This window comes from Chelon labrosus, assembly GCF_963514085.1.
Source record: "Chelon labrosus genome assembly, chromosome: 10".
NCBI lineage: Eukaryota > Metazoa > Chordata > Actinopteri > Mugiliformes > Mugilidae > Chelon > Chelon labrosus.
Genome location: NC_140360.1, coordinates 4,098,369 through 4,350,105, shown reverse-complemented (window position 1 = coordinate 4,350,105; position 251,737 = coordinate 4,098,369). Strand labels below are relative to the sequence as shown.

The following is a 251,737-nucleotide window of genomic DNA, read 5'->3' as shown; positions in this document are numbered from 1 at the left end:
CTTATCTTATAAAAAGGGCTTACAGCGGTCTCAGGACCAGGGCCAGTGAGGTCCCACACAGAAAAACAGCCTTTGGACAAAATGCTCTTTCTGTGAAGATCTCGGACAGTCTTCTACTCTCCATGAGGGAGTGTCCCACATTACAAACTTTCAAAACTTACCTCAAGCAGTGGTTGAAAGCAAACCAGTCTTGTAACCCTTGACTTTCATCTTCTTAGTAATGTCCTGTCTGGTGATGTGCTCTTATTGCGATCTATTGTCCTGTCCTATGTCTTATCATGTTTCTGTGTTACCTGGCTATTGCTGTCTGAATAAGATGTTCATTAATGTGTACTGTCCCTATCAAATAAATAAATACAAATATACAAGTATATAAAATGAAGTTATGATGAAATTACAATGAAATGAATGAATAAAATGACACTAACCTAAATCTACCGTGTGACTTGGCACAGTATCAGCACTGATGGATCATTATGACTCTGAATCAGTAACAACACAGTCCTCTTCTGTGTCAGTGTGCATCAGAGCTTTGGATATTCAAATTTTCTATTTGGTTTTACGCGTAAAAGGTTGGTTTTCAGTGACGTGCCCCTTTAAAACACTCCAACCGAATTGCAGCTAAATGCGACACACGTTGAGCAACCGCGTCGTTTATAGTCACAACTACATGGTGGTTTGTGGTTTTATGCTGAGGTGGAGGGTTTCCTCAATCCGCATGAGGGCAGCAGTGCCGCTTTTGGAGAAGGAGCCGCATCCTTCCCTTCAGGTGAGTCCGGTGAGTTACCTGGCGCTGGTGGCGAGGCGCGGGGAGCCCGAAACCACAGCCAGCGCGTCTGCTGCGGGGTGCCGCGTCGGGGTGTTGTCGCCTGGGGGTGGTGGATGGTGGATGGTGGTGGAGGGAGCAGCTGGCGCACACAGAGGAGCGCGGGAGTCGGCCGCGTTGTCGAGATTGCGTAAATACGCGCTGCACGGTGAGCGAGGGGGAGGAGAGGGGAGGAGAGGGGGAGGGCAGAGCGGAGCAGGAGGGGCAGAAATGATGTTGAGTCGGTGCAAGGGGACGGCGGTAGCTGTCGGTTTCGCTGGATTCTGTCACTGAACAGGTTCACACGCAGGAGCGCTGGTGACATGCCGTGGCCAAGCGTTTACGCGGAGCCGCTCCGACGCACCGCAGGCTCGCCGTAAACAAAGGTAAGCACCGGTGTCGCCAAAACTTTACGCCTCTGCCTTTTCTTTTCTATTTCTTACGGACAGAAGGGACTTCGTTGCCCTGGCGCCGCTGGGGAAGTCTAGATCTGGGATGTTGGTGCAGTGTGGCGCTTCACCTCTTGCGCACATGTGCCGCGAGATATTCGCGAAGTTGTTGGGCGTTGCGGAGCGATCCGTGGCCGAAGGACAGATACGAGCAGGTGTAAACACTCACCCGTGAGTTTAAAACAGATATTTGATGGCGCAACTGGAGTGAAAACGGATGTCAACCGTTTTGTTTTACAAATCTGTTTGGACGCCATATCCAGAATATTCCGTCATCAGATGTCACATAGACCTGTTTTTTTTTGCAAGTTTGGGTGGCAGATATTCAGCAGGGCACGCGCAGGGTTTAGCCAGTGGGTTCCCCTCTGTTCTGTTTGGAGTTCCACATTTGTTGTGTTGGTTTTTGGTTCGCGCAGGGATTCGGGTTGCAGGACAGATCCATCCAGCTGTTTAGAGAGATGCGTCTTTTCTAGACGAGCTGGAGCCATCTGCTGCTCAACATCTGGGTTCATGCGTCAGTCAGCCGCACGGAGTCACAGTTTACTGTCTTCACAACAAGTTTCCTCTCTGCTTTTACGCAGCTGATTGACAGTTGACCTCCTCCTCCCTTTCTCCATCCTTACTTCCCATGAAAAGCAGCATCCTATTCATTGTAAACCTCTCCCTCCTCAAAGGGATTGCTGGTTTCTCTGGTGCCAACCCCCCCCCTCCTCTTCCTCTCCATCCGACCTGTGATGACGGCTCCTAACTTGAGCCTCATTTGCATAATGAGGATTACAGCTGACACGCAGCGTCTGGGCCTGTCTCGGCGGCTCCAGCAGAGGCGCGCGGAGCCGGAGCAGATCTCATTGTGCCAGCAAAATGCCACCTTCAATCAGGACTCACCGGGAAGGCTGCAGTCTGCTCTGACAGCCACCTCTGCCTCTTCCTCCACCGCCGGTGCAGCAGGAGAGAGGGGGACAGTGACAAATGTTCTGTCTGGAATTATTCATGTATGGAGCTGTTGGTGTTGGTGTTGCATTTGGCACGAAGGCTTGTTAGTCCTAAATGAGAGTGCATGACTTGTTCTTTCTTTTCTTTTATTCATGACATCAGAATTGCAAATCCATTAATAGTTTTAATTGTTTCCGTGGGGAGGAGGAGGAGGAATCTGTTTATTCTTGTTGGTTTTTAACTCTTCCTGCATAAACAACTTGAGTCGCCCACTTAAACGGCTAAATTTATTCTGAAGTTCAAACCACGGGTCAGAGCCCAGAAGAGGATGCACAGACCGGGAGCCAGTGAGTCTCCACATGATGGAGATGGAAATTTATTTTTGATGAAGCCGTTTTAATGCACATGTCCAAACATTCTCTGTCTCCCATCACGGTTAAGTTAGTTGTTATTTGTTGGTCGTGATGTTTGCGTAATAGGAACTGAAGCTTGTCCTCCTGTAATTTGCAAAGGCGTCACCTGAGAACAGTCTTTGATTCAAGACTTGGATGTGAAAGGCCATCAGCGTATCACATTAGACAATTTTGTGTGATTTATTCAGTGCATGAATTCTTAAATTATCGCCCGAAGTGATCTTGGATCTCTAAAATCTAACCACGTCCTCCCTCCAGTGAAACGTTTCTGACAAATCTGAAGAAAACTCTTCGAGGCGTTCTGGAGACGTTGCTGTCTGAGGAACGGATCAGACGGACGGATGAACTGACACGTTCTGGCACACGACGCCTCAGGCCACAGCTTTTTGTGGACACATTCGGACAAGTTACGAAAGTTAGAGTCTAACTTTTGGCGTTTGGGATTCGCTTAGTTTTTTGTTTGTTAAAGCTCGAGGAAATACACAATATATTTTCTTGTAAATACAACTATTGTACAGTTTATGTGACGGATGAACTAGTTTATTGGAGTTTTATTTAGTACCCTGCTGTGAAGGTCCTCACAGATGAATCATTCTGCACAGGGTTTTAGTGGAAGAATACACCGATCAACTACAACATTAAAACCACTGACAGGAGAAGTGAATAACATTTAAACCATCTTGTGACAATCAGTGTTCTACTGGGAAACTTCTGGACCTGGCATTCATTGGTGTGGATGTTACTTGGACATGTAGCACCCACCTATACCAGACCAGGCCCCCCCACCCCATAGCAATGACACTCCTTGATGGCAGCAGCCATCCCCAGCAGGATGCAGCCTGACACAGACACACACACAAAAACGCTTTAGGAACAACTAAAAAAAAAACACGAAGAACAGCACAAGGTGTTGACCTGGCCTCCAAATTCACTAGATCCCAAACTGATCAAGTATCTGTGGGATGATCCACAGAGGCCCCTCCCCTCAAAGCCCCCCCACTAACAACATTCTGTTACCAGACACCACAGGACACCCTCAGAAGACTCATGTCCATTCTCTGATGAGTCACCACAATGGAGACCTGCACAACACTAGGAAGGTGGTCATAATGTTATGCCTGATTGGTGTATGAGTCTGGTATCCACTGTATTTGGAGGTTTGGAGGCATGAACACGGGAGAACTTTCTTAGAAACGTTACGGTATGTGGTCTGGCGTCAGGGGCCGAGCAGTCGAGCATAAACAGGCACAGGGTTACTTTTTGAAAGACTGGGTTTTATTTTGCTTAAAGCATGGAAATAATCTAGACTGACAAAACAACATCATAACTCAGATAACTGACCTACAAACAGAAAGGTGACAACAACTGAAGACTGTGAAGCACTGTTCTCCCCCCATGATGTCACAGTTGATGGTCTGGTCCATTTCCTGGTTCACTGCATTTAACTGAGCTCCACCCTTCCATGCATCCTTTGGCCGGACCAGGAAGGAAGCGGGAACTCCAGAAACGGTAACTAAAAGAAAACTAATTAGTGTTTAAACTGATGACTAAACAATTTAAACTAAAACAAACGGTGTAGAGTCAAATGCGGCAATGAACAAATTCTCAACCAAGACTAAACTGAGCTCTGTAACCAGATTCCTGCATTTGTGTATTGAGCAAATATTATTTTTTGAATATGAGGCTGTAGATGCGTCCATCACACCAGGGAAGCTTAAAGCCAAACCAAATGATTTGATCGACCCGGCGGGACCTTCGCTGGAGCGTAATCGGTTCCAAACGGAGAGACTCCAGAACAACTTTCCACCACAAAATAAATACATTTCTGTGCCGTCGTCCGGGCTAAGGGCCGTCAGCATTGCACTCGTCATCAAACCAAAGGTAATACTTGACCAGTCGGTGACACCCAATGCTACAAGTCCAACTTTGAAATAATCAGAACCGTCTGAATGTAGAACGATGTAGATGCGGACTCTGTGGCTAAAACTATGCCCATGGGCGTAAATCTTGGAAGAACAGGTAGAGGAACTGGAGATCTTTATGTATCTTGGTTCTTAATTTTGTAACCAACTAACTTTATGTCAAGGATAGATGGACTCTGAAAGGAATGCATTGAGAACTTGTGGGATTTTGGGTTCACGTGAATATAAAATATAGATAGATACTTTGTTTATCCCAAGGGAAATTCGGCGTCCAGTAGTTTCATCACATAGAATGACCACAGTCCAGTTATTTCCTCACAGGGAGACGTTGTAGAGTCGTATGTCCTGAAGGACAAGCAACCTCCTCAACCTTTCCAAGGAGCAGGACAGAGACAGCAGCCTTTCACTGAATGAGCTTCTCTGTCTGGCTATGGTGTCCTGTAGAGGGTGGTGGACATTGTTCATGATGGACCAGAGTTTGTTCAAGGGACTCCAGCTCTGTCCCTACCACAGATCCCTCTTTCTGTATCAGCTTGTCCAGCCTTGAGGTGAACCTTCTTCTTAGTGCTGCCTCCCAAGGACACCACAGCGTAGAAGAGGACACTGGCAACGATAGTCTGGTAGCACATGTCCAGCAGCTTCCTGCAGATGTCAAACCACCTTAGCCTCCTGAGGAAATAGAGACGGCTCTGACCTTTTTTGTACACCGAGTCTATGTTATCCAGTCCAGTTTGTGATCCAGATGTAGACCCAGGTACTTATAGGTCTGAACCACCTCCACACACTCCCTGTTGCTGGTTACAGGCTGCAGGTGGGACCTGAACCTCCAGAAATCCACTATCATCTCCTTGGTTTTAGCTGTATTGTTCAGAAGATGGTTCGCTTTGCACCATGAGACCAAGTTGTCTTCATCCTTATTGCGTAACCGCCTCACATTTTTTGTGCAGACAGTTGTGCACATACATTTTGACAAACCTGGACTGTGCAGGACAGCAGCAGTGTGAGTGTACACTTTAAACTGTCTGTAGCTGTGATTAGGCCGGACTGTGTGTGTGAACAGATATAGTGGCTGCCACACACAGACACAGACACAGACACAATCGCAATCCAGCCCGCTACAGACATTAACCCGGACAGATGAGCGTGGAGCTTGGCCAGTATTTCCATCAGAGGATTAATTGAGTTGCTTTAAGTGGGGAGTTTAAACTTCAAGCCTGCCAACGACGATGTGGGGACTTATTTTTTGGGCCCGTCTGAGACGTTAGAGGGAAAGAAAGAAAAGTAAGAAAAGCAGGCTGGTGCATGTAGAGAAAATAATTTTTAAACTTCCACAACATCCACATGAAACACATTGGAGTGCTACTAGTTTTTTTGCATACTTATATATTCATGTATTTGTGTTTTGTGAATCAGGTTGGTAGTATTAAAGGATGATCTTCTTCTACCACCTCACCAAACGTCCATGTTGCACAATTTACAAATTACCGTCTGACATCCGTCTGAGACAGTCTGTCTCTCTGTGTTAGCCCTGTGATAGACTGGAGACCTGTCCAGGGTGTCCCCTGCCTCTTGCCCAATGACAGCTGGGATAGGCTCCAGCCCCACCCCTCCCCCCCACAACCCCTCAGAGGACCAAGCGGTTCCAGAAGAAAACTTGGGACTTGAGGACAAAGACAAAGGTCCCATCTCTGCCTCTAGTATTGTCATTCTTAAGGCTGGTACATGCAAGACTAGGGAGTTCTCGCAGCTTATTCTCGACACATCAACCGGGCAGAACTTTTTTCTCTGTCGGGCAACTGGTTGGTCTAATTGGTCAGGCATTGATGGAAAGTGGGCGTGGTTAATGCGGAAAAGTGGAAATGCTATGTGAGCTCCCACAGAGATCGGCATACTGTGTGTGAATGAACGGCGTGAAACAATTGAAACGGTCGTCAAAACGTCTGGCCGAGATCCGTCCATCTCCCACAATGCTTAGCGCGTGTGACATATGCTGCAGTGGGAGGGGCCTATGAGGACCTCCCCAGAGTTTTGCACTTGAGTTTCTCGTAGAGTATAAATGGCCTGGCTGGAAGGAACTTTTTCCTTGTTCTTGCAGCCCTAGAGGCTTCTCCTGGAGTACGCAACAAGCCTTAGACTTCCGTCGTGGTAAGCCGTCTTAACCGTCTGCTGGTTGTAGCGTCATATTTAAAATACAGAGACCAGAATGTCATCAGCCTTCTCAACTAACTCAGCATGTGAGCAGACAAGTTGAACACTAGCTTTTATTATTATTGCAAGGTGAGCAGGGACTATAAAATTAGAAAGCGTGCTGATCTCATTTCCATGTCTCTTTCCCGCCACCTGTGAACTTGCAGACTCAATAAATCTCTCCTGGAAGGCCGAGCCACATGCCAGCGGGCCGCTGCCATGTTAATTAAAACAGCTTGTGGTGGTGTGTGCCGAGTCGGGATCGTCTTAAGAACACAGACAAACAGAGTCGTGTGTGTGCGTGTGTGTGTGTGTGTGACTGCAGCTGGCTTCTTGTTTTTAATTGCATTTTATTGTTTACATGATTCCCCTCATTAGACCCACCGACTACAAGGGAGGCGGGGCTGGTGGGATGATGATCGCAAAGATGTTCTCAGAAACATTCGTATATCCCATTAACGTAAAAATTTAGGGTTTGTTCATTTGAATACATACATTCATTGTTAATCATGTAAAATGAAAGTTGCTATATACAGTATAGTACAACAGTCAGGCATAACATTATGACCACTGTCCTAATATTGTGCAGGTCTCCATCTCCATCAGAGGATGGACATGGGCCTTCTGAGGGTGTCCTGTGGTGTCTGGCAACACAATGTTGTTAGTGGGGGGGCCTTTGAGGGGAGGGGCCTCTGTGGATCATCCCACAGATACTTGATCAGTTGGGGATCTTTGTGAATTTGGAGGCCAGGTCAACACCTTGTGCTGTTCTTCATGTTTTTTTTTTTTAGTTGTTCCTAAAGCGATTTTGTGTGTGTGTCTGTGTCAGGCTGCATCCTGCTGGGGATGGCTGCTGCCATCAAGGAGTGTCATTGCTATGGGGTGGGGGTGCCTGGTCTGGTCTGGGTGGGTGCTACATGTCTAAGTAACATCCACACCAGTGAATGCCAGGTCCAAAAGTTTCCCAGCAGAACGTCGAATTGTCACAAGATGGTCAATGTTATTTACGTCTCCTGTCAGTGGTTTTAATGTTGTGGCTGATAGGTGTAAGTAAAGTAAGATACAGCACCATTTAATCCCAAGAAAAAGCAACCTCTGCCAAGCTGCATTCTTTGGGATATAAAAAAGCAGAAGCAATGAAGCACTGAAATATGCAAGATTTTATTATTTTTTATTTTTAAGATCAAATGGAATGGGAACTGTTGAGCACCAGAGATGCAGAAAAAAATGATATAACTGGCAACACGGGGATTATCACTTAATATACCGTAATGATTTCAATTCCAGGGTGGACATATGTTGCGGAACTTAATATTTCTGAGAAGGTGGGATAACTGTCGGCCTCAAATGAGTGACTAACCGGCTCTGAAGGCATTGGGAGCAGTGGGAGCAACTTAGAACGTGGAGGAAGGTTTAATTAAGTAATTACTGTAATGGCTTCGAGTATAAGTTCGGTATTGAGATAATCCAGCTCAGCAGAGACTTAGCTGATGATTATTTCGTGTGATTGCTTCCACTGTTATATTTGCCAGAGTTTGCCGGCTCAGGCTGGAGGGAAACGGGTCTCTGTGTGATTGCTTTGCGTGGCGGTGGCTGACACATGGAGCGGCGGAGTCTTGTTTTCAATTTGCCGGAGGCACGGAGATGCATAAACTCGAGGAAACTAGGAGCCGTTTGATAGCTTTGTACGATTGCTGCCGCCACATACGCTCGCCTTTGGTTGCAGCTCCTGAAAAGCTTGGGAGGAGTTGGCGCAGAGGCTGAAGTGTTTATTGGGAGAAGGTCGGCGTGTACATGGGAAATGAGCACGGCTGCAAATGAGTTGTTTAAATTTATGTTCAGAGATCTGCAAAAGTGGACACCAGACTTTCCCAGAGTCCGAGACGTTTGACCTGCGATCAGGGATCAAGTTTGTTTTCCCCCTGATTAAACCCTGTTTGTTCAGTATTGAGTATCAGTTGATCCAGGTTCTAGTTTGATCTTTAATGAACTAAATTTCCTCCCCTGTAGATTCCTAAAGTCTTTTCTTGTCTTCCTTGTCTTCTCCTAGAGTCGACTGGATTCAGTCCAATAAATATTTCTGTCAATCTTAAGAAGGTTAAAGAGGGTATCTTGTACTTTGGCTCCAGAAAATCACCAGCGCCTTTACTCAACTAAATTGGCTTCTAATTAATGTTTAGACAGGGAGCTGGCAAGAACAAAAACAGTAAGTCTGGTCTAGTTAATTATGTTCTCCAGAGAGCGTACAGTAGTTATGCCTTGCCTTTTTTTTTTTTTTTGCAATTAGCAAAATGAACCAGTGTAATCAGCTTTTTTAAATGTAAATGACAGAAATCAGGAGTACAGAGCAGGTTGTCCAGTGTCCTCCTGTCCCTCACTGAGACAAACGTCTCCACCTCACTGCCAATAACATGTCCAGCCTTTCAGATCAATTCGTCGATCCTACTTATGTCCTTTCTGCTGGTTCTGCTCGAACAACAAGCCACAGCAAAGTACAGGACGCTCGCAACAACAGACTGGTAGAAAGTCTCCAGCAACTTGCTGCAAACATTGAGTCTACTCAGGCCCTTCTTATCCACAGCATCACTGTTGTCCCTCCAGTCCAGTCTGCTGTTCACGTGGACTCCCAGGTACTTATAGTGGTCCACTACTTCCACCTCCAGGCCTTGGATGGTGATGGGCTCCTCTGGTGTCCTCTTCCTCCTGAAGTCAATGACCAGCTCCTTGTTCTTGTCCACATTCAGTAGTAGGTGGTTTGCCTGGGACCACTCAACAAGTGGTCTCTGCTCAATAAGCCAAATGACGAATATACGCATGTTGACATTTATTTGTATGTTTTTAATCTGTTAATTCATTAAATGAAACGATTAACAATTAGGGATGTCCTGATCATGTCTGATTCCAGTCGTTAATATCGAGTATCGGCCGATTCCTAGGAGATTCCTGTAGATTCCTAAAGTCTTTCCTTCTGTTCTCCTAGATGTGACCAGATTCAGTCCAATAAATATTACTGTCAAAGTTAATGTAGTGTGGAGAGGGTAGCTCTTACCTTGGCTCCAGAAAACCTGTATTCTCTACTCCAGAAATGTTCTGGTCATCCAACGCTGCCATAAACTCCCTCCAGAAGATTTCTCTCTTCTTTTAAACATTCAGTATTGGTTGGGGTTATGTTGGTGCAGCCTTTGCCTGAGTGGACTCCTTGGATTCAGTTTTTTATTTTTTTGTCAGTCAAGTTGGTAGTATCCATAATGATGATGATCTCCTACTACCACCTCACCAAACATCCACATTGAGTAATTTAGTCATGTGATTTTGGTTCCTCTTCTTCTTCTACTCCTGGGATGTTTGGTAGCTTTGATGCTATCCAACCTCCGTTAGCCAAAAGACGAAGAAGAAGAGGGTTTGATACTACAGAGACGTGGTTTTGGTTTATGGCAGACCTTAAACAAATGTCTACCAAAGATGGGGCTTGGCTGAAGTATGATCCAATGCCTGGATCTGACCCGTTACCGATCGGGACATCTCTACCTTTGATATCAGTTTGTAAGGCAGTTTTGCTGCAAGTTAATTAATACTTAAAGAATTGCAAAGAGACAATCTCCTTGACATTCAGCCTTGAAGCCATTCTGTATGCAGCCAGGAAACTGCTGCTTTCATCACTTTCATTACCTCTCAAGTGGAATCTGTGTTTCCTGGGCCTCATCTGTACCCCTCTCTCAGTTTCTCTCGCTACTCATTTTACTGTCTTACTCATTATGTCCCTCTCCTCCTTGAGGCGTCATTGCTGCCTGTTCTTTTCCTCTTGTCGTAAGCCTCTATGGAGCCACGGGCCCCTGAAGGTCCAATGTTGAAGGGCCAAGGAAGGAAGAAAGAAAGAAAGAAAGAGGGGATCAACCTCAAACAGCTGGTGTTTGGTGGCGGTTATGCCTCGATGGCGGTCGTGCTTCCATGAACGCGCCTACGCCGGGTTTGGTCCCAGCAGGTGTGTGTCTTGTCAGTTTTCCAGACGTAAAACTCTGAAGTTCCTGACCGGAATGAAATTTCTGTAGGCCAGTCTTTTTTCCGACTTTGATGAGTTGTCCTTCAATGACAGATGTGACTTTTATCAAGCTCTTTGGTTTAGAAGAAGATTTATTATCCTTTGATCCCTCATGGGGAAATGCTTCCTCTGGGCTTTGAGTGTGGTGGCCGGGGAGCAATTTGGGGATTAGGTGCTTGCAGAATGCATCTCAGCTTTGGACGGGAGAAAGATAGATAAGTACTTTTGATATTGATCCCACGGGAAATTCGGTAATGACTAAATACCTGCAAAAGACTGACACCCCTTGTTACAATCTATGTTTAATGTTGTGCACGGCTGCCCGGAGCAATTTGCGTGAACAAATTCTACCGAAGTCTACCCCGGGGCTGCCTGTGCACCCAGGAGGCATCCAAAACAGATGCCCTGAACCACCTCAGCTAGCCTCTGGGTTCTACTGCGATCCCGACTGGCATGGGAACGCCTTGGGATCCCAAAGGAAGAACGAGATGAGTGCCTTACTTTGCCTGTTGCCACCGCGACCCGACCTCGGATTAGTGGATGGAAAATGATTTTCTCTCGCGGTTATCTCAAAATCCCACTGCTAAGGGATCGCATTGCTACAGAATTACAGCAATTTCTTTTTGCTGGATTTGTAAATTGGAGTTTGTTTTTAAAGTATTGCATGGCCTGGCAACTTATACACAGCTGAGTACTTCTCTCGGGGTCTACCTTCTCATTTTCTGTTTCAAATACTATGTTTTACTGTTTTACCTCCATCCACGTTCAGGATTGTCCAGCACTTACATCAGGAAATATCTCACTTCAAAGACGTTCTCCTCTTTAATACATACCAGAGATCGATAGTGCATGTTTTCATGCAGCCGCTACCTTCATATGCTCGATCCTGCACATCCCAGTGCTCTATGATTTATGACTTTGTGAGTTTCAGACTGGCTTTATTTCTAAAAATCTTGGATGAGCGATTTTGTATCTCACAAACGATCTCTTGAGCAGCCACGGGTCGGTGAGTGGGCTCAGCTGAGAGAGTTTTTCTGGCGAGGAGAGACCTGGCAGTCGGATTACTAAATAATGACATAATGCATTTGTCTGTTTTGGCTTTTACCATCAAGAGATAAAGTTAACTGTTCTAATCTGGCGAGCGAATGGAACGAAAAACACTCTTTGTGAGTCATGTTTATTTCCCTATGGTTTCCCAGTTTGAATGGTTCACGGTTCAAGAGCGCGTGTACGGCAGAGACTCCGGAGCGCGTCCAGCTATCGTCAGCCCACTCCTACCATTCACTTAAACCACAATCACGGCCGTCACCTGCTGATATTATCCGAGAGGAGTGGAGGATCGTCAGCTGACTCAGCGCGAGCGGTGCAACCTCTGAATCTGAGCAGAGAAGCTCAACCTCTCCACGCAGAGGACATCTCTGAAATGAGTCAAGCTTTTTGAAATGACTCTCTTTCAGATCAGGCCTCGTTTTTTTTTTTTAACTGATCAGTAAAAAATAGCAGTAAATACGTTAACACTTGTAAGTGATCTCTGTTTCTTCTGGGTTAAGTAAGACAACTTTTTATTTTTATCCTTTATGTCGCTTGATTTTAATTAAATTCACACTGATGTTCATGGAGCTGGTGTTCCAGATTTAAGCCTGCAGGGATTAATCTCCTCACCTCTTTTTGTTCTGCTTTTATACTTCGTCCTTGTTCCTTTTTATTTTTTGTTTTTCCATCTTTCCTCCTGCTCTCTAAGCGCTGCCATCCTTTTCTCACCTCCCATTAGTTTCCTTATGATGCTGTGCTTTTAAAAAATAACGATGCCAAAATATACCGTATATTTCGAGATTTCCTTTTTTTATTTTAACCTTACCCTGTGACCCGCTCATTCCTTTCTTTCTCCAGCCCTCTACATTCCTTTAGTATTATCGCCCACCCTCGCTGCTTTTTTTACCCTGTGTTTATTCTCCATTTTCCATCTTCTGCTCCCCTCCCTACCTCCCTCCCTCCCTTCCTCCCTCCCTCCCTGTGGGGCTCTTCTCTTAATTCAGCCTTACATCCTATCTATTTAAGGAGGAAAGCAGCGTCTGCTGGGAAAACTGCCGGGCTGGGTGGGGAGATTTTGAAGCTGAATGGCACAGCAAGTCCCCAGATGCCCCCGCTGTGGTGCATGCTAAAAAAGGAAGGAAGGGAGGGAAAGGAGAGGGTGTTGGACTGTGGCAGATGAACAGATATGGACGGAGCAACAGTGTTTACAAAGAGATGCTCGGATTTTAAACAAGAATTAACGGCAACATCAACTAAAGTATAGAAGTGATCAGTGCTAATTCTTATTGTTCCACTGTTTGATTATACTGATGCATTAACACTGTGCAGGCAGCTTTGTCTGACAAGAATAGAGCTGTTTTTACTAATTTAATTCATTTGCAGTTCCTTGTATATGATCATTCATTGCAACGTGATGTTTTTTTAAGTCCTAATCTGCAGTAAAGTTCCCACAGATATACCCTCTGGCAAATAAATATGGTGAAGTAGAATGTTTCTTTCTAAAATGTAGTTGAGCTGAAGTGGAAAGTAGCATAAAACAAAAAATACTCAACTATAAGTAAGTACATTTATTTAGGGCCCCAGTCAGATACATAGACTGTATATAAATATGGACTACACGTCCCTACTTCCTTGCATTGGCCAAACTGACGCTATTTTCCCGGGGATGCGGGCACTGCCATCTTGCGATTTTGGAGCCAGAGTCTGAAAAATAATTGAATGTTTTAGTTTGGCCCAAGCCCCGACCACTGATATAGAGGGGGTGGAGCTTATGACCTATACTGCAGCCAGTCTTCGAGGGGAACTCTACTTGCTTTGGCTTCACCTTTAAGAAACAGCTCCGCCGTCCATCTTTATACCATCCAAGGCAATAGGATCACAAGACTTCAACTTTAAGCACAAGTATTTAAGAGATCCAAACTCTTTCCACGTTTGGAGGTGGTCTGGGACACGTTTGATCTCATTCCTTTGGTAGTGTGAATACACATGAGTCCCAGGTCACGTTAAAGACCACCTACTCAGCTGGTTGCTCTCGTATAAGCAGAGTTTTGCCTCATTCATCCAGAAAAATTATAAATGACCGCCTGAAAGGGTAAAAGCAATAACTATTCACTAGTAATGAGAGCCTTTTTAAATATTCTGTTCTTGTTAAGTGACCAAATAATAAATAAACCTAAAAAAATAATGAACTAAGGAGTACACTGTCATTCTGTCATTAAAAGATGTTGACATATTTTCTCAGTAATGACCGGTGTCTTTGTTTCCCTTTAGATTTTTCGGTCATTAGTTCAAACAGCCCAGTGATGAAATTACAGTTATAATAATATATAATATACAGCTAAAATAAATAATGTCAGGGTTAACGCGTGTGATTTCAGTGAGTAAATGAGACTTCACAGCTTGTTCCAAAATACGTATCATCTCCCCAAGTAATGATGCACACAACATGGTTCTGATACAGCGGTAGTGACCCATTAGAGACGGCATCTGTATACAATATATATTATATTATATGAAAGGATGTTGGTGTTTATTTGCATACTAAGTGTGAAACTGAGATCAGATGTCAAGGGTTGGCCAGGGTCTCATGTGTAGATGCATTTTAACTCCAGGTGTGAACACAGGTACATAAAGTTGGACACTTGCTTTCAGATTGCCCAGAATGTTAATGCAAGGTCTGAATCTAGCATTAAGCTTCAGTCATGTAATGATGAAATGCCTAAACATAAAAAAGCAAACAAACAAAACAAAACAAAAAATGAATAATGCTTTGTAATTGCTTTATAAGTAAATGGAATTCATTCAACTTGTTGGTGAGGCCTCAGGGAAGCTCTCAACACTATTTGGGGAGAAACACTGAATTTAAACATCCACTTATGTCTCGAACAAAACTCCACGGGGTCCCTTTAATTGCTGAGATCTAGGATTGCGGCATCGTTGCCAAAAATATGTGTGATGGGGGGGAAAAGGAACTCCAGCAGTCGGTGGCCAAATGTAGAGCAACTAGGATGGTATTTACTTGTGTTCATTAGTCGTCCACACAAGTGCAGCAGCACGTGGCGACACGTCTTACAGATTGTATTGGACAAGAAACGTGTACGAGATGATGTGAAGTTGCGTCAGCTGTTACTTTCAGCTTTGTAAACAGGTGCTGCTGGAGTGGTTTCAGTTGAAGTGATTAAAGTGAAACCACTCGAGGGCTGAAATTGTTGTGGTCACCAAGAAACTGCTGCACAAAAGCTGGAAGGATCCCATTTGGACCAGCTATGCTTGCTATCAAGTATACCGATCAGCCACAACATTAAAACCTCTGACAGAAGTAAATAACATTTAAACCATCTTGTGACAGTTCAATGTTCTGCTGGGAAACTTTTAGCCCTGGCATTCATTGGATGTTACTTAGACATGTAGCACCCACCTAGACCAGACCAGGCACCCCCACCCCATAGCAATGACACTCCTTGATGGCAGCAGCCATCCCCAGCAGGATGCAGCCTGACACATACACACACACAAAAACACTTTAGGAACAACTAAAAAAAATGAAGAACAGCACAAGGTGTTGATCTGGCCTCCAAATTCACTAGATCCCAAACTGATCAAGTATCTGTGGGATGATCCACAGAGGCCCCTCCCCTCAAAGGCCCTCCCACTAACACCATTCTGTTGCCAGACACCACAGGGCACCCTCAGAAGGCCCATGTCCATTCTCTGATGAGTCACCACAAGGGAGACCTACACAATATTAGGAAGGTGGTCATAATGTTATGCCTGATTGGTGTATCCCTGTGCAGGATGATCAGTCCAACTGTTGCCATGTGAACTGCTTGTCTGGTTGTTAGACCAGTTTTTGATTGCGCTGTAGGATCGTCAGTCAACCTGCTCCCACATCACATCCAGGGCCAAAACTACAAAGCATCTGAGCTGTAATAAACTGGAACGGTTTTGTTACGGGTTACATCGAGCTTTATGCCCGTAAGGTGTAAGGCTGTAAGAAAAATGAGAAGCAACAGGCGTAGAGAGGAAAACCTGAATCAGATCGCTGGGGTGGAGGCAATTACTAAATAAATTGGCGCGCTCACAAATGCAATCACAAATGCAATCACAAATCTGCCTCAAGGGGCTGTGCAATCTGTATAGAATACCTCCGTCCTTACATCCCAGATTTGGAAAAGAAACTCCTCCATACCCACTCCCACCCCCTCCCCTCCACAAATCCCTTTGAAAGAGAAAGAAATGAAAGAGGCATCCCATTTGACTGGCATCATAACTTGTGTTAAGTCATTTGGGATGAGTGAATGAAAAGTGTTAGAGTTTATTCTTTAAATTTAAAAGTTTTTTTAAGAACAACAACACCTTTATATGTGTGGGTTTTAACAGGAGAGTCAAAGTTAACACCAGGCAACAGTTAATTTCACCGGCAACACGATGACGACTGCCACCAGCACCTTTACTCAACTAAATTAGCTTGTAATTAATGTTTAGACAGGGAGCTGGCGGAAGAACAAAAACAGAAAGTCTGGTCTAGTTAATTATGTTCTCCAGAGAGTGTACAGTAGTTACGCCTTGCCTAATAAGATTTATGTTTTATGAAAAGAGTTTTTCTTAAAAGGGATTTTTTTCTCAATTTCTCAATTAAGCAAAATAATCCAGCGTGATCCATTTTCAGCGGGTCATTTCTGAATGTAAATGACAGAAATCAGGAAAACAGAGTCACCAATTAAAGTAACCAGCATGTCTTTGGACGGTGGGAGGAAGCTGGAGTACCTGGAGAGAACCCACGCAGACACAGGGAGAACATGCAAACTCCACACACAGAATGGAACCAGTCGCCCGATGGATTCTACCATAGACAGTAGAAAGATGGACGGCAGAACTGCTCCTCAGAAGTGAAGCCAAAACAAGTAGAGCTCCCCCTGGTGTTAGGCTGCAGTATAGGTCATAAGCTCCACCTCCTCCATGTTAGTGGGCGGGACTTGAACCGAACTAAAACACTAAAATACACATCAAATACATTTTTTTTCAAGGATGGTTTCTGTCATTTTAGGTAGTTAATATAATGCTGATGAATGTTCAAGTGAAATTTTTTGGATGAGTTTTAGTTATTTGATGCTATAGAAACAGGATGTGACAACCTGTTGCCATGCCAACCGCTCCGTAAAGCTGTAAAAAAACTAAAAACTCGTACGGTGTATAATCCAACATTTCCTTGTAACTGGTGGATGTAGAGCAGAGCGTAGTATTAATTAAATCAAAACGCGAGTCTGGAGGAAGTGTGGGCGGGGCATCCATATTGCAGCTATGCCTGGCTCCACTCTCGGACCGTACTGATCAGACTCTGGCTCCAAATTGGCGCCAGATGGCACCTCCCGCATCCCCGGGAAAATAGCTACGCATTGTCCATATTTATATACAGTCTATGATTCGAACCCAGAACCTTCTTGCTGCGAGGCATCAATGCTAACCATCACACCACTGTACTGTCCCTCCATGGATTCTGTTTTGTGTTTTCTTTCGGTAGGTAGGTGGCAGTATTGAATGATGATCTACTATCACCTCACCAAACATCCACACTGTAGGATTTACAAATTTCTGACTTCATGTTTAGTCACTTCGTTGCGGTTCCTCTGCTTCTCCTTCAATTTGAGGCAGCTTTGACAACCTAGCCAACCACCCTTGAAACAGAAGAAGTTTTGACACTCCAGGGATGTGGTTTTGGTTTATGGCAGACCAAAAACAAACGACTACAAAGATCAGGCTTTGCTGAAATCTGAGCCGATCATTTTAAAAACGCCTGAATCAGCCCCGATATGGATTAATTATTAACATTTACAACTTTGACTGGTTTCCGAAGTTTTATCTGTTACCTATTTGTGCAGTATTTTGAGATAATCGCGTCTTTCTGACCACAAGGAAAGGGCCTCTAATTTGACTTATTGAATAAAGAGTAGAGTTGCAACCCCTCTGAGCCTGTTATTGTTTAACCATTAGCTGCATTTAATCTCCACTATTAATGCTGCACGACGTGTGGCAGAGAGGAGGGCAGCCTGTCATGTGACACGAGTGAGCCATAATGTGGTCATTAATCTGGTGTGATCACTTGGGTAAATGTACCTTCCACACATAATATATGTCTCGTCTATCCGCTCCGAGCTAATAAAGTAGAAATAATCGTTTTGAAACAGGTCCCGTTTCCAGGCAGCCCCTCTCTATCAGTGGCATCTCCTCGGTCTGATACATCTCTGCCCTGTTCCCGTTCATCCACTGTACACGCCTCGGCTATCTCTCTCTTTTTTTCCTCGTCCCACCGCCCCGAACATTTTTATCAAAATCTGACCTACTTCATGGCTTTCTTTGCTCTTAGTGGAGGTAGTTGTCTCTTGTGATTTCTTTTCTTTTTTTAGTGTTGTTCTTGTATCTCTGAAGTCGAACTGAATTGCCGTAGAGTTCTCGGAAAACTTCTCCCGTGACGTGAGCAGCAGGCTTCTCTCTCGCTTCTCTCTGCAGGACGGCCTACCGCTCAATATCTCCTGCAGCAGGAGGCCATTCGTTGTCATAAACACTAAAATGCTGCTCATCGGCGCGAGTTAATTTCAAAGTTTTACACGGGAGCTATTCCGAAATGAAGGCAAATGAGAGTCAGGTGTTATAGGAACGATGTGAGTGATGCTCTTGAATTCAAATGAAAGTTCTCATCATGCTCTGTGCAGAAATACTACAAAGCATGTGTTTCACTGTGAGAATAGTTAAGTGCACAGCTGCAGGATGAAGCACCCCGGACCCTCAGACCTCTAGGGATTTGCAGGAAAAATTCCTCCTGTTCCAATTAAACCGGCTGGGCACAGATATTATCTCCCGTCCAATGTGTGTGTGTGTGTGTGTGTGTGTGTGTGTGTGAACTGTGACCTCAACCTTGCTGCAGATTAAAACTCAAAGCTGGCATTACCAGACAAACAGATGGACATGACAGGCTGGTGCAGAGTGCACAAGTCGTTTGGATCGTGTTCTAAAGCGTCCTTGAACACAAAAAGCCACTGTGGCCAGATCAGATCAGAGCAATTCACCACTTGTTTGCATTCATTCGAGCACAACCCAAAGTACATGTTCCCAAACGGGAGTCAATAGCAGGAGTTTTTTTTAACACACATTATTGTTATGCACATAAACAGTGATGAGGAAAGTGAACTATTTGTTGCTCTGGGAATACAACGCACCGGTGTAGCACTCTGTATGAGAGTTACAGCTGACAAGGTAAAAAAAAAAAAAACACTTTTAAATGCTTTTTTACTGGAAATATTTCTATATACTTTTACTATTCTTTCAATTTTACTTTTATATGTTCATTTTTGCAACCTATGTACACTTTTCCACGTTTCAAAACAGTTAATTGAGCATTTTATTGTTCAGATTTGATGATTTTTGTGCAGTTTTGGGCCCAATATGTTAATAAAGTAGGTTAAAGTGAAAAAAGTTGTTAAGTTGTGCTGAATACCAAACATGGGTATGGTTTAAATAAAAATGCGTATGTCTAAAGGTTTGCCTTGTTTGTTCTCCCTCTGCTGCCTTACTTCTGCGGCAAGCTATGGACATGAACTGAAGAGTCTCCTGATATATTATTGATAAAAGATGATATAATCTTTTTATTTTTCCCACAGTGGGGATCATTGTTACTAATTGAAGTGACAAAAGCGTAGCGGTTAGCATGGACACCTCACAGCAAGAAGGTTCTGGGTTCGAACTGACTTTTGCATGTTCTCCTTGTTCCTGCAAGGGTTCTCTCCAGGTGCTTCCTCCCACATTCCAAAGACATGCTCAGTAGGTTAACTAATGATTCACTGGATGGAGATAGATAGATAGATAGACTGGAGACCTGTCCAGAGTGTGCCCCGCCTCTCACCCAACGATGGCTGGGATCATCTGGATCATGATCTCATAATTACGATATGTGAAAGGGAAGCTTCCGGTTTTAGTGGTGCAATAAACTTCTTGCAAGATATGACCTGTTGCACATAACAGTATATACCAAGAATGAACTGAATGTGATCAGCAAATTACAGATTAGATATTTCATTTCCCAACAATTGAATTTGATGAAGACTACAACTACGTTCCTACTACAAGTGCTGCAGGAGTCTTGACCTTCCTACAGTTTCTTCTCATGTGTTGTGGTAGCAGGTGAAGTTGTGCCAGGAATAATAATTCACCATAGCACATATTAGAACATTAGACATGCAATCATAATAATAATAATAATCCTTCAGGTTTTGGTCCTGGTTTGTATTTGATGTTGATATTTTCAGCTGCAGTTTAATGTCCCAGGTTTTTCTGGAGCCAGAAAAACCTCTGGAGCAGCTCATTTTTTTTTCTGTTATGAACCAGAAACAAAAGAAAATGTTGGTTTTATGTTTGCAGTCAGAGTGCAGATGCAACATAGGACTGATACAGATACCTGCAGGATGCAGGATTAAAGGCGTGTATTATTTGCTGTGTTTTATGAACCGTAGTTAACGGCTTAATGTTGGTGCCTGGATAACAAATTGCATGATATGTTTGCCAAATGTGATTTATTTTGTCAAGAGTCCTCTGTAGACCACATTTAAATTGCTCAGCTTTTCCCATACAATGTGGCGGCCCACCAGGGTCTAATTTACTCCTCTGTGGTCTCATTACAAATCGGAAATATTTTTGTACGTCTCAAACAACATTGTGCTTGTGTTGTGTTCTCCTCCCTATTGCTCTCGAACGCATTTCTCCCTCCCTTCCCTCCCCAAAGCTGCCTTCCCTAACTCCCCTCCACACACTGGCTGCTCACCTGCTCTATAACATAGACTGTATATAAATATGGACAATGCGTTCCCACTTCCTTGCATTGGCCAATCTGATGCTATTTTCCTGGGGATACGGGCGGTGCCATCTTGCGGCTTTGGAGCCAGAGTCTGATCAGTACGATCCGAAAGTGGATCCACGTGGAGCCGTGATATTGATGCCCCGCCCGAACTTCCTCCAGACTCACTTGCGTTTTCATTTTAATACTGTTCTCTGCTCTACCTCCACCAGTTACAAGGAAATGTTGGATTATAAGTACAGTGTATTGGATTATACACTGTACTCATTTTTTTCAAGCTGAGGCCGTTTTAACCAAATAATTTAGACATTTGTTGTAGGTTTGTGTCAGCGGCACACTAACACGGAGTGTCCTCACAGAGAAGGGCCTCTGGGTATTAATTAGAAACATGTGTCAGATCTCGCTCAAGTGAGGAAAAAGGTCACGCTGTGAGTGAACTTTGGAGTGCTCTCCGAGTTGACGGTGATAGATGATGCCAGCGGTGGACAGGAAAACTGACAGATTACACTGATGGGAGAGTGGGTTAATAAGAGTGGAGGCAGGTGGAGGTCGTAGAGTCAGGAGGATGTGAAGGTGTTCGTACAGTAGCTAATGACTGTCAGTCCTTTGAGGGGTATCACTGTTTTGTGGAGAGGTTGTTTGGAAGAAAGATCGATGAGACTGTCAAAGTTTAAAGAATGCTTTATTCTGATTTTGTTATATTTTTTTATGGGTGTCTTTTTACTAGTAATCCAACAATAGCTTGAGATTCTAACACATTTACCTCAACCAGTTAGCCGTATATGACTACCTCGCCGTTACTCTTCTGTCCATCATCTTATAAAGCCCCGCCTCTTATGATTCTGTTGGCCAGTAGATCTCCAGTTCCCTGGACCTTATTTCTGGCATAAAATAAGATCGTTTACTCACCCATATAACTTTGTGTCATTTGGACGATATTTAGATCTGCGTATACCCATATAGTGGGAGTGACTGGGGCACCGAAATGCAGCCTCTAAATAACGCATTATCTGCCGCGAAACTCGTTCATTTTACCAATAATTTCTTATGATATGCAAGTGATATTCCCCGTTGAGTCCGGAGTTACCCGTTATCATCATCCAGGGTCTGTAGATTGACCTACTGATATTCTGAGGTTGTGGATGACGACTTTGTTTATGATGGACGTCCTTACCGTTTAGAGCCAGAGTATACGGATGAGGAGCTTGTTGAAAGGAGGATGCGGAGGCAGAGAGAGGAACAGCTGACCAAAGAATAACAAAGCGCTGTATCATAGCAAAATATTGGTGAAACGAACAGGTTTCGCAGCAGATAATGCATTATTTAGAGGCTGCATTTCAGTGCCCCATTCACTCCCACTATATGAATATACGCGGATCTAAATATTGTCCGAACGACTCCAAATGACACCAAAGTTATATGGGTGAGTAAGCGATCGTATTTTATGCCAGAAATAAGATCCAGGTTGTAAAAAACGGTAATTCCCCTTTAATGCCCTGTCATAGCGTTCAAGTTGTTTTAGCAGTACGATAGTTTGGGTCAAAATACAATCATTTTAAAGCTACAGTACGATAGTTGTTCATTCAGTACTGCTTCAGACCAATTTTATGCCACGAAAACCTTGTGGCTGTGGAAGTTGATAGCCCGGAAGTTGGTCCAGACTATGAGTCAGCTTGAGTTTCATTTTCTCTTCCTGTCTTTTCTCCGGCATCCTCCTGAACTGTTGTTTCTTTTTACTTAGTTGAGCAAACATGAATATTTCTACAGTACTTAAATACGGCTATTGGCTTTTGACAAGGCTCAGCTGGTCGTCTCCTGAAAACCATTCCAGGTGAATTCCAGGAGGCCTCGTGAAATGAATTAAGACGCTACCAGTCGTGTACTAAGCTGTCATTAAGGCACAGGGTGACTCTTTTGAGCAATCTTAAATGAGAAAACATATATTTCACTTTATCACTACATTATTCTGCACATGTTATGTTGCAGCTTCAATATCTACTCTGTAATTCTTAAAGAGAATGAACTTGCATGAGTAGGAATGTCCAAACATTTTAACTGGGATGATTAAATGGTGCAGACTGAAAAGAAACATGATTCTGACAGTCCTGTGCGTACCCGTTAAGTCACGACACCGGTGACGTTGGTTTGCTCATCAGCTCGTGTAACTTTACCAGCCCTCACCGTTGATGTCGAAGTTGTCTCCTTGGAGACGGTTAGCGGAGCGACTGATTGGACAGTTAACCTCGGGGGGCATCTGCGCTGACGGGGCTCGCTGTTCCTCTTTATTGGGACTGATGGGAAATGTGCGCCGGAGGGAAACGCTTTCATTTGGTCTGCCCCGGTTGGCGGTGTGCGTCGGTACAATACCCACACCAACAAATTTTTCTTTGCTCTTAAGAGTCTCATTGGCTTTGACCATCTCGCTCCCTCCCTTTCTGCTTCTCACCTGTGTTTTATCTCTCACATCTTCTTGTAGCCTCTCTCACCCTTCATGTTCCTTTTGGTCTTCATCTTCCTTTATCTTTTTCTTTAATGGAAATCGGAGCTACTTAGCATTTTGCTTTGAGCCTCGCTTTCATATGTCTCTTCCCACATATCTGCTCGTCCCTCGTCTTTCTCTTCTCTCCACTTGTTCCTTTTTTGGTCAAAGTGTGACTCAGCTGTTTGTGTACACGTGTCCATACCATCTGTATACTTCTGTCTTGCTCAGCATGTGTGTGTGTGTGTGTGTACGCTCACACTAAATGAATCTTCAGAAATTGGCCAACCCATGCTTACAGTCACCGGTTTCAGTATTGAATCCCTGTCTGGTGGTGACTCAGGCTTTGTGGAGAATTGTTATGACTGAGCCAGAGCCCATTCACATTTTAGTATACAGCAGTGCACCATGGGAACTTTTACAAAGGCTGTACTTTTATTAAAAGTTCCCTGCTGGCAGGGTTTATCCCGGCTAGTTTTCATTTGGTAGGATTTATAGTTGTGGCCGACTGGTAGTAACACCTGACTGATTCATAAATACTGAAATGATATTTAGAAATTTGACTAACTGGCTCTTTATGGAGATGTTATTTCTCTCGTACAAATGCTTGCTAAGTCCACCTGCATGCTCTGTAGATCATATGCGAGTATTGCATTCACATACATCTGCGGTCGCGTAGTTGCAAACCTTGTGTGTGAATAGCCTGATGTAGACTCAGTTGGGTAACACACCATCTGGATTAAATTATGCAGTCTGCTTTAATTGATACAGAGAAACAGAAAGTAGCTCTGCATGCAACTAGAGAGACCTACAACCAATCAGAGCCATATTGGTGTTAACAAATTTAACTCCATGGCGCTCAGGTGCTATCTGTGCCAGGGCATAATCGTTTCCCAATGGAGAGAATCCAGACCAATTTTCCACCTCAGAAAGTGTGTGAGTGTGGAAGTTTGTCGGGCTTTCAGGGCAAAAAATATGAAAATATGAAAATTCAGTTTTTTTTTAAAAAGTACCGTCAACCAGATGGTGAACATACTTTGTTAACTTGTTCACTGTTTCAGTCTTAAAAAGAGTCAAGAATAACTAAGCAAGTTTGTCGTGAGTTTAGAATATTTACTTCAAGTGTATCACTCATGGAGATTTCTTTCCACACCCATGGACCAATGATTATCCACTACAGGATAAGAAAACAAAAATCAATAACCCCAGGCAAAACTGTGGCTTAATACGATGCTGAACTTACTTCATTGTATTGAATAAGGCTCCGTTCCAAAGCTGCGAGGTTTGGTATTAGCGTGATTGTAAATTTCAGTGGGTTTTGACTAAAGGTTTCCTACTATTGTATCCGAACATGGTTCTTCTGGTTTCACTTCAGCTTCCTCTTCCTTGTCTTTTTTCCTACAGGCTTGTTTTTTTTTTTTAATACTTCTTAATTGGTAATGCTTATTTGAAGCCAAACCAAAGTGCATTTATTCATTTCTTAAGAGTTGACAAGTGCTCTATCTGCTCTATCAGTGGACTTCAAATGACTTGGTAGTAGCTTGATGTGAGTAGTCGTAATGGCTGGCTGCTGCAGTTTGTTGCAGCATCATTTCTCTGCTTTGAGTGTATATTATAATTATTTTATTTTATGAGATTCTACACTAATGTGAACAGTCTGAGTGGTTAAAATGCTAAACAAAATATCAATCTTATATTTTATATTTTGGGCGGCTTTGCGTGAATTTTTTAGTGTTTTTTGAATGGCTTTTGGCTGCAGTGTTTCCTGTTATAGCTGATGCATCAGCTATAACAGGAAACACTGCTCCTGATGTGAAAAAAATCGGATTTTTGGAGCAATAATCTTTACTATTATTACACATTGTTAAATTTAGATGAATCGTACACTTGTTTATTGGAAGCAAACATTTTTATACAGTTTTAATCCTCACAGTGAGATGCACTCAGTGATACTGCATCTAAATACACTTAAATACTATGCACATTCTGCAGGACAACCTGTACTTAAGTATATCTTAATTCTGTTCCTCTCATCGTCCACCGTATTGCTTCAGTGAGACAGTTATTGCCAATATGTCTGACCCAGATCACAACAGCAGTATTAATGTATTAGTGCACCATTAGGGTACACTGGAACATCTTGTGTTTGTTTAGAGCAATGAAAATAGCTGCAAAAAAAAAAGAGAAAAGAAATGCAGCTCTGAACCAAAGCCTCTCTGTGGTGTTAGGGATGATTCACTGTATAACGCAGGGATCCACTTAAACACCCCAGAGAATACTAACAGCTCATTATGAATGTTTTATTTGACGCAGCCTGGGAGGAAATAATCTCAAAGTTTGCAGGTTGCATGTTTGTACAGCTCCCATGTAAGATCCCGAGTGAAGATGCCGAAATTTAGCTCGACAGGCTCGGACCGCGGTGACAGCTGGCTCTGCAAAGCGCTCAACATTTATCTTCTTGTGCGAGGCAGTCCTAGTATGACAGCTACAGCCCCAGCGGCCCCACCTGTGTCAGCGTGGCGGGAGTACATTGGTTGCAACATGTGAGTTTTTGAACAGTGGCAAGAAAATGTCTGTAATTTGAGCCGAATGCAGCTGGGTAAAATTAGACCTTATAATCCTGATGACTAGTCCTGTAGAAAGATGATTGCCAAGCTTGTCATGCTACAGCGAAGGCCTTGGGCTCGCGAGTAATTACAATAATTAAAGTTATTTTGCGGCGCATGTCGTTTGGTCGCTGTGTTTTTATTAGTCACAAGGCAAAGAAATAAAGACACCAATAAATGCTTTTATTACTAATTTACTTCAACATAAAGGAAAAGAGCAACGATTCAACGATTAGGTTGTTGTTTAATGCTTTGTATCGTGTCCGGCACATGCAGCCGTCTAGTACAGATACCGATATGTTTGTTCACGGCCGGCAAAGATGTGTAGTTATTCAGGGTTCTCCGAAATGAACTCTTGCATCCTCGGTGGTGCATTTCCAGTGGTGGGCCGTGCATTTTCCACTTAGGCCTTCAATGTTCTCCAACCTTATTCAAAACACTTCTTAATACGATCGTTACAACACCACTGCAATAGAAACCATCAACATTATACGGACACACAATAAAACAAGACGTTGCATCATAGACCGATACCTCCTAGAGCAAGATGAATACCATTACTAAAGCAAGAAACTCACTTAGAACAATTCAAAAAGTCTCCTCTCACTCACTGCAGCCACCAGCGCCACATACGTCAAATCCAGCAGAAGCATCAATGTTGATCCAATAAAATGGCAAAAATACACATAAAAGATGTAAATGTAATTCATTTTCCTCACCAGAACTTAAAAAACTATTTAGAGTTCTCCTCTGAGACTGTCAGCCAAGGGTAGCGCTCATAGTTGCTGACCTGAAAGTGGAGGCTGAGTCAGACTAGCTAGCTCTGGGGTTGGGTGGCCTTTCCTCAAAATATCTAGCTTTTCCTGGAAAGTCTGCCATGAAAATGTCTTTTTAAGAAGATCTGCAACCGATGCAAAGTCAATAGCCTCTCCTCCTTCCTCCATCGTGGGTTCAACAAATAGCAAATATTAAAACGTTAACGGGGACGATTTGCTTGTGCAGCTCGCAGCAGATGAACATGAACCGCTAGCTTGAGCTTAAATGGAGCGGCTCTCGGACCGTCCAATCAGAAGACGCCAAAAACGCTGACGTGACTGTAGGCCATGGAGAAGGCCTGAGAATATGAACTTGAAATGTGATTGGTTAAAGCAGCCTCATTACAATGTGTTTCAAGCTTCAGCAGATTTAATTGTAAAGGCCCAGGCAGATTTCTGTGACTCCGCCACGCATGACGGCTGAAATATGATTGGATAAAAGCTCCTGAGAGTCAGACAAGCCATAAAATGAAAAGAATAGGCTATTGGGAATAATTTAGTAAGTCAGCGATTTTGATAATGTTTAGGCCAGCAGAGAAGGCTTTGCTGGCCCTGACGGCCCACTGCCTCTGTACTGCACCACTGTTTCCGTGGTTGCCACGGTCACACAGCGAGATCTGGAAGCAAGCTGGAAAATGTTCTTGGCCAACGAGATGGCAGCAGCAGCAGCAGCAAATAGTTGTTGTGTTTGCACAATGAACAATGGAAGCAGGTGGGAAGCAAGCTTAGGTGTGAAGACGCATTTATCTGCTTGTTGACACTGTTTGCATGGAGCTTTAATAGACCTTCATGCACACGACATTGTTTCCATAATCTGGCTGCAGGCTTTCTGTGATACACTCTTTAACGTTATGCTATATCCACAAAAATGTTAAAGAAAAACCACTAGACTTGAAGAGTTTCTTGTAGACGTTTCATCCAAGTCTTCAGCTCTAAAGGACTGGTGGAGAGTTGGGGTGTTGCCCATCAGAAACCTGCATGATTAGTTTCTGACTGACCCTCTGCAGCAGACTCATAAAGCCAACCACTGAGATAAAGCACAGTCACTGTCAGATTATACAATCAGCTGCATAGCTTCGTGAGTGATGTTCTCATCTGGTCAAACATCCCACAGCCTGGATCGAGGCAGAGCTTCTTCACCAATTTGGGGACTGAATGAAGGAAGCACAAACTGAATGGCTGCTTGATTTTTTATAGAAAAGAACTGGGATCTAAGTCGGTAATGAAGCTATTTTTTGCTACTGTGTCTTCGCTGTTCCCTACTCTGATGGGAATAGTTTAGGCTGCACAGCTCTGTGGATGTGAGATCTCATTAGTTCTCTTGTGCTTGCAGTGGATGTGTGTATGTGTGTGTGTGTTTGCATGTGAACCTGCTCGGGGCTTTCTGTCGTTGGCATTGCCTTCAATCATTTATCAGTCACACAGGATAATAAGGAAACTGTTGGTGAAGATGAAAATGTTGATTGAAACTGATGAGAAATGCTTGAAAAAAAAAAAGAGTTGTATGTATTGCTTTTAAAAGTTTTAGCTTTAGATTGACTGTTCATCGAACCCCTTCTGGGAAATTGGATTTACCACCATGTCATCAAACATAACCCGGCACCGCGGGCCAAGCTTTATACTTGAGGCTCTAATGAGGCTTGTACTTGGGTAGCCTATCGAAAGAGCTGATTAAGTTTAAAAAAGCAAAACCAAAGGAGCGGATATACTGTATTTTTACACACTGTAATGTAGACTGGACGCACCAGAATGACCAACAAACTATCTGAACAACAGAGGCGACTCATGAAGGCGTCGCGGTCGACACATCTCTTTGTGTTTCAATCCATCTGTTAAGGTGGATGTTAAGAGCTATTGTTTGATGTCTTTCCTTTTAAACTGCAGTAGCCTGTACTGTATTCACATGTTCAGCCAATCACTGCACACTGAAGCTTGGTTTATAGTTCTATTTACGGCGTAGCTCTAGACCCTATGCCCTAGCCTGTGGCGTGGCTTTACGTAACAGCTGTGACTCGTCCAGAATATATTTCCTGGTTCACATGTCTAACCAGCAAAGGAAACTGTCCATTGTTCAGCCTCCTACACATCTTCTTTATGGTCTGTGCTGCAGTGATTTTAGTGAAAGTAACTGTTGATCCACATACATTCACCTGTGAACTGCTCCCTTTTCCTCGTTACTGTGTGAGGTACAGAGTGAAACTCAACATTTTGGTGGCGTAGTTACAGAACGATGCCGACAAATGCTTTCCCCGGTGTAGGTCCCTATGGCGTAGGCTCGGCACAGACCGGATGCGGTAGTATAAACCAAGCTTAACACTAGGGCTGCATATCGTGACTGAGTTCCTGAGTCGATTTGATTCCAATTCAATATCAAATTGTTTTACGGCCTCTGCTGTTGTTCCTAGTAGTGCTACCTGCCACCCTCCTTCGATGGCGACCGTCACCTGTAATTGGTCTGGTCTCCTGTTCATCCAGTCAGGGGCGTCATCTTGCCCAGGCAGCCTATTTAAAGGTCACGCCGACGTCATTCTGTGGTGATTTGGCGTGAGCAGTTCGCCCTATGTGCTGAGTTCTGTTTAAACAGGCACGATGCATGAACAGAACAGAACTCTGCAACCTGCAAGTACTCCACTTATGGCCTTATTTGCATTTAAACATTTGATGGTTGTTTTTTGCATAGATACTTTTAGGATGGTGGTGCTTTTACAATAAGGGCTTGGTCTAGTTCCGTTTGTTTGACTAATTTCTTTGATTTATCTATACCCTCATGTCCAGCCATAGCGCTGCTCATTCTGTTTTAACCCTAACCCCTAACCCTTGGTCACTGAAAACAATAAAACCTTCACCAAAGCCACTAACATCTGGTTTAATGTTGCTTCCCTCTTCCCCTAGCAGAGCTGGGTCGTGACACAAATCATCGTCATTGGTTCCAGAGATTTGTGGCACTTCCATCCATCTTGCATCTTTCTTTGCTTTTGTGCAGCTCTTCTCTGTCGTCGTACTTTGCAAATCCCATCAGCTTTCAGGCCTGACGGCGCTCTAAGGATTGTCGCTTCTGTCATGTTTCAGATCTCCCTCACACGTCGACTAATCTCGTTAGAGTTGAGGGGCGAAACCAGTCTTGGGAGACCGCAGCGAGGTTTCTAACGAGAGGATGCAGGAAATGGCACGTATTTATGAATCGATATCGGACCTTCCAAACCAAGATCGATTTCTTAAACAATCTTGGTCAACCCTGCTACATCACTAAAGGTTCTTCTTGTGCTGGGAAAGCCCCTACCCTAAAATAGAAGCTACCCTGAAGACAAGAGCTTGACTTCCGACGTTTCCCCCCACATCTTCTTCCTCCCCCTCTCTAATAAAAGCCATTTGACACATTTGTTCTTGAGCTATTCCTACTCCTGTCATATTCCTGATTTATTAAACTACACATCAGTTTAATCGGTGCTGAGTTGGCCCCTTCCGTTCAAACACTCTCAACATACCATGGTGCGGTGGATATGAAGAATGAGGCGCGGGAGGAGGGGAAGAATCTCAGGAGAGTAATGAACCAAGGGAGGAGGATGTGGAAGTAGGGAACCAGAACACAACTCACGTCAGATTTAAATCATGAATGACAAGTGGCATCAAACTTTCAGACTCAATCTTCAAATCAGGCGAGCAGCAGCGATGCAGGAAGAAAGAGGGAGGGAGGAAGAGGGAGGCTGCAGCGCTGTGGGATCTGTCTTGGAACTATTTTGGGTTTTCGGGTGAACTTTGCTTTCAACTGATTGTTCAGCGCGTCAGAAAACAGCCTCCGTGAGGAACTACTTGAGAGGAAATTAAAAGGCTTTTGAGCATTCGTAGCGGAGGGCGAAGGGAGCAGAGCAGCTGCTGTGATAACGCGCCCGTCTCGCCGCGTTTCACAGTTTCCGCACCGAGAGGCTCTCCAGCTCCGAGTTGTGGGAAGTGAAACGTAAACATGTTTGACCTTTTTGTTGCTCAAGATGTCTCGAGAGGTTGGCGCGAATCCTGCTGAGAGAGGAGATCGGCTGGAATGAGTCAGCTGACGGACGCTGGGCTCTTTAACTCTGAAGGTGTACAACATCTAATGAGGAAATATTCTACCTGGTGCAGCTGCAAAGTTTAGGAACCTTAGAATGTAAGAGGACATATGGGTTCTTTATCTCACAGTTGGAGCCACCTGCCAACACATACAGGAACGATGTCATTAGTGCATCAACATATGGGTGAAAACGATGCCTTTTGCAGTTTTTCTTGCTTAAACTGCATGGCTAGGCATTTATTTATAATCTGTATCCAAGCTGAGCAGTAATCTACATGACACTGGAGCAGTAATCGTCAATAAATCAAAGCTGAGCAATCAGTAATGGAGGAATCTTTGGTTCTAACTCTCCAGACTCTCTGGACTGTGGGCGTTATGTGGGTCACAGTTTTGAGTTTTCATCAATCATCTCCAACATGGCAGGACAATATACACAGAACTTTGTATTTCCCCGTGCACACAGACTGTCACGCCCCCAATTGTCCCACCGTCAACAACGACAGGTAGGAACCAAAATTACTCTCAGACTAAGGGGCCCACAGATAAGTATTGAAATGATACACAGGAGGCTGCACTTTATTTACCTTCCTAATATTGTGTAGGTCTCCATGTGCCTCCAAAAACAATTGTGGCTCATCAGTTTGGGATCTAGTGAATTTGGAGGCCAGGTCAACACCTTGTGCTGTTCTTTGTGTTTTTTTTTGTTGTTCCTAAAGTGTTTTTGTGTGTGTGCCTGTGTCAGGCTGCATCCTGCTGGGGATGGCTGCTGCCATCAAGGAGTGTCATTGCTATGGGGTGGGGGTGCCTGGTCTGGTCTAGGTGGGTGCTACATGTCTAAGTAACATCCACATGAATGAATGCCAGGTCCAAAAGTTTCCCAGCAGAACACTGAATTGTCAGAAGATGGTCAATGTTATTTACTTCTATGCTCTGTCAGTGGTCATAATGTTGTGGCTGACTGTTTATCCTTAAAAGAATCCAAAAATGAACGTGTGCAATAAATAAGTTTTAATATCATGTAATAAACATGAATGATAATTGGATCGTTTCCCTCAAACTCCTTATTTTTGTTTTTACCCCAAATGGTGATGGAAGTATTTTTCTGCATAGTTTTGTAAAGGGAGACTCGAGGGAGAATTTCCACCTTCGTCCCATTTCACAACTAGTTCATTGTTTGAATCTTCCCGCTGTGAACGTTTGCTTATGTACAGCCTGGAGGAGCCCCCTGCAGCCTGATGGTACTTTCATTCTTGAGTTTTAATACAGAAATGAAAGCTTTCACAGCTTCTTAGTTTCCAATGAGCAAAAGACTAATCGGCTGCACGAATACAGTCGAGGGCTGTTGGGTTTTGAATTCATCATGCTCATATCGTTGTATGAATTGTGACTGAAGTGTGACGTGCGTGTGATGTTTTCCTGACGACCCCTTGGTATCGGCATCCTCACCGGACAAGACGACAGAGATTTAATTAAACACAGTTAACTTCATGTGTCAGACCTGATTAAGCAGCTGTAAGACCTAATTTGATCCATCATACATATATACATCCTATAACATGGTGGAAATAAATCGAAGCATTTACAAATAAATCAAAGCATTTACATTCAAAACTGTCGTTTTGTAGCTGACAGGAAGTCACTAGTGCACTTTCCAGGCTCTGGTTGCTTGGGTAACTGTTGGGGATTGATGTTTTCACCCCCCACCCAGAATGAGAGCAGCCTTCAGAAGAAGCATAAAGTGTCCCAAAAATGATGACCAAGCCACCGAACTCAGAGCTCTGAACACTTTATTAACAAACATAAAAAATATAACCTGGCAGCAGAAGCCATTTGGTTCCAGGCCCAGCCCCACAAGAAAAGAGCCCCCGGCTAATTTAACACCCCCCTCTTAAGTGTAGACTAAACCATTTTTAAAGGAACAAAGGTAGAAATGGAAACAACCAACCTAGAAACTACAAATGTAAACAAGTTTTTAAATTAAACCCTTTTAAAATACATTAACTTCAAAACAAATATTTTAATCTTTAATTAATATTAGACTTAACAAAAAGAAAATACAAAAGAGAGCAATCCCAGTTTCTCCCCCTCTAAATCCTAGATGGTCCGGTCTGTATTGAAAGCACCTGGTGTCTATGTGGCGTTCAAGTGCACTTCTTGAACAGCACCTCGACCGGAACACCTCCAAAAGAGAAAATGGTTAAAAGAAAACACCAATACCAATAAAATAAACCCTGGAGAAAATATAGTAACCAAGTCAATGTATTAAACATCTCCATATTAAGTTAACAAATATTAACTAAATAAAAACATACTAAATAAAAGTAAATATGCAAAAAAGAAAGGGCTGACCTGACAAGTGAGGGAGTGAGTACAGCTCCCTCACAGTAACCCTCTTGTATATTTTCCACACATCAAGGTTTCAGATTAAAACAAGCAGAAAAGGATAATATTTCTACATCATGGATAGGTCTAGCTCTTCTGGCCATTGCCACTGTCTCGTTGAGAGATCAGTGCTGCTGCCACCACCGTCTAGATTGACCTGGTGCCCCAGGCCGCCATCAGTGTGGTGAATTTGGCGGTAGGAACCAAAGTTGTGGACGCTGGGAGGAAATCAGCCATATCAGCTGCTCCCACAGGTCATTACCTTAGTCTCGGGTTTAGTCCATCTTGGTACATGCCCACTTTGTGTCGCCAAAGGTTTCAAGTACGACTCACTGAAGTCTCTTGTTGCCACATCGCTGCAAGTTGCTTCCTTAACTGCTGTTAGATGTGCAGATTGTCTTCTTCCCTCCCTTTTGGTCATTGTTGCACGATGTACACAGCCACAAGATGTTCATGCACACTGCTGCAAATATCTAGACCTCTTCATCAAACCTCAAGGATTCTTATTCTGTATAAAGATTTGTGGACAGTACACCTCATTTCTGCTCACCAAGTCCTTTCTCATGTAAAAATGTGCTGGCACTGTGAACAGCCCGAAGGCCGGTGAAGGAAGATTAGAGATTCAGGAGAGACAGATGGAGGGAGGTTTGTTCTCGTGGACCTGACTGTGACTGTGAGAGAAATATTAATGGAATGCCCACAAAGAGTTCATCACTGGTGAACACCGTCAATGAACATGAGTACAAACAAGACAGACTGCCTCCTCTTCAAACACCTCAATATTAAAACCATTAACAAAAGACAAAGCAAACCAAAGAGGCCTTTGGACTTCTTTCACCGAGGCTTAGAGCTTCTTGCCTGAGGCGAAGCACGGACTAACTGTGACGGACACAAGTGAGCACGTACTGTAAAAAGCAGCTGGATTTGTTCTATTATTTATCCCCATGTTGAATTAAGTCGTAAAAAGAGCCAGACGTGTGAGCTTTTGCTCAAGCTGAGGAAGCATCCGACCGAGGCAGAGGAGTTTGATTGTACTTCAAACAAAGTGCTCGCTGAATTGTGAGAAGCCGTGTGAATGCCCGTCCTCCCTCCTGTGTCCTGCTATCTGAGGCGCGTTTTGAATTTTCCGGTCCTGATGTATGAAGGTGAGAGAGTGTGTACCTTCCAGGGCTGTTTGACTCTAATTTCTCTTTTTTGCCTTGATGTTAACAAAAATAAGAATAATAAGAATAAGAATGAGAAACCATAAGGTGTAATAATATTGCACATATTAGGAGTGCTCGTTCTGGAGCCTAACAGCAGCAGGAAGGAAAGACCTTCTGTATCTTTCCTTCACGAGGGTGAAGCAGTCTGCCACTGAAGCTGCTCCTCAGTCCTGTCAGGTCACCATGCAGGGGGTGGGACTCATTGTCCAGCATGGAGGACAGTTTAGCCAGAACTCCCCTGTCACCCACCTCCCTCACTGAGTCCAAGGGGCAGCCCAGGACAGAGCTGGACTTCCTGATGATTTTATCCAGCTTCTTCCTCTCCCTCTCTGTGATGCCACTGTTCCAGCAGACCCCTCCGTACAGGATGGCTGATGCCACTACAGAGTCAAAGAAGGTCTTCAGGAGTGCCCCTTTCACTCCAAAAGACCTCGGTCTCCTCAGAAGGTAGAGCCTGCTCTGTCCCTTCCTGTAGAGTGCGTGTGTGTGGTGAGTCCAGTCCAGTTTGGTGTTGAGGTGAACACCCAGGTACTTATAAGAGTCCACTTGCTCAGTGCTTGGCGGAGGGTGACGGCTATTGTGGTGCGTAACATGCATTTCTAAATGGTTGATGACATAATGGGGGCGGCTGTGGTTCGGTAAGTACAGCGTCCCACAAACCACAGGGTTAGCGGTTCGGTTCCTGGTAAAAGGACCACATGGGCAAGACATCGAATCTCGAGTTTGTCCCAGTGCGAATGTGTGTCTGCTTCTGTGAACAAATAGGTGGATAGGTAAAGCACTTCTAGTACCAATAGGTAGAAATCGGAACCAGTCCTTTCTGCGTGGAGTTTGCATGTTCTCCCTGTGTCTGCGTGGGTTCTCTCCAGGTACTCCAGCTTCTTCCCACCGTCCAAAGACATGCTGGTTAGGTTCATTGGTGATTCTAAATTGGCCGTAGGTGTTTCTCTGTGTTAGCCCTGAGATAGACTGGAGACCTGTCCAGGGTGGACCCCGCCTCTCGCCCAATGACAGCTGGGATAGGCTCCAGCCCCCTTGCAACCCTCCAGAGGACAAGCGACCAACATGAACCCTATGGAATACCTTAAATTCACTGTCTGCTTCAACACCAACTGGTTAAGTTTCGTATCTCAAATGAGTTTTCTCTAAGCACGTACATGTAAGGTACATATTTGGCTAAGGAATAACATTAAGTCTATAGTGGTTCAAAGAGAGAGGGAATATAATTTATTTTAACTTTTTCCTGTAAAACATTATTAAAAAGTGCACAATACCAATGATGGGATGAATCTTGTGGGACCCTCAGACCGTCCTCAAGGCATCCCAGGTTGCCATGGCACACACAGACTTTTGGAATAACTTTCGTGGGGACACATTTTCTAAACTGCAAACGTCTCATTGTTTTACCGTGTCTCCAACAAACGCTGCAGCTGTCGTCTCTGCTGCCACGAGACCGATTTGCATATCTTTAATACGCAAACCTCGTTCCTCTGTTTCCTTTATTGATTTCGAAAAGGCGCGCTGCCATTCCCCCAAGTTGTTGACAACTTTTCCATAAACTCAAAATGACTTAATGCGATTAATTGTGGCGCTCCGTGCAGAATTGCATCGAGCAGACCCGAATGTATGCGCTGCATTTTTAACTCAAAGCCCGGGGAGCAGCTCACGCGTTCGGCTGCGAGCTTTTAAGCATTCACAGCGTTATTTTGGAATCACGCTACTCTGCTGTGATTGAAATTCACATCATTCACTCCTCAGTAATGTAAGATTTCCCTCGATTCCCGTTATGCTGTGAAGAAATAAAATTTGCAGACATGAGTGGGGTTAGTATAACAAGCAAACTGCCGGGAAGATTGTTCTCCAGCATTTAGATTTTCACCAATTATAATCAGTCCTTATCTCACTACCAAAATAATCTCTTTATCTTCCTCGTGCTCATGCTTCCTTAAGCCTCCTCATTATCAGTATCTACTCCAACTTTATGCTCCGATATCTATTTTTTTTATTTCTTGCTTGCATTTCCACCTGACTCAGTGAGACTTTTGTTTCCGCAGATGCCGCCGTTGCATCAGGTGGTCGGCACTCTCTGAAATGTTTTTGCTTTAATATGTACACACAAGGAAGACAAAACTCTCCCGCTGCGAGTCATCCCCACAAGGAAGCCGTGCAATCAAAGGAAATGTGCGCTGTCAGTAGTTTTCTTGACATCACTCGAGAGTGGAAATGGCCATGTTGTTGCTGTTGTTCAGGGATAGACAAAGGAATGTTTCCCAAAGCAAAGCTGGCCTGGCATGCCTGCATGTTTGCTTAATGTGTCGACATGGATTTCTCTCTATCCAGTAAGTGCAACCTGTTTTGTTGATTGTGTGGCAAACAGATAATACTAACTTTACCCCTGTTGATTATATTGTACGAAGGGGCTTGGGCTTTCTTCCAGGCCAGTACCTGCGGCATATTAGTAAATTTGTCCCAGAGTTTTTATTTTAATTCTGCCTCATCTCATTTCTAAAGTGCTGTTTTTATGTGGCATTGCTAGAGCACACACTAATCCTACTGGCTGTAGTATAAATGTTAGAAGCATAGACTGTAAATAAAGATGCACAGCAACAGGTCCTCAAAAGTAATAATAATAATAATAATAATAACTTTATTTATATAGCACCTTTCCAAAACAAGTTACAAGGTGCTGTACAAAAACGGCAGAAATAAAACAGGTCAGATGCCTAGCAACAATCATAATAAAACCATCAAGAGAAATAAAATTGGAATTAAAATTTAAAATTTAAAATCACCCACCCACAACAAAGTAATCATACAATGATAAAACAAAATTATAAAACAAAATTAAGAAAAGGCCAATCGATAAAGGTGAGTTTTAAGAAGAGATTTAAAAGAAGCCACTGAGCTCGCCTGCCTGAGATCGCCGGGCAGGGAGTTCCACAGCAAAGGCCTGGTCACCTTTAGTGACAAGACGGGACCTCGGGACCGTAAGCAGGGCTGCGCCGGCGGATCTCAGGCAGCGTTCAGGCTCGTATGATAAAAGCAGGTCACGGATGTAGGCAGGAGCCTGACCATGCAGGGCTTTAAAAACAAGTAGTAAAATCTTAAAATCAATTCTAAAACTCACGGGCAGCCAGTGGAGAGTGGCGAGGGTTGGGGAAATATGATCACTTCTCTTAGTGCCTGTTAAAAGCCTGGCAGCTGCATTTTGGATGAGTTGCAGTCTTCGTATGTTTCCCTTGCTGATCCCAGCGTACAGAGCATTGCAGTAGTCAAGTTGTGACGATATAAAAGCATGGACAACCTTCTCCAAGTCAGCAAAACAGAGGAAAGGACGGATTTTTGCTAGCTGTCTCAGCTGCCCAAAACAGGATTGTACAACCTTGGTTACCTGCAAAAGTGAAGCAAAAGCAAGTAGAGCTCACCCTGGTGGCTGGCTGCAGTATAGGTCTTAAGCTCCGCCCCCTCCATGTTCGTGGATGGGACTTGGGTCAAACACTAAAATAGACGTCAAGTAATTTATTTTCCAAGAATGGTTTCTGTCATTTTACGTAGTTAAATTAATACTGATGCATTTTCAAGTCTAAATTTTTCTGATAAGTTTCATTTTAATAACTTTTTTAGAAACAGGATGTGACCTCATGACTATCAGTTGCCATAAAGTGCCGTAAAGTGGTCCCATAGGACTGTGAGAGTTGGAAAAAAAAGTACAGTGTATAATCCAACATTTCCTTGTAACTGGTGGAGGTAGAGCAGAGCGTAGTTTGAATTAAACAAATATGCGAGTGAGTCTGAAGAAAGTGTGGGCGGGGCATCGATATCGCGGCTCTGTGCGGCTCCACTGTCGGACCGTACTGCGCAAACTTTGGCTCTGAAGTCGCAAAATGGCGATGCACGTATCCCCGGGAAAATGGCGTCAGTTTGGCCAATGCAAGGAAGTGGGGATGCGTTGTCCATATTTATATACAGTCTATGGTTACAAGCCGTCATAATAAAAGTAAATAATGACAATATGGATGAAATCATCATGATTCACATTATATGCTGTGTGTAGGTTGTTTCTACCTCACCGGTTCTATTTTACCCAAACAATGTTTCCTCTTGGTTGTTGTATTAAAGTGAAGTATGAAAAGCAGGGCTGGATTATGACGTTGTTTCGTGTTATGATCAGGTGCCAGGTTTGCAGATTTAAATTAATCTCATATTGAGTCATTTATATTGTCAGTGTGTGTGTGTGTGTGTGTGTGTGTCTTTAACAGCAAATGCAATACAAAAGAACATTCAGGTCGTTATTTAACTAAGTAGCGAACAGGTAATTTTGCAAGATTGGATTTTAGTTGAGCGTTGAATGTTTTCTCTTAAGAGAGAGAAATTAAAAATGTAATACATGCCAACTGGAGAGACAAAAGAAAGCAAACAGCCTGACAGTTGCAAGTAAGAAAACATCAATTTCTGTTTGTAGTTATTGTTATTAATTTTTTCCCAGTTAAATACCAGTAGCCATGAGGAGGCAGGAACGCAGCATGTGTGGTGAACCCATCTCCAGTGTTTTGATGCGCACTGTGTGATTTTAACACACAGCTCACAGAGCCAATTCAAGCTTTCATCAGTTATTTAAAGCTTTCAACACAGAATCCAAAGGTATCTGACCTTCTGTGCTTTGAGCTGCTCCACGGTGACTCATTTAGACACTGGTGGTGGACTTTTACCTTTTTAACTAAGATTAACACACCAACTTGTTGAAAAACAAACAAAAATTAAATCTGTTGACTATTACAGGGAGCTCACAGTTGAAGTAAGTGGCCAGATTGGCTTTTGGTATTTACACCGCTCAGCCACAACATTAAAACCACTGACAGGTTAAGTGGATAACATTGACCATCTTGTGACTTTTCAATGTTCTGCTGGGAAACTTTTGGACCTGGCATTCATTCATGTGGATGTTACTTAGACATGTAGCACCCACCTAGACCAGACCAGATGGTCTTGATGGCAGCAGCCATCCCCAGCAGGATGCAGCCTGACACAGACAGACACACAAAAACACTTTAGGAACACCTAAAAAAAAAAACAAAAAAACATGAAGAACAGCACAAGGTGTTGACCTGGCCTCCAAATTCACTAGATCCCAAACTGATCAAGTATCTGTGGGATGATCCACCGAGGCCCCTCCCCTCAAAGGCCCCCCACTAACAACATTCTCTTACCAGACACCACAGGACATCCTCAGAAGGCCCATGTCCATTCTATGATGAGTCACCACAAGGGGAGACCTATGCAATATTACAAAGGTGGTCATAATGTTATGCCTGATTGGTGTACATTCTGACAAGACGCAATAACTACTATAACTACAACTACTGCTGCAATACTACTGAATGAATACTGCTACTGATAGATACCACTAATTAGAAAAATAACTAGGGAACCATTAACATGTAACCTGAATTGCTTGCTATGAATGACTCCATGCACAAGTAAAGCACAACCATAGATAAATATTTGTAGTATAATATTCCAATTTGTGCATGAAGTGAACGTCTCTCCAAAGACCCTATTCTCACCTAAGGTCATTAAAACCATGAAAATGCATGTAAAGATGGTTCTGTACTCGCATCAAACAACTTGAGTCACGTGGTTACATCTGCTGTAGGTATTTAGCTCAAGGACTATAAATCCTATTATCCAAGTTTTTTTGTTGTTTTTTTTTTTTCCTGTGGATCTCTATGATTTTGAAGAGACAGAGGTGCAGCTACGTGACACCCGGTAGCGGCAGTGAAAGGTCTTCATAGCCCAGCCGTCTTCGCTGTAATCAACTTATCAGTGCTGGCTGGAGGCTGCGCTGCAATCTCAAGTGATTTATTTATGGTTCAGTGGTTACAGCTCTGTTGTTCCTTGCGCTGCAGCCAATTCAAGCTACATCTCTGGCTCGGTGTAACCATGGATGTCAGTCAGTGTTTCTCTAGTTATGCCTTGCTGAATTACCCCTTAGCGTGAGCCTGTAGGCTCATTTAAACCGTTGCTCATTATGTAAATGCAGAATAGCAGGTTTACAAGCTACAGGGAGGTGGTAGTGAAATAAGATTTATATACGAGAGCCTCTAAACTTACTGCTAATTATTTTATAGCAAGTGATCTCTCTTCTAAGCATTATCCAATAACATGTGAGCGCTAAAATGTTAGGAGAGTATCGTCTTCTAGTATGTGACATACACCTTCATAAATTCAGCTCCTACTATCTCACCAGCAGCAGCTTAATGACTTTGGTGAAACTATCCCCTAGGAGGCCACTAAAGTTCCAGTTATCTCGTGGGAGGTTTGCCAGCTGATGATTATATTTCATATCTTCGTAGAGATCCTTGGGCCAACGTCTGCAAAGTCCCTCTTTCACTGTTATGCTGTATATTACACGGAAGCCAAGTCGAAAATAAATGTCCTATTTTGGGTCTATGCTGAGAAAGAATGTGTCTGATGGAGTTATCTTATTGTGATTATTGATGATGACGATGCTATATGTCTATGAAACTGCTCAGTCACCAAGGTCATCATGCATCCAAAGAAAGCTAAGCTCAAACAAGGGCAACTGGACTTGTTGGGTTTCTTGAAGTTGGGTTTCATCCAAGTAGTGTCTTTTAAATGTATGCCTCTTGGTCTCGCCAGTGTCCTGTTGTGTCTGGTAACAGAATGTTGTTAGTGGGGGGCCTTTGAGGGGAGGGGCCTCTGTGGATCATCCCACAGATACTTGATCAGGTTGGGATCTAGTGAATTTGGAGGCCAGGTCAACACCTTGTGCTGTTCTTCATGTTTTTGTGTGTGTGTCTGTGTCAGGCTGCATCCTGCTGGGGATGGCTGCTGCCATCAAGGAGTGTCATTGCTATGGGGTGGGGGTGCCTGGTCTGGTCTAGGTGGGTGCTACGTGTCTAAGTATCATCCACATGAATGAATGCCAGGTCCAAAAGTTTCCCAGCAGAACATTGTCACAAGATGGTCAATGTTATTTACTTCTCTCAGTGGTTTTAATGTTGTGGCTGATCGGTATAAATGCCAGAAGCCAATCTGACCACTTTCCAAATGAGCCACCGTGGATCAGCTTATGGTGATTCTGTATTAGTGTTCATTTGTATTAACACTCTAACATACATACATAAAGTTACAATAATTGACATGGCAAACATTTATACCTACAAAACCACACCTGGGAGTCTGATATTCTCTGTTTTTTCTCCATTTTTGGTCCCTACCAACTCCCAAAGGACATTTATGATTCCGTAGTTGCTGAATTCTCCACTAGGTTCTATAGTTAGTTGTTAACTGGAAGAGGAATTTAACAGCTGGCTTTTTTTTTTGTTTGTTTTTTGGTGAAAGTTTTCCATTCTGCGCGATGACTGTAGTAAGGGGAAAGAAATGAACGTTGTATATACCTGGTTACTTCTTTACAAATCAGTCGTGCAGCGGGTTTGATTGATCACCCAGCTGAAGCAGGTTTTTGGTATCTAGGGATTTGTTTTTGCATTTAGCAGCCACTCTCGCCGTCCCGTGAGATTTGCTATATGCTCCACATCTATTACCGTTTCTACTGCAGCCCATTATAGTATTCCCATGTTAGTAGGGTGCCTCAAAATGTAAAGGACCTTCTGATCATTGGCGGTTTTCTCAGGAGTTCATTACGCGTAAGGCCGCTTTAAGATTTTGATCTAAACAAATCCATATTCAGGGTTGGAGAGCACCATACTATTTCCTGCAGAAGACAGTCTCAGCATGGTCCATACTTTACTGTATGTAGACCGCTGCCGGAGATAGTGTCGGTAATTTCGTGAAATGGCTCAACGTACCTTAGATAGATCTGAACATTTACACATATTCTTAGTAAAAGTGAACTTCATTATCCCTAAATAGAGGCTATAAATGTACACCATTTTCCCCTCCACTGGGTGGTTGATTCCCTACACTTAGCTGCTATTGTGCTCTCCACTGTCTGTATTAGGCTTTCAGCATGTGTTGCTTGTACATACGGAAAACCCCAGGGAGTCGTGGTCACAGCCACATCTGCCATGCATGCTCGAACACGGCACCATTCGCAGCTGATAACCCAGAGAATATAATTATCTCTAGCAGCTGAGCGTCGGGAGAACGGTGTGTACTCTTTAGCCTTCTGGTATTATATAATGAAACCGCTCAATTAGATCCTTAAATGAAATGCCTACAGTAGTTTCAACACGGGCCATTTACACATTGATAATGTCTCGGCCTTTAGGCCACCTATTTTTGGCATCATTGTGCACAGAATTGGGGGCGAGAGGAAGAGGAGATATTTCCCAGTAATGAACTTCTGAGCTACATCAAATACATTTGCATAAAATTGAATTAGCCGTTCGTGTGCTCATCTTCTTGCTGGTAGATGTAACAGGAAGAAAAAGGGCTTTTTACTTCTTGGAGATGTGATGATGCAGGTGCACTGTTCAGATTTAGATTAAACCCACATACACCAATCAGGCATAACATTATGACCACCTTCCTAATATTGTGTAGCCCTTGTGCCTCCAAAACAGACTCATCAGAGAATGGACATGGGCCTTCTGAGGTTGTCCTGTGGTGTCCCTGGTGGGGGGGCCTTTGACTCCTATGGGTTGAGGGGAGGGGCCTCTGTGGATCATCCCACAGATACTTGATCAGGTTGGGATCTAGTGAATTTGGAGGCCAGGTCAACACCTTGTGCTGTTCTTCATGTTTTTGTGTGTGTGTCTGTGTCAGGCTGCATCCTGCTGGGGATGGCTGCTGCCATCAAGGAGTGTCAATGCTATGGGGTGGGGGTGCCTGGTCTGGTCTAGGTGGGTGCTACATGTCTAAGTAACATCCACACCAATGAATGCCAGGTCCAGAAGTTTCCCAGCAGAACATTGAATACTTGTAACAAGACGGTCAATGTCATTTACTTCTCCTGTCAGTGGTCATAATGTTATCACATCAGATGATGCCAAGCTCAGTGTAGCTGTATATTTCCCTTCCAATATATATATATATATATATATATATATATATATATATTATGACAGAGTTTTTTATATATAGTAACACACCAGTAAGCCTCAGCTTGCCTTGTGAAATCACAGAACACTGATGAATAATAGAAGAGGTGAAAACTTTTAAGGTAGTCATCGGTATGTGGAAGCACAACATGACTCTGTGAAGACTGCACCAAAACTGGTAACAAAGAGGAAGAGTCCTACTGTCTTTTTGAGATAAAGATGCAATTATGTACATCCTCACTGAGTCATCAAGTTTAAGATGCGTTTTATATATATATATATATATATATATATATATACTTCTTACATTTCAGTTTGTATACGAGTGAAAAAAGTTAAGATACAACATGCTTTGGCAATTTGTAATTTTATACCTCAGTTCTTTCTTTATTTTACAACAATAAATGTATTTCAATGAATAATCAGTGAGATACTTTATTTATTTATTATCTAAGTAAAGGTAGGATGGTTTTGTTCTTTTAGAGTGTAAAGGCTCACCAATTCCCCTGCCTCCAGTCTTTATACTGAGCGGGGTTAATAGTCTGTCTTGCATAAAATTGAATTATATGCTCAGTAATTTAATTATATATCCTTTAATTACATACACATTATATAACATAGGCCAGCAAATTCAATATTTCCCACAATGCCGTGCTTATTCTCGCACTAATTTGAGGTCAGGATTTAGTAATTTCCAAATACCAGTTTTAATTTGACAGCACTAATTAGCATTTCAATGGAATTCGTTTTAATTTCATTTAAAGGCATCAGTATACTTGCCTTTCTCTCCCCTGAGGCTTACCGGGCTTTTACCAGCGAGACAGCAAATGTCAGGATCAAATATGCAGCAAACAATAGGAATGAATACAAAGCTCAACCTCCCTGGGATATTTGTGAGAAAATCATTAGTTTCACGTGGTTTGAATGGTTGGTTGATATGAAGCTAATATTAGGCTCACACGTATCAAACAGTGGCTAAAGATGCCGAGTGCATGGAACCCAGCCTGGTAGCAGTTACGAGGTTAGCAGCTTCTGTATGAATGTGCAGACGGAGCAGAAATAAGCAGATTCGCACATTTCAGAAGATAAGCCGACATATGTAGGATGACTAATGAAAAATATGAATTCTTAACCTAAAACTATTTTTTTTGTGACGCTTATGTAGCTTGTTTTAAAGGACTGAGCTTCACCTCGTTCATATTCAGGTACAACAATATCATGAGCATAATCAGAGGCTTTGAAAAGTCACTATTCGCAATCTAATAGGCGGTTTAGGCTTCTACTGTGCGTCACGGCAATGCAGAACCCAAGAGCTATGATTGGTCCACTTGGTAGTAGCGTGTTTATGCTTTAGTATTTCTGGCTGCTTCTGTATTTCTGCAGTTTTTTCAAATTGATTGTTTTGGATCAATAAAGATGGACCACATGGAGGAAAGATTAATTGAGGAGGTTCGGAGGTACAAAAATTAATAGGACTCGGTGAAAGTTCTGCAAAAGCTTCAGTTGCCATTGTTGAAAGTGAAGTAGGAAGGCAAAAAGGACACAGCGCCAGACTGACTAGCGCACAAGTGTAAATGGCTCGCATGGCGAAGGCTACGTACGTAGGTTACGCCGTCTATTCCCACAGAGGTATAAACCGCACTTAAGAAAAACAACTCTGGCATTCAGTCTCCACAAAAGTCCAAAATACATCCCAAGAAAACTCACAGATTTATGTCACGACCCTGTTCGAGGGCCGTAACATAAAGTTGAGACACGTGACAGACAGAGTTACAAAAATAACTTCATTAAAAAGAAAAAACAAGGCAAGAGGTGAGACATGGTGAAGCTCTGCAGCTGAAAAGTGGACCTTTTAGTCCTCTCCGTCAAGGTCCTTCATTCACACCTTCTCAGGTGTGGCTAGTTAAGGTAATTTAGAATAAGCCAAAGACATTTGCATGGCAACTGCAAGGCCAATAGAGGCGAAGAAGGGTGTAACAGATGAAGTACTATGATGGTAACAGAAAGGGCTGCAGAGTGATGAGGCAGAAAGCAAGGAGCCACGAGAAGCTGAGCAGAAACACCAAGAAACACAAAGAGTATGTGATCAGACAAACTGAGAAAGGACAAATGCAGAGGCTGGACTATATATGCAGAGAGCTAATGAGGTAGGGAGGAGCAAACGATCACAGACGAGCAAAGGCAGGAAGTAGAAACCTAACCCCGTCTGAAAGACACACGGTAAAGGGACTGTTTTTTAAATTAAAATAAAACAAGAAAAACCAAAAAGAAAGTCCACAACTCATGACAGTCAGTAGTCACAGTGTGAAAGCAGTGGAAGGCTGTTCAGTCAAGTAAAGACCTAGAGTACCAATCAAACATTTTTCTTCATCTTTACCATTTTCTACATTGTGGATTAACACTGAAGACTTCAAAACTAACATTAGCAGTTACTGAGTAAAGCACAAAATGCTTAACAAACCGGAATATGTTTAATATTTGACATTCTCCGTATTAGCCACCTTTAAAAACTTATAGTGAGACAGGTTTATTCTGATTCATTCAGAAATCAAGGTAACCATAACCAGCATTGTGCAGCGACATGCCGCCCCTGCCTTCTGGTTTTCAAGCTTAGTGGGACCGTCATTTTATTTTCCAACCAGACGATGACCCCGAACACTCCCCCAGGCTGTGTTAGGGCTATCTGACCAAGAAGAAGAGTGATGGAAAAAAAAACCCAGGAGGTTTTTTTTCTTCCCAGTGTGCCAATGAAGTTACAGTTATCTCATGGGAGGTTTTTCCAGCTGATGATCATATTTCATATCTTAGTAGAGATCCTTGGGCCAACTTCTGTGCTGTCCTTCCCTTACTGTTATATTACAGAAGCCAAGTCTCTGGGCGTATAAATAAATGTCCTATTTTGGTTCTGTGTGCAAAGAGGATGCGCCTGATGGAGACTAAATTTATCTTTTTTTTCGATGGTGGCTATATGTCTGAGGAGGTTCTTAGTCAACCAGGTCATGGTATTTTCAGAAATAAAATAAAAAAAACTAAGCTGAACTAAGGCAACTGGACTTATTTTTGAGTTTCTTTAAGACATTTCAAGACTTGAGTTGTCAGTTCAGTTCAAAATCCGAGGGAACGCTTAAACCATCGTGGCTCCCAGAACATTCTGCAGCAACATGCCATCCCATGTGGTTTACTCTTAAGATAAGAACACACTACGGGATTTTTTTTTGCCAGATTTTACCCACGATTCCCAGTTGGGCAAAGTCTGCACCAGTCTGCACGAGTTGGAGGACTGTCGGCATGAGTAGTTGGCACAACAATCTGTTAAGACTCATTTAATGTACTGCAGGACTAGACGGCACACCCTACGAACGTAGTCTACGCCAGTGTGAGCCATTTATACTTGTGCGCTCATCAGTCTGGCTCAGTCTGTAACAACACCACCCAAACACTAGTCGGCGCTTTGTCTTTTTTGCCAGTCAAGTTAATTTTTGTTTCTACTTCCTGCTTCAAACTTCAGACGAGTTGTACAAACGGTTGTACCTTCAGACCTCCTCAGTTAACCTTTCTTGATGTTTTCCATCTTTATTGATCCAAAACAATTGATTAAAAAAATGCGGGGATGGAGAAGCAGCCGGAAATACTAAAGGGGAAACACGCTACTACCAAGCTGATCTATCAAGGTTTGCAGGTAGTGGGGTAGGACCCAAGTGCAGGACAGAGCAGGATGAGGCAGATTAAAACCAGAAAAATAGAAGGCGCTGCAGACATGGCGGGTAATCCAAACATGAGGAGAAAAGAAGAAGGAAGAACTTTCAAAAATAAAACAGGAAACTCAATACAGAACCGTGACAGGACCAGTCACAGCTCTTGTGGTCTGCGTCGCCGTGAGGTGTAGTTGCATTTCTGAGGAGGTGCAAGTCAGGCTATGGCGTTAGGTGAGGGGAATGGCTGACTCTGATGCTGTCGGGTAGTGTGAACAGATTACCGACCACACGTTGCCAACAGCCAATGAACAAGAGTGGAAGGGTCTTCTAACTGGTCCTGCACTTCTAAAGCAAAGTGGTCCATGACATGTGAATCGTTACCTTGGAGAAGAGGGAATATTTCCAACTAGTTGATGTAATATTGAAGACAACGGGACAGCGTAATTATCAATAGTGTGAAGAATTTTCCATGATGATAATTTCAGTAATGATTCTTATGATGGAGGAATTAAACGTTCAGTTAAACTAAATCGCTTGTGAATTTCATTTGAGACTCTTAAGAATTCTTTTCAGTTTGATTCATTCATGGAGATCAATGTTTAACTACATCTAAAGTAATGCAGTAATAGTGCTGTAGTAGTAGTCGTAGTAGGGATGTGTCATATATCTTTTTTTATTATACAAACTATATAAACACTAAATCAGTTTGTTACCTTGACAACACGTGGTAACTTTATTTACCTGCCGTAGACACAGACATGCTCCAGGTTCCCAGTCTCATGCTGATTCATCCACATGTGGACGCTGCCATCTTCATTTCTCTTCCCCTCACTCTTGTATAAAGGTCAGCGTGTCCACAGGGCTCAGGGCACTAATTGGGACTATAGGAGGAAGGCATCATTAATTATGAATATACAGTATTATATAGAGTGAGCTCGACCGCAGAGGAGAAACAGTGGGGAGATGTAGTGTTACTTCCTCTCTCTCCTCCCTCCTGCTAAATGTCATCGCCTTGCCTGACGATCCTCGGGCCGCGGTGCGCTCGCCGCCTGCCCCGTCTATGCAACACACACAAACACACATGAATGCGATCCTGATTATAACACGTCTCGCAGTACGAATGCTCTCATTTTGAGCTTCTCCAGATTACTGTTCTGTCCCACGTCTAACTCCAAGGTCCTGACTCATCCGAGCGGGGACATTTCCGAAGCAGCCAGCAGAAGGAAACTGAGGGATATTACGGCTGCAATTTTGAAGCCCTGTTGATTAAAATTTGATCAGATTTTTAATCCATTTGCAGCTAATTCCATGACTCAGTCGGGAACAGTAATTTCCAACAGTCCTGCATGTTGCACTGCTGCTGGTGGTGAGATTTGCAGATTAGCTGCTTGAAGGCAGGTAGATGAAAAATTACATTAGAGAAAATATGACAAGTTTATATTGTTTGCACGTGAATGCAAATAAGTTAGATGACGCAGATGATCGTTGGTGAGCTTCTTCTAAGGTTCAAGTCAAATTACAACTGACTCCTGCTGAAAAATTTACAAGTTCATCTCGCGTACAGTTAAGAAATGCAATAATGACATTCAGAAGACATATATACACCAATCAGGCATAATATTATGACCACTGACAGGAGAGGTAAATGTCATTGACCATCTCGTGACAATTCAGCGTTCTGCTGGGAAACTTTTGGACCTGGCATTCATTGGTGTGGATGTTACTTAGACATGTAGCACCCACTTAGACCAGACCAGGCACCCCGACCCCATAGCAATGACACTCCTTGATGGCAGCAGCCATCCCCAGCAGGATGCAGCCTGACACAGACACACACACAAAAACACTTTAGGAACAACTAAAAAAAAAAAAGAACAGCGAAGAACAGCACAAGGTGTTGACCTGGCCTCCAAATTCACTAGATCCCAAACTGATCAAGTATCTGTGGGATGATCCACAGAGGCCCCTCCCCTCAAAGACCCCCCCTACTAACAACATTGTGTTGCCAGACACCACAGGACACCCTCAGGCCCTAAGGCCCTAAGGCCCATGTCCATTCTCTGATGAGTTACCACAAGGGAGACCTACACAATATTAGGAAGGTGGTCGTAATGTAATGCCTGATTGGTGTATATAATCTCCTGTGCAGAGTTCTCACTGAAACCTAATTGTCAAAGTGGTAGCAGCACACCAGCCTTTGCAATCTCTTTAACACTTGACTGTTTTGAATCCAAACACCTGCTGACTGATTTCTCAAAAATAATGTGCTATTCAGTTTTTTTTTTCTTTTAATTTAAGATTGTCATTCTATCTTCTTGTGTTTTCTGTTCTTTCAGGCTGGGCCTCATCAAAATTGCCTCTTCCTCTCCGAAGCCTTCCAGGAGGCCGTGAAGCGCACAGTTCAGAAGTCATTGTGTCTGAACACCGGGCCACAGAGCGGCGCACCAGGATTTAAAGTTCTTGTTTAATTGAAAGGATAAAAAAAAATAATAATAAGTCTTTCTCAAAGTGCGAGGCGGTCTTGCAGCCATTACACTCCTGTAGAGTTTTCATTTAAAGACTTTGTTACATTTATTAAAGGATTGTTTTTTTTTTCCACTGTGGGCTCTATCACCGGGGTGCAAATAGAACCACGGAGCTGCAGGGGGACTGGTCGCCCTGGATAATTGCCTTTTGTTTGAGGGTATTAAACTCTTGGATTATTAAGGCACGAGTGAAGGTCAGCGTTCTCCAACTCTTCCTCTCCTGGTCTTTGATCCAGTGCCATCCCCCAGCTTGTTCTTTCTTTTTTCCCTCCACTCTTGACTTTGAGGTTTTCGCGGGATTAAGCATTAAGCCTCGGGACGCCCTTTCAAGCATCGTTTTTTTCCCCCCCAGGAATATACTCAGGCCAAAACTTAACCCAAAATTACACCCCGGGAGGAAGCAGTGAAGGAGAGACAAGTGCTGCAGAGGGAGAGAGGAATAGAGGGGACTGGCGGGCAGATGGATTCGCTGCTCGAAAACACCCACAGCTGGATGAATAAAACATTTGAATAGAGAGGGAGTCGTGACATCTGGATGAGGAGTGAGTGACTCTCATTCCATCTCTTTTTACTTATTCTGTCCATTCATTTTCATTGACGAGCATCCCTGTCTTCTTCACCCCCACTCACCTCCCCCTCCCTCTATCCATCTTCCCTCCTCCCTGTGCGGACATAGGAGTTCGGGCTCTCATCCAAAACAGACAGAAACAAGCTTCTGCCTCTTCTTGTTTCCCCTGACCTCACTCCATTTAGTTCCACCTTTGCATGCCCCCCCCTCCGGCCCTTCCTGCTCCTCGTCTTCCTCCCCGTCCTCCCCCGCCGCGGTGTGTGATGGTGCGCCCCCTCCTCTCGGCCCTGGAGACATGCCTGTGCAGGAGATGGCGGTGAGTTCTGTCAAGTCCCTGTACTGGGAGCAGTTCCCCCCCATGTCGCAGCGCCGCGTCTACTGCACTCCCGTCTACCACGAGGGCCTGCTGTACGTGATGGGGGGCTGCAGCGAAACCGGCATGCCCCTGGACAGCGTCGAGGTCCTGGACGTGGAGAGCCAGACGTGGAGCCAGCTGCCGCCGCTTCCCACCGCGCGGGCCGGAGCTTCTGCCGTGGCGCTGGGGGGCCAGGTGTTGGTTCTCGGGGGCATGAACCAGCAGCAGACCCCGCTGGCATCTGTGGAAATGTACCACCCTGATGAGGGCAAGTGGGAGACGAGGGCAAGCCTGGCCCAGCCGTCTATGGGAGTCACCGCTGTTGAGAAAGGTAAGAAAGTCGAACGCATGCGTTTAATCCTGATTTCACAGTACGCCTGCTTGAAAACTGACTAATAGCTGCTGACTAGAATCAAGAAGTTGCATTCATCTCTTGTTACTGTGGACCAACTGTGGAGAAGAACTAAATGGTTATACACACAAGAGTCTAGGGGTGATGCAGCGAAAAGAGACCAGGAAATTTTAATGAAAGCATTCTAGACGGTGACCATTGGGATACAGTTGACTGACATACAAAAACACAAAGTTTTACCGCATTGGAAATATCCAAGTCTTCAGTTCTAAGGGAGTTGGGATTCAAAGGAGAACTACTGTTTTTTACAACCTGGACCTTATTTCTAGCATAAAATACGGTTGTTTACTCACCCATATAACTTTGGTGTAATTCGTATTCCTATGGGAGATAATAAGATCAAGGTATCTCCATGTAGTGGGAGTGACTGGGGCACCGAAACACAGCCTCTAAATAACGCATTGTCTGCCGCAAAACCCGTTCATTTCACCAATATTTTGTCATCCAGGTCAGAAGACATCATCCAGGGTCCGTAGGTCAATCTACTAGCGTCTGATAACAAAATATTGGTGAAATTAATGAGTTTCACAGCAGATAATGCGTTATTTAGAGGCTGTGTTTCGGTGCCCCAGTCACTCCCACTATATGGATATACGCACATCTAAATATCTCCCAAAGGAATAGGAATTACACAAAAGTTAAATGGGTGAGTAAAAGGCCGTATTTTATGCCAGAAATTAGGTCCAGGTTGTAAAAAAATTTAAAGTTCCCCTTTAAACAGGAACATCTATGAGTGTTACCCATCAGAAACTCACATGACAAGTACTCTTCCCCCAATGGGTGGTACTCTAATGTCAGTCAGAGGCTCCAGTCTCAAGGTGTGAATGCAGGCGAAATTTCTTGAGGACATAAGTTTAGTCTACAATAAAGTCTTAACTTCTGTTCCCATAAGTTTCACCCCCATTCACAAACATTTTTTTAGAAACTCTACAAGTCCCGTCTCTTTTCTTTTAATGTTTTTGGGTGTACCAATGACTTGGATGACTGAGAACCTTCTCAGATGCATGAAAATACCATCCACGACTTTGAACGTCCAGAGTCTGTATTTAAGAAACAAATTTGTGAAGTCCGAATTACTCCATAGTTGGCATATGCCCATTGATTTGTCCAGACTTGTCCACATAACATCTACGTACAGTGTGTGAAAGATATCCAATATTTGTTCGACAGGTTTCGTCCATTGCAGTACTTTGTCAGCACACTTTCCTCTGTGGTGTTCTAAATTTTAAGTAAAAAAAAGCCAATGAATAATAATTTCATGCAGGCTCATTAAGGGTTGATGAAGAGGAACACGCAGCTGCCTTGACAGATTTGTCAGACTTTGCAAAAACAACAAACAGCCGCAAACTAATTCCTCTGAAGCCGTGAAGTTAACTAATTAGCTGTTCATTTCGGAAGAAGCCCCTCCAAGCGCCCGGCATTCCAGGAGCTAAAGTGTCTCCCGAGTGGAAGCCGCTCACTTGTGATTAAAGCCGAGTGGCAACAAGATCAATGGCTGCTCGCAGTGCAGTGGAGCTGGTGCTTAACTCGGGCTTAGGCTCAGCAAATATTGCACCGGAGCAGTCCCCAGATTCTGATTGACGTAAATGGTCAGCAGATGGTCCTGCATGGGAACGCTGGCGCATATGTCTGTAACGTGTAGTGTCTATGCTTGCGCTTCAGAGGAATGTCAGAGAACGTGGCTGCTGTGGAAGAGCCGGCCATCACATGTAAACATACTTGACTTAATGCTCAGTCCCAAGGCGAGCTCTGGCTGTCCAGAGAGTCGTAAGAACGAGAGGTAGAACGGGGTTGCAGGAGAAGAGAGAATGCAGTGATCACACGCCAGCGAAGGCAAAGTGTGCTCTGTGTTATGTACATCCAAACAGTCCAGAGAGAGATTTTATTGCTTACACTAAAAAGGCGTCTGAAAGCAGAAGCAGAACACAGGGGGAGCGGGAGCGAGGCATTCTTGTTGAAGTGTTTCTCCTGCGCCGTTTCCTGTGTTTACATCTCATTGCTGCACGCTGCTGAGTGCCGACCTGATAAAGCGAGGAATCAAAATGACCTTTCAAGGTAACAGAGTCAGACAAGGAATATATCTGAGACGTGCGTTTCTATTCCGTTTACTGTATAGTTCACCGAAAGGGGAGAGGACAACTACAGGAGCTGCTGAGTGAGATGCAGATCAGTTTGGTTGTGTTTTTAAATCTATATCGAAGCTCACATCATGTTGTACATACCCTTTTATTGCATTCTCCAAATCCCTCCCCCAAGCATCAAGAGAAATAGCTTAGCTTAACGTGAACATGTTTGATACCGCCTACATTTTCCTTAAGCCCCGTCCACATATGAAGTCATTTGGGATAAAAGCTCTGAGATCTCTGCTTTGTAGGATGGTCGGTGCTCTACATAACACATGAAGAGGGGGCCACACACGTAGAGTAGAGGGTGTCCATCTAATTAAAGGACCAATGCTGTAACATAACCTGTATGTCCACCTTAATAGATCACCGTCTACAAATGTCAGGGAAACACCACAATACACTGCATTACAAGATCTGGAGTTAGGATATTGTACAAGTCTGGAACATCTGAAACATCTCCTGGGTGTTTCAGATAACGTGTCTAAACAGGATAATTGCATTTGCAAATTTTATCACAGCGTTTTCTCCTTTAAATAGTAAAGCATGTTTTTCTGTTGTTAGGACAAAATAACTGACTGATGTTACATACTATACTCCAGTAGTTAAACAGCACCATATTGGAGTAGAAGAATGATTAACTGATGATGATGGCCTTTTACCTGGGACTTCATCATGGAACTACAGTCAGTTGATAAAACCTGTTAAACTAGAGTTATCTAATTAGCTGCTAGTCGATGGCAAGGAACAAAAACGCCCTTGTTGTTGCCTGGAAGCCAGCCCAACTTCCTCAACCACAACTTTTTTTTTGGCAGAAACTTGGTCTGGAGTCTTTCCGTTGGGAACTGATCATCCTCCAGCAGACCATGGTCTACCGGGCCAATGAAATCGTTGGGCGGGCTTTATGTTCATTAATACACAAGATTAGATGTAGCAGTCTCTTGTGCCAAAATCCCAGGCAAAACACATTTAGAGGCCCTGTCCAACTGAGAAACCCTAACAAACCTACAGTCATGTGATATGACGCTTAACCTACAATCTAAATGAACTAAGTAAATGCTGCTGGCTTGTATAGCCCGCTCAGCAGCAGACGCTAACTCAAACCTTGTGAAATATAAGCCAATCAAATGCTACTGGCTAGCTTAACCTAAAATCTAAATAAACTAAGTAAATGCTGCTGGCTTGTAGGCCCACAGAGCAGCAGAAGATAATTCAAACATTGTGAAACATAAGCTAACCTAATGCTGCTGGCTTGTATGGCCCGCTCAGCAGCTACCACCATAGCTACCAGGCAATATGAAGACATCAGGAACCTGGCCTAAACAGAAAGGCAGAAAGCTGCAACGTAGTCATAGATGTCATCTGTTTACAGCAAAAAGACCCTGATTGGACTATTCAGTTGGATGCATTTCTTTGTATCAATTGAAAGGAGCTGTAGAATAGTGGTTAGAGATGCTTGGGACCGGAAGGCCCCAGATTCACCTCCTCCCATCTATGGCTGCTGTGCCTAGAGCAAGGACCTAACCCCCAACTTGCACCCGGGCGCAGTCTGTTTATAGGCTGCAGCCCACTGCTCCAACTGTACACACTACTGTGTGAACGAATGGATGGGTCAAACAGCAGGAACATAATTCAGTACAGTATAAATTATTTGTGTGGGAGCTGTGGAGTAGTGGTTAGAGGTATAGCTTGGGACCGAGGGGTCCCAGGTTCACCACCCACCGTGTCAATGGCTGAGGTGTCCTGAGCACTTCCTAAATCCATTCTTTGAATCTGGTCTTGTGTACTGTTTGGTAATGATGGACTGGAAGGCTTGAGAGAGAGGAATTTGCAATAAATTAAGGGTCAGTACCTATAACATAGTAGTCATGCAAATCATAATATTATTGTCTATATTGGAGTTTTGGCTTTATTTCAAGTTTCTTAAATCTGAGTCATACCGGAGGATCCTTGTAACAGAGCCACCTTTTGTAATATTTCTCAGATCTGATAGACCTGAATATGCAGTAGATATTTATCAAAGAGTGTTTCCCTGTGAAACTCTCCGTGCTAGTTAAGCCCGGGCCTCGACGGCGACGGTGTGTTTTTCGTAATGAGGCGCTTTGTAACGAGCGTGGAGATGGGACGGCTCGGAAAAACTAGTTCAGTAGAAAAGTTCTGCAGTCGGAACACCTCCCTCGGTGGATGCCCATTAGAGAGGAGCTTAACATTAACAGCTCACACACTCGTGTTTCCATGGTTGGTAAGTGCTGCTGAAGGATTACACTGGAGTGCTTTTTCCTCTTGGTGAACAGGATAAATACATTTATCTAGAGAGGAACACCTCATACAATTTTTATTCGTTTTATTCCTTTGTTTAGTTTTCTGCCGATAATTATCACTTCTACCAGTAAATCCTTTGGAATGTATTAAAACTGAGGAGATGCTGCTAGTGACCACTGTTAATCTGTGACAGATTATGTATTTGTACTTAAGCCTTACTAGAAAGCTCTGCAGTGTTAATACTGACTTTAGTATTAAAGTGGAAACCCTCCACTTAGTTTACATCTGCAGTGTTTGGTTGATAGTTACTGGCTACCAAAAGCCGACGGAGTAACTAGCAGAGAACCCTGATTTAATTGGACGCATAGTTGGATTTGACAATGCCTATCTCCTGCATACATACCACGCTGTTCCTTGTAATACTTGTTAGAGTCTTCCATCATCACCATCCCATTTTTTTACAATTCTGAGCCAAACTCTCTGCGTACAGTCACATCTGAGACGGTTGCCTGAAGCTGAGTCTCGTGAATCTCCTGTAGCTACATCTGCCCTTCAGGGATTTAGAATTCAAACGAGATCTGTTGTGAGGATGATAGAGGTCTAGGGCGGGGATGAGAGTAGTTGAGCAGAGCATATTGTGCGAGGCTGCAATGACGTTAAGCATTGCAGGTGGTCCAGTTCAACACGGTGTCCAGGGAATTTGAACCCAGCTGGACTCAGACAGAAGATGTGGGATGTGGGACACATTTATCTTACTATATACATTGCCTATTGTCTATGATGATTCTCAACTATATTTGGACAGTGGGAGGAAGCTGGAGTACCTGGAGAGACAGCTCTGGCTTCTGCAGGCTGTCCAAGAACTAAGAACTGAAAACCGGAGGGTTAGCAGGTTGATCCCAAACAACCAAACGCTGAAGTGCCCTTGAGTAGGACAGTGAATCCCCAGTCGGTCTTAGGGCATTTGTGAGGAAATGGGTAGGTGTGTCCCTGGGACTGGGGAGTACCAATAGGTAGAAAAGACCATTTACAATGAGCCCTGGGTTCACATTAAAGACCAACTACTCAACCAGGGTGCTCCTACATAAGTGGAATAACTAAAGAGTGTGTTTGAGACTTTATAACTTGTTCCAAAATTTTAAATCTGTGCTTCAGTGGCGACCTCCCCTTGCCTGCCTGGTGCATGGGGAGCAACGGGCAGGAAACAGAAGCGCCGCACTCGAGCTTTAACAAAGACAACAATAGGGCATGCAACAGGCCCGTAGACGGCACTCATCAGACGGGAGCGGCAGCATTGTTCCTGACACATTCAGACCCTTAGTACTCTTCTGGCACATCATTGTCGGCTCCTCTGCAGAATCCTAACGCGAGTCGTCACGTTTGCGCCGCACGTGCTTTTACACCCCTGATCCGTCCGTAGCTCTGGAGAGCCTACTGTGTTTACATCCGCCTACTGGTCCTGTCAAGCTGTCAGGGCTGGTACGTTCGCATGAATGTGCCTCTGAAGGCGCGGAGTTACGCCGTAGTGTTTACTGGGCTGGGAGGCGAAGGATTATATTAGTGTCAGAAATAATCTGCTGTGACTCAACAAAACGCGCACAACACCACTTAAAGTACCGTAGGACTGTTAGGGCTAAATGCGTTAGGGTTCTCGGATTTAGTAGACATATGCACTCGTCTTTTAACGTTCATTACTATTTTTTGATCTATGTAGAAGAATTAAACATGCATTCATGCGTCGTGAGAGTACACGCTGTATACCTGCTGGCACAGGGAATCTGTCTTATGTAATCCATGCAGAAGGCGTTTATGAATTCAGTTGACTTCCTGCACATCTCATCGGGGATTTGGCTCGTTCTCCTGCACTGGTCAGAAAGACGGAGGAAGGGCGATGTGTGGTGTGACATTTAACTTTGCTCACGACACAGAATTCAGAGTCACTCTAGCAGATGCCACAAATGCCGGGAAACAGGAAAATGCGAGCGGAAACGAGTGCATTTTTTAAATTTTTCTTTCCTGCAGATCTTCTCCCCTTTAAGAAGCTTGCACAGGTTTGGTCAGGGAGTTCTGCTCCATCCTGCCGCAGATGATCAGTTAATGCTTGAAATGAAGCGACCTTGATCTCTCCTTGGAGTTGGATGGAAAGTGGCGTTAGCTGCGCTGGTATTTGCCTCCGAATTCTCCAAACGGTTTCTTAAAGATCTTCAGTTTGCAGCCTTTCAGAAGATCAGATCTTTCAGATTGACACGTATCGGCCTGTTGTGCAGCCCCGGAGCTCTCCTCACTCTCTCCCCTCCCCTCCCCTCCCCTCGCCTCACCAGTTGCCCCCTGGCTGTTTCTCCCGCCTGTCTCTCGACTCGTTCTGCATTTTAGAGTCGGCCGGTGAAGCGAGCATTGCTGTTGCTTGGCAACAAGTGTGTGACTGCCGTGTTTGTTTTTAGCCTAATCAGAGGGAGCGAGCGGATTAGTCGTCGTTGTCTGTTTTCCGTGCGTCAGGCGCGGGAACAGACGGAGCGTATTCCGAGCTCGGTGGTGGTGGTGGTGGTGGCGGCGGCGGCGTGCGTTTTGGTGGGCGGCTTGTGTGTCTGTGTTGTTGTGCATATTTCTGGCACCTCTCGCTGCCTGCTGTGAACGCCGAGTAAATGTGTGGATTTTTCTCTCTTCTATCCCCGTAGTCTGTCTTTTCATCTCCAGCTTTAATCCCAAATACAGCTGCATATCAGAACCCCCCCCATCCCTCCGCTTCTTTTTTTTTTGTTTTTCTCCGAGTTTTCACTTTGCCCTTTCATGTCGTCTTTCCCCCCTCCTCTCACCTCTTGGCTTTGTTGCAGACACCCGCCGTGTCATTAGAATATCTACCTTTCGGTTCCCTTCGCACCTTGGGAAAGCCGCTTTTTTGTTTTTTTTAATTGCTGCCGGAGCGTGACTCGGGAGCGTCATACTCCTGCCACACCGATGAGTATGATTTCCCTTCTCCCGCGGCCTGTGATTAATGGCGCCTGCCCTCTCCTCCGTCAGCAGTCAGCGTCTGGCTGTCAGCTGGCCTGCACGCCGCCTGGCTGAAGAATAACCATTCCTCAGAGCTGTCAAGCTCCTGATAGGTTTAAAGTATGTTTCTACAGAGGAAGATAAAGGCACGCTGCCGCGGCTTCAAAGTGCTGGAGGGGACGGTGGTGGAAAAGAGAGGCGTGAAGTCAGATACATCCCGATTCTTTTCTCAAGAGGAGAAAGGTGTTGTTTTTTTTCAAATTTGCCCTGTGAATACTCCGCGCCGGTCGTGTCCGACTCTCTGGGTTTTATTAAATATGCATGTTTCTACTTTCTTTGTGCCTCAAAAACTTCCTGCAGCGTCTTCCACGTTTTAGCCAGCGCTTGCTGTTCCTGAACAACCTGTGATGACCTGGTTTCTGGGCTCCTGGAGCTTCACGATGCATTATGCAAGAGTCTCCTCCATCCAGCTGCAAGCAGTCATGTTCTCTGGGATGTGATAATACGTCCTGAGTGCGGCCAGTTTGGTCATGTCGATGCTGATTTTTGCCCGGTCTGGTTCTCGATCGAGTTATTTCTCCTGTTGCTGAAATATTGTCACTGGCATACATCTAAGCAACTTCATAGTTCATATATGCAGGCACGGTGGTTCCCATTAAAATACAAAGAGTCCACGGAGGAGAGGGGGAATCACTCTTCAGAGAGCTTTCAGCTGCTTTACTGTTTGCCAACACAGATGCAGATTCGGTTTGTGTGTGTGAACGTGGACGCAGCAGGACACAGAAAGATTCCTTGGCGGTTTCTGCAAGCAGCTGTTCTTGGAAAGCAATGCTCACTGTAACCTTTGAGGATTTACATGTAAATTTCTTGCAATGATATGAAAAGAAAGCGCTCTTTTCATATCGATGCTCACGCAGAACGCAAACACAAATTCCACAAAACACAAACAACAACAACGCGGTTCTGGGTTTGAATCCACTGGCTGACTGGTTCCTTTCTGTGTGGCGTTTGCATGTTCTCCCTGTGTCTGCGTGGGTTCTCTCCAGGTTCTCCAGCTTCCTCCCGCCGTCCAAAGACATGCTGGTTAGGTTCATTGGTGATTCTAAATTGGCCGTAGGTGTGAGTGTGAATGGTTGTCTGTCTCTCTGTGTTAGAGATAGACTGGAGACCTGTCCAGGGTGTACCCCACCTCTCGCCCTATGACAGCTGGGATAGGCTCTAGCCCCCCCGCGACCCTTCACAGGACAAGTGGTTAAAGAAAAGGAATGAATGCATCACCCTGCCTCACTCCGCAGCACTTTTTGCCTCAATAAACTAAACTTTATTTCATCCAGCCCTGTTTTTTTGCTTGTGTGTGTCATGCATCAGGATCCAACCTCCCTTACTACTATATACCTCGTCATACCACCTCACCTTCACGGGAATTTAATTGGCAAACTTATAAATCACTTGATTTTTCACATGGATAGAGATCTCTACAACAGGTCAAGGTATTCTGTGCAAATTGTCGTATTTACGCAGTTGCGTTGCTGCAGCCCTAGTTCACACAACATAACCCGGCGAGGTTCATGTTATATTCTAGAAGATCGAAAAAACGAAATAAATCAAATCCAGCCACGGTGTCCAAACACTGCTTTACTGAAGACATCAAACTATTGATTAAGGCAAAAATCTGCATCCCTGTTGTGGTTTGGCCATGCAAACAGTGGAGGTTGCAGGTGCACTGTTAAAATTAAAATAAATCCAGATGTTTCCAAACCTCGATCAATCAGATCCGATCCAGCAACACTATGCAGCATGAGTTTTTGAACTTTAACTTTAATTGTTGAACTTTAACAACCACAAAGACCAGAATACGGTGACAATAAGCCCCGTTTCAGTCGCGATCACACCTTGAAAACTAGTAGGGAGCCATCCTCACATCGTTGCACACGGTTACCGTCTGTATTTCCTGTGTCTTTCGGTCCCAAAGTGCAAAGTTACGGAGCTTTTTAATTGGCGCGCAGCATGGAAAAGTCGAGGACAATTAAACAGACAATTAAAGCTGTAGATTTAAAAGCAACCACACGCTGAGTGGGGTCGGGTTGGTGAGGGTTGGTGGGGGTGGGGGGGTCAGCAGCAACACAGACAGATATGCTGATTGAAATCACACAGGCGGATGCAGATGCTTCGTTTGGATGTGGTCTGACGAAACCATCGGCCCCTGTTGAGGTTGTTAAGGCGCTCTGATCTGATTTCCTGATCCTCTGGCTGTTAACACACAGCAACACACCATCACACACACACACCATCACACACACACACACACACACACACACACACACACACACACACACACGGGTGCAGAGGGACCATTTTTGAGATCGGTCTGCCTTCAGCTTTAAATGAGCTGGATTAGCTTCACCACGGAGCCTAATTACAGTATATGCAGTACATGTGAGTGTGTGTGTGTGTGTGTTTTGTGCTTTTACAGCTCTGGTCACACATTCACATTTTCTTCACTGAATATAACGGGTTTCATTAACACACACAGATTTGTATTTCTATATTTGCGAGGACCGTCATTGAAGTGGTGCACTTTATTGCATATATGTGTATATTCCAATATATTGCATATATACTCAAATATCCTTGTACATTTTATACATTTCAACCTCTATCTATCTATCTATCTATCTATATATCTATCTATGGCTTCCTATTGTTCTCTGGGTCAAATTTGAGTCTACTGTCCATGGATTCCAAACAGAAGTACACAACATGTAGTAATTAGCTGAAAAGAAGTCAGAAGAATGTCTTGCGCTGCTGGTATGAAATGCTTTCTCTAGGAGAAACCTTGATTACACAGTAGCAGGGGTTGTCCGGGCTTGACGTGCCGAGGCAGCTTGTACTTGACCCGAAACCTTTCTGGTCTCACGTGGGACTATAATCCATTACCTGGAGGACTAGAGGTTAGGGAAGGGGACTAACAGACCAACCCCAAAACAATCCCGAACCCAGAAATGGGGGAATGTTGGGCTTGGGGCCAGCAACCTCAACTCCTAAAACAAACTTATGCTACAGAAACATTGAACTCAGAAAGACAGACTCCAATCCTGATGGAGGAAGGCTCTTCTCTAAGAAGAAGCATGACGCTGGGTGATGAAAGCCACAAAGTCTCTGAAGTCACTGAACCGAAGCCCCTTCTCTCAAACAGGAATATTAAAGAAAGAGAGGCAGACCAAAGAACACCTGGCGCCGGGACTTTCAGGCTGACTTCAAGCAGTGTGGTACGACATGGAAACAACTGGAAAAGAAAGAAGGCCCAGGATAGAGGACTCGGGCGGACTGTAATCAATGGCCTATGCTCCACGAAGGAGCGCTAGGCAAAGAAGAAGAGAAGAAGTCAGTTATGACCCTGAAGGACTAACCCTGCCTCTCAAATACTGTCCTTGAATCTGCTCCAAAACTTAACCCAAATCAAGACTCAAGTGTTGGATGTCTTTGGACGGTGGGAGGAAGCCGGAGCACCCGGAGAGAACCCACGCAGACACAGGGAGAACATGCAAACTTCACACCAGTTCGAACCCAAAACCTTCTCGCTGTGAGGCATCAGTGCTAACCACCACACCACTGTGCCGCCCCTAGAAGTGCATATGTACTAGATATAAATAGATGCCATCATTCAGGCTATCTTTGAGATGTGCCTTCCGAATGCGAGCGACTCGTTCACGTATCGCAGCATTACAAATTAAAACTGAGCTGTTTCTTTTGAGCTGCAATTGTTTGCACAAACATGTCATGCAACTTTAAAAAAACTGTCTTTTTTTAAAGGGAGGTTTTGTTTTTTTTCCCCCTTGAGAGGTTCACTACGTTCATGAAAGCAGGGAAGGCTGAGATAATGACATCAGAGTGACATTCGTCTGCGGAGACGTGGCACTCGTGCTTAGTCTGTTTTTGCTTGACGCGCACAAACAATAAAAAGGCTTGTGGTTGGAACAAAGTTTTAAACTTTTTGCTTTTTGTGGATCTTAGTGAAGCTCTAAACCCACAGAGCTGAGCACAGTGGTTTCTATTCTAGGTGTCAGTCTCTGATGGCAGACGTCTCTGATAGCGTGGCCCAGCTCAGCTGAAGTTGAGACGTGCATTCTGCTGGAGGCTTCAGTTCCTGCACGTCTCAGCCACGTACTGTATCACTGAAATAAGATCACTCATGGATTGTTGTCTTTCTTTCTTCTGTCCTGTAGTTGCACCTGAGCAGCAGATTTCACCAGGAAGTGGAACAACTGTATGTGCAACCTTTAAGGCTCATTAGGACATAGACGCCGTAACTTACGCAAGTAGCCTGCGCCAGTGCGAACCATTTATACTTGTGCGTTCGTCAGTCTGGCTCACCCTGTAAAAACGCCGCCCAAACACTAGTTGGTGCTGTGTCTTTTTTGCCAGGCGGGTTCATTTTTGGTTCTACTTCCTGCTCCACTTCAACAATCGCGACGGCAACTTTGGAAATGTCGCCGAAGACAAGTCATACAAACGTTTGTATCTCCGAACCTCTTCAGTTAACCTTTCCTCCATCTTTATTGATCCAAAACAATCAATTTGAAAATTGCGGAGATGGAGAAGCAGCCGGAAATACTAAAGCGGAAACATGCTACTACCAAGCGGACCAATCACAGGTCTTGTGGTCTGTGTTGCCGTGACGCGTAGTTACAATTCTGGGCAGGTGCACATGAGACTACGGCGTTAGAATCTGCGTTGTCGCCGTAGCCTCTAAACCACCTATTAGTTTTACAAATCAAAAGCTGAATGCAGACACAGTGAGACACCTTACCTATTTGCAATTGTTTGCTGCTGCATTTGGTCCGGTGTGACCATTAGCCTGCTGCCAAAATACTAGCTGTCCATTGACGTTCACCTCCATAGACCAGTGTTCAATGCAGCCAGAAGACATGTCGAGATCTGAAAAAACTGGAAAGCTGAAAGAAAAAATCCACAAAACATCCTCACTGTGATCAGTAAAAGTACTGCTGCTGCGCTCTCCACCTTCACATACTGACTGTGAAACATTCAACGTGATCATTCTTCTGTCAAAAGACGTGCGGGATGTGTGAGAATCTCAGAGTGGAGGTAGATGAGACGGCAAAGAAAGCTAGTGCCGATACAGTATTAAAAAAAAAAAGTAAAAGACAAGCCGTCAAGAGAAAAGTGCGCTGAACATTTGACTTTGATAAGATGTCAGAGCTCGAGAGTATCTGAGAGCGCCGATGTCCTTTAAGAGAAAATAAGCCGAGTGCCTTCGAAGTGAAACCCCGCATCAAACTCCCCCTGCGCCGCCCTGACCCGGCAGAGCTAGACCTGAGGCGATTCGGGGCCAAAGACTGAGGCGCTGACTCGCCCAAAGTTGAGCACGGATTATTTGTTCTGGGAGCCCGGTGTCTGATGACTACTCCCTCAGTTTAGCGGCGGCTCCAGTGGCAGTGCCTCATCCTCTCAAGGAAAAGCGCATTACCAGGGGGAAGCCTGGAGCCCTGCTGAGACTTTCATTAGAAGCTCAGAGAGAGGATGATTACAGAGGAAAAACGACACAAACGAGAGCCGGCTGTGGGAAATCTGGCGACGTGAAACATTCACTCTTGTGCTCCTTGTTCTGGATGGGGAGCTTTCTGTGCTCAAGAGGAAAGGAGGAGAGCTGGAGGAGAATGAATGAAATGCAGTAACACGTAGATCACGGGGTATCCAAACTTTTTTCAACTAGGGCCACATACGTAAAAATATATGAAGGCCTGAGCCACTCACCTGAGGTATATCTGCAAATAGATGTAGGTAAATTATGCTTGATACTTGATAATACATCAAGTCTACAGCACAGCTTTCTATTACCGTCAGTCTGACACTTCTAATATATAACTCTTGCTCGGCAAACTCTCAGATCTAACATAACTACCGTCTCTCACATGGTGCATTCACTGACATCAAGGAAAAAAAATATGCTCTACAACCACAACTAATTGAACACAACAAAACTGAACATAAACACATGCACTCATCTGTACTGTGCGCTGCAGATATGTAATGTCTGTATAAATTGGCACCATCAATAGCGTTTAATAGTACTTCACAGCGTGTTGTTAGATAGGAAAGTGTAACCGGGATTTAAAAAACATGTACTTCAGCTAAAGGTCTAATAACTTTATCAGATAGTTGATGTGCAGCCTCCTTCTCTCTGTTACCACGGGACGTTTGGTGAAGTTGTTAACTGACTGCTGTCCAGAAGATTTTTACCGTTCCTCTGCTAGCATTAGCGTTAGCCTTTTCAGATGCACTGCAGTAGTACTTTAGTTGTATTTCAGGACTGACATGTCACGGTAGTATGGGCTTCATCTTTAGTGAAGTATTTCCACACACTCCATGAACCGCTGCTAGTTTGCTGCAACGACCCACTGGGCCCCTCACCTGTCTCCTCGGAGGCGTCCATGTTGTTGCTGTCACGTGATCGGCGACTAGTCGACTTCCTGCTTACGGCGTCGCGGCACAGCGGTAAAGTCGACTAGTCGGTTCTACCCCTACAATACAGTCAAGTACAAGGTTCCATGTGTGGAGTCATGGTCCGTTATCTGTTTGGAATTGTAGTGCATCGCTGTCAGGAAACGTTAACTCAAAAATATATTAGAGACATTACAGACATCAGCTAACACACAGTGCTTCGTGATGTATGTTTTAATATTGTATTTTACAACCGTACAGCCTCAGCTTTGTAGATGTAGTTCGAAGATTGAAGCCTCCCAGCTGTTCTCACAATTCACACTAAGAATTTTTTAGTTGTGCAGCAGTTGCCGCCTCAAATAGTCTTTATTTGTTTGGTTGATTCTGTTTATTCATCAGTCACACTGTCGGCTAATAAAGCATTTTTTCTTCAACTTAATTAGCATCAGTTTTAATGAGCTATTAGGCTACAAACAAGCCTGTAGTCTGTAGGGGAGGGCAGTGATCATAGAGCCTGACCACTGAGAAAAAAAAAAAACCTCAAACTCCATTACTTTTTACTAAGATGTCAAAAAAAAGACACAACATCTGAATAAGTCTCCGTACTGCATTTTATTCTGCAGTCCTAAACTACCTTTTCTCCCCGTACTCCTTTACTGCAGCCCTGCAGGGACTGATAAAACTGTATGAAGAGATAGAGTCAGAGTCTCTGGATGGAAGAAAGAACTTGTATATGTGGAAGTTAAGAGGCGGGGAGAGCTGAGGGAGGACCTTCTGTATTTCTGAAGACAGCCTGCCCTGACGGGCTCATTTCGCCGCAGGCACAGATTTTCTCCCGTGGCATCACTGCGACAGAAACACACTGCACCATTACATCTCGCGTCTGACCTTCTCACTCTGAGCCACACTGCCTCGCCGTTTCATCACTCGTTCAGACTGCCGTAGCGCATTTTGGCAGACGGGCTGTGCCCTTCGATATGTGGAGTAGTGCAGCACGTGCCACTGTTATCATGTACATTTATGATTGTGATCAACAACAAAGCCAGTTTATTTTTAGCACTTAAGCGTTTCAGCGCTTTGCGGCCCCCGATGCAAACCTTTCCCTCGCATACTAACCGTCAGGCAGCCTCAGTGGCTCTGTTCTCTCCGGTGTTTACCGCTATCAGCCGCGTAATAGAGTGATACTGAGCAAGTAAAAGAAGCAACATTAGCATACCATGTCTCATTTGATCCGGCTCACTGGTTGCTTTTTGTCCCAACAGGCTCGCTGACAGACAGATGCACTGCTGGGAGGCTGTTGCCGTGCGTTAAAATGCTCAACATGAGCATTTCCCTATGTCAGGTTTTATTTGCAACTCTCACTCTGCGGCCGGTGCTCTATAGTTTATATAGTAAAATTCAGGGCCATTAACGTTCCCGGTAGCCACCTGCCGATGCAGCAGCGGGACAGAAATGTGAAAGTTCAAACAAACAAACTACAAGGAAGCGGCGGTCGGTCGTCGCTGTTTGAAACGTCACACTTCAGAAGCCTGAACTTCTCCGTGCTCCTTGGGTTCGTATCCTGAAGGCACAGATTTCAAGCTTTAAAAGTTGGAAGTGGCCCCTGGAAGCTCAGTTTATTTATTGTCATTTCAAGCATATATAGGAGACACATTACACAGTGAAATGAGACAACGTTCCTCCAAGACTATGGAGCTACATGACGTACCATGTACACGGTTCTGCATAAAGCACCTGTGTGTGAGCTTTTGCAAAGACGAGAGACTGGACACGACACTTCAGAAGACCATGCACCTGCAAAAACTATAGAATATAACACAATAGTGCACAGATAGCAGCACCGAATAATAAACAAACTCACAAAGATGCAAAGATGTGTGCAAAGGGCCCGGATATATAGGCCATGAGTTGATTGTGGGTGTAAACACTGTGTGTGTTCAGTTCAGTGCCAGGAGTCTAATGGCTTGTGGGAAGAAGCTGCCCTAATGATGAGAAGCTCTTTGGCTCGCTGTCATTCATTTGATCTACAGACTGCTGCTTATTCCACGCTTCGTTTGCTTAAGAACGAATGTGCAAACGTCCTCGTTCAAACCAACGTACGCTGTAGTCCACGCTGTAGTCAAATCAGAACATGCACTGGCATTTTGTTTCGTTCTGAAATTAGAACAAAATGATTCGAGGCCAGTCCTGGAGTGATTTAGTTAACCGGCTTCCGCTGTGACTTTGCTTGTTTGCCTCCAGACTGCTGCGAAAATCGCCTCAGTGTTCCCTGTTAAGATCTTCCTCACAGCGTCGTCAGTAGTTTGAGTTAATCACAGAGCAGGGAGAGAAGGTTTCTGGGACTTTTCTGCCATTCGCTGAAGAAGTACTTACTTTGTATTGGTAACCGGGGAAGGATTGAATTATATTATTTGTTATTGTCAAGAGTTTCTCAACCTAAAAATGTTCAGTGCAGGTATAATAAGTAAGAGTTGTAGTGCAGTCTTAAAAAACGAGTGTGTGTGCAGACGAGTGGAAGAGAACAAGAAAAAGTAGCTTTTAAATCATGTGAGGAACTACGGAGAGCAAGCCCGTTCCTTATTACTAAGGCTTTAAATGCCATTTTCTAAAAGCTGTTGGCATCTCCGAGATTGGCGCACCCTTTTAGCATCAGTGAAGTGACTCGCCAGGTTTTGCAACTGGCTCAAATGCTAACCCACCTGCAGCCGTATTAGACTGGAGCAAAATGTCATTGTTGCTGCACGTTTTCAGGCAACGAGAAGTTTTCCTTCTAAAAGGTGGTATATTTTAACCTGGCCTGCTGTAGCCAGGCTACATTTCCATCAGAATATGAGGCTGAGATTTTATCATGGACTGATACAGGTAAAGAAAAACCTCTATCCGCAATTGCATCGTCCTACAACCATTCGTTCATTCATATTCTGTAACCGCTTGTCCTGTGAAGGGGCACGGGGGGGCTGGAGCCTAACCCCGTCCTACAACCAATCAGAGCCATTTTGCTGCAAAACAATTCAACTCCATGGTGCTTAGATGATGTTGCTGTTACTCTTCCTGCAAAAAGTCTGTCCAAATTAATTTACTGGACCGGCAGATCTTTGCAGGAACGTAATAATTTGCCAAAGGAGAGACTCCAGACCAGACCTTGAACTTCTTCCAATAACCTAACCAAGTACAGTAGTTTTGGTGTATAAACTTAACCCACCAGTGAGTGAAAATGATTCTAATCAAACTGAAATGCTCCCACATGGGACACGAACCCTCGTCTTCCAGGTGAAAGCTGCATGACTTTTGCCTTCACCAAGAACTTTGCTCCCCTTTCAGACTGGAAACACTCTGTATATGTTGCCGGAGCAGGTGCAATAAGTTCAGAGTCAATTGAAAACTCAGTGCATCGCGGCAAAGATGCCAAAGAACACCTGGTGCTTCTCCCTCGAGACGCCGGCGGCTTTGACAAAACTTGCAGTCCTTGACACCCTGAGGATGAGAACACGTTGGAAGGTGCAGAGGGAATGAAACGCTCAAATCCTAATCCAGCGTATACCACTACCACCACCACCAGCAGCGGCCAGCGAGTCAGTGACCCACATACTTATTACTTGACCTCTGAGTTGTTTCTATGTAAACAGAGATTGATTTGCTCCCTTGTTTGTGCACCATTAGATTTTATGATGGGGCCGTGGGTTAAGTACATTCAAGGCAGCAGGAGCTCACAGACTCGCCTGCAACAAGTCGCACATACATATTTAACATTTGCACTCGAGCCGCATGTTGCCGGTCCGTGCTCTTTTTGGTTTGTCAAGTTTGGTTTTGGACTCTTTCATAAAAAAATATAATGTATTTAAATGGCAGAAACAAGAAGTGCTTAACAGGAAGACAGATTCAGTTCTTGTAGGTGAAGAAGAAGTTGTTTACAGCTGTCAGTGATTTTGTAGCTCTCTACAAACAAAAAACAGACCACAGACATGACTCTGAAACAATATTCAGATGTCATTTTAGATGTTATGACAAAAGGTATCTGGTCATTTGAATTTATCTCTGAGCGTCTTCTCAATCTGGAGAAGCTTCCACGTTTTTAATGATCCACTGAGAGAGTGTTGTAGATTCCGGATGGAGGCTACTTCCTGTTTCACTGTAGAGAAAAATACAGTCTCACCATCTCAATCACTGTTTCTTTCGTCTCAATTAACTGGCTAGTTTTTGTAAAGTCCTGCTGGCAGGTTTAAAGTTTTAATAATTACTGTTAACCCTATATAGGGCACTCATTGACCCTAGAGTGTTATTGTAGGACTTAAGAAGACTTTTTTACTTTGTGACGTTTTTTAAAATCCTAAATTTTCATGCAGAAAATCAAGATCACTTAAGTTACCATATTATGGTTCCTTGACCTTAAGTGATAAACAAATGTAAACATGTATTAGAACATTAGAACATTAATGCTGATTCAGACACTTGTCAACATAATCACATTACACACACAACACTAGGCCTCTTGTTCTTCTTCTTGGTACCTAATAAAGCAGTTATGCTCAGCGTCCATACAGAGGTGGATCTTGCAGACCACATTTGATCTTCTCTGATTGGCTCAATGAAAACCACATGTCTCAAAACCTCACTGAGAGGCACCGGGACGCAATTTAAAATGTTTGCTGAAGCTACCAAATATGGTTCCTCACCCTATACAGGATCTGTTATGGTACACGTAATTCTTTTTTTTATGCTTAAGGGGTTATTTGGTTAGATTTCATTACTTATTCTTATAATCATACTTATCCCTAATTACTTAGATTCAATTACTAATAAACTGATTAGATAGGCTGGCTATGTCATTGGCTGCAGACTGGAGGCTTTTGAAATGATGGTGGAGAAAACTGAAGAAAATGTTATCAATCATGGATAACCCTGACCACCCTCTCTACTATATAATGGACAGATAATGGATCTCCTTCTGTAAAAGGCTCAGACAACTTGGTTTTCTCAAGGAAGGCTGCAGGAAAGCTCTCCTGTCACAACCCATCAGACTTACTGGAACTAGTACATTTTTCTGCACATAGTCTATCTATCTATCTATCTATCTATCTATCTATCTATCTATCTATCTATCTATCTATCTAGGCTCACTGTCCAGCTGTCAAGAGTAAAGAAAAGGGTATGTTCACCTCTCCTGTCAAAGCTTTCCTCTCTTTTCCCCTCTCTCAAATCAATTGTCATAATTTTTCCTGCAGCATGTGAGTCTCTTCCCTCCTCTCCTCTCTCTCCCTCCTTACCATTATTCACATTTTCCCTTGTATTATTGTTCATGCAGTCTCTTCTCCCGTGTCTGTGCCCCTGGACATTGCCCTGTCTCCACTTTCACTTCATGCATAATAATAGTGAGGAAGATAATAGAGCATTAGGGTTGTCTCGCTGACACCGCCTGAATATGTATGAGAGTCCCCCGCGAGGCTCGGGGCCGACCGGGAGACGGATAACGATGATTACATTGAGAATGATGAACGCCCGTCCGAGAATAAACCTTAATTTAATGTGTCTAAGTTGATTCAGGGTCTGTACGTTAACTCAGGTCAGGACAGCAAACAAAACAAGGACGGCTACGAGCAGATTGCAGAAGTTCAGATTTCACAGGCTCTGGGAGTAGAGGAGACAAATGAGGTTTTATTCAGGACATCGCTGCAGTGGGAATTAAAAAAAAAAAAAAGAAATCTCATGATCTGATGTTGTCATAGAGAATTAATGTTAGTCCCCGTGGAGGTTGTTTACTTTTCAAAGCGTTGACTCATTCCCGTAATGGACAGCCTCGAACAAACCACAGCGTGCCCTGTTATGGTAAGATGAAACTTTATTGATCCGTTTGGGGAATAGTGGAGCGGCAGCGGAAAACAGGATGAGTCATTAACTCTGGGAAATTATGACACGGAACAAAAAGAGAGTACAGACTGTGGCAGTGTGGTCAGTTTCAATCTTATACGAGTGTACTGTAGGGCTAGGAAGTAACATGTCATTTTGAAATTAAAGTGTTAATATAGGAAGGCTTTCTGCAATAGAGCCTGACTGCAAGAGTTTTCTCCCACACACTAATGTCAAAGCAAAAGATCTAATTCACAGTCGGTGCTCCAAGTTTTATGGGGGACCATTTTATTTTTTCATTAGTTTTTTAAAGCAAAAAAGCACATTTTACCCATGCTAACAATGCTAGCGCTCCTGATGCTGTATTCATGCGCTGTAGTGTTTGAAGTCAGTGCTAATGTTAGCATGCTAACATGATCGTCTTAAGCTGGTTTAGCATGCTCACATCCTTAGGTAAGCTTGTTAACATGCTAATATTTGTTAATTAGCACTAACCACAGAGAACTGCTGAATTCTAATGAGGGCATTGTGATTTCTGCAGGTATTTGCCAAAATGCTGGTAAAATATAATCTTAAATCTCAATCATGTTGGGTGTCCCAGCTAAAATTTATGTAATCCATCCACTTATTGAGAATTTCACACGAACAAAAATGGCCAGTTGCAGTGTCCTACAATTCAGTGTTTACCAGTCAGTAGGATTCATCTGGAGAGCACGAATACTGACATTTTATGGCAATCCATCTGTTTCAGTTCAGTTGTTTTGCCTCAACAGTACCAATAAGTTATTTAGTTTCCCATTTATAAGACAAAGCACAGTCAGAAAATGTTTGGTTCCTAGAGTGAGAATCTACAATCATGCTAACATTGCTAACATCCCAGGGATACTGGATTTAAGCACTGTAGTGTTTGGAAGTTAACGCTAATATTAACATGCTAACATGATCATGTTTTGCTGGTTTACCTTCTATCATGCTCATATCCTTAGTTAAGCTTGTTAACATGCTAACATTTGCTAATTAGCACTGAACTAAGAGAACTGCTGAATTTCACATGCACGTTTCTGCAGGTATTTTCCACAATACTGGTCAAATTAAATCCTAAACCACCAGAAGGAGAATTTCACACCAACAAAAAAATCAGCGATTACCAAAGTCATTAGGATTCCTCCTCCTGTGAACATGAATTCCTGACATTTTATAGCAAATCCATACGTTTCAGTTTGGTTGTTTTGTCTCACCAATATTCATAAACCGAAGTTATTTAGTGTCCCATTTATAAGACAAAGAAAATCTAGAAAATGTTTGTTGTTATGTGCCGTAGTGCTTGGAAGTAAATGCTAATGTTACCATGATAATATGGAGTCTATCATGCTTACATCTTTAGTTAAGCTCATTAACATGCTAACATTTGCTAATTAGCATTAAACAAAGAGAACTGATGAATCTGATGAGGACGTCGTTATTTCTGCGGGTATTTACCAAAAATTTTTTAATCTCAATCATGTTGGGTGCCAAAATTTAGGTGATCCATCCACTTATTGAGAAAAACAAACAAAAATGGCCTTTGGCAGAGCAGTAAGGGTAAAGTCAGTGATTGCCAAAGTCAGTAGGATTCATTCTGTGGAGAGCGTGAATACCAAGATTTTCTGGCAATCCACCCTAAACCAATGTCATTTAGCTTCCCATTTGTAAGACAAAGAACACTCAGAAAATGTTTGGCATTATTGTTCCTAGAGTGAGAACATCTAGGCATGCTAACAATGATAACATCCCAAAGATTCTATATTTATGCACTGTAGTACTTGCAAGTGAATGCAATAGCGTGCTAACATGACCATGTTTTTTTAGTTGGGATAGCGTGCATGCTCACATCCTTGGTTAAGCTTGTTAACATGCTAACATTTGCTAATTAGCACTAAGCAAAAAACAACTGCTGAATCTGACGAGGACGTACTGCAGGTATTTGGTGATAAATCCAAATACTGATCAAACTAAATTTTAAATCTCAATCATGTTGGAGCCTCAGTCAAGATTTATGGGATCCATTTACTTACTGAGAATTGAGAAGAATCACCAAAGGCAATGGGATTCATCATCTGGAGAGCACGAGCGCCAAGATTTCATGACGATCCATGTGTTTCAGTTCAGACCAAAGTAGATGATCACACAACTCACTCACTGACTTAAAGTACCTTCCCCAGAGCAAATCCAGTAGCACGGCTAAAAATAGCAAAACATAAACATGAGATGTGCACTCAGCCACCAACAAGTTCAGCCCCAAGCATGGTTTGAAAAATCTGATTATGCTTCCATTTAATGCCCTTTATAACCACACAGCATATATACATTGAAATACTGACAGCACACTGCTGCCTCAAATGTCACTGAAACGTTATGATATGATTGTAGATGCCCACACATCATTTCCTCACCGTTTCTCCTTTTACCTCACTCTTTCTTTTTCTCCCAGTCTTCAGGGCTGATTCTCTCCGTCTCCGTCCTTTCTCAATTCCTCCCCTTAATCACACCTCCACCTCCATTACCTGACTGCCGCCGTCTCGCGTGCCCTTTCTGCTCCCTCTATTTTGTCCTCATTCTGTCTCTCTTTAACACTCTGACCTTTGCCATTTCAACAGAATCTTTCCAGGTTAGTCAACACACCTTTTGATTAACAGTAATGGCTCGACTTCATCTTGTCCTTCGTTCCGTTTTCGGCGTTTTTCTCAACCGTGTTTCTCAATATCTCCCAGAGCAGCTTTCCATCCTAATAGCTTCCATTTACTTTTTCTACAAAACACAATCCTGCACAATATCCAAGATGAGGCAACTCTCATAGTCGGGCATTGTTTTGCAGATACTCTGATGGCGCTTTTAAATGTTAACCTTTAAACATTTCCACAGCACTTGAAGTTTATAATGGCTTTTATTTCCTCTGAAAGTAATCTAGAGACATCACACTAGTGGGTGGCTGTGGCTCAGGTTGTTGAGTAGGTTTCCACCGACTACAGGGTTGCTCAGTTCAGTCCCGAGCCAAACGAAGTCCTGGAGCTTTCTCCATCAAGTGGATAGAGCTCCGGTAGCTGACGTCACCCTGCACCAGCAATCACAACACCGCCATATTGGCAGGAAAGTCCACTTTTCAAACTACTATTCGGTTGATCACTGCGAGCAACTAACTAACTTGTCCATGAACCATTTTTTATTTTAGTGGTAATGTCCCAAAACACTTGAGTCGGGAGTCTTTGGAGCGGTTTGACTATGTTGGCTTTTAAGAGAAGGACACTAAACAGTCGTTGGTTCCAACAGCCCACAGGCAGCTAACTAGCCCGGAGTGTTAACTGCTGCTCACATGCTTTCATTTTTCTAGTCAGAAATAAAGTCGTTCAGTGAAGAACATGAGCAGCTGTGGGCCCGCCTCTGTTTGTGAACCATTTCCCAGTGGGTTTCGTGCAGGGAGGTGAAGGAGTGATGAAATAACACAAACAGAAGAAGTGAGCGCCTTGAAACAATAATAAAAAAATGTGACTACCTGATAAGAGTAGTATTTAACATCATATAGTGTATTTGTGCAAAGGGAAATGACGAAAGCATTGGTCTTGTTAGTGAATACAAAGTGATTAATGGGTTTAAACTGTGAAACTGACACAGTATTTCTATTATAGGATTATATCATCAGTTTTAGTACACACAAAAACACTTTAGGAACAACTACAAAAAAAACATGAAGAACAGCACAAGGTGTTGACCTGGCCTCCAAATTCACTAGATCCCAAACTGATCAAGTATCTGTGGGATGATCCACAGAGGCCCCTCCCCTCAAAGACCCCCCCCCCCCCCCCCCACTAACAACATTCTGTTACCAGACACCACAGGACACCCTCAGAAGGCCCATGTCCATTTTCTGATGAGTCACCACAAGGGAGACCTGCACAATATTAGGAAGGTGGTCATATTTTTTAACATTTAGAGTAAGATGGTTTGTCAAAGACCAGTTAAATAAAGATGTTAGCACTCACAGTACTCCGCATCATGATTTGAATCAGGTAATATAAACCCTAAGGTTAAAGGACTACCTGCTGCTGTAGGCAGCTTTGACAATCTGGTCGCTTAGATGATCCCACGTCTCCTAGCAACGCTGGCCAACATCCGTCAGTCAGCTGCTGCTATGGTAACATACCCAGAAGCCTGATGCTTACCCGCAGGTTCCACTGATACGTCCATAAACAGCTTCTAAAAAATGGAAATAGAGACGCTGCTGCGGTATTGTTGCTTTATATCTGTTGTGTCCTCATGTGATATGTTCAAGAGGAGTTTCAGCTGAACTTTGTTCCAGCGTCCTCACTTATAACTCTGCTCCCTAGCCACCGCCGTTCAATTTTCCATTTATCTGGCTTCCGTGCACCTCGACCCCCTACGCTGAGGGATGTCGGCTCTGCGGTAAATCAGTGTTTCTTGGCTCGCCGGCCCCATTCCTCTCTTTCTGTCAAATCAACTGTTAAATGGTCATGGATCCATACAGGTTAGAAGATATATTCTACAGCTCTCCCCTTCACAATCCCTCTGTCACAAACACACACACACACACACACACACACACACAACTGCCTCTCTCTCTATCTCTTAAGTCTACCTGTACGGTCTGACACTAATTATCTGTCATCTTCAAACTCTTCCGTTGGCCGCTCCGTCCACTGAAATGAGGATCGCTCCCCCTCTGTACAGAATAATCCCTTTATTATTCATATGGAAGTTAAATCCATTTATCCCTCTGAGGGATAACGACAGTGTCAGAGTGTGAAAACCTCAAGGAAGCTTTCAGGTCTGCCTCTTGGGTAACAGTGGTTACGAACCACCGACTGGTTCTTAACATGCACTTAATAATGTGGAAATCTGAGCAAAATCGTGTCAGGCTTTATTCGTTTTGATGGTTTAACTGATTATTGTCCTTTATGGATGGGGCCGGAACATTGTCTGCGGTCACGGTTTTGGATGGTGGTTGTGTACAGCTGTGTAACAAGAGCCAGATCGATTAGTGGAGATGCTTTAGAAAGGTTCTCGCTTTAATGCCTTAAACATAGAGCCTACACCGATCAGCCACAACATTAAAACCACTGTCAGGAGCAGTAAATAACATTGACCATCTTATCCAAAAAAGGTTCAATAAAAGGCAACTGGACTTGTAGAGTTTTTTGAGAAGACGTTTCACCACTCATCTGAGTAGCTTCTTCAGTTCTAGGGAACTGGTGGGAAGACTGCTCAAGTTCTATCCCCAAGAACTGATGAAGCTACTCGGATGAGTGGTGAAACGTCTTCTCAAAAAAACTGTACAAGTCCAGTTGCCTTTTATTGAACCTTTTTTGGATATACCATGACCTGGATGACTGAGAACCTTCACAGACATTGACCATCTTGTGACAATAGTTCATTGTTCTGCTGGGAAACGTTTGGACCTGGCATTCATTGGTGTGGATGTTACTTAGACATGTAGCACCCACCTAGACCAGACCAGGCACCCCCACCCCATGGCAATGACACTCCTTGATGCCAGCAGTCATAATTAAATGAATATGTGAGTGAGTCTGGAGGAAGTGTAGGTGGGGCTGAGCAGGGCTGTCAGTTTGGCCAGTGCAAGAAAGTAGCGACACGTTGTCCATATTTATATACAGTCTATGGCTCCACCCCCGACCCCATAGCAATGACACAAAAAACTTTAGAAACAACTAGAGAAAAAACATGAAGAACAGCACAAGGTGTTGACCTGGCCTTCAAATTCACGAGATCCCAAACTGATCAAGTATCTGTGGGATGATCCACAGAGGCCCCTCCCCTCAAAGACCCCCCCCCCCCCCCCCCCCCCACTAACAACACTGTGTTACCAGACACCACAGGACACCCTCAGAAGGCCCATGTCCATTCTCTGATGAGTCACAACTATTTTGGAGACCTACACAATATCAGGAAGGTGGTCATAATGTTATGCTTGATCAGTGTATACGGAATATCATTTGAGGGCATTTTACTAGACCTTTTTTAGTTTTCACATTTGCATCCGGCCCATCTACTACACAAATAAAAACGCTGAACCTGGGTGGAGCTGCCGCAGCGGTCGACGTGTCCGGAGCAATAATTCCAGCCCTCACGCTTCCACCTCCATGCCTGACAGCTTTGCAGCGTGTTCCAGAGAGACGGAAATCCAGCGAGTCAGTGAGTGTATGCTGCCGTACGCGCTGATGAACCAGTGGGGGTGAATTTCTCGCCCTACGAGAAGCTAATCAGATGAATAATGTAAGAAACCCAGGTGGATCAGCGGGTTGGAAAGATTAAAGGCTGCTGCGTTGCTGCTGTGCCATGGTAATGCATATGAATATCACAGGAGGTGTGAATGTATATAAGAACACTAGTCAGGGCTCCTGCAACATTACGTTCTATTATCAATTTTTTTTTTTTTGCGATCCTTGAGGCCTTTATTTGATGTGGCAGTGAAACCCTCTTCACAGCCTCCACAAATAATTGACTTATGAAAGTGAGAATCACACACACACAAAAAGAGACCCACATAAACTATTTATAGCAGTATACTGGGATACTCAGAGCACTGTGATGTGTGTTCTTATTTTCCGCTTGCTTCATTTCTTCATATCACAATATGCCATTTTCCACTCATCCATCGTCAGCCATCTTTACTGCAAGTTCGTCGGATGGATTCGGAATTTACTACGGGACAAAAACACCCCCAAAAAACGAAGTATAATTTTAGTTCAGATAAGAGCAGATTGACATTTTTCAGGATGTTTTTCTGGCTGACTGAGTTGATAGAGAAAGCCTCTCTCTCTCTCTTTCTCTCTCTCTCTCTCTCTGTCTTCCTCTCTTTCTTTCTATAGCAATGCACGTTACATATTTTATAATGCCTGCATATTTTTCAGGCATGCAAAGCAAAAGCAGGATGTAATCAAAGAGCATCATTCACAGCACAAGCCTTTAACTATAAATGAGGCTCCGTGAAAGTAGAATTTACAGGAGAGATTTACACCGTCTGGCCACAGGTTTATATGGTGGCTCTGACGACATGTTAATTAGCTTGTTAGCCTGTACAGATGAGTATCAGGAGTATCTGGTGTCCGCCTACACCTTGAAGGACAAAGGACACCCCTTTGAGGAGAGCAACGTCCACGTTTTAGCCAGAGAAGACGGATGGTTTGAAAGAGTAAAGCAAGCCATATATGTCAAATTAGAACATCCTTTTCTGTACAGGGGAGGTGGACTGAGATGCAACCCACCATCAATCCACAACACGGTTTCAATTCCTTTCGCACTTTGGGACTGGAGTCTGACAAAGAGTAGTTAACGTACCTTTCACTGGGGACAGAAAACGGGATTAAACTGTTTCATTCAACTAGAGGTAACACCCACAACTCTCTACCAGTCCTTCAAAACTAATGACGCTACTTGGATGAAACATTGTCAAGAAACTCCAGCTTGTTTTTTATGACTCTCTTTAAAATGAAACAAATTTTCAGATGATCGAAATAACTGCCAATGAATTTTCTAGTGATTTGTGCATTAGGTCACAGTATGGTACAGAAAGATTCCTGAGATACACCGACCGGCCGCAACATTGAAACCACTGACAGGAGAGTTAAGTAACATCTTGTGACAATGCTATGGGGTGGGGGACAAGGGGGAGTTTTGCAAGCCAGTGAACAATCTGGCATCCGGACTGTGAAGCATGGGGGTGGTAGCATCATGTTGTGTGTTGTGTCATATCAGTACTGTGGTGGAAATTTCTGAACACTCTGGTGTTTCGGCGTGTTCAATTCAGCATCTGCAAATGGGTTCACAGCACAGACAGCACCAAGCACTGAGGGGGGCTTGCACTGATCAGCCACAACATTATGACCACTGACTGGAGAAGTAAATAACATTGACCATCTTGTGACAATTCAATGTTCTGCTGGGAAACTTTTGGACCTGGCATTCATTGGTGTGGATGTTACTTAGACATGTAGCACCCACCTAGACCAGACCAGGTGACCCCCCCCATAATAATGACACTCCTTGATGGCAGCAGCCATCCCCAGCAGGATGCAGCCACAAAACGCTTTAGGAACAACTCAAAAAGACATGAAGAACAGCACAAGGTGTTGACCTGGCCTCCAAATTCATTAGATCCCAAACTGATCAAGTATCTGTGGGATGATCCACAGAGGCCGCTCCCCTCAAAGGACCCCCACTAACAACATCCTGTTGCCAGACACCACAGGATCTATTCTGCACCTTAGTTAGGTAAATGCAGGATATGGAAGCAGCTTTAAGGTACATTACTTTATGGTTAGAGAACGGTTCCGCCTGTCAAAGGGCACACAGAGGACCAGAAGGTACTGAATGTATGTCTTTTTACTTAATGCAGACAGTTCCCACTCATTTTTTTTTTCTGCCAGAATCATTTAGAAGTTCATACAAAGATGAACTGAACCAAAATAATCCAGGTACAGTGTCATGTAGCTGTTAACAAACTCAGCTGTACCTTACCTGAGTAGCTTGGCTGGCCTCAGACAATGTCCCGACATGCTGGGACACAAAAGTGAGGGATGGCTCTTGAGCTGAAACCTTATGGTGCTGCTGCCAGCTGGATTTCCCTCAGTGAGCCCATAAAAGCTGCTCTAAGTCCCTGTCTGCCATGTCGTCACATTCACTCTGTCAATGGATGATGAAGCAAGTTTCAAGCAAACTTCCAATAAATTGAAAAGCTGTCTTGTTAGAAAAGCTGCTTTTTGTTTGTCCGACTTGACGAAGGGATGGGTGTCAGCGACTTTGTGATGCCGGAGGCCTCGCATTTGTCATTGAACCCTTAAGTTCAACACAGACACTTGTTTGGAATATACTTTATAGTTCTTTCAGCTACTTAAAGTGATCAGTGACCAGACGATACATCATGGATTTACTGTCTTCCCTCTCCTCTGTGGATTTATTTTCCTCTCCTGTGTTGTTTTTCTTGTGTTCTTGCTCGATGACGTGTGCTTTATTTAGCTGGCCCTTCAGAGCAGCAGGCATGCCGACAGTTGTTGGACTTGTGAGGTTAACGTGGAGAGTGCAGGGACCGTGCAGACATGTCAACTCCACTAAATTAGGTAGCCGTTCTTAGCTACTGGTGACAGAGGAAATTCAAATTTAAGAATGCCGGTATAACAACCAGCTGGACTGCGGACTGCACAGACACGAGGCATACAAATATACATAGTTAGCATATATTTACATAGCAATATATATATATGCATAGTTAGCACTTGTTAATTCACAAAAACAAAATGGTTTAAATTTGAATGTTTGATGCTCAGTAAACTTTCTTCTTACTTGTAGAGCTGAATGCTCGGAAAATTGTTGTGTATGGAGCGTGTGTGTCACAATTTTGAAAGCAACTTTAAGTAAAACAGTTTAGGATTCGGAAAGGGCAAAATGCGTAACCCACATTTTTATTACCACTGGAGGTGGGGTTGCATAAGTTCAGACTGTTATGAGATGAAAGTCAAGTCGACACCGACTGGTCTCTGATGACGTCACTTATAAAAACACAGTAGAAAGTAATGAACTCTATATTCCTGACCTGAATACGTATGCTGAGAACAGACAGCTCATGTGCTACATATTGTGAGCTGCAGATATGTATAGCCTGTATAAAAACATGCAGCACCTCAGCACCATCAACAGCATTTCATAGTACTCCACAGCGCGTTGTTGGATGGGATAGTGGTCTAATACCTTTATCAAATAGTTGATGTGCAGCCTCCTTCTCTCTGTTTCCACAGGACGTTTGGTGAATTTATTAACTGACTGCTGTCCAGAGGATTTGGACCGTTCCTCTGCTAGCGTTAGCATTAGCCTTTTCAGATGCATTGCAGTAGTACTTTTGTTGTGTTTCAGGACTGACATGTCACGGTAGTATGGGCTTCATCTTTAGTGAAGTATTTCCACACACTTGATGAACCGCTGCTAGTTGTCTGCAACGACCCACTGGGCTCCTCACCTGTCTTCTCGGAGGCGTCCATGTTGTTATTGTCATGTGATCGGCGACTAGTCAACTTCCTGCTAAAAGCGCCACGGCACAGCAGAGAAGTCTACAAACTGACTAGTTGACTAGTCTGTACAACCTCTAGTATATATAGAAGTAGACATACCTCAACCTGTGATATGCTGGGCTTTTTATGTGACTAGGTTTTGGCCTCATAATATTTAAGTGGTGAATAAATGACTGAAATTACATTTAAATTAAAAAGGTCTGTAGCCATGTCTCTAATTTGACGTTTTCATCAGATAATGGATATTTTTTGGGGGCACTGCGATAAATATGTTGACACAAATAACGAGCATTTTATTTTATTTCTGATTTGACCTGACATCTCAGAAAAAGAACATGTGAGTCACACTGTAACTGCTGTCACACTAGATCACAGATCAGATGAGAAAAGAGCAAAAAAAAAAGCCCAGACTCAGGAGGCAGAAGAGACCAGGTGTGGTAAAAACAGTGTGTTCCGGGTCAAAAGGCAGTCAGAGCGGGCAAAATATCGCAGAGGGGTGAAAGCCAGCAGATGGTCTTACAGAGCAGGTACGGTTCGGGCAGGGCAGAGTACAGACATGCCTCGCTCAGGCATCACCACGGCCCGAGGTCCTCTGACGGATACGGATGAGGAGCAGCTGGGTACGGCAGATGACGGGGGCCGGGCGATGACGGAGGAGGTCGGTGTGGCCGACACAGATGCTGTGTCCCAGTTCAGAGGTAGACCAAATGCATCATACCGGGCAGACACGGCCTGTCCCGTCGCCGCCTGCTCCGAATGAGGCTGCAAAGTGTGGCCCAGATTTAGAAAACATAACTAATGTACTCTTTGCCAGTAGCAGTATTCCACAATATATTGCGAGCTGAGCTATTGAGTGGATCTTCAGAGCCACTGCAGTGTGTAAATAATGGACGCCACTGCTCCACTGTTCTTCTGAGGACTTACAGGCACATATGCATTCTTTAATTCATCAATTTCATATCAATAGTGTGCCGTAAAGACACAGAACAGCTTGCTTGGCTACCAAAACCTATGAATTTACATAATTTAATGCGATTTATCTCATTTATCTTCACTTGTTTAACGCTCTGGTTTTACTGCAACATTTTTACAGTTCACGGCTGCATGTACAAAGAGACACATACTTTAAATGTGTTCTTTGGTCGTCATACCCACTGGTTGACACTATAGTGACAAAACTTTTCTTCTGCTCGAAGGACTGCACTTGGAAATTGTGTTTAGATGTGAATTAAAGAACTAATTTCTTTCTCTTGTACCTTCAAGGACAAATTTTTTTTTTTTTTTATTGACAGTTAGAAGAGAAATCCAGAGATACCTTTAAAATCAGGATCTTCATTCATTCATTCATTCAACTGCTTGTCCTCTGGAGGGTCGCGGGTCGCAAATCTGATTATGCCTGACAATCAAGATGTGAATGCAGCGGCTCTTAGGCAAGGCAAGGCAAGGCATTTTTATTTATATAGCGCATTTCATACCAAGAGGCAACTCAATGTGCTTTACATAAAAACAGAACAAATTAGAACACACAGTTAAAAGCAAGAACAAAGAAAAAGAAAAAAGAAAAAAGAAAAAGAAAAGTGTATTATATTATACATATATTAAAACGATTAAGAGGACTTACAGTGTAAATCCAAGATTACGATTTAAAATGATTTAAAAGGGCTCAGCCATATGCACATGAAAAAAGAAATGTTTTTAACCTGGATTTAAAAGTGCTTACAGTTGGGGCTGATTTCAGCTCTGCTGGTAGTTTGTTCCATTTGTGTGCAGCGTAACAGCTAAATGCTGCTTCACCGTGTTTGGTTTTAACTCTGTGCTCCACTATCTGACCTGAGTCAGTCGATCTCAGAGCTCGACTGGGTTTATACATTGCTAACATGTCATTCATGTATTCTGGACCTAAACCATTCAGTGATTTGTAAACCAGTAGCAGAACTTTAAAATCTATTCTGTAGCTGACTGGGAGCCAATGTAAAGACTTAAGAACTGGGGTGATATGCTCTGATTTCTTTGTTCTGGTTAAAACTCGAGCTGCAGTTTAGCTCTCCAATTCAATTCAATTTCAGTTTTATTTATTTACATAGCATCAATAACGATACAAATTGTCTCAAGGTGCTTTACTCATATGGAGGGACCCATCTGCCTAAGGCCGGCCGGGTAGAGACAAAAAAAGAGAGAGAAGAGAGAGGATAGGAGGAACGAGACGAACATACATCTGTCATGGATACATATATCTGACTAATGCGTACATATAGAATCTGATGGTGATATAAATAATCAGTTTAGCCAGCCAGACTGGAGAAGACACCAATCTTAAGCTGCAGAAGCTCACCACGTTTTCATCTGTTTTAGCATTTTTACCATTATAGCAAAGATAATTAAAACATGCACTGCCTGGGAATCGAACCCAGATCACAAGAATGGGAGTCTTGTATGATACCACTACACCAGCAGTGCCTATTCACCAGCATAATGTTACTGCAGTGACAGACCTTTCTATCGTCTGCTCTGACGTCTCAATGTGATCTGAGCGGTCGGACCTCTGCGCTCCTTGGGTGTTGTTCTCACTTGCACTTGGAGCTGTCTACTTCTGATCGGATCACCCGAGACATTACGTTAATGCCGGGTGTGAAAGTGGCCCAAGGCTCGTCATTCTCTCATGTTAGTGCTGTCAGGACAGCTTAGAACAATTACGGAAGGCACTGAATAATGGATAGGATAGGGATACCATTGTGGAATGACCACTTTCCTGTAATTTGTGCCTCTAAAACAAATTGTGACTCATCAGAGAATGGACATGGGCCTTTTCAGGGTGTCCTGTGGTGTCTGGGAACAGGATGTTGTGAGGGGAGGGGCCTCTGTGGATCATCCCACAGATACTTGGTCAGTTTGTGATCTAGTGATCCAGGTCAACACCTTGTGCTGCTCTTCATGTTTTTTTTTAGTTGTTCCTGAAGCGTTCTGTGGCTGCATCCTGCTGGGGATGGCTTCTGCCATCAAGGAGTGTCATTGCTATGGGGTGGGGGTGCCTGGTCTGGTCTAGGTGGGTGCTACATGTCTAAGTAACATCCACACCAATGAATGCCAGGTCCAAAAGTTTCCCAGCAGAACACTGGATTGTCACAAGATGGTCAATGTTATTCACTTCTCCTCTCAGTGGTCATAATGTTGTGGCTGATCGGTGTAGAATTTAAAGCTGTTTTTATGACGTTATTTGGGACACTGTATGTTGTCTCACTGATTAACATAATCTCAACACAACCGTCCTTATCTAGGATGGCGCTGGTTCCTTGGACGTCCGTCCCAGCAGCCCTGAACCGCAGATGCGTGGACATGAAAGGTGTCTAATCTGCCCGTTCAGTTGTGAGTTAGAAACCACCATGTCTCTGATGTGTCCTCAGCTTCCCCTATTAAAACTACCCGGCCCTCAGGTTCCAGGTTTTTGCACCTGATAAGTTTATCCAGGCCCCGGATGCGTCGACCGTGATAACTGACTCTTCAGTTACTGTCTACTAAATCTCAGACCTTGACGTGCCCTGTCGTTCTGAGATAAGCCGTGTTGTTTGCTTCGTGCCTTCGTTCCCGCTTCGTCTGTGCATTTTTTAGATTGAAAGATCACTCTTGACCTTGAGAACAGTCTCACCTCAATAGTCCATTAGTGGCAGGTTGATTATACAGTATCACCCTATATCAGATAGATGAAGTTGACGCGGTTGTCAGGGCTTACAAGGACAAAGACATATGGGATCATTACATTACACCAGTATTTGTCACTATCCACTAACAGCCCTTGACACTGACCTGTACACACATAGAACAAACTCATAAATATGAGATGGACGACTGTCGGAGTAGCTCCAACCTCCCTTGTCCTGTCATCCTCAGCTGCTTGCACTGTTCTGATTAGTGGGCCTTTCATTAAGAAGAAAGCCTCTGTAGTGGGTCGACTCTGAGCGAACAAACCATGAAGCCTTAATGATGTGTAGTTGTTGTGAAACGGGTCAAGGAAGGACCTTTCTAGAGGTTGTGTGACCATGTTATCAATCATCCTGTCTGCAGACGAAAGTACAGTAGAGATAGAAGGTACTGACCTCCTGAGCCTGCTAGACACTCCCTTTCCTCAAATCCTAAATCCATCAGTCAGACTTGGCTTCCTCCTTTGCACAGATGCGTCTAATATTTGACTTGCGATGTATCAGGTGCTACCATACATCTCGTCTCTACATTCATCTGAATTGCAAAGTTGCTGAACAACAGCCGTGAGTTGCAGAGTGCCCCGCCAACCCAGACTCCCGGCAAGGAAACCAGACAATGGGCAGAACAGAACAGAGCAGCCAGCTGGTAGATGGAAATATGAAAAACCGACACAGAGGTACAGACACAAAAAAAAACACACGAGAGGATGAAGAGGAAGACTCAACTAAGACTCAAACATTAATGCACGTTAATGCCGGGTGTAAAAGCGGCCTAAGGCTCATCATTCTCTCATGTTAGTGCTGTCAGGACGGTTTAGAACAATTACGGAAGACGCTGAGTAATGGATAGGATAGGGATACCATTGTGGAATGACCACCTCCCTATCATTCGTGCCTCCAAAACAACTGTGACTCATCAGAGAATGGACATGGGCCTTCTGAGGGTGTCCTGTGGTGTCTGGCAACACGAGAGGATGAAGAGGAAGACTCAAACTAAGACTCAAGCATAGACTGTATATAAATATGGACCATGCGTCCCCACTTCCTTGCATTGGCCAAACTTATTTACGCTATTTTCCCGGGGATACGGGCAGTGCAATCTTGCAACTTTGGGGTCAGGGTCAGAGTATTTTTACCAACTCTCACAGTCCTACGGGACAGCTTCACGGAGCGGTTGCCATGACGACTTGTAGTAATCCTGATGTCACATCCCATTTCTACAACGTCAAACTAAACTAATTAAACGAAATTTATCCGAAAAATTGACACTTGAACATGCATCAGTATCATATTAACTACCTTAAAATTCCTGAAACCATCCTTGAAAACTACACTAACATGGAGGAGGTGGAGCTTATGACCTACACTGCAGCCCGTCACCAGGCTTTGCTGGTTTCCCTTTTATCTGCAGTCTATGGACTCAAACCACCCTTGCTGTTCACATATGTAACACAGAAGGCAGATAAGCTCCCGTACAGAACACGCATGTGCAATGTAAACATGCACACGCTATTCTCCTACACACACAGTATAAGCTGCTTAATGCAGAATGGAAGGATGGTGGTATTAAGATGATTTGTCTGTCGGGATAGTAGCTCTGGCAGAATTCCCATGGTGCCTTTTTTTTCCCCAAACAATGACCCTCTTCAGACTCTGCTGTGCACATCTGGAAACTAATGAGTCAAGACTTTGCTTTTTAAGAATTATAAATTTTCAGTAAGAGTAATATTAGACCACAGAGGAGAGAGAAGAGCTGGCCACAGCGGACTGGTAAAAGGTTTGCTGCTGCACCCCTTCTTGTACACAGCTAAGGGCGGCAGAGTTCAGACGTTGGAGTATACAGTGATGAGCTTTTAAACAGGAGTGCAACTCCTTTGCTTCGAAAACAGTGAACAAATCACATTGTCGATGACAAGGTTGCTCTACGTGCGCAGAGATTTTTAAATTGAACTAAAAAGATAACGTACCCTGTGATTTCCTCCTCTGCTGACAGCCTCATGTCAACGAAAGACTTCCAGTCCTCCTCCCCTACAGCCCGCTTGTTGTTTTACATTTCAGGTTTGCAATTATTAAAATTGTTCATGTGTGAGCTTTAGAGTTGCTGGAAGGTGGATTTCTTTTTTCTTTCATCCAGACTAAGCTGTTTGTACCTTCATACTGAAAGGACAGACATGTGAGTGGCACTGCTATTTTCATTTGCATATTTCCTAAAAATGTAAGAATTGCTTTTTAAGATCGAATTAATCGACACGTTATCAGTTTTTTAAGTAGATCTGAAAACCAGGCAGTGGGGTGACAGTTTCAGGGTCAATGAGAGAAACGTGACTGGATCAAGGACGCAGAGCAGCCGAGCGTGTTGTCAAGCAATGGCGAACACATTAGCCTCTGAGGCTAATGTTGGTTAGCATGCTGCTGTTGATAGATATTAAAACTGACATTTAAAATCTCACCTCCAGTTCTCTCTGAAGGACTGACCGCCTGTCATTGACTCATCCGCACTCCTTTAGCCTTACTTTTCTTATTCAGTGACATCTAATATGTCACCATATTCTAACTAATACCCTGTAGTGTATTTACATTTGCTACTGGAGAGAAGAATATCTGAGAAGTTTCTCCCTAAGCGTGTGTTGTCACCGGATTTTAACATCGTTCCGTAGTCTGAGCTCAGCTTTCATTAGTATTGTTGAGCTTCAGCATTTTTACCAAGTCGAAGGTTCAGATCTTTAATAATTCAAGATAATTTTCCATTTTCAATCCAGTGCAGCTGCACAGAGAGAAACAGCAGTGCCCCTGTGCAAATACTTATTATGGCCTCCGTTCAGCTGAAGCAGAAAGTCTACATATGTTTTTTAAAGACAAGTTTTGCCACTTCAAAGATTTCATGTCCACAAATTATAATTTTGGAGGTCAGGATGTCTATTTTATGGGTCAGAAGTTTACATACGTTCAGTTGACTATGCCTTTAATAAGCTTGTAAAATTATGTCATGGATTTAGAAGTTTCTGATAGGATAAATGACATCATTTAAGGTGTGCCCGTAAATGTATTTTGAGTAGATGTAATCTAATGAAATCAGCCAAGACGTCAGAGAAAAAAGTCCATGCTCGTCATGCCTGAAGATGCCAACTCCATCCGTACAAACGATACTATGCAAGTATAAATACCATGGGATTACAAAATCATAGTGCCACTCCCTAAAGGAGATGAGTTCTGTCTCCTAGATATGAACGTACTCTGTTCCAAAAAAGTACAAATCAGTTCCAGAGGGAAGGGAACAAAGGACCTTTGTGAAGACACTGGAGGAAACAGGAATAAAAATATCTATATCCAAAGTAAAACCAGTCCTACATAGACATAACCTGAAAGTCTGTTTTGCAAGGAAGAAGCTGCTGCTCCAAAACCACCAGGCTAGGATTTTTTTTGACAATAATGACCAGGGTTAAGGCTGGAGAAAAAGGGGGAGGTTTGCAAGCCAGTGAACAACATCCGGCATCCGGACTGTGAAGCATGGGGGTGGTAGCATCATGTTGTGGAAGTACTGTGGTGGAAATTTCTGAACACTCTGGTGTCTCGGCGTGTTTAATTCAGCATCTGCAAATGGGTTCACAGCACAGACAAAGCACCAAGCACTGAGGGTGGCTTGCACCGATCAGCCACAACATTATGACCACGGGCAGGAAACGTAAATAACATTGACCATCTTGTGATGTTCTGCTGGGAAACTTTTCGACCTGTCATTTATGTGGATATTACTTAGACATGTAGCACCCACCTAGATCAGACCAGGCACCCCCACCCCATAACAATGACACTCCTTGATGGCAGCAGCCATCCCCACAGCCTCTGGTGAGGAAGTGAGGAGCCCAGTGGGACGTTACAGCAAACTAGCAGCGGTTCATCAAGCCCACAGTCTCTACAAGCGCTCAGAAAGAACACAAGCATACTTCAGACTTGGATTAAATGTAAAATGTATTTGGCCAGGGTGTATTTAAACTTCTGACTTCTGACATGATTTTCGACCATTTGACTTTTTGAATGAATGGTCTAAATTATATCAGATCCAAAAGATGATTTATTTCTCCTAAGAATGACAGTTGAACAGTTGAGTTAGCATCTTCGATCTGACCGTTAATTTCCCATCCTCATTATTCCTTTTATGATTTTTCCATCATAACAAACTGTCCGTGCTGATTTTCATCTCACATCCCTCACCGATCATGGCTGCTACCTCCCAGCCAACAGACACCCAGCTTCTACTGCTGCTTTCACAGAAAGAGACATCAGGGTCACTGGAATTTTGTTTTCACAGAGCTGGTAACTGTTGCAGAAAAATGTTGCCTAAATATAGGTGGATGCTCTGCTCCTTCCTCATGGCTTATTTCCCCTACCTCCTCTCTCTCTCTCTCTCTCTCTCTAGGTCTCACAGAGACCTGTCATTATTGATCATACAGCCCAGTGCATTGCCTCTGGCTGTTGAGCTTTTTATGGAGCCAGTGTATACGACACGCCCCCGTGGTCCCCTGCTGAACCTTTAAACATGCCCAAGGCACCGGAAAAGACACGGGGAAGTGTGTGTGAGAAAGAATTTGCCAGCTTCATCGCTGTCTCTTCTGAAAACTTTGACACACACTCACACTTACTGGGGTTTGCATGATTTCAGATTTTTTAAAGTAGAGTGTTACGTGATGAAAGTCGAGTCGACTAGGCTCTGATGATGTCACTGATAAAAACACAGTAGAAAGCAATGCTTTGAAACAATGAAATCTTTATTCTTGACCTGAATACATATGCTGAGAACAGACAGCTCATGTGATCAGTGACTAGTCAAGTGTCATGGCTCAGCAGAGAAGTCGACAAACTGACTAGTCGACTGTACAGCCACTAGTAGCTGCACACATAAACTCACGTTTCTATCATTGGGAGGACATTCCAGTATCATAATGCATTACCTAGCCCCTAGCCCCTAACCCTAACCTCGACTATCTCAACCCTCACAATAAACTAATTAGAATATTTTCCATAAACCAAATGTTTGAGGTTTTAACAGACAAACAGACTTCAAGATTCTCCCAAACTGAATAATAAAAAGCTTTACCATACTATTATCGACTGTCATGCAGATTGTTTTCAGCAAATACACCGATCAGCCACAACATTATGACCACTGACAGGAGAAGTGAATAACATTGACCATCTTTTGGACCTGGTATTCATTGGTGTGGATGTTACTTAGACATGTACCACCCACCTAGACCAGACCAGGCACCCCCACCCCATAGCAATGACACTCCTTGATGGCAGCAGCCATCCCCAGCAGGATGCAGCCTGACACAGACACACACACAAAAACACTTTAGGAACAACTTAAAAAACAACATGAAGAACAGCACAAGGTGTTGACCTGGCCTCCAAATTCACTAGATCCCAAACTGATCAAGTATTTGTGGGATGATCCACAGAGGCCCCTCCCCTCAAAGGCCCCCCCCCCCCACTAACAACACTCTGTTGCCAGACACCAGAGGACACCCTCAGAAGGCCCAGGTCCATTCTCTGATGAGTCACCACAAGGGAGACCTACACAATATTAGGAAGGTGGTCATAATGTTATGAATGATCGGTGTATATTGATAATTAAGAAGAATCTCTGTCATTTTTCTTGGACAAGAGGATTCAAAAACTAAATTCAGCACATCGAGAAATGACTGTTGTTCAGTCGTGAGGATTAAACTGAAAACAGTAATAACAACAACAGCTACACGGTGCTGCTCTGCTGCTGCAGGCCCACCGAATGCGCCACACCAATCTTCCATGTTTGTCAAACTGATTTTGGAACACTCGAGCGGATAAGCCCGGGAGTCAGCGAGGCTTGTAATTGCCTTACAGCATCTGTAGGTCCTCATGGGAAACATTGGAACCATAGGATTTATGCCGTAGCATAGAGTGAGAGCTCTAAACACATCAGACACCGCCTCTTCTCGTGGAGAGGAGAGAAACACTTCAACCTGAGAAGAGAATAAATGAATTTAAGAAGCAACAAGCTGTTCAGCTGGTGCGCTGGCCCGGAGATAATTCACACGGTTATTGAATGTGATATTGAGTGTGCGGGGAGAGAGGTGTCACTCTCGGGTCCGTCTCCTCAGCCATCGATACAACTCCCATTTCAGCAAACACCTCCTTGCATCTGAATCCCTCTGTCTCCTTTGTTCCATCTCATCCCTCTGTTCGTTCAGACCAGAGAGATCGCAGTTATATAACGTTATATAAAGTCCAAACCTTTACGCTGCCGTCTTTATGTGCATTAATGAGCCAGCTTGTTTGCACGAATAGAGATGGAGAGGAGTAGAAATATGGAAGCAACAAACTCTTATCCCTAGAGACCCTCTTGCATTCCTGCTTGCATTCGTTAAAGATCTGCCTGTGTGGTGTGCTGAGGCCCAACGTCAATGCCAGTCTTTTTGCAGAAAGTTAAATACAATGCCTGCACTGTAGTTTGAACAACCAGTTTTTAGTATATTTATTGTAACGTGAATCTTGTAGGCCACATTAAAATCACAGGAGTATCAAAAGAGCCCCTTTTATTGCTTTAATGGGTTATTTTACAGCTTTAGGAAGAAATCAATACGTGCAAATTTAGTTTTTAGTTTACAAAGTTCTCAAACGTTCTCTCTTGCGTGACATTTGCTGAAATGTTAGTTGTCAGTTTTTTATCCGTTGCTTGGCTGCAGTATTAACTAAAAGAGTTTTGAGGGAAGCAGGGAGGCGCTGATTAAGCTCATCCCGTAACCTTTTTTCTGCAGTAACAAAAATAGTTTTGAGGGAACTGGTTATGATTTCTGCTTGTCAAAAGTCTTAAAAGTAACTTGGCGAGGCCTGAAGGAACAACAGATGGAGAAGTTTTGACGCCGAATCAAAGATGTATCGATGATCATCAACTGTCCGTTCACGTCTCAGGGATGATCAGTTGTAATAACAGTCGATTACAGAAATTGATAGCAGCCATCAGAGACAGTTTATTACATTAAAACAGCAGCTTCCTGTCTGTCTGGCTGGCTCCAGACATCACTGCCATTGAGTCCCAGTCGACTCTAAGCTCTGACCATGATCATTTTTTCCAATCTGGGATGAGACAGTTGACTGTTTTCCTCATGAAAACTAATGGCAGTGTTCTGCATTTATTTTTGCGACAGAAATTCTTCGTTTTCAAACTATTTATTCAGTTCTTGAACCCTAACCTCAACCCTAACTTATGTAAATGTCGTTTTTGACATGCATCTTTCATGTTAGATGCATACAGATAAAAGAAATGCAAACTGCATGATTTCTTTGACATTCGAAAACATTCACATTTGCTGCAGCACGGGATGCGCGCATGCTTAAATGATCACGGAACATGAGCCGTTCCTCTGGAGCGCAGGGAATGCATGGAGCTGTGTGACATGAAATGTGGGCTAGCACCTCAGCATACAGATGGAACAAACATGTCGCATACACTTTTCTCTTGTCATCTCACCACCGTCGCGGGGTGCCGGATCAAGCTGCCGGCACCGCCTTGGAGAGAAAAGTGGAGGGGCTGGAGGAGCGCTTTGACATGCCTGCAGCTGTACAATGCAGACAAATATGTGATATTCTTTTGATGTTAGAGTCAGATTGAAGGGGGAAAAAGTATACGTGTTTGTAACCTGGTTCAATTGTGCATGCTGCAAGAAGGTGCCTGCAGGACTGGATGGTGCACAGGTGCATAAATTTACATGTAGGCATGTTTGTATCTACTAGAGTCATTAGTGACTGCAGCCTGTGCTTGCCATTCCTCGGGTGTATGTGAGTGACTGTAATGTCTTAGTGAACTTCCAGTTGGGTAGGTGTGGGCATCTGTTTGCAGAGAGAGAGAGAGAGAGATAGAGAGAGAAAGGAAGGAAGGCAAGAGGAGAGAAAGCTCTCCGCTCTAACAAGGTTGTGATGCAGAATGTCTGCAGGACTCAGAATGCCACTTTGTCTTCCTTCCTGTGCTATGTGCTTACAGATAGAGGAACAAGAGGAGGGCTGGCAACAGGGACAAGAGACGACCGGTGCAAATCATCCTCACTTACTGTCTATATGCATTAGTGTTGAGAACTTTGTCCTGATACACTGTAGTGCCAAAAGTATTCATTCATCTGCCTTTACACACATATGAACTTAAGTGACATCCCATTCTTAATCCGTAGGGTTTAATATGACGTCGGTCCACCCTTTGCAGCTATAACAGCTTCAACTTTTCTGAGAAGGCTTTCCACAAGGTTTAGGAGTGTGTTTATGGGAATTTTTGACCATTCTTCCAGAAGCACATTTGTGAGGTCAGACACTGATGTTGGATAAGAAGGCCTGGCTGGCAGTCTTCGCGCTGATTCATCCCAAAGGTGTTCTACCTCTGAAGCATTCAGAGTTCCTTTCGCTTGAACTAAGGCGCCAAGCCCAGCTCCTGAAAAACAAGCCCACACCATAATCCCCCCTCCACCAAACTTCACACTTGGCACAATGCAGTCAGACAAGTACCGTTCTCCTGGCAACCACTAAACTCAGATTGGTCCATCAGATTTCCAGATGGAGAAGCGTGATTCATCGCTCCAGAGAACACGTCTCCACTGCTCTATAGAGTCCAGTTGCGGCGTGCTTTACACCACTGCATCTGATGCTTTGCATTGCACTTGGTGATGTGTGGCTTGGATGCAGCTGCTCAGCCATTGAAACCCATTCCATGAAGCTCTCTACACTGTTCTTGAGCTAATCTGAAGGCCACATGAAGTTTGGAGCTCTGTAGAGATTGACTCTGCAGAAAGTTGGCGACCTCTGCGCACCATGCTCCTCAGCATCCACTTAATGGCTGAGTAGCTGTCGTATAAAGAGTACCATGAGGAATAGAGCGACAACGGAGTCGTATGAATTACATATCATCTGGTGCCTGTAAGGGATTAAGTGAATATGCTTGTGTGCTAACTGTTATTCAGTCTAAGTGGAGTTTAAACTGTTGTACTCCGCTGTTATGCACAGATCAATGGTGTGTATGGCAGCAGAGCAAAGGTTAGGTGACATTTTGGATCCTGTACCTGCGCAGATAGCAAATGATAAAGGTTACTGTGCTCTTTTCAGGCACCGCTGATGTGCCCTTTAGCAGGACACTAAATGTTGCCTTCGTGAATTTAATGAGCCACGTCCCAGCAGCGGAGTCCATCAAGGTTTGGGTAAGATAAAGGCTGACGAATGGACACATGTCCTCTACGTGTGCCAATTAGAGTCAGGTTTAAATGAGCGTGTCAAACTCTTACGTCTGTGGTTTCTGAGTGCACGCTTCATAAAAACTAACAAACAAACACAGATCAGACTTTATAAAGAAGTCAAGGCCGGAATATAAAAAAGAAAAATCAATGAAAATTCTTCAATACGAGATAAAATAGTTGGTTCTCAGATACTTATGTGTTTGTGTCATTTTGGATTATATCCCCAAGGACCATCTGCAGGAGCTTTTTGTCTGATTTAGTGCGAAACAAAAAAGAGAAAAGAGAAAAGAGAAAGAGAGTGCCATCCAGCCCATCTTCACGGCTCTTTGTCAGATTCTGGTATTGAGTTATCCATCAGGATAATATCTCCGGGTCGATGTAACGCCCGGGTAGTTTTATCTTTCACACTCGCGGCTCTCGTCCTTTAACTTCACATTTGACCCGTCTCTTTCTTGATCCAAAGAGCTTCTCTCGCCAACCTGCGATAAGAGGACTGCCGGCTCCGTCTGATTATTCTCCTTCACTTTTCTGGTTGGTGAGAATAGCTCAAGTGTTTAATTCAATAATGTATCACATTCATTTCAAACGGGCCCCGTATTCATCTTTCCTTCAGCTCTAATCGTAAGAAGTAATTGACTTTGACTGTGTGGATTTAGTAAAAGTGAAAATGGCTGGAATCTAATTTTGGAAAAGAATTATTGAATTTGCTGTGTAAGCCCAAAAATCTGTCTTAATGCAGATCATTTACTAAACTAAACCTGTTTCTCTGCCTAATTGTGCCATAATGATTAAAGATTAGCAGTTCCAGCTGTTGGTTGATGTAACCCAAGTCCATTGACCATCTCCCAGTCTTTATCAGCTAATGAGGGGACAGACTCTTATATTGGCGTTGAGAACATTCTCCTCAATTAAGGCTTCACAGTCAAAGGTTTACTGATAAAAAGACAGACTTTAAAAATGATTAGAGGATGCAGTGATGCCAACAAAGATTTGAAGCTCCATATAACTTTATTGTCTCTAATATAAACAGTTATATAACATCTCTCAGACATCATTTGAATAAGGAGTATCATACTCCGATCAGCCACAACATTAAAACCACTGACAGGAGAAGTAAATAACATTGACCATCTTGTGACACCCACCTAGACCAGACCAGGCACCCCCACCCCATAGCAATGACACTCCTTGATGGCAGCAGCCAGTCCCCAGCAGGATGCAGCCTGACACAGCTTTCTTAGATAGTATTTAGTGAAAAATCACCCAGAGGTGGCTTAATAATAAATGAAGCATCGATCACTGATAGTATCAAGCAAATTAAACCAATGCGGCTTCTTTCAGGAAAATCCACACACATCAAAACTCTCTGCTTTCCTACATATAACATCTTCAGTTCAAATTATTCGCTAATGACGCTGTGTTCAAACAGTTACACTTTCATTTTATTGGTCTCGTTATTAGACAGCGCATTCTGAAATTTATTCATTCATTCATCTTCTGTAACTGCTTGTCCTGTGAAGGGTCGCGGGGGGGGGGGCTGGGGCCTATCCCAGCTGTCATTGGGTGAGAGGTGGGGTACACCCTGGACAGGGTTCACGTGGCTCCACACTCAGAGCGTACTGACCAGCAGTGTTGGGAACGTTACTTTAAAAAAGTAATTAGTTATAGTTACTCACTACTTGTTCCAAAAAGTAACTGAGTTAGTAACTGAATTACTCTATAATAAAAGTAACTAGTTACCAGGGAAAGTAACTATTTGCGTTACTGTTAAAAAAAAAAAAGTTGCTATATGTCAAAGAATTTGGATTTTTTTTAGCAGTTTTCACAAGTCAGTTGAAATGAGTAGAACAGACAGGTGTTTGTACATAACTTTCGATATTTATATATATATTTTATGATTATATTTATATTAAATTTATTTTTATAATATTTATATTTTGGTAGGGTTTAGACGGCGAGCCATCATCTGTGGTGGAGGTATCGGTGTTTTTGGCCACTAGCTTTGTAGATGCGTGTCGTTGTGAGATGCTTCATTAAATTAGAGTTGCTTACAACGGATGTCGACAAAGTCTTCGCTCCTGGACATAATGTACACATTACATGCACGTTCCTCCCTTTAACCACAATGATTTTTTTATTTATTGAAGTAGTGCTTATATCTCCACCTTGAAAATGCCAACTTTTCATCGGATTGCTCCTGACTCGCCATCTCTGCTGCTTCGTCAAATCTCTGCTTCGCTGTTGTGTGTGTGTGTGTGTGTGTGGCGCGTGTGCTGGCATGTGTGTAAAACCACTGGCTCTGATTGGCTACCATGAAACATGACTCTGCCTTAGCCAATCATAATCGCTTACCTCGTTATTAACCCACCTCCTCACCAGCGGTGAGCCAGGGGTGCATTCGGATTACACCGTTTATTCAATCAATGCATAGTAACGCACCGCATTTAACGTCCAGTAACGTTAACGGCGTTGTAACGACGGGAAAAGTAATTAGTTAGATTACCCCGTTACTGAAAAAATGACGTCGTTACCTAACGCCGTTATTTTAAACGGCGTTATTCCAAACACTGCTGACCAGACTGTGGCTCCAAATTTGCAAGATGGCGCCGCCCGAAAACAGGAAGTGCAAGGAAGTGGTGACGCATTGTCCATATTTATACAGTCTATGGGTCCCCCTCGTTCGCCCTCCTAGATCTACTCATATGATTTCTCTATGCTCTGTCCTTCAGTGATTTCAGGGATCCACGCTTCTTAACTCCATAAACAGCCCAGTTCCACTCACCACTGTGGAAATGAACACAGCTGACTAGTTGCCTCAGCCTGCTCTGGTGGTGTAATTTAGCGGCCGACACCAGCGCACAGATAGAAGTCTTTTTATCCGCGTAGACTGGTTGCAGCAGAATGAACCAAGCTTTATCCTTTCATGTGTTGAATGGTTTCAGTTGAAGAACTTGGCTGGATTTCCATCCTGACTGGGATCGTTGTTTGCTTATTTTTTTGATCTGATCCTTTTCTCAACCCAGCGGGATCAGTTATTGTAAATGTGAGCCTGATTGTAAATGTCAAGGCACAATAAAAACCTGATTGCAGGTCGTGAGACGGCAAATTGACACCTGTCGTCAGCTCACTCTGCTGAGAAACGTGCAGAAAACTTCCACGCCGTGTTAAATAGCAAATCTTAAATCTTAAATCTTAACTCTAACTTTAATTTCCCTACTCGGTGTCTCCCACAGACTGCTGCCCTGACGAGCAGAGTGACTCATTTCTGTAAGAATTACATGTGATTAATTATTTTTTTCTTGATGGCAGCCAAAGTTTTGGGTGATATTATTATATTATTTTCAATTTGCCAGCTTTTGACAGGTGACTGAAAAAGTCAGTATCAGACAGTGTACAGGTGGATTATTATGGGATGCCAGAATTCAACGCTGAGCCTTCTCCTCGCATAGTGTGGGCTGAACCGAATGAAGGATCGGTGACAGGAGCTGCCCACAACCTCAGCAGAGTTACAGCTCTCTTCCTCATGACAGCCAGTGTCGGCTTATTATTGGATTTAAGTGCCATATAATCATCCTCCACTGTGAAATCAGCTTTGTGTTCCATTCCGTTATTACAGATCACCTCAGTGAGGCAGGTGGGCGGCTCTTCCTGAGGTAATAAGAAGCTTTACTGGATGTTCAAGGACACACAAAAGAGTCTTCTTTTATTTTTTTTTTCCTCCTCACGTACTGTACATGAGCATGAGCTGTCTCCTAACTCAGCCTGTCTGGAAACATGCCCTGCTTTGGACTTGGCCTATAAATAATAGCACTAAACTTCAGGCTATTGAACGATGGGCGCCCATGTGCAGCCTCAATAAGTATGAGCAGCTGTATCATGCAGGTATCTCACTGACTCTCTGTTAAGATGGATGAGCCCTCTTTGGGGTTTCCTAATGAGCAGTTTTGAAGCTCAATGTGTGTGGTATTACTATTACCATCTTGGTGGTGGCCCCCAATGAGGAAATTGCTTATATAGACATTTCAGCCCCAGAAGTCCCCATTTGAGTTAGCTACGTTGAGCATTGTGGTTAGTTTTTCACACCTCAGGCAAAGTTATTCCAATCCAGGCAGACGCTGTATGCTTTGGCTTGAGTTTAACCCCGAGTAGATCGACCTCAAATGTTTACAGAATCCATATTCTGTCAGAACATTGGTCAATTCATAGGGAGTCACAACGGTTTAACAGTTACTGAACCAAGAAATAATGCAGCTCTGGTTGTCATTGCAGCCCATTCCAAGAGATATTTTAGACTGAAGGAAAGTGTTGTATTGACTGACGTCACACACAGGTTTCCTGAAGAGTGGGTTTGAAGCTCTGTGACAGTGGCCATCTCCATCTTGGTGGTGGGCCCCCAACGGGGAAATAGGTCCATTATGAAATAACTCAATATCTCTTGGGTCAACATTATGACCACCTTCCTAATATTGTCTCCCTTGTGCCTTCAAAACAGTTGTGACTCATCAGAGAATGGACATGGACCTCCAGAATGTTGTTAGGGGGGGCCTTTGAGGGGAGGGGCCTCTGTGGATCATCCCACAGATACTTGATCAGTTTGGGATCTAGTGAATTTGGAGGCCAGGTCAACACCTTGTGCTGTTCTTCATGTTTTGTTTTTTTAGTTGTTTCTAAAGTGTTTTTGTGGCTGCATCCTCCTGGGGATGGCTGCTGCCATCAAGGAGTGTCATTGCTATGGGGTGGGGGTGCCTGGTCTGGTCTAGGTGGGTGCTACAAGTCTAAGTAACATCCACACCAATGAATGCCAGGTCCAAAGGTTTCCCAGCAGAACATTGAGTTGTCACAAGATTTAATGTTGTGGCTGATTGGTGTAGGTGGAGCCATATTGATAATATGGCGGGAAAATTATGTTTTGAAGTGATATAGAAAGATGAACTGTCGTTGTTAGTTACTTACTAAATGCAGAAGTGGTCAGTGACTCTGCCAGCCACAGCTTTCTCAATCAATCACTCATCATTCATTCTGCTCAACAGTTACCAATGGGAAGGTCTGTGTTTTGGCAACCAAATTTACAAAATCTATGTTATGCCAGATCTTACAAGGTAACATAGAAAGCCAACAACTTTGTCCTGACCCAGGAGCATGTAAAAAAAACAAAACACAAATGAAAGTAGCCACTGAACTGTAATGCACAAAAAATTGCCCCTCTGTTACTTCCCTGAGTCAGATGCACTGATCAGGGTCGTGCAGTTGTGCACACATTAAAAATGATCGATGACAAGACATTAGGGGTGAATTGGATTTTCTCGAAACCATTTATTGCGTTGGAAATGCTAATGGTTATTTATGTTCTTTCTGAGACCTCACAAACAAATGTTATTGCTGGGGAAGCTTAGGACGCATTTGGGGGGAGCTAAAACTTTCGGCTCTGGCTCAAGGCCGGTTCTGAACTAATCATTCCATCATTTGGCATTGTACATTTAACTGCAGTCCTGCCTTATGTTCAGCTGTAATGTAAAGGCAGGAACAGAGATAATACCCTCTAGGCCACTTATAAAGACCCAGCTTTACAGTACGTGGTACACACTAAATCAATACGTTAGATTGCAACTACCTTCAACAAGGAAAGCTGAAAAAAAAAAAAATCTATAAAATGTGAATCCCAAGAGGCCTGTAGAGAGGGCCCTCTACGCTAATTAACGTCAGCCTGTTAAATCTCTGTACTGCCCCGTTGCCGTTTGCCCTCTCTGGTGACCTATACTGGATTTTTATGCAGACTTCCCCGTGTAATGTTCTAATTTACACATGTTGCTGTTTTTATTGTCAGACAAACAGCCTAGGGATTAAAGCAAATTCCTAATGCTATCTATTAAAGGGGAACTACTGTTTTTTACAACCTGGACCATATTTCTGGCATAAAATACTTTATACGTTTACTCTCCCATATAACTTTGGTGTCATTTGGAGTAATTCGGAAGATATTTAGATCTGCGTATATCCATATAGTGGGAGTGAATGGGGCACCGAAACGCAGCCTCTAGATTACGCATTATCTCCCAGAAAACTCATTAATTTCACCAATATTTTGTTATGAGACACTAGTGCTATTCCCCGTTGTGTCCAGAGTTACCTGTTATCATCATCCGGGGTCTGTAGATTGACCTACTAACCTCTGACCTGGATGATGTCAACTCTGAGTGCGTGTCTTGGTTACCTGTAATTTGCTACTGCTAGTTTTTTGCAACATGGCTGAATATTTTTCCGATTCTGAGGTTGTGGATGACGACTTTTGTTTACGATGGACGTCCTTACTGTTTTGAGCCAGAGTATACGGATGAGGAGCTCGTTGAAAGGAGGATGCGGAGGCAGCGAGAGGAACAGCTGGCCAAAGAACAACAAACCGCTGCATGTCCGCGAATAGATAACAGGTCACTCCGGACTCAACGGGGAATAGCACTAGCGTATCATAACAAAATATTGGTGAAATAAATGAGTTTTGCAGCAGATAATGCTTTATTTAGTGGCTGCGTTTCGGTGCCCCATTCACTCCCACTATATGGATATACGCAGATCTAAATATCTTCCGAACGACTCCAAATGACACCAAAGTTATATGGGTGAGTAAACGATCGTATTTTATGCCAGAAATAAGGACCAGGTTGTAAAAAAACAGTAGTTCCCCTTTAAGTCTAGTCCATTGTCTCTTATATTGAGCTTTACAGAAGATGAAATCTTTGACTAACTCTGAAACCTGTTATCTAGGACACTTTATAATTCAGATGGAGAGTTCACAATTTTTTTTGGTGGCAACCTCACTGCATCCAGTTAGACCAGGTGGCGAGACAGGATTGTCACGACATCTTGTGGCAGAACACACCTCAAGACTATTGTATTTCCTTAGGTTGGTGCAGAATTGGAGGATACCCTGCACCCCTGCAGACGAACAGCAGCCAAATGCCCCCGGTGGAACAGTGTGTCACTTTGAAGAATGGCCACTGCAGTCCAGCTGTGCATGGCTTTTCTTGTCAGTGCTTACAACATCTCCTGCTACTGACGAATGACTCAGACCTCCCCCTGGGCAAACAAAGCTAGCAGCCGGTGAATTCTTTACAGCACACTGTCCTCTGCTAATGGCCCATTGTCAAGAAACGCATCACTGTAATGGAGAATAATTTATCTACCAGCTCGCTACCTGGAATAGGGCAGGGAGGTGGCGCGTGAATACTGTGATTTAATTATCAGGGCTGAACATCATGAGACGTGTGCTACGAGAAAGGCGCGGCACCGTAAAGGCACATTATGAAATGATCATGAAAACAGCAGCTGCTACGTCTACAACCTGCTCTGTTTTGGTGGAGGACAAATTTCATGTTGGCTCTACTGTGTGCAGGTAAAATGAGACGCGCACCAAGGTGGCCGTCAAAACGTTTTTCATTTTTAACAAGGAGTTCTTCTGGGGCCCTGAGTTGCTTTTCTTTTTATTGCACTGCACTGCACTGCACCTCTCCAGGGGCCAAGATTCAGTTTGAGTAAGTGATTTCAACACTACATCTTGGCCCAATGAAAGGTTACTATGGCTTTTAACAGTATCTCACAATACCAATTTTTACGGAAAGGCAATAAAAGAAAATAATTAGTTATATACTTCAATAGGAGACACAATTTCCCAAGGGATCCGACTCTTCCCGATGCTCTGAACAGCTTTCATGTTCATTTTAAGGCCTCCAACACTACTGCCAGCACCAGACTCACCTTACCACTGGGTGAGAGGCCCCTCAAGGCTCATTTAAAGTACTACAGGACATAGACACCGCAACCTACGCACGTGCGAGCCATTTATACCTGTGCGCTAGTCAGTCTGGCTTGCTCTGTAAAAACGCCACCACCCAAACGCTAGTTGGCGCTGTATCTTTTTTGTCTTTTAAATTTTGTTTCTACTTCCTGCTTCACAGTCAACTACGGTGACTGAAACTTTCGACGAAATTTCGCAGAAGACGAATCGTACAATGTTTGTATCTCCAAACTTCCTCAGTTAAACCTTTCCTCCATGTGTTCCATCTTTATTGATCCAAAACAACCAATTCGAAAATTGCGAAGCTGGAGAAGCAGCTGGAAATACTGAAGCGGAAACACGCTACTACCAAGCGGACCAATCACAGCTCTTGTGGTCTGATGCGTAGTTACATTTCTGGGGAGGTGCACATCAGGCTATGGCGTTACGATCTGCGTATGCTCTAGGCTGTCACCGTAGCTATCATGACTCAGTGGCTGCAGGACTCGAGCACGAATCAGTGGTAAGCAACAAAACCAGGTTATTTGGAACTGAACAGGCAGGAAATGAAGCAAGACTTACAACACAAGACTTGACAGCTGGGACGCTTGACAAACTGACCAAACAAACTGGCAATGACAAACACCAAACACAAGACTTAAATACATAAGGGAAGGACAACGACACAGGCGCAAACAATCAGGGCGGGGCTGCTGCAGCACAAGGGAGAACACGAGGGCAGGAAGTCAAGACACCTGAAATGAAAGGAGAGGGTAAGTACAACAAAATAAAGCAGGAAGACAAAATACAAGAAAACATGACCTCCATCAAGGACGAGACATCACAGTAGCTACAGCGTCAATCAGCGTCAAGTCAAACCCTGCAAGCCTGCAGGACCAGACGCCATCCCAAGCTGGCTCGTGAAGGACTGTGCACGCCAGCTGTCACCAGCTTTACATTTATAGTTTGATTAGAAGCACATTCTGAAATGCCGCATACGTACATACATACATGCTGCATCAACGCGCTACAGCCGGCTAACGCTGCACTGCGTTTCAGTACGCTCACTGTGGTGTGCCAATGCCTGGTTTACAAGAATCCCATCCATCTGTCTGGTTATGCTCCACTGTACCGGCAGAGCTGTGTTGCTTTGGCGAAATCCTCTGCGGGACGTTAGCTAACGATCCCATCAAAACTCGCATTACCGCTGAGCTTACCAGGGATTACACAGTACCGGGGGAGTGGGCAACACTGTCAGACACAGTGGAACAATGGGACACAGCAGGGAAACGGTGTTGACAGCTTATGAGAATTATTTTAAGTGTGCCGTCTTTATTTTACAGTAAACTATTTCTGCATGTTTTTGTTTTTTTTCCCCCATATCTGGTATTTGGATGATTCATGCGGCCACTGTCGTTACTATGGTAAGGAAGATACAAACCAGAAATTAAACCCCAGCTCTGTAGTAGTGAGTCACTGCGGCTGTCTGTTTCTTTCCGGACCTCTTAGTAGTTTAATAAGACGCTGACTACACAATTAAGACAGAAAAGGATGTTAAAAGAAGATGATGTCTGTCATAGATCCAGAGAAAAACAGAGGGGACGTGAAGTGGATGTGAGGCGGCATTGGTTTGAAGCCTTTTCAATGAAATATTAAGACTAACAGAGATGAAAGAGAAAGAGCAGTGTTTGCACCTCCGTGATGACTGTTGTCCAGAGTCACTCGACTGTGACTCACGTCTTATTAGTGGATGAAAAGCAGCGATTCAGTGGCTCCCAGATCGTCATCGGTTAGGAAATACTTGTGAGATCTTTGGTTCCACCTGCCGTGTCTCTGGTCTTTCCATCAGGACGCTGACCAAGGCTGAAAGGACGAAACGTTTCAGGTCTGGGTTCTGTAAAGCATCTTGAAAGAATATGTAACATGTTTGATGTTGTATAATATAAATTGAACTGAATTGTGTGGATTTTCTCCTGGTCTCGTCTGGCTTCCTGCCACAGTCCAAAGACAAGCACGTTGGGTTTATTAAAATGGTTCTGGTCACGGTTTTCTGGCATAAACCCCAGGCCTCAAATAAAGCACAATGGAAGGAGAGGGAGAGAGAGAGAGAGAGTAAGAAGTGTTTACGCTGAAACCCCCGTTGGTTCACAGAAATCGGTGCCTCAGGAGAGATGTCTGCAGTGGGAACCTTCCCTCTTTTATCCATATAAAACCATCCAATCTAGAAATAGCTTTGTAATGGCGTTGAATGTTATCATTACTTTAATATGCACATGGGAAGTGAATGACACTGACCATCTTGTGACAATTCAGTTGCTCTGCTGGAAAACTTTTGGACCTGGCATTCATTGGTGTGGATGTTACTAAGACATGTAGCACCCACCTAGACCAGACCAGGTACCCCCACCCCATAGCAATCACACTCCTTGATGGCAGCAGTCATCCCCAGCAGGATGCAGCCTGACACAGACACACACACAAAAACACTTTAGGAACAACTAAAAAAAAAAACATGAAGAACAGCACAAGGTGTTGACCTGGCCTCCAAATTCACTAGATCCCAAACTGATCAAGTATCTGTGGGATGATCCACAGAGGCCCCTCCCCCTCAAAGGCCCCCCACTAACAACAATCTTTTGCCAGACACCACAGGACACCCTCAGAAGGTCCATTCTCTGATGAGCCACAACAAGGGAGACCTGCACAATATTAGGAAGGTGGTCATAATGTTACGCCTGATTGGTGTATACCTACCATTGCCTATAATGCAATTCCCTCTGTAGAAACCGTGTTGCACTCATACTGTCTGAGCTGTTCCATTAGGTTTATATTTGTAAATCTGACTAAGTCACCCTTCTCCAACCTAACTGCACATCACTGACTCACACACACGCATTTCACTGGGTGTACAGTTGTGTTAACGTGTGAGACAACTTCATCGTGAGAACGCTGCAAACCATCTCAGTGACCTGCTGTTTGTTGTGGAGACAAAGACGGGCTGTCACGGCCTGTTTGTGCCGGCGTTGACACCCGCAGAATGACGGGTAATGATGTCGCTTTGTCGCCGCGTTTGAGCCGTGGCTCGCTCTCTCCGCGTCGCCGCCCTGTCATCAGCCAGCTCAGCTCAGGCAACACAACACAATCAGGGCTGTCACGTCTGCAGAATGGAACAGATCCGAGAAATTAGAGAATGTGTGTGCGTGTGAAAGGGGTTGGGGGAAGCAGGGATGCCTGATTATGTGTGTGTGTGTCAACAAGAGAAAGACGGGGAACGATGAGAAAGATGCAGTCGTACACGGATAGAACGCGCCCTGTCGGTTTGGGTTAATGTCGGCTATCTTGTGCCTGACAAACAGTGACGTGCCTGCGCGGCATCGCAGCTGTCTCTGCATATCATCATCATCACACAGATACACACACATGTTTTATCACCTCAGTTGTGATCCTGTTTGGTTTTTCTTTGTGTTTTCCGTTTCTGTTCTGAAAGTTTCTTCCTTTGTTTCCTGCTTTACTACCTGTGTTTTCCTGTGCTCCGCCCTCATTGGTGTCTCGTCAACCCCTCAGCCCTCGTCTGTATACGCCGATCAGGCATCAAGGCAATGCCGCTGGAGCTCCTTCTACTTTTAACAGACCATCAAAATTCAGTTAGGAAATCTAAATACTACGGTTAGCACTGATGCCTCACAGCAAGAAGGTTCCGGGTTCTGATCCAGGAACCCATGTTCTCTCCAGGTACTCCAGCTTCCTCCCACCCTCCAAAGACATGCTGGTTAGGTTCATTGGTGATTGTAAATTGGCCTGTCCAGGGTGGACCCCGCCTCTCAACCGATGACAGCTGGGATAGGCTCCAGCACAAAGACACACCAATCAGGCATAACATTATGACCACCTTCCTCATATTGTGTAGGTCTCCCTTGTGGTGACTCATCAGAGAATGGACATGGGCCTTCTGAGGGTGTCCTGTGGTGTCTGGTAACAGAATGTTGTTAGTGGGGGCCTTTGAGGGGAGGGGTCTCTGTGGATCATCCCACAGATACTTGGACCACTTTGGATCTAGTGAATTTGGAGGCCAGATCAACACCTTGTGCTGTTCTTCATGTTTTTTTTTTTTTTAGTTGTTCCTAAAGTGTTTTTTTTTTGTATGTCTATGTCAGGCTGCATCCTACTCCATCAAGGAGTGTCATTGCTATGGGGTGGGGGTGCCTGGTCTGGTCTAGGTGGGTGCTACATGTGGAAGTAACATCCACACCAATGAATGCCAGGTCCTGAAGTTCCCCAGCAGTTTCCCCCCATTGATGTTTCCTCGTGTTCCGGTCCTGCTCCCTGTGTTCCTGAGTTTTTGTCTTGCTGTTATGTTTTTTTGGGGGGCACATACCCCGCCGATCCTGCAGCACTTTTTGTTCCTGATCAGTAATTCTTTTTTCTTCTTTTGTTTCCTGCTCCTGCCTCCCCTCGTGTCCTGCGTTCGGATCCTGCCTCACCTCCCACTTGGCCGGATCCACTCACGCTCTCCTCTCAAACTGCTGTGTCACATCCTCTTCAGTTAAATGTTCTAATAACTATGCGGTAGACATTTGCACATTTTCCCACCCAGGTATCCGTTTATTGTTTGGTAAATTAACCACAGAGAAGGCCAAATCTAAAAACAATGTGCCTAAATGCATCACTTATCAGCATTTTCGTTTCTTTTACAAAACACTGTTTACAATTGTAAATAAGCCTTTGACGGGAAACAATGCGCCCACTGCCAAGTATCACAATGGCATATTTTCATTCTCTCTGGTGTAGATAAACCAAACCTGTCTTTACTCTGTGGCTAAATACACAGAGCATCTGTTATGCTCCGCTTTGATCAAGGCTCACGAATTAAAAGCGCAGGTTGAAAACAGAATTCGCTCGTTTCAGGTGCTCCCAATCTTTTCAACGGTGGCTTTACAGGGAAACTGATTAGTGGAGTGTGCAGAGAGAAGTAGCAGCTAGAGACTGCAGAGATGGAAAGAAACGGGGGAGAGAAAGCAGCTTGTAGCACAAGTCTTATTAACAGCAAAGAAATGCAATGTGAGTGCCTGCTGGTTTTGAAAGGATCCTCTGGATGAGGTTCTTTGATATCATTTAGTAGACATAATTCTGGGCATACTATCGATAAGGAAAAATATAAATTACAAAAATAATTACACATATGTCATATAATGCTTCTTGTGCCCTGATTCCGTGCTATTGATTCTTTTATTTTCTTTTACTGCTCGTCCCCTAGAGGGCTGCAGGGTGGTTGGAGCCTATCGCAGCTATCATTTCGGGGAGAGGCAGCGTACTCCCTGGACGGGTGCCCCGTCTATCACAAGGCTAACAGCCATTCACACCGACATGCGGCCGATTCAGAATCACCAATAAACCCGACAAGCCTTGTCTCTGGACCTTTGGGAGGGAACTGCAGCACCCAGAGATAAACAGGCGCAATTTGTTTTTTGGCGGAGAGTTGGTCTGGAGCCCCTCTGTTGGGAACTGATCGTGCTCCAACTTCTGATTGGTTGAATGGCTATACAGTTGTGTGCAGAGGTCTTTTTATTTCTCTGAGTCCGGCGAAACGTGGCCCATAATGTGAGCAAAATGGCGTGTGACACCAGACTACTCCAGACTACTATCTAACCCTAACCCTAACCCTTAAAGCCAACAGTCTTGTCAGTTTCAGTCACTATCAGTAGAGCTTCCTCTGAAAACACGACCCCAGTGTGTGAATTAACTTTACTTGGCTAGTCACACATTAAGCAAAGGCTTGAAGGTCCACATGGTGGCTGGTTGATTGCTGCTGCCATAAGACCTGCACTGCTGCAGAATGAATGTCGCTGCTGCAAAATGTCTGCTCAGGGGCCCTTCTAACTGACTTGTGAGCTATGTAAACCGTTTGCCACCAGTACTGTATGACCTTTACAGAAAAGAATGAGGTATAAAGAAACTATATTTACTGAATAGACTAGAATAGAATCCCCCTTTTATCAGCTGCATCGGGTCAGCTCAAACTGGCTCTCACAGATTTCCTTTTATACATTTTCAAATCTAAAACGGCTCAGCTCAAAACCCTATGGTTGTTATTTGCTGAGCCACGGACATGCAACTAAGAAGCTGTTTCATTTGACAAACTACAGAAGATGGTGAGCTAACAGGTGTAAGTGAGTACATACCACTGCCAGTCTGCTCTATCTGTTTTCTCTGTGTTTATGAAACCTGCTGCTGAAGTGGTCAGCGCTTTTTGGGGGATTATTTCATGCAATTGTGCATCCGAGGTCAGGTTCAGGCAAGTTTCGCCGTTGTAGCCAAGAGCTAAAACAAATGCCGGAGTCGGAGTTGAGCAAATTTCAGACTGATGCAGAACATCTGTGCAATACTTGGACAATGCCTTCCTACATTTCTACCTTAATTGCACAGAGAAGTGCTGCTTCATACTCTCTCTCCATTCACAGCATCACTTGTTGTTTTGTGCTCCAAACGCCTGTACTGTACTGGGTAAAAGGGCTTTTGTCCGCTCTGCACTTGTTGCAGAATGACTGGAAACTAACTGAGTTAATTTAACTGAGCGCTTTTAAATCCAATCTGTAGTACTTGAGGCCGGCTCCACAATATGCACCTGTTTTTTTTAATAATTTTTCTTTTGTTTGTGTTTTAACTGCGTAATTTTGTAACTCTATTTTGTATTTGCTGCTCCCTATCTTGTCCAGGACACACCTGAAAAGGAGGTTCTTCATCTCAATGGGCTCCTCCTGATTAAATAAAGGTTAAATAAATAAAAATTCTCTTAGTTCTCTTTAGAAATTCGCTTTAAATGCACAAATTAAAAATTGTATTCAAATGATGTGGGCCTCACAATCATGTAATGTTCCCCATTTAGAGACGTATTTTGGTCGTATTTGACCCTTGACCCCACGTTAAAAATCTTGTGATTGGAGCTGTTCCCATGAATCGATTGTATTTTCACTGAAGAATCAATCTGTTTACTAGGGGGTAAGTGTCGGTAAACCAGTATTTAATTGGAATCCTTATTTAATCAGAGAGAACTGAACACAAACCTCTTTTATTTTAAGATCCCGGAATAATCTTGTGTAGCTGACAGCCAAGCAGCCCCTCCAGAGCTATTAGCTCCTCTAGTCCCGTCCAGCCACCTGCTGCTCGGTACACAGCTAAATGAATCTACATACTGTACATTACGCACAGGGAAGTAAATGTCACAGAAACAGCGGGGAGCTCCGGGGTACAGCTGAGGAAATTGAATGTTCTGGACGGGTTTATCTGAGGAGAGGAGAGGCTGCCAAATATCAATATCAGCAAATTGTTCCTTGACGACAAGCACTTTATCACTTCGGCTGAGGTCGATGGCTGCTGCTGGTGGTGCTGGTGCTGCTGCTGCTGAGGCCTCATTGTGAATTTAAAGTAAAAAAAATAAAAAACACAAGTATCACAGTGTACACGCACGGTTCAAGAAGTTTTCCCCCAGCGCTGCAGTTTTACTTTGGAAACGCAGGTCGTGGCAGTTTCTGTGTTCATTGCGCTCAGCCCTGACTTTTTTTCAGATCTGTGTCAAAATTGATTTGTTTTATCCAGGATTTATCCGGTCTCATTCTGCCTGCGTTTGCAGAAAAGTTCAAGAAACGTGGAGACTGTGCCGCGTTGCCCTTCTGGGCTATACCTTCTACCCCTTTCTCTAGCATTTTACTTTACTCTAGTATTGATTCTGTCTTTTTGATGCATGTAAAATGCAGAAATAACTTTAAAGCATTGTTTCACCTCTGAAACTGACCTCAGCCTATTGCCTTGATTCCATAAACAAGGATAGGATCCAGGTCCTGTGATTGGTTCCAGGAGTTCAAGTTTTCATTAGAAGAGTCTAAGTTGCCGTGTCGCAGGGCTCAATCCAGTCCATTTCTCTTGTCATCAACCATGCATTGAATTTGACCGTTTCTATTAATTTATGAACTTTAATCTTCGTCTGTGTACAGTTGTGACAGTTCAGTGTTCTCCTGGGAAACTTCTGGACCTGGCATTTATTGGTGTGGATGTTACTTAGACGTGTAGCATCCACCTAGACCAGACCAGGCACCCCCACCCCATAGCAATGACGCTCCTTGATGGCAGCAGCCATCCCCAGCAGGATGCAGCCTGACACAGACACACACACAAAAACACTTTAGGAACAACTAAAAAAAAAAACATGAAGAACAGCACAAGGTGTTGACCTGGCCTCCAGATCCCAAACTGATCAAGTATCTGTGGGATGATCCACAGAGGCCCCTCCCCTCAAAGGCCCCCCCACTAACAACATTGTGTTGCCAGATACCACAGGACACCCTCAGAAGGCCAGGTCCATTCTCTGATGAGTCCTAACTGTTTTGGAGGCACATATTAAGAAGGTGGTCATAATGTTATGCCTGATCGGTGTAGACTGGCAAGACGCTATAAAGGAGAGAGATTATACATTTAGAAGGTAGAACAGAAACGATTAGATGTTGAAGTTATCAGCTCTTATTGGATATTACAGCCCAAATGAGTTTTACACATTTGTAGCAAGATGTGCTAAGAATCTAGCGTGTAATTAGACATGTGTAGCTTGTGCAATAAAATTCCTAAAAATTGCATTTTCTAATTGAGTTCTGCATTTTGACGGTCGATAAAAAATGGAAGGCGCTGCTACGGCAGTGTTCAATCATCCCCAAAGGACCCCGTGATGCACTGAGTGTGATCGATCCACAGTTTGCCTACGCAACTATACATCATACCATATAAATAGTCCGACGTGTCAAAACACTGCTCACTGGCTGTTGCACTCTCTGTCTTTGTCGACGGCAACATTAACTAACTCGGCCTTTCTTTCTTTACTAACACTCTCTGATTCTTGTCAAACCTAATATGATCTCTACTCAGTCACATCCAACTACAAATCAACATTTCTTTTTTTTTCCTTTTCTCACTGGGCTTCAAATCAAAAGCCAATTTCCTGAGTGACTTATTTCCTAAATCACCGTCTGAAGTGTGAAAAGGACAGGGGCTCACTGCTGCCAGCTTCCTATAACACGAGTAGTAAAAAGCCTAATGAGCCCCGGTGCCACAGGCAGATACTGTAATTAGGATTTTCAATTCCCGCCCTCGTGGCATTGCGACTATTCTTGGAGTGCAGCAGGTGCGACGCTGTCGTATGAATCACTTATTTCAAAGAAGATCTTTAAATGTCAGCCGCTGCAAAAGTGCCGGGCCAGGTGGAAAGAAAAGGTTTTGTGCTGCAGGATTGTTGAGTTAAGTAAAGGCAGGGCGGCGTGACGGCGTGGAATGAGACGGAAAGGTCGGGGAAGGAGCAGCTTCCTGTTCGTTGATTAGTCGAGAGGAGCCCCTTGACAGGTGTGAACTCGAAGCTTGAAAGTTGTTTGTTTGAGACTCGTGCTGCTCAAAAAGTTCTCCCTTGACTTTCGGTTCTCCCAAGAGAGGCACTTGACCTCTCAGCGCTCTTGTTCTTGGTGCCGGTGCTGTTCGTGTTCTGGTCTGCTCAAAGATGGTGATGTGCTGGCGTAAAGGAAGGTATGTGCACACCTGCAGGTATTCTGTCAGCAAACTGACTCAGTGATGTCCAAAAAGAAACAAGCTGGAACAAGGTCAACTGGACTTGTCGTCTGAGCGCCGTGGGGTTGAATTTGTTCAGAGCAAATGATTGATTTGTGGGTGGGGGAAGTTGGCCTTAGCTTCCAGGCTAGTTGGTGTAGTTGTTAGCACTGTCTCCTCACAGCAGAAAAGGTTCTGGGTATACCTTTCCTTTACCTGAGTGCTTCGGCTTCCTCCCACAAAGACGTGCAAAGACAGGCTTGGTGTCCACAGCGTTAAGAAGAGTATGACTATGTCTCTGTTACTCTTCTGTCCACCGAGCCTAAAAGGGCCCACAAGTTGTCAGAAAACGAGTGCTCTAAAAAGCAAAGTCTGTAGATTTGTTGTGAGAAATATATGCCCTTTGCTGTTCTGGAGAGGAGAAAGGAGTTCTGGAGGAGAAAATAAAAGGCCCTGTTCAGACCTTGCCTGCGTCTCCAGCCAGCTCTCCAGATCTCTGTTTCGCGCTCTCTATCCAAATAAGCACTTGACATCATTTGGGGAGCTGTAGAATAATCTAACAGCTGCTGTCTCTAATGGATCTCTACTGCTGTTTCAGAATCATGAACAGCACTGTTTTACCTGTATTCGTCATGACTTTGGCTTCATGCTTATTCATTCATTCATTCATCTTCTGTAACCGCCCGTTCCTGTGAAGGGTCGCAGGGTCTGCTGGAGCCTATCCCAGCTGTCATCGGGCGAGAGGCGGAGTCCACCCTGGACAGGTCTCCAGTCTATCACAGGGCTAACACAGAGAGACAGACAACCACCAATGAATCACCAATCACCAATGAACCTAACCAGCATGTCTTTGGACGGTGGGAGGAAGCTGGAGAACCTGGAGAGAACCCACGCAGACACAGGGAGAACATGCAAACTCCACACAGAAAGGAACCAGTCGGCCCATGGAAATCATAATCAGTTCCCAAACAGAGAGACTTCCCAGACCAACTTTTTGCGACACAAAAATAGTGGGTGGGGAAGTTGGTCTGGCTTGGTCTGGTGACGGGTATTTGGAAAAGAAATGGCTCATATTTGCATGCATGCATGTTCTGTGTTGCAGCAGGAGAGCATTTGTATCATGGGGGGGTCTCTGTATAGGATAAACCCTAACCTAACCCAAAGACAACTATTGACTTCTCTTGTAAGTCTTATATTACCTGCAATAGATTCATGAAACAGCATGTAAAAACTATGATGCAAAGCAATCTTGCTCACTCTGGGTTTTATTTCCTCTGCTTAGCGGCTGGATGATTCATCGACGTAGCGTACCAGATGCCAGAGGGAGTAAATAAACGCAGATTAAAGTAGCACTGGATTTTAGCAGAGTATTACATTCTTTAGAAATATTTATAGACGGTTTCATTTTATCATACCACTTTGATAAATGAGTGTTTCATTGTGTTGTTGTTGTGTGTGTGTGTTTTTCTGGCAGTGAACTGAGTTGTGGCATCAGTAATTGGTCTGTATAGCAAGGCCTCTCGCAGCGACAATGTGATTTTCGCTCTCGTGGCAGATGCTCTAGCAGCAGCGGTGATACCGGGATCCGTGCAGATACGTGCAGGTGGAAGCCTCATCATCGCTGCAGGATGAAATCAAATCATGTGACAGAAATGAGAGGCCAGTGTTATTAGGCCCAGCTCCTTGAGTAGATGCGCTGCCTGCCGGTAAGACAACCTCCTTCACATGTGGTACCCAATAAATGAAGTCGCATTTTAATTTAGCAGCTAGTCTCCCTCGATTTCTATCTCACCCCTCTCTGCTTACGTCTGTTTTTAGATTTGATTCAGACATCACTAGCATTACATGATAAATTAAATAAATCTGAAATAAGGCAGATGTTCAGCTCATGTCTTCAAGGTGTGAGGGATGCTGTGATTGCAAATTATATTGACATGCAATCACTTGCAATATTGAGGGATTCAAATCTGACTGGGAAGAGTGGTGGGAGTGGGTTAGGATACACCGATCAGGCATAACATTATGACCACCTTCCTAATATTGTGCAGGTTTCCCTTGTGGTGACCCATCAGAGAATGGACATGGACCTTCTGAGGGTGTCCTGTGGTGTCTGGCAACAGATTGTTGTTAGTGGGGGGCATTTGAGGGGAGGGGCCTCTGTGGATCATCCGACAGATACTTGATCAGTTTGGGATCTAGTGAATTTGGAGGCCAGGTCAACACCTTGTGCTGTTCTTCATGACTTTTTTTTAGTTGTTCCTAAAGCATTTTTGTGTGTGTGTCTGTGTCAGGCTGCATCCTGCTAGGGATGGCTGCTGCCATCAAGGAGTGTCATTGCTATGGGATGGGGGTGCCTGGTCTGGTCTAGGTGGGTGCTACATGTCTAAGTAACATCCACACCAATGAATGCCAGGTCCAGAAGTTTCCCAGGAGAACATTGAACTGTCACAAGATGGTCAGTGTTATTGACTTCTCCTGTCAGTGGTTATAATGTTGTGGCTGATTGGGGTATAATGCAGTTGAAAAATCCATTTCCATTTTTCCAACTTGAAGTCTTTGCTGTGTCTGATTCGCTGAACTGAACTGATAAAATAAGGAAATACAGTGTGTTTAACCTAGAAAGAAAGAAGTGTATAACCTATGCCATGGTGGTATTTATACAGTATATCGCCTGCTGTGTGTTTCCACAGTCTATTTCTGTCAAGTCCTCACGCTGAGAGCCGGCTCTTAAAGCGGCGCTGCAGGTCTGCGTTGTCTCTATTAACACGGCCGTCTGAGAGGAAGCTGCTCTCTCCTCTGTTCTGCCTCTGGTGTGAATTTGAAGCCAGCCTCCTGAACCCGCTCGGTCGCTCGTGCCGCTTCTCTCCACAGCCGGCCGAGTCCTTTCAAGCCAATAAACACTCTTTGCTGCTTTTCCTCCTCGAGGCGGTCTATAGGTGGAGTTTTTGAATGGACTATTGATTGACCCTTAGCCCCGCTAAAGAGGACGCTGCGAATGCTGCCGTGTATGCCTCGGTTCAAGTGCTGCTATTGACTGCTCTATGTGACTATATGTCAGTCTGCGTTACCCTGTGAGCTTATGGTAGCATGTAGTTAAAAACCATTTAGAGTGAATTTCCCATGTAGGTCAGGCATTCTCAAGAACGACTGGAAGAAGGAACTTTTTTTAATAGAACATAAGGAAAGAACGTCACCTTTTCTCGCCATCTTTGTGAGGACAAGTGATCCTCCTCGGGGAGCTTATCGATCGCCCATTGATGGCCGTTCATTAGGAAGAGTGCAGTGGCCTTTAAATGTCGCTGCAGGAGGTCCTCTTCTATCTTTTCACAGCGGCAGGAAGGCTGTCATTACAGGAACATGTGTGTCAAGCCGAACTATAGCACTGTAGCTTTTTTTTTTTTTTGTAAATGTGTCATTTCTACTCAGTATATTTCCTCTTTAGATTATTGCTAGATTATGCTTTTTTACCTGCTTTTCCCATCTATATGTTGTTTCACATGCATTTGACACCTCAACTCTTTGCACCCAACGGGAGTTTTGAATCCGGGTCCTTTAAGTTCCTAACCCTAACCATTAAATTCATTAGAAATTCTGTTGATACACACAAGTTAATGTGTTCAAGTTCCTGATTAGATGTTCTCCTTGTGTCTGCGTGGGTTCTCTCCAGGTACTCCAGCTTCCTCCCACCATCCAAAGACAAGGTTCATTGGTGATTCTAAATTGGCCGTAGGGTTCGGGTTAGCCTTGTGATAGACTGTGGAGACCCGTCCAGGGTGTACCCCGCCTCTCGCCCAACAGTTTCGGTTACAGAAGGAGTTCCAGATTTGGTTCAACTGGCATTGGGACATTTGAGCTGAAAGCCTTTTGACTATGTATTTGTGTTTCTGAGCAGATTGTTCTAAAGCAGTAGCACGGAGTACGACACAACATCACACAACAGATAAAAGCCTTGGATGTTGACTCGGTTCGTTCACGAAATCTGTGGCAGAAATCTACCCTGAAAGCGTTTGATAGAGCTGAAGATGAACGGGATATAAATGTGTTCTGAATCAGGCCTTTATTCACTCTCCCTCTTCCTTTCAACTTTTCGCTGTCGTCTTGTTTTCTATCTCCCTCTAAATGTCTTTAACGCACACTGTGCCGGGATTCAGGAAGCTTCTAAAAATAGCCGACGGCAAGTCCTGATGACTTCTCTTTGGTCAGGTTATGTAAGCGCTCTACTAACCTGAGTAGAGCCTAAAGGGGCCCACAGGTTGTCAGTAAACAAATGTTTTAAGATTTGTTGTGAATGGACAGCCCAGCTGAGAGGGAATTAAAAGGAAATCCTGCCAGGAATAAAGATGTTCATTCCATTTGTTGTTCTGTTAAGCTGTGCCGTGAGGAAAAATATCAAAGGCCCTCTTCAGACCTTGCGTTAAGATCTGATCTGGGCTATCCGACCTCTCCAGCCAGCTCTTCAGATCTCAATTTCGTGCTGTGTATGTTACTAAACACTGACGTCATCTGGGTTGCAGCTGCTGTCTCTGGTGGATCTCTACTGCTGTTTCAGAACCAAGAACAGCGCTGTTTATATGACTGTAGCACTCACGTTGAAGTTATTATTTAGTGATCTCCGCCCCGACGTTAGTTTTACCAACACAAAACTCCAATTACCCACCCAGGAAGTTTCCATACGCACCGTAATCTCTGCTAATAAAGATAAATAAAGACGCCACGGTGCCTCATACATCAACATGACCACATGCTGATACGTTATTTAATGACACAGTCACACTCCCGTTCTCATATTAAATACTTCAATTAGTTAATTCTTGTTTATCTTTATTCATTATTTAGTTAGTAGACACTTACGTACAAGGACAGAATATTTTAAAAGGCTCTCATTACTAATGAATTAACATCATTTACAGTGCTTTTTCCTTTTCAGGCACTTATTATACCATTTTTTTTTATTATTTTCTGAAACAATGAGGAAAAACTCTTTAATGTGACTCGCTGCATTCACACAACCAAAGGAATGCGGACACATGCGACCGCCAAATGTTGTCAGAGATCAGATCAGATCAGATCTCTTAAATGTGATCTCACTGTATTCTGGGGGTGTTCAGACCTCTCTTATATGCAAAAGGCCACTTGCTATCAGATTGCCCAAATCGGACCTCAATGCAAGGTTTGAACAGGCCCAAAATGTGACTGTTAGGACGAGACATTCCTCATTAGTTAATCATTAAATTGACTGACTTACAAATGTACTAATGTTTTCTCTGTTTAGAAGGATCCCAAACTATATATTACCATCTTCTTGTTACATTATGTCCTACAGAATAACTCAGCAACCACATGTTTGGCCAAAAAATTTGTGAAAATGTTCATCTGATTATCATTTTATATAACGGGATACATATTAGGCCATAAATATGTGCATTTCTGTGAAAACAGCTCTACAAAAGACAGACAACTACAGAGCTATGCTAGATGTTGAGATAGCCCAGGCTAACCTCCATCGGTTTTTATCTTTAGATGAAGATTATTCACTTCGGCATGATTAAACAAAAAAACAGCTAAACTCCTGCTAAATCTAGCAGCATCTCAGCAGATCGTATCAATTGCCACCTTTTTTTGACCCCTGTAAAGTTCGTGTGAAGCTTCATGTAGGCTTTGTATTGTGTTTAAATGTGAATATTAATGATAGGAATGCAAACGAAAACCATATAGAGCCTGAGGCAGAAGCAGTTAGGTTGAGAAAAAGGATGGAACCAGAATAAGATGTAAAATCTTAATGTTATGCTGTTTGACTGCTGGGGATTATTACTTATAGCCATAGACCAGTGTTCTGTCAATGTAAGGGGTGCAGGGATGAGGCAGTATCTACTGAAAAACATCATGGTCCATTTGAACTAATGAGTTAAATAAATCTTTCTCTGTTTGTTTTAAAGATGCTTAACTGAAATACATTTCCGACCGGTTCTTTTCCTTTGAAGGACAGAAACATGACTTAATGCAGAACACAGAGCATTACTGTTCAAAGCCAAAATGACCCTTAAATGACGCTGATTCTACTCTGATCGTTTGAAAAATCTATTTAACGAAACATTTGATCAAATGTAAGAGTTTTCCATCATTTCGATCTTTCTGTGCCGTTTCCATTGCAGGGATGAGTCCTCCATTAAAGGGGCATGCAAATGGATGAGAAGTACTGAAACAAAGAAGAGAGGAGGAGGAGGATGAAACGATAAAATGACTGGCAAGAGAAAAAGGGAGAGCGAGCGAGGACGGATGAAGCAGTCAGTTAGAGCAAATGCCAGAAAAGGGAGGGACAGAAAATGATGAAAGTGGAGTAAAAGTAGCCGTTAAAAGAGCAGGCAAAAAATAAAAAATAAAAATACACGAAAGGAAGAAAATGACGAGGGACAGGCAGCAGGGTATCTACAAGAGAAGGACGCAGACGGAGGATGATGAAAGATGTTGTGCTGTGGAGGAATCAAGGCAGAAGACGGCGTTAATACATCAGAGGACAAAAATATAAATATATATAATAACTAATGTGGAATAAGTCCCATGCATTCACTTTGCCCCCCGTGTCTGTGGTTGCTGACGCATTTACAGCTTTTGTGTCTCATTCAGATTTATTTTTTTATTTTTTTATTGTCTCTGCTCGAGGCGGCGACTCGGTTCCCTGGCTTTGAAAGTTGACGGATTTTCGCAGCGCGGCCACCCCATATTAGCGGCCTGTAGGTTACGCCGCGGTTGCCATGGAGTCTCCCAGGGTGACGGGCAGAGAATAGAGCAGGTTTCCTTAATTAGAGGAGATTGCACATGATTAGACGGCGGCTGCAGGGCCAGGAGATGATCGGCGCTGACACACACACACACACACACATACAGTAACAGTGAGACGCTGCAGGTCAGAGGTTAAAGCGTGGGTGTCAAGCATCCGCAGTCGGTAAAAATTGTTGGAGACTCATCATGTCACACTGCCAGCATATCTGTATAGTTCAGTATCAATCTTGACATCTGATGTTAGTTTAGTTTTTAGTCTTCTAAACATAGACTGTATATAAATATGGACAACACGTCCTCACATCCTTGCATTGGCCAAACTGACGCTATTTTCCCGGGGGATGTGGGGGGCGCCATCCTACGTGACTGCTTCAGGGAGCTGGTTGGCGTGGCAACTGGTAGTCATCATGATTTCACATCCTGTTTCTATCGCGCCAAATAACCAACTAAAACAAAAAATTACGGAAACAAAATTGACACTTGAGCATGCGTAAGTATTATATTAACTACCTAAAATGACAGAAACCATCCTTGAAAAGAAATTATTTGATGTGTATTTTAGTGTTTTAGTTCGGCCCAAGTCCCGCCCACTAACATGGAGGAGGTGGAGCTTATGACCTATACTGCAGCCAGCCACCAGGGGGAGCTCTACTTGCTTCGGCTTCACTTTAGAGGAGCTGTTCCATCACCCATTTTTATACAGTCTATGCTTTTGACCTGAAAATGTGTCTCATTACAGGTTTGTTCCAGTCAGAGCTTACCAGTTATCAATAAAATTTTTGTGCCTGCCTTTGCTCATGAGCTTTGGGTAATGGCAAACATAAGGAGACAGAGTGTATGTCCTTCTCAGGGTGGTTTGGTTCATCCTCAGCAACAGGATGATGGGTTCAAATGAGTGGAGTAGAGCTCCTGCTACGAGTTTCTGTATTTGCATGTTTCATCTGCAGAGTAGGTCTTGTCAGAGTGGTTTGCTTGTGTTTAAGGTACTTGCAGTTGAAGCTGCAGGTTTCTCAACCGCATCGGGATTTGAGTTTACACAGCAGGGCCAAAGCCCAGGAAGAGACCTCTCCAGCTGTAAAACCTTTCTTCTTCTCCTTCCTGTGGTTTGCTACAAATGACCAACATAACATCACGTCTGTGGTTGCAGGCTTTTCAATCATGCTGTGATGACATTCCTACTGAAAAGGCCAGCATACTTGACCAATCATTGGTCAAGTATTGGGCCTCACAATCAGAGCTGTGAGGCCCAACCCTGGAAATGCATTAAACCTTCAGAAAGTACTGCCTCTGGACTCAAAAATTTCCTTTGGGGAAAGTTCTTTGCAACAGTGCATTAAGTTCTTTACAACTGCTCTTTTTTTTCACTACATAAAAGCACCACTACTTCAAGTTTTACAAACCTGATTTTATACTTCCCCTGCAGTGATTCATTCTGATTGTTATGCATTAGCACTCTCTGGTCTACCCATTTGTCAACCGGGTACAATGTAATCTAATTTATTTGATTACAAACGTTAGTTGAGTTGTGGAACAATCAGTGTTTGGCTTCATGCAGGGGGGTTAGATACCGGGGAGTGAAGGATTGGGGCCCGGTGGTTTGAACGAATTCCTTTTATTTCCTGAATAATGCAAATGAAAGCGGTGCACGCTACTGCTTTTTATTTATACACGATGTTACAAGAGTGGTTCAGTTCTCTATCATTTTTTCCCAGAATGTTTTTGCCCCGGTGTCTGATAAAGGATTAAATCCTTGCCGCATGCTGCATCTTTGATTCATTGCCTGATAAAAGCCAAAGTTCCACCAGAGAACGCATTTAAAAGGAAAGTTTTAGATATCCTCTAGGCTTGTATATTTTTACTTTTTAAAACCCGGCAAAAAACAAGTTATCATTTCATTGTACAAGAAATGCTTATTACACTGCTGTGACAAAGAGGATTTTGGGAGTGCACAAGCACAAGGAAAAGCAATTTCGTCTTTGTGCTGTGTTGGACTGGCTTACACATCCTCATCCTGCGTGTGAACTACTTACTATACATACATGTGCATGTACATGTGGCTGATATTATATATTTGAGCATCTTCCTTTTCCCCTCCTCGTTTCCTCTCCCTTTCCCTTGTTTCTGTGTACTTTATTGTAATGACGCTGCAGTATTCATTAGTCTTTATTTCCCATTTGACACAGACACATTATGTTAGAACCTGGCAAGTCTAAATGTTTCAAGTTTGATTATATTAAACAAATTAAACTAAATTAAATACATATGAATTTTAAATGAGCCATTCACTGCAATTCATTACCTTGAACGCCACTATAGGTTAGGAATACCTATAGTCAGTCCAGCACAACAAGTAAATATATTCCCTGAAACTTTCCATTGACATTCATGATCCCCAGAGGATGACACGTACTGGCTTTAGGGAGCTTTTAACATCTTATTCAGCATTGTGACCGGGTTAAAAATATGTGTTTTTATTTATTTTTTATTTTTTGCCTCTTGGTGCTGTGTGCTAAGTGTGTTCTCTACAGGTCACCTTAAAAATCATTCATTCATTCATTTTCTGTAACCGCTTATTCCTGTTAAGGGTCGCGGGGTCTGCTGGAGCCTATCCTAGCTGTCATTGGGCAAGACAGGTCTCCAGTCTATCACAGGGCTAACACAGAGAGACAGACAACCATTCACACTCACACTCTACGGCCAGTTTAGAATCACCAATTAACCTAACCAGCATGTCTTTGGATGGTGGGAGGAAGCTGGAGTACCTGGAGAGAACCCACACAGACACAGGGAGAACATGCAAACTCAACACAGAAAGGCCATGGAATCGAACCTGGCACCTTCTTGCTTTGAGGCACCAGTGCTAACCACCTCGCCACTGTGCCGCCCTCACAGAAACCTATTAAAGGTCATTATATTCTACAGTGGTAATAAACAGAATTGCATAATGCAACAAGAAATTTCTATTTACAGAAGCTTTAGTGGCCCTTCACTGTTACACTGTTGCCGCAGTGTTGGCGGTCAAGGCACAAACTTGATCTGGAGTTAGTAGTATTGTAGATGTAAGTTAGGCTTTTTGCGCTGATAACGTAAACCCCTTTTAACGCCACTTATTATTTTTAATTGGGCGCATCTTTGTTTGGGAAATCAGGAAGCGATTAAAGCAGCAGTAACGCCGTGGAAAGCAAGCAGAGTCTAAAGTGCGGCGGTTGTAGTAAAGCATTCCCCCTGCAGAGGGCAGTAGTGTGTCCCATCAAAACCAAACCACCCGCCAAAAAAAAAATCCCGAAAGCAAAGAAAGTGTTTTTGTGATCAGCAAGTTCAGCTTGAAAGCCCCTCCATGGTTATCTTGACGAGATCTAGGTTATTAATGAGAACAGAGTTACCACCTACAGCTGAGAGCATGTTGATAAGAGTAATAAAAACATAAGAAGTATCTCTTCCAGGTCCTTTTAAAACTGATTTTAAAAAGTGTGTTTAGTCTGCGTTAATCGTGCATTAACTATGGAAACCCTGAAAAAATTTTGATCAGTCCAAATATAAACATCGTTTATTTTATGTACAACGGTAAAAACTGGATTTACTCACTCATAGCTGCAGAACTGTGCGAGCATGGTAGCGTTGCTAGTGACAGATTTATTGTTGCTTTGTAGTTCACAGCTTAACTCACAGCTCCGTGGCTCCGTCATGTGTCTGGCTGAGACTGAGACCATCACCCTCTCCCTCTCCCCCCTCTCCCGCTTGCCATCACTCCCCTCCTGCGTCTCTCAGTTCCCCTCTGCTCCGTCACGTTCAGGTTGTCACAACTTTTAGAGTGCTAATGGGCTGTTAATCCATAACGCTGCTGTTTGCCCCCGCCTCTTGCCTGCCGAGGGCTCGGATCGGGGTGCAGCGCGGCGCTCGTGTTACAAGATAATGCAGCATCAGTGTGGAGGTTTTCAGCCTGATAAGGGGAGGAGGGCGGCGCTGTGTTTGATGTCTCTCCTCTTCTCTTTTTTTTTTTTCCCTCCACCTGCAGAGTTGCAGCAGGAGCATGTGTTCGCTTGCTCAGCACTTTTCCTCTTGCCTTTCCCTTGTTTCTGTGTACACTATATTACCAAAAGTATTCGCTCACCCATTCAAATGATCAGAATCAGGTGTTCTAATCACTTGGCCTGGCCCCAGGTGTATAAATTCAAGCACTCAGGCATGCAGACTGTGAAACAAGACATTTGTGAAAGAATGGGCCGCTCTCAGGAGCTCAGTGAATTCCAGCGTGGAACTGTCATAGGATGCCACTTGTGCAACAAATCCAGTCGTGAAATTTCCTCGCTCCTAAATATTCCACAGTCAACTGTCAGCTCTATTATAACAAAATGGAAGCGTTTGGGAAAAACAGCAACTCAGCCACGAAGTGGTAGGCCACGTAAAGTGACGGAGAGGGGTCAGCGGATGCTGAAGCGCATAGTGCAAAGAGGTCGCCGACTTTCTGCACAGTCAATTGCTACAGAGCTACAAACTTCATGTGACCTTCAGATTAGCCCAAGTACAGTACGCAGAGAGCTTCATGGAATGGGTTTCCATGGCCGAGCAGCTGCAGCCAAGCCACACATCACCAAGTGCAATGCAAGGCGTCGGATGCAATGGTGTAAAGCACGCCGCCACTGGCCTCTAGAGCAGTGGAGACGCGTTCTCTGGAGTGATGAATCACGCTTTTCCATCTGGCAATCTGATGGACGAGTCTGGGTTTGGAGGTTGCCAGGAGAACGGTACATTTCAGATTGCATTGTGCCAACTGTGAAATTTGGTGGAGGAGGAATTATGGTATGGGGTTGTTTTTCAGGAGCTGGGCTTGGCCCCTTAGTTCCAGTGAAAGGAACATTGAATGCTTCAGGATACCAAAACATTTTGGACAATTCCATGCTCCCAACCTTGTGGGAACAGTTTGGAGCGGGCCCCTTCCTCTTCCAACATGACTGTGCACCAGTGCACAAAGCAAGGTCCATAAAGACGTGGATGACAGAGTCTGGTGTGGATGAACTTGACTGGCCTGCACAGAGTCCTGACCTGAACCCGATAGAACACCTTTGGGATGAATTAGAGCGGAGACTGAGAGCCAGGCCTTCTCGACCAACATCAGTGTGTGACCTCACCAATGCGCTTTTGGAAGAATGGTCAAAAATTCCTATAAACACTCTCCTCAACCTTGTGGACAGTCTTCCCAGAAGAGTTGAAGCTGTAATAGCTGCAAAAGGTGGACCGACATCATATTGAATTCTATGAGTTAGGAATGGGATGGCACTTCAGTTCATAGAATGAGTAAAGGCAGGTGAGCGAATACTTTTGGTAATATAGTGTATATTCTAATGCCACTGCAGTAGTCGGGAATGTGTGCATGTGTCCTTGGAGGAAAGTCGTTTGGGAAGTTTCTCCAGCACGGGGACATAAATATTGCTGATTGCTTGGATGACTATAGACAGATAAAGATAGCAGACAATGACAGCTAGACCAATGCATTACTTTCCTCTGCAGTTTGGAGAGGTGCTGGCAATAATTTTCCTTGGCCACATTATTCCGATGAGCGAAAGGTCCAGAAAAGCTGTTAATATGTCTCCTGTGTGTGTGTCTCTCTGTCTGCAGATGGGAAGGTGTATGCGCTGGGGGGTATGGGAGCAGACACAGCGCCCCAGGCCCTGGTCCGGGTGTACGAGGCGGAGAAGGACCAATGGCAGCCGATGACCTCCATGCCGACGCCGCGGTATGGAGCCACGCCCTTCGTTAGAGGAAACAAAATCTACATGATGGGTAGGACATATTTTTAGTTTTGATGGCCTTACAGGACCTCATGTAAAGATCATAACTGCTAAAAAACATTCTTTAACATTCTGTCAAACTGTACGTGTGTCTAGTTTGCGGTACAGCTAAAGATCGGTAGGAACCAAATGCGAGACGCACACAGGAAAGAGACCGGATCAGATACCAAAGGCAAAATTTGCTGCCGTCACTAAGCGGGATAAATCCACATGAAGTCGAACCAAAGATGATCCAGTGAAATTAATCCAAAGAAAAATCCCATGAGCAAACATCCAGGTACATGTGGTGAGCACTGGTTGTTTCATCGTGTTCCCTGGCTCAGTGAGATTTGACTTCTTTTTGGCTTCTTGATTGTTTTTCTTGCACTAGTTCATGCTGGATTACCTTTTTGTTGAACTCTGTTTGGATGACCTGGCTTTCGGTTTATGTCACATTAAAGTAAAAGTATTTAAGTATCCAATTAAACCATTGAAACAGAAATATTATACTTCTTTATTTGTTTGTTTGAGAAAATGAGCCAATATTACGTATCTGTGAGGTGCAAAAGTATGTATGCTCCTGGGATTAGAAGTTAATTTCAATGTTAAATTACAGGCCATCTGTTTAGAAGTGTTTCCAATCAACGTGATGAGACTCAGGAGTCGTCAGTTTAAGATTAAACCCTTGATGTGTCAGCAAGAAAACGTCAGGGCTGCTTAAGGAAACAGGAATTTGTGATGTTTGGAGGCAGTTTAACCCTACCACACGGAGATTTGCAGAATAAGATAAATAAAGAAAAATAGGATCGATAGATTAAGATTAGGGATCTTTATGGAGACTAAACTCATCCACACTTAAAAGACCAATGAAACAAGACATTTTGAAAGAAATTCTGACCAATTGGAAATTGATAAACGGCAGGGGTCTCATATAATGTTATGGGATGTGTTAAAATCAGTACCAAAAGGATAGAATAGAATAAAACTTTATTATCCACCAGGGTGGAAAATTGTCTTCGGCTCACACACAAGAACACAGAAGACAGACAGTACTAAAATACAAAAGATGACATAAGTACAGGCACACAGGATTGCATGGACACAATATTAAATACACTAAAGCAGTGAAATAACAGTTCAAGTTACTATATGTGGACTGGTCACTTAGTTGAGTTAAGAATGCCAATGGTGTTAAGGATAAAAGACTTTTTAAACACACCCATGGCCAGAGGGGCTCTAGAGCGACTTCAAAAGTTCAAACTGATTAAAAAGAGGAAAGCTATCTGCCAGGATCCTCATAGCTTTCCTCCCCAATCCTGTTTAATTTGTTCTTGCACTTACAGCTTAAGTGACCCAACCAAGCAGAGAGACAAAATGTTAGGACAACTCTCTATGTGTGCAGTAGGAATCACTGGACTGACACCAAGACAGCTCAGTCTTCTCAGAAGGTGATGCCGCTGTGAACATTTCTCCTCAACTCAACTCCTCAACTTGTGGAAGTGTATGACGGCACCGGACAAAGGAGCTTGTTAAAGAGCTCAGAAAAGGAGTTGTCGTTGCTCATCTGGCTGGAGAAGGTTATAAAACCATCTCTAAGGAGTTTGGAATCCACAAATAATCCACAGTCAGACAGATTGAGAAGAAATGGAGGAGATTTAAGACAACCGCTACCCTCCACAGGAGTGGTCCACCAACAAAGATCACTCCATAATAGTCTGAGAGGTCTCAAAGGAACCCAGGGGAACTTCTAAGCAGCTAAAGGCCTCTCTCACATTGGCTAATTCAGATTCAGAAAACTTTAGTTGTCCCCGGGGGGCAGTTTAAGGCACAGGTGACGTGCAAGTACAGACACATTATGTTGATGTTGACGAATCCACTGAACAACCATGGTGTGATGGACAAAGACACTGCTCTCCAAAAGAAGCAGTTAAACAAACCTAACAGTGATTAAAAAACAAAACAAAAAAAAAAACAGTCTATGAACTAAAATTAAAAAAAAGGTGTTTCTGTCATAGAAACAGTGCTGCGTCGCCATGACAACTGCAGCCACACTTAGCTGCACATATTGAGCAGGCTTTTCCTTATTTCTGTAGCTAATGTTAATGCCACCTGTTGGTTTAGACAAAGGAGGGAATCTTATAGCGCCCTTAGGATCCATATTCTGTCCTACAGTAGACTTACAGTAAATCTGTCTCTTCATTCCTTCACATTCCCTCTCAGTCTGACAACACACAGCGCTAAGTGCAGGGATTCTGTAGAGTCAGCATCTTCTCCCAGGACACAAGTGGCTGGAGACGGACGACATATCTGAGTACTTTGGGATTTGGACCTTTTTTAGTCTACTCCATCAGTTAGATCACAGAATATACAGTAAGAGGAGCAAAAGCAGACAGTTGCGAATGTCATGTCTTTTTTTCTTCTTTTTCCACACTTACCCGCAGAGCCATGCGTCTAGGGATGTGCTGTAACGTTTAGCTCTGGCTTGATCTGCCTGGCAGTCTTAGAGCTGTAAAAAGGAACTGATGAAAGAGCAAAAATACATTTCCCAGGTCCGAGGAGTCCCTGGGTCTTTGTGCAATATTGATCAGAAGGACTGAGTTAAAAGCTGCTCTGCAGGAGAAAGTGTCAGAACACGACCGCGTTTCAGTCATCCTCCATCTGTAATCAGATGTCACATTTGTTCTCATTGTGTCTCTCGTGGTGGCTCTTATTGCCCGTTGACGCGCCATTATGTGTCCACGCCACTGCTGCAAGAGGGAAATTGGTAAAAAATCTCACGAGGCGGGACTCCGATCGCTTCATCTCACCGGAGAGTCATTTTGAAAACAGATGAATCCATTTCACCGCTCGTTACAAGCAGTAACGGAGTTCACAATTCAGCTCAAAGCAGCTGTAACTGCCAGGGTTTTGGTCATTTCCATATCATTGCTTCTGTCTCTCATGCTCCACAAGAGGCACGAAATCATTTTGTTTATAAGAGCTCAACATGCTGCAACTTGGGGGCAGATGTGAAACAAACAGACTCGACAACACATAGAAAAGGCAACTGTTAGCTAACAACAACTATTTACCAGTTTAGCTATACAAATGGAAAGAAACTATTCTTGTGGCATGAGGTTTTGGTCCTGACGGAGTGCACCTCCTGCCAGAGGGGAGCGGCTCAAACAGTTTGTGTCCAGGGTGAGAGGGGTCGGCTGCAATCTTTCCTCAGTGTGCTGGAGGTGTGCAGGTCCTGAAGAGAAGGCAGATTGCAGACAATCGCCTTCTTTGTCTGCCTTTGTCCGCCTTTGTCCTTAGCTGTGGCAGGAGTGTACCAGACGGGGATGGAAGAGGTGAGGATGGACTGGATGATGGTGGTGTCAAAGTGCACCATCGTCACCTCTGGCAGGTTGAACTTCTTCAACTGATGCAGGAGGTACATCTTCTGTTTTGGCTGATGTTCAGCTTCCACTTGAGGTCCTGGGTTAGGGTGGTTCCCAGGAAGCGGAAGGACTCCACAGTGTCCACCTGAGAGTCATCCAGGATGATGGCCTATGACCATCTCCACTGTCTTTACAGCGTTCAGATTTAGGTTATTAGTATCACACCAGGACACCTGACGATCAAACTCCTACCTGTAGATGAACTCGTCCCCTCCAGAAATTAGTCCAATGAGGGTAATAAATGCTGTAAATATAATCGTTACTGTAAATGTTTCTACGTTACTGAAACAGTCGCACTGCCTTCCAAAATCAGACGCAGACAAATCTAAGCAAAACTACTAAAAAACAATGATAGGTGCCATGACGCAGGAAGAAGGAAGCAGGAAGCAGGAAGCAGGAAGTCGACAAGTCACTGATGACAGCAACAACATGGACGCCTCCTAGAAGACAGGTGAGGAGCCCAGTGGGTCGTTGCAGCAAACTAGCAGCGGTTCATCAAGGGTGTGGAAATACTTCGCTAAAGATGAAGCCCATGCTACAGTGACATGTCAGTCCTGAAATACAACTAAAGTACTACTGCAATGTATATGAAAAGGCTAACGCTAGCAGAGGAACGGTCCAAATCCTCTGGACAGCAGTCAGTTAACAACTTCACCAAACGTCCTGTGGTAACAGAGAGAAGTAGGCTGCACATCAACTATTTGCTGGTGAATTACATCGTCCATCTATCTATCTATCTATCTATCTATCTATCTATCTATCTATCTATCTATCTATCTATCTATCTATCTATCTATCTATCTATCTATCTATCTATCTATCTATCTGTCTATCTATCTATCTATCTATCTATCTATCTATCTATATCTGCAGTGCACAGTATTGATAAGCTCATGTGTTTATGTTCTGTTGTGTTCTATTAGTTGGACATTGTTGCTGTGGCCGTAGAGCATGTTTTTTGTCATTGATGTCAGTGAATGCACCATGCGAGAGTTGCGAGAGTGAGCGTTTGCCGAGGGTAGTGTCAGACTGCCGAGGAAGTGTCAGACTGACGGTGTTTATGGTGTTGACGTGGGCTACGGCCGACAGTAGTCCGTGTTCAAACTTCAGTCACTTTACAGAAAAGCCTCCATAGCTTCTTTTGCGTGAGACGCTACAATATGTATTCAGGTCAAGAATATAGATTGCATTGTTGCAAAGCATTACTTTCCACTGTGTTTTCATGTGTGACGTCATCAACTAGTCGACGTCGACTCGACTTTCACCACATATTAGTCGACTTTAGAAAACCCAAAGTCGTTCCTAATATGTACTGAATGTGAATGAAGTGAACACTGTGGATAGCTGGTCTAAGGTGCAGCCACACGGTCACAGCACATGGAAGGTTTAATCACATTACATGACATTACTCACAGGCGCATGACTGATATGCTGTGGGAATCTTGTGATATTCATGCTGTTACATAACTGGAAATCCCTAAGTGATATCCTGGAGTTGCGTATAAATAGCACGCCACTTGAAGTACATCCTGTGTTGAATGCTTTTACGCAGCTAAATACGCAAATGGTTAAAGATGAGGCTAAGAAGAGGGGTAGGTGGTGCTTCTCTGGCTTTAACGAACATAAAATAAATAGCATGCATAAAAATGCAACATGACTTTGTGTGTTACACTGTTAGATGAGACCAGGCTGGAAATCCAGGTCATTACCTCTCTCTCTCTTTTAGTGTCTCTCTGGATCCCTTGCAGTCATTTAGTGTGATGTAATCGCTGCACGCCTTCTGCACTTGAAAACTTTACCGTACCTTCCACATTCACGCTGCTCCTTCAGCTGCTGCTCCTCTCAGGGGTGGGTTTGGATCAGCGGGTGCCTGAACCCCCTTTGATTTAAATTCTGCGCGCGTTCCCCCCCGTCAACGGCGGCCTTACCGGAACAGGACGTCACTCATCAGGCTTCACGCTGCTTCGTAATTCTTGTGTGTGTGTCACAGCGTGAGTTAAAGGCTCATGCAGCAGTGTCAGGGTTCTAAATCAGGACACATGCTGCTTTACAAACAGTAAAAGTATGAGCATTATATATTCACACCAGACTCTGCAAAAGCTCCAAATTGAGATATAGTCACCAGCCAGCGTCGTACGCCTACGTATGCAGTGACAACCTCAAATACGGCAGCAACAGCTTGTAAATGATTGTAAAATCAATGCATCACTCCGTGTAAGAACACAAACCATTACACAAAAAGGCCGCTCGCTCTCTTTCTTGGGCGGCGTGTTGGGCGGCATCCAACTCTTGCTCTTGCTGCTTGGCACGCAGTGGGAAGAGCTTATGGTAGAACAGCAGTGAGAAATCAGTCATGGAAATTTGAACCACTTGTCACGTGGTTATCTACCTGGTTCCGACCAGGAGGGAAAATAATTCAGCAGTTTTTTGGCATGCACGTCATATATAGAGGGAGATTAAATGTTTTTTTTCTCCTTGTGGACCATAAATTAGTACGGAGCTGCCATTCTAAGGACGCATAGGTGCAAAAATCCTCCAAAAAACAGGATAGTACACTTTCCTTAGTAGATGGTTTGCTACCATCATCTTCCTTTTGTAAAGCGTGGACCCCTATTTTTATTTTACTGCCGTCAAACACTCTGAGTATAGAGTATTGTAGTAACCCTCAACACTAAAAATGCAATATCCAGTCTCACAGAAAATCATACGCAGTGGATTCTACTGCAGTCAACAGATCTTTTAGCTCAATCCTTTCTCTCGTTCTCTCACACCGAACGCTTCCCACTCAGTTCGACTCTTTGTCTCGCTACTGCCATCGATCTCCGTGCCTCCCTGCCCACTCAGCTGACCCTCGTCCACTTTCTTCTCTCCCTCCTCCACATTCTCCTCTCCTCCCTGCGTTACGTCTTCCCACAATTTCAGTCTCGTTCGCTTATCCTCTCTCCCTCCTTTCTGCGTTTCGCTTCCCTCTCCGTCCCCATCTGCCTCGCGTGCCACGCCGACATTGTCCAGCGCTGCCCTCGACCTCTCCTCAACTGTCAGCGTCGCTCGAATCCTTGCTGCCAGCTTTCCCTCGCACCTCTTTGCCTTCCCTTTGCAGTTTTATTCTACAAGGTTAAGTTATGATTTGTGGAAGTAAACAGCTCAGAAGCGTCCCACGGGAGCACCCCGCTGCTGTGCTTTGCTTTCAGCCCGAAGCGAAATGTGGTCCCTGTGCTGGTCTGCGCAGTGCCAGGCTTCCATATAAATGCCAAGGAAACTATGTGACAGGGGTAGGGGATAAGAAAGCAATAAACCAGGAAATGGAAACACGCAGAGAGAGTCACACTGAAAATGTGAATTTGTCCTTGGCTTTTTCTTTTTGTATGCACATGTAAATTTTCCCGGAAACATCTTCCCTTCCTGGTGAACAGGTGCATGCAGAAACAAGGTCTTTGTGATTTTGTTATTGCACCATGCTGTTCCATTACCTTTTCTAACAGATATGCTACATGTGTTTGAATTTTCTCCCCCAGGTGGTCGTCAGGGAAAGATGCCCGTTACGGCGCTGGAGGCTTTCGACCTGGAGATGAAGAGCTGGACGCGTTACCCCTGCATCCCCAGCCGGAGGGCTTTTTCCTGCTGCGCCACCAATGAGCGAAGCCTGTTCAGCCTGGGGGGCCTCCAGCAGCCGGGGCCTCACAACTTCTACTCCAGACCTCACTTTGTCAGCACCATGGAGGAGTATGATCTGGATCAAGGTAGGAGGCGACTGAACTGTGCAGTTAGTGGTGACACTGCTGCTTTTAAGGCAGGACTCAAGGGCGGATGGCCTATTTGGAGGCTTTCCCGGTGAGCTGCTACACGAGTTGGGCTGATGGTCAGAGCTCAGCATCAGTGACTGTCCCTATGTAGTTACAGTAGACACCCACTTGAATCCAACTGAAACTGTCTCCATTGTGCAGCTTAAAATAGTCAGGTCAGAGCTGTATCACAGCCAGAACGGGGACAATGAGAGAGACAGCAGCAGCTACAGCAAGCTACGTTAGCTTTCCTGCTAAAGTCTCCATGAGCCACAGAACAAATATTCATGACCGGTGTCAAATTGCAAGCTAGACAGCTAATTAGCCGCTCAGCCACAGAACATTAAACAGCCGACAACCGACGTGCCTCTCTGCCCGACCAAGACATCAAGGAGCATAACTGATATTTCCAAAGAAAGAGAGAAGAGGTTCTTTCTAAGTTTACTAGAAAAACGTTTTAAATAAAGATGTTTTGCTGTCCAGTTTGAAATCTAATCGTTCCACGTTGAATGCAGATGATTTACTGTATATTGGATGGGATTTAATCATTCTGTTTCCCAGTTACCAATTGCTGCAAGTTATTTGGTTCTTGTGATGTTCGTACACTCATACACGCAGCTGTTTGAGATCTGGAATTTAAATTTAATCGACTTGTAAACTGTCTACTACAAACAGGGTGAGGTTTGCTCTCAAGATGATAAGATGTCCACATACAGCGGTGTCATATTCAGAAATGGAATACTTCCAAACCTGATCATAACTGGGATACCCACGTCCACGTAAACCTGTTGTGCTATCGGGCCACTAGGGATTTAGTTGACAGTGAAAATGGTGATTAAATATCCTACTTATTTTATGTTCTATTTACTACATATTTCCTAGTATATGTGTCGGTATGTGTGACCGGTCCCATCTGCTTTTATCTTCAGTTCATGTACTAAACGGAACAACTTTATTAGACCCGACGCATTTCGACTCGTGGTCTTTATCGGCGTCATCAAGAAACACGCTGCAAAGGACATTTTAAATAAAGTATTAAGTGCAAAAATGGGTCATTTTAAATGCAACCAGCCAAACATGTGCATGCACATATACATGTAATCCAATGGGGCTCCTGCAAGGTGGGCTTGGCCATCAAGCCAGCCAATCACATATCCAAAAAGCGTTTAAGAAAGGCAGCTTTTTGAGAGGATGTTTGGCCACTCATCTGAGTAGCTTCTTCAGTTCTAAGGGATTGGTGGGAAGTTGAGGTGGGTCCCTTAGAACTGAAGCTTGTAATCCAGCTCAGGTATGGGAATATTATGCAATAGCTGAATCAGATGACGACGATGCTGCTGATTCCCGACCAGTAAAAGAAACGTGCAGCGAGAGGCTTGTTGCTAAGGAGCTCTGGCCCGCTAGAAATGTTGCTGCATAAAACACAACTGCACAAATGCGTACATGGAATGTGGTTCATAATTCTTCTCCAGAGTTAGATGAAGAACCTCCGGGGGTTTGAAGGTGCCCACAGCTGCTGTAAATCTGTCGGGCCCCCAAAAAACAGAACGACTCATTACGTCGAGAACAAGATTAATTAGCGCACATTATTATTCTGTACTTTTGTGCTAGAATCACAGCATCTGCTCCCAATCCCATTTTAAGCACCATGAAAACGGAACAGAGCGTGCCTCTCTCATCTACAGTATAAAGCTGTAATTACGTGGCCTGGAAGCCAGCCTGAAGTTTACCCTCCCACAAAACTTTTGTTGGGGAAAGTTGGTTCAGAGTCAGTGCGATGATGATGAGATGATAACGCCCAAGCTAAGATGTGTTGGGTCAATCAACTCGCTTGGGTTTGACTTTATGAGGTGATGGACAGAAGAGTAAACGCGATATAGTAATTTGAGCACTGCTGAGTTGAATGTGTTGACAACAAATGGTGTAACTATAATTCTTGGTGATATGGATTTTAAATACATTTTGTAGTATTATTATACACCGATCAGGCATAACAATATGACCACCTTCCTAATATTGTTATTCCAAAACAGTTGTGTCTCATTAGAGAATGGACATGGGCCTTGCTGGGGGTGCCTGGTCTGGTCTAGGTGGGTGCTACATGTCTAAGTAACATCCACACCAATGAATGCCGGGTCCAAAAGTTTCCCAGCAGAACATTGAATTGTCACAAGATGGTCAATGTTATTTGCTTATCCTGTCGTGGTCATAATGTTGTGGCTGACTGGTTTATGGTTCACCATTTTTGTGCAACAAAATTAACATTGACGTCGCTTATGTGATTGTGGAAAAAAGTTAATGACTGGCAACCAAACAGTTTTTGACACTGCGTAACATAGTGTATCTCTGTTTTACTTATACTTAAAGAGGAACTACTGTTTTTTTACAACCTGGACCTTATTTCTGGGATAAAATATGGTCGTTTACTCACCCATATAACTTTAGTGTTATTTGGAGTCGTTCGGGAGATATTTAGATTTGCACATATCCATGTAGTGGGAGTGAATGGGGCACCGAAACGCAGCCTCTAAATAACGCATTATCTGCCGAGAAACTCGTTCATTTCACCAGTATTTTGTTATCATACGCTAGTGCTATTCCCCGTTGAGTCCGGAGTTAGCTGTTATCATCATCCTGGGTCTGTAGATTGACCTACAAGCCGACTGTCGCAGGTGCGTGCGGCGCTCAGAGACGACATCATCCAGGTCAGAAGACATCATCCAGGGTCTGTAGGTCAATCTACAGACCCCGGATGATGATAACAGGTAACTGTGGACTCAATGGGGAATAGCACTGGCGTATCATAACAAAATATTGATGAAATGAACCCATTTTGCTGCAGATAATGCGTTATTTAGAGGCTGCATCTCGGTGCCCCAGTCACTCCCAGTATATAGATATACGGTGATCTAATTATCTCCCGAAGGAATACAAATTACACAAAAGTTATATGGGTGAGTAAACGACCATATTTTATGCCACAAATAAGGTCCAGGTTGTAAATGACAGTAGTTCCGCTTTAACAACGGGTTTTCTGGTCACTGTAATGTTAGAGTGATTGTTTGCTTTGTATAGGAGGCTTTAATTGAGACAACTGCATAAGTTGTCTTGTCTTCCACAAATAAAGCACAAGAAATATGTTGGTGCCAGTTGGTTGTGACAGATGATGATTTAAACACTGTAATCAGACAAACGATAACACACTTGACAATTCACTATTGTGAAAAGAGCCGTAATGAAATCTTTTGTTGCCAACGACAGTTAGATGAATAGACGGATGGATGGATGGATGGATAGATGAGCGGGGAGACGGACAGATACATTATATAGTATTTCTGAATCCGATGCAAGAGCATCAGCTGAAGCCGTGTCTTCACATGTTTACATTCACAGTCATAAAGAATAAATTCACGCTTCAAAGTTAGCATGAATTTGCTTAAGAGCAGCTGTCTATTTTTTACATGCATGACTGAAACACTGCCAAATCCAATTTGTCATCTAAAGTGTTGTCATAGACGAAACATTTCAGTACCCAGAGCTAAAAGGTTGGTAGATAGTGCAAGGCAATCTCTCAAAATATTCCCACTCAAACTGCGATGATTCATATAGTCTTAGAAAGATAGATAAATAGATGGCCCTGGCTTGAAGCTCTCTGCAGTGAGTCGTGATTTGATTCAACTTCAGAGACTTTTGAGAGTTGCAGAAAGAAAATAAAGTTTGGAAAAGAAGCCAAAAATCAAAGTGGTGAGAAAGCAAATAACCTGGGCAAAGATTATGATTTTTTTGGACTTGGAGCAGACAGTAATCCATCTCTAAGAGTCCTTACAGCTGATATGAGCTCTGACTAGTCTGTCAGACATTCTTTTCATTTATTGTCTACTTTCATAAAACAATGGGCACAGTAAAGTCTGTGGTAATTTTCTCCCCAAAGGCAAGTAGACACAGGGTAGGATCAGAGAGAATACATTATTGTAAAAGTCGTAATCGCTGTTTTCATACCCCTTAAAAACCAACCACCAACTATGCTAACCCCTATCTTCACTCCTGTTCTAAACCTTATCCTGAACTCTGTCCGTATTCATTGTATACACGTGTTTAATCCTTTATCGCATAAAAAATGTTGTGTACAGAAACCTTGCACATCGAGTCTGAGAGAGTTTTATCATTAGATAAAATAATGTTGTGGTCCCCTCACGTCTTTAAAGCAGAAAACCAAAATAATGGACTCATCCAATCCTAAGAAAAAGACAGGAAGCGTTTTCAGACGCTGATAATTGCTTCAAGGTCTATTTCAGAATGTCAGTGGTCAGACCAGCCCCGAATATGGAGTTTTATTCATTTTTAGATGTTTGCCAATTATCTGAGATTCTCTCTTTCTCTAGTTTGGATTTTTTTTACACAGTTGTTTACTGTCATGAGTTTCAGTTTTGGACATTTTCTTCAGTTTGGGCCTTGTTAAAGATTCTTCCTGTTTTACCTTGACAGTTTCTTCTGTGCCATGTTTTTCTTACACACTGTGTTACTTTGAAAATGCACTTGTACCTGTGGGAGTTTATCAATACCAAGTACACAAACTTAAGACTTGTGTACTTACAGATAGTTCAGACTTGACAAGTTTGATTTTGAAGTACAGACCTGGATTATGGGAGTATGCAGTACAGTCATTATGGAATTGGAACAGCAGCATACGTGATAGTCCACACAAATTACCTCCGGATGTAGCCTCAATAAAACGACCAGGGCAAGTATACTTCCGGGTATTTGAACTGTACTTGGTCGGATGCATACTTTGAATTAGAATAGTACTTCGGTGCTGAATGATGGCGTTTCACATGAACACAAACACTGACAAGGCAACACATATTGAGAATTCCCTTATATTTTCTCTGCTCTGTGAGTTTCAGTAAATGTCTCCATATTTCATTTCATATTCAAGCACCGTGTTTTTGCTGAACTGACATATTTTCGGGAGCTAATCCAGCAACCGAAATTAAAGCTGTCAGGGAAGTTGTGGCCTGAAAAGTCATTAATGTGATGTTCACTGTAGGTGCAAAAGCTGAAAAAAAAAAAAAAAAAGTGGCGGCTGCCAGCAAGCAGGTCCTAGTTTTAATGAACACATTGCACAAAAAATATATACAGTGCTGGCAAAAGTATTTGCACCCCTCAGAATTTTCTACATTTCTGCATAAAAATGACTCATCAATATCAGAAGATATTATCGTCTCACACATAGACAAAGATAATCCAATCAAACATATGGAACAAGAGTACATTTATTTATTCAAGAAATTAAACATTTGTACGTATCTGTGAGTTACAAAAGTAAGTGAACCCATGTTTTCAGTATCTGATGTGACCTCAACTAAATCAGCTAAATATTTCCGGTAACTGCTGATCAGTCGTCTACATTGGCTTGGAGGAATTTTAGCCCGTCCTTCAGAACAGAACCACTTCAGTTCTGAGATGTTGGTGGGTTTCCTCACATGAACTGCTTGCTTCAGGTCCTTCCACAACATTTCTATTTGATCAAGGTCAGGACTTTGACTTGGCCATTCCAAAACATTAATTTAGTTCTCCTTTAACTATTCTTTTGTTGAACGGCTTGTTTGGCTTTGCTCGATGTCTTGCTGCATGACCCAGTTTCTTTTGAGATTCAGCTCACAGACAAAAGCCCTGTTATTGTCTTTTAAAACTCACCGGTGTAATTCAGAATTCATTAGTTTGTCGATGATATCAAGCCGTCCTGGCCCAGAGGTAGCAAAACAGGTCCAAAGAGGGACATTACCACCCTCATGTTTCATGGAATGCATGCTGTTTCTCATTTAAACCAAACTGTTCTACTTTGGTCTCATCTGTTTCCCAATAGTCTTCTGGCTTGTCCACGTGATGTTTAGCAGCTGCATGTGGGCATTAATGTTTTTTTTGGAGAGCTGTGGCTTTGTCCTTGCCTCTCGGCTATGCACACTATAGTTTAGTTTAGTTCAGTGTTTAGTAGAGCTGATGTCTTGAGTGATTTTTAAGCATAAATGTGGGTTCAAATACTTTATAGTGGCACTGTATATGTAGCTCACAGGTGCAGAGACCCGAGCAGTGAAGGTACCACGAAGTTGGCTCATTATCATGCGCAGTGTCTCCCTTGGATAAACAGCTAGTGCAGACAATGGAATATATAAGATACAGACATAAGAGGACAAAATCCACCAGTCTATTCACCATTATTGCGGTCACGGTTAGATTTAATGGCTCAGTGGAAATTTTGTCAGATTTATCCAGAGGACAATCGTACGTGAAGGCTTTTGTGTGACTGTGGTCTTTAATGGAGGTCATAACCCTCTGGGCCTTCACTAATGCTGAGCAGGTTCATTACCTGTTCACTTTTCTGCACTTGCTAAATGTTTTAATCAAGGTAATTTGCATTTAAATGTTCCCGGCATCAGCATTCAGTGCTGCTGAAAAGCGGCGAGGCACGCTGGGTTAATGGATGTTCACAGAGAGCGAGTAAATGCTGCGTGGAAGATACAGTGGCGCCTACTAAAGAAGTCGAAAGAGCTTGTACTCAAGATTTACAACTGCCTTTTGTTTTAGGTCAGCAGACCAGTTAACAGCGTACACTAAGTGTGAGTGGATAAAGCCTAATTATAAGTGTATAAGTCCAATGGCTTAACATTAATTTCTCAGAGCTGCAGAGAATTATGGGCATAGTCTAATGCTATCAGCTCATATTATAAGTACTATGCGTTTATGATAATAGATGCACCATACTGCCGGCTATGAATTCTGGTTTAAGCATTTTCACAAAGGTTTAGCAGTTCTGTCTTTCACAGGAGAGGCAGAAATGGCTGGTATCTCAGCATAATAAAGCTTGTTTATTATGTTTTGTTTTTGTGTAATCATGGAAACGTGCAGTTTTATAGTAGCCGAAGATGAGCAGTTGATCATCTCCCAGCTTTCTTTTCTAGTAAAACGAATAAATAAATACACTGTTGGTGTTCACGAGATAACAAGGAGAGTCGCAATTCCAACATCCTTTTCGCTTCAGGCAGGAAATCATTCAAATTAATATGTTAAAGGAACATTTTGCTTGTGAGATTATTATTTGAAATCAGTTACGAAACATTTTTTTATAAAATAAAATATATGTTCCGTTAAACCTGCTCAGTTTGCATGAACAAGAAAACATGCACACGCTCAATGACCAGTGATTAATCTCAGCTGTTATATTTCATTCCAGCCTTTATGATATCTGACTTTACGAAACAGGGAGGGAGTGGAAAATGAAAAGAGAAGGAGAACATTCAGCACCATCCATGATGTCATATATTTTTTCATCCTGCAGTATATGTTTAATCTGCATATATACATTTTGTGAACTGTATTACATCCCATTGTTTTTAGCCTAAGTAGGTTGATTGTTTTGTTTTATTGTTCAGAGACTCAGCCACTAACACCCACAGCTTAAAACCATGGCTAGACTAATTGACCCAGCAGTCTCTAGTCCCACTGCTGGGTGAACAGCTGTTTAACCAGGCCTGGTGATTAAGAAGGAGAGAGAAGACATCAGCAGACGAGAAAAATACTTGATTATTTTTGCGTTTTGCGCAGTGTGGTTCTCAAATGTGGAAGATCGTATTAGAGGCAGTTTAGGACCCTCCTGCTGCTGGTACACTTGCTCACTTTTGCAAACCACTGAACTGAACAGGGCTAAACTCCGCAGACAGTGGTGCTTTCAGCTAAATGCTAACATGCTAGTTAGCGATTCTAACATGCTGAGTTGTTAGCAAAAAGCTGACCATTTTTATAATCCTGTAATTAGCTCTAAACAAATAGATTATCGAGTCTGATGGGGAGTGGCACGGTGGCATGGTGGTTAGCACTGATGCCTCACAGCTAGAAGGTTCTGGATTGTGGAGTTTGCATGTTCTCCCTGTGGCTGCCGCCATCAAGGAGTGTCATTGCTACGGGGTGGGGGTGAGTGGTCTGGTCTGGTCTAGGTGTGTGCTACATGTCTAGGTAACATCCACATGAATGAATGCCAGGTCCATTATACCTGTGGGAGTTTATTAATACAAAGTACATGAACTTAAGACTCGCATACTTGATAATTCAGACTTGACAAGCTGAAGTACAGACTCGGATTACGGGACTATGCAGTACAGTCATTATGGAATTAGAACAGCAGCATACGTGATGGTCCACACAATTTACCTCCAGATGCATCCTCCAAAAAACGAGCAGGGCAAGTATACATTGGATGCAGCACCATGAGAGCAAGCACCATGTCTTTGCTAAATTGACACATGACATATTTTTGGGAGCTAATCCAGCGACCGAAATTAAAGCTGTCAGGAAAGTTGTAGCGTGATGTGGAATTTTCGACATTTCTGTATAACGTGAGTAATGGGGTGGGGGTGCCTGGTCTGGTCTAGGTGGGTGCTACATGTCTAAGTAACATCCACACCAATGAATGCCAGGTCCAAAAGTTTCCCAGCAGAACATTGAATTGTCACAAGATGGTCAATGTTATTCACTTCTCCTGTCAGTGGTTTTAATGTTTTGGCTATGTTTATGTTTTTATGTAAGTATGTATATGATACACATATATCTATGAAATTGGTATGTACTTGGTATATGTCTGATAGTGTTCTATGAATATATTGGTATGTACTGTATATATTATTTTATACTTTTTCTTCTCCCAATTGAGTATGAATTACCGTATAACGTTCAGACTGGAGCAAAGTAGCCCAGCATTCTCTGTCATAGCGTGTGGCACTCCAGGATATTCTCTTTTAGATGTTGCAAGGCCGTCTTTGTACAAATGTTGACTGACAGGTAGAACACTTCACCCCTTTGTATTCTTCAAATGCCTTTTATATGAAGTGGTGACTGGTTGGTTGTTGTGAAGCAGATGCATCGGGCTCCTTCATCTGTCGGCGTCTTGTTCTTTTTCATCTGCCTCACAATTTAATCATCACCAGTGTGTCATCCGCGGCTCTCTCCTCTGTTTAAAAATATCCTGTACACATCCCTGCCGCATGAACCCGGCGCCTGGATTGATTCGATATTTTCCGTCTGTCTCCTTTCTCAGCTTAAAATTCCTGCAGGGCTGTACGCTTGAAACTCATGTGAACGTTAATATGATTTTCAGAGTTCACGCAGGCAATAAAGCCTTAACCCCACCTTCCTGCAAAACTACTTGCCAGAGATGGCATGCCAATCATGCCCACCCCTCTTTACAGCGTTAGGATTCAGAGCTTTGGTCTGCCAACAGATTGCTTATAGTAGGGATGCCGGAAGCCAGTTCAACCTTTCTGTCTTTCTTTCTTTCTTCTTTTCTTTCTGCCTGGACTGACAGCACAGATTAGGTGATAAAGTCAAACATTTGCCGATTCAATTTTGAGAGCCGGAATGACTTTCTGAGCTAATCTTCACTTCACTGGTTGTATTAAAGATTTTGGAGGCTGACAATAATATCTGGATTTATGAGGATGGAAAGGTTGACGTGGAGAACAGCAACGACAAATCAGAGTCCGATAAACGCTCCTTTCCCTGTAACCACACCGAGGAGCTTAGATTTAGATTCCAGACGTACGTTTCTCGTGATTATACATGCATGCATGTTGCATTGATTTGCATGTTAATGTCTTGGTCATGAATAATGACATATATTCCTTTGGGATTGGAGGCCTTTACAGTCGTGGAGCAGAATATATTTATCATGATCAGATGTGTAAACTATTAATTTAAGCTAACATTAGCTACAGGAGATGGTCAAACGGAGCATGTCCAGCTGACTCATCATAAAATATGCATGTCTCTTATGTCTCTTACATACTGATGGCTGCATACGTACTGTACTACAATGTGCTAAAAGACTGAGGCTAAAGCTAACAGCTAATTCACAAGTAGAACAGTAGATGAATTGGAAAATTTTTTGCTTGGTTCATTTGTTCTGGAAGGGAGTGCAGGGAGTGCCCAAATGAACCAACCTGAGGGATAAACGCTCTCAGTTTTGGTTTAAAAATAAACAACACTCTTAATCATAAGCAGCCGAAACTCTGACCAGAAGACTCTTCTGAAAGTCTGTAGGATGTGTGGTGGTTAGCACTGATGCCTCACAGCAAGAAGGTTCTGGGTTCAAATCCATTAGTCAACTGGGGCTTTTCTGTGTGGAGTTCACATGTACCGGGTACTCCGGCTTCCTCCCACCATCCAAAGACATACTCCTTAGGTTGATTGGTGATCTCTGTGTTAGCCCTGTGATAGACTGGAGACCTGTCCATGGTCATTCACCCAATGACTGCCCCCAGAGGACAATCGAAAAGTGAATGAATGAATCATTCTTCGAATGCATCAAGAGAATTAACTCTCCATACCAGCAGGTGGCAGTAGTTTGCATTCATCAGGGGTAGCTTGGAAGTGAGGAAACTAGGAAGTTGCTGCTTGCTTTTGTCACTGACATCTTCTAATGCACTGGTTTGCTAAGCTGAAGAGCCAATTAGAATGAGACTTACCCCGACGACAAAACGTGCACAATCAATTGAAAGGTTACGACTACCACCAACTGTGTAAGACATGCCTCAAAACAAAAAAAAACAAAACACCGGGCAACAGCTGACAGTCACCTTGGTGTGTAACAGCACATACAACCGAGTACTCCGGTTTCCTCCCACCATCCAAAGGCATGCTCGTTAGGTTGATAGACTGGAGACCCGTCCAGGGTCATTCACCCAATGACAGCCCCCTACAACCCTCCAGAGGACAAGCGAAACTTGAATGAATGAATGATTCTTTGAATGCGTAAAGAGAATTAACTCTCCATACCAGCAGGTGGCAGTAGTTTGCATTCATCAGAGCGGTAAGGGGTAGCTTGGAAGTGAGGAAACTAGGAAGTTGCTGCTTGCTTTTGTCACTGACATCTTCTAATGCACTGGTTTGCTAAGCTGAAGAGCCAATTAGAATGAGACTTACCCCGACGACAAAACATGCACAATCAATTGAAAGGTTACGACTACCACCAACTGTGTAGGACATGCCTCAAAACAAACAAACAAAAAAAAAAAAACAGGCAACAGCTGACAGTCATCTTGGTGTGTCACAGCACATACAAGCAGATACATATTTTCACAACCTATTTTCCTACTAACGGCATCCTTTCTAACTATTTCTCATTCCACTGCATCTGCGCCCTGTGTCAACACTGATTATCAGACAATTACACACTAATCAGCTCACCTGATGTTAGTGCTCTTTTACTCTGAGCGCCCGTTGATTAGGAAAGAAATGTAGTGAAATGTCAAAGAAAAAGCAGCCAATCTAACACCTGCAGCTCTCTTCTATTCTGTTTACTTCACCTGCTCCCACTTTATAAACTCTCTGTCCTTCTCCTTCAATCACTTTCCCTCTCTCGGCTCTCGTTACATTCATGCAGATTTAACTGATTTTCCGACAAGTGCTGCAAGCGACTGTGATTGTGTTACATATACGGCTGCTTCCCTACAGAATAGGCGTTGAGCTAGGACATGCTGTCACAAGAATCCTATAAGTAGACGCTACAGAGAGCTGGCGATCAGGATGATAACAGTGGTGGGATGTTGTCGGAGATGGCAGGAAGTTCAGGCAAAGTTACACAAAAGGAAAAAAAAAAATCTATTCTTTACTAAATTGATAAGAGAGATCTGTGCGGATTCCCAGCTGTGTTCAAGAGTGTATGAGATGAGTCAGGCTGGACGGAGAGAGAGAAATCGAAAATAGATTCATTATGCAGTGCCATATGTCACGCCAAGGAGGCTGAAACCAAAGCTCTGCTGGATGAGGCGTCCGCTTAACTTTGTCTTTAAAGAAAACACTGACATATACACATATACTAGACCAAGGCCTTTCTAAAACCAAAATCTCAAAAGAGAAGCCATATGCCTTATCCAAATTTAAAACAAAGCAATAAACAATACCCTAAACCTACCTAAGCTCTTACAACACTGTGATATTTAAGCACTTGACTTGTGACCTAAGTTGTTCCTAACTAAATCCTTCAAAAGGTGATCGGCAATAACGATAAAGCTTGTTACATACTCATACTTGTTCTCACTCCTAGGACTGCGAGAACAAGAAAAAAGTTTGTTTTGGCCAAGTAATTTATGCTTCACGAGAAACTCAAGTGCCGAAGTCCGGGGAAGTCCCTATAGGCTCCTCCCACTGCAGCATACGTCACACGCACTAAGCATTGTGGGAGATGCGGGAGACAGACGACTTTCTTACTATTTTCCGATGTTGGCCAGTTGTTTTGACGACTGTGTCTGTCGGATCATGCCGCTCATTCAGCATGCACCCGCAAACAGTATGGCTAATCTCTACTCAAGAAAAATTAGCGGTCACACTGCAAATATTAGCATCTGGGAGCTCACAAAGTGGCCACTAGCATTTCCTCTTTTCCGCATTAACCATGCCCACTTCCAATCACACCATAGTCCAGTCACAGAATAGCTGCCAGACGCCGCATGAGAAAAATGTTCTGGCCAGCTGTAGTGTCGAGAACAAGCTGCGAGAACTCCCAAGAACAAACTTTTTGCTTCTCGAGGAGTATGCAACAGCCTTAAGCACAGCTCTCAAGATACACAAGATTCAGTTCAGAAGTATGGGCAAACTGTTAATGCTGAATTCCAGTCGCCCTGGGCCGGGCGAGCCCTCTGCTCGGATGGCACACCAATCAGCCCGAGCTGCGGATAGGACCCAGAACCAATCGCAGGTGACTTTCCGTTACAGGGCCGTGGTGATGCGCAGCCAGTTGCAGAGAACATTACAACAAGGGCAGTAATAGCAGGGGCCACAACAAATACCCATTCCAGAGCCCCCATCAGTGCCCTCACTGACCAGGGACGTTGGCAAGTTGTAGGTTTTGATGCTTGCAGTGGTAGGACATTGGTCTTCAGCATGGAAGTAATATGACGTGCCCATTCAGTCCAAACATTTACATGTTTAATGTTGCTAATATCGTGTACTTGAAAAAACTATAGACAAGTTAATGCGACATATCAGATACCAGACGCCCGATAAACACACTTCAGGATGCGGCTTGTACATGGATGAAGGTGCCTAATTAAGAGCTGACATCTAAGCAGTGATTACTCCAATCAAACCTGGCAGCATATAATTGCACAAGAACCCAAAGTACCACGTCCATTATGTGCATGAAAAGCTATTTGCCGCGACTTTTGTGATGCACTTTAATTGTTAAGATTTTAAGTTAACGCGGCCCTGTAAGCGCTGAAAAGCGTTTGTGATCTAAGTGACATGAATCCCGTTTTACAGAGAGTGCAAAGAAATAACTGGTATTTAACTGTTAGAGGCAGAACACAGAGACTGTGTGCTTTTGTCAGCAGCTGAAAGCCTCTTCAATTAAACACTCACGCTGACAGAAATGCAAGGACGTTTGCACCAGCATTTTTTTTTGTTCTTTATATGTCAAAGCCACCATGTCTGTGCTGAATGTAACCTGTGGACTGTAAAATGTGAATTCAGGAGTGACCTTGAGCCTTGACTTATTGACCGGGCTCTCCAGGAGAGTCAGGGTTGTTCAGGCATTAAGAGGTGAGCTAGAGAGTGATTTAATCAGCTGTGAGACAAAGTCAGGGAAGGTTTCGTGAAAAGGTTTGGAGAAACAGTCGACACGCCCCACCGCCCCAAGCACTCAAACGCCAAGGAGCACACAATGGACAATGAACACAACCTCTTAACCTCCATCTATTAAAAAAAGACCTTGTTGGAAAGTGATTCGCCCTGGCGGTGCGCCCTCGCCGAGAGTGTTGACATTGGGCCATCAATCCTTCTGCAGACTCCCTTATTTATAACAATCGTGTGAAAGCGTTGACATAAAAGCTCTCGTTTGACCCTGCGCTTCGGTCCCACAGCTTTATCTATAACCAATCCTTCTTCATGACACAAAAAGGCGCACCGTCTTTAGTCAATTCACCGAAAGTACCAGAAAACATATCGTGTCTCGGGGCGGCATGGTGGTGTGGTGGTGTGGTGGTCAGCACTGATGCCTCACTGATGCCTCACAGCAAGAAGGTTCGGGTTCAAATCCGCTAGCCGACTGGGAACTTTCTGTGCGGGTTCTCTCCAGGTACTCTGGCTTCCTCCCACCGTCCAAAGACATGCTGGTTAGGTTCATTGGTGATTCTAAATTGGCTATAGGTGTGTGAATGGCAGCCTGTCCATGGTGTATCTGGCCTCTCGCCCAATGACAGCTGGAATAGGCTCCAGCCCACTGCGACCCACCAGAGGACAAGCGGTTACAGAAAATGAATGAATGAATGCATATTGTATCCCCCCTTATGGCTAAATCTTTGGGACATTGGGCTTTGGATTGCTGAGTACTGTGATACTAAGTACTGATTCATAGGGTCCCAACTGAATCCAGTAGACCAGGCCATAGTGAAAGCCATGGCAGTGCTTGTAGCTTCAGTCGTATCTTTGCCATGATTTGGATCTCCCTCACACGTGGACTAACTGCTTGACGTGCAAAACCAGTCTGATGAGGATGCAGGAAAGGTCTTGGTAAAAGAGAACTTTAAGACTCAATATCAGGTCCTTTAAATCAAGATCAGTCTGAACTGGAACATTGATTCTTTTAAAACCCCAGCCCTGTGGGACATCTCAGATATTTCTTCCATTCATCTGCAGTACAATCCATAGTCTTTGTCTGTAGCAGTTTCCTTTTATACTTTTTCCAGAGAAAGGTTTCCAGTTACAGCACAGCGACTTCTGCAGATGGACCCGATTGTGGAAACATGAGCTGTTTGGATGCAGATGAGCGGGGTGTTTTAGAGGCTGGTCGATGAGCCGCTACCAGACTGAAGTATCTCAAAGCTATCTCAGCCTGAGGAGAAAGCAGTGGCAGGAGGAACAAGATGATACATACGCCTGATTGTAGCATCTGATCTAATGCAGCATCTGAACATGACACAAACAAGAGCACGAGATATAGCTGATGCACGCCACACGAGAGACTGATAATGAATAAAAAGGAATGGATAGACATAGCATTCAGAATATTTATTGTAGAAGTGTTTATTGTATATGTATATAGTGCTCATAAAGTTACTGTTATAGGGATAAACAAGACCACATGAGCTTAAAACTGTCAGTGACAATAGTTGTATGGTGATTGAATATAAGATGTATTATAGCAGGCTGGAGAAATATTTATGCATTCAGGTTGGAATAGATTATTGTAAACTATGAACGATGGGCAAGTGGATGATACATTGTTGAAATTTATGTTTACTGTCTAAAACCATGTACACCAATCAGGCATAACTTTATGACCACCTTCTTAATATTGTGTACGTCTCCCTTGTGGTAACTCATCAGAGAAAGGACATGGGCCTTCTGAGGGTGTCCTGTGGTGTCTGGCAGCACAATGTTGTTATTGGGGGGGGCCTTTAAAGGGAAGGGGCCTCTGTGGATCATCCCACAGATACTTGATCAGTTTGGGATCTAGTGAATTTGGAGGCCAGGTCAACACCTTGTGCTGTTCTAAATGTTTTTTTGAGTTGTTCCTAAAACATCATCCTCCTGGGGATGGCTGCTGCCATCAAGGAGTGTCATTGCTATGGGGTGGGGGTGCCTAGTCTGGTCTAGGTGGGTGCTACATGTCTAAGTAACATCCACACCAATGAATGCCAGGTCCAAAAGTTTCCCAGCAGGACACTGAACTGTCACAAGATGATCGCTTTCCTGATGTGGAGCGAGCAAACATGCAAAATGACTGTTGAGGTGTCACAAGATGAATTAAGGCCCATATTTTAAAATTTTAACTGTGTTTTTACCCACATTCACGTGGCCTCTCTGTTGGAAGGGTGTGGAAGGATGAGAGTGAAAGAGAAAGAAGTGTGAGTGGACATTTAACCCTAACCTAACCCTAACCCTAATCCAACCTTCACAACCAGAAGCAGTGAGACGAGTGTGCACACACAAGTTAGAGACAAAAAGAGTGACAGTCAGAATATCTCACCTCTTTCTTTCTATCTTTCTTTCTATCTTTGTTTTTTTTTTTTTCTTTTTTTCATTCCACGTTGGCCTTAAATCAGCAGCCCCAGCTTTTGTTATTCAGCCGGGCATAACGCCGGCATCGTCCTGTGATTGCGAAAGCCATCAAATAGATTCGTTAGGCATTCTCCTGATTACATCTCTTTCTATTAACGCACCGTCTGCAGAATAATTACAGCGTGCAAATCAGTGCAGCTCTTCCTCACCGGGAGGACGGAGGAAGCTGCAGAGGTGTTGAGCGATGACTCAAACCCGCCAGCTGCTGTCAGACCTTAAGAACCAAAGAGCTGTTTTTCTCTCTCTGAATCATCTCTTGTCATGTTTACACTCTCCCCTGTAAGTCTCCCTCCCCACCTTCGCCTACTCTGTGAACAGATTTCAGTATTTGATGCCTGGAGATTGGATTTGCTTTTTTTTCTTTCTTTTGGTGAACTCTTGCAGATGTCTTTATCACTAACATATTTTGTTTTCACACAATTTGTATTTCTTGCACCATGCAGAGCTGTATCTACACTTGACAGTCAAGAGACCAGCCCAAATTGGTGACTCATTATAGACATATCATCTTGATCCCATTGTGCAGCCAAGAAGAACGTCCTTATTTTATTTGAGTTTATCATCTCAAAAACCCTGTAAAGTGTCGGTGGATGGTGAATTATATTCCTACAGGTTGATTTCTGGGTTCAAAACACCAACAGGTTTCAGCTTTGTGGCAGTAGCCCGATGTCCTTTAACTCTGTTACGTCATTTGAAAAGGCTCCAGAGATGTGTTGTTGTTCAATAAAAGCAATTACTTGAAGTGATGTTCTGGGGGGGCAGCTTAACCTTTTACCCTAACCTCGCACCACGGGGAGTTGTTATGGCGCGACACGGGAGGAGTTACCTTTATAAGCAGCCCCAGTTCTCACTGGTGCTTTTTTTCAAGGTTCCTTTATGTGATCCTAGATTGACTCCACAGTGGGGAGGTCAGAGGTCTGTCAGCCAGATCATCTGCTGCAGGACTCCTTTTTTCTTCTTGTTCCTGACGAAAGGCTGTGATGCTGCAAAACTAGTTTTGGAACATTTTTGCATGAACTGTTCGCCGCATCTGCTTGTAGAAGCTTCTTTGGTGAATGTATGCAGTCGGGGTAGCTGTGGCCTGGTGGTTAGAGAAGTTGGCTTAGTACCGTATGCACTGCTCCTTCCCTGGCTTAGACATGCAGTAGACTCCTTTGGTGTCCCCGTTGTCTCTCAAACCTCCATACTGCACTTTCACACATTAATTTCCCTTGAGCTAACTTCATGAAGGGAAGCCAACTGAAAACATCAATCCTATTACAGCTGTTCCAAGGTTTTCAGGCTCAAGCACTATATACCGATCAGCCACAACATTAAAACCACTGACAGGAAAAGTAAATAACATTAACCATCTTGTGACAGTTCAGTGTTCTGCTGGGAAACTTTTGGACCTGGCATTCATTGGTGTGGATGTTACTTAGACATGTAGCACCCACCTAGACCAGACCAGGCACCCCCACCCCATAGCAATGACACTCCTTGATGGCAGCAGCCATCCCCAGCAGGATGCACAAAAACGCTTTAGGAACAACTAAAAAAAACCAAAAAAAAACCTGAAGAACAGCTCAAGGTGTTGACCTGGCCTCCAGATTCCCTGATTCAGAAGTTAGCTACATCTTCCAACATGTCGACATAACGTTCTTTGACCCTTCCATTTGTTCCTGCACAGACTTTTAATATGTGCTACAGGAAGAAGTAGCACTTAAGCTATAAAATCTGAGGATTGCAGAAGAACTGGTGCATAACAAAAAATGTAAAAATGATTTCATGTCTCAGCTCAAGGACAAAACACTCTCATTTCACTGGTTTATTTTTCATATTTTTGGGGCAACTATCACTTTTACCCCATGACTCTCATAGGATAAAGAAAGTATGCTGTTCAATACAGTAGCTCTAAAATAAACAAGTGAAATGCGACTATTTTGCCTTTGGTTTAGAAGATCGAGAACAGTTAATTCATCTAAGACGCTCATATAAAATGTGTGCTGTGCAAGAAAAGCCATACTTTTGCATGTGATTTGATTATTTAACTATGTGAGGGTCTATATTTGTGTTATGGGAATTCTACAGCTGATCTCGTATGAAACTGTGAATTTGGCAACTTAATATTTTAAAAAAGACGACCCCCTGTGCTTTAGCTTTTCATTGAGCTCACACAGAGTTCGGTAATTCTGCAGGGTTAGGTTTAGAAAGATTAGAATAGCCAATAACCTGCACTGTTATTGGCTATTCATTTGCGGCTTCCCTGAATTTGTGTTATTGTCCATCTACATGCAGTTTAAAAGATTGCCACAGGATTGAGTCACATGCATTGACATTAATGATTTGGTTCTCCTCGATCTTCTTTACGTGTTGTTGTATCTCCTCAGCCTTTACGTTCAATGGATAGATTTTCGTTCTCTGCTGCAGCAGCTGACTCACTGATTGATTTGCACACTCCACTCTGAATGCATATTCACAGTATACTCTTCCTGCAAGAAACAACCACCTACTAGCAAAGACAATTCTCCAAATAGAGAGTAATTGTTGTTGTCCAGGGCAACACTTAGTCGACCTAGCTACTAGCACAAAAGGGTCAGGGTGCATTGTATAGCCATGACTTCGGAATTAATTAAAGCCCACATTAACTTGTAGTTCCACCCAGTGAGGACAAATATTTATAGGATTACTGAGAGGCCAAGGAAGTTCCTTAGAAGACCTGGTAGAAACCTACAGGCTCGGTCCATGCCCTACACTATTTTGGTCTTTTTGTAGAACTGTCTTCGCGACGGAGGGACCCGTCTCTGCTTTGTGTTTCAGATGAACACATTCTCTTATCTCAGCACATTGAGGAAGTTTTTCCAAGTCCTACAAGGCCTCTGCTTTCCCCCCTTGCCTTGCACTTCCTCTCAATCCTCGTAAGACATGTGGATTAGTGCATCGATCGGTGTAATCGATAGTAGAGCGCCATTAATCAGACCCGCACTGCAGCAACTGCCTCAAGTTGCACGTTCATTAGCGTGTGTGTGGCTCAGTAGCTGGACGTGATTATCTCTCTGTGCAAGATGCTAATCCAGCTGCAGAGAAGAGGGGAATAAATACTCACCCTCCGAGGGAAAGATAAAGGAATGCAGAGGGAGGGAGACTTTTAAAGGATTTATGTTGCACCAGCGGATCCAGCGGCAAACCTAGTTAACTGGGGAAAGAGGAGAGAACAGGGACGACAATTGGAGTTTTGATTGTGATTCAGAGGTCTGCAGAGATACAGAACGGGGGAAAAAAAAGAAATAGAAGCTACTGGACTTTACAAATAATGAGAGAGAATGTTTTTTTTGTCCTTTCTGGGGAAATGATGAGCCTTTTACCAATGTCCACTGTGTCGAATGTGCAGAATTTGTGTCCATTCAGTTGCAATAAAAGATAAATGTCTTTTGAGCTGTGGCGTCTGTGTTTTGCTGCAACATTTTTATGGACCACAGATAGCTTACTGGCTCGCTTTGTGGCAGCGGGTGGTACAAAAATACTGCTGAGAAGCTGGAGGAGCCAGAGAGTGATTTAGCTGCTGATGGGCCAGTGGTGGTAAATGAGAGGCCGTCAGAACTCTTGGTGAAATTGACAGGTTTGCAAACCGTTGGATATTTAGCCGAGCTTGCTAGTGACTAGCATCCTTAGGCTAGCTACTACTTTCCTAGGTTATTCGTAAGTACAACTTAGTGGGCGGTTTAGACTTCTGCAGAAGCTACGTAGTCTCTCAAACCTCCATACTGCACTTTCAAACATTGATTTCCCTTCAGCTAACTTCATGAGGGGAAGCCATCTGAAAACATCAATCCATTTATACCTGCTCCAAGGGTTTCAGGTCCAAGCAGTATATACCGATCAGCCACTACATTATGACCACTGACAGGAGAAGTAAATAACATCAACCTTCTTGTGACCATTCAACGTTCTGCTGGGAAACTTTTGGACCTGGCATTCATTGGTGTGGATGTTACTTAGACATGTAGCACCCACCTAGACCAGACCAGGCACCCCCACCCCATAGCAATGACACTCCTTGATGGCAGCAGCCATCCCCAGCAGGATGCAGCCTGACACAGACACACACACAAAAACACTTTAGGAACAAAAACATGAAGAACAGCAGAAGGTGTTGACCTGGCCTCCAAATTCACTAGATCCCAAACTGATCAAGTATCTGTGGGAAGATCCACAGAGGCCCCTTCCCTCAAAGGCCCTCCCCGACTAACAACATCCTGTCACCAGACACCACAGGACACCCTCAGAAGGCCCATGTCCATTCTCTGATGAGTCACCACAAGGGAGACCTGCACAATATTAGGAAGGTGGTCATAATGTTATGCCTGATCGGTGTACAAATCCTTGAGCTTATTGAATTAAAACAGAAAATGTGCTTTGCCAAGCCATTAAAAACCTTTAAACAATAATGGTTAATGTTTCCAAGGATTACTATTTTACGGGTTGACTCTTTGGAGCTATTATCCTTTGCTAATTATAAGACATCCATCCTTATGCAGCTATAGCATTGTGCTCCCTCTTATACAGACTACAGCAGTCTGACTGGCTTTTGACCAGCTGTATGAATGCTTCCTTGCCTGCCTGACAGCCTGTTACAGTACATTATTTCAACAACAGCCCGTGTTCACGTGGGTGTTTAACAGCGCTTGGTTCGGATTCAGTCGCCTCGTCGCCGGCCAAGTGACGGCTGGCGCCTCGGAAAGCAGCCTGCGTCTTTTCACATCGCACTGATGGAATCTCATCCTACCTGCCTACGGGTCAGAGCATGTTCATCATCAGCCCTTGTGTGCCGGCAGATGCAGATGCGCTCCACCATATGGGGACGACGCTGTCCGCACCTTGATGTAACCCAGCCTACCGCGCGGGGGACAACAAACCTCTCTGACAGTGATCAGCCTCGTTTTCAAACACCTTGGATATGTACGCCGAGGCCATTTCTCTTCATTCTGCAAACGTTTTCAGTGATGATTCACATGCTGAGATGTGTGTCTGAGTGGTTTACACTCTAATAGGAACATATTACACTCTAGAAGAGATGGGAATGTACTTTTCATACTGATATATTTAGATGATAAAAGAGACAAGGTGCATTTTATATAATATTTCCTGTGTAACATGTTGTTTGTACCTTTAAAAGATGCAAACAGCCAAATTCCACTGGAGCCATAAGCTTAGACTTCATTTAGTGCTTATTGTAGGACCAGTTATTGTAGCTGTTAGCCGCTAGCTAACTACTTTAGCTTCTTTTTTTTCATGCTGTAATCGTGACTAAGCGAAGCTGGAGTCATTTTAGTTAATTCAGTTTATAACTCGATAGTGCTCTCACTCTCTTCAGTTGTCATGACAAGCACGTTAGCTGTTTTCAGTGGCAGTAAATGCAGATTATCAGAGAGCCAGAGTGCAGATGCTGCAGCCCACACGGCAGTATTAGCCACATCTACTCTAGTGCAGTAGATGTAGATGGGTTTAGTTTGTGTGTCGTCAGGAGTTTCCAAAGAAATCACGCGTTTCTGTTGCCTTATGGTGCCATGGAGTAAAATCTGATTTTAATGCAACCTAATCCAACCAAGCAGTACACCTTGAGGTTAAGTATACCTTCATAAAAGTATTTGCATACTTTTTAGATTTAGGTTATAGATGAATACAGAAATGATGCGCTGATTGGTGCCTGCAGCAGTTTGAAGGCTTTTTATAGCAACGTGTAACATGTGATTTGGAGCATTACAGAGGTCTGCAGAGATATAGAGCATGGAGAAAGAGATAGAAGCTGCTGGATGTACAAATAATGGGAATTTCTTTGGGGGAAATGAGGAGCCTTCACCGACGTCCGCTGCGTTAGATCTGCAGGATTTGTCTCCATTTACGAGAAGTGTCTTTTTAGCTGTGGCATCTGTATTTTTGTGAAACACGGAGCACTTGCTGGCTAATTCACAGGCCTGCCTTTGGATATGTGAGCGATCTTGCTATCGACTAGCATCCCTAGGCTAGCAACGTCTTTCCTCCTCGGTTGCTAACCTGGGGATGCTCCGCGTTTTTATTGTCATCTAAAAATCATGCACATAAATTAAAGCGACGACGGGCCGGGTGCCTGGAGCTCTTTGCGGGATATGATCACATGCATGTTTAGCCGCTTGAAATATTCAGCGCGGTTCTGGCCCTCTATCAGATCGTAATCCCAAAGATGGGCCTGCTGTCACTGCCATCTAATTTCCCACGCAATTTCTGCCTCGTGATGGCATCTGAAAATAGGGGCAGGCGGGATGTAACGGGAGCCAAGGTGGTGCTTTTGCATGCATGGGTAAGATCGTGCATATATGTGTACTCATCGGCCCTCATGCATATTAGAACGCAGGGTTGCAACGACCTAAGTCGACGTTTCGCAAGGTTCATCCATAGTTATGGCGGCTCCAAGGCAGCTGAAAACTCCTTAAATCAGTTAAGTCAGCCTCTGTGGATCATCCCACAGATACTTGATCAGTTTGAGATCTAGTGAATTTGGAGGCCAGGTCAACACCTTGTGCTGTTCTTCATGTTTTTTTTTTTAGTTGTTCCTAAAGTGTTTTTGTGTGTGTGTGTCTGTGTCAGGCTGCATCCTGCTGGGGATGGCTGCTGCCATCAAGGAGTGTCATTGCTATGGGCGATTCATCGACTACTTGGAAATTAAAAGTCATTGATAAATTGATTGAAAAATTAATAGTTTGCTGCAGCCCTGTGTGTTCGCCAAGGTCTTCGTGTGCATCTATTTGGAGTGATGTAACTTGATAAGTGTGTGTGTGCTCCCCTTCTTTTATTTCATACGCCTCTCTAAGTGTTTGTGTGCCCGTCTTCTTGAGCGTAATGATGGGCACAGAGTGGAGTGCCTGGAAGGGGTGAAACAGGAGAGGGAAGAGGATTGATTCTGGGCTTTAAATAAACACACTGTCCTCTCCTCCAGCTGAGTCCACCAGACACATATCTGCCCCGCACGTCACTCACATCACCTGCTCTCATGCAACGCCACAGACAATTTGTGTGTGTATGCAGCGGCGGACGCGGCGCGCCGGCAGTCGGTCCAACGGGAACAAGAGGATTGTTGAAGTAATTTATTGCCTCCTTGCTCCTTTTCCCGAAAGTCTATAGTTGGGCTAGAGCAATGGAATTAATAATTTGTGCTGACAAATGGCGGCATTCCCGCCCCAAAGTGGCTCATTTGTCCTCTTATAGGTTAAAGCAGCATTGGAGAAACGATGCACTTTTCGTATGGGTGAGCGGTTCACTCTGCGTCTGGGTAGCTCTCTGCTTGACAAGCTTTGTGAGAGGTTGTGTGTGAGTATACACATGTGACAGGTATACACATCCTCCCCTCCGCACAAAACATTCCTCCGTCACACAGTTTGATTTGATAAAGGGGATGCAGTGTGCAGCGTTTTTATTTTTATTTTTTTCTAGATCTGAAAGAGGCATTTCCAATTCTCTCATTTACCTTAACTCCAAGCTTAAATTGATGTACCACCACCATACTTCGAATCCTACATTTGTACAGAGCAGGTTATTACCAATTAAAGATCAGGTCATACTTGAAATACACATTTTTCCACATTACTAGACATTTATAGCTGTTGCAGCTACTGAAAGGAGACAGAGGATATGCAAATAAAAATCATTTATGTATGGGGAAAATGGCTCACACAAGACAAATGCCAGCGTCTCCCTTGAGCATTTTTCTTCCAGGAAGGAGACGTTGAGGCCATGCTTTGTTTCTCACATCTGCACACACTGAGAATTACTATCAAAGTGGGCATGATAGTCAAATCTAGGTGAGTCAAAATGTGTTTGTGCAACACATTTTAAAAAATGCATAGTTGGCCAAAGGGCTGCACAAGCTTAAAAAAAAAATAAATCCGGTATGGATGATGAAAAATAACAGTATAGATAAATAAATGCAAAAATAAATACTTGAAGCAGCAGTAGACAATTTACCCTCCATAGCATTTCCAAGTTGCGATGATTGCACTGCTGCTGCAAAGACCGGATTAGTTTCCTCAGAGCTGAAGAGGTACAGTAATTTGAATTCGTGCATCTGTTGCCTTCACTGTGGAGGGGGGGCACAGAAAACAACAAAACAATGTAGGGTTTAATCTATAATGCAGGCTCAGAGGCTAATAGATATGGTTTTAATATCTGTTGTGAAAAGCAACATACAATGTGTTAACCTTACTCAATATGATTGCATGCAGAAGGCTAGAAAAGGTCGTTTGCGTCATGTAGATTTGACAGGAATTATTTCCTTCCACAGATCCTTCTTCAGACATAAAAAATAAATGACAGAAAGAAACATAGAAATGGCCAAAATAAAAGTTGACATGTGACATTACCATTAATAAAATGTAGTTATTTATTTTTTCTAAGTGATTTATTTCCTCCACGGTCAGATGTCTATTACAGAAGACGATAAAGCTCACTGGCCTTAAAAAACGGAGTCCCACAGGGCTCTGTTCTTGGACCACTTTTGTACATTTTGGAGGTAGTTTTTAAGATGTATGCAGATGATACCATTTTTTATTTAGATACAGTATTCCACAGGGCTCTATTCTTGGACCACTTTTGTAAATTTTGGAGGTAGTTTTTAAGATGTATGCAGACGATACCATTCCATATGTTGATACAGAATTCCACAGGGCTCTATTCTTGGACCACTTTTGTAAATTTTGGAGGTAGTTTTTTAAGATGTATGCAGACGACATCATTATATATGCTGATACAGAATTCCACAGGGCTCTATACTTGGACCACTTTTGTAAATTTTGGAGGTAGTTTTTAAGATGTATGCAGATGATACCATTATTTATTTAGATACAGTATTCCACAGGGCTCTATTCTTGGACCACTTTTGTAAATTTTGGAGGTAGTTTTTAAGATGTATGCAGATGATACCATTATATATGTTGATACAGAATTCCACAGGGCTCTATTTTTTGACCACTTTTGTAAATTGTGGAGGTAGTTTTTAAGATGTATGCAGATGATACCATTATATATTTAGATACATTACGACTATTTTCTAAGCAATGGACAGCTAATGAAGTAAAATATAATTTATGTATTATTTTAACCTAAAATACAGTTAAGAAAGTGGACCTCAAATGTTGTCACATGAGATTGCCAAACGTGCCAGAGAGTCCAGAATAAATATAATGCTACACACTTTAAAGTCCTCAGGCCTCTTGTGTCCATAACATGGGCGGCAAAGTTACACACTCCCATGCTTGTTTAAAGGCTCAACTCCTCACTCCTCTCCTCCCATATATCTGGACTTATCACTGGCATGTTATCTGGCCTTTCCATTTTTCCACGGCTGAATAGCTGATCCGTTGCAGCCAGCACATCTATGAGTGAGCTGCTGGTGGCTCTGCCTTCCCTTCCTCTGACTCAGAGATTACCATATAGCCGCAGTGCAACTCTGCAGTTACTTCCCCACAGCAAGCACTACAGCAGCTCTGCAACAAATTTGTGTTATCTCAAAAATATGCCTCTCCTCTCCTCTCCTACTAACCTCTTACTGATTCACTAATTATATCTAGTTTCGGTGCGTGAGGAGCATCTTTGAAAAAGTGATGATTCGTTCATTTCTTTGGAGTTTATTTCTTATCCTCTTGTGTCTCTGTCATTAATGCTGACAAACAGAAATGAGAAAATGTAATTTTCCACCAAGTGATGTTTTCTTTTAATTCTCCTGTGCAGCGATGCATAGCACGTTTTAACAGCAGTTGCTGTGAACAGAAAGGTTCAGAGAACAACAACAACACCCACCTGTCAAATACTTTAACACCTGTTTTGTGTTTCACCATCAGCTCTCTCTTGCTCAGAGTCCGCAAAATGTTAGTTGGCAGTCTGTTTCCTAGGAGCCTGGAGACCTGGCTGCAGTACAAGTGCACTTATAAACAACAACCTTTGTGGTAGTTGAGATAACTGCACTCCGCTGACCATTTAGTGCCGTGTGCCTCTGAGAATTGCTGACTGAAACAAAGCTTATTGTGCTGTCAAATGAGAATGAATTCACTCAGCCATCCACCTATCCAGCGTTCAGTACCTGCATTCACTTATCCCAGGCGGCGTAGCTATCCAATCCGTTCAATTCAATTTTACTCATATACCGTCAATAACAATACCAATTGTCTCAAAACGCTTTACAGAACTCAGAGCCTGAAACCCCCAGAGCAAATGCTAAGGTGACGGTGACGAGGAAAAAGTCCCTTTTAACAGGAAGAAGCCTTGAATCCAGCTCATCCTAGGACCAACAAACTAATCTTTGGATCACTGGGTGATTGTGAGAGGCATGTCTGGCTAATTATAAACCAATCAGTCAATCGTTTAGTTAATTGAATGATTTGAAGATTAATCGATGATAAAAAGAATCGTCAGTTCAGTCTTAAAATGTAAAATAGTTAGCTAACCACAACAGTTGTTACATAATACAGTGCATTTTTACAATGTTTTGCACCCTCCAGAATTTTCTACATTTCTGCATATTATTTATTCAAGAAAATTCATCATTTGTACATAGTTGAAAAAGTCGGTGAGCCCTTGTTTTCAGTATCTGCTGTGACCCCCTTGTGTAACAATAACAGCAGCTAAACATTTCCAACAACAGCAGCTACTACTGGCCAGAGTTTACGCTGATAATGAAGGCAAGTCAGTGACGTCGTTGACAAGGGGGTTTGGAAATGACATTTACTGTATATACAATGCCCGAGTGACTATATACAAGCTAACGCATATTATTTGTTGATTACCGCGTCCGAGAAAAGTTGAAGCCAGCTCAACTTTCGTGCTGCCGAGTCACCTGACATGTAGCGTCAAGTGTCAACTTGTCGCTACGTATTGCTAGCTTCTATTGAAAATGCATTGTGTCGTTGTCGTTCTCAGTGAGTGCACAAATAAACTGGTAGACTACGGTAACATGGGGAAAACACCTCCTGAGGTTCTTAACAACTGATCATTTGCATTAATTTAGACCTTCAGTGGGATATTTAGTTAATATTAATTGCTCTTTAGTGTATTTCATTGCATTTGCATGAATTTGCAGCGCATCTCCCTCAGCTCAGCTCAGCTCCCTCTCAGCAGAGGAGATGAGGAGCAGGGCGTGTGTGTCCCTACGTTTCGCCTGTCCCAAATATAGAAATTTAATTTCTTGCGTTTCAAGCCAGAGGCAGATAAGAGCAGGCTGTGGGCGAGCTCCAGAGACAGGTCTTGTTGTGCTATCAAATCGCTGTATAATGGATTATTTCATTTCTCAGTTTTCTCCTCTCCCTGATTCTTTTCTGCTCCCCCTCCCTCTGTCCAGCAGTTATCTCTTCTGCTATTCTGCATTGTTATGCACTTTCTGGGAGTCATGATGACAACGTAACTTGAACTATGTTAACAGAGGACATTGTCACTCTTGGAAACCACCTTTTTCTCTTTCTCACAGACGCTAATTCTAAAGCTACGTTGCATTACACTCAATAGAGGGACCAGCGAATGTCACTGTTTTGAGTAATAAACTACTTTTTTTGTCTTGGATTAAGGGAACTGTTGCATCAAGTAGGCATTACCAAGCTTTACGATAATACATTTTACAATTTAACACATCTAAAAACTATATTCATGCATTAAAAGGTTAAGCATTTGCAAACATAAGCCTTAGCTACAAGAATTGGATGATTCGTCACAAGTCATTCCCACTGGATGGGATTCAATGGCGTTGTCAGAACGTACATGCAATACCTCTCACTTTGATTATATGAAATGGTTGGAGTGCACTAGTGGTTGGGAGAAAATATTTTTGGGGAACCTGATTGTCATTATTTGAATATTTTGCTCATAACTGTGATATTTCACGTTATATTTGTTGCTTTGTAATGTCTCCTCAGTATTTTGTATAATAAAAAACACATATTTGCAAGTCAAATGTGGATATGTTAATGTCCAGTGCACAAATGCTGAAGAACGTGACTAGCATGCATGATGCGTTGACCTTGGTCCCGTTCAGCACCTTTGGGGTGAGCTGGAACACAGCCACACCTTGTCACACAACATCAACGCTGACCGTCTGTAATTCAGCTCCCTGCAGCCAGACTCGAAACAACGGAGCTTTGTCATGACCGCTTCAAATCCATGCATTTGTAATAAAATGTCCAAGGTTCAAGGTGTGCATGTTCGGGAGTCTTCATGTTTTTCCGCTGTTGTGTTACAACAATTATAATTTAACCAAACCCATTTTCTTTTGTAGGCTCATTGGTGATTCTAAATTGGCCGTAGGTGTGAGTGTGAATGGTTGTCTGTCTCTCTGTGTCAGCCCTGTGATACAATGACAGCTGGGATAGGCTCCAGCCTCCCCACGACCCTCCAGAGGACAAGCGGTTGCAGAAAATGAATGAATGAATGAATTTTCTTTTGTGGTTGTCTCTGCTCAAAGCCGTCTGACAGTATGTGATATCTCCTCGCCTCTGGCAGGTATTTGGATCAAACCGAGCCGAACGTCCAGGATGAGGGAGAAGAGGGCTGACTTTGTGGCAGGATGCCTGGGAGGAAGAGTCATCGTAGCTGGTGGTCTAGGTCAGCATCTCTATTCTTTTTCTCCTGTTTTTCAGCGTGCTTTTCTTTCCTGTGCAAAACAGAACAAATCACCCTATACTGCAGGATGTCCAGTGTGCATGTCCTAGTGCTCGGTACTACCACGTAGGCAGTTGCACACTTTTAAGGAGTTCATCATGCGCCTTGGCAGGAATCATGGTACTAAGGAAACTGGAGTATTTAGAAACCCCGGCTTCAAATAGACATTTTATTATTATTATATGATGTATTGTAGTGCACAAAATGTGGGTCACTCATTATAACGGCAGCTTGGAGAACAGGCAAGCAGCCGAGCTGTGATGGATGGCAAACTCTGGTGGAGATGCAAGTCTGTGCTTCAAGTGCAGCGTCTAAATATTATATTATAACATTCATTAATACACAGGATTAGATGTTACAATCCCTTGTGCCAAAATCCCAGGCAAAACACATTTAGAGGCCCTGTCCAACTGAGAAACCCTAATAAGCCTATAGTCATGTGATATGACGCTTAACCTACAATCTAAATTAACTAAGTAAATGCTGCTGGCTTGTAGGCCCACAGAGCAGCAGAGGTTAATTCGAACCTTATGAAATATATAAGCTAACCTAACGCTGCTGGCTTGTTTGGCCCGCTCAGCAGCTAACCATAGCTACCAAGCAACATGAAGACATCAGGAACCTGGCCTAAACAAGGCCAGTAATAATATAGTATTATAATATTATAGTATAATATTATAATACTCAGTCCAGTGGTGAACAATGCAGTGGTCCCAACTAAAGCTGGATTATGGCAAAAATACTTTTTCCTTTTTTGTTCTAACACTTGCAAAACTACTTTTGATATAGTCACTTACCAAAACTCTATTACATAAGCAATGCAATAAAGTAGTTGATCAAACGATGCTCAGTCATGGAATGTGCCATGAAATCCATATTTTTGACATGCTTTCAGTCAAAACAACTTTAATTAACCCTTACATAGTGTTCATATTTAATGCCTTCACAGTATGCTCCAGGACCCAAACCAATAATTCCCTCATAGTACGTGTCTATACCAAAGTTTAAACTACAAATCTATTCAGAATGTTAAAATATCGTGTCCTGTTTTACATGAAAACATAAAAGCCGTAATGATTTGAATATATTTGACTGCGCTTTCTGGAACTGTTGGAATTTATTTGATATAAACCTTTAATCACTGCAACTATTGAACGCTGTCCTCGCTGCTATATCATAAGAAATGATAATTATCAATATTAATTCAACATTTACCACTTAGAACACAAAACATTACACAACAAAGCCATCTTCATTGTCTTCCTCCTCCTCCAAATCACTATCAACCTCCTCACCCGCCTGTTGCACTAAATCTTCCTGCCATGATGCCAGTCGCTAACTGTACTACATGGCCTATGTATCCACAATAAATCCACAATAAAATATTATCTCCTTGGAAGTATATATTATTTACTGTCTCAAACTTGTCGAACACAACAAAATAATATGAATATTTTCCCTTCCGTAAATGTAATAAATACTTGTAGAGTAGTCTAATACCATGTAATTCAATTGCAGTCCATTAGGCTGAATGCACACCGTTACATTCCATATTTGGGTATAGTTTGCATATAGCAAAAAATAAAAAAACTAATTGGTTTAAATTACAAGAATTAAAAGTTAACTAACTCCAGATAACGCCTCTTAAATATTGAAAAATGTTTAAATTTCACCGTATATATGATGATCTGCACTGTTTCACATGTTCATGGAAGAGTGGGTGGCAAACAGGATAGCATCACATATTTGGCGCTTCGATGTAAAATACCCATTTTTATAATCAAACTGTAGAAACATGGATTTTATATAATCCTGCTTTTTAATAAGTCAATTTAGATACTGATTGCTGCCATATGCCAACACCATGCACTAGAGTGATAAAAGTTTATCTATACTATGTTTATTTTTCTTTTTTTGGAATTGGAGTATTTGTGAATAGAAATCTACAGATCGTGTGCAAAATATAACTTTAAACATTTAGAAAACAAAAACCTAATTTGCATTTACAAATGCGTGCAATGGTTCCTCCCATACATCAGTTGGTAGATTCACAAATATGCATATTACTGCGTATGTGGAGATGTAGCTCCTGTCTCTGCTGTTATTAATTTATAATTTGTAATATTAACATCAGTCTCCTTCTGACAATAAAAGGCATCACCACTTACAGGGAAAATTGTCAGAGCTGCCTTCACTTCACTGCTGCTGACAGCCACCAAAACACCACAAATCATATTTATCACCAACACACACACGTGCTGACACACACAAGCAAATTCATTTTCCATTAACTTTCCATTTTCTCCTTCACTGAGCTGCATTTGTTAAAGTAAATCTAGTGTGAAGTGAAACTGAGCAATGCAACAAATTAATCAGAGGTGAACCCCCCCCCCACCCCCCAGACGACATGCTTGTTAAGCTTAAACTGATTCTCTTTTCCGTGGACTAACATATACACGGCGACACTTAAAGGGTTTTGCGCCTGTGTTGATGCATCTGGGCCAGGACGGCTTGAATATCATTGATGGACAGATGAATTCTGAATTATATCAGTTAATTCTAGAAGAAAATGTCAGGACATCTGTCCATGAGCTGAATGTGAAGAGAAACTGGGTCATGCAGGAAGACATTGACATTAAGCAGACAAGTTGTTCTACAAAATAATGTTTAAAATAGAACAAAATTAATGTTTTGGAACAGCCAAGTCAAAAGTATAGAAATGTTGCTGAAGCACCTGAAGCGAGCAGTTCATGTGAGAAAACCCACCAACACCCCAGAACTGAAGTGGTTCTGTTCTGAGCTAAAATCCCTCCAGACCACTCTAGATGACAGATCAGCAGTTACCGTAAACCGTAAACTTGTAAAGTTGCTGTTATTGCTACAGAAGTAGGTCACAGCAGATACTGAAAACAAAGGTTCACTTACTTTTGCAACTCACATATTCTTATTATTCTCTTTAAATTAAATTGGCCGTAGGTGTGAGTGTGAATGGTTGTCTGTCTCTCTGTGTTAGCCCTGTGATAGACTGGAGACCTGTCCAGGGTGTACCCCGCCTCTCGCCCAATGAGAGAGCTGGGATAGGCTCCAGACCCCCCGAGACCCTTCACAGGACAAGCGATTACAGAAAATGAATGAATGAATGTCCCATGTAAATCATTGCATTCGAGCATTTCAGATCAGAAAGACACGACTCCCTATCTGAGTATATTAGCAGATTTCACAGCTTAATTATGAGATTTTATGGCACATTTTATTGTTAATCCTCTTCAATAGTGTCAAAGAGAAAAAAAAAATGCTGACCAGAAAAGTAGATCTCTACCGTGCAACAAGATTTAAAAGGTCAGTCCACTTATAAGGCTAACACTCTATATTTGAACTTTAGACTAGGTTGCATTACGGGTCCTGCAGAGATGACGAAAAGTTCTACAGCTCTAATTTTTTTATTGTTTTGTTTTGTTCTAACAGCGATACCCGTTAGCGGTATGTGCTCCGTCCAGAACTCAGAGTGACAGTCAATAATGTGTGGTGCAAAACGGAGGAAAACACCAATCTTGTCCTGCCGAGAGAGACAGTGAGAAAAGCCAGTAGGCGACACGGAAGGAAAGGAAATTGAATATGATACAAAAAAAATAAAAAATGGATGTGTGGGTTCGTTTGTGTGTGTGTGTGTGTGTGTGTGTGTGTGTGTTTGCCGACGGGGAAATGACAGAGTGAGGAGGACTGTGAGGGACAAGCGGTAGATATGTTATGTTATATTTTTCTCTGTGTGACTGTCAGCTGTGAGTACGGCTCGCCATCCAATCCATGGTGGTATTTTGGGCTTGTGAGTCATAAGTGGTGTATGGCACATATCTCCCCCTGTGACTGTTGACTTGGGAAATAACAGAGGAAACCACATACAAAGCTGCAGTCATACTGTACACTTGTAACCATTTATGCATGTGTGTGTGTGCAGTACAGGCGAGGATACTCTTTTTTTTTTTTTTTTTTTTTACATATGTATAATATAAAAAGTCCAAGAAATGATTAAAAAATAAGTGTTATTTTGCAATCTAGATGGTTTATTAAGAAAAATAAGCTGAAACAAGAGCTGCTGGACTTGTGGGGTTTCTTCAGGACATTTCATCCAGGTACCTTCTTCAGTTCTAAAAGACTGATTTAAATAAGAACATATGTGGCTGTTGCCCATCGAAGAATCACATAACTTGAGTTTTCCTTCCCCAATGAACTGAAGAAGCTACCTGGATTAATCTCAACAGGTCCAGCTAGCTAATAAACAAACACTGGCTCCAGAAAACTTGTGTTCCCTACTCCAGAAATGTTCTGGTCATCCAACGCCACAAACTCCCTAACCTTCTCTGGACTCCTTTGACGCTGTCTCCAAGAAACGTTCTAAACGTTTAGTTGGATGACGATCTCCTACTTCCATCTCGCCAAACATCCACATTGCGTAATTTACAATTTTGTGCGTGACTGACTTTCCAGAGTAAAGTTCTTCCACACAGCAGACATGTTTAGTCATGTTATTTTTGGTTCCTCTTCTTCTTCTTCTTAAACTGAGGCAGCTTTGAAGCTAGCTAAACGCTACTGCAACAGAAGAAGAAGTTGTCTTCTTCGTTTTATTTTGCAGCGATGACGCAAGGCAGCGAAGAGGAAAAAGACGTTTTGATGCTACAAGGACGTGCTTTTGGTTTATGGCAGACCTAACACAATTTACTACAAAAGATCAGGCTTGGCCGAAGCCCGATAGCGATCCGATCGTTTTAAAAATACCTGGATCGGCCCCAATACCAGTTTATAATTTACAATTTATAAACCAATCGTGATGTCCCGAGTCAGGATCTCAAGGTGCATTTGGAGTGAATCGAATTTCTATTTTTGCTCAGTTACTTGCTGGCACATGAAAGAAAAAGGGTTACTTGTTGTGCCACACCTGTCCATTGTAGGTATGTAAGCAAGGACAGACATAGTTGGTCGTTCCAATGCTGAATGTAGCCTTTACTGTATGTGTGTTCCAATGGTGCAGAACAGAGTAAACTGGGTGTTCCTTCATTCTCCTTGCTGAGTTAACAGCTTGGCGCTTGCTTGTTTCATTGCTGGTGTTTCATGTAAAGTTAAAGAGTAGACTTCATGCTGGAGCTGTAGTGGCTTGGACGTGTAGTCGAGGTGATGCTGGGTTATAGTTAAATGAAGTGGACGGCGAGAAGAAGTCAGTGTAATGGGATCTTTGCAGCTCCCACGGTCCCTGCACCATGTTTTCTTTTTGCCTTTTTGCCTCCTGTTTAATCCAAGACAACTCCTGACAACCTGATATCTGCATGTTAATTATAATGCCATGCATTCATTACACAGGACCGACTTGTGATGCAATTATGTGCTCGTGTCATTTCATTATCAGCTTATTTGCACTTGCGTACACACGAACCTGAGCACTCAGAAATAATCCATCACACACATACAGTATAAAGCTGCTCATCTACTGTGCATGTACATGCTTCCTGAACTTCATCTGTTCATACTTACCTTTCTACCTCTGTAACTGTCAACCTTTTTAACTTTGACTATTAATGATCTCTTCCATCATGTACCTTGTTGACCAAAACATCAGCATACATAAATCCTTGCATCTTTACTCGTTGCCACGCTTTGTGTCCGTAACTAACTTCTGACTATATCTGCCATTCTGTGTTAATGCAAAGTGACACTGTACTGTTCGCCGTGCAAAGGCTGGTTTTCAACACTGATGCAAGTTCCCACAAATCATATTATGACAGTCTAATGAAGGACAGGAGACAATTAAATTTGCTGCTGATTTAGGATTGAAATCATCCTGCATAAGGGCTAGTTCATGTGTTATCATCCTGTCATCCTCATTTGCCAAGCTAGAAAAGGCTCAGAAAATAGAGGCTGTCTCATTTCAGACTGTAATAGTCTTTTCAGTGTGTATGTAGAAATTTGCACAAAAACAAATCGTCCATGTGGAGTTTTCTCATAAACAACAACAACAAAAAAAATAAAAGTTATCTTTGCATACAGTGATTCACGCATTATGTTATGATTATTACCTTAACAAATGTGTTGAAAGTCTTTTTCTTTCCTCATAAAAATATGTGTAAATATATACCCATATGTACTCCTGTTTATGTATGTGCAATGATGCTTAAAATCATTTTGCACATTCAGAATTTTCTACATTTTTGCAGATAAATGACTCAAAACATCAGTGGATTTCCACTGAAAGTGGATTTTGTCCTGGAAGTAGACAAAGAGAATCAAATCAAATAAATGAAACAGAAATGTAATGCTTATTTATTTGTTTATTCAGGGAAATGAACCAATATTACATTTCTGCTTGGTGCAAATATATAAGTGACAGAAGAGAAAAAGAGTTGTTGTTGCTCATCAGGCTGGAAAAGGTTCCAAAACCATCTCTAAAGAGTTTGGAACCCACAAATAATCCACAGTCAGACGTACTGTGAACAAATGGAGGAGATTTAAGAGACGACTGTTACCCTACGCTGGAGTGGTCCACCAACAAAGATCACTCCAAAAGCAAGACACCTAATTGCCTGAAAGGTCACAACGAAACCCAGGGTAACTTCTGTGCAACTAAAGGCCTCTCTCACATTGGAAAGTTTCGTAAAAGTTTACCGTGCAGGACCATGTGTGATATGCAGGGTTGGGTCAGATTACTTTGAAATGTAATCCATTACTGACTACAAATTACATGGCAATTTTTGTAATCAGTAACGTAATCAGTTGGATTACCAAAAACATGTAACGTAATCTGATTACTTTTAGATTACTTCAATAAATATGCACCTTAAGTAAAAGACACCGTCACAGAATTGATCAATGAATTCTCTTTTTATTTTTCTCTTTATTATTTCATTACATCTAAGAAAACTTTTTGTTCTCAGTAAAGCTGAGAAAGCATTCCTTTGTGAATGAACTAAAAACTGTATTAACTAAAAACTTTAGATTTATTACTAAGTACTTTCTTTACTCTGAACATATCCGTTTTTCAGACCATATCCTCATATCAACCTGTTTAACTCTTTTCTCACTTCATACTGAATGTTTACAACTAAAAACATTCCTAAAACATTTTTCTATCTTTTCTCATATTTCTCTTTCTGAACATTTCTCATAACATATCCACAACATGTCTTTCAAAATCTCAAAATAAGTCTGTAAATAAGTCTGTAAACATATCATAGAACAAAAGTGAACATGTTCTTTTTACAACATATTAGGATTTTTTCATGCCCAGGCTGTCATAAACAAGTTGCATTGTTTGCATGATAAAATGTAATCAGGTAATCCCCAACAATGTAACTGTAATCTGATTACACAATTTTTGTATTGTAATCTGGGCTGATTATAGTTACTTGATTTTTGTAATCTGATTACGTAATCCAGATTACATGTAATCCATTACTACCCAACCCTGGTGATATGACAGCAAGTGATCTAGGAAAATGGACCAATATTACATATCTGTTAGGTGCAAAAATGGGTGACAGAAAAGAAAAAGAGTTGTTGTTGCTCATCAGGCTGGAAAAGGTTCCAAAACCACCTCTAAAGAGTTTTGAATCCACAAATAATCCACAGTCAGACAGATTGAGAACAAATAGAGGTGATTTAAGACAATCAGGAGTGGTCTACCAACAATGATCACTCCAAAAGCAAGACACCTAATAGTCTGAAAGGTCACAAAGAAACCCAGGGTAACTTCTGAGCTAAAGACCTCTCTCACGTTGTAAAGTTTAGTAAAAGTGATCAAGGCTATGATCAGTTGCATGTAGAAAGTCAACCTCCCTACTCCTAATCAGACTGCCAGCATTCATCACTTTGGTAGCGGCTCATCTTTGTAGAGCTACAGCCAATCTGTGGCTGGAGGTCAGAGGTCTGCTTGTGACTATAGGTAGCCAACCAGCAGCCAGCTATGACTGAGTAGTGTGCTCTGACACCTGCAAAGGTGCTGCGTGATGGTGTGGTGAAGATCCAGACTTGCCCTTTGCAGTGGTGTCAAATCCATCATCAAATTGTCCCTAACTGGAGTGTTGATAACGTGTATGATGTCTCTCATCATGCTGTGGAGAATCATGAGGGGATTGTTAAGGAACACTGTGACCACTGGAAAATGACCCCTTGAGACCTGAAGGTGAGAAGGTCGGGGATAAGAGCTGTGTGCTACCCGCTGAAATATGGTAAGTGCTGAAAGGAGGCCGTGTAATGACACTATTTACGGCTGTCGTTTGACCTGAAGTACTGTGCTATTTTCCTCAACGCTGTGTGAAAACAGAAGCTACAGGAGGTCAGGGACTGGTATACTGTAAAAGACGGGAAATAAACATTTCAAGAGGGCCAACACCGAAAAAGAGATGGAAACAGAAATCGACACTTGAGCTGCAAAAACAAAAGATATGAACTGCAACAAATGAGAAATGAGTCAAAACCTCATGAATAGCATTAAAGGTTGTTTAAGAAAGCTTGAAAGGGGAAGAATAGATGCAGAAAAGCACCCAAGTGGATTTTGGGGAGTTTGTTCGGTTGGTCAAATGGAGGATGCATGTTATAATTAAAGTCATAATCATAAAACATCAGGACAAACTTTGTTTTTGTAGTGAATATGTTGGAGCTCATACAAAGAGGTAGGACTAATGACCTAGGCAACGCTGATGAGACGAGTAGCTTGGAACATCTTGTAAAATTCAAAGCAAATCTGTTGAGGAACATTAGCCTCAAAGCCAGGACCGACAACAGACAGCCCTCTCTCCATCCACTTCCACCAGCTCCTCCAGAAAAATCCCCAGGCGTTCCCAGGCCAGACGAGAGAAATAATCCCTCCAAAAAAAAAAAAGAAATAATCCCTCCATCGTGTCCTGGGTCGGCCCTGCGGCCTCCTTCTGGTGGTACATGCCCCTGGGAGGCATCCTTACCAGATGCCCTAGCCACCTCAACTGACTCCTCTTGACGTGGAGGAGCAGCGGTTCTACTCTGAGATCCTCCCATGTGTCCAAGCCCCTTACCCTATTTCTAAGGCTGAGCCCGGCCACCCTGCGAAGGAAACTCATTTCGGCAGCTTGTGTTCGTGATTTTGCCCCCGTCAAATGGATGGGGCAAGAGTAACGGCGAAGTTTGTGGTGAAACAGTGGGTCTCGCTGGTGCCTCACAGCAAGAATCCCCGGGGCAGTTTGAGAGGGTTTGATTCTCAGGGCCTTTCTGTGTGGAGTTTGCATGTTGCATGGGTACTCCAGTTTCCTCCCATCATCAAAACATGGGTGCTCGGCGCCGGGTCAGGTTGACCCACGGTGGCGGCGCGCTCGATCACAGTGGTTCAGGACTAACCCTCCATCCAACCATGCAATTTCATTGTATGATGTATAGTGTATATGTTGTATAACGACAAATAAAGCACTTTACTTATGTAGTCATACATGTATCACTCAGCCCATATGAGCACCATGGAGTTCAATCAGCTTACCACAAAATGATGGGTTGAAGTTCTATCAAATTGCATGCAGAGGTATTTTTCTCGTCCATATTGGCTGGAACACAACCCATAATGAAATCTGAATGCCGTTTTGCCAGACACATCTTCTGAAAAGAATTGAAACACTAAAGGAACATGCTTAAACAAGTCTGATTCATGGTGGAACCAAATCGCAATGTTTGGAAAAACTGCTAAACACCTGTCAGTCAAAGTGACCGCACTCATTACTGTATTCAACTTTAAGTGTTGATTTAAGTTAATCAGGTGAGTTACGGTATGTAAAATTCACCCCATGTGCAGTTGTCATTAATAAGAAACGTTTTCTGTACCAGGCTGTAAATGCGCTAAGTTGGACATTTTAAAAAGGATGTCAATGGGAACTGAACCACTTTTAGAGTCTTCCCCAAGTGGCCATACGACGAACTGAAGTTTGTGGCACAATATTTATAAAAAGAAATAAAATATATTAAAAGCAGAAATGTAAAAGTATAAATCCACACTTATTCACACACATACTCTCATACAGACACATTACATATCCACTGTTCACTATAGGTGTATCTGCAGCCATTTGCTTCCAGAAACAGCAAGCAAAGAATTGGACAGCTTAACATATTGTAGGATTTAGTTTATCTCAGAATCAAACCACACTTCACTTGAAGTTCACTTCACCCTAATACGATTCACTCACCTAACTCTCTCTGCACAGCTATAAAAACTAATATCTTTTTATCCAAAACTACAAAAAAAAAAAAAAAGGAGAGTAGCATCTCAAAAGAGCATCAACTTGGTGAAGTATCTTGAAAGAACATGTGTGTAATAATTTACCTCAGGAGATTTATTGCGTTCAGAATGGATTTTACAAAGGAACACTAAAAGTTTGGTGTTACGGCACTGGAGTGACACAGCAGATAATTTCAAACCACTACAGATCAGGTGGTTTGCGTGTGTCGGCATAAAGTTGAAGAGGAAGGAACGGGGAGTAGGATAAAAGAGGGAAGCAATTTTCAGAAGAGGCAAAGGACAGGAGAGCAGGAGGGAGAGAGAACAATGCAACAGAGCTCGATGGTTGGAGAAAGGAAGACAATTTGAGACAAGAGGCATCGCAGCGGAAAAAGACGGAGAAGGAGAAAAGGAGGGTTAGTGGAGAGGACGAGCAAATGAAGGGAACAGAGCAGGAGGAGGAGGAGGAGGAGGAGGAGGAGAATGGATGTGGAGGCTTAGAATCATAAACTGTTTCTGAGAGTTGGATAAGAAGTAGAAATAGATTAGAAGAAGAGGACAAATGACACAGGAAAGACTTGAAATGAAGAAAGAGAACATGAGATGAGAACAGCAGAGAAGAATAAGCGGTGAGGTCAAAAGGAGGAGGAGGAGGAGGAGGAAGAGGAGGAGGAGGAGGAGCAGGAGGAGGAGCGGTTGGTGAATTGACATGACGTCTGTGGTTCCAGAATCAAAGCAACGACAGGAAGCCTTTGAGCACCAAGAACCGCAAGGAGTATGCTACCGTGTGTGTGTCTTCATAAAATATGATAAAGGAGCCGAGGCCTGAGCGCCCCCCCCCCCCCCCCCCAGTCGCTTTGAAAAGGCCGCCCCGGCACCGTCACTTTGTTCTTCCAACAAAATGACGATAATGGTCTTCCTTAGGCGGACGCGCACACTCACGCTCATTCACGCGGCGTGGCGGCTCCGCAGTCCGTATCATTTAGGTGCTCGCTGTGATGTGGGTCTCCATGGAAACGGCAACAACTTAGTGCTGCGTGATGTATAATGACAGTGAGCGTTGCACCTGAGGTGAAAGAGATGGAGAGAGCGCGCGGGGGCGGGAAGGAGAAGCAGAGGGAGAAGAAAAAGGAGATCACAGTGGACCTTAGGAGGAGGAAGAGGCCTCGGTGAGGCTTAACATGCCGGAGGAAAATTAAAGCTATAGTCTAAAATAAGCCCGTTGGAGGCTTTGGAGTTTTTTTTGTAATTTTGTTCCACGTGGTACGCTTTGGTGTCTGCCTTTCCTGGATCTCCTTAATCCTGAAACGTTCATGAAATGAATACCAGGCATTAACATATAAATGGATATCTGTCACCGTTTTTAAATTGTGTTAAAAAGGGCAGTAGTTCAACCTAAAGCCCATATTATTTGATGGCTTTTACACTGAGACACAGTAAACATGGTGAAAGAGGTTCAACAACAATATATATATGTTTTTTTGCATTATTGTATACTTTTATAAAAAAATTTGCTTTGATAAACCGAAATTCATTATGTGAATATCTGAAAAGCACCATACCAGATTCTATATATACCGATGTATTTATTTATTTATTTCACTTTTAAATCTACATGAATAATTTTTGGTTATGGATTTTGGCATGTACTGTGCATTGATCAGGCATAACATTATGACCACCTTCCTAATATTGTGCAGGTCTCCCTTGTGGTGACTCATCAGAGAATGGACATGGGCCTTCTGAGGGTGTCCTGTGGTGTCTGGCAACAGGATGTTAGTGGGGGGCCTTTAAGCGGAGGGCCTCTGTGGATCATCCCACAGATGCTTGATCAGTTTGGGATCTAGTGAATTTGGAGGCCAGGTCAACACCTTGTGCTGTTCTTCATGTTTTGTTTTTTTTAGTTGTTCCTAAAGTGTTTTTTTTGTGTGTGTGTGTGTGTGCCTGTGTCAGGCTGCATCCTGCTGGGGATGGCTGCTGCCATCAAGGAGTGTCATTGCTATGGGGTGGGGGTGCCTGGTCTGGTCTGGTCTGGTCTAGGTGGGTGCTACATGTCTGAGTAACATCCACACCAATGAATGCCAGGTCCAAAAGTTTCCCAGCAGAAATGGTCAATGTTATTTAGTTCTGCTGTCAGTGGTCTTAATGTTGTGGCTGATCGGTGTATGTTTAGTACTGAATGAAAACCTCAGGCAGCAGAAACCAGAGGAGGAAGAGACAGAATAGCAACGTCAGGAAGAGGAGAGGAAAAAAGAGAAAAGATGTGGAAGGGGTGAAGGCAGCACCGGTCTCCATGGCGATAGGAGCACTTGGGGCAGTTACCCATAAACTGCACTGAACATTGAATTGTCACAAGATGGTCAATATGGTTATTTAATTCTCCTGTCAGTGGTTTTAATGTTGTGGCTGATCGGTGTATGTCCTTTGTCCAATTTTACAAACAAAAGACTGCAAGTCTGAAAGAAAACTAAATCTAGGATCGTCTAGAAGTAAGAACTAACTCTGTTTGGACCTGGTGGCTCCAGGCTATAATATTCTCTTACTAGAATAGCGCAGGACTTCAAACTGTAGTTAGTCAAGCTGCATTGTGCGTAAACTCAGTCTTACAAGCTTTGACAAGGAAGAAAAATGTGTGGAGTAAATTGAATATCATATATTTTAAACTGACCATGGTGAGTTGGTGTTACTGGGTGCTGTATTAAATTGTCAGAATGCTCTTGTAACAGTATGATGGCTCCAAATGACGACTCTTAAACGGAGGAGCTGTGGTGGTCTAAAATACACAACCACTGCAATGTGAGTTTGTCAAAAAGGGTGAAAAATGTCTTGTTGCAGCATGCACCGTCTATAAGGCTGGAGCTCTGAGCTGTTCTCCAGTCAGCAGTGCCCTCCTGATAGCTGACAGCACGTCTCCTAGCGGCGCTGGCTCTCAGATGTCAGCCAACCCGCTGCCACGGGAAACACCCACCCAGAAGCTCAGAGCTCAGACGCCGTTTCCCACAAACGCACCCAAAAATATCCCCCTTTTGAAACCGACGCAGAAAAATATGCGCGGCAACAGCTGCGGGTGTCGGTGAAAATTATATATTTCCTGACACAAAAGTGAGGAGGATTCAAATCTAAATTTCCCTTCAAAATGAAAAAAAAAAAGTATTTGAGTGGCTTTAAAAAGATTTACTGCAACTATCATTTTGTGTGGTGTTCACAGCTTATTTTACCGTCAGATACTACTGGTTGGAAATGTCTTTCTGGATTTAGTATCTTAACGTGTGAACATGCACGTCTGTGTGTGTTATATCTCAGTGAACATGCAACTGAATGAGTTCATTCCAAATACAGGACATCACATTCAGAATTTAGTGTCAGTTTGATCTGTATGTGGTCATGCTGATATGATCTGTATGTCACAGGTTGTAGCTCCTCTCTATTTTAGTTTCTGTCGTTGCATTGGTTTCCAAACAGGACTATATGTTGGTAGTTTAACCTGATATACTCCCCCTGGAAGTGTATGTAGTTATATATTGTATATATACAGTATTTAAATGTATATTAGATTAGATTAGATTAGATTAGATTCAGTTTTATTGTCATTACACATGTACTGGTACAGAGCAACGAAATGCAGTTTAGCATCTAACCAGAGGTGCAATAGACAGTAAGTACACATGGCAGATTTAAAAAATCCTAAAATCAGCTTTCAGCTCAACACCAAATACTCCATCTCCCAAATTAAAGTGGAAGGAAGATCTGGAACACAGCTTTCTAATAAGGTTTGCAGGGGAAATTATCTGCTCCAGGTAAAACAGTGGTTAGCACTGATGCCTCACAGCAAGAAGGTCCCAGGTTCTAATCCATGGTCCGACTGGTTCCTTTCTGTGTGTAGTTTGCATGTTCTCCCTGTGTCTGCGTGGGTTCTCTCCAGGTTCTCCAGCTTCCTCCCACCGTCCAAAGACATGCTGGTTAGGTTCATTGGTGATTCTAAATTGGCCGTAGGTGTGAGTGTGAATGGTTGTCTGTCTCTCTGTGTTAGCCCTGAGATAGACTGGCGACCTGTCCAGGGTGTACCCCGCCTCTCGTCTCAATGAAGAGCTGGGATAGGCTCCAGCAGACCCCCACGGCCCTTCACAGGAATAAGCGGTTACAGAAGATGAATGAATGAATGAATATTTGTATATTCATATATATGCATTTACACATACACATCTCCTGCTTAGCCACATTCATATAATCTACAGCAAGGGTCTTCAACATTTTCCAGGCCAAGGACCCCCAAACTGATGGAGAGGTGGAGCGGAGACCCCCTACTTATGTATATGTGTATTTAAAGACATTTAAACTTGTGGAAAAAAATTGTGGGAGGGGAATATATATAAAAAAAAAGTCTAATCAACCAAAACTTTCGTGACCCCCCTGTAGTACCTCTGCGGAACCCCTAGGGGTCGCGGACCCCCTGTTGAAGACTTCTGATCTACTGTATGCCTATATATGTGCCGTTCGACTACCTGTTTTTATGCTCTTTTTTTTGTTTTATCAAAAAGTTTTTTTTGTGTTTTACCTGGAGCAGATTCTTTAAATATCTTATTATTTTTATTCTCAGATAAATTCCCCTGCGAACCTTATTAGAAAGCTGTGTTCCAGATCTTCCTTCAGTTTAATTTGGGAGATGGCATATTTGGTGTTGAGCTGAAAGCTGATTTTACGATTTTATAAATCTGTGTTAATTAGTCCTACAGATCTGAGTGAAATAATGCAGACTTCTTCCATTTTTTTTTTTTAACACAAACTTCCCTCTAAGCAGATAAATTGCACAATCAACGGAGATACAAGATACAAAAACGTGGCTATGGTGATTCATATTGGCAACGAGTTAACTGAAAAACGTGTGATTTCAGCTCTAATTGTCGATGCTGAGGGGGCGAGAAATTACTCAGATACACCGGAGTTAATTTAAATCGCTCACGCGGTGGAGGTGATGTTATTATGACTCCCCTCTTTCCCATCTGAACGCTGCTTAATTCCGCCGGCATCCTAACATGTTACTTTTCATTTTGCAGGTAATGAACCTTCGCCGCTGGGCACAGTGGAGAGCTACAACCCGGTGAAGCGGCGCTGGGAGTACGCGGTGCCCATGCCAACTGCACGCTGCTCCTCTGCCCTCCAGCAGACAACCAGCATGCTCTTTGTCATCGGCGGAGTCGCCCAGGGACCCAGTAACGCTGTGGAAGCCCTCTGCTTACAGGAAACAGTGTGACCCGCGCTAATATATTCGCAAAGGAGCAAATGCAAACTGGCATGGATATCTCATTCGTATATGTGCATAAAGACAGACACAAACGCATAAATTGGAACCGCAGATCACAGATACTTTTTTACCTTTATATCCAACTGGTGGATTCGTCTCGTACACTGGGAATATAAGAAACTCTGGTTTCTCAGATGGGAGCTGCGAAGGCAGTTTGTGACAGAACCGGACGAATACAAGATTAAGGACATTCAGGCGGACTGCTGTGACTGGCAAGGACATAAAAACTGACAGTTATTTTTAACTCTGCGGAAATCAGAGGAAGACATAAAAAAAGAGCAAAAAACAAAACAAAACAGACACGCAGACACCGTGTCTGAAGAAACAACACGCCTTTGAACTGTTGAGCATTTTTCAGAATAAAAGCAGGGTACTTTTCTGGATATTAAAGGAACACAGGGCCATATCTGAATCTCTTCTTTGCAGCAGAGTTGCTCCTCTCTTCTGCTGCGACAGCGAGCTTGGGACACTTTTTTTATGACTTGAGAAACGACGCTTAGTTGAGTTTTAGACAGTGATGTTCTGGGAATGTGGATGTTTGGGTCCTTCTATTTTTGTTGCATTGTTATACGTATAAATGTGAACAACCACCACCACCACTTTTAACAACAGTGGCCCTTAACACGTATTTACACTGCGAGCAACTCAAGCTGAGACTAATCAGAGCTCCATCCATTTTCTACAACCAGCGAAAGCTGATTTTGACCACAGTGACTGTGTTTCTGTTATTTGTAGTTGCAGAGAAGTCGGCTGTGGTCAATCATGTCACATCTGTGCTCTGTGCACCGCACCAATCAGTCATCCTGCTCAAGTGGTCCTTCATGCTGTAGCAGGGGGATATAGTCGCTGGTGGAATGGATGCAGAGTTCCTCACACCTGCAGCTCTGAGGGATCTAAACAGATGCATTTCTCAACAACAACTTCCTGACAAATACAGTATTTCCCCCCTGAGTGATACCGGTACACAATATTATTTACTTCAACTTGACATCAGCCGGATGATGAATACATTGGGAGGAGCCTCTCAAGGTTATGATACCAGGGCAACATTTCAAACAGGTTTTGATACTGTATAGGTTTAGCAAAGAATGGATTTTATAGACTAGAACCAAATCTAAAGTATAAAAGGATTCAAGAGGCATTCTTATTGTCAGACTCACCGGTTTGCATGAAATATCATCTTTAGCTAAGTGGTCTAGCATTGCTAGCTTTATCCCAGTTATTGCCTCTATGCATAGACAGATACAATGTGCCATAGAAGCCTAACTGGAGAAATTCTAAAAAACATATTCCTTGAGCATAAAATACTCATATATTTAGGCTTAAAAGTGAATTGAAAGGCTTGTAGAGGAAGCAAAACAGGGAAGAAATTCTCTTCTCCGCTGTTGGTCTCGGTTGCTTTGCCTATAAATCCCTAAATATGGTGCTTCTGTCAGAACTTGAATTTCATGAAACACAATTCATGTATTTAGAGATTAGTGTGGCGCAGTAAAGCTGAAAGGGTTTTAACATTATAAAAAATATAAATACTTTTACTTTCAACAGCTTCATTAATTGGTTACATTACTCAACTTTACTTGTTCGCCTACTCGTCACACGGTTTGGATCACGTGTTGAAATAGAAAACGAACCAACGTAAATTAATGACTAGCAGTTTGAAAGGGGTTTACTAATCAGTAACAGCGAGCTTAGCCTAACCGGTCTCAGCTAGCCTCATGGTTTGTAACGAAGAAACAACAAGTTTATAGGACAACCTTGGACTTACAAGGTGGCATTTTTTGGCTACTTTCTACTACTTTTCACACAGAGGCTAATACTTAGTAAGTTGCTGGGACTAGTTAGTTTGCCTTTATGACTTCAGAAGTTGTTCGATTTGTAAAATTAGCTGTAAGTTGCTGCAGCACTGTTGCTATCTAGAATCCACTGAGGCTAAGAGATTAGTAAGCTAATAAGGTAACAGGTAACTTGGGAAAATTCATTGCCTTTGGGAATACCAACAATTTCCAATGCAATTATATTAAAAAATAAATTATAATAGTTTAACTTAACCTCCACCTTTGTCATTTCTGAATGTGTCCCACGTTAGCAAGTTTTTGGAAAATATCCACTTACAAGGTTGTGAAAACCACAAGAGGTTCATATAATTTTCTTGAGAGTACAGTAAACACTAAGCCCATTAAAAGGCAGCAAGTAATCTTGGATTAATAACTTGCAATCCTTTACACTAATTGTAACTGAAAAACAACACATCAAGAATTACTGCCCTGCCAGCTAGAATGCAAACACGGTTAGATATGTTGAGTAAAAAAGTATGAAGGGGATTTACTGAACCACTTAATTCCATTTTGACGACTTAATATTAACATGTAGACACAGTACTATAAGACTGTAGAAAAGCAGAACCGCCTTTCCATCCTGCACGGACTGAGCATTTGATACTGAAAAGACAGACTTTTGCTGAAGATTACAGCTTGTACGGGCCGCCACAGGGTTTTGTGCACAAGAGATAGGGATGGGATATGATGGAGGGAGGTGCTGTGCTCAATGTCTTGTGACAGATGCAGTGAACCTGTGGACAGGAGACGAGGTCGGGCAGGAAATCAAAGGAATAACTCAGTGAAGTGTGTTGGTGTGGGAACGCAGCCTCAGTTGGTCTTTTGTATCCCGCAGAGCTCCTCCCAAGCTAGTAGCATATTTATTATCCACATGAGGATCCAGCCAGAAGCCTCTCCACTCTGAATTAATGTAGTGTAAAATGACTGTCAAATCTGTCTAACCATGTTTTCTAGCAGAAGGTCGTACAGCAAAGGACCTCAGGTTCCAGTCTCATTTATAAACTTTTATTCAGTCAAAATTCAAAAATATGGATGACATGAAAGTAGCTGATGCGCTTCTCCTAAGATTACTTGTTACTTATACATGTTTCTTCAAGTTTAGTTGAATATTTGCTGACATTGTGGACTGGTTATGTGATTAAAGGCAGGTTGTGCAAGAAAATGATAAAAAGAAAGTGACTTACAGTAAGAAAAGACAGTTTTGACTGGAGAATTCACAGATAATGGCTTGTTTTACCCCTTTAACACACTTGAAAACACACTTACAGCCCTGTACCTGAATTAGACAGTATCATTTAAAAATAATATTCCTCTCCAGCATCCAAAGTATTTGAAATAATGAAAAACACCATTTAATAAAAAAAAAAATAAGTTAGATGCACAGATAAGCACAGGAAGAGAGAGCTATCTCTGGCCCCGTGATTAAGGATTGTGTCTTACTAACAAACCCTTTTCAGAAATTTACCCCACTACGTTTTATTTTTTTTTTCAAACCCTGGCAAACGTCGTTAACAGAGCCAGACATCTGTAACTATGGGAGATCTGTGAAGCTGTAGGAGCTGGGACGAGATGCCAGTTGACAATTGTTTACTCCTGCTTCTGCACCGTGCACACCTAATTGAGTACGTTAGGTAAAAGCCACAAACTCATCACGTATAACATAATCACACGCCTGCTTGTAAACAGAGGCAGTGAAGCCTGAATGCGTAATTGTCATGTCGGAGTTCTGTTGGTGAACGTATTGTGGAAGGAGGTGGAGAAATTCATCAGTATATGCAAAACATATACATTTGTGTGCATGTAACCTAGCCTCATACACCAGTAAGTTCATGGTTAAAAAGTCCATAAATGGAAAGTAATAAGTGGTTGAACTTTATATATATATATATACATATATATATATAAAGGTTTGCAGAGCTGCAGCGTACCATAATCTGCTTCTGGGAAAAATTGGAAGTGATGCTGACCCTGCCTCACTGGACCTTAGAGAAAGCAGAAATAATCTTTTTAGTAACTTGAAGGCAGCTGGGCATGCTGTAAACCAAGCAATGGCTCATATACTGTTGTAACATAGACCGATCAGCCACAATATTAAAACCACTGACCAGAGAAGTAAGTAACATTGACCATCTTGTGACAGTTCAGTGTTCTGCTGATAAACTTTTGGACCTGGCATTCATTGGTGTGGATTGCGTTACTTAGACATTTAGCACCCACCTAGACCAGACCAGGCACCCCCACCCCATAGCAATGACACTCCTTGATGGCAGCAGCCATCCCCAGCAGGATGATGTTTTAGAAACAACTCAAAAAAACATGAAGAACAGCACAAGGTGTTGACCTGGCCTCCAAATTCACTAGATCCCAAACTGATCAAGTATCTTTGGGATGATCCACAGAGCCCCCTCCCCTCAAAGGCCCCCCACTAACAACAATCTGTTTCCAGACACCACAGAACACCTTCAGAAGGCCCATGTCCATTCTCTGATGAATCACCACAAGGGAGACCTACACAATATTAGGAAGGTGGTCATAATGTTATGCCATAATGTTATCGGCATATAGATAGTGTAGGCTACAGCTGCCTATTTATCCAGCAGACAGAGCAACATTACAACTTATTTGGAAACATGCAACCTTCACCACCTCTTGAGGGAACCTTGGTCCTTAAGCTGCTAAATGCTTCTCTATGTTCACTAGTTAGTCATAAACTGTCCGTCTGCTGACTAGTGCTGAGCATTTACACTAAGGCTGTCATACATTTTAATCTGACAACACCTGCTCGTTGGAGCTTGAAACGAGGCTGAGGCTTCTTAGATGTGAGGGTTTGGGTCGATTAATTTCACTTAAGTACTCTATAATACTACAAATTTGTCCCGAGAGTCTTTACAATCTGCTCAGCACAACGCCCTCCGTCTTTAGACTGTCAGTTTGGATTACCTAAAACACTCTAAGAAGAGGAACAGAGGAGGAATCTCTCCACCATCACACACAGCCGTGAGGTGAACTGTGCGTTGGTTGTACACAAAAGCGACACGTGAAATTCACAAATATCTAAAGCATAATTGTTGACATGGAGATGAAGGCTGATAATTATCTGTGGGTTTTCGCACTGCAGGTGAAACCTTTTACATTTCACAAAGTCATATGATCAGCTACATAGCTTTGCAGATTTTCCATTCACATCCAAATGCAATGTTCGCTCTACTTTTATTTCTGTTCGGTTTTCACAACATGCACTGGCTTGGTAGGTGTTCAAATGTCGGACTTTGTCTGGCATTTGGGTGCCGAGCAGCTGGTGCACAGGGGGGTAGATCAGTGGTTTTCCGTAGATAGCTTCTGCTAGAAATACAATGTGTGATAAACGTAATTTACAGGCTGCACACAAACTAAAAAGAGCTCAAAGAAGCTAAAAAGACCCACAGCTCTGCAGATACACTTTTTCAGACACAACATAGTCACTGACTGAGTGATTAATATGAAAAAATACTGCGGCTGTCTCTTCTCATTGCTGATCATTATTATGATTGAGTGTGGGTGCATGTGTGCAGCTTGGCAATGAGACGCACTCACCATATATTATAGCTGTAAAGAGGATGCGCAGTGCCTCTTTTGCAGGCGTTCTGTCTTTTAACCAGTTTACATGCAACCCTGCAGCCTCCAAGGAATTCTGGGCCTTTGCCAGAGCGAGCTCTCTCTTTTGGTCGTCTAGTTCGTCTAGTTTAATTATTTGTTAGCGGTGTCATATTGCTGTATCGAGAAGGTGTCTCATGAATCTAGGATTTGTCTTTCAGTAGATGAGATGCCTCGCGGGTATTTTTCTCTGGCGCCCGGCTCGCTCGGTTCGCTGGCGCGAAATCCCTCTGCTGCTTCTGACAGCAGGTTGAGCAACAGAACAAAAGAGCAGGGTGCTTCGGCGCAGGTAGCAGCTAATCACAAGCTGTACTTTTTTAGAGCGGGCTTTGAGCGGATGATGCACAAGCATTATGGAAATGCGTATGGAAATGTGTTCTTACAGAAGGACGAGTTTAAAGCCAAAATGTTCCCACATCGACGTGCATTAACATGGCTTGTTAAAGTTTCTAGGAAAAGCTGAATCAAAGTACGCAGGACCAGAGGCGCAGGGCAATTTTACCAACAAGTGCGCAAATTATTGAACAGGTTTTCAATCCCCTAAAGTGTAGAGCAACCGTCAATGAGCAACAAACGTGCAACACTCTTGCCCTGAATAATTTGCCTTGTGTTCCATTACCTCTCAGATTTGCAGATGCAATACGTACCCTCTTGCCCAAGTCACATTCAGGGCCTTGTTTTTGGTGCAGGCACGCTCTGTGCCTTGATTCACAAAAAGAAGGCCCCCAGGCTCAGGTTTCTGACAAAACAAAGGCGGCGGCTTTCAGCACTCTGCAAAGACGGGGGTGTGGAGGATGCTGAATCTATACTGTTGTGAGTTTCATGAATCCAATCCAGAACTAAGTCTTGTTTTTGACAATGAAAAGGCCTCTAAGATTTTTTATTTATCCATTTATTTATTGTTTTGAGTGGGCAGCACAGTTCCCTGGGTAACAGGGAACCGTGTCAACACCCGCGGGTAGCATCAGTGTGTTCCTCTTGCATTCCATGTGTTCTTGTTGTTGTTTTTTTTTTGTTTTTTTTAATTCTGTTAAGGCTCGTAATGTCAAATCTCGCTTGATTCTTATTGATTAGTCGACCAGGATTAGATAGAATAATATATTATTTTTTTGTTCTGTTGTTAACTGTTCATGTTGGTTCATTATTTTGCCCTCCAGTTGTTTGTGTTGTGGATTGAGGTTGTGAGGTGACAGATGTGTCGTGGTGTCGTCCAGATCTGAGCTGGGTTCCCCAAAGTGTTTGTCACTAGTCATGTGTTCTTGCAAATCTTTGCGTAGTCTAGAAATATATATTTTAATAGAATTGTATACGAAAAAAAAAATAAATCTGTTTATTTTTTTCCATATTGGTCAGATGAAATGTGTAGGATGCACCATTTGTATAATATTGAGACAAATGTAGAGGGTTATATTTATGACAAGAAAGACAACAGGTATATTGGGAACAAACAAGGTGGTGTTTTTTTTATTTTTATTATAATCCGTTTCAGTGAAATATAAAAGAAAACTACAAATGTATTTTATTCTTTCTTCTTTTTAATTCGGCGATTGAAGTGAGCTGCTTCAAACAACCACCATCTCACAAACCGCTCGGCCGTCTTGGGAGCCACAGGCCTTCAGAGCCGTCCGTCATTTCTCACCGCTTTGACTCAAACTAGTTTGTACAGACATTTTGGGAAACGCAAACCCAGACTCCCCCTCCTGTTCTTATCTCTCTTGCCGTACTGTGCTGTTTCCCCCTACAGTGATTGACGCGGTAGAAACCTGGTGAACTGCTTTGTGGTCTCAGTGGATCAGTATTGCCATGTGCTCTGTTTGTGCAAATGTGATTTGGGGGGGAGGGGGCTCACGGAACTTAAAGAAATGTACTGAATGTGAAAGGAAAGAAAAGAAAACATTGCAGAGGGAGCTTCCCACTCGCTCAGACAACACTTGTGAGGAGGTGCAAACAACAGTTAAATATATTCTTCTTTGCTGTATGTTGAAGTGCTTTAAACTCTGTAGTTTTTACCCCTATGATGACAACATTTAGTTGTAGAGGCACATGCGTAACCACGTTCGAATCAGCCAATCAGACCACCAGTACACAGAAACTATGCACTTATATACAGAGCTGGCTTCACCCTCACCAGACAGTTTACAACATGAACAGTGCCGTTCAGAATCGCCTACATTTTTGCATAAAAATAACTCAAAACAGTCCTGAATGTAGATAAAGCCAACCCTAACCCTAACCCCTAACCCCTAACCCTAACCCTAGCTAACCCTAACCCTAGCTAACCCTAACCCAATCAGACAAATGAAACAGAAGTATTATATTTGTGCATTTAACTATTAGAGAAAATTAAACAATTTGTACATATCTGTGAGTTTGCAAAAGCATCTGGTGTGACCGTAGACTGTATATAAATATGGACAACGCAGGGTAACGTTTCCCGGGGATACAGGCGGGGCCATCTTCTGAGTTTGGAGCCAGAGTCTGATCAGTACGGTCCGAGAGTCGAGCCATGGGGAGCCGCAATATTGATGCCTCGCCCACACTTCCTCCAGACTCACTGCCGTTTTCGTTTAATGAATTCTATGCTCTGCCCTACCTTCGCCAGTTACAGAGAAATGTTGGATTATACACTGTATTCATTTATTTAGTTAGTTTTTCCGACTCTATGGGACTGCCTCCCGGAGAAGCTGTCATGGCAACTGCTAGTCATCATGATGTCACATCCTGTTTCTATAGCGACAAATAACTAAAACAAAACTTATCAGAAAAAAAATGACACTTGAACATGCATCAATATTATATTAACTACCTGAAATGACTGAAACCATCCTTGAAAAAAAATTATTTGCCGTGTACTTTAGTGTTTTAGTTTAGCCCAAGTCCCATCCACTAACATGGAGGGGGCGGAGCTTATGACCTATACTGCAGCCAGTCACCTGGCTTCACTTCTGAGGAGCTGTTCCGTTGTCCATCTTATATATACAGCCTACGGGTGTGACCCACTTGTGCAACAATAACAGCAGCTAAATGTTTACGGTAACTGCCGATCTGTCGTCTATAGCGGCTTGTCGCGAACAAATTTAACTCCGCGGCGCTAAGTAGACTAGGCCTGTCCATCACCGCATAAAGCCCGCCAAAATAATTTGACTGGCAGATCTTTGCTGGAGCATAATCTGTTCCCAACGCAGTGACCTCCAAAAATCTGTGGTCACATCTCACCCCTACTGGTGACTTGAGGGTGAAGCATCACTCAGCAGCAAACACAAGCAACAGCACGTTGCGTTGTTGTGATTGAGCATATGCTGGGTGCTTATGCTGCACCACAGATGTACGAAGTCTAGGATTAGATTACGCTACTTGATAATCTCTCAAACAACAAACACGATTTGGCTACTGCCCATTTACAGGAGACAGAGAGTGAAACAAAAAGGGGATATGCTGGCATTATCATGGTAACGGTCATTGTTGTGGTTGTTTATGGCACTGTAATAGATACACGTGACACTGCAGTGTGTTTTTAAACTGTTGGCTGGATTGAGAGGATGATTGTATTTAAGCGTACAGGACAAGACAAGACTGAATCAGCTGAAGAGTGCTGATAGAAATTATGTGATGTACACCGGCAAAGGCCCGCCTCCCCCTCACCAAAGCCTGCCAGACACACTGTCACGCCAACAGATAACATCTGGGGGGTTTTTAAACTGATAACAAGGATTAATGTTGGGTTAGAGCCGAATTCACCCTTCTCATTAGCTGCTACATGACTTCGGTTAATTACTTTATAATGACAGCTTACATACAAGCTTAATTTCAGAATGCTAATGATACCTTGAAGGGGGTATGAGAAACGCTCGTCCTGAGAGCTCAACACACCACGATTTTTCATTGGAGCAGACACATGCAAAGTGATGAAACACAAGCAAACTAAAATATCTCTATCAAAGCAAATATAGAATTGCACCAAATATGGAAGTGAACTGTAAATGAAGTTTGCAAAGGAAGCGTTTCATGGGGGGCACTTAAAAGTGATGGACGCAGCTGGAACACATTTGGTGGTCACCATGGTGATTGGTGGTGTTGGAAACTAAATTGTCCTGTAAGTTAAGTGTCTGTTTGTTTGAACATTTTTCTTGAGGTCTGAAACTACTGCAGCACCAACAATACGCTTGTTCCAGCTGTGTCCGTCCCTAATTAATGGCCCTAATTCCGTTTTTTACCAGTTAACCATTTGGTGAAGCATTTTTAAATTTAAGATTTTACCTTATTTGCTTGAACAATCCTAAAGTTAGCTTTAAAGGGGAACTACTGTTTTTTTACAACCCAGACCTTATTTCTGGCACAAAATACAATCATTTACTCACCCATATAACTTTTGTTTAATTTATAGTCAGTCGTGAAATATTTAGATCTGCGTATATCCATATAGTGGGAGTGACTGGGGCACCGAAACGCAGCCTCTAAATAACGCATAATCTGCCGCAAAACTTGTTCATTTCACCAATATTTTGTTATGATACGCTAGTGCTATTACCCGTTGAGTCCGGAGTTACCTGTTGTCATCATCCGGGGTCTGTAGATTGACCTACAGACCCCGGATGATGTCTTCTGACCTGGATGATGTCATCTCTGAGTGGCGCGATTACCCGCGACAGTCGGCTTGTTTACCTGTAATTTGCTTCTGCTAGTTTTTTGCAACACGGCTGATTATTTTTCCGATTCTAAGGTTGTGGACAAACCATAGCAGTAGCAAATTTAGAGGCTGCATTTCGGTGCCCCAGTCACTCCCACTGTACGGATATACGCAGATCTAAATATCTCCCAATTGAGTACAAATTACACAAAAGTTATATGGGTCACTAAACAATCGGATTTTATGCCAGAAATAAGGTCCAGGTTGTAAAAAACAGTAGTTCCCCTTTAAGTTAGCTAAACCACACACTAATCACAAACATGTATCCTGTCTGAATGACAGACCGTTGCCTCCCTATGAACTACACAGGTCCCATATTTCACAGTATGGTATTATTTTATTATTCTGACTTTTATTGTGCACTGTAACAGCGTCCTGGTGTACGTAGCCGTAGCTGAACCAGCGTCAACGTGACTGGCAGGCTTTGGTTTTCAGACCGAGTCATGGCTGTGACTCCAGTGCAGTAGTTCAGTGCCTATACTAAATGTGAGGTAGTGCCTCGACTATAAATCCTGTTCTATAATAAACTATTTTGACTTGCCGTCTGATTCCATACGTCCTGTGTATCCTTGTTTTTTTTGTTTTTTTTTTTGTCTATTTCCATCTTCCTGTTTCCATGTGCCTGCATCCACACCTGACTCTTAAGAGGTGTTTCGGGGGCTGCCATCAGAAAAATGTCACCCGATTCATTCATAATAGATGAAGATGACATCAAAACCCACTTCAAACGCCGCGCATGAATGAAGCGCTCCTATGTGGGGGCGAAAAAAAAAATAGAAGAGCGTTTCCTCCTTTTCTGATGATGGAAATAACAGGAAGTCTGACTCCATGGTCAGCTGTGTGACACACTGAATATGTGTCATATTAAATCAAAGCCGTCGTCCTCGGGCAAAAAAACAAAAAATAAAACAGCACGTTAACATGTAAAGCAGCAGGTAATTTGTCGGACTGGGAATGAAATCAGCATCACTTAGTTGTACTAAAAAGAACTGGCTGCAGGTCACAGCTTCTTCTATGTGAATTGTGAAGCAACTGCTACACCTGTTAAGCTCTCCACTTCTCCAACAGCAAATACTGCAGTTTACAGTGATAAGAAGCCTCATAAGTCCTGAAACAATAGATCCCTGAATTCACAATGCGGACAGACAAAAGGCTGCTTTTCATTTCTGGCCAGCGACGGCCTGTTTTAGCAGCAGAAACGTCTGCGTCTGCCAGATTTGATTAGGTCTTTGCACAGGAAAAGGAAATTTGGCATCAAAAGCGACGGAAACAACCTAAAAAACAAGTGAAAAAGGAAAATGGTGGCCTTTTTCAGCAGGTTTCCTTGCAGTGACAGTCGTCTTCGGTTGCAGCTTCTTCACTTAGAGCTGGTCCAGATTAAAGTTAGTGCTGGTTTGACAGAAGTCCACTGGAATAAGACTCAAGGTTAACTGTTGTGAGCTTAATTTGTCCAGACATGAGATTCTCAATCAATACTATAGAACAATCTAGGGATTCTTATGATACGTGCATTATTACCTTTAATATAGACTACTAATCACACTATGGTCTGTCTGAACACTTTAATATTTAATAACCACAAATTATTATTCTCTAATTAAATGATTGACATTTTAATTTTAACTTTAATTAGTAGTCAATGTCAGTCCATTTGGTTTCCATCCTGCATTAGACTGGAGTTTTAATGAGTAGATAATTATTAATTATTAATCAATGACAGAATTTATTTTTCAGTGTCCTACTAAATAACCTACAAAAAAGCTTCTTTAACTGAAGTGTAAATGCAGTAAATGTATATATATGCAGTATCTGTGTACATATACTGTATTATACAGATACACCGATCATCCACAACATTATGACCACTGACAGGAGAAGTGAATAACATTGACCATCTTGCGACAATTCAGTGTTTTGCTGGGAAACTTTTGGGCCTGGCATTCATTGGTGTGGATGTTACTTAGACATGTAGCACCCACCTAGACCAGACCAGACACCCCCACCCCATAGCAATGACACTCCTTGATGGCAGCAGCCATCCCCAGCAGGATGCAGCCACAAAACGCTTTAGGAACAACTCAAAAGCCTGAGGAAGCTGTAGAATAGAGCCTGAGGTAAAAATCCCCGCAGTACTTAATTTCCTTTCGGCAGTTATCTTGACAACGGAGCAGATTAGATAACAGTGACAGCAGAGAGAAAAAGTGAAAAAGACACCCCCTCTGCAGAAACTGCTGAAGCATTGTTAGCACAAATTGACTTGAAGGGCAAAGGCAATTAAACTGAGGAATACTACTCTCGGTTACTTTTCAGATGTCATGTGGGACGCGTTCCAAATTAGAGGAAACATCTCCCGGGTTTCTCTTCGCGGCCTTTGCACTGCTCCAAGTCAGACGTAACGCTAGGCTGTTAGAGTTAGAGGTGCAGAAGTGATTCATGATGATTAGCAATCAAAGATTAATGATTATCGTTTCACCTCCTTCACCCCGGCAGTTTCTGGTGTCTGCTCTGACACGGATATGCAATTAGCGCTATTCCAGTAATGCCATGTAATGGGGGATGATAAACATGTTGCTGAAGATGCTTATTTAGAGCACAGCAGGGAGACTTAAGATGAATAATGTAGAGAAACAAAGAGGCACTCGAGCCAGTTATGAGTTTAGCCTGTAGATAACGGTGTCACATTAAGCTTCACTCTAATATTGTTTGTCTGGGATGCAGTTTTTGAAGGCTCGTGAACAAGAATAACGAGGGCTCCTTCCTCTGGGACACATACTGTACATGGCAGCTTTGATAGCTGTCTGGCTACTGCAGCCTTATTATTTTCATCCAGACAAGCCAAAAAAAAAAGCAGATAAACACCAGGAAATCATGACTCTGGGTCTGATGAACATGCTGGCAGGGTGCGAAACGCTTTCATCCAAGACACGCCATTATTCTTTCGCTGCAGCCCACAACATCATGAAGCTGTTTGTAACGCGGCCCGGCTGTTTATTGTGTTTTGTTTAGCCTGCTCCACTCGTACAAGAAGGAAACACACAGATCACGGACCCCGGATGGATCGCACGGGGCAGGAGGGAACATGCAGGTGCATATAATGAGTGCACATAAAGCGACTTCATATGCATTAATCGAATTCATACATTAAACATCACATCAAATATTTGGTCTAATTATTCCCTCAGAGATTATGGTATGTGGGTGTGAATATAGTGTGCAGAAGAGACTTTAACCCTTTAGTGGTTTTCTCCATCGTTCTCCAGAGTTCTCGGCTGTACATTTGTTCTACTTAAAACACAAGTTCACATTTTTGGAGCCTGTCTCTATACGACCCAAACACATCCATCTGTGCATTGAAGGCCTTTGATACTCATACCTGTCTCACAGATCAAACGTGACCCATCTCCTAAAGATTTTCAAAAACCCTCTGGTCGGCTGCAGCCTCTCTGCGCAGAGTTTGCACCTTCCTCTCGACCATTGACAGGGGTAGGCATCTAGGGCACTCCTCAGACGATAGGCAGTTACAGATAATGAACAAAAATAACTGCTAAACGCCAATGAGAGAAACACGGGACAACCAATGAAGTCAAGTATGGATGCAAAGCAAACTTAACGGAATTTATTTAAATACAAAGGCAACTGAAAATCATGCTTGAAGCATACTCAGTGAGGAAGGATTGGATCACGTGGTTTTTGCCAAAGAAATGAAAGTAATATAACAATCCGAAACATGGAAGAACACCACTACCATCACAAGCCAGCTGCAGATGTTCATGACCCCCGGCTGCCTAAGACGCATCCTTGGGATCTTCTGGTCAAACACAATCAACAACATCACTCTGTGGAACCAGTAGAGGTACAGATGAAAAGGAGGCTCTGGATTGGTCACACACTGAGAAGAAACAACACAGCAATAACCAAACAAGCAATGGCATTGAACCCATGGGGCAAACAGGGGGAACAGGTTGTACCAGGAACACCTGGAGAAGAAGCACAGAGCTGACGTGGCAACGGCTGGAGAAGATGGCCCAAGGCAGGCATGGGTGGAGGAGATTCATCAGTGGACTATGTTCCAAAAGGAATTCAAAGGCCTAAGAAGAAGAATACAACAAAACTAGACCTGGCTAACAAACTTCTCCATGTTGAAAGCAACAAATAAAAGGCCTAACTATCTTCTCTACTAAAAGGTGTAACCAAAACTACGTTTCCTACGTGATGTGGTGTATAGGGTACCCCAATCTCAAATGTAGTCCACACCTTCCACCATAGCTAACATAAAAGCTACACAGAGGTCCACATTCATTAATACACAGGATTAGATGTTACAATCCCTTGTGCCAAAATCCCAGGCAAAACACATTCAGAGGCCCTGTCCAACTGAGAAACCCTAACAAACCAACAGTCATGTGATATGACGCTTAACCTACAATCTAAATGAACTGTAAATGAAGTAAATGCTGCTGGCTTGTATGGCCCGCTTAGCAGCAGAGGCTAACTCTAACCTTGTGAAATATAAGCTAACCAAATACTGCTGGCTAGCTTAACCTACAATCTAAATAAACTAAGCAAATGCTGCTGGCTTGTAGGCCCACAGAGCAGCAGAGGATAATTCGAACCTTGTGAAATATAAGCTAACCTAATGCTGCTGGCTTGTATGGCCCGCTCAGCAGCTAACCAAACAAAGAAATATCGCTACCAACCAACATGAAGACATCAAGATACCTGGCCTAGTCAACAGCAGTATGCAGCATATCATTGGGGTTTTCAAGTGGGCACCGCCCTTCACCGATGTTTCGTTAAGTTAGGCCCACATCTAGTTGGGTCCCTTCTAATGTAGGCCAAGGGTCTTATTTGGGTGATCTGGGGCTGAACCAACCTATTGGTTCAAGCCTCTGGTTGCATCCAGTAGAGTCCCAGTAGAAGTTGGCACTGGTACCTGACAACAGTAGAAACTGACCATAGATTGTTTGCAAAGCTAAAAAAAAAGTGGGAAGGAGTTTCTGGTGAATAAAAGGGAAGGTATTTTCAACCTAAAAATACCTATATTTTGGAGGCAGCTCTGGTTTATGTGCTGTATATTTACTATACTCAGTGACCTCTGTTCTGTAGTCTGGACCTGACTGTTCCTGTGTAGTTTCTACAGAAGAAAGTTAGAGTCTCCAGAGAAGCTGAATTCTTCCTTGATCTTATTTCCTGCAGATTTTTACAACATCATCGAGAACAGATCTCTGTGGAGGAGCCAGTCGGGTAGAGGTGTTAGAGGTTTGTCCGACACAATGCTGCCACCTCCCTGGAATCATTTTGGAGTTTTATTTCGCTGATGCTACTGACTGGCTCAGTGCTTCCCAGGAAACACTCATCTTTTACAGCACAGCTGAGACGTTGCCTATTTACAAACTCTGTTATATACCTGCAGGATCAAACCACGGATACAGCAGCTTGTTAATTACACGCAGGTATGAGGTGGAAAGGTAAATTCACACAGAGGTGGGATTTGTGTTTGTGCAAAGTAAATTATCTCCAAACACAGGATTTAAGGTGGAATGAGGTGTTTCTGAAGACCTCATACAGGTCGCAGGTTGTGCAATCTACACGTTGTGTAAGTTGATTTGGTTTAAGTGTAGATAACAGAAGATACGGAAAGACATCAATTTATAAAAGTGGGTAGCATGTGACGCTAAGTTTAAACCAAATAGGTGCGATAAAGGATTCAAACTGTGGACTACCAAGGGAATCACGGCATGGTGTGTTCTGGTGAAGGATGGAAAGAGATCAGGATGGACCCCTTTGGAAGAAGTAAATGGTGTGATCCAAGTCATAATCAACGCATACAAAGAAACCAGAGTTAGAATTATATTCAGGCTATATAAAAAATAGGCACTCAACTAAATACATAAAAGAAAAATGTTGTTTTCACTGATGAAGACTGGCTAAACCTACTAATTTGCAAATCGGGAGGTAGTTCTCTTGGAAAAATCTGATACGGCTTTTTATTTTACCCAAGGGCAAGAGTTTGGGAAATGTTATATGATTCGCTACTGAAAATACTCGGTTATAAGATCCCTATGTCTTGTTCAGTACTATATCTATGTAACTTATGTGAAGAAAATATACAATCAAATGATAGATACTTGGTAAAAATGTCACTAATAGCTGGTAAAAAAAAAAAATAAGCTATTACGAGAAAATGGGGAAAAGAGGACCCCCCCCACACGGGATCAATGGACACAGATTGTAGAAGATATCTACACAATATCTTCTACAAGACTAAAGGAAACCAAACGAAGCTCAGCTTGAAGAAAAACGGATGAAATGGACAATATTCAAGACCGAACAGCGACAAGGACCACAGGATCACTGACAGACTGCCAAAGGTGTTTCTCCCTCGTGTTTGTACGTAGTTTTTACACTGCTAAGGAAAAATTCTCAATAAAAATTAAAGTGACGAAAAAAAAAAAAAAAGTGTAGGTAACAGAGGCCCCCTAGTGGCGTGGTGAACTACCACCAGTCTGCACCGGCACAAGAAGAACCAGAGGTGGATGTCTCTGAATGTCAATCATTTTTGTTCATGTTCAGAGAGGCACATTTTTGACTTTAAGATCTAAATATATGTAATAATAATATGTTTTCTGTGCATTTGGAGTCTTGGGGAGAAGTGGGAATCTGCCCTTTAACTCAATGTCCATCTCCACGAGAGAAGAAAAGACAACCTGGAGGTCTGTCTCTCTCTCTGTGTGTTTAACAACGCTGACATCAGGACAAATCAGAACAGAAATTTAATGCAGGAAACTGTTTCAAGGCAGGAAGAGAAAGAAAACGAACTATACAGGAGTCTCTCTTTAAGGCTTTTACAGAATGAATAACCAAAACAGAATTCATCATTTCCTTTTTCTACACACTTTCCCACTAAATTCATAATTTTGTCTCAGATTTTGTTTCTTCTTTTGAGTTAATCCTAATCCCAGCAGTTGTCTGCTTCTGCCACCCAGTGGTATAAATGTGCTATTGCAAGACTCCTCAGCATAGTTTCAACATCGTCTCCTGTGTGATCTACTTTGGAGGAAATGTGATTTTTGATGTGAAATCATCAAAAGTGACCTGAGTAAGACTAAAACACTTGCAGTTCATTTTTGTTTGAATATTTAATTTTAAATTGTAAGATAACGTAATATTTCAGGCGACACAGCGGCGTGGCGGTTAGTACTGATGCCTCACAGCAAGAAGGTATCGGGTTCTAATCCATGGGCCGACTTGGTCCTTTCTGTTTGGAGTTTGCATGTTCTCCCTGTGTCTGCGTGGGTTTTCTCCAGGTTCTCCAGCTTCCTCCCACCGTCCAAAGACATGCTGGTTAGGTTCATTGGTTGATTCTAAATTGGCCGTAGGTGTGAGTGTCTCTCTGTGTTAGCCCTGAGATAGACTGGAGACCTGTCCCAATGACAGCTGGCATAGGCTCCAGCCCCCCTGCAACCCTCCAGAGGACAACCGGTTACAGAAAACGAATGAACATAATATTTCTAACTGGTCTGGTCTGTAGTAGGGTAGAAATAAAAATAAGCCTTAAATGAAAATTCCCTCTGAGTTTGATGAACGTGCAGAACAGTGTTCAGTACTGTTCCCCGCATCCCCTTGAGGTTCGTATGAGATGCTCAGAAAGAGAGGGGACTGCTCAGTTAATTAAAATAATCCTTCAAATCCCTAAAAACTACCACAAGTGTTCTGTGATTTTTTTTTTTAAGCTTCTTATGTCTACAAACTTGCAGACATATCAAACCAAAACCAGACGGACTAGTCACAGTCTGAATGCATGCCGCAGCTGCAAGAAAATCCTGTGAAAAAAAGAAACAAACTCAGCCTGAAAGGTTGCACACACACACGCACACATACACACACTGTATACTTAGACAGGATTTGTTGTCATTCAGGTCTGGTGCATGGGCTCAGCACAGTGTTAGAACATACAACAGTAGGGTGGCTATGTTTAGAAGTAGGTATGTTGTACTGCATAAAAACCAAATGAAGTGTGCAGAACACATAGGGAACACTTAAAGTGCTATAGTAAAGAGAAGTGTGGAGTTACGGTAGTGCAACAATTTGTTGTATGTGGCCATATATAGCAGGTCTGAAGTAGAGAGCAGCAGATTTCAGTACTGTAGAGGTCAGGTAAACAGTCCAGAGGTTCAATAGGGCAAATTGAGTCAGTAAAGAGTTGAGTATCATGTCCAGCAAAAGTTCAGCTGTCTGTTACAGAACCCGGTGGCCCTGCAGCCTAAAACTTTCTGGAAAACAAAACAAAATAAAACACGGTCAGAGCTGCTGGTTCGTGCCGGTTGTGACGAGCCCTGACGTTTAGCTGTAATCTGCAGAGAGAGTCCGTAGATAAGAGGAAAACAGACTTTAACTGAGACTGATGAGAGAGCTCTTTGGGTTACTTTAGCCCCTCTCTGCCTGAAGCCACATCTGCAAAAAACATTTAAAAACTAAAGTGAAAACATCTCTCACTTCTAATCAGTGTGTGTGGGTGTACATGTCTGTGGTTTGTGTCTGTGGGCTGGATGTGTGGGTAAATGCTGTGCACACGTATACCTGAATGCAAAGCACGCATTCGGAGGAGAAGAAATAAATGGTGCATGCATACATACACATTCGTTTGATAATAGTAAACAAATGTTTTATTCGAGCGCTAATGATAGAATCTGGAGAAAATGTCAGATCTGATGACAGGAAGTTTGCTTTTATACAAACAGAATGGCGGGAGCTAGATGTTCAACCGTTTATGCTCTTTTGGCAAACGTACTTTTAGCTAACAATTTAAAAAAAAATGTTTAAATTAAATTAAATTCAATTCAGTTCAATTCAATTCAATTCAATTGAAATATATGCAGATTAAATTAATTACTTAAAATTTAATAAAGGCAAAGCATGCAAATTAAATTAATTTAAATGAAAATAAACTGCTCATTTAATCATTCCTAATTTAATTTAATTTAAATTAAAAATTAAATTAAATTTCCTATTTAATTTAAATTAAATTAAATTTGGACATAAAAGCAAAGTAAAATTCAGCAAAATAAAAAATAAATCAAATAAAACAATGGAAACCTCCAATATGGTTTTGATAAAGGACTAAAATAGTGTGAATATGCTGACACATGACAATGCTTTAATTTACAATAAAATCTAAAATGTTATAATAAACTTTTTTTTTTTTTTTTTCATCAGTTAGCCATGGACTCCAACAAACAGTTATTGAGCTTCGTCTGTTTGCGTGCCCAGGCCAAACGACTTCACACTCTACCTGATGAAGCTGCTGAGCATCTGGCATATATCTCAGTTTTTGGCAGCAGATAAGAGACGTTAAATGTGGACAAAAAAACAAGGAAGCATTCAAGAAAAGTTTCTGCTGCAGATAAATCAACAAGATTATAATGTGAAGAGAAAGAGGATGGAGGGGATGAACGCAGACACAGGTGTTCATTGACTGATGTTTGATACTGTGGTTTTTGAATCGTACGTGGTGAAGGTTCTGCAGCTCGTTTAATTAATGAAATTTCTTTTGTTTGTTTTTTTTTGTTTTTTTCCTGAACACGAGGCTGGAACTTTCCAGAACTAGTAGACATACATGTTATTGTTGTTCCTCTCAGTGCCAGAAGGGGGAGACAGACGTTTCTGCACAGCAGCTTTAAGATCAGTTTTAATGATAAAAATAATAGTTTGGGATATAATCACAGGCAGTAAACTGATAGATTGACTAAACTAATAAACAACAAATATAAACTACATATATTAGGACTGAAGCTTATAAGAGTCATCATCTCTTATAATATAAAGAAATACAAGTTTTGTAAATAGAAGATAAATAACTATTATTAAAACTCATCTACCCAGTATATATATATATATATATATTATCACTGCTTGTCCTTTATAAATTATACATATTTATGTATTATAATTAATTTTACAAATTATTATGATTACTACACATTTTTAATAGTCAAACATCAGAGGGGAAAATAAAAATGATGATAATACCCACGTGCAAGACATTCAAACTCCATCCCCTCCCGTCCTTACGTCATCTATAATCACTATATCTCTCAGTTACAGTCATTTTAATAATTAATCATTTCCTATAAACCCACACAATGTAGACTCTAGATACTTTTGTGCAAAACAACATGAACTGAAATAAAAAAAGAAAATAGAAGACAGCTGATTTTTTATTTATTTCTTGTGCCAGCAAATGTTGATATATATATATATATATATTTATTTTTTTGTTCAAATAAATACTAAAACTAAACTTTATTATATATCACATGTGTTATTCGTAGACACAAAGAGCAGTCAAACTTTTACGCTGCATCTGCAATCTGGGTGTCTTGCTCATGGGCACTTCAGGAAAATATTACGGAAATAAATCAGATGAATAAACGAATTATTCGCCAAGAAAATAAGTTATGTAGGATTTTATTGCATCCGGTCCAAGTCAGTTTTATTTATAGTATAGTCGTGTCACATGCGCTGAAACTCAGGAACTCCCCGTCCCCTCTGAGTTACAGGAAGTAACCTGACAAACATTGCAAAACTGCATGCAGTAAAACACTGATACCGCAAGATGTTGATCTCAAAATAAAAACAGCTCCAGAGTCAGAGATACCTGCTGACCTGGAGAAGACAGAGAAGAGCTAATGATGTGCAACGGTGGCATAAAAACGCAGGCACATTCATTGCTTCTCGACCTTTTGGCTAAGGCCGACTCCTTTGGGTGGTGAAATTGTTTTCCTTGTGTGTCTCTGATTTTCTCCAACAATTAGGAGTGTATAATTTTGAGGGTAGCTGTGGCGTAGTGGTTAGGGACACACCTTGAGGCCGGAGGGTTCATCTCCACCCGTCTCCATGGCCGAGGCCCTCAACAAGCACCTAACCCCCAGATTGCTCCCCAGTTGCGGCCCTTAGAGGCTGCAGCACAAAATCCTTGTTGAGACTAAACTCCTTTTATTTATCTGCTTTCTGGATTAATCTAAAACTGTATGACTGATCTGAGGCCCCTAGCCGTCTTGTTTGGAGCTGCTGATTCAGACGCACGTTTAAACGCTGCCAAACCTGGCGCTCTGGCTTCTCTCTTTCTCACCCAGAGTCGCAGAGAAGTCGCCGCACCCACGAGTTCTTATCACAGGGGGAAATTTGCTGTGATAGAAAAGCTTGCAGGGTGGAGGTCGTGCTTTTTACTCCCCATGTGGTCCAAAACATCCGTCTCTCTCTCTCTATCTCGTATTAAAACATTTCTTTTCTCCCCTCTCACCTGTTCGTTGCTGGTCGTCGCGTCTGATCATGTTGTGACTACAAAAATATTAGAAACAGACAAATCCTTTAGTATAAGGAAATAAAGGAATTAAAGGTGTTAGATTAGTGACCTGCCGAAAGCCTTTGTGTTTTGTTGGAAATCATTTTACTTGACAGTTTCTTCAGTGAGAGTCTATAAAACTGGCAGTGAAGTGATTTCAGTGGAGGGCTGTGTTCCCATTATACTACCAGAGGATCCTGTTCTATGGAAAATACGGATTTTCTTTTTCTTTATAGACCTTAAAGCACAGGTGTCAAACATATGGAGCGCGGAACAAAAGCGGCCTGCGAGCGGGTCTGATCTGGCCCGCAGCAGTAATCTGCAAAGCACGAAAATTACATAGAGGACGGCAATCTTTCAATGACAACAACTGCCCGTCCTAATTTGTTTTAGAAAAAGAAGAGGACAGAACACAACACTGAGACCCAGGACTTAACAGCAGACAGCAATGTCCCCGAATTGCACTTATTTTTATTACATTTTTTATTTTTTTATGCAAAGGATTGTTTATTAAATGTTAACATTCTCCTAAAACCAATGGAAAAAAGTCTGGAGTTGTCGTTATGTATAGATTAGTATGCTGTTATGTTACTGGTCCGGCCCCGTTTGAAATGAAATTGGGCTGAATGTGGCCCCTGAACTGAAATGAGTCACCGTAGTGCTTTAAGACCGCACTTCCCTGTGTGCATTTTCAGGTAAACACAATTTGCACCGATCGGGCATAACATTATCACCACCTTCCTAATATTGTGTAGGTCTCCCTTGTGGTGACTCATCAAAGAATGGACATGGGCCTTCTGAGGGTGTCCTGTGGTGGGCCTTTGAGGGGAGGGGCATCTGTGGATCATCCCACAAATACTGGGATCTAGTGAATTTGGAGGCCAGGTCAACACCTTGTGTTGTTCTTCATGTTTTTGTGTGTGTGTCTGTGTCAGGCTGCATCCTGCTGGGGAGGGCTGCTGCCATCAAGGAGTGTCATTGCTATGGGGTGGGGGTGTCAGGTCTGGTCTAGGTGGGTGCTACATGTCTAAGTAACATCCACATGAATGAATACCAGGTCCAGAAGTTTCCCAGCAGAACGTTGAACTGTCACAAGATGGTCAATGTTATTCAATTCCCCTGTCAGTGGTCTTAATGTTGTGGCTGATTTCTGTATGTTTAGTATTTAATGAAAACCTCAGGCAACAGAAACCGGAGGAGGAAGAAACAGGAGAGCAACATCAGGAACAAGAGAGGAAAAAGGAAAAAAGATGTGGAAAGCAACACTGGTCTCCATGGTGATAGGAGCACTGCAATTATTAACCCATCTTTAGTTAAAATATGCAGATTTTGCAGAATTCTGTGAAGTGATTGTTCTCAATTTCTGATGCTTCTGTGGTAGTAGGATGTATCAGTGATGGTGAGGAGGCTGAGTACAGAACTGTGTTGGGAAACTTTGTCACACGGTGCAAGGACAACTTCCTTCAGCTGAATGTGACGAAGACAAAGGAACTGGTTGTGGACATGCGGAGAAAAAAGCCTCCTGTGATCCCTGTTACCATCCGGGGGGCCTAGGTGGACATTGTGGAGGACTACAAGTATCTGGGAGTGTACATCGACAATAAACTGGACTGGTCAAAGAACACTGAGGCTACTCTACAAGAAGGGACAGAGTCGACTCTACCTTTTGAGGAGACTGAGGTCCTTCAACATCTGCCGGACAATGTTGAGGATGTTCTACGAGTCTGTGGTGGCCGGTGCGCTCCTGTACGCCGTTGCATGCCGGGGCTAGCACGCTGAGAGCGGCAGACGCTAATAGACTCAACAAACTGATCCGCAAGGCCGGTGATGTTGTCGGGGTGGAGTTGGACTCTTTGAACACGGTGTCAGAGAGGAGGACGTTGGTAAAAGTGAAGACCATCCTGGACAAGTCCTCCCGCCTACTCCGCAACACACTGGTCAGTCTAAGGAGAACCTTCAATAACAGACTCATTCTACCCAAATGTACCACAGAACGCCCCAGGAGGTCATTCCTGCCTGTGGCCATCAAACTTTATAACTCCTCCCACTGAGTGTTGGTCACTCTTAACACTGTCAATACTTCAGACCCTGTTAATTTATTTGCAACCTCTTACCTCTGTATATTCCGAATACTTGTGCAATATTGTTTCTTTTACTTTAAATGCATCTTTCATATATTTTGGTACTACTTTTATTCTATTGTAGTTGCTCTGTTAACCAGCAACTGTCACTTTATGGGAGCAACAGCAACAAAACAATTTCCTTGATGGATTAATAAAGTATTCTGATTCTGATTCTGATTTGCAAAAGATTGCATCCTGTTTGTTTTAATAATTCTTCAGGTGTGACTAGAACTGGATTGAGTTCAGAGATTGAGGAATGGAAACACTTGGGTATAAAGTCCTTTAAAAAAAAAATAATAATAATAAGCCACAAAGCCCACTTTTTAAATGTCCTTATGGGTTATTAAGTGTAGACTGACAGGCAAAGACTAATTCAATCCATTTAGTCTGGCTTTGGAAACACACAACACTCGTTAGCAGCATTAGCATTAGCATTAGCATGAGTATTATCGGACTTATCTTGTAAAAATAAAGATCACTTATTGGGATGTGACGCGCTCAGCTCTTAAGGACTAAATGTATCTTGTCAGCCCCATTTCCGTCTTGCATCATATCAGCATGGCGGTAAATCTTGTGGGGGAGGGGTGAGGTAATAGCTGTAGCGTAAACTGACGCCTGTCACATTCGGCTCTTGTTTTAGCGGTGAATGAAAAGTTTCAGCGGGAAATATTCATTTAAGTTGTGCACTACATTTCCGTGGAGACATTCGGTCCTCCTCGGCGATGCCAGATACTCGGTAATTATCGCATTCGTACGATAGTTTCAGGGCCTGTACGATGTAAAAGGGCAAACAGTTTGACTGACAATGAATAAAGCAGTTGTTTCATTCAAATGGCCGACCCTGTTTATTCCGGTTCCATGCACATAGAATAGCTTTGATTTTAAATGCACCATCCTGGCTGCGAAAGTTTCGGTTAAAATACGATCATTTAAAGCGACAGTACAATATTTCTTCATTTCCCATCCACGTATTCATATCACACTCTCCGTGGGAGATGCAGTGACTTCCCTTTGCCAGGTAATACTAGAATTCATGGACGTCCTGTGTTGGTAACCCCTCTAAATAACTGAAAGGCCCACTTTGCATTTATTTTCCTCTTCAAACAGACTGTAATGAACGCAGCTAGGAGTCGATACTGTCACGTTTCCTGAGAGTACATGCGAGGCAGAGGCTAGGGTGAGATCACAGCTTCCTGCCTAGATACACGATCTGGTTTCAAAATTGCAACCCAGGAGGGTCTGTGGCTTAGTTTCTGCTAAACTGGCTCCTCCTCACAGGCCGGTGGTTGAGTCAGTTACACTTCATCTCCGATCGCTTCACAGATAAATGGGAGGTGTGCGGTCAACACATCTCGGCGCGACTCAAATGAGATCAAATGGTGAGAATGTTCATCAACACGCTCCACGGCAGGTATTCAAATAACAAGGCCTTGTTTTGATTGGAGGAGGGGGGTGTGGGTGGGGGGACTGGGGGGGTACCATGCTCAACAGAAGCCGACAGTTAATGCCAAAGTTTCAATCAGTTTTTATTTATAGATTTTTTCTGTAATTAGAATAACTTGGATGTATTTCCACTGTCTAAATGTGAATATAAATGACACAGATAACGCGTATTTGTTCCTCACGTACATAGAGTGGAAGCTTAACGCGCTGAGATATAAACCTCAATCTTGTTTCTGAGCTTTGAGATCAACTAAATAAAAAAAGAACAAAAAACAAAACAAAACAAAAAAAAAAACGGGGCAAATCACGCTCAGATTTGAGTTTGTTTTTTTGTTTTTTTTTAAAGCAAATTTAGCAGGTTCATGAACAAGTGAAGTCGAACAATCCAGGCAGTGAACACACACATATGCAGTACGTTTCAATATCAAGCTAAAAATGGGCTGGCCTGTATTTATTTACGTCCTTGATTTTTATTTGTCTTTTCATTTTTTGTATTACATCACCCTAGGTTTTTGTTTTCAACTGTTATATAACAATTATAACAGAATAAAAAGCACTTATAGGACACTCACTGAAGTTAATAATTTAATAAAATATAAATTACAAAATATAGACATAAATTAAGTGGTTTATTATTATTATTATTATTATTATTATTATTATTAGTCCCTGCACCCTGGTCTCACATCATTTTATATAACTTAAAGTAAAAAAAAGAAGAAAAGAAAATTTTTTATAAAATTTTTGAAAAAATTTACGTACTGTGCATCAACAGTGAGTGCCTCATTTATCCTGAAGGGCCTTTAATTTAACTACGTAAATAATGATAGGGCCCCAAATAGACCCCTCCAAGTTGTACCTCTTTTGTACCTTTTTTTTTTTTTTTTTTTAAGTACCGCTCCAGCAAACTTCTGCTACGTACATAATTCAGACTGCTCCACAGAGATACATAGAGCACTAGAATGACATGCAAAAAAAATAAAGTGCAACAATAATTATTTATGAAGGAATAATGCATAAAATGAATAAAAATACTATTATTATTTTATATATAAACTAATAAATGAATAAGGATATTGATATAAAGCAGAATTTTTTATTTTTTTATTTTTGAATATGATGCATTGTTTACTTCAAACTATAAATCAGTATTTGAACAGTTTAACTTGGAGAACCTAATACTCTAATGATATAACATTTTAAATTTATATTTAACACCTTCTCATGACACAGTAATAATAATAAACACCATTCTCAATGCAGCTCTGTACTGGTGAACTTGACAGCGCTGCTCTCCGCCCGCCGACCCCCCAGTACCTGTCTGGGTTCATAACGCCTGCAAAATCTTTGAACATGCATGTTCCAAGTGCAGAGCTTGTGTTTTTACTAGCTGCAATTTGGTTCTTTCCAATTAGTTTTGGTTTTATTCATTTTGTTTTCTGTGTCAAAGCGTGGTTAATCTTAACTCGTGGCTCTGGAAAGAAAGTCTGAAGCCGCAGAGGCACAACCCTGTGCAGCGCTGGCATATTTTTCAGTTTGCACCTGTGACCACAGTCCACATCCAGCCCACGTTCTCATGTCACATCTGACCACGGGCTTCAAGCTGTCGCTATTTTTAAGGGGTTTTTATTATTATTATTTTTATGGCTGAAAGATTCTCAAGACGGATCATTGAAGGAAAGAAAATACATACAGTAAAGAAAAAAAAATAAGGTTTACCTCCTACTGTTACAAACCAGCTAAACATGTGAGAGGCCTGCTTGGCTGCCAGTTGTCTGTGAGCCAGAGGGTTAGTAGGTTCGAATCCCGGTACATTCCTAAGAGTCCTTGAGCATGACACCGAACCCCAGGTAGCTACCAGTGCCTGATGATGGTGTGTGAACGAGTGCTGCAGAGATACAAGACCACTTACCATCACTTCCTTTATTAAGCCCACTTCAAAATAGCCACAACTGTGACTGATGGACCGATATAGACCGATCAGCCACAACATTAAAACCACTGACAGGAGAATTAAATAACATTGACCATCTTCTGGAGAATTCAGTGTTCTGCCATTAAACTTTTGGACCTGGCATTCATTGGTGTGGATGTTACTTCGACATGTAGCACCCACCTAGACCAGACCAGGCACCCCCACCCCATAGCAATGCCACTCCTTGATGGCAGCCGCCATCCCCAGCAGGACGCAGACTGACACAGACACACACACAAAAACACTTTAGAAACAACTAAAAAAGAAACATGAAGAACAGCACAAGGTGTTGACCTGGCCTCCAAATTCACTAGATCCCAAACTGATTAAATTTCTGTGGGATGCTCCACAGAGGCCCCTCCCCTCAAAGGCCCCCCACAGGACACCCTCAGAAGGCCCATGTCCGTCTTCTGATGAGTCACCACAAGGGAGACCTACACAATATTAGGAAGGTGGTCATAATGTAATGCCTGATGGGTGTATTCATCATTAAGGTGGCATACCTCATGGCATCATTCAACCGTTTCTTACACTCTGGGTTTAGACCCCTACGTCTGAGGGTGTGCAGGCTGATCAGATGTTTTTTGGCTTTTTTGTGAAACCCCGGGTCCTTGAATTCTCAGAACTCTACTTGAATAAATGTTCTTTCCAACCCCAACCACATGTCTTTTCCCGAGAAGGGAAATCAATCAATCAAGAATGCGCCATCTTGTTTTCATAATTTGTGGTTTCTTTACCAGTTTTATTCAGAAGCAAACGAGTTCTGCCGTACTTTACGCAAAAGGTGTCTGTGAACACATGCATGCCGTGACAACCAATGGAAATTCGTATGATGGACACGCTCATCGGAAAGGATGTGGTGACTGATCACAGCTTGGTTTGCATGAACCGCTTCTATGGAAAATTTTGACATGCGCATACATTTAAAGAAATTCAAAATGGAAAGCCAAAAACAAATTCAGCATAAATAACCGTTCACAGCGTAAATATCAAACTCTTTGTATCTGTGATTCTTCCTCGTGTTATTCAGAGCCTCACTTCAATGTCTTAATCTCTACGCTGAGGAAGTCAGGCGTTCTGTTATCACCATCAGAGCCTTTTATAGCTTTTAGATGACTCTTTTTGATAAAAGTGAAGCAGCAGGTTGGTAGTCAGTCTCTCTTTCTCGGTATACCGATCGTTCCTTTCTAAGAATATTAATAGCCTGACATTTGTCTGATGCATGGTGACATTTTGGGCGCGCTTGGTGACTGCCGAGCGAGCTGCTCCCCGGCGCAAAGTGTTCGCGTTCAGGGATGCGATTCTCTGAGATGTGAGGACCGCTGGAAGAAAAGTTCAGAAATAACTGAACTTTATTAAAGAAGAATTTACTGATAATTTTCATCACATTAGCAAGACTGGTTAGCGTTTCCAGAAAGCTGTCTGCTGTATGAAACATGTTGTCTGCTGTATGAAATTGTAATTCAATAATAAAATAGTAATAATTAAAAATAATAATAATAATAAAATAATAATATAATAATAATAATAAATTGAAAAACAATGAAAATAAAATAAAGAAAATAATTTTAAAAAATTAATAAAAAAAAATATTTGATCCGACTCAGACCATTAAAAAAATATTTTTTTCTTTTCTTTTTTATTTATTCAAATCAACTATTGAGAATTATTAACCGTTCTTATTATTCCAGACTGAATTTGCCCAATTATTAAAGATTTTAATAATTTAATCCATGATGTCTTATGTAAAGTAATTTTTTTATCAGATGCAACATTAAAAAATATTTTTTTTTTTATCAATTCACAACATCCTGCGATGGACTGGCGACCTGTCCAGGGTGTACCCCCGTCTTTCGCCCGATAACAGCTGGGATAGGCTCCAGCAGACCCCCGTGACCCTTAACAGGACTAAGTGGGTATAGAAGATGAATTCATGACATCAGAGTTTGGGGACTGCGTCAGGCTGGCTGGTTGTAACTCTTGCCGATGCAGATATTAGAGGAACATGAATGATGTATTTAATGAGTGCTGATCATATAAAAACACTAGCATGCCTCCAAGACAACAGATTATTTCATTTATTCCTTATTTCACTTTTAAACGCATCTGTCAAAGCTGTAAAATTCATTTCTTTTCATGTAAATTCATCAGCAGTCTGTCGATTTGACGAGTTCAGTCAAGCATGCCCCACAGTTAGCATCTACAGCCAATCATCATCAGTGTCATAAAGACAGAAGTATATGAGGATAAGGTGTAACCTGTCCACTTTAGTATTCCTCACATATTGTTGCCATTTCAAGGTGATATTTGTTTTTATTCACTTTTTTTTTGTGCTTTCCATTAGTTTTGTTTTAAAATGAGAAGGGCTGTGGCTCAGTTTTGTTTCACACCCACACACATACACACGGCACATATATAGACAATATCTGAGAGGCCAACTATGGATAAAACGCGGCCCACGTCGGTGTTTGGTGGGCGCATCCCGGGGCCCTACATATAAAGCAGAGCAGCCCATTAGTCTGTCTCACTCTCTTAGTCATGAGCTGTTGTGATGATGTGGCTCCTCCTTCTGCTCCTCCATGTCGCTGGCATTGAGCCGGTGACTTCTCAAGGTGAGTTACATCTGCTTCCTGCACATTTGACTCTGATTTTTCGGTTTAATTTAGACAGTTGAAGAAAAAGGCAACAGCCGTGTGTGCAGTGGAGATGAGAGATCTAAATAAATATTGTAAATGGGGGAATCTGAAAGCTAATCTGAAAAAAGCATATATATGTATATATATTTACACATGCATACGTGTGTTTGTGCATTTATACTTTTTATAGAGTATAATCCCATGCATAGTTAATGGACAACTTTTTACTTTTCCGCAAAATCTGGATGAAAATGTGATAAAGTAACACTGACTGATACGTTAGCTTAAATATAAAGAATCAAGTCGTAAACATATTATATTGTAAAATGTAACAAGGTGTAATATGGCAAAGGATTGGGGCCACTATATGTAATAAAAAAAAAAAATTAAATATATATAGTCATAATTCTGAAAACAAATTCATTTTTTACAGTTGCCACTAATCATATAAAATTTCACGAATCAATGGATGAAATTGTATAAAACTGACTTTATAATTTAAATGCACCTTTTTTTTTTCACGCGCCTTTTTTATGCACCCATCTTCTGCTGTTACTTACGACCTCTGCAATAACATGCAAATATTCAGTCCCCGCATAAACTCCTGCTTTTAGTTACTAACTTACTCTTATGGAACAGTTTTTGTGCCTATTATGTATTGTTCTGTTTTTTTTTTATCATGCTACTCACATGCGCCTTAAGTTGCCCCCTCCCAAAAAAAAAATATCTGATTCTGAATCAGTGTAATATGTAAGAGGGTAAAAAAGTGTGAGTGTGAATGGTTGTCTGTCTCTCTGTGTTAGCCCTGAGACAGACTGGAGACCTGTCCAGGGTGTAAATGGTAAACGGCCTTGCTTTTATATAGCGCTTTTCTACCTATTGGTACTCAAAGCGCTTTACAGTCACAGACACATCTACCCATTCGCTCACACAAGCACTCACACATTCACACACTGGGGGTTCAGTGTCTTGCTAAAGGACACTTCGGCATGTGGCACATTCCGGGGATCGAACCGCTAATCCTCTGGTCCGTGCACAACCTGCTCTACCTACTGAGCAACAGCCGCCCCAAGCCACCCCGCTTCTCGCCCCAATGACAGCTGGGATAGGAACTGCCAAATCTTTGGGCATTGCTGAGTATTGGGATACTGACCCCCCCCCCGCGACCCTCCAGAGAAGGCGGCTACAGAAAATGAAGATGAAGACGAAGATGAATAAAAAAATGGGATAAAATATTGGGGTTGAAACTTTTCTTCAAAATTATTTTTAATTTTATTTTTAATTTTTTACAGTGGCCTCAGTCATCTTCCAGAGAATAACAGGGACCAACAATTATAACTAATTAGATAAAAGAAAAATAACAGAACTGGGCGATAAAAGAAAAAAACAACAACATAAAAGTCGTCTTTAAATCCCGGTAAATATTCTAATATTGGTAAGGTATTTGATTTTACCACAATTATAAATACGTTCCGAATGATTTATTCTAGTCCACAAAACTAAAAAGGAAATTACTCGTTTTATTTTCATTGAGGTTTCAGGTTGGGTTTAGTTAAAGAAAAAAGAAAAGAAAGTCTCACAGCAACCTCACAAACCTCACCTATAAACCTTCATCTACGTGTGCAGCTGTGAACAAGCTGATTCTACGCGGGGATTCTAACGGGGACACGCCGTGTGAGGGCCATGTCGAAGTCTACCACAACAACCAGTGGGGCCTCGTCGGAGACAAGTACTGGAGCAGGGCGGCCGAAGAGGTGGTGTGCAGGACCACTCACTGCGGGGAACCTGTCGGCTCGGAGGACGTGATGCGGCCCAAGAACCTCAAAGTCTGGCTGAATGAGCTCAAGTGCACCGGGAACGAGACGCATCTGTGGCAGTGTGAAAATCCTGGTTGGGGTGTCAGCTATTACCGGAAGCAGACGGTGAAAAAGATCAAATGTTCGAGTAAGACTTTCAGATTTTTTGACATTTGGTGAGATAGAGTATACTGTATGTGATGGTGAAGTGCAACTAATTACAAGAGCCGTTAATGTTGATTCAAAATTAAAAAAAAAAAAAAAAAAAAAAAAACAGCTTCACTGTCTCTGGCTTCCTTTTTGCTCTTTTAGATACGATCAAATTAGACCTGGATGGATTCAAATGTGCCGGAGTCGTCAGGTACACCAAGGATGGAAAGGATGGAAAAGATGTTGGTCACTTTTGCAAAGACTACTGGGGTAAGAGTTTGAAATCTGGACGATTAGTCTGAATAAAAAGGTGCAGCACGGAGTCTGAAGAAGAATAAAAGTTTACCTCTTTCGGTTTCGGACGCTGTTTCACACAACACTAATGATGTGTTGTAAGGTCAATCTTAAATAATTATTACTTATCTGTTTTAGAAATCGATAAGAATTCAATCTTGTTGTTGTGTTGATTGTATACATAAAACTATTTGGGATTATTTTAATAAATTATCATGTATTTTTATGTAAACGCATGATATGTTAAGTACGCATTAATAGTGGAAGTCTTGGAAATGTTGGAAAAGTCTTCCTTCAGATAGATAGATAGATAGATAGACAGATAATGTATACGTAGATAAAAAGATAAAGATTTATTTACAAATATATAGAAGTAAGTATGAGTGCATACAGTATATGACAAACCATCTTGTATAGTTTGTCATATACTGTATACTCTCATACTTACTTCTATATATTTGTAAATAAGTCTTTCTCAGAATAATCAGAATCAGTATACTTTATTAACAGATAGATAGATAGATAGATAGATAGATAGTGTATACATAGATAAAAAGATAAAGATTTATACACAAATATATAGAATTAAGTATGAGTGTATACAGTATATGATAAACTATACAAGAGGTCTCTCTCTATATATATATATATATATATATATACATATATATATATATATGCACATATATATATATAGATCTTGTATAGTTTCTGTGGTGTTTATATATATATATATATATATAGATCTTATATAGTTTCTCATATACTGTATACACTCATACTTACTTCTGTATATTTGTGAATACATCTGTCTCAGAATAATCTGAATCAGTATACTTTATTAACAGATAGATAGATAGATAGATAGATAATGTGCGCATGTAGATAAAAAGATAAAGTTATATACAAATATATAGAAGTAAATGAGTATGTGCAATATATGTCAGACTATACAAGATATATACAATACAAAAATAGATAGATAGATAGATAGATAGATAGATAGATAGAAAGAAAGTGAGCATATGCAAACAAAAAAATACAGTTATATACAAATACAATAAGTAAGAGTATAAACTATGGAATGGGACGAAATGTGACTCCTGAAAACATCGTCTCTATATTTCCTCTCACACGAAGGACCCAGTGAGTACAATCTTTTGTGTGAAAGCCACGGGTGCCGTAAAGTTAAGGAGTATTCAAACCTGGAGTGGATGGTTGAGGACGCGCACCGGAATTCTGTCAAAATGAATGTCAACTGTACGGGCATTGACAACATGAACAACCTGTGGCAGTGTGTGGAATCATCGACATCATCGTGCAGAAACCCTGCTGCCGTCATATGCGAAGGTACCGCGCAAAAACACACACGCCAACACAAGTATCCCATATTGAACATTGTGGTGAATTAAGAAAATGAATTCTCTAAACAGGTCATGAGAGACTGCAGTTCAGCGGCAATAAGTCAAATGTCTGTTCTGGACAGCTGCAAAAGGAAAAGGAAGGCAAGTGGATAAATGTTAGAGAGAACAAGACCAACCCTGAGGACGTGTGCCGACAAATGCACTGTGGTGTTTTAAGAAGCTGGGAAAACAAAACCCAACACTTGGGCCTGGAATGCACAGGTAATCAAACCAATACCAAATACTAATACTAAAAAACAAGAAAAGATGTTTTAAAGAAAAGATGTTTATAAATGACATTAACAGAGCCTCTTAGATTGTAAATCATCATGTTAATTGCCTGTATTTTTATTTCCCATAGATAAAATTGAAGTAGTTCTAATGACAAATGGCAAAGAATCCCAGAACCAATGCTATGGTGACGTTTATATCAAAGTGAACGGTTCAACGACAAAGCCGGTGTGTGGCTCGTCTTGGACTAAGAAAGAAGCTGGTGTGGTCTGCAGGGAGCTAGGCTGTGGGAATGTGAGTGTTCATGTTCAACCACCTTTTTTACCTTATAGACAGCCCTGTTTCAGCTCTTTGCGCTTTCATGTAGAGATGTGACGTCAGCGAACGAGCCGAATCTCTTGACCAGCTCCTTAAAGTGAACGATGGGAACCGCGTCGTAGTTGCGAGCCATACTTTCTTTTTCTTTTCTGTTTTTGTCTTATTGCCGCGTGTTACACAGATACACACAGAAGCCCCTGCTTTTCTTTGAGACGGTGTTGGTGACGGAGACGATATAGTAGTGAGTGCATAGATAAGTCAGATAACCCAGAAAGAGAATATGTATTGGTGGCATGTCAAAGTTTGAATAATTCCCATCCAAATCTTACCCTATCACAGCGCTTATTGCAAGGATTAAATAAGTTATCCCCAGGCTGGCATTGTAAAAATAAATAAACAGATATCAAAATGAGCCAGTCCTTTGAACGGCTCTTTGAAAGGAACGTATCCAGCTCCCTTCAAAGAGCCGTAAATCTTATCTCTGGTTCTAAGAATTCGAAGGAGTGTATTTCAGAAAATGTAAAACAATACCTTTATAAATTATAAAATCTCAGTTGATAACAAAATAGATGGGCACTAAACAAACTACACTTTCCATTACAAGTACAAATTCTGCATTCAAAAATAGCCCTCATGCTAGTTCAATAAGTACAATGACTGTAAAGTATCGAAGGCACCCATAATGTGAAATGGACCTTTTTATGGGTACAGTATTCTATCATTACGCTATATCATGAGGTCATTATTTCCTCTGTGTTAATCTTTAATGACTAAAGTTTTAATTATTTTGAACAATTTTTCATTGTTGATTATGTGACTGTGCTAAAATGAATGAAAACAAAAACAAGTGACAAGGAAATTAAGTAAATCTAGCCACCAGCTAAACAGACAAATGGTCCGTCTCTGCTTTCCCGCCATGTTAAATTATTATATTATATTATATATATATTTTTATAACTATCTTACTTCTATTGTTATGTCCAACTGAACTAATGTGACCAAGCAATTTCCCCTGTGGATCTAGCCTGGCTGACGCGACTGCACATCTCAATGAGATGCTGGTCTGGAAACTACGTGTTTATTTTCTCGTATTTGAGGCGTGGTTTTACAAATGCCTAGAGCCGTTTATTGGGCGCTACGAATGTCTATCAAATGCGCTTGGTAATTCCCATGCTGCCTTGCGCGCGATTCATAGCCAAAGCCTGTTGGTAGCAGAGCAAACACATCCTTCTTGGCAGTGAAGTCTTTCAACGCCAAACGTTGCTCTTTTTTTAAAATAAACTTGCGTTCTAAGCTACTTAAAACACTGTCTAAGGCTGCATCGAACGGTAACGTTAGGTCCGCTGCCATGTTGGATTAACACACTACAAGCTTCGGTGTCGCGCATAGACGTCGTCATCGTCTTGCTGCCCCCCCGTTCTGTGATTGGTTCCCTATCTCAGGCGAAAATATGGGCGATGGTTTCCAGACTGCTTTTGCAGCGAGAATGAAATCGCGCGCAAAGCAGTATGGGAACACCCAGGCTACTGTGGATCAGTAAAGCCCAAATCTAAATGGTCTACCTACAGTGTTTTCTTTCTTTTGTAAATGTAGTATCTGAATTACCGTTATATTTTTACTTTTAGGTGATTACTCATTCGTCAAAAGACTTCAGAGGGAATTCGGCGATAATGGACAATGTGAAGTGTTCAGGCAATGAGGCCTCACTGTGGCACTGTCAAGCCAAACACAAAGACACTCAGTGTCGGTCCGTTGCGTATGTTGTCTGTTCAGGTGAGATACTGCAGTGATGCCACTCTTTTATTGGGGAGTTCATTCTTGGCCAAGTCGGGGAATTCCTTAATTGAGTGATAAAAAATCAAACATCAAGCAAAACTGTGACAGATTTACAATTGTATTTATTTCTGTTTAAATAAGATTTGCCTTTTTTTGTATTTGCCCCTTGTGTGACTAATTTCATGTTGCCATGATACAGACAATATCAAATGGGAACTGAAGGACGGCCTTGGAAAATGTTCCGGGAGATTGGCGGTGCAGCATGAGGGCCGATGGAAAAGAGTCATCAATGATAACTGGAACAAAACCGAATCTGATCTTGTCTGTGAACATTTGGACTGTGGGAACGCCCTAGCTAGTACTAAAAAATTCTGTAAGGGTTCTGGTGATGTCCTGAAAATAAACTGCGGTGGAACTGCCACAGACTTTTCAGGGTGCGACATATCAAGCTTCAACCCACCTGGAAGAGGTGAAGAGGTGGAGCCAGTGGGAATAACCTGTGCCAGTGAGTTGTTTTTTTCTCAGTTTTTCTGTTTTGCCCTTTGACCTGTTTTGTTGCGTATGAATGTCAGTATCGAGACTATAGCGAGATAACAGACATGAAATATATGGGTAAATATCTGAATCAAGACAATGTGAAATTTTACTACCGGGGCTTCTGACCTACTCTTGGCTTCACTTTGGAGGAGCTGTTCCGTCGTCCATCTTTATACCGTCCGTATGGTTTATTCATTAGCCAGCCACCATGTTGGAGAGCAAAAAAAAGCCACAAAAGATGACATGTTGTTGCCTTATTAAGTTACAGCTAAGGAAAGACTAATGAACAGTAAAAGTTACACTGTAAAATCCAAACATTGAGGTAAAAAAGGCTAAGATGCATATGATTATTGATTAGGATTAAGTTGTATTATTATAATATGTTATTATTAATGTCAGTATAAATATTTAATTTTAAATATAAATATATATTGAAATATAATTTTTTAGCCCCAAAATTTCTAAAAGTTTGCATTGCCTAGCTAAACAAAAAAAGGGTTTGCAAGACTACTGTATGAAACGAGTTTTTAAAGCCAGGAAACATTATTTAGGTCCTTTTCCTGCTCCCTACAGTTCTTAGCCATTACTTGTGCGACCACATCCATTTAAATATGATATACATTTAAAGATACATTTGTATTTCTAACAAAGAAACTATACCGCGTCAACAAAACATTCTTGCCTTTGAAAATTCCACCTAAGAAGAAAAGAAAGAGTTTTGTTCAAAGAATAAAATAAAATAAAAAAGGGCATATGTACTAAAGTACACTGATCAGCCAAAACATTACAACCACCGACATGAGAAGTGAAAAACATTGACCATCTTGTGACTATTCAGTGTTCTGCTGGGAAACTTTTGGACCTGGTATTCATTGGCCCAGCCTATAGCATAGCAGCCACAAATGCTTTAGGAACAACTCAAAAGAAAAAAAAAAAAAAAAACATGAAGAACAGCACAAGGTGTTGACCTGGCCTCCAAATTCACTAGATCCCAAACTGATCAGAGGCCCCTCCCCTCAAAGCTGCCAGACACCACAGGACACCCTCAGAAAGTTCATGTCCATTCTCTGATGAGTCACCACAAGGGAGACCTACACAATATTAGAAAGGTGATCATAATGTTATGCCTGGTCGGTGTACGTTTAGAATGTTTTTGCCCCTTTTGGTTTTGTCTTTCTTATAATATTCACATTTCTGTGGGGCCTGAAACCCATCTCAGGATGCATTATGAATAAAGACGAGTCTTAATTTTTCTCTTTTTTGTGTCAGAACACAGCGTTTACTTTCTGAAAGGAAATGAAACTTGTTCCGGTGAGGTGTGGTTGGAAAGCGGCAGTGTTACCAAGAGGCTGCCCCTGTCCAATAATAAATGGAATCGAGCATTGGCAAACAAAGTGTGCCAGCAGGTGAACTGTGGATCTGTCTTGAGCTATTCCCCTGAGGTTCAGAAAGTCAACTGCTCATCCACCGAAAACTCTACATGTAACGACACAATGCTTCCATCCTACGACGACAATTCTGTCGCCAGTGTGAAATGTTCAGGTAATCTGAGACTGAACTGAAAACTTGAAATGGTATTTGTGCATTACGTCTCTGGTCATAGTTGGTAGTCCCTGACTTGACAGGGATATTACAAGTTTTACTCTAGCTTTTACTGTTCTATTATTGTTAAACCTTTCCCTGGTCAAAGAAAGGCTTTAGCTCTGAAATAACATGCTGATCCTAGTCTCTAAATAACTTTCTTCTATCTTTTCCTTTGTTTTTATTTATTTATTTTCCCATTTTCGACACCACAACAGAAAAACTCCAAATTACCCTGACCGATGGCTGTCGGGGACATGTCAACTTATGCATGGGAAACATGTGCGGAGACGTGTGCGCTGACACCTGGACAGATGACATGTCTGTGGCACTGTGCAAAAAAGAGAAATGCGGCGATCGGGTCCTAAAACATCTCAACCAGCCGAGATCAAAAAATATTATCGTCAAGAGTTTGTATGCCATGAATGAGGTTACCGATCTGAGCCAGTACACCTACGTCAAAAACACAGACAATGATAAGTCCTGCGAAGAAAAACCAGCCTATGTTGTTTGCTCTGGTAATAATGTTTCTTTTTGCTCAGCTTCAATAGCAATCAAATATCTAACCCTGTAGTTCCATTTATCTATGTCATTTATCTAATCATTCTTCTGCAGGCAGCGCCAAGCCCAGATTTAACTCTTTCAGAGGCCAGTGTACTGGCAACGTAGAGGTAGAGTATGATGACAAGTGGCTCCCAGTGTGCATGGACGTTCTCAACAACAGGACAACTCAGAACGTCATCTGTCGTGAGCTCAACTGTGGCGAGGCCATCAAGACTGTTCCCTACTTTGGACCTCCACCGAAGTTGGGCGTCATAAAAACCATACAGTGTAAACCTGCTGATAGAACATTATCAGCATGTGATATCACTTCTGAGAGAACCACCTGCGAACTTGGGGGCCTCCAATGCTCCGGTATGTGTAATGATTTTGTCTCGCACAAAGAAAACATCCATGAATCCATTTAGTACACCTATAGAGATAAAGGAATAGTTTGTCTTTGCATTGTGGCACAGTTAGATAAGAGAACTGACACCAATCACTCTGTTTCTAAGACAAACGCCAGGATTCTACCACCATTTAATTTAACTTAACAGACACATGCAGCTAATTTGTCTCTTTTGAAGGCTTAAAGTGTAAGGTTGTTCTCGCTAGTTCTTGTGCACAATGTGTAATCTCAATCTTTAAGTTTCCTGAGTTTTGTATTTCCTGAGTATCTTATCCATCCCCACTGTCTCAGGATGGAGGAAGATGGCACTTGAACTACAGTACTCCTGCAATGGACAAGTAATTGTTCACTCCGAGGGAAAGAGGAGCGATGTTTCCGCTGAAGGATGGACTGAAGATGAGGGGGAGCGGCTTTGCCAGGACATGAACTGTGGCCGATTCAAGAAGTTTACGCAGCAGGTGAAAAATGCAAATACTTTCTGGAACGGAACTTTCAGATGTGCAGGTTTAAAGCCAAAAAGCATCTGGGACTGTGAAAACAAGACAACAGTCCCATTGAACAAGGAGAAGCTCTTCGTTGAATGTGACGGTAAGCTTTATTTCTGCAGGATCGCTCTTAAATGACGATAGAATATTTGCAGTTGCATCTGGAAACCCGCTCTTGGTAATGATTACAGTAACACCGTAAACGCTGCTGAATGCTGGAGTTGTTGGCGACTTCAAAATCTCCTTTCATTTAGCAGAGACAGTTTGAGGCTCACTTTCTGCCTTTTCCAAACTTAAATGAGAAAAATAGAAGATTGTCTCTAAGTGCAATATGAAGCCTGCAGCAAAATAGCTTAGCTTGACATAAAGACGAAAAGAAAACTGAAAGCAGGAGAAAATGCCACACCAGCTCAGTGTCAGCGTACCTACAGCTGACTTATTAACACATTATATTCAGTTTCTTTAATGCATACACAAACCAAATTGTCAAAAAGAAGCGTTTTTTCTTCTTGAACTTAGCGGCTAACACGCTCCTAGCTTTTGTTTCCTATTTCCTATTCCTATGGCATATGATCCCAAGAGGGGTACTGACCCTCAGGCCTAGCTCCCGGAAAGAGAGCAGGTACAAGTGTTTCCCAAAATGTCAAACTACACCTTATAGTAACAGGATGGTAGCCTAAAGATTGCGTGCCTTGAAAGATTCCAGATGAAGTGAAATGAAAAGTCTTTATTGTCCTTTATTGCAAGTACCAATCATATGAACATACGTCAAATACTCTACAAAACGCAGTCGCAAACAATCCTATTCACAACACAGACACAAGGCAGTCGGAGCTAGCTTCATGTCTAATTATGAAGCCCACTAAAGGTAATAGGGGCATGGAACCATTGTCTATACTGAGGCTGATTAGGTCTGTTGAATTCGTAAAACTGCGAACATTAATTTTGTACTCTGTTGCCAATATTGCACAGAGGAATTTCCAGCGTCTTGGGAAACATGCATTACATAAATAAAGAACAAAAATAAGACAAAGCAAGGTAACATGAGTGACTCGGTTAGCTTGCTACCTGTAGCGTGTCCTGTCGTGTCCATTGTGGCCTTTGTCCAGCCGCAGTGATTTCTGTTCGGTGTTGAACTGACTTCTCTAGAATGTATTTTACACAACTCTGCCTTCTACATATTGAACATACATAACTCCTCTTCCACTTCAATGAGTGTCCACCACTAAAAGTGTTAAAGTAACTGTGGGTATGGACTTTTTCTTCCAGGCTTTGTTCACAGGACCAAAGAGTACTTCCCCTTGACTGACTGATCTTAACAGTTTTTATTGCTTCCTGTCCTAGGTGAGCCCAAAGTCAAGCTTTCAAATAAATGCGATGGGTTTGTGACAATAGATGGCGTCCAAGTGTGTGAGAGTCAATGGAACACGGACTATTCTCACATGGTTTGCCAAGAACAAAACTGCAGCAATGCAGTCAACTTTGAGTTTCAACCTAAGTCAGATAACAGGTATCACGTCAGCTGCGATGATTACCATTACGTCCTCGGCCAATGCAGCAGAGTGAAGGGATCCTGCGAAAGAGTGCCTTACGTTATGTGCACTGGTAAGTCTGCAATATATCTATATCCCTACACTGAAGTTAGTATCGAGAAAATATGGAATGTGTTTTGGAGTGTGTTTAAAAATTTAAGTCTTTGCAGCAAGATGTTAAATAGGTGAAAATAGGTTCGAATCATTTGTGTTGAAAACTGCGGATCAACATTTTCCAATATCGTTCAGATCGAGTGTTGGCCGGTAAAAGTCCAAGATCAGATCTTGACTAAATAAAGTGTTGTTCCCCTGAGGGGTTCATGAATATATAAATATTTCTGTCAAAGTTAGGGTAGCTCATACCTTGTGTGCCTCTACTCCAGAAATGTCCTGGTCATCCAACGCCATAAACTCCCTAACCCTCTCTGGAATACTTTTCTCCTTGAAGCTGCCTCCAGGAAACTTTTCTCTTCTTTTAAATGCAGTGCTCAGTTTTTGTTGTCGTTGCAGTGTAGTGTACTTCGTGGATTCTGTTTTGCGAACGGTTTTGTAGCTGTTGAATCAAGGTCGAACGACGGCCTCCAACTACAACCTCGCCAAACATTGACATTGCACAATTTACTTTTAGTTACTTTCTGACTGACTTCCTCTTCAAGAGGAAAGTACTTGCACAGACTTGTTTAGTCACCTGATTTTGGTTCTTCTTCTTCTTGTTTTTTTTTTTTTTTTTTGGCAGCTATGTCTGTGAAGGTTCTCAGTCATCCTGGTCATGGTATATCCAAAAAAGCTTTGAAAACGCAGCTGGACTCATCCGAGTAGCTTCTTTGGTTCTAAACCGAACGCCTTCTCAAAACAACTCTACAAGTCCAGTTGCCTTTATTTTGGCAGCTTTGACACTAGCCAGCCTCTGTTAAAACTGAAGAAGTCGTTTCAACGCTACTGAGATGTGGTTTTGGTTAATGGCAGACCTAAAACAAATAGCTACGAAAGATCCGTTTTTTTTTTTGCAGTACAATCCGACCACTTTTCAAAATGGGTGGACATCCCTCTGCTTTCTCTGCCCAGGTGAATTAAAAGATACAACACTTATGTCAGCTAAGGCCAGGAGATAATCCAGCTATTTTAGCAATAAAATAAGGAAGCCTTGCAAAAAAAATCAACTTTCCAACACCACCAAAGCTACCAAATAAACAGGTTCTATGTTGTTAGTTTAGCCCTTATATACACCTGCTGCAACATGTCATTTTTCACAAATTGGTACCTTTGCCCAGAGGAGCCCTGCGTACTGCCTCACCCTTATATTTCTTTATTTTTCCAGGGGCTGTCAAGTTGAATACCTCAAAATACTGTGGAGGTGAGATTAAACTCCTTTATAATAAAAAGAAGATAGATGTGTGCTACGAGGACCTTGGTGAAGAAATGGGGAATAAACTGTGTCGAGCGGTTGGCTGTGAAGGATTCAACACAGAAGAACCCAGTAACTTTAAACGGGTGAGTCTTTATATTCCTCTTTGCTTGTGGAAACACATAGTGGCCAAAGTTTGAAAACTCAAAAGTGACTGGACACTAACTGAAAGTCTTTAGTGCAATGTTTTAATTATGTTAAAAAAAACGACTGTCCAGATGTTGCCTTTCGTTCAGCCTTCATTTTCCACGGACTAATCTCTCTGTTGCTTTGTCAGATTTCAAATTCCAAGAAATTTGAATACAGCCTGAAGTGCACCGCAGATCACAAAGATATCAAGCACTGTATCAAGAAAGAGCCTTGTGAAGGCAACGCTTATAATAAGATCTACTGCAAAGGTAAAAAACAAAAACCTTTTCTCAATAAGTCCAACCAGTTCCCAAATGATCTGCTCACTTGTTTTGCATTGGACGGGTTTGTTGTTCTGTGTTTGACTTTCAGGCTACGTAAAGGATCCACCACTTCCGCCACAAACAACGCCGATCTCGGTCACGTCTGTTGTCATTGGTGTGGGACTTACTCTGCTCATTTTGATAGTGATTGCTGTATTTGTGCGACTCTACTTTGTTAGGAAAGCCAGGAAGTCCAGAGTTCTGAGTAAGTACAATTAAATACAGGTTGATGAATTGCCTTGAAAAAAAATTGCCACTAGAGGGCAATCCTTCTGCACGCTGACTCTATGCCATGCAACGTGTAAAGATGAGCATTTAAACTAACACTGCACTGTGACTTTCATGTTGTTTAACGCAGCGAGGATGCTTTCAGGGAAGGACATGGAGTTTGAAAGCGAGTATGACGACGTAAACAAATCGAATGAAATGGAAGACTTCGGTGATGAACGTGAGTCTCAGCACGTATTCATCCAGTCGTTTTATTCTTATTAAAGGGTTCTAAGTAAGCAGCAATCTCCCACTATAAAGACAAACCTAAAGTAGGTCACAATAAAGAGTTATTACCTTTCTCATGATATTAACAAAAACTGAAAATATAAGACATTCGTTACTGACTTGAGTTGCACCACTTGGCTCCTTCTTCTTCCTAAATATTGTCCTAATTCACCTAAAATAACTCTATGGTACTGCAGTAAATATATTTTATGTGACTACTTCATTTCTTCCATCTCTATTTTCAGCAAACTCAAATTTGATTAAAAGTTTGTTCGCATAAGGCGTTATAAAAATGTGAGAATGTGTTAGACAATATGAGAGAAAATATATATTACATGATACAACATAAAATAAAATAAAATAAAAGGCATTTTAAGATAATATATATGTATATATAATTCTAATTTTAATCTAATAAAATATAGAGCAATAATACAGTATTTAAGTCAACATAAGAATACAGGCAATTATGTATATAAAAGGCATTGTAAGAATATAAAGAAATATAGAAAAACATATATATAGAGAGACATGTATAAAAACATAAAATATTGAAAAATTTAATATAATAAAAAATAAAGATAGAATAGATTATGTAAGTTGATGTCAGGAAAATAAAATAAAATAAAATGCACAAATATATAAAAATATATGTCAGGCAATATAAATATAAATACAAAATATAAAGCATTATAAGGACATATATACTATATACTACATAAGGAAACATAAGAAAATATAAGACAATATAGAAATGAGGCCACATAAGAATATATATTTGTAATAATATAGACAAAATATAGAAATTGGTGGATTTATTCCATTAGATAGTTTATTTCCCTTTTAATCATTCACAGATTTGGAGCATGTATATTTAATATGTTGAAGATTTTCCTGTCTTCATAAAGGAAATACACCTTTGAATTGTCAGACAGAACGAAGTGAAAGCGTTTTGTTGCTGTTGTTGTGCAGGATTTGGATCAGAGGGTGGATCTTTCAGGGGCCACGACGCGCGCAGCACTTCCTCCTTTCCTTACGATGACATTGATGTAGAGAATGAGAGTCGCCCCCTGGCCCCCCGGAGCTCCGCAGCCGCCGCCGCCTCGGGAGGTGACAACATGCACGAAGGTGTCCACGATAAAAAAAAGTTCAATCATCTTTTTTGTGTGTGTGTGTGTGTGTGTGGGTGTGGGTGTGTGTGTGTGTGTGTGTGTGTGTTAAGAACCAGCAAGTCCTCACGTCTTGCACTGTTCAGACACAAGTTTAACACGTGCGCCTCCCGAACAGACGGTGTGAACTACGAAGTCGACGACCCACGAGAGAGTTACGACGACATCGAGGCCCCGCCCGACCTCACGGAGACTCAAGCCGAGGTCCACGACGTCCTCGAGGCCACGCCTGAAAGCCACGGAGCACCACCTCCAGAACCGGCGCCGGGGGAAGGGGACTACCTTGTGCCGGGTCAAGATGGGTGAGAGTTTTCAAGCCCGACTGACTCCAAACTCAATCGGGCAAAAGTGTGGAATCCCAAAGTGGGATTCTCAAGTGGTTAAACCAATAAATGATGCACAAAAAAAATTTAAATAAGTCTCTAGATAAAGCTATATAAAGATATTGTTGCAGCTTCCACTTACTGTAATGTTGTTTGCTCTCTTTAATTTCATTATAATCAGCTGTAAAATCAAAGATGAAGAATATGAACATTTTCTTAACTAGAGGTGCAGCTTCTGTCCCATCTACATATACGTTTATCCCCTTTTCTTGGGACAACTTACCGCCTGTGATTGAATTTTATTAATTTTGAATTTTGTCATGTGATTAAACAATACTTTAAGATTTTACAATGTACATACAACATACGAGCTCCTGTCTTTTCTGCAAGATGAATATTTCTTTTTTATCAATCAGTAATCTACACCAGAGACTGCGAACGTAAAGTCACAAGCGGCTCAAGTCAAACTCCACATCATCGCTCTGTGTGTTTTTGCGTTTGAAGGCTCTGCAAGAATGTATGCCGTTAAAATGAAGCTGTCGCATTACTGTCTCTAAGCGGTTTCATTTGCAGCCGGAGAGAGCCCCCCTCTCCCTGCCCCATCTAGTCTAGTTTTTATCCCGAGCTAAGCTAACTTTATCGAGTGTAGCCGAACTTCTTGTCAAACTTTGCTTCAAAGAGTGTTGAACTGTTGCTGTAAATGTAGTGTACTTCAAAACATAAACATATTGAGTTGAGTGTGCGACGGTTGTCATCTTTTATTTTGTTTTGTGACTTTTTGAACATGCTGCAAGGGCGGCACAGCGGGGGAGGGTTTGGTGCTGGGTTCTAATCCATCATGGGCCGACTGGTTCCTGTTCTGTGTGGAGTTTGCATGTTCTCCCTGTGTCTGCGTGGGTTCTCTCCAGGTTCTCCAGCTTCCTCCCACCGTCCAAAGACATGCTGGTTAGGTTCATAGGTGATTCTAAATTGGCCGTAGGTGTGAGTGTGAATGGTTGTCTGTCTCTCTGTGTTAGCCCTGTGATAGACTGGAGACCTTGTCCAGGGTGTACCCCGCCTCTCGCCTCAATGACAGCTGGGATAGGCTCCAGCCCCCCCGCGGCCCATCACAGGACAAGCGGTTACAGAAGATGAATGAATGAATGATATGTAATTTAACATAAAACTGATTCATGTCACACCTCAGATTACATTAAGCTGGTACAACCGGAGCAACGAATCCTGTAACGTCAGCATTTTGAGGACCTGCCGTTCTCTGGGGTTTTGGAAACGGCTCAGATGTTGAGTATCAAACTGTATGTTATGTATGTCAGATATAGTTTGATACACAGCACAATAAGCCGTTTCCACCACTCGACTCCCGGCCACCGCCACTCACTTTAATTTGTTGGTGGCTGCAGCTTCATCTCGACGCACTTTTACGTTTTCCCTCCAGCGAGAGCAGCTGCCCTCTATGAATGTTAACACGAGTAAGGCCGAGCGCAAGGGGCTGACAGACGAGCTAGCGCTGCTCCTCGGGGACCGACAGGCCTGCTGGAGCCTCACATGCTCGGGCTGTGAGGAGTTAGCCAAGGGCCACCGCTGATCTCGCTCAGCCAGTAATACACCCAAAGGGACTAATTTGTAAGCAGTGGCCCTCGTATGATATGTAAACATCACACCCGGCCTTTGCTGTCAGAAGGGTCGCTGAGGGATCGGGATGTAGGATAAAGGCTGCCGGGGGTTTAAATAGATGCATACAGAGACACAGTGAGATGTAAGGGATATGGATTACGTCTTCATTTGGTCTCCGGTGCCGTTTCTCCAAAACAAGACTGACAAATAAAAATGATAGTCTAAAAATTATAATTTATTTATTTATTAAGATTTTTTTTTAATCAAAGTGCTTTAAACAAAAATACAAAAAAATATGAATTTATTTTTATTATAATTAATTTTATTTTTAATATTATTTTATTTTTCCGAAAAAAGCACCCTTTTTTGTGACGTTTTAATTTTGCCTCTTGGTAGAAAAAACTCTTCCGGTCCTTTACAAAAAAATATCCAAAAATTCTACTAATATGGAATAAAGTCATGCACATTTTTAAGATGACATTTAAATCATTTTAATAAAAATAACGTTTATTTAAATTAGAAAATAGAAGATTTGGCATTGTTGCAGACATGATGCAGATCTGCCGTATTATATTTAATACACAGATATTTCACTATAACACATATTTATTTGTGTGAGATATGAATGCTACATGTTGCTTCAGGTAAGTATATATTCATATCTAAATATCAGTTAACAAGATATTCTTAATGTCACCTTTTAGCCGGCGCCTGCTTTTACACTGACAAAAGCACTGATAAAAGAAACCCTGAGTGATTTGTCGTGTCGTACAGGTGTTTGTACCACGGATACAGAATGTGGATTAAAGCAAAGTCAGGAATGCAGATAATCTCCAATCTAGCATAAAATATAATTTTATACTTTTGTTGAAAAAGATATAATAAACATTTTTCTGCACACAGCATCGGCCACAAACAAACTCCGGACTTTTTTCATTTGTTTTAGTGTAAATAAGAACAAATCAGGAGAATGTTTACATTTAATAAACTATCCTTTAAAAAAAATAAAATAATGAAATTTCTTAAGAAAAATATGTGCAGCAGTGAACAATTTAGGACTAGCAGTTATTTTCATTGAAAAATTGCCTCTACTATGTAATTTTCGCACTTTTGCAAATTTATTCCATGGGCCGGATTAGATCCTTTGGCGGCCCCACTTTTGGCCTGCGGGCCGTATGTTTGACACCTGCGTTTTAAAGAGCTGCGCAAATTCAGGACATTTGTTTGCAGTTTTTTTCTCACGGTCTCTTTATGTACCTTTTACAAGTCAGCTCCCTGTCTTTAAAACACAACCAGATCCCCGTGTTGATCAAAAGTTTTTATTCATCGCTGACCACGACTGTTGACTTGGTTTAAAAGCAGCTTTCTGTGTCCTCTGCAGGCTGTGCTGCAGCTCTTGCTTTAAAAGAAATCAGCACTGATTAAACTATTTTTAGGCACTGCGTTTTTTTTGTTAATTGACCTAAGAAGGCCCCAGCTGTGGTGATTTTCCATAACGGACGGTGGTATTATTAGTGCTCCCCTGTGCACGGTGTCATTCAGAAAGCCCGGCCTGTGTGTGTGTGTGTGTGACAGAGACGAGGCTACGGACGGTGTAATATAATCCATATTGAGAACACATGACTTCTTAATATATGACTGGTGTTTCAACATATGCTCCACTTATAACAGTATGAAAGTTATTTAACACTAAAAACTCTGCAGTCTAATCTGAGAGCAACATTTGAGCAGTCAGTTTGAATTTATGTTATGAAATGTTTCAGCCATGCATGTAGCTAACCTTTTTTTTTTTTTTTTTTAACTATAAACACACCGATCAGCCAAAACATTATGACCACTGACAGGATAAGTAAATAACATTTAAACCATCTTGTGACAATCCAGTGTTCTGCTGGGAAACTTCTGGACCTGGCATTCATTGGTGTGGATGTTACTTAGACATGTAGCACCCACCTAGACCAGACCAGGCACCCCCACCCCATAGCAATGACACTCCTTGATGGCAGCAGCCATCCCCAGCAGGATGCAGCCTGACACAGACACACACACAAAAACACTTTAGGAACAACTAAAAACAAAACAAAACATGAAGAACAGCACAAGGTGTTGACCTGGCCTCCAAATTCACTAGATCCCAAACTGATCAAGTATCTGTGGGATGATCCACAAAGGACCCTCCCCTCAAAGGCCCCCACTAACAATATTCTGTTGCCAGACACCACAGGACACCCTCAGGCCCATGTCCATTCTCTGATGAGTCACAAGGGAGATAATATTAGGAAGGTGGTCATAATGTTATGCCTGATCAGTACATATATAATATACATACATATATTTGCCTGTTCAACTATTCCATCAAGTAGTTAAGTTATGTATTTCCTCAATAATTGGTGGTGTTGTCATTTGTCTTTATTACCAGAGATTTTTCTGTCCCTGCTTCAACAGCACAGCGGTGAAATTACAGTGTGTACGGAAGCTTATGATCTGAGTTTTGAGCAGTTCTCTAAAATAACGTCAAAAATAAATGTCAGGGCAGACATAAGTAAATAAATAAATAAGATCTTAATTTATGTGCTTTCAGTGAATGAGAGAGACCTCTGAGCTTGTTCCACAGTATGCATCGTTTGCCCAGGTCGTGATGCACTGTTCATGGTTCTGAAACAGTCGATCTTAGATCCATCAGAGACTGCAGCTGGTGTAATATTTTTCTGCACCAGAATTAACCGAGATCACGCCTCGAGCCGCCGGGTATTGCAATGCTAGGTGTGACCACGGGTGCTCAAAGCTGGACACTTGCTTTGGGACTGCAAAGGACGGGGTGTTAATGCAAGGTCTGAAAGGGAAGTGAAACGAAATAAAAAAACTTTGAACCTATTAATGAATATAACTCCTATTTATTAGATAAGAAAAGATAAGAGTTCATTAAAAGGGTAAGAACATATAAAACTAAAACTAATAACTACAGAACTCCAACAGGAGGATTGCTCTTAGTTTCCAAGTATTGCACCAAAATGACATGAGTGTCATTATTGCAGTTGCAAAAAAAAAATAAAAAAAGAATAAATCAAGTAGATAAACAGCTAAACATGCAACAAGACGAGGTTTTCTGATGAGAATTAAAGACGAACGTATCCCGCCAGGAGAAAAGAAACACCGGCGTGTGCACTGTTTAACATCGTTGCAACCCAAAACTTGTAAATGTACCCTTGCCGGGTACCACGAGAGAAAAGCACTGAAGCAGCCAGAACCTTGTCCAGAAGGCCATGTGCATCCATCACAGTGCGTGATGATGATGGACTAATGTGGCGTTTAAGTACTCAAGTATCAGAAACATGAGAACACCCGCAGATAAGATTAAGGGGAAAGTGCCTGATGAAACCTTTCACAACATTTGGCAGATGCAGAAAGTCACGTGGTGATGATAGTAGATCTTTGTTTCCTGGAAAATGACACTTTGCTTATCTGTTAAATTTGAGCTGTCAGACTTAGCAGGAAATCACAATCACTTGCTCATCTGCAAAGAAAAAATAAAAAAATAAAAAAGCAAATGACCTGCACTGGAAAATATTTTTAGCTCGCTCAAGTCCACATGAATAATACAGTTGTTGTGATGCCTTGTTACACAGAAGAGGCATGCGAAACATTATTTTAATCTTCTCTAACGCCGGGTGTGCTATGTGTGCTAGCACAGATAGCCGGTGAGTCAGATGCCTAGACTGGCTTTGCGCTGGCTTTGCGGTCGGATTTACGTTGGCTGTTTTAGTGTTTGTTTGACAGGCCTGGATGTGCACTTGGGACAAGGGGTCGGCTGAAAGAGGACCCTGGTTAGCGTAATGCCCTATTTAAACATGTAAAGCATGACGGGGTCAAGCAGGTTCAGGCACCGGGCCAAGTCTGGCTTTGCCCTCCTCGTATCCTGACAACCTGAAAGCACCTGTGACGTCCCGTGTCCCTGAACAGCCAGAGACGGACGTCCATCCGTGCGGGGGGCCAGCTGCAGCAGGGTGCAAGGAGATTATCCAATGTGGAGGTGCGTAAGAAGGTCAGTGAAGTAGGTGAGGGAATGAAAGGTGGGAATAAAAACGGAGGTCATCAGTCTATCCTCGCCTAGCGTAATGTGATATCAGGCCACGGATACGTTCAACAATGCATCAGTTTGATTTGCATCGTGTCAGAGCGAGAGTGAAGTGATTCACTGAAATGATTCGGTTCACTTGAGTCACTTGAGCCATTGCTGTTGTATGACCCCCTCCCATTACAAAATATGTTAAAAGTAGAAAAACAACCAAAAAAAGCTAAATGTGCAGAATTAATATATAAGATTAAATGCAAATATAAAAATAGCAAGAATTGCAACAAAAATGCAAAGTGTAAAATCAGAATATGGATTTAGATTTATATATTTTTTAAGGGTGGGACTTTAACACATTAATTACGATTAATTAATTACAAAAAAACAAACGCGTTAAAAAAAATTAACGCATTTTATCGCAGTTTGCATTCCAAACAACGCAGAACTTTTGTCAGTGCACAATTTCCTTGTACACCGATTACACTGATGCACAGGGTTGGGTCAGATTACTTTGAAATGTAATCCATTACTGACTACAAATTACATGGCAATTTTTGTAATCAGTAACGTAATCAGTTGGATTACCAAAAACATGTAACGTAATCTGATTACTTTTAGATTACTTCAATAAATATGCACCTTAAGTAAAAGACACCGTCACAGAATTGATCAATGAATTCTCTTTTTATTTTTCTCATTATTATTTCATTACATCTAAGAAAACTTTTTGTTCTCAGTAAAGCTGAGAAAGCATTCCTTTGTGAATGAACTAAAAACTGTATTAACTAAAAACTTTAGATTTATTACTAAGTACTTTCTTTACTCTGAACATATCCGTTTTTCAGACCATATCCTCATATCAACCTGTTTAACTCTTTTCTCACATCATACTGAATGTTTGCAACTAAAAACATTCCTAAAACATTTTTCTATCTTTTCTCATATTTCTGAACATTTCTCATAACATATCCACAACATGTCTTTCAAAATCTCAAAATAAGTCTGTAAATAAGTCTGTAAACATATCATAGAACAAAAGTGAACATGTTCTTTTCACAACATATTAGGATTTTTTCATGCCCAGGCTGTCATAAACAAGTTGCATTGTTTGCATGATAAAATGTAATCAGGTAATCCCCAACAATGTAACTGTAATCTGATTACACAATTTTTGTATTGTAATCTGGGTTGATTATAGTTACTTGATTTTTGTAATCTGATTACGTAATCCAGATTACATGTAATCCATTACTACCCAACCCTGCTGATGCACACGTCAGAGCTTGGCTAACGGTTACCAAAATGGAGGAACCAGATGAAAGCATGTTGCTAGGACTGATGGAAGGCAAATTTTATTTAAAAAAAACTGCCTGATGGAAGCCTTGACAAAAGCGGAGTTTTGAGAAAATTGTGCAAAAAACAAACAAAAACGAAGCACTTCAACCCTACGATGCCATCTAAAGGCAAAGCATCTTGCAGTGAACACAGAAACCGCCGGAGCTGTTAGCACTAGCAGTCCCAGTCCAAGTACGGATAAGACGTGTCGGCAGCCCAAAGTGTTTTTTTTGTTTGTTTGTTTTGTTTTGTTTTTACCATTTAAAGTCAATACTGCTAAAAAAGGCACTTTACCTTTAGGTCTGTTCAGTTTTGGCCGGGGATATTTTCTTTATTTTTCTACTGTTTTGAATTAAATGCAATTAAATGCATTTTTTTCTAGACATTAAAAGAGCTTGAGTTTACAATATTCATGTCTGTGTCTATTATTTGATTCAGTCGTCCACTAAAATCCATTTAAATAAAAGAAAAAATGCTATTTGGGGCAAATATTGTTATGCGATTAAAATGTGATTTATCGAGATTAATTAATTACAAATCATCTAATTAATTAGATTATTTTTATTTTTATTTTTATTGAGTCCCACCACTAATATTTTTGCAAAAATGCAAATGTCATAGCATGTACATTAACTAGATCAGCCACATAACGAACACCAGCGTGTTTAATTGCTTGGTTTTATTGCAGTATTTAACTTATTACTTAGATTCACTGGCTGGAGTGAAGCCAGATCTGAGTCCACGGAGTTTCCGGTTTAGTCCTCTAACTCACCCTATGTACTTAGCAGCAGCCAGACAAATAGGATCCGGTTAATAGAGACCACGGACTTAGTGTCTCCAGATGTACGATAATTACCATATGTCTGTGAAGGTTCTCAGTCACCCAGGTCATGGTATATCCAACAAAGGTTCAAAAAAGGCAACTGGACTTGTAGTCCGAGTCCGAGTATGGATAATTACCGTATTTATACGATAGTTTCGGGGCCTGTGCGATATAAAAGGGCAAATATACGATAGTCTGCCATTTGACTGACAATGAATAAAGCTGTCGTTTCATTCAAATGGCCAAGCCTCCGTGTTTATTCTTTTACACTTTTTAAATACACTGTCTTAGCGTGTCATTTTTCAAGTTGTTTTAGTACATACAATAGCACGGGTCAAAATACTGTACAATCATTTTAAAGCGGCAGTACGATATTTCTTAATTTCCCATGTGGCAACACTGCTCAGACTGGTGATTCCTGATTCAGTAAGAAGATTCAAATCTTTAACTTGGGGGATTCAGGCCAGCTCTAGAGGATATAGAAAACTCTGAACAAAGGTACAATTGTACAATTTTTTTTTACATTTACAGAAACTAATCAGCTGCTACACAACACTGATATTTGCAATCTTAAAGATCAGCAGTCTTAGATCAGCCTAACAAAACTTCTTTCGTAAATGGCAAAGATTTGAACTTGAACTTTAACAACAGAGAATTAATATTCATGCACCTACATCTATATCAAAATACTCACAATAATGTGCTGCAGTTGAGTTAGTCAGTAAAACACTTTATTTATCCACGTAACATTTTCATTTTAGTTTAGACCTGAAAGTAATCGGAAGACGCTCTTCTGAAACTGACAACAAACACATGTATCTGTATATAGTGGGAGATAGTTCACTTTAATCAGTGGTTTGATGATGTCACTCAAAGAGACAGGTTTATTTTCTCCAGAACGACTCCTTTGAGTGCATTTTTGCAGACTTCTTGTAGTGTAAGTGGCATTCAGAAATCAGAAGTAGTTTTACATTGTGACATTGGTACTTTTATTCAGGTATTTAAATACTTGTTCCACCACTAACAATGGTTCAAGCGACATTATGGAGTCTTTGTTTTTGTTGCATGCCGATAAATAGTCAGGGGTGTTATCCTTACGTGGTACAATAGTTGGACACACGGCTGAGAATGATGTAAATTCAGGATGACATTCAACACTTCAATACACAAGGCCTACATTATACACTCACATAAAAGCAAAATCTGCACTAAGTATCAGATATTTCATTGACTTCTCCATTCCCATAGTCATTTCCAGAGGCAGTGATTTTTCCCGTTGTCTGCTGTACCTTCTTTAGCCAGTCCTTCTCCACATACACTCTCACCTCCCCCACCGTGCACCTACTTTCCGCATCCAGAGCCAGAAGCTTACCAAACATCTCCATAGCTTCTGGAGTGAACCTTTTCCACAAAGGAGGAATGTCCTCCTCTGCCTCAGGCCTCTCCTCCATTCTGCACCAGTCCGCAAACTCCTGATAGAAGTCGTCTGAGTCCATGCAGCGCTCCCAGGGGAAGTAGCCCGTGAGGATGCAGAAGATGACCACGCCGAACGCCCACGTGTCCAGGCTTGGCTCCACACTAAGAGGAGGGGCAGTCACTTCTGTCTGGCCATCCAGCAGGGCCATGGTGCAAAGTTCGGGGGCCATGTAGGGAAGGGTTCCTGTGATGAAGCGTATCAGGGTGCCTCTTTTCTGGGCAAGGCCGAAGTCTGCCAGCTTGACCTGGCAGCAGCGATTGTCCAGCAGGAGTATGTTTTCAGGCTTGATGTCGCGGTGGACCAGGCCGTGGCTGTGGATGAACTCCAAAGCACTGGCGATCTGGAGGACGCAACGTTTTACAGAAGATTCTGGGATACCCACCTGGAAGAGGTAATCAAACAAAGGACGTTTTTATGTGTGTGTACATATCAAACGTAAGGATATACTGTGTAGCCCTAATCACTAAACACCACAAAAAATTATTCTGAATCCATTTGTACACCTCCCAGACATGTAGGCTGGTTACTTGTGGACTTACACTGGTCACGCATAACATTACGACCTAATATTCCTAATATCACGTAGGTTTCCCTTGTGCCTCCAAAATCAGAGAATGGACATAGGCCTTCTGAGGGTGTCCTGTGGTGTCTGGCAACAGAATGTTATTAGTAGGGGGTCTTTGAGGGGAGGGGCCTCTGTCATCCCACAGATACTTGATCAGTTTGGGATCTAGTGAATTTGGAGGCCAGGTCAACACCTTGTGCTGTTCTTTATGCTTTTTTTTTTAGTTGTTCCTAAAGCATTTTTGTGTGTGTGCCTGTGTCAATGTGTATCCTGCCATCAAGGAGTGTCATTGCTATGGGGTGGGGGTGCCTGGTCTGGTCTAGGTGGGTGCTACATGTCTAAGTAACATCCACACCAATGAATGCCAGGTCCAAAAGTTTCCCAGAGGAACATTAGATTGTCACAAGATGGTCAATGTTATTTACTTGTCCTGTCAGTGGTCATAATGTTGTGGCTGATGCTGTGTGTACTGTGACAACACAATCATTATATCACAAATCCCTTTAATATTACAACGAACTGTGGGTAATTTAGATTCACATTTTGAGCGTGTTAGCGTGTTGACATACAGCTCCAAGTAGCACTGCACCTCAACGTTTTACCCACTTTTGGCTGGATGACAGCAAAGAGGTCCCTTCCAATGACGAGCTCCTGAGCAAAACAGTAGTGCTCATTGGACTGAAAGGCGATGCCAAACAGGCCCACGATGCAGGGGTGGCAGGACAGGTGTAAGGAGATGCAGTACTCTCGCAGAAATCCCTGGAGCTTAGTCGAGGCTTTGGGCATCACTTTCAAGGCCATGGGAGTCCCTGTAGATCATCCATACTTCACTATAATTTCATGCACGTCATCTTGTTCCTGCTAAAATATTTCAACATCATTCACTGTGTTATTTTAATTAACAGAGAATTACAAATATGTGAGATAACTGAAGTACATTCCTTATACCAGGCATTGACTGTGTAGTTAATTTAATTAAGTGGCATGGTGGTGCAGCTGTTGGCACTGTTGCCCGACAGCAAGGAGGTTTGAATGCTGGTCGTCCATGGCATTTCTGTGAGGAGTTTCTCCCGAAGCCTTTGGGCTTTATCCCCGGCTTCCTCTGACATTTTAAAGACTGTTAGGTTCTGCATTGACTGCTTCTCTGTATTAGCTTTGTGATGGATTGCCAACCTGTCAGGGATGAGCCCTACCTCTAGCCACTGGGCTAGGGAGCTGGGGTAGGTCTTCAGGCAGAACCTGACCCTCTACAGGATCAAGTGGATACACGTCCATCCATATATTAGCTATAATGCAATAATCGTGGTATCTTCCCTATACTCTCTATAGGTTTCAAGTCCCCAAGCTTCAAGCCAACGACCCTCATTCCATCTGGTACTCTAGATTCTACTTTCGCCTTTGTCGTTGCAGCTTATTGCTCGACTTCCTCCCTGGGTTGTACGAGATTTGGAGCTCCTCTGAATGCAGTCATGGTTCTCGGGCTAAATTCTTTTACTCATGTACTGTAGTTTGAGGTGCTTTTCACGCCAAATTGACAACCGGTCATAAAAAAAAAGTGACAGAAAACTCATATTGTTATATACCAGTTTAGCGTCTTAGGTCTATCGATGATCACAAACGATCATCAATAGGATTGTACAAGATTTTATGAGCATGCTACATACTGTAACTAATTCATAGAACAAGGTTGCTAGCAGAAAACAAAAACCTCTGAAGCGATGCGTGACCAGCAGCACTTTGCCGTATTTGCCTCGACCAATCTCTTTGACGACGTTGAAGTGTTCCTGAATCTCCAGGTTGTTGAGGCTCTGCGCCGTCAGCTCCATCAGCTCGTCGATCAGGCTGCCGTCGGCGAGGCCCAACTCGATCATCTTCACCCACACGCAAAAATAAAACCATTTTTTATTAATTGGAGGTGCAAGGCCACCTTCCCTAATACTATGGAATCTAAAATTTAAACAAAACAGACTGGAGTTTCAAACCATTGGGCAACTAATAATACTTCCATAACCTAAACTCTGTGTTTATTACTGTAACCATAATGTCAAAGATCTTTTACTTAAAACCAAACCCTGATCTTTCCCTAAACTAAGTAGTTTTTTTTTTAAATAAACCACAACAAGATAGACACAAAAAATGTCTTTATTTAGGAGAGTTTATTCAAAAAAATGCTCCAGTTTGTTGTATCAGGATAGGGATGCTTTCCACTGTGGCTAAAACTTTTAGACTTCCAGTGAGATACAGCGTCTTAAGGTTATAGTTCCATTTGAGAATAAGAACAAATTCACTATAAATTAAAGGAAAAAGGTTTTTTTAGTTGATGAGATCTGAATAGTCTTCCTCCTTTCTGGCCGTTGAGCTTCTGTGAAATTCATCCATGAAATAATTTAGCGAATAGAAAATTAAAAATTGTAATGGTAGCTTAATTTTAAAGTTTGCTTAGGTTTTCCCAAAGAAAATAGATGATCTGAATAACTATGACTATATAATATCAATCATTCGTTCATTTTTATTGTACGTGACAGCGCTTTAGGAGCTTTGGAAACGCAAACGCACTTTAATATCAATGGCTTACTATTTTAATGCTTCTTTTACTAGAAATGGTTCAGAAATGGTATATATGAAATGATATATATATATATATATATATACATAATTTACAAAATGAACCATTTCTAGTAAAAGAAGCATTAAAATAGTAAGCCACTGATATTAACGCTCCTTCATTATTGCACAAAATTGGTTGAATTTCTTTTAATCTTTTTATTGGTTATTTTTCACGCTAAAAACTAAAGTTTGGTATTTTATTTACACATACCGTATCCAAAAACTTCAACATTTAAATTCTTGAAAAACAAGAATAAGACGATAATCTTTAGTACAAATTTTGTTGTGGTATTCAAAGTAAACTCCCAGTCAACGTCATATTAGCTATGACTAGATACAATCACAGTCAAGTCTTACCTTTTCTCTGGACTGTTCGAATGCTGTCACTGGAGTCTAAAAAAAAAACAAAAAACGAGGCGATCCAAACACACAAAACACCTCAGGACACACTCACACCACCACCATGCTTACAGCTGATCGATAACTCGAGGGCAGGTTGAGTTGCTGTCCCGTCAGTTCTCTAACCTCAGTGCTGCTGCTGCTGCTGCTGCATGAGGGGACTGGAAAGTTTTCCACTGCCCAGCGCACAGCTCTGCTCTTAACTTCTGCAAAGGGGCCAGAGCCCACTTTGACAGCTGATTACAAACTGTCTTTGCAAAGGGCAGACACACACAAACACACAAACACACACACACACACACACACACGCATACACATACACACACCTTACTAGTATAAAAAACTGCACATGAATATGCATCGTAATCATGTGCATATAACTGTCATTTACATTGTGACTAACACAGATATCAACTTATCCACATATTTCATATGTTCATACGTGATCGATTTGTGGCCTGTCACTATACACCAGTTGGTGACCCCCAGCCTCAATTACGGTATTAATGAATCTGTAGTACCTCTCATATATGGAGAAAATTAGCCTCTAAACAAACATGTAGGACTTTATATACAGTATAAAACATGATTGAATCAATTGTTGCATATGTTTTTTTAATATTTTCTAGAGTTTTACTATTTAATATTTATGTTCTGTAGTCACTGACAAGTATTCCTACCTTTTCTCCCATCAAAGGGCAGGCAATAAAGTTGACCTCTACTGGACTGACTAAAATACCGGAGTATTAGATCAGATTTTCCTCCACCACTGGCCCTTCTGGTGGGATTTGTTGCCACTTAACAGGCTAAGATGAGGTGTTGAGATGAGACAAACAGATGAACACAAGGCCCCGTGCCAAACTGTGGTTTAAATTTGAGTGTTAGCGAATACTATTTCCTGCTTAGGAAACCCTGTGGTTGGCTTTAGTACTTGTAAGAGAGATGGCAAAACAGCATAACATTGTGTGGCCACTACATTATGACCACTGACAGGAGAAGTGAGTAACATTGACCGTCTTGGGACAATTCGATGTCCTGCTGGGAAATGTTTGGACCTGGCAGAAGAGAAAATGAGGAAACCATGTCTCGTAATGTAGGCACTGAATTCAAAAGCATCTCCTGTTGATTCCTCACCTCATACTGCTTCATACATACTGCTGCTACTGCTGAGATGTGGTTTTACCTATGCTATTGGCATCGGCCGGTTCATTGGTTGCTTGTTAGGGCCACTAATATGAAATTTTTACGAAATGTTCATGGTCCTCAGAAGTTGAATCTGAAGATGTTGATGGGCCTTTTGGGTTTTTATTCCACATATGCCAGATATTTAGTTCCAGTGGAGCGGCACGTATATCCATATAGTGGGAGTGACTGGGGCACCGAAACGCAGCCTCTAAATAACGCATTATCTGCCGCGAAACTCGGTCATTTCACCAATATTTTGTTATGATACGCTAGTGCTATTCCCCGTTGAGTCCGGAGTTACCTGTTATCATCATCCAGGGTCTGTAGATTGACCTACTAAGCTCTGACCTGGATGATGTCATCTCTGAGCTCCGCACGCACCCGCGACGGTCGGCTTGTTTACCTGTAATTTGCTACCGCTATTTTTTTGCAACATGGCTGAATATTTTTCCGATTCTGAGGTTGTGGATGACGACTTTGACTTTATGGTGGACGTCCTTACTGTTTTGAGCCAGAGTACATGGATGAGGAGCTCGTTGAAAGGAGGCCACAGAACAACAAACTGCTGCACGTCCGCGAATAGATAACAGGTAACTCCGGACTAACTCCGGGAATAGCACTAGCGTATCATAACAAAATATTGGTGAAATGAACGAGTTTCGTAGCAGATAATGCATTATTTAGAGGCTGCGTTTCGGTGCCCCAGTCACTCCCACTATATGGATATATGCAGTGCTCAACTGGATCTAAATATTGTCTCAAAGACTACAAATAGCACCAAAGGTATATGGGTGAGTAAACGATTGTATTTTATGCCAGAAATAAGGTCCAGGTTGTAAAAAACAGTAGTTCCCCTTTAATGCAAACCCACAGAACAGCTAGCATGAGTGTAGACGCCATTGCGCCAATGCAGCTAACACAATAGCTTTTTAGTCATCTACAGTGAGTCCAAAGTTGCATAAGATGCTACTGGGCATTTGTAGCTCTGGTTAATCCAACTCTTACTGTTTTTACAGTGTAGGATAAACGTTGCAGACATTAGCATAACATTCAAATCCTTATTTGTTAAAACTTTCCATGAGGCAGTGGGTGGTTGAAATAAAACCAGCGCCAGCCGAGTGGGAGTCTTACCTTCGCCGTCCTGAACTAGAATCGTCCAGAATGCACTCAAGCAGTGGCACTCGCATACAAACAAATCCCTCGGGGTGTCGCCTACAACCCAGCCCGGCCTAATGGAGTGTTTGTTGTTGCACCTGTGTGCCAGTAATAGTGTGTGTGTGTATTGACCAGTGGCTCATTTACAGTGATCTCACTCAACGCTGTGACCTCTGGCAGTTATTCTGGCGGGGGTGGCGGCGAGCACAACTAACGGCGGAAAGAAACAGATACTTTGTGCATTGACCTCTGCATGGCTGTGGTTGGGTTAATGAGATGTCAGTGATTGCATTTTAGAGCTACTGACTATTCCACAAGGTACAAAGGTGACTTTTTTTGTAAGGCTCATTAGGATTTTGTGACCCATTCAAATTATGTGGTCGTGCATTAGAATAAAATTGTGTTTTTATGTTTTCATATTCCCAAGTAGTCTACTACTATATGCATCTATATATAGTCCATCTATTCTTCTACTCATATGGTTTCCAAAAATACCCTGACATGCTCCGGAGCAGCTAACTAACATCGCCCCTTCCCAGTACTCAGTGAAGCTGCCGTCGGTGATTAAAGATATGTAGTGGAGCTTGTTTTGAAGTTTGTGATCATCATGTTACGCTGTCACCACAGACATGGGGTCACGTCATATTTGGGATCCTTTACATCCCAGGACGGTGCAGAATAGCCTTGAAGGCGCCAGGAAAAGTCCATATCCCAACTTCTCGTCCCATCGCGATCCCGCTGCTGTCCTCGCAGTCTCGCAGGAATGGAATTGAAGAGCTATGAAGACAGACAGACCGGTCCATGCTGCTTCTTTGGCAAAGATCAATTTAAACGAAGATACGCCATGAAGTGTCGGTTGCAGCTGTCGACTATTTTCCGCTGTTAACGTTAAAGAGGCATTCAAAGTTTTCCTGTGTTTGGCACGCAGTGAAAATGAAGCCATGACTATCAGTTCCAAAACAAACTGCAGGAGATACTTGCTCAGAGCGCAGTGAGGTCAATATTTCCATTAGCTCAGTAGACTCTGTGAATAATTAATCAGACTTGCTCTTACATGAACACTTAGAGATTTGGGAAACGATGCTCGTTTGCAATATAACACAGAATCTGACAAGAAGCTAAATATCAGTTTCAACTCTGTGCTTGTGATGCCTTACTTAGCTTTATTCATGGTAAGATCAAGATTTTACAGAATTAGAGGGAAAGCCGATAAGTTCCCCTTGAGCAAACGTTTAGGAACAGGAAGAAACCTCTGACAGAGTCACGTTCAGCTCTTCCGGCCCATCTGCCTCAACCAGTTGGTGTGAGTGGAAAGTGGAAATATAATTACAGGAATAAAAAAGACACAAAATTGTTTATGGCACGCAACAGTACCATATAAATGCATGGGGAGTTAAAGATTGAAGGCTAAAGCCCAGCAGCCTAGGCCTATAGCAGCATAACTAAGGAATGGTTCCTTGTCACGTGTGCCAATCCTAACTATAAGCTTTATTAAAAAGGGAAAGTTTTGAGGATTCTACCTCTCAAACCCAATCTGGGAGCTCGTTCCACAAGAGAGGAGGCTGATGTCTGAAGGCTCAACCTGCCCTTCTACATTTGGAAACTCTAGGAACCACAAGTAAGTGTGCACTTAGCGAGTGAAGTGTTGGATTGGAGTGATATGATACCATGAGGTCTCTAAGAGCTTGGTCAATAAAAGGCTTTTTCACCTTCAGGGAGAAGGACTTAACATTAGCACCGACACTGCAGCAGTTTGGTTCAGTGGGAATTTTTTTTTTGGAAAGTTGTTATAAGAAATAACATTAGAGCAGCCCTGAAGTGATAAATGTTCGGTTTTGAGCATCACTTTGTACCAGGATGGTCACAAAGTGATAGAGATAGTGGAGACCTTGTGTGTGAATTAAAGGACATATTGACACTCTTATTGATTTCCAAGAATCCTCTAGTCATACTAGAGTGAATGGCTAGTTTCTAGTGTTTAGATCCAACACATAACTCCAGTTTTGTGTAACTCAGAAGTAGAAAATTACAGTTTTCCAAGTAGTTTGTCCGAGCCTTTGTGTTTTTAATGCTTCCATGCATGATATTTGACCAGCTCATTTGTTTCATCTGGCTTAACAGATGATTGAACTTGGCTGTGATCTGCATAGCAATGTGTTTCCTGATGGTAAGTATGTTTATAAATTGTATAAAGGTCCCAGCACTGAACCCTGTGGAACTCCATGACTAACTTTTGCATGCGCTGATGAATAATTGTTGACATGAACAAACAAGTCTAGTGCAGTGCTTTTAATCCCGGTGACACCTTTGATTCTCTAAAATAAAATGTTTAAGATCGGTGCTGCCAAACACATCACAGACATCTTTGCATTCCTGTGCACATGACAGCTTTTTTAGAAATATGATCAGCCAGATATTTATTAACTGCATAGTACACATCGATGAAAAGTATTTTTTGAATGCAGCAACCTTATTGTCCTGTGCTACATAGGCTGGTAATGTGGCAGCGTAAATTAAGGTCTACAGAGTAGTAGGTGTCAGGTCTAACAGACAGATGGTTTATATGGTGCAAGAGTTCAAATTAGCCCAGAGAGATCTATGTGATCTTGTGTTTATAACCGGTACAGAAATAGATTAGATTTGGTGGCTCTAAGGGGTTTTACATATAGCACGATTATATCTTGCTCCAGCCTCAGATTACAGTATGAATATATAAAAACATCATAATTTTGAAAAAAATAAATAAATAAACACAGCAAAGTTTCTCCAGGAAATTGCATTCACATTATTTCTCCAAGTACACTGAGGAATCAAATGTAATCAAATCAACCATTGAAAAGTTGGGTCATTCCTGCAAGGCAGGATGTACGTTCAGTATCCACATGTGAAAGGTATATCATTTATTTATTGCTATTTATTGCTAATTGATTGTATATACCTGTCATTTCCAGGAGACAGCGTGCTCAGACATGGCCTCACCCAAATGCAAAGTGCAACGAGATTGACTTGCATTAATCTTTTCACTGATGAAGAGAACACGTCACCTGATACAGGCGTCACATCCATCAAAATGTAGTCACTGAGTGGCTGTGCAGGGGGTACTTTCCTCACCCTACCATCTGCAAACTGAGGAAGAGCCACAGGCCCTGGTGTCCATGCAAAAAGCATGGATCGATCGAAGTATCAAATGCTTCAGAATCAAATTTTGCACGTATCAAAGCAGTGACATTTACGTAGTGGCAGTAGTTAGTTGTAAACCTTTGACTTTTGCTGAAACAGAAGCAAAGCGAATGAACTTTGATTGTAGTTTAGTTTCTTGTAACTTTAATACACTATACTTTTATAGTAATTTTTTATTACCATATTTTTATCTAACAAATTTTTACTACACCAATCAGCCACAACATTATGACCACTGACAGGAGAAGTGAATACCATTTAAACCATCTTGTGACAATTCAGTGTTCTGCTGGGAAACTTCTGGACCTGGCATTCATTGGTGTGGATGTTACTTAGACATGTAGCACCCACCTAGACCAGACCAGGCACCCCCACCCCATAGCAATGACACTCCTTGATGGCAGCAGTCGTCCCCAGCAGGATGCAGCCACAAAAACACTTTAGGAACAACTAAAAAAAACATGAAGAACAGCACAAGCTGTTGACCTGGCCTCCAAATTCACTAGATCCCAAACTGATCAAGTATCTGTGGGATGATACACAGAGGCCCCTCCCCTTAAAGGCCCCCACTGACAACATTCACATAGTAACAGGCTGTAAACTGTATATTCATTTATAGTATTATTTGCTTATAAAGACAGACAGACAACTTGTGAATCCAGTATTGTCCAGTATTAATATATATATTAATTAAATGCATTCTTACTTTTGCTTGATGATCTGAATTTGAGTGGAAGCTTAGCAAATAGTCACACAGCTGTTCCGAACAATGTGGCTGGATGACATGACATCTAAAGCCTTGAACGTTAAGTTTGAGAAATTTGTTCCTGTGGCAAAATTACATGAACATGTCATCATTTCCAAAAGTGTCACTGCTCTCACAGATCATCTGACAGCTGTTCTGAACTCCAGCCAGGCCATTAAAACAAGGCTGCGACTTCAACCTCCCTACATGCAAACATTTGACGGCGTACATGTCGTACATGATGTTTCAGTCGTTATCACATGCGCGTTTTCTTTTTGATGCCTGTGTGCCTTTACGTGGTGTGCAGGAGTGTTGTCACCCATGCTTCACCTGCCACACATTAAAATGCAGACATGCTCAGACGCACGGTGTAACCACCTGCTGTGGAAGAAAACAAGATGTATTAATCACCAGCAGTGATTCCGGGTATTGGGTATTGGGTTCTTGGGCGTGAGGAACTGCATCTTCAAAATCCAACCCTCGGTGACAGATGGTTCGTGTCACACACTAACATACACACATGCACAAATGTGACCACGGTATGCACAACCACGGCACACACATTTTATTATACAGCTTAAACATTTACAGCTAGATTCTTCAGCTGCTGTTTATAAGTTCTGAATGCTCACACCTGTCAGACTGATCACTCATAAACTATTGCTTAATAGTCATTAAGTTGATTTAGTATCCATCCTTACCCATGAATATACGGCGCAGCTTCAAAGGTTTTGCATGAATGTTCTATATTTATACAAAAACATTGCTCAAAACGTCAGCAGAAGTCCTGAAAGTAGACAAAGAGGCCTCAGTTAAACAAAGGAAACAGAAATATTGTATTTGTACATTTATTTGTTCAAGAAAATGAATCATCGCAGCAATAACAGCAACTAAACATTTACGGTAACTGCTGATCTGTCGTCTACCGCTTAGAGGAATTTTAAGCCATTCCTCAGTAATCCACTTGTTTTTCTAGAAGCGCACGTACCTTTGCAACTCACAGATGTGTAATATTGGCTCACTTTCCTGAATAAACAAATACACAATTATAATATTTATTTTTATTTCCTCTTTTTTCTCTCTTTTAATTGGGTTCTATTACTTTACTTTCAGTAACAGAGTCATTTTTAAGCAGAAATGTCTAAGTCTTTTACAAGCACTACATTGTCACATATTGGTTTGTATACATCGATCAGGCATACCATTATGACCACCTTTCTAATATCGTATAGGTCTCCCTTGTTGCCTCCAAAACACTTGTGACTCATCAGAGAATGGACATGGGCCTTCTGAGGGTGTCCTGTGGTGTCTGGCAACAGAATATTGTTAGTGGGGGGCCTTTGAGGGGAGGGGACTCTGTGGATCATCCCACAGATACTTGGTCAGTTTGGGATCTAGTGAATTTGGAGGCCAGGTCAAAACCTTGTGCTGTTCTTCATGTTTTCTTCATGTGTTCTTCATGGCTGCTGCCATCAAGGAGTGTCATTGCTATGGGGTGGGGGTGCCTGGTCTGGTCTAGGTGGGTGCTACATGTCTAAGTAACATCCACACCAATGAATGCCAGGTCCAGAAGTTTCCCAGCAGAACATTGAATTGAATCGTCACAAGATGGTCAATGTTATTTACTTCTCCTGTCAGTGGTTTTAATGTTGTGGCTGATCAGTGTGTGTAGCCTATGTAGAGCTTTGCATACATGTATAGTGCTTATCCTGTAGATTTACCATTTGAATTGGGCCTTGGATCACAGTTTTATAGGTTGTCATCAGGAGTCAAACAAAAAGAATAAAAGAATAATATAAAATCGTCTCTCCACTGACTTTGAATTGCATTTCCGTAAAGACCAAAGTCATGATGAGGAGTAACAAGAGCTCAAAGTAATGTGTGTGTAATGCACTACGGAATACCTCTGATGAAATGTGTATGTACAGCACTCAGGGAGCACGGGGGCCTTAATATAGAAAGGTTAGTAAGTGGACGGAGCGAAGGAATGGAGTTTACAGCAGCGCTGGTGTTGACGGAGTGTGTGAAGACAGGCTGCTAAGATACGGTTTCAGATTGACATGCCGCTTCGTGGTTAGAGCCTTCTGCGCCCGTCCAGCCGTGTCTCTTAAACTCAGCTGTATTTTAACACTTTGGGTTTCTGTTTCCCAGTTAATCAGGCCGCAAATGTACGAGGTGGTTTTACTGACAATTAAAACCGCAGTAATGAGCTGGTTCGGGTTAGCTGCCACAAACAAAGTAAAAGATAAATTCTATATTTAATATTCACACGTGTTAACTGAGTACTAAACAAATTTGTTTGGCTTCAATCAGGTCAATGGGAGTCCTGTAACTTTACATTTTAAGACTTTATTTCGGGTCTTGGCAACTTGTAGAGGCGGTCAAGCTGTTATTTATGTCCGAATGATAAAAAAAAATAGCAATCAATTGGCAACAACATTAATAAGTCATTTTGAAATAAAACCTTCTCGAGCATCTTGTTGTTGCAGCTCTTTAAATAGACGACTCTTTCTGCTGTGCGCCTGACTCCCTGCTGGACGTTTGAGACCTGTCTTCCCCTCTAATGATGTATAGAGAGCCACTAAATCTCTTGGTCATGAACCGGGATGTCTGGGATGGTTACCGACATGGCCGAGGAAGTAGTTTGACATCTGAATCGTCCAAACAGTTCCAAACACAGAAATAGACGACGCGGAATAACGACCGCATGTGCTGCTCGTTTCTGCCAAAAGGTTTGCGCTGCGTCCGCCGTCCCTGTTGTCATTTTAATCGGGGAGCCTGCAAAACCACAAAGGGTGCAGATCAGATTTTCTCTTTCAGACAAATGTTTCTGACTAAAGCTGATGCTGTCGGAGGGGTGACTGCCACGAGCAGACAAAAGATTATGACCACCTTCCTGATATTGTGCAGGTCTCCCTTTTGGTTACTCATCAGAGAATGGACATGGGTCTTCTGAAGGATAGATACTTGATCAGTTTGGGGTCTAGTGAATTTGGAGGCCAGGTCAACACCTTGTGTTGTTCTTCATGTTTTTTTTTTTTTAGTTGTTCCTAAAGTGTTTTTGTGTGTGTGTCTGTGTCAGGCTGCATCCTGCTGGGGATGGCTGCTGCTATCAAGGAGTGTCATTGCTATTGGGGGGTGGGGGTGCCTGGTCTGGTCTAGGTGGGTGCTACATGTCTAAGTAACATCCACACCAATGAATGCCAGGTCCAAAAGTTTCCCAGCAGAACACTGAACTGTCACAAGATGGTCGATGTTATTCACGTCTCCTTTCAGTGCCTGAACGATGTAAGTTGGCACAGGAGGAACCACGATATCCCTACTACTCAATGTCATTTATTTTTGAGCATTTCAGATGTTGAAACACAATATATGAGAGGCCTTTTCTGTACAGTTGTCTGATTTCTATTTAAGCAAGACAGTGTCTGAATATGAAGGTGTTGTTTCTCTGTAGTGTGCCTTTTTCTAGTCTTGGTACTCCTGAGACAAAAACCTCTCCAAAAACCCGACCGTGACAAATGACAAATTGAGCCGTGGGAGCAGCACAGGTGCTCGGACGGGGACAGATACGCTGGCGGGCGACTCTGGAGTCTTTCAGTGTTTAGCGAAGTTATGCCCGGATGCATGTTTAATGACGCTCCGTGTCCTGCCAAGGCAAATATCAAACAATGGAATGAGGAGCAACGGCCGAGGGAGCTAAACCGGAGTCACGTTGCAATGTGAACTCCGCTCTCTTTCCTCTGCTGCCCCCCCCCCCACCCCTTCCAGCCGCCTCCGCCTGCTACTTTTTTCCGTGTCGCGAATCCTATACAGCACCCTCACAATGCCGCTCTCTCCGGCCTCGAGCGGGGCTCCGCGACGGGTGTTAATTAAGATAATTGTGTGGTATGAGGCTGAGCCGTCGCTATGCCTGTCCAGTTATTCCTTTCATGGGGTAACAGGGTGGCACACAGATTCCGTGGAGATTTTACAGCGAGCGCGGCGTTGGAAATGGATCCCCCAGCACAACACAGAGGCTTTAATCCCCGGCGGACTTCCAAGCTGCTGGATACGCCGTGTTGTGTTTTATCAACAACAACTACTGTTGTAGTAGAGTCGTGTCTTGTCTGTTCCCTAAGAATAGCTCAATGGTAGCGGATCTTCTGTCAAGTTGGCCGGCGGAGGTGTGAAAATATTCGGAGGGAGGTGGCAATATAAGCAAAGGTCTCGCAGAACTGAATCTTTAGTAAAGTGTAAAACTGGAAATATGAAATAAAACCCACTGAACAGTCTCAAGAGAAGGTCCTTGTTCTGTTTTAAGGGAGTATTGTAGTATATAAAGTTCGGTGGCAACTGAGAAGTCTCCATTTGCTCGTAGAGGCTGTGTGATACGGTCCAAAGCTCCCAAACTATTGAGTAAGTGGACCTGAGGTTGAAGGTAATTTTTCAATCTTTGCAAAAAGTTTAAATCTTATGCAGAACATCTATTCTTTAACGTGAGGGCTTGCTTAGCTTTACCAACAAGTAAGACAACCTCTGCTTAATTCCTGAATACTTGCCTGTTCTGTTTTGACTACAGTGTCAAATTAGGGATCAGATTTCCTCCACCTGGAGATTCACTTTTCTTATCTTCGTTGTGTTCTCCTAGATCATGTTTGCAGCATGTGACTGTGTTAAGTCCAATAAAAATTTCTGTCAAAGCTGATGCACTGTGGAGAGGGTAGCTCGTACCTTGACTCTCTATATTGACTCTCTATAACACTCAGACGCTGTTAATTTATTTGCAAATTCTGCCTCTGTATATTGTGAATACTTGTGCAATATTGTTCCTTTACTTTAAATGCATCTTACTTATTTTATATATTTGTGTATTACCTTTATTCAACTAGCAACTGTCACTTTATGGGAGCAACAGCAACAAAACAATTTCCTTGAAGGATTAATAAAGTATTCTGATTCTGATTCTGATTCTGATATTTGAGCAAAACCATTATACACCGTTCAGGCATAACATTATGACCACTTTCCTAATATTGTAGGTCTCCCTTGTGCCTCCAAAACAGTTGTGACTCATCAGAGAATGGACATGGGCCTTCTGAGGGTGTCCGGTGGATCCTATAGGTTGAGGGGAGGGGCTTCTGTGAATCATCCCACAGATACTTGATCAGTTTGGGATCTAGTGAATTTGGAGGCCAGGTCAACACCTTGTGCTGTTCTTCATGGTTTTCTTTTTAGTTGTTCCTAAAGTGTTTTTGTGTGTGTGTCTGTGTCAGGCTGCATCCTGCTGGGGATGACTGCTGCCATCAAGGAGTGTCATTGCTATGGGGTGGGGGTGCCTGGTCTGGTCTAGGTGGGTGCTACATGTCTAAGTAACATCCACACCAATGAATGCCAGGTCCAGAAGTTTCCCAGCAGAACATTGAATTGTCACAAGATGTTATTTACCAGTGTTGCCAAGTCCGCTTATTATAAGAGACGTTGGGCTTGTTCTTCTGCAAAGTCGCTTACAAATATTGGTAGTCGTGGGTCACGTTTTTTTGGGGGGGTTGTTTCCAAAGTGTAATTCCTTATTTGGGCTTGTTCCCAGCTCCATAATAAGTTGTCAAGCAGATATATTTTCAATATGTTATTAAAACGTAAGAGTTTGTCTTGCCTGCAGCAGAGTTTTTCCTGCTTCTAATTGGCTCTGACCCAGATGGCAACGAGTACTAGCCAATCAGAGGCAGAGCAGGGCAATCGTTTTTGTTTTTTTTTCTGGTTAGGAAAATGTCAGTGAGTGACGTTTAAATGAAAATACGTGCGAATGATGGTGGACTTTAGGAGAGTTTTTGAGAAACAAATGCCCGGGACAAAGTGGGCGAAACACGGGAAGAACTATAACAAAGACTGGAAGAAAGAGAGAGTTCCTGAAGCTCGGGGGGGCACACAGTTTATTTATTTTTCTCTCCCCGGAACCTGTTTTTGGCTTGTTTTTTTTGTTTTTTTTCACAGGCCTGGTTGCTTATTTGTCTCGCGAGATCTGGCAACACTGTTATTTACTTCTCCTGTCAGTGGTCATAATGTTGTGGCTGATCGGTGTATTCACAAACTGTTGTCAAAGCAAAGTTTGCCGTAGATTTGGTGGAACTGCTGTCCCACTGTACAAGCAGCTCTTTTGGTTGCAATCCCCACAGTCGCAGGACATTTTTCTTCATCCTCTCAGAAAGGTGTGAGTAGCTGAATATTTATAGTAAGGGCCGTCTGGTTTATGAGCTCCGGTAATGAAGTGTAAAGAGCGCTGACCTATGTCGTGATGACACGCTGACAGCTTTGGAATTTACTGTGTTTCGTTCAGGGCAGATTCATCACCATACCTCCTCTTTGAGTGACACTGGCTGTGATCCTGACATGATCCCCGAGGACAGGAAAGAAAGGCCGGGACGCCATCGGTCAAATATGTTTATCCAAAAAACTTCCATTGTCCTTCACCGTGTTGAGTTTGGAGCCTCAACTTTATTTGAAGTCAAAGCCGGTTCAAGCGTTGTGAAGTAGAAACAGGTCAAATGCTGCCATCTAGTGATACTAAACTGTCTTTCCCTGCTTCTGCAGAAGTTGTACATGCAACTCAGTTTACAGAATGCATGTCAAACAGTCAGTGGGGTTATTCTGCCACTTTCTGACAATGTACAATGGGTCAGCCAGCGTCCTATGTACATATTCTGCACACATCGTCATCAAACCATGTGAAACAGAGATCACCTAAATGCTGCTTGTGTAGCGGTAGTGTTCGTGCGTTGTGTTAATTAGGACCAATAGAGACCGAACCACTGTTTTCGCTGTTTTATTCGCCGTACCTGGCAGGACAGTATACAATGGTATTCGGATGCATGGGTGCATCCGAATACCCATACTAACGTACTGTTCAGTAGGCGAGACGCAGTACGTCACAGTAGTAGTACGTCCGAATTCTTAGTAGACATCGACTAGTAGGCGAAAAATACCCGGATGGCCTACTACCTCCACAGTATACAACGGTAGCTCACTACGCTATCCCACAATTCAGCGGGAGCCCGCTAAGCGTAGAAGAAGACGAGCCGCCGGGAAAATCAAATCAGACAAAATGGCTGAGACCGTTGTGACAGCTACAGCTACGACAACCGAAGTTTATAAATGTAAGTATATTAGGATAAATGTTGAGTTTAAAATGTTGGTTGTTTCGAAAATACTTCTCCGAGGTGGCTTTAAAATTTCGCGGTATCCGTCGGTGCGCGTCATATGTGTCGGCGTCACATGTAAACATCCGGGGTCAAGGGACAGGCAAGATGGCTGCCCAGTACGTCCGAATTGTATGCCTACTACTCGCTCGCATACATAAATAACGTACTAAATTGACGGTTGAGTAGTACGTTCTAACCGACGTTAGTATGTACTGACTATTTGGATGCACCCTCAGTCTCGTGAAACTTCCAAATAACTTGCTCTCACACTGTAGCGCAGGGAGACAGCACAGGAAAACTGTTCTATTAGCTTAAAAAAATATATGTAACATAAACAATACACGTACCTGGAAGGACAGTATACAGTCAGTCTCGTGAAACTTCCAAATAACTTGCTCTCACACTGTAGCGCTAAAACAGTACAAAAACATAACTTAAAACACCCACTTAAATGTGAAATTAAAAGGAATAATGGGAAATATTTACGGAGCTAGCAACATGCGCACTCACCAGGGAGACAGCGCAGGAAAACTGTTACGGTCTCCCAGGGTGCACGACCCTAGTTCGCAGGGGTGCTGCGTTCACTTACCTTAAAATAATATCGTAACTGACGAACAGTGTGAGAGGTGGCAAGTGGAGTCACATTAACTCCGTTAAACTTGAGTGCTGTGGTCACCCTGGGAGGACTCGTTTTTAGCTCCCCTTGCAGCAAACAGATAAATCATAGATGCAATTTTTATTAGAGCAAATCGAATTCATTACATGTCCTGCCCGTCCCTGAGCCAAATGGAGAAAACTCTGACCAAGAATCCTTTCGGAAAGGGCTCCATCTCTAAATTTTATGATTTACTGAAAGCCTCCTCAACTGAGTCTTCTGACTCTAAGTTCAATGCATGGAATTCAGATCTACAGGAGGGATTAGCATCAGAACAGCGGCACAGCTCATGTAAAACAGCCCACACAGGGACGGGAAATAGTCGCTTAGGTCTCCTACAGTATAACTGGCTGATGAGGATGTATTTCACTCCAGAAAAATTAAACAAATTTAATGCAAATATTCCGGAGACGTGCAACAGGTGTGGTGTAAATAAGGGCTCTGTTTCTCACTGCCTTTGTTTTCAGTGCCGAGTTTTGGGAAGAGGTTAGATTAAAGCTGCAGGAGATCCTCTTTCTATTTGACCTCTACCCACATGTGCATGATCTAAAACGTCATAAAAAAAAAAAAAGAAACATGTGTCTTCTACGAGCAAAGAGGACAATAGCTTTAACATGGAAAAGTACGAGTAAGCCAGGTATTGCTATGTGGTTTAGGGAACTATCTTCTTTTTTACCTCTGGAAATTTTTTTAAAATTCTTAAAACCAAACAGGAGACATTTCAAAAAGTACGGGGTTTGTTGAACGAACCTGGAGCAGAATAAGGGCACCCTACGCATAAATCTGTTCCCTTAATCACTGGACTGTATGGTAATGATACTTGAATGGACTCAGGATACTTCAGTAATAATAATAATAATAATAATAATAATAATACGTTTAATTTATAAGCGCCTTTCAAGACACACAAGGACACTGTACAAAACACAAGGACACAAGACAAGACAGTAGAGGTATAAGATCCTATTAACCGCCATGTTTAGTATGTTTTTTTTTTCTTTCCCTCTATCCTAGTTTGTTTGCACTGTTGGGGAAAACCAAATGTAGGGTTTTAATATTTGTTTTTCACAGACTGTCCACATCCTTTAAGGACCTACATTGTGTGTTTGTTTTCAAATTTGAAAAGTTCGATAAAGATGTTGAAAAAAAAAATCATAGATGCAATTCACGGTTGCTTCAAGCTCAGGATGATATGAACTATAGACAAGTAAGAGAGTCATGTCGTATTAACTATGTATACCCATACATGTGCAGCAGCCGTGTGCAATAAAAACGCGCACTAGGGGTTGCACGAGTTCAGATTTTTTAAAGTCTCTGATGCCGTCACTAATAAAAACACAGTAGAAAGTAATGAAATCTATATTCTAGACCTGAATACATACGCTGAGAACAGACAGCTCATGTGCTACATACTGTGAGCTGCAGATATGTATAGCCTGTATAAAAACAGGCAGTAAATCAGCGAAACCATCAAGAGCATTTAATAGTACTCTACAGCTTGTTGTTAGATGGGATAGCGTAGACTGGTAGAGTTCAACTAAAGGTCTAATAACTTCATCAAATAGTTGATGTGCAGCCTCCTTCTCTGGACAGTTCCTCTGCTAGCGTTAGCGGATGTCTTTTCAGGTGCAGTGCAGAAGTACTTGTATTTCAGGACTGACATTTCCATAATGTACTTGTTCTTCTTTACACTAAAACGGGAAACATTCAGAGTTGTTGTTATTTATAGGTTGTTATACTTGTGCGAACCGCTTGAAATCAAACTGGGCTGTATGTGGCCCCTGAGCTAAAATCAGTTTGACGCTCCTGCTTCAGACTCAGAGATTCAATAAAGTAGAGGCCTCAATTAAATTGAAGGTGTAGAAAAATTGTCAATAGCACTACAAAAAGGCAAATTATTAAAACAAAAGCTACTGGAAAAAGAAGAGAGATCCGAGGCACTCAAAAAAGATGCATATAAAAACTTTTATTAGACTACTTAAACATGCTTACGCGTTTCAGCCTAGCTGGCCTTCATCAGAGCAGTTCTAAAATGGCTGTGTGTTTGCCACTCTTTCTAAGCTGATCAATCAAGCAGGTCACATGACTAACAGAAATCACCTGCTTGATAAATCACATGACAATCCATGTTAAAAAAGAAGAAAATAGAAAACAAGAAGTACAATTGGTATCAATACAAAACATTTCATAAAGCAACACTATTTATCAAAATACAGAAGCACTTTGTCATTTTTTATCATATAATTTAGAGCTAGACAACAGAAAGACTAATCTCCATCACATTTAATGTGGGCATAACCTGGGATGTTGAAATAACCTAGAGAAAAGGAGAGAAATCAAGTTCAAGATTCAGTTCAAAAGCTACTGGAGTTTGTTGGTACCGTAGTATTTAGACCCGTCTGCCATGCCAAAATGATTTCTACAAATTAAACTGGGTTTACTGAGAGTCCTGAGAGTACACCCTGTGTACTAGATGCCCCAGTGCTTAGAAGAGGATGGGTCCGGCTTCAGTCATCAGTCCTGCTCCGTTGCCATCGCTCAGCTCCTTGGCGCTGAAGATGACCAGCAGCCCACCCGTGAAAGATGCTCTGTTGCAGGGCTGGGACTCACGCTGGGATGGGAGTCAGCAGGGGAGGATAAATTGCTAAAATGCTAAATTGCCGCTCGAGGAGAGGCCGACAGAGCGGAGAGAAATCGAAATGACAGGACATGCTGCGCTGCCGTGTCATTCCTTTGTCGCCGAGTGTCAACTCTGCGTATGTAGGTCACGTTTCATTTACACACAACACACCTCCGACCTCAGAGTGACCTGCAGGGCTGCAACATGAAGCCAAGCTGTAACTGCAAGACACTGCAGTTCCTCTGGTGGCCACAAGGGGCTGACAAGCTGCACAACAGACCAGGCTTGATTTCAATTCCTCTTTTACATTTAATTATATTAAAACAAACACATTTATCTTGTGCTTGCATGCACACATCATCAGGGATCTGTGCAGCACATACGACAAATAGAACAGACACAGCGCTTGTCCTCTCTTTCCAACAAACCGCAATTCTTTTTGGGGAAAGAAGGAGGGAGGTGAGTCAGGTGTGTGGGATCCCCGAGGGTAAGATCAGTGCGTCAGCTCGGTTAATGGGCAGAGTCCGTCACCTCCACCACATGTCGGGTCTCCACCTCCACCAGGCCCTACCGCGCAGGGAGGTCAGCGGGGTTGTTTGTGTGTGCACGCTGTGCGCATGTGCTAGTGCATGTGCATGTGGGGCCACACCGAGGGGTGCAAAAAAACAGGAAGTAGGCTGTTTTTGACAGTGACATATGACAGAGTTTGGCAGAAAGAGGAACTGGACGGTGCGGTGTTACTGGAAAGGAGACGCCTCCCTCCACATGCGCCTTCCGTTTTTTTTATTTTTTCTTCTACGCTATTGTTGTTGTTGTTGTTGTGCACAGAGCAGGTTCACTTTTCATGTAACGACAGAGGGCTTTTATAGTAAGGCACTTCCCATGTTAAACTGAGACCGGCTACATTCACGCCGATGGTGTGAAAACAACATATTTTGTAAATTCCAATAAATGCAACCAGGAATTTATCGTAAAGACAGATATTGTATTTTTGGTAAAAGCAGCAAAAGCGACTCAGTTGAAATAAGGCCATCACCGAGCAGCGTGTAGCGGTGTGCACATGCTCTGTATCTGGATGTATAAATGTCTGCATGTACAATAATGTGCAAAACAAACTGTCAGGATTCTTAAGTTTTTCAGGGTGCTTGGTTAGGTGTCATCGTCTTGCACAGCTTGCACAGCTGTCGAGTGGATTTCTCAGCGTTTCCTATTGCTGCATGTGAACCCAGGTGATCCCCACATGAACTTGGTTTTGGGCTGGGAATATAGAGGTTTTCAGGGGAGCACGGCAGGTAGCTTGTTTCAGCATCTTGGAGAACTCGTCATGGTTCTTCTGTTGATTTATTGAGTCTCAGTGTCTCTTCGTGTAAACCCAGACTGACTCCATGACGATGAGGTCAGTGCTCTGCTTGAGGACTTCATGTTGGACCCGTTTTTGTTTTTGACTAGTCTTTGTGATTCTGGGTGCATGTAAAACTTGCTTTGGACTTCATTTCGGACTCGTTTGTGGCTAGTTTTAGACTAATTTGAACGTTTTCATTAGCGATTGTCAGATGTAATGTTCTAATCTTGGAGAACCGTCTGTTGATTTATGTCTGCACTGATCAGCCACAACATTATGACCACTGACAGGAGAAGTTAATAACATCGACCATCTTGTGACAATCCAGTGTTCTCTGCTGGGAAACTTCTGGACCTGGCATTCATTGGTGTGGATGTTACTTAGACATGTAGCACCCACCTAGACCAGACCAGGTACCCCCACCCCATAGCAATGACACTCCTTGATGGCAGCAGCCATCCCCAGCAGGATGCAGCCTGACACAGACACACACACAGAAACACTTTAGGAACAACTAAAAAAAAAAATATGAAGAACAGCACAAGGTGTTGACCTGGCCTCCAAATTCACTAGATCCCAAACTGATCAAGTATCTGTGGGATGATGCACAGAGGCCCCTCCCCTCAAAGCCCCCCCCCCCCCACTAACAACATCCTGTTGCCAGACACCACAGGACACCCTCAGAAGGCCCATGTCCATTCTCTGATGATTCACCATAAGAGAGACTTGCACAATATTAGGAAGGTGGTCATAATGTTATGCCTGATTGGTGTATGCAGAAGTAGCCTACTCAGTTTCTTCACCCTACCCCCTTTGAGCCATTTCTAGAATTTCATTTTGTGCATATAGTCCATGTTGTACAGTGGAAACTACTGGACCTAGATTAAACGTTCCTGTATGGACTGAGAAATTATTAATTTACTGAAAGTGCAAGGATTATGGAGATGCCAATAAACCTATGGGTATTTTTTTTTTTTAAATTAATATGATGAATCATTTTATTAGACCACTTGTGCAAAACTGAAACCAGCAGAGGGCGCTCTGATATCAGTAAAGAGGTCACAATGTGGCTTTGGCTGGTTTTAATATTATAATATTTTATTATTATAATCTTTATTTCAAGTAAAACATATTCAGTGTGAATAATTACTCACCAGATAGTATCATTTCCGATGCACGTGCTCGTTTGTTGTGTTTATTTTAAGTTAAGGGTTCTTGAATTTTCTTGCAGACCAACAAGGACGCTTAATATCTGCTCATCAATCATTCTGCTTTACTTCTCCCCTGTAGGGTCACTTTAGTCTTGGACTTGAGGGCTGTTCGTGTAAATGCCCCCACTAAACAAGTCATAAAACATCATCAGACACAAACTAATAATCAAACTTTCCTTTTAGACGGG

General features: G+C 42.5%; 3 protein-coding genes across 3 annotated transcripts; 2 read left to right on the top strand and 1 right to left on the bottom strand.

Moving 5' to 3' along the window:
• The first annotated feature begins 50,255 nt into the window (after positions 1 to 50,255).
• Positions 50,256 to 174,895, top strand: klhdc8b (kelch domain containing 8B). The gene is made up of 5 exons (XM_084552793.1): positions 50,256 to 50,657; positions 123,183 to 123,347; positions 130,272 to 130,496; positions 159,135 to 159,236; positions 174,570 to 174,895. Exons 1-5 carry the CDS (start codon positions 50,267 to 50,269, stop codon positions 174,764 to 174,766), a joined length of 1,080 nt encoding a protein of 359 aa, XP_084408919.1. The 5' UTR covers positions 50,256 to 50,266; the 3' UTR covers positions 174,767 to 174,895.
• Positions 174,896 to 204,348: 29,453 nt separating this feature from the next.
• LOC311494469 (scavenger receptor cysteine-rich type 1 protein M160) lies at positions 204,349 to 220,108 on the top strand. The gene is made up of 19 exons (XM_084553532.1): positions 204,349 to 204,469; positions 206,120 to 206,437; positions 206,602 to 206,709; positions 207,874 to 208,083; positions 208,167 to 208,358; positions 208,498 to 208,661; positions 210,311 to 210,458; positions 210,661 to 210,966; positions 212,268 to 212,540; positions 212,798 to 213,097; positions 213,195 to 213,494; positions 213,820 to 214,116; positions 215,358 to 215,618; positions 216,864 to 217,036; positions 217,228 to 217,348; positions 217,452 to 217,607; positions 217,761 to 217,850; positions 218,870 to 219,025; positions 219,185 to 220,108. The coding sequence occupies exons 1-19, from the start codon at positions 204,409 to 204,411 to the stop codon at positions 219,370 to 219,372; spliced, it is 3,822 nt and encodes a 1,273-aa protein (XP_084409658.1). The 5' UTR covers positions 204,349 to 204,408; the 3' UTR covers positions 219,373 to 220,108.
• An 8,274-nt stretch (positions 220,109 to 228,382) lies between these two features.
• Positions 228,383 to 231,146, bottom strand: LOC311494748 (serine/threonine-protein kinase SBK1; the record flags this gene model as incomplete). Its single annotated transcript, XM_084553969.1, has 3 exons — positions 228,383 to 229,092; positions 229,882 to 230,084; positions 230,984 to 231,146. 3 exons carry the CDS (start codon positions 231,144 to 231,146, stop codon positions 228,442 to 228,444), a joined length of 1,017 nt encoding a protein of 338 aa, XP_084410095.1. The 3' UTR covers positions 228,383 to 228,441.
• Between the last annotated feature and the right edge of the window lie 20,591 nt (positions 231,147 to 251,737).

What these genes read in the sequence shown, in the direction of transcription:
- klhdc8b (XM_084552793.1), top strand. Translation starts at nt 50,267, where the DNA reads ATGCCTGTGCAGGAGATGGCGGTGAGTTCTGTCAAGTCCCTGTACTGG. An exon ending in AAACAAAATCTACATGATGG is followed by an intron (nt 123,348 to 130,271) that starts GTAGGACATATT and finishes TTTCTCCCCCAG; the next exon opens with GTGGTCGTCAGGGAAAGATG. An exon ending in CATCGTAGCTGGTGGTCTAG is followed by an intron (nt 159,237 to 174,569) that starts GTCAGCATCTCT and finishes TTCATTTTGCAG; the next exon opens with GTAATGAACCTTCGCCGCTG.
- LOC311494469 (XM_084553532.1), top strand. Translation starts at nt 204,409, where the DNA reads ATGATGTGGCTCCTCCTTCTGCTCCTCCATGTCGCTGGCATTGAGCCG. An exon ending in AGCCTATGTTGTTTGCTCTG is followed by an intron (nt 213,098 to 213,194) that starts GTAATAATGTTT and finishes ATTCTTCTGCAG; the next exon opens with GCAGCGCCAAGCCCAGATTT. An exon ending in GCTCTTCGTTGAATGTGACG is followed by an intron (nt 214,117 to 215,357) that starts GTAAGCTTTATT and finishes TTCCTGTCCTAG; the next exon opens with GTGAGCCCAAAGTCAAGCTT.